The sequence below is a fragment of the Triturus cristatus genome, chromosome 9 (assembly GCF_964204655.1).
Source record: "Triturus cristatus chromosome 9, aTriCri1.1, whole genome shotgun sequence".
Taxonomy (NCBI): domain Eukaryota; kingdom Metazoa; phylum Chordata; class Amphibia; order Caudata; family Salamandridae; genus Triturus; species Triturus cristatus.
The window spans coordinates 285,879,289-286,123,081 of record NC_140592.1 but is presented as its reverse complement, the minus strand read 5'-3'; the positions used below and the strand labels follow the sequence as shown (position 1 = coordinate 286,123,081).

The window sequence follows — 243,793 nt, the reverse complement described above, 5'->3', positions numbered from 1 at the left end:
AGGGATGGTCAGAAACCCTGAGGTCCGCCAGGGAGCACAAGCAGGTGCAGAGGGATAAACTGCAGATTGAAATCCTAGGGGGTAGAATGGCAGGCCTATTTGTGAGCTGGCCAACGGCCAATTTGATTGTGTTTTACGAATAGGGGTAGTGCCTAAGAAAGTAAAAGGACAGTCTTGGCGATGTTCCTGGTAGAGAGGGCAGGAAAAGGGGCTGAAATGGCAAAATGTGATGTTAAGTCAGCCTTCTTGCTGCTACTGGTTTACCCGGGAAACTTTCAATTGCTAGGTATAAAATTTGAGGGGCATTAGTACATGGATGGCTCTACCATATCATGTGCACTATTCAAATGTTTCTGTTCCTTCCTACAGTGGATTTTTACATGGCACTCTGGTCATGAGTCGGTCACCCACTACTTAGATGATATTTTCTTCATTAGTCAACTCAGCTGAGCGGACTGCCAGCACCTGCTGGTAAGTTTTCAAAAGCTCATGGTTGACATAAGAGTCCCTTTGGCACCAGAATAGACAGTGGGTCCAGTACAGTGTTTTGGTTTCTAAGGATTGAGATTGACTCACTGGAGATGCAAGTGTGGATGTCGCATGACAAAAAAAAGATAATGCAGGACCTTTTGTATGAGATGTTGGGGAGGCAAAAGGTGAGGGTAAGGGAGGTGAAGGTGCTACTGGGGTACCTCAATTTTGAATGCAGAGCAGTACGAGCAGGGAGGACTTATTGTAGACGGTTGTGCATGGTTATATTGGGTTTGTCATTGCCACATCACAACAGGCATTTGCCAGCGAGGGTTAAGTAAGATCTTCGCATGTGGGATTTCTTTTTTTAATTCGTTCAACGGGATTCCACTGTGCAGCCCGGTGGATACGGATTGGGATGTACAGATTTTGAGACAATGCATGTAGGATGAATTTTGGTCTGAATTGGCAAGGGGGTGGTGTGCAAAGGAATTGTCAGTGGAATGGAAGTCAGGGGGCAGGATCATTGCTTCTTTTTTATTCTTCTCACTGGTGCTAGCAATCCCATCTTTGGGGCATGGAACTGGCACATCTTAGGGTGTTGTTCAAGGTGGATAACATGGCGGTGATCCAGATCGTGAAGTCAGCCATGGATGCTCAGGTGTTGAAGTAATTGTGGGTATTTGTGCTTGGATGTCTGAGGTATGACATTTTGCTTAACTCATGACATGGACGATAATTGGAGAAGAACATTACAGAGGTTTTGTCTCGTTCACAGTGGGAGAGATTTCATGGACTGGCCACAGAGGTGGAGAGACACAAGACGCTGATGCCGGAGGAACAGTGGACAATAGGAAACAAAGGATGCTACAACTGGTGGTAAGGTCATTGGCTGAGTCAACCAGAAGAGCATATGATAAGGCGTAGTCCGAATTTCTGGAATCTGGGGTGCAACGTAGACCGATGTGGTGGAGACGGACAGAAGATGTAGTGCAATTTATACAGACGCTGACTGAAAGGGGGTTGTCACAGGTGGCTATAACAGGGAAGCTAGTGTGAATTGCCTTCATGGGTAAATGCTTCATCTGCAGGGGAACTGCACAAAAAATGCTCAAAGGATGGGTTCTGAAGCACGTCATGAGGGACAAAGAGGCAGCCCTTGTCATGGAAGTTTTTTAGCAAGGTGTTACACATATTGCCGGTAGTGTGTGGTGGAGACGGGGAGGCATGTCTGTTAACCACGCTCCTGTCCTGGATATTTTTTGGTGCATTTCTGGTCTCTGAACTGTTGGGAGGGAGGGGATGGAAGGGGTTGTGCTGGGAGGACGTTGCTTGATGGGAAGGTAGGTTAGTAATATGGCTGGGTAACTCTAATATGGACAGGAGATCGAAGGGCAGGAGCATGGCTCTGCCGATATACCAGTTACCGTCCCACTGCCTAGAATTTTGAGGTAACAAGTGGTGACCAGTATCAGGAGTGTCAGGCAGGGAGGTTTTCAGGCATGTGGGAAGTGGCCCAGTTATGTTGTTGAAGCTATTGGTGGTTCTGCACAAAGCCTTACAGAGTATGGGGGTTCCGGGAGGCAGTGTATGGGACCCATTCATTCCGCATTGGGGTAGCGATTGGCGCTGGCAAGAGGGGATGGTCTCGTGAGGCCATTATGCAGCTGGGAAGATGGTCTTCAGACTGCCTTCAGAGAAATGTGTGGCTGGAAGGGTTTGATGGTTGAGCTGGGGGCCACAGTTTTAAAGTATTAATTGTTGTTATCTGTTTCAGATTCCGTTCTGGGCCCAGAAGCTGAGGACATTTACATTTGAGTAGTGAGCCATTCGTTCAGAAAATGGGCAGGGAGGCAAGCGGCACAGAGGGGACATGGAGCGAACGTGGGCTTTAACCGTTGCCTGTTTCCGGTTAAATGATGGGGAATAGGGGGCATGCAGTGGAAAGAGTTACTGGGTGGATTGAACGGCATATTGGCATGCAAAGGTGCTCGGATGTTTTAGTTATTCACCTTGGGGATAACGGCCTATTGGTAGACAAGAATGTGCTGCTGTTACGTGCAATGAAGCGGGATTTATTGGAAATCAAGCAGGATGATTTGTGATATAGATAAAGTTTATTACAAGATGGAGCTGGAGAGGGGCCAACAGGCCGGTGATGAATGACAGGGTACACAGGAAAGTAAACAAGGAGATGAACGTTTTTTGCAGAGATGAGGGCTTTGGGCGAATTGAGCATGCGTACATCAAATATGAAAAGGTGTAGTCTTTCCGAGGAGATGGGGTGCATCTCTCCAGGTTTGGTATGGACTTATACTTGCAGGAATTGAGAGAGGTACTGGCGAGAATGTTGAATATTAGATGGAAATATGGGTACATGAAGACAGTGAGGTGTGGGGGGCAGAAAAAGTCAACAGGCAGGCCTTTTACTGGGTGGTGGTGGCCTGAAAGGTTTTTGCATGCTGTTACATAAGTTTTATTGTCATTAGCAAACCACACTGAAAGGGAGGGGGTGAACAACCTCTCACCCAGAATAGGTAGGAAGTTATAAGTCCCGTATAGGAACTTAAGGGGTTAGGTGTTAATAGAGACAGTCAAAGGCTGTAGGGAAAAGTTAATGTTACAAACTGTAGAACTGCAGTACAATAGGTAGTAGATTGGTACGGGTTAGGTGCATGGGGTGGACATTAGGGGTGGGAGGTAGGAAAATAGATAGTTTAGGTTTGTACAGTGCGGTTTTAGTTTTGTAAGGCAAAATGACCAGGAAAATGTTTTGTAATGTGTACCTGTTTCAATAAAGTGGCCTTTTTCACATAAAATCGAGTAGTCAGTGATCTGTGCTGCGCCCCTCTCTCCCAAAAAGGAGGCCGAGGAAGTCTAGGAGGACGCAGCACAAATGAGCACAGCTGAAACACTTCAAACCCATCCGTCCTGAGAACAATCTAGAGAGAGCAAAATGGCAACCCTGGTGCCATCACCTCTTCCCGCCCTGTGTTTCCTCCTCTTCCCCTTAATGAGAGTTTAAAGTAATGAAACTCATGGATTCTCGACTTTTCCATCCAGCTTTACGCAATGACAGTGTCATCGTGGCACATGGAGGTGTTTAGCACTGGGACTGAAAATGAAAACAAAGGTCAGTGTGCAGATACAGAGCTAATAGTGAGTAGACCAACACACATTACAATGCAACAAGGATAGGGAGGCAAAGCTTTGATAAGGCTTGGCTTTCCAAGCCTTGAAGGATAAAAGTTTGAAATGGTTGGTTCCAACCTGTAACTTGCAGGCCAAGTGTGCTCAGCCCACCAAGTTATTTTATCAAAATATTTTAGTCTGGGTTTAGGAAGGCTGGTAATGCTCAAAGTGTACAAGGTTTGGTGAAATGGTTATATGACAAACCAGCGCAAGGCTCAGGTTAACTAGGTAAGCCCACGAGGAGCTTGGACTGAGCTATACCTCCGACGTCCTCACCCTTCGACCTTTGATAAGATGGTTATCTCTCTGGGTGTTGGAGAGTACATCCCTAAATAAGGACATCATAAGGTACTTTTTGAATCTGGATGGGGTACCCCAGTTTAATGGTTGACTTATGTCAAATTGATGTTTTGTGCTCTTAGGCCTCCAGACTTATTTCTTAACCCCAAAAGCATTACCAGGTCAGATATTAGGCTGACTAACTATAGGGCCATATTTATGAAAGAGTGGAGCTGCGCAGAAAGTCACTTTGTGGCGCTGCATCACTGGGAAAGGGCAGGAATGCGCTGTATTTTGGAAATAAAGCATATTCCTGTCCTTTCCCATGCACTGCCGCACAATGGGCTGCCTAGCTCCAATGCAGGCACCATTGCACACGTTGCGTTGCGCAAGAGCGCCACTAAGGGGCACATAAATATGCCCCCTAGCTTTGATGCTCACAGGAAAGACTTGAGGGAGTCGGAGCAACTTGCAAAAACCTAAAGCTCGTTCTTATGCCCTTGTGACATCCACTTTGCATATGGAGCCTTACCTGGCAATTCAGTTAGACCGGCCCGGGGGGAAAGGGGGCCGGGGGCAGGGTGCTAGTGAGAAGCACTGCTGCTGCTTTTGTTACAGGGGGCGATATTACAGCACTGCTTCAAAACCGGCCCCAAGTAACATATATGGCCCCCACCACTCAAAAACCGGCCCCCACCCTTCCAGGCCGCTGGGAAAATGCTGGGTGCCAACTACGGCCAGTCCAGCCCTGGGCATAAGGTGGGGGAGCTTTGCATCCTGCAGGTGTGATGCAACCTCAGTATAAGACACTATGCTCTTTATTTTGTTCTGCAGATTTTATGCTCACTTGAGGGCCAGATTTATCACTACACGTCTAAAAGGTTTAAATTTCGTCCAAGCCAGACCTGCGAGAAAGAAAAATATTAAAATGACAAAGAAAACATAATCTAGACAAATGAAGTGAGAGCATTAAGGAAAGAAAATTAAAGTACAAATAATGAAAGAAGGAAGGAAAAAAGAAGCATGCAGGAATGAGAGTACAAAGTACACGCAAAATAAGGAAAAAAGATGTAAAAAAAGAAAAAGGAAGGAAAAAGGCAAAAAAAGGAAGGTTGGAAAGAAGAAAAGGAAGGCACAATGAAATTAAAAATAGAAAAATTAAAGTTGAGAAAGAAGGAAAGCAAAAAAATATATTGAAATAAAAAAGAAATGTGAGACAAAAGGATTAGTGACTGAAGGAAAGAAGAGATAAAATAATTAATTAATGGAAGGAATACAAAAAAACGCAAAGAAGGTGTGAAGGAACAACATGAGCATGATAAGAATAAAGGGATATTGTGAAGAAAAAGATCAGATGGAATGAGAGAAGCATAGACGGAAGAAAAGAAAGATGGAAAGAAAGAATGAACTTGCATAAAAAAAGCAAAGTTGATGGAAAGAAGGATGGAAAGATGCATAAGAGAAAGAAAGAAGATGGAAAGGATGAATGAGAGAAATAAGCCCGTACAGGTAAATGGGTGTTTTTGGCCAAATCCGTTTAAAATCTTTCTCTTAGATTCGTAACATTGCACCAATTTCCATGGCATTTCATAGGAATGGCACTCACTTTACTTGCACATTTATTACTATATATCAGTCAAACTGGGGGGTATTTTATTTTTCTTGCTACTCTTTTGCGGGCATCTGTCATGATGATAACTGGAAAGAGATGACACAGAGGGACTCTTTTTAACAGATTCAGAGAATCCAACCACCATGTCAAAGTTTCTCAAACTCTTTGGGTTACTGGGATCTGAAGAAAATGATAGTGAAATACTGAGCTCCAACAGCTCAGGTTATATCTCATAACCATGTGGAAATTAAACCTGGCAGAAGGGCCCAAAAATATTAGTGCTGCCAGTTCCCCTTATCTGTAACACTAGAGCGGCTCTTGGAGAAGAGTATGAGAGAAGATGTAAGACAGAATATTGACAACTCTCTTCTGTGGAAGTATTACCAGACCTATATCTGTTAGAAATCAAGACATTCGTTCTGGCTAAAAAAGCTGACCAAACTGCCACATGAGTTGATCTCAAGACATCAGAAGAAACATCAGCTAAAAACTTATCTTCCTGTTCCATCTGACCCAGAATGTCAGGGACTATGACAAGGACTGATTGAAGGATAGACAAAGTAGGCAGAATATTGGGTACAGAGCTGCCCAAGATCACACAGGAGGTCAGAAGAGAAAAGGGATCCAAAGGGTAAGCTCTGCACAAGGGAACAAGAGGCTTAAGGCTCAGAAAGGACATGCACTCAAGAGCCAATTTGGCATTAAGACTAACTGATGCCCAGGATGGACGTGCAAGACATATATATAACAACATTAACAATAAAGGGAATGTGGGGTAAAGCACTCAGTAGCTCCAAGCTCAGTAGGTTCCTCACCCAAAATTGCTGTTACAGATACTGACTGTAAATACCCACAAATAGGATCTACATGCAGAGGCAGGGTCTGTGGAGCTGATACCTATGGTGACGTTGTAAAAGTAACTCAAAGACAATACTCACAGTGGACAAGAAAGACCACCTAGGTTGGCAGCTGTGTCCATGGGTCCTGGCGATCAAAATGGAACACGCAAGGTGGTAACAAGCAATGGTGTAGAACTAAATACACAGTCACAATTGGACAAGGAGCAAACAAGGACGAATGCTTAACAGGAAAGAAAGTAAAACAAAGGGCACACTTGGCAGAAAGAAAGTACAGCAAACCACACAAGGGAACTTGAAGCTAAGAAAGCCGGAATAGGAAGGTAGCAAACTAGAAACTGGTACATAGGGGAACAAAAAGAATGTAGGCAAATGGAAAAGGGTAAATGAGACAGCAGAGAGAGTTCAACGGTGCACTAAAATAGTGCTGGCTCAGGAATCTAGGAATAAAGGTAGAACTGCAAGAAGTGCTAGTTCAAGGAACAATGTATAGCTGCAGCTCAGGAACAGGAAGCAAGCATTAACTATAGCTTAGGAACTCTGGAGACAAGGAGTCTGTCAAAAAGGAACACTACTACAATGACCTTCTCTGGACTGAGGGGAACTGGGTTTAAAAGAGTTCACTGTGATCAGGTGGGAGCAAGCTAGCACTTGCCAGCCCCAGGTGTGTTGAAATCCTCCACCCATCATTGACCCGCAGGAGTGGAGACGAAGCAGTGAGTAGGGAAACCTAGATAATGGAGTTTTTAGCAAGAGCAGACTGGCTTCCAGAAAATCCAGCGTGGATCGGGAATGGATGGGCATTTCAAAATAGTGGCCAAGAGCCAGGAAATTAGTACATACATACAGTGGAAGGTCCAGAAGCTTATTAGAACAGTGGAAAGTCCCACAAGTAGGCACCCTGGTGGTGGGCATGAGAGCAGAAGGAGCGAATTCTGACACAGAAGGCATGTCAAAAAGCTCACTTCTGTCTTAACCAGCTGTGGTCTTATCTGCGATTGCCCTCTGTGAAGGAATAGTGTACTCTGATCGATGCCATAGGCTGACCCTGCTGCCTCAGGGCCTACAGTCCTTCCATCCACCCAGACATCGACACTGCAAAATCCACAGCACACAAATGTGCCCTGTTCGTAAAATTTGTGCACCAAGCAAAGGTGCAAGAAAATATGCACTGTCTTTCATGTATGTGCAGTCGGGTGCTACTACTCATGCTATACAGTGAAAGAGGGTGAGGGTGAGGGTTCAATAAAGAGTGAAGTGAAAGTCTGCACCCAACATATTTAAAAGAGCTTCACTTGCCTGCACACTAGATATCAGAGTCCAGCCAAAAGATTTTGTATCAGGAACAGCATTCCAGTAGCAGGGTTGTAAGAAAGACTGGGTGAGCCCAGCCAATCTTTTTACGAGTTCAGAGTATATAGACTTCAAGAAGGGCAATGATGCCCAATCTGGGGAGAGTCAAAGGTTGTGATAAGCCAGAGTACGAGGGAAGCAACTCATAGTCGGCGGGGGGGGGGGGGGTGGAGAAAAGCAGCACTAGAGGGAGGACCAACACGGAAGGGAAGGGGAAGAAGCACATAAGAGCAAGTGGAAAAACACATGCGCTCCTAAAGAGTGCTTAAGGAAAAAGAAAAAATTAGTCCCCTGAAATTGAGCTGAGGAAGGACAATTTAAAAAGCTATGTTTCAGGGAGGGACCAACACAAGATGGTCAAGTCAAGCTATAGAATTAGAAGCAAGCAAATGAAAGTGACAATATTGCCAACCTATGGTAAGCAATGGGCTGGCTCAAAGCCGATGGCTTGCACTGTCTAGTAGGTAAGACCTAAAAACAAGCACTGGCAAAGCCAATAGTTCTCACCTTTTGAACCCATTGGCTTTTTGAATGGTTGTAGTCATGCTGCACAGCATCCTGCTTGGTGTGCAGCGTGGCTAAAGGATTAAAAAAAACATACGCCATTCCCAGCCGCATTATTTTGTAGGCATGCGCAACGTCCATGCATTTGCCTTCAAAATGACACCACCACTTTTTTTCCTTTATAATTACTGATCCAAGTTGGATCAGTAACTAAAAAGAAAAAAGCGTGCAAATGCTTTATTTTGTTTAATTGGATGGAGGAAGAAACACAGGGGAAAATCAACAGGACATGGAAACAGCAAGGGGGCATGGATGGAAGGTGGAAACAACATTGTCAAGCAGGTGAGGGGAAGAAACACAGAGAGCATAGATTGGGGAAAACAGAGGACACACAGGGGAAGTAAAGTGGGCAAAGGGGAGAGCGAACAAGAGAAAGAGAGCAATGTGGAGCAGGTGGGAGAAAAGCAAGCTGGCGCGAAAGAGACAGGGCTAGTAAAAAGATGGGGGGGAAGTACATGAGGGAAACAATATATTTATTGTATTCTGAATGTCATTTGCATTCTTGCCCAATGCATTAGAATCAGACTCTAGTAGCATTAAAAGTCGCTACCTGCATCTTTCTTGCATACGTGTGCAGCGCGCTTAGATTTGACATTGCCACATTTCGCATTTTCTATTGCGATCTGGGCTTTCATTATCAGACACATTTTTGTAATCGGTTCAAATAAAAAATGGAAAGGACAATCTCCAGAATACAATGATTTTTTTAATGAACCTTTTACTGAAACATGTGCTAGCAATATAAGGCGCTATCTGCAAACCCTTCATTAACTTTAAGAGGTTTAATAATGATGACCATTAAATTTATTTTCATGTCCTACTTTCAAAGGAATTATATGTTTGCGAACTGTGATTTGCAACAGTTGTAAACTGCTTGTTCCACCTTGCTCAGGATTTTTAGGACTTTGGCTAGGCAATAAAGTGATACATACACAGGCTATTACAGGACATCCCCAGCTCCACAACGGTTTCTTTGAAGACAAGACCTCTGTTTATTTTATCATTGCAGCAAATGAAAATATCAGATGACTAATTAGCATGGTTCAGCAGTTAAACAGCAATTAGAATGCACAGACCCATTATTTCCACATAACACAACCATGTTCTTACTTCTTTGTTATGACAGTGTCATTTGTAAAGAGAACTTAAGGGCATATCAACAAGGCACGGCGGTAGAATTATCGCCGCTTTAGCGTTAGTTTTCGGATGAAAAGCAGCGATAATTCTATCGCCCTATCAGCATGGACACGCTAACACGTGAATCCATGCCTTTGTGCCCATTTTCTTTGCGCCTCGCATCGCTAATGAGATGCGAGGTAGGCGTTGCCGACTGAAATTCAGCGGGAATAATCGCTAACCACAGCTTCTCCCTATTTACTAGGAAATCGCTAACCCGTCTAGCGTCATTAACAGTAGCGCTAACCGGGTATATCGCCGGTTCCTTACGCCTGCTAATTTCCCAACTTAGCTATATATTGCATGGGAGGTGGATCATAATGCTAAGTCCACTTCTCCCTATTTACAATGTTTCCCTAACGCTTTGTTATATCGCTGGTAATCCAGCGATATTTCCTGCTTATCGCCGCTATTGCCGGGATTTCTATCGCCTCGGCGATGCGCGTTGTAAATATTGCGCTGACCGGGCGATAGAATCCGGCGATAGGCGGCATTAGGATTTAGCACGCTAAAGGCGGCCAGCGATAATTATCGCTGCCGCTTGCTGATATGCCCCTTGGTGCCGTTGCTTTCGTCTTTTATCCCTGTTGACAGTCCATGTGCTGTGTATCTCAGATAGTGCCCATGGGTTCCATAAGCAGCATTTAATAAATAAAACCTAAAAGGTGCTGCAGCAATTTTAAGTAGAAACCAGCATTGGCAAAACCAATAGGTCTGACATTGACTGCCAGTCTTTTAGCTTTGTCAATGTATGTTTTGTTTTGTCATGATTTTTTAAAAACTCTTAGGGTAGGTCATGGGCTCTTGTCAATCTAAACAAATGTGGATAAACGCAAAAAATAAGCACACATTACAATAGTAGCCCTCTGCATCTAAAGGCCCTACATTGTGTGTGGATGTGCTCCTTGTGAAAGGGCAGAATGATGTCACTCACAGTGAAGTTTGCCAATGGGAGAAGAGGGTACAATGTCTGCCCCATGCTGTATGCTGTTATGGGCGGCTGAAAAATGTGAACAACACAATAGCATGCCAATGAATAAAGAGGCCCAGTAAAAGATCCTATTATTGTATTGCACATTCAATTTTAGTAAATGCAAAAGGTCTTGGCTAACGCCAGACCTAACAAGCATTTGCAATACAATAGGTCTCGCATGTACGCAAGTTTAAGCTATTGGCATTGTAAATGACAATGCCTTTTATTTATGTTTTGAAAATGAAAAACAAAAATAAAAGGCATTGTCATTTACAATGTCAATAGCTCAAACTCGCGTAAATGCGAGACCTATTGCATTGCAAATGCTTGTTTCCCTCTCTCTCACTCTCTGGAGGAGGTGTGCAGACTCAGCTCATCTGTAGGAAGCATTCAATGTGGGAAACGCAGCGACTTGCACTTTGTGTGGAAGATTCTGAAGAATGCAACTTTAACTGCACTTTTTTCACCGCAGGTTACCGAAGTGTGAAATGCAGCCCGAGGGATATCGTGGTTACGAGATCAGATGGACGATCCTGTGAGGTATGGAAAAAAGAGGCGCTAGCTTGGAGTATAGCACTAGGAGAAGAGGCGCTCGTGTGAGGTGGGCCACTGAAAGAAGCGACTCTGGTTTGGGGTAGGGCATTGGAAGAAAGGGCACTGGTTTTAGGTAGGGCATTAGAACGGGCACTGGTTTGAGGTAGGGCACTGTAAGAAGGGACGCTAGTTTGAGGTAGGGCACTGGAAGAAGGGGCGCTGGTTTGAGGTAGGGCACTGGAAGAAGAGGTGCTGGTTTGAGGAAGGGTATGACAAGAAAGGGCATTGGTTTGATGTAAAGTATTGGACAAGGGGCACTGATTTGAGGTAGTGATGAGAAGAAGGGGTACTGGTTTGAGGTAGGGCATTGGAAGATGGGTTGCTGGTTTCAGGTAGGGCATGGGAACAAAAGGCACTGGTTTGAGGTAAGGTATTGGACGAAGGGGCACTGGTTTGAGGTTGGGATGGGAAGAAGAGGTGCTGGTTTGAGCTAGGGCACTGGTTTGAGGTAGGGCACGGGAAGAAGAGGTGCTCGTCTGAGGTAGGGACATAGGAGCAGATAGCCCGTTTAAAGCATGTTATGAGAAGCAGGGGTCCTGTGTGAGGCAGTGAACTGAAAGCAAGGGCGTTAGTGTCTGGAATGACATTGAGAGCAGGGACGTCTCTCGGAGCTAAGACATTATGAGCAGGGACGGTCAGCAAAGACTAGCTACGGGTGCAGTGGCACCGGTGACCTGCCGGCAGGGTGGGGGACCTGAAGTATAGTTTCATCCTACCCATTCATTGGATGGATGGCGGCATTTTCTTAGCTTGCACAGTTGGCCATTGCATCTTTGCTACGCCAGGGGACATGGAAAGCAGTGATGCCTGTCTGAGGCAGTACGTGGGGAGGGGGTACACAAGTGGGAGGTAAGGCACTAGAAGCAGCGACGTCCGAGTGAGGCAGGGAATGGGCTGCACTAAAGCACGTGCAGGTGGAAGATGACACCCTGGTGAGCTAAGGCATGAGAAGCTGTGGCGTCCTTTTGGGGTTCCTGGTAGTATACTGTGGTGCTATTATTACAGATAAACTTCGCTGCTTCTCAGTTAAGTAAGTGCCTTCGAAAAAGTAGATTGAATTCCCAAAGTCACACCGCAAAATACATGTAGTCTATCCTCGAGCCCTCGGCAAGGTGCACTTGTTTACCTGTTCGCCGCGCGCCTTATCCAAAACGAGCGCTGTGCTGATTATTTATGATTAACAGCGCGGCGTTCGTGACGAACTCCGTGCTGATTATGTATGCAAGTGAGTGTGTCATGCTGCAACTCAGCATGCTGGGCTGCAAAAATCATAAAAGAAAGTTCCTCTCGGAGACACATGAACCACGAAAGCAGACAAAAACTGTAGTTAGGCAGTACTGCTTTTGGAATAAACGGAAGTGACGTATCGGATCGACAGCCAATAATAAGCCAGCTAGGAAGAGCAATGCCAGAGTTAACCAATGGCAGGCGGCAGAGGAAATTACCCTCCATATTCTGTTTACTACAGGTCTCGCGACAGCGCATGCGCTGTCTAGGCTCAACCTAAAAATGAGCCTTCAGTATTTGACCACCCCCAGGACCCTGGCCCATATACCAGTTAGGGCAACACCCAGCAAGAGCATGACACTTTCCATGGAAATAAAGACTTGTTTCTGCACAATTCATAGCAACCTCTCCACTTGAATGAAACACAAGTGCCCCTATTCTTCCATTTCTGTTTTTCCAGAGAGTTCCCTGAGAGAAAACCATGTTTGCCATGCTCCCCCCCCCCCCATATTTTCCTTTTAGTAGCTCAGAGCTCACCCCCAAAACGGATGGGTTTCACCCTTTAAAATGCCCTTCTTAACATATTCCCAGTTTGGAGTTGTCTATACAGAAGAAAAGCAGACGCCGTTGCTTGCTGCACTTAAATCCCAAATTCTTGCCAGCCAGACTGTGGCGAGAGCTTTATCAAGCACTGTCTTGAATCGAATCCCTGGGATTAGAAAGAAAGGGTGTGTTAAGTTGCACAGTCAGGTGATTCGAGGGATCATATACATTTTCTAAAAATGTGGAATATTTGCAAAGCTACAAAATTTCTAAAAAAATAAAATGAATAAAGGGAACCTTTAACAACTCTTCGTGGCAGTGGGAAAACATTTCCCCTGTCATCTCTTGCCAGCGGTTTCCTATGAAATGCCCCACCTAGTCATGTCCGCTGGCACATCCCATAGCCATTACTCTATCCATTGCTCAATTAAACTTCCACACTCTGGGCCAAATGTATCAGCAATTAGCACTGGTGCAGTGTTGATATAGGAATAACTTTCCAGAGCAAATGGTATTGTATTGGAGAGCTGATTAAAGTAACACATACTTTGTGCTATTTTGTGTCATGGGCCCTCATTTATGGGGATTTAGCATAGGACAGCGCAGCAAATCAGTTTGCTGCACTATCCTATGTCAAAGTGAAAGGGCAGGAAAGCACAGTATTTATGCAATATGATGCATTCCTGTCCTTTCCCCCTGCGCTGGCGCAGTTTCGGCAGCCTAGTGCCACCGCAGACACCCTTGCACCATGGTGCAAGGGTGCCTGTGTTGTCAGAAGGATTGTTTTTGTGCAGGAAGGGGCACCTTCCTGCACAGACACAATCCTAAGAGGCGTTTTCCTCCGTCTGTGTGCTGCAGAAAGCAGCACACATGGAGAGAGGAAACAACGAGCAGAAATGAAGTTATTTCTCCTCGTTACAACACACCTCAGGAGGTGTAAGGTTTTGCCACTTCACCAGGTTTACATGCTCTTGTAAATCTGGTGAAATTTCAAAATCCATGGGTGATGCGTGGAAAAACCCACTGCAACGCCCATGAACGCATCCTGAGAGCAGAGTGACGCAACGCAGCAATTTGCGCTTCCTTTCTTTACTCAATATCTATGAGGTCATTCAAAGCCACTCACAGCCTCATAGATATGATATTGTGAGTTGCACTGCTGGAGCGTCACAAAAAGTAACGCTCTGGTGGAGCAAGTGGCTCATAATGTGCGCCATAATTTTTTACACAAAGGCCTATCTACTCTCATTTGAAGGCCTACCTTTGCACATAAAAATGACACCTCATTGATGTAGGTGCAAAGATGGAGAAAAACTTTCCTTTCTCCATACTTGTCTAACTTTGCATGTGTGCTGTACTGGACAGCACACATAAAAAGTGGGAAAAGCTTAAAAGCAACTTTAAGAATAGTATTTTGTACTGGAAAGGTAAACATCCAGTAGAAAATCTATGCTGGACTCACCTAGACACCATTACACTAAGGTGCAAAGGTGTGTCAGTGGTGCTAGACAGCCACAAAATGCTCTTGAGCTTGGTAAGAGAGCTGCATTGACATATATTAGTAGATATGGTGCTTACCTGCTCTCCCCATTTCACATATCACAGATTAGGTTGCTGTGCTGTATTGCATGAAAAATTGCAAATTTGATCCCATGCGTCCAACAAATTTCCTGTGTCCGAGCCTATTCCCAGTACGTTGCCTAAGGGCTATGGCTCAAGACTAACATGTACTCTGCTTCACCCCTCTTCCCTGTCATACATGGGATACCATTCCCAGTTGCAGGATATATTGGCCTTTGGGAGAAGGAAATCCTGTATTTGGGGACCAGCTAGTGCTTAATTTGATCCGGTGGTTTCCGGTGCTTGGCACTGACACTGAACTATCAACACCAGCACTTATGTCAGTCTGTCACGTGGTGGAGCTGTTTCTCTAATTTAGATAAGAATACAACTGTTGTTTACCAATTCAATATACATTAGAAATGACTAATACCTGCAGCCGAAACTTGGGGAGGGGGGGCTGGAAAATTTTGAACTCGCACATGTAGGAGGAGAAGGATGGTCAGTAGTTGTGTTGGTGGTACAGTCATTGGCATCACTGGGAGGTGCAATGGGTTGTTAAAGATACAGTGGCCTCCTGGCAGGAGCCGAGGCACTTATATTTTTAAATTTTAACCACTGGGGGCAGCACAGGTGTGCTAAATTTCACTTATTTGAAGCAGAGCAAACCTCTTTCTTCAATGGAAGAGAATACCTCCTCCCTGAATCCATATCTACCCTCTCCAGGGCATGAGAAAGCCTAAAAAGATGCTTAAACACTTGGCTGATCGGCTTGGCAGTATTCTGGTTCGCCAACTGCTGCAAAAACCTAATGTAAGTTGGGCACCACTCCAACAACTGGAACAACTAAACTGAACTGAACATGCAGGGGCTGTTAGTGCTTTCTGGGCAGAAGATGCATACTCCCTGTGTCCTCAAGGCAGGGATAGGACTAAAGCTCTGCCCTAGATTCCACTGCTGTCTGCCACTTGCTCACTGGACGTTTTGCTTCAATAGAGAACTCCATCTGTCCAAGAGACACGAAATGAGCTTTTCAGGGTGTTTTGATGCCTCCAAGAGATTCCTCAACAGATATACTAGAAAGGGACAAAAATGATAACAGAGATGAGTGAGCTGCCCTAAGAGTTGCAAATCTACATGTCAAATATGCTACTGGGCCTCAAGGATTCTTACTTTTAAAACAGGAACCTCCCTCTTTGCCGTTCTCTGCACCCCTTAGTGGATGCGGCGTGATTACAGCCACTCTCACATGTATTGGTCCTAGCTCTCAAAAGATGACATGAACCACATTAAGATTCACATTGACCGTGACAACTTGTGAAGGCCAGCAACAATCTGAATCTTGACTTATGATCAAGGACTACAACTTTCATTGTGTTACCTTTGGCCTATTTGGGCATGAACCACAAGTCTAAAGCCTTAGCTTCATGAAGGTAAACTCCCCATTAGTTTGCAGCCATTGACCCTGTATAATTAAAGCCAACAGAGACCGCAATATCCATTCCCAAATTTTCCAGAGTCCCTAACTGTGATAAGCTGGCAGCCAGGTTTGTCCGCAGCACATCACAGATGGAATTTATGTGCTGTGGCCATCCTCTGGATAGTCTGCTATCCAAGGCGTTACGAGGAGGGGAATTTTCACTGTGACTGGTTGACCACCATCGTTCACTCCTGGTAGTCTGCAATGACCTCTGACCCAACTGTTTATTATCCAGAGAGCAGTAGTGTAGCCAAGGTGCCATGGGCCCTATGGCAAGCAAGAGAAATACCTCCTGGCAAGTAAAAGAAAGAAATAATTTAGGTACATTGGGCCCTCTAGGCCTACGGGCCCCAGTGCCAGAACAACTGCTGCAGCAACCATAGCTACACCCCTGCCAGAGATGCTAATACTCCATGTCACCGATCATATTTCAACAGCGTCCATTAGAAACTGGGATAGAACTCCTATCCAACTCTGATTCAGAATTTCGGTTACTGTGCAAAATAATCCAGACCGGATGTCTTTGTAGAGACTCAATAGTGAGTCTGCCAGCCGTACCGTAGACTGTGAAACCTGGGTCCTCTTTCCACAGTAAGGTGATATCTCCATATTCTTAAAATAATTTCAGCATCTGGACGGTTCTGCAGCTATTCACGGTGCTGAACACTCATAGGGTAACGTTGACTCAGCACCTTTAGTTATGGTTGTACACCCAACCATTCCCCAAACAATGAAATAGGGCTACTCACCCCAAAAATATTTGCAATGTCTCCACAACTGTTTGAGCTATAAACTTGAGACCATCACAGATCTTCTCAAGTATTACTCTGTTCTTTTAAGGTGTTTAATTTAGTCCCATTAGTATTGCAGTAATACTTCTGACAGGCCATTCAGATTTATTATGTGTGTGGTAATAGTGCTGTACAGTATCTGAGCCAAACTTCACTCCACTCAATACCAACTTGACTGCTCAACTAAGCTACCAAGTAGAATCAAGGAGGCTTTGGAGGCTCAACTTTCCATCTCAGACCCGGTACCCAGCATTCTCGCTGTGGATACTACTAGGTAGGCCCCATATCCTCAGGGTCTGTGGAAGGCCCAGAACGCAGTAACCCTCCAGGCACAAAAGCACCTGCACTGTCTGATACCTCCACAGATGTTTGAGAGAAACAAGAGGAAGCACTCTTTTCAAACTTGGGAATGTGTGCAAAGTCCGAAAAATGAATTCATTTAGGCAGTGGCATCCTACAAAATGAGTGGGCCCCCAGCAGAAAATGATGAGGGGCTAAGTCTACCATATCTCACAGATTTTCATTGAACTTGAACTTAATGGGCTGCTTTGAAGGATTGGGACCCTCTGGAGGGTTGGGTAGTGGGTCCTGCGCTACAGGGGCTGCAGGGGTCTGCGTCAAGACTCTGACTTTAGGGAGACTATAACCTGTTTGTCATTGGAGAATGGTGTGGGAGTTACATGTAGCCTACTTTCGAGTTGGAAAATAAAGGGAGTATGGAGTAGGAAAGTTGTTGGTATACTGCTTTGCAGTTTAGACAATATTAAAAAATAGGCCACTACACCTGAACACTACAGCTATATCTTTAAAGCCTCCTTTTCTGTGCTCGGTAGGTGATTCTTGCCTTCACAAATTCAGACATTGGGGTATCCCTTGCCCATCAAGAGTAACTCATATCCCATGTGGAAACAGGGTCAGTTTTAAATAAGCATGACCCTCATTCAGTCAAACAGAGGCATGGTTCATCATCGGGTCCACCCTGACCCCTAAAACTCAGGATGTGCTCAACCATATTCCAGGGAGCTCTTTTGATATTGTCATTACCGGGGGGCTACAAAAAGAGTAAAAGTGCCTTAGACAGACCTAGGTATCCCTTTATTGGTGGTCTGTGTTGGTATAGGTTAAAAATGATCTAAATGGGGTTCTTAGGATTTAATGGTCCTACGACCCTAGAATGACTGTCAACATGTTTCAGCCCCTATTGGACGGCCTATCTGGTCCAGGGCTTTCTTCAGGACACAATGTAATTTATTGCCCCAGTGTTATATACATTCACTTCTAGTTACGTGTATATGTGAAATTCAACTCTATAATTGCAGGCAAGGTGAGCAGATTCACTTGCCTTAGTGTAGGATCACTGTTCCCCTGTTGGGATAATGGTACTACCACTTGGGGGGGAGCATGCCCCTGTAGTCACACAGTCTTCAAGGGTAGCATGCCTCACCAACACCTACTTTTGTGCTCGCAATCTCCCTGCTCATCCTAAAAAAAATAATTCTTGCCTTCCCCATGTTCCCCTGGGAGAAGATCAGCCACTCTTTTTTTAAAGTAGAACAGCTTGTTGTAAAAATACTTCACCCCAGTTTTTGTTGCAAGTGTCATTGTAAAGTTCTTTATTACATGAGCCCAATCCACTAACACATAAATTTGCTCACACCAGAAGGGACCACTTAACACAATTAATAAATGAATGAATGAATAAATAAATACATTTCTATCAACACTCTACAGCCCGTGGGGCAGCCCTCCCTCACATTACCCCCTGCCTCTGCTGTACAGCCCCTGCATTTTGCCTGTCTGCTTGCTCCGGGGGAGTATGTGTTGCAAATGTTCTTTTTGGGCAGGCACTTAGCTATCAATAGTGCAGCAGGTGCAGTGGCATAGTGGGCCAGATGTCTGAGGAGGCCACTGCAGCCAAATAAAGGTGTTTTTTTACTACAAAACCAGGCAACGGAGGTAATCTTTGCTATGTCACTTCTTTTGGGTAGCATAGCAACCCCTGATTTTTAGGTCTTGCCTGACCCAGCGCATGCGCTGGTCTGGCGAGACTTATTGAGAGGGCTCCAAAAAGTGCTACCAGGCCAGCATAGAGCTACAGTGCATGTGCGCGGGCGCGCGCGCCGCGTTTTACCGCAATCACTTTCACTTCGCGGCCGCAAGGCAGCTTTGATGTTGATCACGATCGCGATCACTTTCACTTTCGCTGCTGCAAGGCCGCTTGGCATAGTCAATAGGTCTCGCTTTTGGAACCTTATAAGTATTTAGTTACGCAACTGTTGCATGGCTAAACACTTATAAGGTCCCAAAGGCGAGACCTATTGGCTATGCCAATGCTTGTTTCCTTTTGTTTCACATAGGATGAGTACAATCTCATCCTGAAGGAGTTGTTTCATGACCTGATGCTGTGATTTTACCACAGCAGTCAGTAACCCTTTACAGAAAGTATCTATTCAAGAAATATGTCTTCACTACTATGGCAGTCTAGTATTGTTGTCAAAACGTTGAGGTGTTTGATGCGCCCTTTGTAGAGGGCGATTATGCTTAGGGCAGGGCCAGACTGTATATCCAGAGCAACCCTGGCAAATTTAATTTTGTCAGACCAGCCCCCGTATGGTGCATAGTGAGTGCAGCGAGTGAGCCGACACTACAAAGAGGGTTTGGGGAGATCCACCCCATGAACATTTGGGCATAAATGGCTCATTCTAGAACACATTTTTCTTAATATATTCAATTGTATTCGCTTTTAAAGCATAGTAAATGATGACCTTACCGTGCAATAGGATTCAACAATCTTTGTTGGGGCTCTTTATTGCTTCCCTCACTACCAACCTCCAACAGTGCTCCTCATCTTTCCATAGCCCCTCTCTCACATGTATTTAATTTGTTTTATAGCGCCTCTCATTCCATTGTAGGGTGTCGTAGCACTTTGCATCACACACAAATGCAGGAACAATGAATCATACGTATGTAAATCAGTGTATAGAAAATGTTACATAAGACAAGGTATAGGATTCATGTCATCCACATTGTAGGCATTCTTAAGAGTGTTTGGTCTGGAGAAGTAAAAATTCAGGATTGAGAATGTAGCACAGTGGATAGGGTTGAATTTGCTAAAAAGAATGCATTTCTACCCAAACAAACCCTTTTTTTTTAGCAACATCAGGGTAATAAAAAAACTCGGAAACAAATGACTTTCGAACCTGTACCATGGAGTTTGCATGCAGCTCTTTGATGACACTTCATAGCTCACTGTGCTAGATTATGATTGTAACTTATGAACTGCACAGTAACAAAAGAGTCTCTGTGACAAATTAAGTAACTCACTAAGCTATGCACACAAAATACTGCTCTTTGATCTGCATGGTACGTCCTTTGCATCGGAAATATTAACCTTCTGCCCACTTAGATGAGTCAAAACTGCCACTAGACAAACCTAGATCTCTTTCCAGCAGGTACATTAATTACCAGTGTTATCTTAACCCTTTTATTGTTGCCTGGAAACTAGTGGATGTGCAAGGAACTCTGTGCTTTCAAAATTGCTGCACTGCTTCAAAAACGGGCCCGGTAACAAAACCGGCCGCCCACCCGGGGAAACACCAGATGCCCAGTCCGCCTTGGCTCAGGGGTCAAACCTGCCAAGTCACATGATGCTGCAGTGTGTTCCCCAGTAACGTCTCTCTCTACCTCTCTCTCTTGGAAACCCTTATACAGAGTAGGTTTCCAGCTCATGCATGGAATTTCATCTGTTGTTTTTTTGCAAACTCCACAAACATGGGCAGTAGGTTCAGGTGCCCTATATTTATGTTTTTGGGAAGTCGATTTCCTGACGTTATGCTGACGGACGACTTTTAGCCAGGATAGGTGAATATGATGTTCTGAAATGCTGATGATGATTTCTAACGATTCTTGCAATATTTCTTAGATAAAGAATACTTGATTAATTACTTGATTAATTGACAAATGTGTTGTGTCAATTATTTAAAAAAGAGAATTTAGTTCAGTATTTAAAGAGTGGATAAATGATTGTGACACTAAACCTACAAACAACTAAATGATTCATTGCCTTATGAGGGGAATATCTTAGGGTTGAAGTCAAAGTATTTAGGGCAAGGTAAAGGTATTCCTTTCATGTCAGCGTTTGGAAGCTTATTTCCCTAGGAAAGCAGATTAACGGAGTGTAAGTATTGGTGTTATGGGCCCCACCAATGAATGTATATGAGTGAATTTGATGTTGAAGTATTTGGTCTGTGACGAAGGGGGAATTTGATGTTCCACGCTGCAGCACATGCACCACGTTGAATGGTGCAAAAGCAGCGCAACCCCTACATAAATAAGGCCCTGAGTTTGTATTTATTGAGATTAGTTCGCCCTCTGGACAAGGTTCCACAGGTACATATTTTAGTGGTTAAACACAGAATAACAGACGATAAATGGGTTGGAAAGTAGAAATGCAGATGATGAATTATGTTACAAGCACAATTTGTAGTGAGCATGATGCTTGGCACAGAGCCATCCTGAGGGATGCCTAATGGACGAAGTAGGTGATTAATGGATCAGGCTGGACGGTTTCTGGAGGCGATGCTGATGACTTTGTACATGATGAGATGTGTACTCCAGGAGTCCTGTTAGTAGGCTCCTAGAATGGCTGTGTTTACTCATCCCAAGGTGTTACTCCTGGACATGCCAGATAAGAGTACGGGCTGGAATTTTGCATCCGTAGAGGAAGTGGACATAAGTGGCTCCAAGTTGCACCACGATACCCGCCTGGGTGATATGCACACCATAAAAATAGATATAACATAACAGGTTCATACGGGATGTAAATAAAATGACAACATTACTATCAATAGGGGAGAGGGGAGAGTATCAGGGGGAATTGACATGGGAGATGTGAGAGTGGTTAAGGCAAATAATGCAGGGGAGTGGATGATGCTGGTGTTCGAGGAGCTGGAAAATGAGTGAGGAGCTATACGCTGCCTGATGGCTGAAAGACAATGACCGCATTGACTGGTGCCTGTTCTGTCTGCTGCCCCTTTACCCGTGCTGCGTGAGTGGAGGAAGCTTGCACTGAACCTTTCTGTGATGCACATGTGATCCTTTCTGTGAAGCACATGTGATCCTTTCTGTGAAGCACATGTGAAGGGAAGCGTTCCTGCCTGCTTAATGGTAATACTTTGGACAGTCTTGGTCAACCCCAAGATGAGGAACACAAGATTCGGACCCTGTGCCACAGTCGATGCTGATAGCCAGTGATACCCGCGGAAAGAGCATTGCTCTATCTGTCACGACCATTATAGCCTTGTACTTGTTAGTAGATGAAGAATTTGCCCTGGTTGTTTAGCTGGTGGAAGTAAGAAATATAAGTTGTACCTTGCATTGACCTTGCATTGCACTCAAATGGATTTTGCATGAACAAATTTAACTCCCCTATTGGTGGAAACAAGTTTTATGGTGTTATACAGCATTTCTCGGAACTCATTCGTGGTAATGGTCATAAAAAGCATTCACTGCAATAGATGACGAAACACTAGAATAAACAAATAGGTATTACCACCCTTTTCTGTGTTTCATTTCTCAGAATGAGGATAAAAAACAGTATTTCTAATTTTGCCAGGGTGTTCCTGGTAAAATGTCTCCTGGGAAAATTGCATATGTACGGTAATTACTGCAAACCCGTGTACAGGTTTTCCTCATTACTTTGAATGAGGCTGTAAAACAGAAAATATAGCAGTCGAAAAATATAGCATTTTCGCTACAATAGCATTAAGAAGACATTTGCCTCCCCCCCCCCCCCCCCATAACAACAAAAAGTAGACCACTTGACTCAACTTTAGCTCCTCAACAGCGTCCTATTTGCTGACGAGTGGTAAGGAAATGGCACTCAGAGGAATAATATAGACAGTGAACCGACCTATTAAATTTCTTGTCTACCCATTACCTTCAAAACCCTATAACTCTAAGGGTATCAAGGACAGTGCAAGAGGCACTAAATAGCAATCCTGGGGTAGCAAGTGCCCCTGGATACCCATTAAGGACGTCAACACGGCTATGGTTCGGAAAAGAGGCAGAGGATATTTGGACCTAGGATATTGAGAAATTGGTCCATTCAAATTGAAATTCCAGGTATTTCCAAGCATGAAGCAAGAGAAGTATTCTGTTGTTTGCTGACTCGTTGTGGCTAAAGATCTGCTGGGCCTGGTCGCTCTGGCGACCAAGCAAGGACTGGGAAACGTAAAGGCCTAAGGCATGGATGCCCTGTGGCTGAGTGCTCTTTCATTTTCTTCTGCTGGTTATGTCTATCTATCAGTTGATGGTAGCTTCCCTCCTAAATTGGAAATAAAAGGTATTTCTAACATGCTGTGTCCTGACCAGTCCCTGCTCCAAGACAGGATGCCAAAGGGGCTTCAGATTCATTTAGATGCTTCATGGGACTTGGGCCCTCATTATGAGTTCAGAGCTAAATTCCAAGCCTGGTGTATACACGTTTTTACATACGCATCAGAATTATGAGTTATGTGACAATTACCACAACCTCACAATTTTCCCCTGATAAATTCAGGCAGGTCAAACCTGCCGAAATTTATCGAGGCAAAAATGGCCCAGTAAAAAGGAATACCATGCAGAATTCAATGTGTTAAAAACAAATTCCTCATGTTATGCCTCATTTTCCTGTTCAAAATTCAGAATAGGAGGTAATTACCTCACATGTTAAATATCTCACCCTGGGGTTATTGAGTATTAATATAGGGTAAAATTGCTCCTTGGGCTACTGTCAGCTTAAGGCTGAACAAAAAGCTATTCTTGCATGCAGGTGTAGAAGTTGGGCTCCTCTCCAAACAGCTTTGCTCCGCCGCCCACCACCTCTCTCACACCTCGCACATACGTTGAAGCCGCAGTAGAGGTCCTTCTCCTACTTTGCGGTCAAGTCCTGGAAAGACCTCCCACTTCACCTCTGAATCTCACCATTGCTACTGGAATTCAGAAAAAGACTAAAGACCTGGCTGATCGACTGAGCCGCCACAGCAAGATCCTCAGCGTCTGGATAACCTCACGGGTGATTAGCCACGCTTCATAAGTCATGGCTGATTGATCTTGAAAGCATAGGAAGCAAAGTTCTAAATCCGCCCCCTTCCAATCCGTTGATGAAAGGGGCGGATCTCAAGAGCAGGGCTGGACTGGGAACCGAAACGGGTCCTGGCAAACTGCTCGGCCGGCCCCCCTTGGGGTGAGGAGCGGTGCGGCCGAGATGTTTGCTAGGGCCGGTTTCGGACGATTTTGTTGTAGAGGGCCGATATAGCCGGACCCCGGTAACAAAAACGGCCCCACAGAGGCCCAAAACTGACCCCATCCTGACGGCCCACCGGGGAAATGCCCGGTGCCCATGACGGCCAGTCCAGCCCTGCTCAGGAGTGGGTACTGGAGGGCCTGTGGAAAGAATGGTTCAAAGACTGGTTGTTAAAGAAGGGGAAATGGTGAAAGACCTTCATATCTTGCTAGCTGAGTCTCTTTACTCTGCAGAAGTCACCGAATTAGGGATGCTCTCAGCCATGGTACTGAAATGTGGCATGATTTTATTATTTATGCAACATTTCTGTGCCCGGGAGATTAACCAAACTGATGTTAGTGGCGTAGCAACAGAGACCTATTGCAAAAAAGGAAAACGGACCTCCATACATACAGCAATAATCAGAGTTCAATGTGCTCCTAAGGCCGCTGGGCCTCAGTGCAACTGCACCTTCTGCACCATTGATAGCCACGCCCCTGACTGATACAGACATATGACACACCTGATTGGCATCAAGCGTCGAAGTGGCATATGGATGTGCGTCAGGCAGTCATGAGGTAAATCAAGGCTGTTGTTATTTTAGTGAGGGGAAGACGTGATTCATGGTTTATTTATTTTCAGTGATCCTAAGGCTACCTTGTCTCTATGGTATATGATAACAGTGATTTTAATGCAGTGTGTACGGCTTTAAATGATCCTAAACAATAAAGCATTTTTTAAACTTGAAGTACATTTGACATATTTTTCTTGTCTGCACGAACCCACCACGCGCTCACCGTCCCTGCTAGGATGTCCAGATTCTCCTGGGAACAGCTTTCATAATGGTAGATGAAAATAAAATCAAACTGCCCCCTCAGCTCACCTCACCTCACTTCTCTCTCTCTCTCGCTCGCTCTATCTCTCTCTCTCTCGCGCGCTCTATCTCTCTCTCTCGCGCGCGCGCGCCCTCTCTCTTTCTCCCTCTATCTCTCTCTCCTCTCTCGTCAGTGCACTGCCAGACCTGGCTTGCTCTTTGATATGCTGGCACAGCCCTTGCTACTCCTGGCGTCAGAGGTCATGAATGCAGTGGCAGGGACAGGCGACACACAAGGAGAGTTCCTTGGTATTTGTGGCGGTAATACGGCACTCAGTTAATTTCGATAACCCAGGGTGTGGTATTCCAGTGTTGCAGCACTACCTCCCCATTTTGTATTCTGCACCTCGGGGTAATGCTGCATGCTTTCGCGTTTTTAGCTGAAAAACGCAGAACGCTTCTAAACTATTCCATGTTCTTCCTGTTTATATTTTTTTCGCCCATTGAAGTATTGTCTTGCTGCACTATTTGTAATAATGATTGGAACAAAGGGTCATGTCAGTGTTCAAATTGTAACACAGCACAGCAAGTCACCTTGCTGATCTGTGTTGCAAGAAAAAGGAAGGAATGTGCGGTATTTATCACAATACGGCGCATTTCTGCCTTTTCCCCACCGCTGGCACACTTGCACCATTGTGTGAGGGTGCCTGTGTTGCAAGCAGAACTGTTTTTGTGCAGGAAGAGGCACCATCCTACACAAAGACAATCCCCTGGGGCCTTTTACTCATTCTACATGTGCTGCAGAATCCAGCACACATGGAAAGAGGAAAACATTTGGAGAAATAACAATATTTCTCCTCATTACACCTCACTGGGAAGGCGAAGCATTTTGGCGCATTCCCAGGTCTACCAATAATGGTAAATCTGGGACTGCGTCAAAATCCATGGGTGTTGTGTGGGAAACCCACGCAATGCCTATGGCACGCCTCCGGGGCAGGGTAACGCAACGCAGCGATTTGCGCTGCGCTGCGTTACTCCAGATTCATCAAGCCACTCAGGGCCACACAAGGTGGCCTTGCGTGGCTTGATAAATCACATTTCACGGCTTGCGTCAATTTTGCACCGCACAGTGGTGCAAATGTGACACAACCCTTGATAAATATGGCCCAAAGAGTATTACAGTGGTTGATGGAATGACGACATAAGACAAACCTACGATGTTAATGGTGTCCAAGGGTGTATAATGTCACTTCCTGGCCTTTGTTTGTAACTATGGCCATGCAAAATAACCCTCCAGTTGCTGTGATGAGGAGAGCACAATAGATCGAAGGTCGAGATCTTCTGTTCTCATAACAGCAGAGAGGTGAGAAATTCCAGTTTAAAAAAAAAAGAATAGTAAAATTACAGAATAACGACAAAAGTGTTGCAATACAAAAATATCGCTGAAAAAATTAACATCGAATACATATGGAAAGTCATTAAATGTATTATACTAAAAATACATTGACTAAATAAAATACGTAACATTCATTTATAATAATAATGATACATATTAAAAAACACAGTACAGACATAAAGCATGTATAATGTTTCATTTTTAAAATATTTAAAAAACACTACCCTCCCTAACTTCAGTAAACTCAGCAACCTAAAATTAAAATGCAATACAAAATTTAAAAAAATAATTAAACATTTAATCAAATAGCACTTAACAATAAAAATAAATAAGAAATGATAAATTAAACAAATGTTTATATAATAAAAAAAAAACCCTACCCCATCCCAGAAAAAGCCCTGCAACTAAAACATAACATTTAATACATAATGTTATTATATACTTCAAATATGCAACACAATCAACAAATTCATCAATTCCATTATTTAAAATGAAATTAAAATACTACCCACTCAATGTCCCAACAAACTACCCCAAATTAACATTTGACATATAATAAATAAATAATTAATCTTTTAGACTTACCACAAAAATAAATATAAATGAAAGGAGACCAATTTTTTAAGGCCTGGGGCCCACTGCTAGCAACAATGTCACTTTCGGGAGCTCTCCGGGAACATCAAGAGTCAGAGCTGGAGAAAAGGAGAAAGATCACATAGGGAGGAGGATATGAGAGGGTGAAACGAGGGAGAGAAGCGAGAAGGACAGGGATGAGAATGGGTGGATGGAAAGAGTGAGAGAGAGAGCGCGAAGGGAGTGGAACCAGTTTGAACATTTTTGCCAGGGCTGCTTTTGATTCTCAGTCTCACCAGTATGATGTGCTCAAATAATGAATCCAAGAATTTAGAATATCTTTATCTCTGTGGATGTCCAGGGCCGGACTGGCCCTAGCGGGCACCAGGCATTTTCCCGGTGGACCGGAAGGGTGGGAGCTGGTTTCTGAGCCGTGGGGGCCGGTTTTGTTACTGGGGGCCGGTTTTGCAGCAGTGCTAAAGCGGCCAGCAGTGACTCTCACTAGCACTCCCCTTCCCCTGTATTGCCAGGGCTAGTTTGTGTTCCCAATCCGGCCCTGCTGATGTCAGGTTATCTGTCACATGGCTTCAGATTTCACAGCAGCTGGCCATTCTGTGAAACCCAGAGATGCATTCCATGCTAGGCAGGCCAATATCTCCTGTGTACATAGCTGCGCACCTAGGATTAGGCTGGCTGTTTATTTATCCTGGTGTTTCCCCCGGTGTGGGGCAATGATCCACGCTGGGTCTTGGATGCCCACAGCTGGCGCTGTCACCTCTGTCCCTCTGCCCAGTTCCCTAGGGCGTGTCCCACCAGGCACAGCAGGGACATCAGGGAAAGGTAGAGGTGACTGAAAGAGAGGGACCTGGCCTACAGGGCAGTCAGTCAGTGCCCAGTGAGCTTGTCTGACAGATCAGTGTATGGACCGTTTTTTAGGTCGAGCCTGGGCGGCGCTTGCGCTGCTCTGCGAGGCGTGCTGTACTCAAGTATCTACTTGAAGCTCTGCCCACTCTCCGCCCATATTTTTCATTGGCTTGTGTCATTGTTCTTTGTAAATCCTGGCTTCTGAATCGTTAATAGGCTTCTTAGCCCCTCCTTAGTGCCGCCTTGTCTTCATTTGTAACCTCCCATAAGACTGGCCCTTTTACTTCTGTTGTAACACGGTATGTCTTTTTTAGTTTGTAAGCACTATTTTCTTTAACGAGTCTCTCCTACTGCAGGCACAACATGTTTTCCTACAATATTCAGCGCGCCATGCACACTTTCACTTTCTAAGCAGCCCAGGACAATGGCGGCCGCTTCGTTGAAATGAAACAGATCTCGCATTTACAAGAGTTTGAACAATTGGCATTGTAAATGACACTGCCTTTTATTTATGTGTTTATGTTGATGTGTTAATTATCAAAACAGATAAATAAAAGGCATTGTCATTTACAATGCCAATAGCTTGAACTCTCGCGAATGTGAGACATATTGCATTGAACTTGCTTGTTTAGCAGTTGTGGGCCAGTTTTATGGCCAGGTGGGGCTGATTTTACTTTCGATTTGCCTGATATTACTGCTTTTTTAGCAATCTGCTTTACTGATGAGGGTTCCTTTTATTTTGGCCTCAGGGCGTATTTTGTGTCACAGTTCGACCCTGAGAGGAAACTAAATAGAAGGAGGGAGGCCAGAGAAGGTGAGCGAAAGACAACAAACTGATAGAAAGAGCGATATAGAGTAGGTGAATGGAGCTGGACTGGTTTGAACATTTTTGCCAGGGACTCTTTTCATTCCCAGTCGGCCCTGCAGCAGGAGAGATTCACAAATAGGCACAACTTGGCAGTCAATCTGACAAGAGAGGAGGAGGCGCTGATTCCAAGATCTGCAGCTATTTTAATAAGACAAAAGATTGGAAGGTCACTGTTCTCTTACTGTAACAGAGAGAGGAAATGAACTGCATGGTCTGTAGTCAGCCTGGCATCAAGAGAGCAGAGTGTTCGAGCTGCACAGCCAGTGTTACAGGCAGTAAGCAGAGAACTTACCTGGTGGTAGGCATTAACAGGGTCCCCGAGTTCAAGTGCCACGCTCAGCAGTCAGTGTAACATCTGAGAGTAGCAGGGAGGTCAGTCTTTGCACTCAGTTTAACAAGCGTAGCAGGACTCGTAGAGGGAGGAGAGAGCACCGGTGAGATCAGACTCTACAGTCAGCAGCACAGAGGCGGGCCAGGCACTGCATGCAGTGCACACAGACAGATATTGTGCCGGGGGATTATCATGTAGCATTTAAATGTTTGTAGTTTTGACTTTAGCTTCTGTTCCAGCTAAGAGCCAAAAGGGTATTGGTGCTGATTGTAACCTAGGGAAGTGAGCAGAGCAGCAGCTCCTGTATGTCCCCTCTTCACACCTGTTGTAGGCTAAGGAAGGGTGGGCAGGGACCAGAGTCACATGAGCATGGCTTCCTCCTCCCCCTCCCACTGCTACATCTCCTTAAACTAAGGTCTCCTCCCCTCTGGAGGTAGGGTTAAATTGCAGAAATATCACCTGAGTAACATAACATAACATAGGGTTAGTGCTCCCATTAGACCAGTTGTAAAGGCTTTTGAATGGTCCTAGTACTTAGATCGTATGACTGGACCTAGGGTTTGTGACCTCGGTTGGTGATTGAAACCAGGACATAGCCCTCTGATTGGTTCCAGGGTCTATGGTTTATTTAGGTTTTAGGGCTTAGGGTTTGTGTTTCTGCTGGTTCCTAGGGCTAGGGTTCATATTGGTTGTAGGGCTATGCTTTCTGTTAGCTGTAGGGATACAGTTATTATTGGTCCTGGAGCCTAGGGTTCCCATTGAGTCAGGTCACCTGATCACTATGGTTCTTACCACTTTTTATCCAGAGCTTACAGGGTGTCCAACCATGGCATCCAGTTAAAGGGTGACAATTTAAGGGTGTTGGCTGTTTGGGCCTGTCGGGGCCTGCCAAGGGCCTAGGGCCAGAAACTCTGCATCTCAACCTTCAAAACCCCATGTGCACAACTACTCCTTTACACAATCTGAAACTGTATCCACTAATAACACTTTAAGTCTATCCATCCGTGATACACTCATATACTTTCACAGGGTGAACATAATTACTACTGAACCACTCACATCAACCAAATAACTTCATCAACAAATCCGGTAACCACACCCACACCACACAGAACCAACAAACAAATTCACTAACTGTAAAACCACTACCCAAACAACTTACACACACACACACACCATCACTTGTCAGGAGGAAATTGAAAATCAAGGAAAGACTCAAATGTATGACCTCTAGGTTCCCTGATTGCACTTTTCCCCCAGAGACATCCACACCCCAATTAAATCACCAGACAACTTAGCAGATACAACACAGCTACCTTCCACAAGAAAGTCACACACCCACCTCTCAGACCTCGAAGTTTTCTAAGACAGTACCTTCCCTCCATCTCCATCCCACTCTTGAATTACACTATACCCAAAACCCACCCACACCAATAACTTCTATGACCCTGTTCCTCCAACCATACTAGACTACATTTCCCCCTCAAAATGTCATCACATCAATGCGAAAGAGATGCAACAATGAAAATTCTTACTTTTCAACAAAAGATCCATGACGAAAAACGTTTTCTACATATTTGATCTGTCAAACTACCCCAGCCCTCACTTTCAATACAGAATATCTATGGAGTCTAGGAAAACTCAAGAGATAGTTTGACAAGAAGAATATAACCATAACCACAGCTATCACACCCAACCTTGAGGTCTTCAAACTCCAACAAATTGTTCCTGGCCCAACTTACTCCACTAGACACACTCTGGATGTCATATTTGCCACCCATCTCCCCACCTGGACAGGCCACAGTGACAGACAACTCTCCAGTAAGCTGGAGCAACCACAACATTATTAACAGTAGAATCAACTCAATTCTCAACAACAAAATTTCAAAAATATCACTAACCGCCAACAACAAGTGCTCCTACAGACATTGTAAAAAGCCTAGGCACTTAGAAACTCAAACACCATCTTGAAGGAACTCCAATAAATATGCAACCTCAAGACATACACGTCTTATAGAATTGGATGTTCACTGTACTGGACACATAGATACAGATAAAGAGCTCATGGCGGGAAAACCATTAAAAAAAATTACTAATGACAACATCAAAAGAATGAAAACACAACTCACAATATTACAAAGTAAGTGCAGAAAAAGAAGATGAAAAAGAAGAAAGCAAACTATGCCTGATTAACAGATCTTACAGAAGAGCCATCAGAAACACAAAAGACAACACTAGTCCACACGCGTAATTGAGACCGACAGCCCTTCTGAGGAATTCCACAAGATTTTATCAGAATCGCGCAATCCAGAGAGTCCAAAACATAGAAACACCACCAGGACCACAAGCCTCTGTGACAATATCTCAGTGGAATTGAAAATTAAAAACTTTGAAAAATGACCCTAATGTGAACACAAATAACACATGACCCAACCACCAAAGAAAGAGACAAAACAAAACTTTCACTAATAAATACTTTCACTACCCTCTCAGATAAAGAGTTCCTCAACACTATCACTGCAATCAGACTATAAGGATCACCATCATACCCAACACTACAACAAATCTTTAACAATATCCTTTGCACAACCTGTGCATGGTAGACACTAAAAGTGTACTCAAAGGTCCCTGGAACTAGGTACATTCATACCCAAGATTTTAACCTCTTACATTGCACCACTCGACTCATCCGACCCAGCAAAGTACAAACAAATACCAAGTAAGTGGGGTTGTATGAAATTTGTTTCATTTACTTTCACACACTCACATCAAATGTAATGAAAATTCACATACAATTACACACAATTATGCAAAATGCAATTCCATCATTTACTGATATTTTTTTTATATACACCCACGCATCAAATTCTGATTAAAGGACATGTTTTGCAGTAAACAAATAACGTGGAAAAACACTAGTGGCATAAGCAACAGACACTCATGTTTGGCCATTCAATTTACTTCCGGGTGCTCGTGGTAAAATGTTACAATGAACAACGCATAATTATGTGAAGTGGTTTAATCATGTAATTTCTGGAATGTCGCCTGCAAAGGACCACATCTTAGGAAAAATGTTTGAAAGAGGAGTATTTACTCAACTTAAAAAATTTAAATTTAAAAATTACTGGCTGTCAGTTCAAGAATCTGTTCCGGACCACTCAGAGGCACAGAGTCAGGCATCATATCCATTTGGTGTGACCTAAATGTCACATCTGACAGGAACAAGGTGGTCACCCCCCTGCTTCTGGACCTTCCAACAGCATTTGACACTGTCCACCACCACAATCTACTACGAAGATGCTATCATCTTGGATACGTGAAAACGCTCTAAAATGGATTGCTTAATATCACTCAGATAAACAAACCTAGGGGTATCCATGGGTTCATGCCTATCATTTATACTACATGTCAACAAGTTTACAGAGAGCACTGTCTACAAAATGAGAATACTGTTACTCATCTTCTAATACCTTGGACACCAATAACAGCTATTATCCATCCTCATACTCATAATCTTCAAGCTCAATTATGCCAACAGCCAAACCCTTGCCACACACAAAATACAACTAATAAAAAATGCTATTGCAAGACTCCTCCGCCCTCCCCCAAGAGAATTTATAACTCCAGTCTTGCAATCACTCCACTGATTACTACTGCAAAAAGAACGATATTGATCGACTCTGCATTGTCCGCGGAGCCTCCCAAGGAAAACAACACAATATCAACAATTTCAGTTCAAGCACTACAAGCATAACAGGGCACTGCACTCTAGGTTTACACCATGGATAATCATACTACCTTAGTATAAGAAACTCACAGGAGGCACTGCTCTCTCAGTACAAGCAACCAAGAACTGGAACTCGCTAACAGCTAAGATTTTAATTATTCAGGATAACATACATTTTAAAAGACAGATGAAAAGATTGTCATCTTTAAGAGAACTACATTGTCCTGCAGTGCTTAGTTTGTCGATGAATGGGTGTAGGTGCCCAAAGCTCTGCTCAGATGCTTTGGTCTGCATGATTAAATGTCAGCACATGAAATACCAGGATTGCATAGTCTTAAATACACCTCAGGCCTCTTTAATCTACCACCAAGCACTCCCTGTTCCTTTATGTAACTCATAGGTACCTGCTATCTCCCTTTATGACCTTTTTTGTCTTTTTCTTCCTCTGTCTTTCCACTGCTATTGGTAAATTTCTGATGAGGGGAAAAATAAGTGCTGGTCCCGAAATATGAGTGCCATTGGCCCCAGCTCAAAATAAACACTGCCCACAACATTGGGTTAGAACCAAATATGACAATTGCACCTTGAAGTAAAATATACCCACTGCCCACAGATATTTAACAGCCCAAAAAGCACATTCTTTTCTAAATGGAGGGCTGAACTATGGCTTGCCTAGGTATTGTGTACCAATGCCAATTCACATATAACCCTTCTGGCCTTCACTAATACTAGCACCATAATACTGAATGGTCGGCAACAAATTGCTGTCCATACAGGCTGCATATTAATTGTACTACTTAATCCTCTTACACTCACTAAAGGTCTTGTCCATCTCCCGGTACTGTACTAGCCTATAAACCAGCCATCTCCAACTAACTAGTTATGTAATAATTCAGATCTGCAACATACTGCTAGGTAATCAGAGAACTCTAACCTAGTCAAGTAATACACAAAGCAAATAGCTACATATCATGGCTGCTTCTTTACATCTGGCAATGACAATCATATATGGTATTATAGTAATAATGACCATCCCAGCAGATCCCCCCTCGAATTCTCTCTCAAACTCTCGCTCAAACTCTCGGAGCCTTAGATGTTCACTAACTAACTAGGACTGTGATTATGAGAAATACCATAAAGGGATCTGCAGATCAGTTCAAAGCTGCCAGTTTACACAAAACCAGAAACTGTATGTGTTTCTCTCGCAGCCCTCCATCCACTAGGCTGCAAAGCGCTGTGTCCCATCTCACATCTCAGTGGTCATCAAACATGAAATGGAAACACTACCAACATAGGATCAAAAACAAAGTCAACACCCTTCCAACCACTCACCCTGTACGTCGTAGCTTGCTACCCATGCAGATAAGTGCACTAGTATCGCACATACCGAGCAGTAAGAGCTATATAAATGTTGCAATACAATACAATACCATCTAATAGTTAATTGAACAAATGAGTCGTCACCGACTGAAAGGTAAGACACTCATTTGTTATTTAGGTTGAGCCTAGACAGTATTTGCACTGACGCGCTGTCATGGTGATCTGTTGTGTGTACTTTGCGAGTTTGCGGGCTTGAACGCCCCACAAAAAGTCTGGGAATTTGGCTGGACAAAAAACTCACCTTCACTCACCAGGCCACCAAGTTATCTGCCACGTGTTTTGGCCTGCTCAGAATAATCAGAAAAGTCTTGCCCCTTCTACCAATGGAGGCCAAACAGGTGGCAGTACAAGGCCTGATACAGTCCAGGTTGGATTTCAAGAACGCCCTCTACGTGGGTGCCCCAGAACTGACTCTACGGAAGTTACAGGTTGTGCAGAACTGCGCAGCCCGTACCCTGCTTAACATTCCACGTACACAGTCAGCCAGACCGGGACTAAAAAGCCTACATTGGCTACCGGTGAAACAGCGAGTGGCTTTTAAGGCTCTATGTATCTCACATCATGCCTTCTGGAAAACAGGTCCAGCAATAAATGATAATTTAGTCACCCGCTATCACCCAAGTAGGAATCTACGTTCCACCGAAGCCTTTTTGGCCGTGGTTCCAAAAGTTAAGAGAGCGAGAACTGGAGGCAGAATGTTCGCTCTGAATGCCTCAAAACTGTGGAACTCACTCCCGCTTCAACTTAGATGCCATCCCAACCTGCAATCTTTCCGCAAACAATTAAAGACTCTTCTGTTTGCTAGGTCTGCCCTGACCTAATCCCTGTCCTAGCCCCCGCCGTACCTCCCCACTCTGGCTGCATCCTTAGCGCTTGGACGCCCGTCGGGCAGCAATCGCGCTCTACAAATCGATATACAATACAATACAATACAATACACATCGGATTTTTATTTGCCTAATTGGTTGTCTTTTAAAATTCCTTGCTTGACAGTGGGTAATTTGTCTTTCTAGTCCCTCCTTTTCGCAAATCGTTCACTTCCCTGAAGTATTGCCATAGGGCTTGTATGTTTCGTATGTTTCCATTTTCTTCCATTTTACTTTCTGTTCAGGAACTTTTTTTTTATTCGAAAAGGTGTTTCGATGGCTCAGCGCGGTGCCCGTGCGGTCACGTTACATGCCTCTTTGAACGCTGCTTTTATCAGCACGCATGGCGCCCGCTTCACGGACGCCACACTTCATGTGTGTTTTATTCTTATAATGCGGCTGCCCGCGGCCCCCGCAGGGGGCCACCCTAAGCGGGCGGCCACCCTTAGTCGCATTTGGCACTCCCCCACCCCCACTAATACTGGGGACTATAGGAGGAGTCCCCTGGCCTGATACGTCACTTCCGGCACAAAGAGGAGGGGGAGGTATTTATGCCTCCCCCGGCCATCTTGGCGTCCTCTTTGCGCCGGGAGTTCAACGCCTCGGTAGGGAACCATAGAGGGCTACTTGAGGATTATGAGAAAATGACATTTTTGCGTCGCCACAGTCTCCAGATGTAATTGGCTCAGTCCACAGTGCATGGATATTGTATTTCTGTTCCGTGCATTGGCATGAAGCGGAAGTTTAATTGCACAGAGCGCGCCGCTTTGTTTACCCACATCTCCACACCTCCTTGTAATTCTGAAGTGCGCATGCGTGCTTCCTTTCAGCCAGCATCGCTTCAGATTCAAGACATGCATGCTCTGGCTCTGCTTGTGTTCACTGGAGCGGTGCCAACAAACATGCACATGTGGTGCTGGGCAAAGAACCAGCGGGACCTGCTGGAATCAGCTCTATAGACGGGGCACCTGATTCAGGCCCTGCAAGAGACCCAAGGGGAGGTGAAGGTCATGAATCCAAACTATTTAATTGTTTGGGGAAGCTTGTTCGCCTGCTGGCTGTCCTTTTTTGACAAGACCATATTACGCCATCAATGTATGAATCTCTAGAACAGTGCATTAAATGGGAAATAAATAGTGCAGGTACTCATTTAAATGGGGCGAGTGGGCGGGGCTAGGGGCGGGTCTAGAACAAGACATGCTGATACCTATTGACTTCAATAATAGTTGGCAGCACATACCAAAACACGTGACAAATGCGTTTCTATAAATAAAAGAGGTTAATTCATTACACAAAACGACAGCCAAACGCTGTGATGTTTTACCTTGTTATATAATATTTGCAGCTTCCATACTGTTATTTACTGTTGCTTGGCACAACACAATATATTCTCAAGCGTGTACACACACACGCATACGCACACACAAAGCATTCCACACATTTCCTTTAATATACCTCCCAACAGTGTATCAAATCTCTCTCTTTCTCTCGCTTTTATCCTCACACAAAAAAGCACTGGCAAACAGACAAACATAAGCCACTCACGCAAAAGAATTAAAGGATTAAAGCCATTTTAACATCGTTACCTTCCTTTGCTTTCTTAATTGCGCTGTCACCGGCCTGCCTCGATCCTGTGTTTGCAACACAGCAGGATGGTGAACACCGGACGTTATGCAAATGAGCCTCCGCTGAATAGTTCAGTAGGGGCTTAGCTCACCAGTCACGGCTACAGAAGTGCCTTGGCTGTCAGTCCGGTCACCAGCACAAGCAGCCAATGCGCCTACCGTTTATGAGTACTGGTACTCTCCTTGGCAGCAGAGAAGTGCCGGTACTCAGAGTGCTAAAAAAAAGAAGTGCCGGTACTCAGTACCGGTGAGTACCGGCCCATTTAAAGCACTGCTAGAGAATGTCTACCCAACCTAAAGATAGCAGAGCTTGCCCCGTTGTACTTACGATTTCTGCACCAGCCTTTCTGCCTGTCCCACAAGAGTCCAGCAAACAAAACTCCATTTAAAAGTGGTGCTGAAATTTCCAGAAGCACCTTAAATGTATTCCACTACTTAACATGATTGTCTAAATCGGTCGGTTCCTTCTCTGGTTGCTTTACATGCATGCACCATCTGCCTAAAGCACGGGTACTCATAGTACGGCCCGCGGGCCGCCAGCGGCCCGGCAAGCCTTCCTTGGCGGCCCGCGGACCTTGCAGACATCCTACCTGTGTTTAAAAAAAAAAAAAAAATAGTGGTAGCAAACACTGCCGGTTGCAGCAGCCTGGACTCTTAGACTCTGCTCTGTGGAGGCCGGGGGATTCCAGTGATGGTCAAAGTGGAGATGCAGGGGCCTAAGAGGTGAAATACAACAAAGCTTTATTAACATGTAAAAGGTCTTTTAAAGACCTTTGAAGTACTCGGGTGCGGCTGTGTGTGCATGCTGGGAAGCTGTCTCAGTCGGGGCTGAGGGCTGACACATACACGGGGTGAGATGACAGAGGGTGACGGAGGGAGGGAGACAGGGGTTGACAGAGGGTGACAGAGAGAGGGCGACAAAGAGGCGCAGTCTGGGGGAGACAGAGGGAGGAAGACAGAGGGAGAGGGAGGGAGGCAGAAGGAGGGAGAGGAAGGGAGACAGACAGAGACAGAGAGAGGCAGAGAGGGAGGCAGAGAGGGAGGCAGAGAGAGAGGCAGAGAGGGAGGCAGAGAGGGAGGCAGAGAGGGAGACAGAGGGAGGGAGACGGAGGGTGAGGGAGGGAGGGAGGGAGGGAGACAGAGGGAGAGAGACAGAGGGAGAGAGACAGAGGGGGAGATAGACAGAGGGGGAGGGAGACAGAGGGAGGGAGAGGGAGGGAGAGAGACAGGGAGAGATAGAGGGAGGGAGACAGAGAGACGGAGGGAGGGAGACAGAGGGAGAGGGAGGGAGGGAGAGGGAGACGGAGGGAGGGAGTGAGACCGAGGGAGGGAGACGGAGGGAGATGGAGGGAGACGGAGGGAGATGGAGGGAGGGAAACGTAGAGAGACGAAGGGAGACGGAGGGAGAGGGAGGGAGAGAGACCGAGGGAGAGGGAGGGAGACAGGGAGGGAGACACAGGGTGACAGAGGGAGACCGGGAGGGAGACAGAGGGAGAGAGACAGAGGGAGAGGGAGGGAGAGAGACAGGGAGAGAGACAAGGAGAGATAGAGGAAGGGAGACAGAGAGAGAGAGACGGAGGGAGGGAGACAGAGGGAGAGAGAGACGGAGGGAGGGAGACGGAGGGAGGGAGACGGAGGGAGGGAGACGGACGGAGGGAGGGAGATGGAGGGAGACAGGGAGGGAGGGAGACAGGGAGGGTGGGAGACAGGGAGGGAGACGGAGGGCGACAGAGGGAGGGAGGGAGACGGAGGGAGGGAGAGGGAGGGAGACGGAGGGAGACGGAGGGAGACGGAGGGAGAGGGAGGGTGAGGGAGAGAGAGAGGGAGAGGGAGGGAGACAGAGGGAGAGAGACAGAGGGCGAGGGAGGGAGACAAGAGGGAAAGAGACAGAGGGAGAGGGAGGGAGACAGAAGGAGGGAGACGGAGGGAGGGAGGCGGAGACAGGGAGGGAGACGGAGACAGAAAGGGAGACGGAGGGAGGGAGATGGAGGGAGAGGGAGGGAGACAGAGGGAGAGAGACGGAGGGAGAAGGAGGAAGATGGAGGGAGAGAGACGGAGGGAGAGGGTGGGAGACAGAGGGAGACAGAGGGAGGGAGACAGAGGGAGGGAGACAGAGGGAGGGAGACAGAGGGAGGGAGACAGAGAGGGGGACAGAGGGAGGAGGGCGACAGAGGGAGACAGAGAGGTAGACCGAGGGAGGAGGGAGACAGAGGGAGGAGGGAGACAGAGGGAGGAGGGCGACAGAGGGAGGAGGGCAACGGAGGGAGAGAGACAGGGAAAGTGACTGGGGGAGAGAGACAGGGGGGCAGAGAGACAGGGGGAATAGAGACGGGGAGAGAGACAGGGGGAGAGAAACGAGGGGGAGCGAGACAGGGGGAGAGAGAGACGGGGAGAGAGGGAGGGGGAGAGAGGGAGAGGGAGGGAGAGGGGGAGGGGGAGGGAGGGGGAGAGGGAAAGAGAGATGTGTGGTGGCTCAGTGGACGAAGGCGTCTGCTGCAGGCACCTGTGTTCAACCTCATGGTCACAATTTTTTTTGCTTTAGCCCCTCCCCTCCCCCTCTGACCCCGTCCCCACCGGTGCGGCCCTCGGCCACAAATCGCACTGTAAATTTGGCCCCAGAGAGAAAGTTTGTGAGTACCTATGGCCTAAAGGGTAAAATGGCAGCAGATGCTGTGTGGCTAGATAGCTGCTGGTTGGGTTAAAAGGTATTGGGCTGAGGTGCATTTTTCACAGGCAGGTGCCAGCAATGTACACTGTATAGGCCAGTACTTGTGGATGCTAGGAAGCCTCAAGTTCTTGCGAAAAAGGGCAGGCTGCAGACCTCTGCCCTCACCAGCAGCTGCTTGTATTTTCATTGCAGAGCCAGCAATGCAAAACATGATAACAGGGGGAACGAAACACACCTTCTTCTGATTTTAAAGCACACACTTCTGTTTCTTCCCAGACCATTTGAAAATGCATTGCATAATAAGGCCTTCTGTTTTGTGGAACAATGTTGCAGTCAAGTGTTTATAACTGACCACGATTGAGTTGTGTGTTTGCAGGCAGAGTGATTCTATGTTAACGTGGAGCGAGGATGTGGTGTAACGGCTAGAGCAGCCGACTTTGAAGCTAGGGAATCGGGATCGAATCTTGGCGAGAGGGTCAACATCCTGAACAAAACACTCAACCTTCCTGTGTCTAAAAAGGAATGTGTCTGTCTGGTGCGCATATGAAGTGCTCTGATACCTTCTGGTCGAGATTGTGCTAAAAACCAAAAGAACTAAAAAAAAGTATAGCGAGAGTAGCTCTCTACGGGGATTTGAGTTTACATGTTTAAGCTACGCCCTTAATTATATAGGCCATGCCCCTTTTACGCCCTGTTGCACACACACTTTTTCATCCGACTTGAAGCCCCGCACTCACATCACATTTAAACAGGTCCAGCAAGACTGCCATTGTTACCATTGAGAATTTAGGAGCACCACTCCAGGAAGGATGAGCAGCTATGATGCTTGCAAATCTAGCTCTCATTTCATCCAAGAAAGCTCTCACTTCTCACTGGAAGTCCGGAGCACTCCCCCCTACCCTACCAGCATGGTCTCAAACTCGCTTTAGGTTCTGCAATGGAATGGTTGAATCCTTCCTAGACAAGGGGATGGAACCCTGCAAAAGCAACCCCCTCTCCAAGACTTGGGGCTCGCTTGTAGAGCGAGTAACAACAATAATAGGAGAGACTGCCCCCCAAATCCACCTTAGCTATGCCGGCCCCCACACAGATGGACCAGTGATTACCTGAATCTTTCTACCTGAATTCTATGACTTAGTGCTCTGCCCTAGTTATCCTCCTGGAGCGACTGAACACTTGCCCATTTAACCACTGGCTGAACTCCAGTAATGAGTGCTACCTAACAGGCCACAACCTCTACCACACCACCCCCCTCCGCCCTTGCCCCTTTGCATTAGTTTGTCCCAATCTCACTAGAGTGACAGGCAAGCAGCTACAACATCCGCCTGTTACTGCGTTGATTAATTTTGTAATTTGTGCACTTACTAGGTACTATTTGTCAAAATGTATAACCTTTCCTGTGGGCAATTAAACAATAGTTAGCTTTAGACTGCAAAAGTTAACCCCTTCGCTGCTAGGCCTTTTCCCCCCCTGTGCTAAGCCTTTTTTTGCCTATTTGGGGTAGTTCGCGCTTAGGCCCCTGTAACTTTTTGACCACATAAGATATCCACGCCAAATTTGCGTCCTTTTTTCCCAGCATCATGGGGATTCTAAAGGTCCCCAGGGTTTGTGGATTCCCCTGGAGGGGTCCCAGGAATTTGCCAAAATACAGCAAAATTTAGTTTTTGGGGGGAAAAATGGGGGAAAAGAGCTACAAATGAAAGCGTCTAGTTTTTTTCCCTGCAAATGGTATCAACAAAGGGGTTGTAGGGCTGAAATCACCATTTTCCCAGCTTTCAGGAAAAAGCAGACTTTTGTCAGAAAAACAAAATTGTTTACTCAGTTGTGGACTTTTTTTGGGGACACAGCCTATTTTTGCTATTTTTTGTGCTTTCAACCTACTTCCAGTTAATGGTAGACATGGGTATGAATGCAATAATGGATCTTGGAAAACTATACATTATTGAAAAGTAGACAACATTCGGGATTCAGCAAGAGGTCATTTGTGTAGATCCTTCAAGGTTTCTTCATAGAAACTAACCGTTTAATATGGGAAATATTGAAAATTAGTTGAAAAAAACAACCATTTGTGCCAACGTTTTCACCTGTAACTTCCTCTAATTGAGACAGCTGTTTGAAAGCAATGTACCGTTACATCCGCTAGACCTTTTTGGTTGTGGGGATATATAGGACTTCAAAATCTGTAAAAAAGAAACACATTTTCCTCACATTTCTGTGATGCAAAGTTCTGGAATCTGCGTGGATCCACAAAGTTCCACCCACCCCCGTTCCCCAAAGTCTTCCAAGAAAAATGGTGCCTCACTTGTGTGGGTAGGTCTAGTGCCTGTGACATGAAATGGCCCAAAACGCAGCGTGGACACACTACATTTTCACAGTGAAAACTGACCCTTTTTTTGCAAAGTGCCTAGCTGTAGATTTTGAACCCTAACTCTGCCGGCACCGAGGCAAACCTAGAAAACCTATACATTTTTTTAAACTACACTCCCAGGGGAATCCAGGATGGGGAGACTTGACGGGCTCTCACCAGGTTCTGTTACCCAGAATCCCTTGAAAACCTCAAAATCTGTAAAAAAGAAACCTATTTTCCTCACATTTCTGTGGTGGAAAGTTCTGGAATCTGCGTGGATCCACAAAATTCCACCCACTCTGCATTCCCCAAAGTCTTCCGAGAAAAATGGTACCTCACTTGTGTGGGTAGGCCTAGTGCCTGCAACAGGAAATGGCCCAAAACGCAACGTGAACACAACACATTTTCACAGTAAAAACTGACCCTTTTTATTGCAAAGTGCCTAGCTGTAGATTTTGAACCCTAGCTTTGCCAGCACCTAGGGAAACCTAGCAAACCTATACATTTTTTAAAACTAGACACCCGGGGAATCCCAGGGAGGTATAGCTTGCGTGGAACCCCCAACATTTTCTTACCCAGAATCCCCTGCAAACCTCAAATTTAGCTGAAAAAATCACTTTTTCCATACATTTTTGTGTGTGAAAGTTGTGGCATCACCAAATTGTGCCTCACTCGTGTGGAAGGCCCAAGTACCCGCGACAGGCAAGGGCCCAAAACGTATTGAGGTGACATCAAAATTGCCTAACACAAACCAGCCTGGTTTTGCAAGGGGGGGTCACCTGGGTTTTTGGCCCCGTGCTCGACGGCCAGCTAGGGAAACCTACCAAACCCTCACATTTCGAAAAACTAGACTCCCGGGGGATTCCAGGGAAGTATGGCTTGCGTGGATCCACCTACTTTTTCTTACACAGAATCCCCTGCAAACCTCACATTTAGCTGACAAAATCCCCTTTTCCACACATTTTTGTGTGGGAAAGTTGTGGCACCACCGGGCTGACACAAATTTCCTACCACCCAGCATTCCCCCGGGTATCCCGATAAAAATGATGCCTTACTCGTGTGGGAGGCCCAAGTACCCGCGACAGGCAAGGGCCCAAAACGTATTGGGGCGACATCAAAATTGCCTATCACAAAACGACCTGGTTTTGCAAGGGGGGTCACCTGGGTTTTTGGCCCCTTGCTCGGCGGCCAGCTAGGGAAACCTACCAAACCTACACATTTCTAAAAGCTAGAGACCCGGGGGATTATAGGGAGGTATGGCTTGCTTGGATCCCCCAACTTTTTCTTAGCCAGAATCCCCTGCAAACCTGACATTTCGTGGAAAAAAAGTTTTTTTTCCACATATTTTTGTGTGGGAAAGTGGTGGCATCACCGGGCTGACACACATTTCCTACCACCCAGCATTCCCCCAGGTCTCCCTATAAAAATGGTGCCTCACTTGTGTAGGAGGCCCAAGTACTCGCGACAGGCAAGGGCCCAAAACGTATTGAGGCGACATCAAAATTGCCAATCACAAAATGACCTGGTCTTGCAAGGGGGGTCACCTGGGTTTTTGGCCCTGTGCTCGGCGGCCGGCTAGGGAAACCTACCAAACCCACACATTTCTGAAAACTAGACACCGGGGGATTCCAGGGAGGTTTGGCTTACGTGAATCCCCCAACGTTTTCTTTCCCAGAATCCCCTGCAAACATCAAACTTAGCTAAAAAAAATCACTTTTTCCACACATTTTTGTGTGTGAAAGTTGTGACATCACCAGGATGACACAAATTTCCTACCACCGAGCGTTCCCCTGGGTCTCCCTATAAAAATGGTGCCTCACTCGTGTGGGAGACCCAAATACCTGCAACAGGCAAGGGCCCAAAACGTATTGAGGCGACATCAAAATTGCCTATCACAAAACGACCTGGGTTTGCAAGGGGGGTTTACCTGGGTTTTTGGCCCTGTGCTCGGCGGCCAGCTAGGGAAACCTACCAAACCCACACATTCCTGAAAACTAGACACCCGGGAGATAATAGGGAAGTATGGCTTGTGTGGATCCCACTGCCCCTATCTGCCCCCCCGGGGGGGCGGAAAGACGGGAATTTCTCTGGGGGGGGGGGGTATTGTCATGCCCATTTTGGGCAGCCCCCACCCCTACATGAATACAACAAAAATCCCTGGTTTCTAGTGGGCTTTATGCCCCCCAGGGGGGGCAGAAAGACTGGAATTTGTGTGGGCAGGGTGTGGGGGCATTGGCTTGTTTGTTTTGGGCAGCCCCCACCCTTGATTCAAATTGGCAAAAATTATCCCTGGCATCTAGTGGGCTGTTTGCCCCCCTCGCGGGGCAGAAAGGCTGCAGTTTTGGCAGGGGGTTGGGGCATTGGCATGCCCGTTTTTGGCAGCCCCCACCCTAACCAAAATTGCCCCCAAAAAATCCCTGATTTTAGGGGGCTTTCTGCCCCCCGGGGGGCAGAAAGACTGTAATTGTTGTGGGGGTGGGGGCATTGGCTTGCCTGTTTTGGGCAGCCCCCACCCTAATTCAAATTGCCCCCCAAAAATCCCTGACTTCTAGTGGGCTTTTTGCCCCCCAGGGGGGGCAGATTGGGGGCTACTCCCCCATCAGAAGCACGTATCCTCCTGAGGCGGAAGCCGGGAGTTCTTTGTTGTTTATTTTAAAATTTGATGTCACTGTAATTTCCTGTTTTTAAAAGCACTCACTTGTTCTTTGGGACCCCAGGACTTGCCCTTCGAGCATACCGCACAGCCGAGTGAAGGCTGGTAGCGGACCCAAACCAATAAACATTTCCCGCCGCCATCGCTGGCGAGCCGCGAGGCCACGCCCACTCTGAGGCCACGCCCACCGCCACCCTGCATCAAAGCGCTGATCAATAGCGCTGCAGGTCAGAAGCACGTATCCTCCTGAGGCGGAAGCCGGGAGTTCTTTGTTGTTTATTTTAAAATTTGATGTCACTGTAATTTCCTGTTTTTAAAAGCACTCACTTGTTCTTCGGGACCCCAGGACTTGCCCTTCGAGCATACCGCACAGCCGAGTGAAGGCTGGTAGCGGACCCAAACCAACAAACATTTCGCCTGTCCCCCTGGTCAAATCACCCGGGAAGCCCATCGCTATGATAAAGACTGTCTTCTCGCTCTAAATCCGGGACAAAACTGCGAGACGATATCGGGAAATGTTGGACAGACATTCCTACACTGTAAGTCGTGCCACTTCTCCACACCCAACCCTTGCTCTTCAAAGTGCCTTTCAGCTGCGTATAAACTCGCCCCTCTCACCATTTTACAACTTAATGTGAGATCACTATGTAAGCACCATCAAGAGATCAACACCCTTCTACTTGAAGATAACCCTGATATCCTTTTTATCTGTGAAACCTGGCTACATGATGATATGACCAGTATCATCAATCTTGCGCTGCCAGAGAGCTATCACATGAAGTCGATAAATAGAGACACCAGAGGAGGTGGCATTGCTGTCATTTATAGAAAGCAATTCCTGTGCTCCTTCACTAAAGAATGTATTTCGAACTGTGAAAGCGCTCGCTTTAAGATCATAGCGGGCCCCCACTTCTCTTTATCTGGCCTCTACATTTATCGGCCTCCCGGCCCTTCATCTAAATTTATAGAAGCTCTCCTTGAAACGGCGAACTCCCTGGTGGTGAGCTCGGCTAACTTTACGATACTGGGAGACTTGAATCTCCATTTCGACAGGAATCTAGATCCCACTATTAAAAACCTCCTAGCCGACCTATCAGCCCTACAACTCTGCCCCCTGATCCAGGACGCCACCCACTCGGCTGGTCACATCCTAGACCCTGTTTTTACCAACCTCTCGGAGACTATAATAGAGACGCCCAAACCTATGGATTGGTCGGATCACTACTTAGTCAAATTTACGATACTGATTAAGGAAGTGTTTAATAAAGCTGAACCTATCCGTCATCTCAAAAGAGCATGGCACAAACTCTCAGCTAACGACCTACATACCACCTTAGGAGAATTCCATCAAGAAGCACATACAAACATAAACACCACATATGCTGCTTTCTATGATTGGATTAACCAGGGATTGGATACCCTTGTGTAGGAGAGTAGGGTCTGCTTTCTATGTTCACCCCCACTTTTTGCTTTTGCTTTACTGGTTTTCGACTTAGATGTGGCTGTGGGCCTGCTAATCAGACCCACAGCCCTGCTGTTCTCTCTCTAAATTATACTATGTACTTTAGGTGCATAACCCATTTGGATAGGATCACCTTATTGGCCCCTGTACAGTGTACCCTAGGTACCCAGGGCATAGGTGTACCCTAGGCCTACCAGGGGCTGCAGCATGTATTATGCCACCCCTGGCCTGGCCTTCCATTTTGACACAACTGGTTGATCACTCAGCTGGGGCAAGGTCGTGTAATCACCCCTTGCTTAGGTGTAGTATTCCTATACCTAACTTACATATAGACACATGTGTACCTATCAGTCACTCCTATGGCAGGCCTTGACAATCCTGGAGGCAGAGTGCTTGGTAACATGTGAGATGGTGCTCTAGCATGAGCTGAGCCTGTCTGCAGCTTTCGGAACCTTGTCCTTATAGCTGTTCTATGATATAGCCTACCATATACTCTTAAAGTGCCTTATAATCTTAGACGGTTATGGTAACTATGGTTTGGCTTTATCGAAACATGTCGTGTAAGGTGTCTAACACTGTGGAATAATACCCCCATGCCATTTCTGGACATGAGAATATTATTCCCCCCTTCTAGAGGGAAAGACATGTTAAAATCATACTTCAACTGTTAGCCTCTGACCAAAGCCTCAGCATCACAAAATGGATGCTGCTGCCACGACACAAGTCTGACCTCCTGCAGCTGGGAGTGATCCCAGCCAGGGAGGCCTGGACAATAGGTTTCCTGCTTGGGGAGGTGCTAGCACCTCCCCAGACAGCCTTTAGTGTATTGGGGCAGGGTGGGCTGAAAGGAATGAGACATGCCTGGGGCACACAAGGTGTTCCTTGCATAGTCCAGTTCAAACCGGCGCTGGGGCACTCCAGCCCCAGCTCTGGCGCGAAACTGGACAAAGGGAAGTGGGTGTAACCACCCCCTCCCAGGTCCCACCCATAAGGCGTGACCTAGCAGGTATCCCAGCCCCCCAGATTAGTATAAGAGTGGGAGTTGGGCCTCAAGACTTTAGATTATCCTGAACCTGCAAAACTGAACAGAAACTCTGGACCTTCGACATTCGACGAAAGAAGAAGACTGAAGAATCTCCCTTGTAGCCAAGGAGTGGCTACCCTGTGCAAACAGGCACCATCAAGAGACTACCCTTTGCTTTGCCCACGTTCTACGAGGAACCGACTGCAGAGCCCGACCAGAGCCTTGACTTCCAGACTTCTCCGGCCCTGATCCACATCCACAGCAAAGCTGAGATCCGTGGAGGCGACGAGCGACGTGGGACCGGCTACCTGGGAAAAGTGGCTAGTAACTTAAAGCGCAGCTTCTGAGGTACCCTCGAAGTTGTGCACCGGGGATTGAGAAGCCCCAACCCCAAGCACCATCTGCACCGAAGATCAGCCCCCCACACTCCACGAGTCCTGCGTGGGGCCCTTCAGCATTTTCCTGCTTGCCGCGTTTGTCCGGTTGCTTGCCCGCTGGCTAGTGGCCTTTGTGACGACGCACCCTGAAATCTTCTGCGCTGGTTTGGCTCCTCCAGACTGGCTCCCGCTTCTCTGCAAAGAAGAAGCACCCCAGACCTTCCTGGTCTGCACCAGAAGCAAGTCCTTCGTCCTTCGTGGGTTCCGCTTGCCAAGGCTTGGTGAGTCCTAGTCCAACTTCGACGCCGCCGACAGCAAGAGCCTTCGTGGGACAGCTCGCCTCCTGGTCCTGGTCGTCCTCGACGCTTCCTGGTCCTCCTGGCTGCAGCAACAAGCTTCACCTTCACCTGCAATCTTCACAACATCGCCTGGTTCCTTCCTGGTTCCACGTGGTCACTGGCTAGTGACCTTGACTCTGTCGCTTCTGCTTGCAGGTTTCCTCTCTTCTTGATCCCAGCCTTGGGATCCACCGGACACTCTTCACTGACTGCCTGTCAGCATCTTTCTTCAGGCATCCATAGGAGTCGACGACGAAAACGACGCATCTTCACCCCTATGCACCCGCAGCCTGTGGGCTAGGTAACTTGGGTACTCCGGTGCTCATCAGGATAGTGACTATCCTAGTGTCTAGTTTTCAAGTCTCAACTTCCTAGCTACTCCGGAAGTGTCCTAAATCTACCGTTTCCTAAACTTTACTATTGCTATTGACTTTTACGCATTACGCGTGAGTGTTTCCACTCTGCACACGAATCCCGCCCTATTTGTTAGCAGTCTTATTTAGGCTCCATGAAAATAATTTTGCCCAGGTGAGATGTGGCAAGCATGGTGACCTTACTGATCGATTTCCTGTTCACAAAGGTGTCCGCCAAGGGTGTGTGTTGGCTCCCACACTATTTAGCCTTTACATCAATGGTCTTGTTGACCATCTGAATTGTGTGGTAAACAACGATGCCCCAAAACTGGTAACAGGACGAGTGCCCGCTCTGATGTTCGCAGACGACACTCTGTTGTTGTCTAGAACATCATCGGGCATTCAAAACACACTCGATGGTTTTGTAAAGTTCTGTGAGCAGCGGGGATTGGAAATCAACCTGGGGAAAACAAAATTTATGATTTTCAACCCCCCTAACCGGGTGCGTCCAAACCCAATTCTATACGGCACTCCCCTTGAAAGGGTTAAAACTTTTGTCTACCTAGGCCTCACTTTGACTGAGAAATTTAACTGGGATAAGCAGATAGCCAAGTCGACGCTTAAGCTTTCCCAGTTGGTGGGGGGTCTCACTAAAGTTTTTAAAAAATCGACCTATAAACCAGTGTCACCCGTTTTGGAGATTTTTTGTCGACAGGCAAGAGCGGCCGTAATTTATGGGGCTGATTTGTGGGGACATAAGCAAACAGAGACCCTTACTAAGGTTGAGCAGTCCTTTTTAAGAACACTTGTAGGGCTCCCCTCTAGTACGCCTCTGACTCCCTTGAAATTTGATTTTGGCCTAGTCTCAATAGATGAGATTGTAAGTGCCAGACCAATCTTGTATTGGAAAAGGTTGTGGTCGGTTCCTGAACTGGCCTCATACAGAGCTGAATTCATTGCGATCTGGCCTCTTCTTAAATCTAAAAAGATTCCCTGGCTCCAACATATCAAAGCTGCCAGTGCCTGTCTAGGACTCCCGGAATTCTGGGATTCCCCAGAAACTTTTTGTACCGGATTAACAAAGAAAGAACTAGCTTCACTGATATGTACACGGAATCTCCAAATACTTTCGAGCTCTATAACAGTGGGTAGATTGACTTCTGAGTTCCTCACAGTTAAACCTGACTTAAAATTTGAGGAATTCATGGATCAAATCGAACCCCCGCTTGCTCGAAAATTATACATTCAGCTTAGACACGGCACTTTACCAGTCAGGTCCTTTTCAGCTAAGTGGCAGACGCAGAATCAGGAAAGTTGTCCCGCATGTAATTACAAATTGGAGACCGTTTCACATGTGTTGTTCTTCTGTCCTGCATACTCTGCAATTAGAAAATGTTGGTTAATTCCCATTTGTAGGAATTTGGGTTTTCGTCATTTTAAGCAGGCTCTTAGGTCCCTAACTTATGATACCCACCCCCCTATTGTATTTGCCGTATCTCGTTATCTATATGGCATGTGGCGCAGGAGACGAATCTTTTTAAATTAATCTCTGTATTTACTTTTCACATGATAACGTCTTGTTTAATTCTTTTTTAAATTGTAAAATTATTTATTGTTTTATTGTACCTGCTGATGTACTTATGTGCACTTTTATGGTCTAATGGCCGAAATAAAGTTATCACTGACTGACTATTGCTATTGACTTTTACGCATTACGCGTGAGTGTTTCCACTCTGCACACGAATCCCGTGGGCCTCCCACTTCCTAACTAACGCTAGTGTAGTGTAGCCCCAGCGATTCCCTAGGCCTAGGCCTATTCTATTTCCGTGACAGTGGTTCTTATACCACTTACGTAGTATATGGTTTGCGTGGCCCCTAGGGCCTAACTGTATTACTTACCTGTGTGACTTAATGTATGCATAAATAAGACTGTGTTGTACTTACCTCTAATCTCATAAAGAGTGCTGAGGGTTTGACTAGAATAAATACACTTTATTTTATATATATATCTGTTGTGGTGTCCTTTCATTTGGTATTCAAGGGATTATATATGGTATCACAGCTGGCTTCACATGCCATTCAGAGTTTAGCCTAAGACTGCTCTTGTCCATGCTACCACTAGGATAGCTGGTCTATAAGGTTGACTTTACAACCAATCACCATAAGGGTATTTGGACTGATATAAGGTGTACACTAGAACTAGTGACATCATACATCAGGCCAACTTCTCACATTGGTGAGCAGCGGTTGGGATCTGAGCTTGCTGTTGTAATACCATTGTAATCTTGAGATACTAAATTGAAAGATCACACAGATATTGTCTAGGTACATATAACATAGATTATAATACTTAAGTCCTACTGGACTTTGTAGTTGTAGGTTGAAGGGAGTAGCACACCCTGACTACAACTACTAGAGAGGTTTAGTAGATACAACTAGTGTAGGTAGGTGCACACACCACACCCTCACTAGATCATGTCTCTGAGAGGAGATCAAGTAGATGCTCCCTCAGGAGGATCAGGTCTGCAAAAGACCCCCTCTAGATATGATACCTTAACATTCCAGGAGATGAGACACTTGTGTACCTCCAGAGGAATAAAACAGGGTGCAAACCCTACCCTCCTTCAGTTAAGACAACTCCTAGAGGAGTATGACATTATTAGGGCATCTCAGGCAGGTACCCTAGGTACAGAGGAGGGTCTACCCACCACAGAGGAGTCAGAGGAGACTTCAGATGAAGAGGTAGACAGCCAGGGCCAAGTAGGAAGACTTAGCCAGGCTAACCTAAGCTTACATGGGAGTTTGCATGGGGTCCCCCCTTACAGACCCCCAAGTAGGCTTACACAGAGAAGCAGGAGGGACCGATCCCCTTCAAGGGAATCCATCCACTCCCATGTCTCTAACATCTCTAATGCTTCCTCTCACAGGGGAATGACTTCCCCTGAGAGAAAGGAGCATGAAGCCAGAATGAGGGAAGCTAATCTGAGGATTCAGAGGGAAGAACTTGCCCTTGCCAAAGAGAAGCTTGCTCTGGCTAGAGAACAAAAGTTGAGTGGGTCAGAACCCACTGGTGGCAGCAATATCCCTAAGGATAGAGACAGGCACTATGATAATAGAAACCTGAGCAAGATTGTCCCTCCCTACAAGTGTGGGGATGACATCCACAAATGGATAACTGCTTTGGAGAGAGCTTGCAAAGTACAGCAGGTACCCCAAAGTCAGTGGGCAGCTATCTTGTGGCTCTCCTTCTCTGAGAAAGGCAGAGACAAGCTCCTCACAGTTAGTGATGAGGATGCAGATAATTACACTGTCCTGAAGAGTGCTCTGATTGATGGGTTTGGCATAACCACTGAACAATACAGGTTGTTGTTCAGGGATACCCAGAAGACACAGACTCAGGACTGGACTGACTTTGTAGATTGTGCCACTAAGGCTCTGGAAGGCTGGCTAATGGGAAGTAAGGTTAAGGACTATACAGGATTGTATAATTTGATCATGAGAGAACAAATACTTAACAACTGTCAAAACCAGCTATTGCATCAACACCTGATTGATTCTGATCTGACTTCTCCCCAAGAATTGGGAAAGAAGGCAGATAGATGGGTCAGGACTAGAGTTAAGCAGAAAAACCAGAACCAGGGCGGTGATCAGAAAAAGGCAGACCAGAAGGGTAATGAGCAGAAACAAAAAGACCAGAAGTCTTCACCAGGCCCCCAAAAGGCTCAGGGGGAGGGTGGTCCCAAAAAGGATAAAAAGAAAGATGGCCAAAAGAAACCATGGTGCAACTATTGTAAGTCCAACTCACATTGGTTTAGTGAGTGCACCAAAAAGGATAAGCCCCCAGCCACCATTGCCCCTAAGGCAACTGTACCCCCTAGTTCAGCTGTAAGTGGTGGTTCCCAGCAAAAGGGTGTAGTAGGGTTAACCCTGGGAACTGAGGAGGATTCTGGCCTAGTCAGAGTACCTACTCAGGCTGTTCTGATCTGTGATGGGGACTTAGCTTTGTCCTCTACTGTAGGCCCCAGTAACCTGGGCAAGTACAGACAGACACCTTTTATCAACCAAAGAATGGCTCAGGCCTACAGGGACACTGGAGCTAGTGTCACAATGGTGACACCTGCTTTTGTGGACCCTGGACAGATCATACTAGGTGAGAATTACCTAGTGACCAACGCTAGCAATGCCACTACCTCCCAAAGTGTGGCTATTGTTAACTTCTCCTGGGGAGGGGTAACTGGCCTCAAGAAAGTTGTTGTTAGTTCAGACCTTCCTGTAGAGTGTTTACTGGGCAATGATCTTGAAACTTCAGTTTGGTCTGAAGTGGAGTATAGGACCCATGCAGAAATGCTGGGGATAGATGCACATGTCCTTGCTGTGACCAGGTCACAGGCCAAAAAGTGCACCACTGAACAAGTGCTGGATCCTGAAACTATGGACCAGTCACAACCCAAGAGAAAGAGCAGTAGGGTTAAGGCTGTGCCTTCCCCCCTGCCTCAGGTGGTGGATCAGCCCTCCCAGGAGGATGATTCTGAGAGCCCTGAAGGAACTGTCCTAGAAGAACTTGAACCTGATCAGGTTGAGTTTCTTGGGACAGGGGGACCTTCAAGGGCAGATCTGAGGCAGGCTCAATTAGACTGCCCCTCTCTTGAACCCCTCAGACAGCTGGCTGCTGCTGAGGCTGCAGGGAATGCTCAAGGTACCCATAGAGTGTATTGGGATGAAGGACTACTGTATTCAGAGGCTAGAGACCCCAAGCCTGGTGCATCCAGGAGGTTGGTCATACCACTGAAGTTCAGAGGCTTCCTTCTAACCTTGGCCCATGATATTCCCCTTGCAGGACATTTAGGCCAGAACAAGACTTGGGACAGGCTTGTCCCTCACTTTCACTGGCCCCATATGTCAGAAGATACTAAGGAGTTTTGTCGCTCCTGTGTCACCTGCCAAGCCAGTGGCAAATCAGGTGGCACCACAAAGGCCCCCCTCATACCACTACCTGTGGTGGGGGTCCCCTTTGAAAGAGTGGGCATAGATATTGTAGGACCAATGGACCCACAAACAGCATCTGGGCACAGATTCATACTGGTGATAGTGGACCATGCCACCAGGTACCCAGAAGCAATTCCCCTGAGGACCACAACAGCTCCTGTTGTGGCAAGGGCCCTGCTTGGAGTATTCTCCAGAGTGGGCTTTCCAAAGGAGGTCATTTCTGACAGAGGTACCAACTTCATGTCAGGATACTTGACTGCAATGTGGAAGGAGTGTGGTGTTAACTATAAGTTCACCACACCCTATCACCCACAGTGCAATGGGCTTGTTGAGAGATTCAACAAGACCCTAAAGGGAATGATAAAAGGATTACCAGACAAGCTTAGGCGAAGATGGGACATCCTTTTACCCTGCCTTCTGTTTGCTTACAGAGAGGTCCCACAAAAGGGGGTTGGCTACAGCCCTTTTGAGCTTTTGTTTGGGCATCCTGTAAGAGGACCCCTGTGTTTGGTGAAGGAAGGATGGGAGAGACCTCTCAGACAACCCAAACTAGACATAGTGGATTATGTACTTGGTCTCCGATCCAGGATGGCAGAGTATATGAAGAAGGCTTCTAAAAACCTTGAGGCAAGCCAAGAACTCCAAAAAGCTTGGCATGACCAAAAGGCTGTACTGACTGTTTACCAGCCAGGACAGAAAGTGTGGGTGTTGGAGCCAGTGGCCCCAGCAGCACTCCAAGACAAATGGTCTGGACCCCACACTATTGTTGAGAAAAAGGGAGAAGTCACCTACTTGGTGGACCTTGGGACTCCCAGAAGCCCCCACAGGGTGATTCATGTCAACAGATTGAAGGCATATGTTGACAGGGCAGACATGGGGCTACTCATGGCTACAGATGAGGGGCAGGAGGAAGAGAGTGACCCTCTCCCAGACCTGTTGACTCAGAACCCTGATGATGGCTCAGTTGATGGTGTGGTCTTTTCTGACAGCCTCACTGTCCATCAGCAACAGGACTGCAGACAAGTTCTGCAATCCTACAGACATATGTTCTCTCTGACCCCAAGTCAGACAAACTGGTGCACCCATGAGGTGGACACTGGTGACAGTCTGCCTGTGAAGAGTAAAATCTACAGGCAACCTGACCATGTCAGGGACTGCATAAAAGTTGAGGTACAAAAGATGTTGGAGCTGGGAGTCATTGAACCTTCAGAGAGCCCTTGGGCTAGTCCTGTAGTTCTTGTGCCAAAACCTCACACCCAAGATGGTAAGAGAGAGATGAGGTTTTGCGTGGATTACAGAGGTCTCAATGCTGTCACTAGGACAGATGCCCACCCAATACCTAGGGCAGATGAGCTCATTGACAGACTGGCAGCTGCTAAGTTTTTGAGCACATTTGACCTAACAGCAGGCTACTGGCAAATCAGACTAGCTGAGAGTGCAAAGGCCAAAACTGCTTTCTCGACCCCAGGAGGACATTATCAATTTGTGGTAATGCCCTTTGGTTTGAAGAATGCACCTGCCACTTTCCAAAGGTTGGTGAATCAAGTCCTTACTGGGTTGGATGATTATTGTGCAGCTTATCTGAATGATATTGCTGTCTTTAGCTCCACCTGGGAGGATCACCTGGTCCACCTGAGGAATGGTTTAGAGGCCCTGCAAAAGGCAGGCCTCACTATCAAGGCCACTAAGTGCCAGATAGGGCAGAGCAAGGTTGTATACCTGGGCCACCTAGTTGGTGGGGGTCAGGTTCAACCACTGGAGAGCAAGATCCAGACCATAAAGGACTGGGCTCCTCCAACTACCCAGACTCAGGTCAGAGCTTTCTTGGGCCTGACTGGGTACTACAGAAAGTTTGTTAAGAACTATGGGTCCATAGTGACACCACTTAATGACTTGACCTCCAAGAAGATGCCAAAGAAAGTTCAGTGGACAGTAAGCTGTCAAAAAGCATTTGATGACCTGAAGCAGGCCATGTGCAGTGCACCTATTCTGAAAAGTCCAGACTACTCCAAAGAGTTCATTGTCCAGACAGATGCTTCTGAGTTAGGTGTGGGAGCTGTTCTTTCACAACTGAATGTAGATGGTCAAGACCAGCCCATTGCTTTTATAAGTAGAAGGCTGACCCCTAGAGAGAAACGTTGGTCAGCTATTGAGAGGGAGGCCTTTGCTGTGGTTTGGGCCCTGAAGAAGCTGAGGCAATACTTGTTTGGCACTCACTTCAAGATTCAGACAGACCATAAGCCCCTCTTGTGGCTAAATCAGACGAAGGGTGAAAATCCCAAACTTCTTAGGTGGTCCATTTCCCTACAGGGGATGGACTTCACAGTGGAACATAGACCTGGGACTGACCATGCCAATGCAGATGGACTCTCCAGATATTTCCACTTAGAACATGAAGACTCAACTGGTCAAGGTTAGTTTAATGTCCCTAAGTTTGGGGGGGGGGGGTTGTGTAGGAGAGTAGGGTCTGCTTTCTATGTTCACCCCCACTTTTTGCTTTTGCTTTACTGGTTTTCGACTTAGATGTGGCTGTGGGCCTGCTAATCAGACCCACAGCCCTGCTGTTCTCTCTCTAAATTATACTATGTACTTTAGGTGCATAACCCATTTGGATAGGATCACCTTATTGGCCCCTGTACAGTGTACCCTAGGTACCCAGGGCATAGGTGTACCCTAGGCCTACCAGGGGCTGCAGCATGTATTATGCCACCCCTGGCCTGGCCTTCCATTTTGACACAACTGGTTGATCACTCAGCTGGGGCAAGGTCGTGTAATCACCCCTTGCTTAGGTGTAGTATTCCTATACCTAACTTACATATAGACACGTGTACCTATCAGTCACTCCTATGGCAGGCCTTGACAATCCTGGAGGCAGAGTGCTTGGTAACATGTGAGATGGTGCTCTAGCATGAGCTGAGCCTGTCTGCAGCTTTCGGAACCTTGTCCTTATAGCTGTTCTATGATATAGCCTACCATATACTCTTAAAGTGCCTTATAATCTTAGACGGTTATGGTAACTATGGTTTGGCTTTATCGAAACATGTCGTGTAAGGTGTCTAACACTGTGGAATAATACCCCCATGCCATTTCTGGACATGAGAATATTATTCCCCCCTTCTAGAGGGAAAGACATGTTAAAATCATACTTCAACTGTTAGCCTCTGACCAAAGCCTCAGCATCACAAAATGGATGCTGCTGCCACGACACAAGTCTGACCTCCTGCAGCTGGGAGTGATCCCAGCCAGGGAGGCCTGGACAATAGGTTTCCTGCTTGGGGAGGTGCTAGCACCTCCCCAGACAGCCTTTAGTGTATTGGGGCAGGGTGGGCTGAAAGGAATGAGACATGCCTGGGGCACACAAGGTGTTCCTTGCATAGTCCAGTTCAAACCGGCGCTGGGGCACTCCAGCCCCAGCTCTGGCGCGAAACTGGACAAAGGGAAGTGGGTGTAACCACCCCCTCCCAGGTCCCACCCATAAGGCGTGACCTAGCAGGTATCCCAGCCCCCCAGATTAGTATAAGAGTGGGAGTTGGGCCTCAAGACTTTAGATTATCCTGAACCTGCAAAACTGAACAGAAACTCTGGACCTTCGACATTCGACGAAAGAAGAAGACTGAAGAATCTCCCTTGTAGCCAAGGAGTGGCTACCCTGTGCAAACAGGCACCATCAAGAGACTACCCTTTGCTTTGCCCACGTTCTACGAGGAACCGACTGCAGAGCCCGACCAGAGCCTTGACTTCCAGACTTCTCCGACCCTGATCCACATCCACAGCAAAGCTGAGATCCGTGGAGGCGACGAGCGACGTGGGACCGGCTACCTGGGAAAAGTGGCTAGTAACTTAAAGCGCAGCTTCTGAGGTACCCTCGAAGTTGTGCACTGGGGATTGAGAAGCCCCAACCCCAAGCACCATCTGCACCGAAGATCAGCCCCCCACACTCCACGAGTCCTGCGTGGGGCCCTTCAGCATTTTCCTGCTTGCCGCGTCTGTCCGGTTGCTTGCCCGCTGGCTAGTGGCCTTTGTGACGACGCACCCTGAAATCTTCTGCGCTGGTTTGGCTCCTCCAGACTGGCTCCCGCTTCTCTGCAAAGAAGAAGCACCCCAGACCTTCCTGGTCTGCACCAGAAGCAAGTCCTTCGTCCTTCGTGGGTTCCGCTTGCCAAGGCTTGGTGAGTCCTAGTCCAACTTCGACACCGCCGACAGCAAGAGCCTTCGTGGGACAGCTCGCCTCCTGGTCCTGGTCGTCCTCGACGCTTCCTGGTCCTCCTGGCTGCAGCGACAAGCTTCACCTTCACCTGCAATCTTCACGACATCGCCTGGTTCCTTCCTGGTTCCACGTGGTCACTGGCTAGTGACCTTGACTCTGTCCCTTCTGCTTGCAGGTTTCCTCTCTTCTTGATCCCAGCCTTGGGATCCACCGGACACTCTTCACTGACTGCCTGTCAGCATCTTTCTTCAGGCATCCATAGGAGTCGACGACGAAAACGACGCATCTTCACCCCTATGCACCCGCAGCCTGTGGGCTAGGTAACTTGGGTACTCCGGTGCTCATCAGGATAGTGACTATCCTAGTGTCTAGTTTTCAAGTCTCAACTTCCTAGCTACTCCGGAAGTGTCCTAAATCTACCGTTTCCTAAACTGTACTATTGCTATTGACTTTTACGCATTACGCGTGAGTGTTTCCACTCTGCACACGAATCCCGTGGGCCTCCCACTTCCTAACTAACGCTAGTGTAGTGTAGCCCCAGCGATTCCCTAGGCCTAGGCCTATTCTATTTCCGTGACAGTGGTTCTTATACCACTTACTTAGTATATGGTTTGCGTGGCCCCTAGGGCCTAACTGTATTACTTACCTGTGTGACTTAATGTATGCATAAATAAGACTGTGTTGTACTTACCTCTAATCTCATAAAGAGTGCTGAGGGTTTGACTAGAATAAATACACTTTATTTTATATATATATCTGTTGTGGTGTCCTTTCATTTGGTATTCAAGGGATTATATATGGTATCACAGCTGGCTACACATGCCATTCAGAGTTTAGCCTAAGACTGCTCTTGTCCATGCTACCACTAGGATAGCTGGTCTATAAGGTTGACTTTACAACCAATCACCATAAGGGTATTTGGACTGATATAAGGTGTACACTAGAACTAGTGACATCATACATCAGGCCAACTTCTCACACCTTGTACCTCTTAAATGGATTAAAGGACGCAGCTCTCTCTCTAACCCTTGGTATAACAACACCTTGAAAGCCATGCGTAAGGACTGCAAGACAGCCGAAAGAACATGGAGACGAGAATACAGTATCAAAGACAAATCTGCCTATCGACTCAAACAAAAGCTTTATCACAAAGCTATTTGTTCTGCTAGGGCCACTTTCTATGCGGAAGAAATTACTTCCAGTACCAACCCCTCCAAAGTTATATTTAATTTGGTAGATGAGCTGCAGAAAAACAGATCTCCTTCCTCCAATGCTATGTCAGCACAGCAATGTGAGGATCTTTCCTCTTTCTTTGTGAACAAAGTACAAAACATCTACAAATCCTTTCCACACCACTCTGCTATAGCTCTTAGCTCCCCTCCTCCTATTAATAAATGCACCAGGATGGAGCTTATACTTGAAATCTCTCATGAAGACCTAGCTGTACTTTGCAGGAAGGTCAAATCTGGTTCCCCAGCAGACCCCATGAGACCGGCCCACTTCTTAGAATCCCTGGATTTCTTTTTACCCTCTCTAGCATCCATATTAAATTTGTCCTTTTTCTCGGCCACTGTCCCGACTGTCTGGAAGCAAGCATGGGTCTCTCCTATCATTAAAAAACCGACCCTTTACCCCTCCAAACTGGAGAATTATTGACCCATTTCACTATTTCCATGGATTTCCAAACTCGCAGAAGCTCACGTTAACAACATCCTGACCAAATACATGGATCTACATAACATCTTAGATCCATCCCAAAATGGGTTTAGGCCACGCCATAGCACTGAATCTGCCCTCCTAGCCACGTCAGAACATCTTCGGACGATACTTGATGCCGGCCAAAGTGCTGCGCTGATCGTATTAGATCTCAGCGCGGCCTTTGACACGGTATCACATAACATTCTACTGTATCGTCTGAACATGGCAGGTATCTCGGACCGTGCTTTGGACTGGTTCCGCTCCTTTTTGGAGGACAGGTCTTTTCGGGTGTGAGCCCCTCCTTTCCTCTCCCAGTCCCACTCCATCGGACAGGGAGTACCTCAGGGCTCCGCACTCAGCCCATCCCTTTTAGAGAATGGGACCTCTCGCTGGTGTCCTACGCTGATGACACGCAGCTAGTAATCACTCTTACTGAGGGTCCCTCTATTTCTGCAGCGAGGTTCAGGGATGGGCTGGCTGCCGTAGCCCAATGGATGACGGATAATTGCCTGCAGCTCAATGCAGGCAAGGCGGAGGTACTGCTTCTTGGAAAGAATACCAGCTACTGGAACCAACACTGGTGGCCTTTGTCACTAGGTACCATCCCTCCCCCCAAATCCCTGGTTAAAAACCTGGGCGTTTGGATGGACTCATCACTCAATTTCCAGACCCACACAAAAAGAGTAGCGGCCACTTGTGTGGGCCTGATGAGGAGCCTTAATCCCATACTCGGCTTCTTCGACTCCAAGGTTCGCCAAACAATTATACAAGCCACAATTCTGTCCCGCCTAGACTACGCTAACGTCTTACTCCTGGGCGCTAATAAAGCTGAGATTGCGCGTCTACAGCGTGTACAGAACACCGCGGCAAGAACCTTGGTCGGACTTCCCCGTAGGTGCTCGGCTAGAGCCACTATACGAAAGCTGCATTGGCTGCCGATTGAGTCCCGTATCCAGTTTAAAGCTCTCGTTATGATCTTTAAAATTCTCAAAACTGGACGCCCAAAACTTCTCCGCCCTCTCCTTATACCTTACGTGCCACAGCGCAATCTGCGCTCTCTTGGCCAACATTTATTGACAGTTCCCCTCACAAAGTTAGCTCGCATAGGTGGGCGCTCGTTTAGAGTGCTAGGAGCCAAACTTTGGAACAATCTGCCGGTGAACATCCGCTCAATGGAAAATCTGTCTGCTTTCCGGAGAGCTGTCAAAACCCATCTATTTCCTCCCCTTTAGGTTTCTGACTCCTGGTTTTCTGTTTTTTGTGAAGATTCTGTGGTTCTTTAGCGCCGGGACGCCCCTTTGCTGGGGCAGCTGTTTTGCGCTCTACCAAATTTTAACATAACATAACATAACATCTGCCTCCCAGGGGGGGGCAGAAAGGCTGTAATTGTGGCAGGGGGTGGGGGCATTGGCATGCCTGTTTTGGGCAGCCTCCACCCTAATTAGAATTGCCTCATAAAAATCCCTGGTGTCTAGGGGGCTTTTGGCCCTGCCCAGGGGGCAGATTGGGGGCTACTGCCCCCATCTGCCCCCAAGGGGGCAGAAAGACTGAATTTGGCCAATTGTTTTTGAGGGGGAGCAAAGGACCGCTCCCCCCTCCCTGGTGTCTAGCGGTGGATCCCTGCTTGGGGATCGCCCTCCTGGGCGATCCCATCTTTCTACGTGCTCAGGGGGCTGAGATAGCCCCCAGAGCACATAGAAAGAGAAACTGAAATGAGGCTAAACGCTCATTTCAGTTTCAGTTTCTATGAAAAGACGTCAGCGCGACGTGCACGCTGATGGTCATTTCATAGAAAGTACGGGGGCCTCGGGAACAGGGGAAGCTCTTCCCCAGCTCCTGAGGCTTTGGGGATGAAAAAGAAATCCCTCTGGTGCCTGCACCAGAGGGATTTCCGGTGCCATGTGCCAAGATGGCCGGGAGCAGTCCTGCGCACACGAGCACCGTTGCACATGATGGCTCCCGGCCGTCGTGTCCATGGAAAGGGTTAAATAGAAGTGTATATACAACTGTATTGAAATAATAAAATGGCAATAACATCGTGTTAAAAAAATTAATCTAGTCAGGCCTATGCAAAACTTTCCAAGTACTTCAAAATGATTACCTAAACTGGACAATGTCCCTCCCTGACAAAACTGGCCACCTCTTACGCTAACCGTATATAAGCATGCTCTCATTATATTTACAAACCTCCAGGCCTACTCTTAAACAATCATGGTGGATTCTTCTATTCATTGATGCACTCAATCACTTCACTGTAGCAAATAAAACAAAGTCTTCTAACTGGAACAGAGTTGGTGTAAGATCATCCTCAGAACTAAGACTTATTCAGGAAAAAAGACAAATCTCTAGTCACATCAACTAATATAGGCAAACAGTTGATAAGAATAACTCAAGTCCTTTTAAAACAAATTTTCCTAGTTTACCAAGCTCCACCCCATCCCCGCCCCTTAGTCAGTTGAAAGCTGAACAGCTAGAAAGAAAGTCTTCAGTGACGAAACCCACAATTTCATATTTAACATAAACATTGAATCCAATCACACTGAACTCATCCTACCCTCAAATGTCACTGAGTCCAACTGTACACTTTTGACAACCTTTGCACAATACTGATCAACTCATACCAGTACTGACAGATAAAGGCTACCCCCTTCCACTACAACATGCCCCCCATTCCTGCCCACTTTTTATATCATTAGCATGTCAGTCTCTCAAGGCACCTTATCAACCATCCAAGTGGTTGTTGATGCTTCATGAACAAGTGACAGCGAGAATACAAATTCCCTCATTGTGTTAGACTACATGCCCAGTGAACTCAAGGCTCCACATACCACAGTATCACTCTACAAGGCTGCATGTTTCTAAACATTTTTGGTTTTAAGGAGCACTGAGCTGTAGCAAAGGTTAAAATGCCTGTCGTAGGTATGTAGCCAGGATTTTAGTTAGTACTTATAGCTAGTCAGGTGAATATATTGTTTTTCACTCTCGAGTGGGAGCTGTTCTATGGCAGTCAAGGTCTTACTGATGAGAGATGCTCAGGAAATGTGAATGTGTAGTAAAAGGCATTGTTTGGAATTGAATTTATTCAGGATTCAGAAAAACCAATTTCTGTACATGCAGGAAAGGATAAACTAAAGTACTGTTTACAACAATATTCTTGTAATGCAATTCTGCAATAAATTCAGTGGCACCGGACTAAACATAATGTTTTTTATCTATTAAAATGACAATTCGCAATATAGTTTTTTTTTAACTCACCCTCAAGTTAATCTGGTTTTGTCCCCCCATTTTAAGACATTTAGGAGCGAGGCTGCAAATGCCAGTGGGGATTGACTTTTATTTTATTTATTTTAAGGCAATTACAAGGACTACTGGTTGATGGAACGTCAATGTTGCCTCTCACAGGGGGTTTTAAATGTGTCTGTGAGGGAACAGGTTTTTTGCAGGTTCACCTCCACTTTTTGCCCCCGTTTTGACTATCAGGCACATGTGTAATGGCTCTGAAGTGCCCTGAACCCGCTAATCAGAACTCTGTGCATGTGCTCTGGCCCTTAAAAAGGTACATGGTTGACTGGATTATACACAATTACCATAGCTTAACTTACTTGTAAGTCCCTAGTATATGGTTCCAGGGGTACCTAGGTTCTATAAATTAAGGTGTCTCTCTTGAGCTGCAGCCTTAGTTGTGCCACCACAAGTATGACAAAGTAAAACATGACTGTCACTGAAGGCTGTTAGAGCAGTTTTGACATCTAACTCAACTTTGCCATTTAAGGTAATGGCAAAGCCCAATTCTCCCTTTTTAGGTTGCAGCCTATGTGCTGTCTGGTTGGCTAAAGACATCTTGGGGACTTTCAGAAAGTTGACCTAAGAATGCATTCCGCCCATTGCTTACCATTGGCTTTGTGGTTTGTAACTTACATTTTCTGGCTTTCTATTTGCTGGCTTTATTTGCTTTAGGCTCTCCAGGCTCAGTTTGTCTCTCCTGTTGCCTAAACCGTCAGCACAGAATGTGCTTCACCACAGCCAGCACTGGTGTACAACAGCACAGACCTGAGCCAGTGCTCCCATAGTGCAGGTTACACCATGGTCCGTGCTCCTGCAACCATTGATCACACAACAGTCAGCACCCTTGACCCATAGCCAGTGTTTGTTCACCACAACTTTAGAGGTGGGCGAGCCACTTGAAGGACTGGGTTTTTCTAAAGCCCAGCGGTGCCAGGGAACAACACCTGAAACCTTCGTGGGTTACCTGTTCTGGCGTACCAAACACAGAGACACGGGACACTTCCAGCGACGTCAGAGATCAGCGTTTATTTTACTGCAGGGATACAGAGGTCACAAGAAGTACACAGCGTGTAGGTTCTCGGAGACTGCTTCAATTTGCAAAAGTGGATCGCTCCTTTTATACACGTTTTTCCCATACAACAGTATGGTGAACAATGATTACAACTCAGTTCCCACAATAAACTTCAAAAGGGTCGCGTTCATGTTTCAGGAGGCCGGAACATGATTACCACAGTATTGCCAGTTCCCAACTGTAAAAGCATATCTTCTCTGCAATAAAACACATTCCATCCTGATCGTAAACACATTAGGAGAAGGGACAAAAACAGATGCAAAGAAAGAACAAGGATGCACAACAGGTTAAAGAAGAGTGTTAGGAGTAATAAAGGAAACTTGATAACGGGATCAGAGACACCGTGTCTAATGTATGCATGGCTGAAACAATAGACCGGCACGGCAAGATGAGCCTTGAGCGGGGCCATCTGCCTTCGTCGTGTCGTTTCCCTCATCATAAAAGTCATACTCAAAGGAACACGTGTCTCTCGTGTAAGCTTGAGAGTCCCAGGGTCACGAAGCGGACAAAGTCCGTTCGCTGGCTACTTGAGGGCAAGAAACAAAATGGATGCCGTATCTAAAATGGAACCCGAGGGTTCAGATGAACAAACCCAAAAATAAGACGAACCATACGTGGTTGCGTAGCGAAACTGCGTACACCCACTATACTCGTTATTTGCGGTTCGTAGATACCCAACTCATCCATATTCGTCACCACTCAAAAGTGTCGTTCCGTCCCACACGGAACCTCAGACGCTCCTTTTGCCCTCATGTAGGCAAGCACTAGTCAAGATCAGAATCTACTTCAATATTCATCAGATCGTTCAGTTGCTGCTGGAACATCATTCTATTCATCAACGTCTCCTTGGTAACAGATGGTCGTCTCATACACGTTGTAGCGCATAGGCCACATAAGGCAGGACCACACTGTACACAAAGACAACACGTGAACAGAAACGTTACAACAACTCCTACGATCATCAGAATCTTCCAACCCCAAGTTGACATCAGGCCCCAAAACCATCCTAGTAGCGTCCAATTACCTTCGTCCACGTGTATGGACTCGGAGATCTTGTGCAACTTCGAGATGGCTTTGTAGACAGTTGGAGCATTGTCAGGAATAAAAATGCAACAACTCGAATGGATAACTTTACACACACCACCTCTATCTGCGAGAACAACATCTAGAACCATACGGTTCTGCAACGTCATGAGTCTATCCGCCTGAAGTTCAGCTGTGAGATTACCAAGGGCACTTGCAGTAATATTAGCAGTCGACTCTACTACGCGTGTCAGCTGTCTTAGGTTCCTGCTATTAACCATAGGTCCCCAAAACGGCAAGAAACCCTTAAAGAAGTCTCCTGCTTCTTGACCGGCAGTATCCTCTTTGCTAATAACACCTCTCACAACTCTAGTTTTGTGATAATCTGAGGCGACAGTGAAAGTCGGTGGTAAAAGATTCGCAATATAACAGGTACCCGAAAAATCACGGGGCAACCATGTATATGCGCGTTCATAACATACAAAATAAGTGCCCTTAGCGGTCAGAAAAACAGGGGAAGAGAGCATCGGCAGAACATACGTGTCAGTGCAAGCACTGTTCCCAAGTTGTGCTCTCGGATTTCGACCCAAACCTTTCAAGCAGAAATTACCGAGGTGTGGTACGATCCATATTGGGGACGAGCTCTTAAGCTGTCTATCACCCACTGACGTACTATACTCAGCCTCGCTCAGATCCTTGTAAGCCTGTACCTCCTCACTTGGGATAAGCGATGCATCAAAAACATCTCTATCTAAATCCGCTATCGCTATCGCCAAAGGTTTGTGATACGGCCCAGGACCAAAATTGGCAGAACGTGGCTCTCGACTGGGGTAGGAATCTAGTGCACTACGGAACATAGTTTGGAATGCCCGAGCCGAACCCTGGGAGCTGTAGGGAAGAACCAAATACGGAATACCCCTATCCATGGTATGTGGCATTAACCCACACACCCAACAATTGGTAGTGTTCATCACCAACTGATGCTGATGTAGAAGTTGAACAAAGGAGTTGTTCATGAACTCCGCACGTCTAACCTGTTCATGTTGAGGCAGAGGATGAAAAGAATGTGGGGAAACAGTGGTGAGGGAGCTTAGTTTAGGAGAAAGGGTAGGTGAAACAGAAGGTAATAACAACTGTACTCCAAAATATACTCCTCCCACCAATAACATAGATACGGTCAGGAACAATAGGAACACCTGAAACAAAAAGCATTTTGTACATACAACTCTTCTTAATTCTGATCTCTGCGCCGACATCCTTTCTACTTCCAACAGCTTAGAGAATGCCATCCTCTACAAACCGTCCGTGACGTACTTGACGCACTTCGTTCTGAGAAGCGATTATCAATCCCCAGGAGTTCCCAGGAATCGACAAAAGTAACCGACCTAGCGTCAGAAACCTGCTAAACAGAAAGGAGTACCCGCACGGCCCTACGGTGACCCAGATGGAGAGGTTTCCTCGAAAAGCTCAGATCACAAATCTCTTAGCCGCGGGACAGCACATAAAAACTCAAAAAGAAAGGATATAATTGTCCATAATGTTCATAACATCAAAAAGCAAATATACAACTAATTTTTATTAGTCCTTGAACGAAGAAAATATCGACTTCTTCCAGGTCGAGTTTGCTCTACAAACAATTGTTCAGCTGGCGCAACAGTGTTCGATGAAATGGACAACGAGTCAGACCTTTGGCTCTCTGCTACCGATGACTCTTCATGTGGGTTTGGCAGTGACAAATCATTCCCCACAGGTTGAGCGTCGCTAAACGGCACAAAGTGCAAAGGAGTCTCAGTTTCTGTTGCCGAAATCCCAGTCCTCACCCAACCTTCCGTTGGTAAGGGGATCGTTACCTTCTTCGTGTGGCTGGCGTGTACCCAGTTTTTCCTGCCCTCCAGCCGAACCGCAGTCCTCGTCGTCAATAAGACTTGGAAAGGTCCTACAAATCTTGGCTCCAAGTTACGCTTCCGACCAAAATTTCGGGTAACAACCCAGTCCCCTGGCAGGAGCTGGTGTCCAGGACCCTCTGTCTGCGCCGGTAGAGCTTCAAAGACCTGTTGATGGATTAACCGTAGTTTAGTGGTCAAATCATGCAAGTAATCAATTAACATTGGATACTCAAGACTATCAAAGGCCCTTGGTCTCGGGACCCCCCAAATATTCGCAGGGCGGCCGAACACAATCTCATATGGGCTAAGCCCTACTCGAGAGTGCACGGTCGCTCTGGTCGATAGGAGAGCCAGAGGCAAGGCATCAGGCCACGATAAACCAGTCGTAGCCTGAATCTTGGCGAGTTTCAGTTTCAGGGTACCATTGTACCCTTCAACCAAACCCGCTGCCTGAGGATGATTAGCACTATGGAATTTCTGACGAATTCCAAGGCCCTTACACACACTCTGCATTACACTTCCCACAAACTCACTCCCATTATCCGACCATACAATCCGTGGCATTCCGTACCGAGGAAAGTATTCCTTCAGCAGGATTTTTGCTGTGGACAGGGCAGTGTTATCCTTAAGAGGATAGGCCTCAATCCATCTGGAGAACGCACAAACCACAACCAAAACATACTTTAGGTTATTGCATCTCTCCATATGGATAAAGTCCAGCTGGATAACCTCAAAGGGACAAACAGGAGGAGCAAAATGACCAGGTGGAGTGGGAGTGCCCTTGCCGGGATTGTGCATCAAACACACCATACAGTTCTTAACCACTCTCTCAGCACACTTAGCAATACCCTCATTTCTCCATACAGGGGACAAGAACCTACATATTCCTTTCGCACTAATATGTGACAACCCATGAGCCATCGTCACAACAGCTAATACGTACGCATCTGGTAACATCCACCTCTGACATTCCGTCAGGTCAACCCAACATCCATACATATCCAACTTTCCCGTACTTTCTTTCCACTTAGTCTTCTCGGCTTTAGTAGCTTCGTTCTGAATTGCTTTCACACTCTCAATAGTATTTTCACACACACCAGTCTCTGTCGGCCACCTTACTGAACTCGTGACATACATTCGGATCGCAAGATCCTTAGCCGTTTCCTTAGCAATCTCATCCGCAAACGCATTACCACGGCCAACATCATCCGTCACTTTCCGATGTGCACTACATTTAACAATCGCCACTTGTTTAGGCAGTGTAAGTGCATCCAAAAGGTCATTCACAAGCTGCCGATGCTGAATCTTCGTACCATGCGATGTCATAAATCCTCTTTCTCTCCACAATCTTCCAAAGTTATGCGCAACACCGAATGCATACTGACTGTCGGTAAACACATTCACTCGCTTTCCTTTAGACAAAACACACGCTCTTGTCAATGCGATCAACTCTGCAGCTTGTGCTGAATTCTGATTCAATCTCGCAGTTTCCACAACCGTGCTCAACGTCACTACAGCATACGCAGTCGTCACATCACCATTCGGCAATTTAAAGCACGAGCCATCCACATACAAGGTACCATCGGGATCTGTCAAGGGAGTGTTTTTCAGGCCCACACGACCTTTTGTTTCCTCCTCAGTTCGTAAATAACAATCATGTGGTGGCACATCATCTGATTCCATATTAATCGGCAACAATGTCGCTGGATTCAGTACATTGCAACGTTTGATCTGTATATGACTCGCCAAAAGGGTCAGCTCGTACCCAGACAACCTTGCACTCGTCAGATGTTGAGTCTTTGTCCGATTCAAGAGAGTATCAACTGCATGCGGAACCATCACCATGAGCATATTATCCATAACAAGACCTGCGGACTGTCGAATAGACGCCGCTGCTGCCGCTGTCGCCCTCAAGCAACTTGGCAACGCTCTAGCTACCGGGTCTAAGGTCGAGGAAAAATATGCACACGGGCGCTGCTTGTCGCCAAATTGTTGCGTTAAAACACTCAACGCACAACCTTCCCTCTCGTGAACATATAATGTGAATGGCTTGCTATAATCAGGAGTACCTAACACGGGAGCCGAACACAGCGCATCACGTAGTTCAGAAAAACTTTTCTGACATTCCTCCGTCCACGGCAAAGGAGTCGAAACATCCTTACACGTGAGAGCTATCAATGGCTTCGCTAACAGTGAAAAATTCTGAATCCACTGTCTGCAGTATGACGTGATACCCAAAAAGGCACGCACATCTCTCTGAGTTGTTGGCACAGTCATTCGAGCAATTGCTGCGATTCTTTCAGGGGTCAACCTTCTTCCCGCCTTTGACAATAAGTGACCTAAGTAGGTAACTTCTTGACAACAATATTGCAATTTAGAAGGTGACACTTTGTGGTGTAAGTCACAGAGATGCTGTAGCAGTGACACAGTAGCAATCTTGCAGATTTGTTCAGTATCTGCAGCCACCAACAGATCGTCGACGTACTGAATCAAAGCCGCACCAGTCGGCAGCACAAATGCATCTAGTTGACTTTTAAGAGCTTGGCTATATATCGATGGGCTCTCACAATAGCCTTGAGGTGCGCGTTTGAACCGGAAACTGCGACCTCCTAATGAAAATCCGAACAAATCACGACTTTCCTCAGCAATCGGAATGCTAAAGAACGCATTCTTCAGATCTATTACCGAGAACCATGATGCAGAGGCTGGAATCAGAGTCAGTAAAGCTGTAATGTCTGGAACCACAGGAAACTGTGGGACAACAATTTTATTGACTTCCCGTAAGTCAATAACTAGACGGTACACGGGAGGCTTGGACGGATCAGTTTGTTTCAAAATAGGCAACACGGGACTATTACACACGTTACCTCGTGTCTCCTCAATAACATCTTTACCGATCAGATCATAAATGATCGCTAATAGTGCCCGTTCACCATCAAGGGAAATACGATACTGTGGTATGCGTGGTAAGCGCGCATCAACTTTCAATTGAACAACATAAGGTGGGATATCCAACAGGCCCACATCATTGGGACCTGTTGCCCACAAAGAAACCGGAAGAGAACTCAATTCCGGTGGGAGCTTATCGATCGATAGATACATAGGGGAAATCACATTCTCACCCAACGTAAGCTCCACACCCGTAGGAGAGCAGTACAAAGTCGCATGTAACCTCTTCAACAAATCCAAACCCAAAAGATTCTCACCACAACCAGTAGTCAAAATCAAAGGAGCTTCTAACTCATGAGACCCAATCGTAAGTGGCAAGGGGCTAGAAACTGGATTGCTAACGGGGGCGCCAGAGAATCCAACGGAAACATTCGTCAAGCCAGACAAAGGCGCGCCAGGGAGTTTCGAATGCATAATGGAACTTTTTGCTGCACCAGTGTCCAACAGAAAAGGCTCAACGATGCCCAATGCAGCTACTTCAACATAAGGCCCTCTCTGATCAACCGGAACTGATACTTCTCCCTTCCTTCGTCTATGGCTGTCCTAGTATATACCATCCGTATCAACATCACGCTCAACGTAACAGTCATCCACATGATACTGTGCAGATCTACCAGACGAGAGATCGCGTCGATCGAAACAATTCTGCGAGTCTGAGGAAGTGGCAAAACGCTCGGCCTGATTCTGAGTAACTCCACGACCTCTACCACGTGAAGCTTGTTGGGGACCACCACGACCTCCTCGAGCTGACACACCATTATTCCTATCACGGAGAACCGGACAATTAAACTTCAAATGGCCCTCCCCTCGACAGTACGCACATTGATTATATCCCAACACAAAACGAGGTGCGGGAGAGTCATTTCGCGTCTGCGATCTAGAGAACTGTGATTGTGATCTATTTGGCTGTTGCGAATCATTGAAATTCGAGCGCGGAGGATACGCTTGCTGCAATAAGACCTTAGTTTTAAGATCCTTTGTTTTCTTATCTGCACGTTCACTTTCCTCCTTTTCCCTATTTTCGTAATATTGGGCCGTAGCCAATATTTGAGCAGTGGTAGAAACAGCCCATGAACTCTCAGAATTTTTCAACTTATTGCTAAGTTCGGGCAACAAGTTCGACACAAACTTATCAACAAACAGCCGCTGACCACCCTCTGAGCCCATGTCTTGGCCACTATGATCGACAAATGCTTCCTCAAATCTTGTAAAGAAATCGGAAACGCTTTCATCCCTCTTTTGCTTGCACGCGGACAGCTTGTCCCAATTAACGCGCATCGCCGGCATAAGCGTTTTCATAAGAGTAATAATCCTCTGGGGCAACGCCACAATAAGCTGCTCAGGCTTAGCCCCACCGACTTGCTGAGCGTCTGCCGCTGTAAGGGCAGCCCAGTCACCGCCTAACTCAGCCGCGTGATTCTCGTGACGAATTTTCGCCCAAATCGGCTGAGGCACTACATTACCAAACAACATATCAATATCAGCTAGGTTCATAACAGTAGCATCCACCAATTGGGACAACTCCTTATAATAACCTGCTGGATTTTTACGGGGATCAGGCAAAGTTTGCTTCACCTGTAAAACTTCCGATCGTTTCCAAGGGAGGTGTATCCACACTCTCTGAAAACGGCCTGGGACAGCAGGGTTAGCATTAGGATCGCCTGGCATCCATACTGGGGGAACTTCCCGCATCGGATATTGACCAGGTTGTGCCATCCATGCTGCTGTCTCCTCCTTAAACAATGCTCGAGGTTGCACTGTACATCGAAAGGATAACAAACGTTCTAGAGCTTCTCGAACCTTGTCACCTACAATCACACCAGTTGTGAACCGATGCTGGAGCTCAGAAACCTCAGACGGTACAGTATCTACCACATCATGATCCCACTCCTCCTTCAACGATTTACACAATTCCTCAAACACGAATCGTTGAGTGGGCGCATTAAACTGAGAAAATGTGTCAAACACTACACGCGAAGGATATTTAACAGGATTACGAATCCATTTACGTGCCATTTTTACCAGCGATTCGCGTTCTCTATCGTCAGGAAGCTGGCTGCGCCTCTGAGCGACATCTGGAAGAGTCGAGCCAAGTATGGGCCCAAAAAGCGGAGAATAAAGAGAAGCAACAGCAGTCAAGAGACGACTACGAACAGAAGGAGAAGAGGAAGAAGATGCAGGCGCGGCAACAGTAGGGATAGAGGCAATAGAAGTTGACGCGGCACCAGGAGTAGCAGGAACAACAGACTGAGGAGGGACTTGAAAAGGCGCAGTAGGAAGAGAAACCGGCAAAAGAGGAGGAACGATCTGTGGCACAAGGGGATTCGGGAGAGTGGGAGGAACAGCGGGCTGACCAGCGGCCGCCAAAACAGCAGGTGGAGGGAGAGGTAGAATCACAGGACCCAGAGTATCGGGAGCATAGGGAGGTGGTGATTTCAACAGATAAGACAATAGCGAATCCTCTACCGCTTCTTCTCCTGACTTATCATTGTTAGGCGGTAGCACCGGATAACACTTATCCACCGCCATATGATGAAGTCGAGCACTAACTTCCTGCTCTTTCTCATCTTTGTCTCGCTGATACTGTTCAGCATCTTGCATCACCGCAATAACGCCTTCTCTTTTACTTTTCTTACTCTGCTTGATTTCTTTCTGCTTGGCCTCTTTCCGCCACAACCGGAAGGAATCAAACATGGCCGGCCTAGCCTTCTTTTTAAACAGTTTAGCTTCCAAATTATCTAAAACGGCAGTTTCGAAACTACCATGAGACGGCCAACTAAGAACGCCATCATGTTTAGTGTAGCGGACCCAATATTCATTATATACGATAGGACCTACGCCATGGCGACTATAGAGCTCATAAATTGGAGTTCCAACCGGAGGTATCGGACATGAATCCTCCAGCCGGGAATCCATTCTGCAACATTTGAGAAACCCAAACAAAGTACTACGGCTAGGCATCGCGCACACTAGCCGAGTTTCCAAACTTCAAGGGCTATCGAATTTACGATATCCTCGCAAAAAGTTTGCGAGACCCTCGGTTTTTGGCAATTGCAATCGTCAAATAAAACCCAACAACTAAGAACCACAAATGCTACGGTACCATGTAAACAACAAAGGAACACAGGGAGCGACCCACAAATACTTAACTGAAAGAACAATGGCGTCACCAGGAAGGCCCGTCTATCGTCTCGCCGTACAAAGGACTACGCCAGGCGCCAAAACAGGTCGACAGTCAGGGCATCAGTCCGTCGCAGCCGTCAGGAGGCGGGGATCTTCGCGGGAAAAGACGTCGGGCCACTTATCTCGACAACTGAATCGATGAAGCGGGGTGCACCTTCCCTCGGAGATTTCACACGAAGTTCCTCACGATCGTCGGGCTTTGGACCGGTACCGCTGATGTCGCCCCACGTTGGGCGCCAACTGAAGGACTGGGTTTTTCTAAAGCCCAGCGGTGCCAGGGAACAACACCTGAAACCTTCGTGGGTTACCTGTTCTGGCGTACCAAACACAGAGACACGGGACACTTCCAGCGACGTCAGAGATCAGCGTTTATTTTACTGCAGGGATACAGAGGTCACAAGAAGTACACAGCGTGTAGGTTCTCGGAGACTGCTTCAATTTGCAAAAGTGGATCGCTCCTTTTATACACGTTTTTCCCATACAACAGTATGGTGAACAATGATTACAACTCAGTTCCCACAATAAACTTCAAAAGGGTCGCGTTCATGTTTCAGGAGGCCGGAACATGATTACCACAGTATTGCCAGTTCCCAACTGTAAAAGCATATCTTCTCTGCAATAAAACACATTCCATCCTGATCGTAAACACATTAGGAGAAGGGACAAAAACAGATGCAAAGAAAGAACAAGGATGCACAACAGGTTAAAGAAGAGTGTTAGGAGTAATAAAGGAAACTTGATAACGGGATCAGAGACACCGTGTCTAATGTATGCATGGCTGAAACAATAGACCGGCACGGCAAGATGAGCCTTGAGCGGGGCCATCTGCCTTCGTCGTGTCGTTTCCCTCATCATAAAAGTCATACTCAAAGGAACACGTGTCTCTCGTGTAAGCTTGAGAGTCCCAGGGTCACGAAGCGGACAAAGTCCGTTCGCTGGCTACTTGAGGGCAAGAAACAAAATGGATGCCGTATCTAAAATGGAACCCGAGGGTTCAGATGAACAAACCCAAAAATAAGACGAACCATACGTGGTTGCGTAGCGAAACTGCGTACACCCACTATACTCGTTATTTGCGGTTCGTAGATACCCAACTCATCCATATTCGTCACCACTCAAAAGTGTTGTTCCGTCCCACACGGAACCTCACACTGAAAGCTCGAGCCGGGCTTGAGCCTGAAGTCTGGCTCTGCTCGTGGTCCTGTTGTAACCTCAAGCCCATAACAATCCGAGGTTTCATTTGGCTTCTGCCTGTCTTTGTGGGGTTACATTCAGAGCTGCTAACTGGGGAACTGGGTTCGAGTCTCGACATCGGCTCAACATCTGGGCAAATAACTTAATCTCCTTATCCCTATAAACAATTGCGTGTGACCTTGTGTAAATGAACTGGTACTCTTGTAAAATGCTCCAATAACCTTCCAGTCAAGTTTGCGGTATATTTTAAAGAGTGCACTGAGATAAAAAACAAACCCAAAGCGTAAGGAAAGACACATTAATACCCATTTATTGGCTTATTGGTACAAAATGTAACCAGAAAACCTTCTCGCATTGTTGCTTTCTCGAAATAAATTGTGTTATCAGGCAAATTATTTATTTCATTAAAACTCTTTTTTTCTTCTTTATCGCGTATGAAAGCACTTTCAGATATTTGAGTTCAGGCTACCAGTTGTACAAAAATAACACTTTAAATAAGTACTTCTCAATGCAGTGCTATAACGTGCCTATTAGTGTCAAAGCTTCCATGTTAAAGAACAGTAATTGTTGTAGCACCCTGGATAATGCGCTGCATGGCTAAATACTAATAAATGTCCCAAAGGCGAGACCTATTGGCAATGCCAGTGCTTGTTTTATATGCAGTGCTACATTCCACACTTCTCAAAGCGCTATAAGTAACAGATGTTAATACGCCCCAATGTATGGTCCTTTAAAAAAAAAAAAAAGGAAGGGCTGATTCAGCCTTGCTGGGATTCGAACTCATGCTTGACGCTTAATTCCAGCGGCAATGTTCACCTCATTTGGCTAATAATGCTGCAAATGCTGGCAGAATTCCCAATGGAATCGTTTCAACAGTTTACACAGTTTAAATCACTGTGTAGATGACAGTAATGATCAATGAATGACTGACTAGGCCTCTGGTAACAAGAAAACGCCGGTGTTATTATTCAGAAAGCAATTCACTTTTTTTTTTTTAAGTATCCAAGTATACACATAATAAGGCGAATGGGGACAACTGGTGATAGCAAAAAGTAGTGTAAGCGGGGCGGTGATGAGTGCCAACATAGGGTGGTATGGCATAAGCACAAGGAACTAATAGAAACAGCTCAGTAATTTAAACATGAATAATAAAAACGTGTTCTCAAGTGTCCAGAGGTGTAACGAGTAATTCACTGATCAGTACACTTGTTATCTACGTAGTAGCTCGGTTTAAAATATTGAAAGAAATGCATTGGGAAGCTAATTTTCATGTTCATACTCAGGGGCATATGTACAAGCCCCTATCGCCATGGGAATGTCACTTTTTGTGATGTTTCCGTGGCGATAGGGGCTTCGCCTTATTTACAAGGCAGTGTTAACGTGGTTTAACGCTGCCTTGTAAATAAGGCCCCCTTTCCCGCTATGCTTAGCGTAAAAGGGGTGGGCAGTGGGTGTTTCGGTGGCCGTTCCACCGCAACAACCATTGTTTTGACGCGGCCTCTATTTACAAGGGCAGCTTAAATAGGAGGCAGTGCCAAAATCAAGACCAGGGAAAACCTGGTCTTAAGTTGGCGAAACAAGGAAAAATGCTATATTTCTCCTTGTTTTTGCTTTTTCCCAAGGCAGTACACATGAAAAAAGAAAAATGCCTTTTATTGTTTATGTACAGGAAGGTCCCCCTTCCTGCACATAAACAATCTTTAAAAAAAAAAAAAGACATTGTGTGACTTCCAGGTGTGCTGCATTAAGCAGCACACATAGAAGTGACAAAATGGCATTTCAAAATTGTTTATGTGCAGGAAGAGGGACCTTCCTGTACATAAACAATCTTTCCCCTGCACGCAGACACCCTTGCACTATGGTGCAAGGTTGCCCTTGTTGGCGCTACACTGCTAAGTGTAGTGCCAAGGCTGCACCGTAGTGTTGTAAATATGGTGCAGCCTTTCTTTTCTGAAGTGGCGGAGTGAGGCGTTAAGCCATGACAGCTAACGCCTCCTTCCGCCACTTCTGTTGTACAAATCCTCCTCAGATCCCTTTCAGATTGCCAGTTTTCCATGTTATTTAAGGTTAAGGCTTCCATTTAATGCAGGGCAGGCGGACGCAGGTCGCTTGGATACTGGGAGTCAACTTGCCCAATTAAGAGTTTCCCGCCTCTTCCGCATTTAATTGTTGCCAAAAGGACTTCCGCACACTTGGCAGACACATTTTCTTTTTAAATCTTTTTATTAAACCGGCTCATTACACACGACAAGACTGAAGGTGTTCACATGTACATCATTAGTTATGTATAAAGTATCATGTTACATTATGTCAAAGCAAAGTCCACACGAGGCAAGTTACATCACAAATTGACCCTGTTCGTGGAGGCAGGGACATTTTCAGCTAAAACAAGATTGATAGCGTTCAGGTCCTATCATGTAAAAAAAAGATGCAAAGACAAAATTGTTGAGATGGCACCATGCCACTTTATGTGGATTTTATAGAGGAGGTTTGTATCTTTGCCATATAACTATGTGTTGGGGATTTACTTTCTAGGCAATGCAGAATACAATATATCGCAGCCTCCGAGACTCATGGGAATGATATCTTTTTTGGCTGTGCCCCAGCCTCAGCTGACAAAACAAAAAACTTTACAAAAAGCAGGTCTCAGTCATTTGAAGTGAATTCTTTGGGCTGCACTGGGCAATTTACGAAGTGTTGCATTGATAAGCTTAACATTTCTGGAAACATTGCTATTGTGTAGGAAGACCATTGTCCGTTCCCCAGGTACATAGCTATTGATTTTGATAACACAAGTGGAGAAGGAACTTTTGTACATGTCCTTCTTTGCCCACACCACATCATCTGGTAACTCTGAGGGTTGTAGTCAGCCTCAGGACCTGCTAGAGAGGAGTGTGCACAGGATGGCCAGCTGACACCCTGTCACAGGGTCACCATCTTTCCAGTCCTGGGCTTTCATTGTGTAGTCCTTTTTAATCTGATACTTTTATCACATTCTGTGCCTTAATCCTACTGGACCTCTCTGCAGCATTCGACAACACTGATCATCATGCACCCATCAGAGGCTTGAACCTGTCATCTGGTTTCAATGGAACTGCCAAACCTTTATTCGGCTGCTGACTGCTAAACTGCACTTACCAGGTCAATCATAAAGTCAACTCTGGAGTCCTGCAAAGGCATAGCTTTGTCCCCAGTGCTGTTCAATGTCTACATGAACCCGCTCACTAATACCCATGATTCCTATGACTTAGAATATCATATATACACTAACGATACCTACCAACATATCAAGCATGATGAGAGCACTGTCAGCAAACTGAAAGTCCCACACCAGTTACCCCAGAATCATCATTGGATGCAGAAAAACGTACTGCGACTGAATGGAGAAAAAAACAAACACTGATGAAGGGATCTATATTGAATTGAATTGAATTGAAAAGAATTTATATTGCGCAAAACAATAACCCGCAGGTATCAAGGCGCCTATTAAAAGAGATAAAAATATCAGTATACCACCTTACACATAGGCTTGCAGGAAGAGGCAGGTTTTGAGGGCGCTTCGGAATCTCTGTAGGGAAGGCAACGACCTGAGATCCAAAGAAAGATCATTCCACCATTTAGGAGCCAGAGTAGAAAAAGCCCTACCACCCCACTTGGCTCTTCGTATATACGGGGGACTGTCAGGAGCAATTTCCTGGAGGAACGCAAGTCCCTTCCAGGAGTATAGTGGGAGATGATAGAACCAACTCCCATGTTATTATTCCTTGCAATGGCTCTGTAAGTCATACATAAAACTTTAAACCGTATTCGGTATTCGACCGGTAGCCAGTGCAGTGTTCTCCTAGCCAGAGTGGCCGATGAGCGTCTAGGGACATCCAGAACAAATCTGGCGGCGGCGTTCTGGACTACCTGCAGGCGCTGTAGCAGGCTCCTATTCAGCCCTGCATACAGCGCATTACAGTAGTCCAGTCGTGAGCCGATGAGAGCGACCGCTATTTGCTTTCTGGACTGTAGGGAAAGATACTTCCTGATTCTTCGCAGGGTGTGAATTAAGCCCCAACAGGTAGAGATGGTTCTACTTACCTGTCCGCCCATATTCAGGGCAGGATCTATCATCACCCCAAGATTTCTAGCAGATATCGTGGGGGAAGGGCATACTCCCAGCGAATCAGGCCACCAGCTGGCTGACCAGGTGTTCTGATTCCCTCCAAACACCATCACCTCAGTCTTCTCCCCATTCAGCTTAAGCAAATTTTGAACCATCCACTGACCAACTGCCTCCATACAAGATCTAAAATTGGAGGCAGTTGGTACATCTGAATGGGAGAGAGACACGAGGATCTGGGTATCATCTGCATAAGAGACTACCTCCATCCCGAAAGTTCTAATTAATCTGGCCAGTGGGGTCACGTAGATGTTGAATAGGGTCGGACTAAGAGCCGACCCCTGCGGGACCCCACAAAGCACCGGTCGGGATGGAGATAGGAACTCTCCCAGCTTGACTCTTTGTTCCCTTCCATTAAGGAAGGAGGTCATCAGATCTAAGGTTGCGTCCTTCGCCCCCACCTCCCTCAAACGGTGTATGAGTATTGAGGGGGAGAGGGTATCGAAGGCAGCGGTTAGATCCAACAGGACCAGGAGGGTGGTCTGGCCCCCATCTACTCTAGTGCGGATCTTATCAAGCACGATAGTGAGGGCCGACTCAGTGCTGTGTTCCCTCCTGAATCCATGTTGGGAGAAGTCCAAGCAGCCCGAGCCTTCCACAAAGGCAGCGAGATGCTTGTTAAGATGTGCCTCAAGCATCTTCGCAGGGGCTGGGAGCAGGGAGATCGGACAGAAGTTTTTTAGGACCTCCGGATCAAGGGAAGCTTTCTTTAGCAGAGGTTTAACTACTGCACTCTTCCACTCCAAGGGGAAGATGCCATCTCTCATACATCGATTCATAATTTCTAGTAGAGGCGGTAAGAGAGATTCCCTACACTGCTTGATAATCTTCAAAGGGCAGATGTCTAGGGGGGAGCCAGAATTAGTTTTATCGAGCAAAATCTCCAGATCTTGTAGGACCAGCGGGGGGAAGGAGTCGAGAGTACTCAATGGGGAGATGTCAGATATAGTCCTGTCCCCCTCAGCCAATACGGAGGGCCCACTGATCGAAGCTTTTTGTATCTCGAGAGCTAGATGGATATCTTGTATTTTTGTGTGAAAAAAGGAAGCAATTTTATCGCACAAATCTTGCGAGGGGATGACTGGATCAGATGTTTGTAGGTTGACTAAAGAGTCAACAATTCTGAAGAGCTCCTTCGGCGAGGAAAGGAAAGTTGTCATGGCCACGAAATAGTTTTGTTTGGCCTCCACTATCTCAGCCTTATATTTCCTGACCAGGAGCCTATGAGCTTCCTTATTCTTAAGATCCCAGCTAGCATGCCAAAGCCTCTCCATCCTCCTGACTTCTTGCCTAAGAAGTCTAAGGGATTCCGAGTACCATGGGGCAGAAGGTCTCTTCCTGGCTCGACGACGAGTCTGTAATGGAGCCAGTTCATTCAAGGCCTCAGTAATAACCCGTCCAAAATGGCCGACTGCGGTCTGGACACTATCCAAGCCCGCGGTAGAGAGACTACCAGCCCAAGGAATAAAGGAATCCGCACTGATGTTTCTAAAGTTTCTGCCAGTTCCCATAGTGTGTTTCCCTATTTTGCTGCCATCCATCTGAAGGCATTCCAACAGGAATGGGACCGCAAGATGATCGGACCAGGACAGATGTACCGGATCCTTAACAATCAAACGATGGTCGTTGGAGAAGATACCATCTAGAATATGGCCTGCACGATGGGTAGCCCCGCGAACTCGCTGCGTGAGTCCACAAGACGCCAGGGCATCAATAAGACACGAAGTATCTGTTAGATCAGGCCTTTCTAAATGGTAGTTGAAGTCCCCAAGAATGAAAAGATTTTCTCGACCAAAGTAGGGCTCCAAGTAGTGCAGAAGATTACACAGGAAGTTGGTCCTCGGAAGTTGGTATCTGGGACCCGTCTTCCTTTCCACTGGCCTGTGTCCTTGGATAAATCCCAAACGCAAGCCAGAGAAAAAAGCCTAAAGCCTTGGTGCTGTTAACCAGAATTCTTTCCTTCATCCCTCACATAAACAATGTTCCCAAGCTGAAGGGGGATGGGAGCACACTGCCTCACCTCCCAGCACAGTTTGTCCCTTAGTATTGTGGTAAATGCAGTTCACAGTGATTACTTCCTTGAATTTTAGCTGTAGTGGTTCACCAAAGTTGGTGCAGGTTAGTGCTGTAAATCTCTAGACACGTGTTTCTGGATATTATCCTTCATCAGTAGAGATAGAAAACTAAATTCATCTGGCGTTGCTGTGAAGGCTGCCACAGTCTCTCAGGTCTCAGTACCTCTCGCTGGCGTAAAGTTGTGTCCAATAATTGCTCCTAATTTGAGGAATCGTCCATCTCCTTCTCGTCATCCTAAAAATCACCATCATACTCAGTGGGATAATAACCGCATCACCTATTGTAACAGTAACAGTATCTACACTGGCCGCCACAATAAATCTGTATCTAAGCTCCAACTCGTCCAGAGTAACGCAACCCATCTCCTGACTGGACCGAATAACTAAATCCACATCTCACCCGCATTGCAGTCCCTCCACTGGCTCTCAGTGAATGAAAGAGCTAAAGGGCATATTATCAAGCCAGGCGATAAAATTATCGCCGCTTTAGCGGCAGAAAACTGCAGCTAAAACGGCGATAATGGGCTTGATAATATGCTCTATGGAATTCCAATTGAAGCCCATGTTAGATGTGAAGGACATCTAACCTGGGCTTCAAATGGAATTCCATAGAGCATATTATCAAGCCCATTATCGCCATTTTAGCTGCAGTTTTCTGCCGCTAAAGCGGTGATAAATTTATCGCCTGGCTTGATAATATGCCCCATAGTTCTTATCCCTATAACTCGTCTAAAAAGGATTACATGGACAATTACTAGACTAATCTAAACTGTTTCTCTTGTATCTCTCATTCAGAAATGTAAGCTGCCAATCAGAACTTCCTATATAGGTAAAATACATTTGATTCTACCTATCTAGGAAGTATGGAGCCAGGACCTTTACCTCCAGGGAACATCCTCATGAAACTTCCTCCCAAAGCATCTTAGTCTTCTACCCGACTTCATCAGCTTATTCACCTATTCAAACAATCATTTGATTGGCATATTCTGCTGTCTACCCCCAAAATCACCCCACCCCCTCCAATAGGGTCACTGTCCCATTTTTCCTGAACTTTTGCCATCTGCTTGTTATTTATAGGCCATCCCTGGTTTGGGATTATTGCCACCCTACAAATGTGTAGACCTATCCCTAACCTTGTAACCAAACCAAAGCTTGCTGAGAATACATTTGTGGAATGCACTGCTTAAAAACTCCCTAAATAAATAATTGAATAAATAAATAGTCCAATAAATAAATAATAATATTCCCAGAATGCATATTTTTCCAAATGAAACCTCGTGATTAGAAACATGGCCTCTCCGATGATGTGGAGTCACATGATCACCCTATTTGTGTATCTCAAGAGACAGTATTCTTAATTTCCTAGGAACAGATGAGGTGCCAGAGGATTAATGTGGCAGTATTGTAGATCTTCAGTTGGTGTATGAAATATTGTAGGACTTTGTCTCACTAAACTTAGTTCAATTCTGAGTAACCTTTAACAATTTCATGAAATTTACACATGTTGTTATAAAATCTATTAGGGAGAAACACTGTACAAACCTCTGATTGAAAAATACACCAATTAAGGCAGACATCCTAGTTTTTTTGTTTTTATATCTTTTGTTTACCTCCTCTTGCACCTGAATTTTTGTACAAAATGTGCTATAAAAAGCTGGAAACTTTACCAGAGGCTTAATTGGACCAAAAATCATAATGTCCCAGTTTTCAGAAGTACAAATTTAAGACGTTCATCGAATTCTGTAGTAAAAATATATTTGTTCATAAACCTAGTTATCAGCTGGGGCATCGAGGAATATGGCCAAGGGAGCCATGACATAACGCAATTACTCTAAAGCTTCAAAGTAAAGATTCATCAATACATCCTTCGGGTCCAAGAACGAAGACTTCACTAGCAGCATATGATGAAATAGATGTTGTTCTCTAAGTAGTGCATAGAATTCACAGATTTTACTACAAACCTACGGGCATATTTATGAGAGCTTTGTTTCATGCTTGCACCACATAGCGTGGTACATGCGTCATACAAACCTCTAAGTCAGATTTATGAAGCCGCGCAAAGCCACTTTGCATGGCTTCAAAAATCTGGAGCAGGGCAATGCAGTGCAAATCGCTGCGTTGCCTTGCCCTGTGCAAGGAAGGCGTTTCATGGGTGTTGCGGTTGATGTTCCCATGCATCTGCCATGGTTTTTGATGCATTCCCAGATTTTCAAGAACTTGTAAACCTGGGAATGTGCCAAAAAGATACAAGAAGAAACCTATTTCTTTCTTCTAGTTTTTCCTCCCTTTCTTTGTGTTTTGTATTCTGCAGCACACATAGAAGGAGGAAAAAGACTCTCAGAATTGTTTTTGTGCAGGAAGGTGCCCATTCCTGCATATAAATAATCCTGCCTACACCACAGACACCCTAGCACCATGGTGCAAGGGTGCCTGCATTGGCGCTAGGCTGGCAAAATGGCGCCCATGCAGGGGGAAAGGACAAGATTGCGCCGTATTGCATAAACATGGTGCATTCCAGCCCTTTCCCTATGACGCTGGGCAGCGCAGCAAGGTGACTTGCTGTACTGCCCTGCACCCCAAATTTCATAGATATGCCCACTAGTTTCTTATTGGTTAGCTGTTAATTTTAACATTTTCCCCTTTTGTTTAGCATTCAATGTGCTACTTAAACTCAGCTGGTGGACACACATTTTAAGGAAACACACACAGGATATTTGTTTCTTTCCATTTTGTTGCCTCTGAAGGATTGAATTCTTCTAAACTGCAAAGCCACATGCTAAGCTGGAGACAATAACTAATCCGTAAGACATGAATGTGAGCCGCAGAAAAACAGCGTTAGTAGGGAAGAAAATGAAATTTTCACTGCAAAAGAGAGAGATTTAAGATGCCACCGAGCAGCCGCGGCCCGTGGAGGGAGTTTGGTGGGGCAGAAAGGCCCCTCCCCCGCCCCACCTTTCTGCCCCACGGAACTCCCTCCATGGGCCGCGGCTGCCACCGAGTATACATAGGGAGAAAGTGCCCTCTGTCACACAATGTTTGGAACAGCAAGACAAACAGAAAACCAAAGACAAATACATGGAACAGTTTCCCAGTCCTTGGTAAGACTCAGCTCAAATACATATTCAGAAGGTCGAAACGTGCCGACATTGTTTCTGGAGGGAGACAGGGCTTAATATATTTGATAAATGTGATACTCTACAGCCCGGACAATATATATACTTGCCCCATATCATAATTAAGACTTGCCCATCTAAAAAAAACTCGAAAGGTATTGTTAGACATGGCATTTTTTGGTGTGGTTTCCCCTGTCTTTTTGCTGCTAACCTCCTGTTTTTAACCGTGTACTGTATTCCGTTGTTGCTGGTGTTAGGACTCTGGACACTTTACCACTGTTGAGAAGTGATGAAGTTAATGTGCTCCCTCTCTAAAATGTAATGATATTTAGTTCCTGATTCATTTACTAGTAAAACCCTAGTACAGTGCACTTTGTGTGCCCAGGGCCTGTAAATCAAATGCTATTAGTTGGCCTGCAGCAGTGACTGTGCCACCCATTATATTCCTCCTTGTAATGCTTCACTTGGGAGGCGTATCTTTTTGGCACATTCTCAGGTCTACAAGGTCTTGTAAATCTGGGACTGCATTAAAATACCATGGGAGTTGTGTGGGAATACCCACGCAATGCCATGGAATGTCCACCCAGGGCAGAGTAACGCATTGCAGCGATCTGTGGTGAGTTGCATTAGTCCAGATTTTTAGGAGCCACTGAAAGCTATGCAAAGTAGCTTTGCATGGCTTCAAAAATATGACTTAAGGTTTGCAATCCTTTCAAGAGCAATGCAAACTGGGTTATAAACTGGGTTAGTGTTTAATCAATACGAAACAGACTGATGTTTTAAAATTCGATCCACATTAGACTGTTTGACCTGAGTGGTGAGCTGAGAATTGAGCCGTCATCCACCCACCTTCCCGCATGGAAAAATCTCCATTTTACTTTTCGTGCTTGGGTTTGACTAATTGTGGTCCTGCTCAGCTCCAGGTGCCTCTTCTGGTCAAGTCATTGTGGTTATGTGTCATGCACTATGATATGTTAAAAAACTTCTGTCTTATATTTGGGTCAGTCTGAAAAGGGTTTATTGCAAAAATTAGCATTTTTTGAGGCAACAAATATACTGAAGACAGGATTTTCTCGTCAGTCGCAATGTAGGCACCCCCGCCCCCACGAAGTGAAGACAAGATGCAAATTTATACTCTATGACACATAGTTTCTGATATCGGCTGGACGACTAAATTCTCATCGAGGAATACATACAGGTGAATAACTCAAGTCATGAAAGAGCTGGTAGAAAACCATTAAAAGTAAAAGAAAAAAATACATTTTGATTGAGTAAGCTAGTTTGCAAAATTTGCATCTCAGGTGCCAAGGTGCGTCTTGCTTTGTCTAGCTGAAGGGGACATCCAGTAAGCAGAGTTAGCATGAACATAAAACATAGAATTACTGTAATCAAGCATCAGTATTTTAAATTTTACAACAGAAATATCTCCTGTAGCTCTGTAGGGATGAAAGTTGGGCTGGATTGGGAACCAAATGCGGCTGTGGTAAAACTGTTCAACTAAGCAATGCTCCCTTTCTCCTCGCTTTCTCATATCTAGCTATCTCTCTCTCTCTTTCCTCTCTCTGTCTCTCCTGAAGATCACCATGTGCCGGCTATTTATTTACCTAGGAAAGCCGGAGAAAGAGACAAAAATCTCTCGCGCTGGCCCCCTACTCTAAAAACTGGCCTCCAAAGGCCCCAGCCCACCAGGGTAATACCCGGTAAACAAAAACAAGCAGAAAGCCCCTGGTGCTGTGTCCATGTAACAATCTGCAACTTATAGTGCCATTTGGGCAAACCAGGCACTATTTTATTCTGCATGTTATGTGTCATCACTGTTCTGTCATGTGCTTTTTATTGATGTATTTTATGTATAATCAATCAATCAATCAGGGGAATTAAAAGCGCACTCCTCACCCACAAGGGTCTCAAGGTTCTGGGGGGGGGGGAGGGGGGGTGTATAGTGCTCACCAACAGAGGAATAATCTCTATTGAGTGATAAATTATTTTCCAAAGTGGTAACCCATTTAACATGCGAGGCTAGGTGACTGTAGAAGCAGGCTGCTGTGCTTTTTACCTGGCGCTCCATAGGGTTTAGTAATCAGTGGTCAGCTCATTGTCAGTGCTAGTTACCAGATTTAACCAGGAAGGATCTTTGCTTGCTGACTAGGCCTGGATGAAGACAGTTCCAGCAGATCAGCCTGTGGCCTGACATGCGCAGCACCTGGACAATGAGTGGCCAAAAGGGAATCCCAAGGCTGAAAGGAGTTGGGCTATCTGCCCAACTGCTGCAACTAGTGTTCAGTCCTGCTAGAGAGAGTACTCCAGCAGTAGTTGCTTGGCCAGATAAGTCTCTGGAAGCAAGTGCACAGACAAGAGTGACAGCCCTCCTGTGACTTGTTGCCCTGGAGCTTTGGCCCTCCGGATTCAGTATTGGTTCATCTTAACATGTCAAATTTGAGTGGTCAATTAAATTGAGACCATCTGCCCCAAGTCTTGGTATAAGTTGACCTTTTCTACTTATGCGGTATTCCAATTTTACCTAAAGCAACTCTACACAAATGTACATAGGAAGGTGAAGGCAAGAGGGAGAACCTTTGCATGCTTATCTCTGAAGGCTAAAGACTATACCCCTAGGATTGAATGAAATACCTGTGTTGCTCTGCCCTACTGATTAAGGAGGTTGACTGCCTGGAGTGGTGGCAATCTGCCTGTGCAATATCAAAGACTGAGGTCCATTCATGCTGTGTAGTTCAATGAGGTATTTAGCATTGATAAATCGAGTTAAAACAGGAGTCTCTGCTCAAACAGATGCAAAGAAGGTGATCATCTTAATCAGCACTCCTGAGAACAAGGATCATTGCATGTGTGATGCTGTTGTGGGTGATCCCATTGTGACATCTTGTCTTGGTGGCCCTGTCACTTGCCATGATCCCCTACACCCCACGTGACAACCTCACTACAGCAGGAACAATTGTAGACACCAGGCCGGCATGTGTGACCATGTCACTGCACCTTGTGTTGGTGCCCTGACACCTGCTGTGACTCTCAGCACCTCTCCAGGTCTGTTTCTCTTTGACATCTCAGAATGTTAGAGAAGCAGAGAAGGTATCTCAGCCATGTGGATCCCCTGCATTCATGTCCTGAGTGTGGGACCGCAGAACTGAGGTTGATCTTGCCCAGAGGGTGGTCAGTAATTGTTCCCATGCGGTGCAAGCAAAAGACTAGTGATTGAAGCATCAGCAAACGCAACAAGACATTCGCTCCTCCACTTCTGTAAATTAACACCTACAAAACCTTCCTCTTTTAGTCAAGCCGGGACACTGACACAATGCAAATCAAGCCTGGTTAAAATAACCTCTGTAGTCACGAAGACAACCAGCACAGACAAAAAGATACTAAAGCAAGAGATCAGTGCAAAAAACAGAGCAGACGCTGGGCTTGGCTGGAGCATCACAAACAATTGTAACTGTATCCGTTTATTGGTACACATCCCCATACAGAGCACAAGAAAGTTACAATGTAACTCAAGATGTATTCACACTTCTTATGATGTGATCAAACTTCTTTTAGTTGTATTACCTTAATAACATTAAAGCTCATCTCTTTTGGTGATGATGCATGTGCTGCAGACCTAGGCATCCTCTCGGACACCACCCTCCAGAAATAAGCCTTGACTAATTAACTTTGCTGCCCCTTGAAAGTGAAAGCCGAAAGAGAATGTATTTGGCAATTCAATGAGCTCACAGTAGTTTCAAGCTCTTGTATTCAAAGGACAGCAGCAATATTTTGTTGTAATCTGTCCATCACCTCCCTGAACTGGGATGCTGTCTCCTAGCAACTCAGTCTTCCATTTCCAGAATCCAGGGTGTCGATTCCTGCGAAGCTAGAGCTGTGGCAGTTGCTGGGAAGGCATACAGAACAGGGGTCGTTAGTATCTGCCTTAACAAATCCTTCTACTACAACCTCACTGTGTCCTGTGATCGCCAAAAATGGCGATGCAGGATGGTATACTAGCGATGACGGTGGTGACGGAAGGACTTTTTGGCGAAGTTGAGACCAGTGAACTCTGTCTGAAGGTGCGATCCTAGGTGACTGGTAGTAAGGGGAGTGGTGGAGTAGCAGTATTTAAAGAAATAGTAGTTCGTCGCCCTATGTGCATCGTTTATTGGGTGAGATTATGCTCCAGTGCATATACTGATAGCATTGTGCATAGTGTTCTCATTACTGTGACTGTGATCGCTGACATTGCCCCACCTACATGTTGACTGTGAATGAGCTCGGGGCGCTAATCCAGCCTCTGTGGCATTCGTATAAGGTGGAAAATTTCTCCTGGCCCTTGTCAGTGAGGAAACACAGGGCTTACCGGCATTGAGTTGCTTTGAATCTTAAAAGTCATTGAGACCAGGGGCAGGCATTGTGAGGAATGTTGTGGGCACCGAGTTCCAAGTGAAGAAGGAGCTGTAGTCAAGAATCTATGTTGAACGCCATGGTGTGTGTGGTGCTGTGATGTGTACACGTTCCTGCGGCGTGGGCTAGGAAGTGAAGAAGGCGAGGGGGAGGCATTGTTAGGAAGGTATTCTGGCAACTGTCGCAGAGTCTATGGCCTACAGTCATCTGCGGCAAGGAGCGCTTGGAAACTTGTGCTTATTCAAAATTGTGTTTGCGTAGTGAGCTGATGCTCACAGCTCCTACCAGAGTTTCCTGAGACACCTGCACGCACATGTAACTACAAGAGTCGGTGACAGGCACAATTTGAATGTACGTGAATCTTTGACATCTAAGCAGCATTCTACAACATGGGCTGGTCCAGATTGTTTTTTGATTGTTTAGTATGGTACTGCTGATGCGCACAGCCTCAAAGTAATCCACTGATCTTCTCTGGATGCCCATGTCTCTGTGAGGAGCCATTGATGCGCACAACTCAGGATATTTATTGACCAAAAGCATGAATGATGTAATCACATAGTACACAGTGAAGAATATGTAAAGGTCAAGGTAACTTCAGTGTAAGTGTCATCCAGCAGGAGTTGAGAATGTGTCAGTACATTTTTGTGCAATAGGTATTTAGTGATTGTCTATCCTAATAGAGGGAGATCATATACTTGTGAATGCCATAATAGTACACACTTGTGTTACTGTTGCAGCGTGTGAAGAGCATCAGGAATGATGTCACAATCCATACGACCTCCTCCATCATTTTGCAAGATTGTAGCAAACCATGCATGACCTAGGAAGACTTAGAAAGAAGTGTTCGCGACTTACTTGGAAGCCATTGAAGGGGATGTATATGTGACAAAGAGGAAATTGACTATTCTCAAATATAGTTTGTAGATTGAGGGGAGGAATGTTTTAAAAACTCTGCCTATGCCAATAAGAGGCGACAGCGGTGGTGATGAGGTGTCTGACACTGATGAAGATAATATGTATGATGATGCTGTTAAAGCCTTAGAGAAGAATTATGGGAAGAAGATTAGTATAGTTGTTAAGAGGCATAAATTATTATTGCATTAGCAGTTTTGAGGCATCTATCAGTTTCATGCAATTTTAAATATCTAAGGGACGAGATTATCAGAGATCAATTAATTGATTGCATAACTTGAAAATCCTCAAAAAGATTGTTAGGTTTAAAAGAGTCCACGTTGGAAAAAATGACTGAAGTAGCCAAGCATATGGAAAACACCTCTCGTTATGTTAAGGAATTGGGGGGGGGGGGTGGTGAGTCCAAGGAGAAAGAGTTGGAAGTAGCAAATAAGGTAAATGCAACCAAGAAGATTTGGAAGAAAACTGAGGATGGGGATAAGGCCAAGGAGAAGAAATTGGGATAAATCAAAAGGAAGAAAACATATTTTAGATGTCGCAGTATGAGACACACTGCAGAGGCAAGCAATTGTTCGGCTTCCAAAAGCATGTGCTTCAAGTGCAAGAAATAGGGCCATTTCTCCAGAGTATTCAAGATGTCCATGTGGGAAAATTCAAGGGATCGGTAAATTGGGTAAACTGACATAAGACGACGCATTCAGATGTAGAGTTGAGTGAAAACAGAGATGACGAGGGTAGCATCTTGGTGGTGGGCAGGAAGGAATTGCAAGTAGATGCACAAGTATGTGCTCAGTCTGAGGAGATGGAGGGCGTTTGTCGCCCACCTAAGTGTATGGTTGAGTTGAATAGGAAGAATGTGCATGTGTGGGTGGATTCATCTTCACCGCTTACTTTGATCAACAGACAAGTCTGGGAGAATTTGAACTTGGAATAGTTAAGACCTACTGATGTGGAGCCTGAAAGATATTGTGGGAGTAAACTACCTGCCTTGGGCTACCTTGAAGCAGAGCTAGAATTTCAAGGCAGGAAGGCCTACAGGAAAATATATGTTGTGGAGAAAAGGAGAGCTTTACTCGGGTGAAGAGAACAAAGTGCACTGGGAATTGTGTTGAACCCATACCATCCCAAACAGGTTTTATTAACAGGATCTCAAAAGGTGAATGAATGGGCAACCACATTTCTTGACCTGTTCAAAGAAGATTTGGGGTGTCATAAGAAGTTTAAACACTGCATAGTGCTCAAGGAGGGTATGGTGCCAAGAGTATACAAGGTGCTGCATGTCCCGCTTGCATTAAGAAAGAAGAATTGCAAAGACTGTGCAGAGAAAGGGTGATTGAGCCAATTGAGGCTTGTGAATGGTTATGTCTATTTGTTATTGCAAGAAAACCCAATGGGAAGATCCGCATCTGTATGGACTTAAGGGATCTGAATGAAGGTATATGGGTTGGCCGTCCTCCCATACGCCAGATAATTGCAAGAAAACCCAATGGGAAGATCCGCATCTGTATGGACTTATGGGATCTGAATGAAGGTATATGGGTTGACTGTCCTCCCCTACCCCAGATAAATGAGATGTTGGCAGGAGTGAAGGGTGGAACATATTTTACCACCTTAGATTTATCCAGTGCATATCATCAGGTGTGTTTACACAAAGAATCTCACCATTTCGCATCATTTCACGCCCAACGGAGCATTCCAGTTCATATCCCTTTTGGTTTGGCCTCTGCAACTACAGTGTTCCAAGGAGTTATGCATGGTGCCTTTGGTGACATATTCAACACTCTGGTGTTTCAAGAGGATATATTATTGTGGGGAGAGTGTAAACAAATGCATGATGAGGTATTGCCGTGAGTGTTGAACAGAATGAAGAAAGCAGGGCTTACCCCTGGGGTGAGCAGATGAAAATTTCGTCTGAAAGAAGGGGAATGCGTAGGGCACACTTTAAATCATGTAGGAATCAGACCAAAGCCCAATCTGGTGGAGGCAATAAAAAAGGCCCTCCTCCGCAAGACAAAGATCAACTGAGGTAATTCCTGGGACTCTCGGAGTACTATGCAAAGTTTTTCTATCATTTTGCAGATAGAGTTCATGCATTGTGGATCTTAATGAAGAAGACAGTGAAATTCCAGTGGATGGATGGGTGTCAAAAAGTGTTTGAAGAGGTGAAAAAGTGTATAGTGGAGGCTGCAGCGCTGAAGCCATTTAATCCTGAGGACAAGACTATGATTGTGACTGATGGTAGTATCTATGGTTTTGGGGCAGCATTGCTGCAGGAGCACAAAGGCAAAAAAAGGGTGGTAGCATATGGATCGAGCAACTTGAAAGGTGCAGAGAGCACCTATTCCACGGCAGAGGAGGCATTAGCATGCTGGTGGGGAGTGCAACACTTTCGTATTTTTATGTGGGGAGTGGAGGTGTAACTCCGTACAGACCACAAGCCCTTGTTGTAACTGTTCTCCATGGTGGGGGATGGTAAAGCTATGACTCGTGTGGTAGAATGGTTATATCATTCGCAAGAGTATCAAATTACAGTAAAATATGGGCCTGGGCTCAAAAAAATCTATGCTGACTCTATGTCAAGATTACCCCTCGATAAACATGTGGAGAGTGAGGAAGATGAACGGATGGTAGCCAAAGTCTCAGAAGTGTGTGAAGCTATCAAGAAGGATGAGTGGAAGGAGGCTGTACTGTTGGATCCGTTGTTAGTGAAGTTAATGGAGGTTTTGCCACAGGCAAGAAAATGGAAGATGGTTGGAGAGTTGGAAGTGTTTAAAAATGTGGGGGAGGAAATGTCACTTGTTGATGGTGTGATGAGAAGATGTGAGAGACTAGTGATACCAAGGAGTTTAAGAGAGAAATTGCTGGTGTTGTTGAACGAATAACATGGAGGGATGTCTGCTATGAAAAGGAAGGCATGTGCAGACTTTTGGTAGCCGGGGATGGACAGACCTATCGAGAGGTTTGTCAAGGAGTGTGTTCCCTGCACATGTAGTAATAAGTCCCATCAGTTGCAAGAGTCATCTATTTGTGCAGTTGCCTTACCTGAACATGCTTGGACGTAAGTGTCTTTAGATATTTGTGGTCCATTTGTATGTTTGGGAATGGGTGATAGGTGTGCTGCCATCATGATGGATTCTTTTTCAAAATGGCCATAGGTGGTGTTTATGAGAGAGATCAAGACTAGTAATATTATTGCTTTTTTTTAGGAAATTTTCCATAGGGAGGGCTGTCCTGCGGAAACAGTGAGTATTAATGGAACCCAATTGGTGTCCAATTAATTTGGAATGTTCTAGAAGACGTGGGGAATAAAACACTGCAGGACTCCTGTGTATCATCCCCGGGGAAACGTTCTAATCCAGCACTTCAACCGTGTGCTGGGGAAAGCATTCAACTAGCTATAACCAGAGGTATGAGTTGGAGGAATCAAGTGTGGAACATGTTAATGAAGTACAGAACTACTTCCCACCTGGTGAGTGGGGAAACACCATTTTGTTTGCTGAAGGGTAGGGTGCTGTGCACTGTGGCCGTGCCAGCCTCGATGGCAAGGTCGGTTCACAGAACGATTGATCGTGATAAGATGAAGGAAAAAGTGGAAAGCCATTAAACATTGTATGCGAAAAGGCACAATGACAGAGTTAAGGCGAATTGGGTGAGGTTTGTGAAGGAATGTTGGTGAGAGTTAGCTTAGAATACATGGAGAAGAAGGGAAACTCGAAATGGTCCAAACCGAGGGAGGTGGAGGAGGTGAAAGGCAATATTTTGAAGTTAAAAGAAGGCAAGTGGTGGAATATAAGGAAAGTTTCTGGGGGAAGTGCTCTGGAGCAAAATGAATGGTCGAAGACTAGTGATGCAAGGAGTGGAGCAAGCTCCTGTGCTAAATGTGCTACAGGTTAAAAAAATTGGAGCAAAGTGCCTTCAGGTGTTGGACGCGGGTGAGGGAACCAAGCAGGTCTGTGAAGTCGAAACCTCGATGCTTAGAGAATTATATTTGTTCTTGAATTACAAATATTGTAATCTGTGGAATCACATTGTAAGGAGTGTTTAGGTTGCATAGTAGAGTGTATTTTACCTAGTACAGCGGTTAGTTCACCCGTATGGTTTTTTTTTCTTACCTGTTCTTAAACGGTTTGCCGAATTTGTACTTTTGGGGGGGAAAACTCTTGTTAAATTGTATGGCAAAATTGCTGGGGAGGAAACTCTATGGTATTTAGTTTAAGAGTGGCGAGTTGAGTTAGTGCTTCCTGGCATAATTTGTACTGTGGTGAGGGCAAATACTGAAGACTGCAATACTGATCTATTGAAATTCTGATCTGCTGCTGAAATGATTGTTTTTACCTTGATTTCAAAAGCGAGCCACCATTTTGGTGTGGTCGCGCTTTAGTTTTTTTTTTCCCAAGCCTATAATTCGGGAGTGATGCCGCGGACGAGCAGCGGCTAGTTCGCCTGCATTGTTGTTTTGTTTATCTGTTCTTAGGAGGAGAGACTGAGGACACATATTAGCTTCTCTTATCTCATTTAAGATAGACAAGCACATGAAGGAGGAAGAACCCTTTGATTGTTATTTGGAATTTGTATAGTTCATAATTTGCTATACTGTTTAGTAAATGAATCCAAGACCAGTATCCAGTTGATATATAGATATGGGTTAAAAGTAAATCTACACTAGGACACAAACTTGATGTTGTCTTATGTAGAAAGGAAAAGCTCTATATGTCCAAGGAAGTGTCCCAAAGCAAAATTCTGCAGACGTGTCTCAATGCACTCATGTCAGGGCAACCTGGTATATGTCAAATAGCTGAATTAGTGAATTGAGCTTTGTTGGTTTAAGATTAACTCATATGTACAACGGCATACCAATTGATGCAAATCTTTCATCCAAGTGAAGTGCAATAATGTTAAACCTATTGTTACTGGGTTCTCATCCTCCCCCTTGTTGTACCATTTCGATGGCCTTTATAGTAGATATGGCCTGATCAAAATGATGTTATCTCACAAAGGGATTATCCAAAAAAAGGGACTATGGATCATCCTATATCTCAAATGCAGCTGTCCCTTAAAGAAAAGTCTTCATGGAACATGAATGATCCCACAATCAACGATGCTGCCTCATAGGCTCTCTTAATAACATTTCTCATATGCAAAACATTATTAGAATTCACATATAAAACTAATTAAAATCTAACACATGATAAGTTTCCACACAATAATGACTAGATTTCATATAATTTCTGTGTCAATGCCACTTTAGTCGCCACAGCATAATTCTCAAGGGCCTTCCACAGAATATAATGTATGTCCACATTAATCGAGGAGGAACATATTCTGGTTTTAATATGAGCATTTTAAGAAATCTTGCTAAAAGTGGTAAAAAGCAGATTTCTTAGATACCTCTGAATACAAGGGCAGTTCAAACTCCGAATAACTGCCCTTCTGCAAAGACTAAATCTCTGTATTCTCATCCAAGATTCCTATATCAACCAATATATTTTCTGAGGTGCATTCATTCTAGTTAGTGCGTGCTCTAATTCATGTCATGTATCTGTTTGTGTGCTTTTTTATAATCCACTAGTACGGTCTATAATTATGCCCCGCGTTTGGATGAATCACCGACCCATCCATCAGCTAACGTGGCAAGTGTAAACTTCTTAAACTCTCCTCTACATGCAGTTAAATGGCAGTTTGAGGAGGATCATGTTGCATGGGGTTGGAGGAACTTATAAAAGTCAAATGCTTTACTTGTTGCATCTATGCTTCTGAAGAAGATTAGATTTCCCTCACATTTATTAAGACCAACCTCTGCCACCGTCCAGCATTGTCAATAAGACAGGGCGAATCACTGCCAGCTAACTCCTCTACCAATAACTAAGCTTTCCCAGACAACTAACTCCCTAAACCTTCCAAACAATTCTGCCAACTAACACAACAGCTATAAAAAAGCACATCATTTGGACTAAAAACACCAGTAAGACTAGAGAATTATTTGTTAGGTGACAACACCAGCAGGACCGTAACATTGTCAGTGAACAAATAACCTAAGAAAGACTTAAACATTCATACCGTATAGCACCAATCAAATATTGTAGTATTCATACCTGAAGCAAGGCCAGGTCATTCAATGCCTGGGTGGCTAAATGAATAGAAAAGGCACTTACAGGCAGCCTCTCAAGCCACTGTCAGCAGGAGGGCTGCAGATTGCCTTCAAGAGAAGAAAATACTTGGCAAAGGGTTATTGGACCTAAAGTGAAGAAGAATTTGGACTAAACCTGCTGCCAGCTAATAACCACAGCAATAATGGCGCTTTCATTGTTGCCTAAGAACCATAGAATGACTTATCTTACAGATCTTCCTTGGAGACATCAACCTCCACTGGAATGATCCGCTTGATCAGGTAGTTAATACTCTCAAAAACTTCCTAAGCGATCTCCACCTGTCCCAAATCTGTGACACTCCCATGCACAAACTAGGCTCGACCATCGACCTAATCATCGCCAATCCAAATTCCATACAACTCGACTCGATTCTCCCCTGTGACTGGTCTGACCATCATTACATCACCTTCCGTATCCTTGAAAGCTGGAACTCCAAAAGCTCACAACCACTCAAACATAAACAGTGGAAAAGATCGCTACATAATACCAACATAAATGAACTCATCTCACACTGCAATATCGCCCTTCGGCCCCCTGATAACATGGACAACGTTCACGTCCTCACGGAACACTATAACAACTCCATGTCATCTGCCCTTGATGCAGCTGCCCACTTCAACTAAAACGGATACCCACCAAACCATGGTTTAATGACAGCCTTAATTCGGCCAGAAGCAGCCTTCGATTAGCGGAACGTGCATGGTGATCAGATCCATCAATTGAGCTACTAAAATCTCTCAGACTAAAAAGGAGCAGATACAATAAACTCATCGCAACGGCTAAAGTAAATTTCTTCAAAACCCAACTTGACAAAGCCAAAAACCGTCCTAAAAGACTCTTTGAGCTGATTAAGTCACAATCTAATAACACTTCTGGACAATCACCTCACATCTCCCCCTGCCCTCAACTGAACTGTGAGGCCGTTGCTGACTTCTTCCTTGCTAAGGCGAATAAGATCGACTCTGACCTCACATAGGCTCTCATCAAACTCGCTCCCTCTCCGGACTATCCTGACCCCTCCATACCCGCCTCCCCTCCTACGCTGTCCTTGCTCTCCCCTAAAAATAGCGCCACTTGGAGCCAATTCACCCCCTCAATGAAACTGTCATCCTCAGCATTCTATCGACCCTGAAACCCTCTAATCAATTTAATGACCCCCTCCCCCCAACTTCTTTAAAGAAATGGTGAGAACACTAGTCCCTCTATGGTCTAAGATCATCAACGCTTCGCTTTTCCAAGGGGAGATGCCTGACTGCCTGAAGGCGGGCCTAGTTCTCCCTATTCTCAAAAAACCCACGGCTGACCCTGATGACCTTAATAATTATGGACCAATCACAAACATCCCTACCCTGGCTAAACTCCTCGAGAAATGTGTACATGATCAATTGCGCAAACACATTGACTAATTCCTACTACTCAACCAATACCAATCGGGCTTCTGTTCTGGCCACAGCACGGAGACGACCATCACTCATATTGTGGATGATGCCCTCTCTATGATTGACCAGAACGAAGCTTGCCTACTAATACTACTCGATTTCTCATCTGCTTTTGACACGGTCAAACAGGACAACCTACTTAACCTCTTTGAATGTAGGATGGGACTTTCAGGCACTGTCCTTAAATGGTTGTCCTCCTTCCTCAACAACAGAACACAAAGAGTCAAATCCAATCATACTCTATCCAACCCCAGTCCCTGCACACTTGGTGTTCCACAAGGTTCCTCACTCTCCCCGACACTCTTCAACCTTTTCGTGGAACCACTGACTATAATCCTCAAAAATTCCAACATCCAATACCACCATGTATGCGAATGATACCCAACTGTACATGAAACTATCTTCACCAGAAGATATCCAGTCTCTCAACGGAACCCTGCACAGAACCTTAAACTGGTTAACCTCCAACCACCTCAAACTAAACGCTCTTAAAACTGAATTCCTCCTCATTTCATCCACTAGGCAAACCCCCACTGTAGTGAACTTCCTCACAAACCTTACCGCTCTCAACTGCACACCACACATCATTGACTCCACTAAATCATTGGGTGCTGCTTTAGATAAGAATCTAAACATGCAGGACCACATTAGAGCATCGACCAAAGAAGCGAACTACCATCTTAGCATCCTAAGAAAACTCAAACCTTACCTCCCACAAGATGACTTCAAATCGGCAGGGCAAGCACTTGTCATTTCAAGACTCGAATACGGCAGTGCCACTCAATGCGGTCTCCCTAAACTCAGCCTAGCCCCACTCAGAGCATCTCTGAATGCTGCGCCTACACTTATCACTGGCTCCAAGAAATCCAACCACATTTCGCCGGGCCTGAAATCACTCAACTGGCTCCCACTCGAGGCTAGGATACAATTAAAAATTGCCTGTATGACCCATAGAGCATTTCACTTCAACACCCCTCTATACCTGAAAAATAAGCTTGAACTATCTGGTAGTGCTCGGTCCATAAGGAGCACCAGCACTCTGCTCCTTAAGCCAAAGAAATTTAAAAAACTGAAAACCTACAAACGCACTTTCTCCGGCTCTGCCCCGAGAATCTGGAATTCCCTACCTGTTGAAACACGACTGATTAAATCAACTGTTGCATTCAAAAGGGAATTGAAGGCTCTACTGATGAACAATTCACTGAACTAGTAGCCTCTCTCCTTCACCGCCCGGCCTGCTTTATCGTAATGTGTTACCAACTGCCCTTCGCTACAGCCCTGTATCGCCTGCCACTGTGTTATTACAATTCCCAATGTAACTTGTCGTAACTACTACCTGACCTTTGTCACGGCTCACTTTTGCCCGTATTCATGTAAATATTGCTCCTGATGTATATTGCCTAATTGCCTTATCGACCTATATCCTCCTCAACCCTCATGGGAAGCGCTCTGATACCCGCTTGGGTCATGTTCACGCTATACAAAACGTTTTAATAAATTTTAATAAATTATTCATTCCTTGCCTCCTAGTATTAGAGCCTTCCCTGCCAGGTATTGCTTCCATCTGATCTGATATATTGCCATCCAGATAATATGAGGACTGAAAATAATCTATCTCTGCTGTCCCCCAAAATCCTCCCATGGTTGACTTTGTTTTCCAATTTCCAACTCCAGTAGTCTCTGAGATTTATATAACTAATCCCTCTTGTACTTTGGTTTCGATGATAAACCATTTTCTCATGTGAACAGTACCCGGATATAATGTGTGGCCAGCCTCGGGTCATGATGAACTTTTTTTTTTCTATGAAATGCTCACACGTAGTATGTCTGATACAGGGGAGGCCGACTCTGCACAGAAATATGCTACTTTTAAAAGTGCATTGGGGAAAATGTAATTTCAATACAGCTAGAAAGGACATTTACAATTAAACTCGTGATTACAATATTATTTTTGTGAGGTTATGCTTCAATATCATCTTGTGTTAGGACATAATCTTTATATCTATGTATATAGGTGATGGCAATAACAAGTGAATTCATGTTATACCTGCTTAAAGCACTACTAAGGCGTACCTGCACGGCATTTGGAGGGACCAATTTGGAGCAGCACACCACACTTGACAAAAAACCCTAAACGCGGCAAGCAAACCTCCTGGTCCATGCGAATCAGTTGATACGATTTTTCGAGCAACTCTTAACTTTGAAGGTGACAACCCTCCGCTCTCCACCAAGGCGAGCCTGCAGGCCCCTTTCTTTCTTCCCACACCCAGAGTCAGGGGTGTTTCATGGTGCCCCTTTTCTCTAGTCCTGAGGAACAGCCTACTCCCAATTTGGGGTCGAAACGTTGACTGTGTTGTCGTTCTATGACAACAATTACCAACAGTGATTTGCAACTGTGATTCCTTGTTATGGCAATGTTAAACAGTTTTTACTCCTTGTGTCTTACACATGCCACTGTTTATTGTAATTAATTTCGTAATGTTGACAATGTCACAATCTTTTTCTTTCACCTTTATGACCCTCACTTGATGCACTTTTCCCCTCCTTTCCTTTCTCCCACTGCTGTGGGGCACTTGTGCAAAGTATTTCGAACTACATACTGATTGATCAGCATTTATCATTGTTCAATGTGATTAAATAACATTGAACCAATTTCTTTCCAAAGCACCAGTGTGATTTTGTTTTAATTGTTCTCCATGAGTACATGTACTTCACTGGGACCGCCCATTATTGTATTTATTTATTTATTTATTTTTCACATTTATAAAGCGCACTGTTACCCAGAGGTGTCCTGGCGCTGATTGACAGTGAGAGTATGAACAAGAGATTAGTGTGAAAAGAGCCACGTCTTTAAGGCCCTCCTAAAGGACAAGAGCTCCGGCAGTTGTCTAAGGTGCAGTGGCAGAGCATTCCATGCCTTAGCTGCACCTAGGGAGAAACTCCTCCCACCCCATCGAGCTTTCCTGACTCTGGGGATGACTACCAGATCCTGCTCTGCTGACCTCAGCAATCTTTTAGGTCTGTGCCATTGAAAAAGTTGAGAAATGCAGTGAGGTCCCAGGCCATGCAGGGCCTTGAATACTATGCAGAGATTTGAAAATAATTCTCTTGCGAACTGGTAGCCAGTGTAGCTTTACCAGATCCTGTGACACTGAGGCAAATTTAGGTGTGCCTGTAATCAGTCGGGCTGCCGCATTCTGCAAAGTTTGGAGTTTGTTGAGAAGCCCCTGTTGGGCATTCAACAATAAGCTGTTGCAATAGTCTAGTCGCGACATCACTAGTCCTATGACCACCGTCTTCTTGTATTCGTCAGCAAGAAAAGGCAAAACTTTCCGAATAGTTTTTAGGACGAAGTGAGTAGCTGAGGAGGGTGCATTGATTTGAGGTCTGAAGGACAACAAATCGTCCATCAGAACACCCAGATTTTTAACCTTCCAGACCGGAGCTGGGGGGGTGCCCATTTCCTCCGGCCACCAGCACGGGGACCAGAAGTTATCTCTGGACCCAAAAAGCAACACTTCGGTTTTAGCTGAATTAAGCTTAAGGCAGTTTTCTGCCATCCAAATACTGATTTCCCGCATACAGCCTCTGAACCTTTCCGCGGTGCTGTCTGTTTCCCCCGGTAGTAATGAAACTACTATCTGAGTGTCATCCGCTTATGATGCTAACTTAAAGCCAAAAGATCTGATGACCGGTGCCAGGGTGGAGACGTATACATTAAAAAGGGTAGGGCTCAAGGAAGACCCCTGAGGGACTCCGCAGGGAAGCACGAAAGGGGCAGATTCATAGTCCCCAAGCGCCACCTTTTGAGTCCTGCTGGACAAAAAGGCATTCAAGATTTTGAGCGCATTTCCTTGAATGCCACTAGCCCTGAGCCGATCCACAAGTATCTTGTGGTGGACCGTATCAAAGGCTGCGGACAGGTCCAGCAGGATCAGGGCGGCTCTGCCTCCTGCATCCATCACTGTTCTTACGTCCTCTGCTGATTTGATCAATGCAGATTCGGTGCTATGGCCCGCCCGAAATCCATGTTGAGATGGATCCAGGCTCTGACCTGTCCTCAAGAAGGCGCTCAGCTGCGAGTTTAGAATACCCTCTAGGATTTTTGCTGGAAGTGGCAGCCTGGCAATAGGCCGGTAGTTGTTCAAGTCGGTCAGCTCCAGATTCGGTTTCTTCAACAAGGGAAGGATGGAAGCTTGTTTCCAACGTGAAGGGAACTCCCCCGTGTCCAGCATGGCATTGAACAGTGGAGTGAGACCTGCGGCCACAGTCGATGAGGCAAGTTTGGCCACACTGGCCGGGCAGGGGTCATTAGGGGAGCCAGATTTTATCCGTTGAAGACGGTTTTTCACCTCCTCCTCCCTAATGGGGGAGAAGTTCAATAGCCTAGGTGAGTTGCTATCTGCCTCTAAGTTGGTTTCTGGAGCGGCCATCTTGGCACGAGTGTCTAATGGAAGGAAGATGTTTTCTACCTTATTCTGAAAGAATTTCGCCAAGTCTTCACATAGTTTGCGACTGGGAGGTATCTCCACTGGTTTGGGGGCAGCCAGGGACGATACTGTGCGAAACAGTTCCATGGAGGAATTACCGGCCTCCCTAATGCGTTTTGAAAAAAACTCATGTTTAGCTTCTTGAATCGCGAGTTTATACCTTTTCAACTCTTCGTTGAGAAGCTTCCTATCCTCCTCTTTATAGTTCTTCCGCCAGAGTCTTTCCTGTTTTTTGCAAAGCATTTTATGGTCCCTGATATGTTCAGAGTATCACGGTGCCGAGGGGTTAGAGCGTGTGAAGTGATACGTTTTAGGAGGGGCTAGGTTAAGGCAGGCAGCCTCCAACCAGCTCGTGGCAGCATCTTCCAGGTTGACTGGGAGGGGCTCCATGGAGGTTTTAAGCAAGTTATCTAAGGCCTCTCCATCTATATTTTTCCACCTCCTGATCACTCTGGGGGGGTTCAGGACTTTACTACGTCTGGGAGGCGTGGCTAAGGTAATTTCAAATTGCACCACCGAATGATCAGACCAGGATACTGGTTGAACTGCAATGAGTTCTAGGTTGGGAAGATTAGAAAAAATCCCATCTAGGGTGTGTCCTGCCCTATGGGTCGAGCCGGTGACCCTTTGGTTAAACTCCACACCGTGCATCAGTTCTATTAGGTCTCTCGTGTCCGAGTCAGAATCACACTCCAGATGAAAGTTAAAGTCTCCTAGCAAAGTAAAAGTCTTAGCGCAAAGCGCTTCTTCTAGCAGACCACTGAGTGCAGGGAGGAACGGGGCTTTGGGTCCTGGGGGCCTGTAGATCAAGTCACCCTTGAGAGTTTGATGGTTGGACAGAGTAAAGTTGTAAATAAGTGATTCGAATAGATCCGTAGTGGCCGACTGGAAGGATCCTCTGATCGAGTTGTGATAGATAATAACAAGACCTCCTCCCCTTTTACTATCTCTGTTTTGGACAAAGCACTGGTACTCAGGGGGTGTGGCCTTAACAATATCTGGGCCTGAGGCTGCGTCAGTCCAGGACTCAGTAATAAATGCTATCAGAGATTTGGTTTCGATAATGAGCTCCGCTAACTCTAAACTATGTTTCACCAGAGATCTGGCATTCAATAGCATGCATTTAATTGCTGCGTGTTCTTTCCTCATCCTAGGAGTACTGTTCGATACCCAGGTCCCAGTGACTACTTTGGGTCTACCCTTTGTTTATAACACACCTAAAGCCCTACTAAAGCCTTTGCATTATTGCACATTGACCATTGCACCCACTATCACCTCTTGAGCCACATGTGCCCTTGGGCACGCTAGCCTTTTCAGCCATATAGATCCTGGTTAAAGGCCTCCATTCCATTTATGTTTGTACATTTTCAAGCACCTTTTGTCCCAGAATCCCTGGTTATTAGTCCCCCATGAAAGCTGAGCCAATCACTCCGTCTGAATGATGAATCCAGACGAAATTGACACTTAAGCCTTGGCTCACCCTACTCCACCATGTCAGATTTGACTCAAGCCTCTGCAGGTATTCAGGAGATCACTTCTTGAGGCAGGAAAATGCTAATTTAAGGAATGAATTACAGTATTATAAACCTCGCACAAATCCTTCGGGTGACACACGAACAAAACCAAAAGAATCTTGAGCCTTTTTACAATCTCCACGCTTAGGACACTTAGGGGCTTTGCTTCAGGTGTGGGGTGTTTGGGGTGATACACCCCCTCTAATAAATGTTTTAGATAGTAATTAGTTGAGTACAGGTGCTTTCAGTTGGGTATGGTGAGGTGTCTGCCGGATTTTACCTGGGATTTGCACATGCACACAGACAAAAAACACACATGCACTCTCTCTCTCATCTTGGATTTCGAAGGTCTTACAAAATATTACGTATTTCGCACAATGTTATGTTTTAAATACTCCTAACAATCCGCCCTTCTCTCCCTCCCCCCTGTCTCTTAAGCCCTCCTCATGCCCTGCTTCTCATATAATATATTTTATTATGCTATGTCAGCATGATTGTTGGGATATTTAGAACTCGCACCCTCTAATCTTACTGACTAAGCTACGCCCATGAGGAGACCCTCCTACTAGGAATCCTTCAACCTCGTCTGGTCCCCAATCCACTAATTTGACTGTTACCACACCAGTTCTTGTCCCATTAGCAAAACACCTGAGTGATTTTTTGTAGATGCTGCCAAGTACAGCGTCTTGATGAACCAATGTCATTTACAGTTTCTGTGTTAACCAAAAGCCTACCCAACTGATGCTACCAAGGTAGCATTTGTTATCTCGTACCTTGGTGGGAACACCACTGACTGGTCCATTCCAATGGTGGAGAACGATGACCCTTTGGTACGCCATTTTGACCATTTTAAGGAAGCCATGTGCAAATTGTTTGCCCAATATGTTTTCGTCCAAGCAAGCGTCAACAAACTACTGAACCTACATCAAGGGAGTAAAGATCTTCTCACATACGTAACCTCCTTTAACCGGCTACTTGTTGAGACTAACTGGCATGAGGAAAAACAAACCTCCCTTTTCTATAGAGGTCTGAGGGACAAACTCAAGGATGTCCTAGCTTAGATGGTTGACTCTCGTGAGGATTGTTCACAGTTCATAGATTTAGCGGTCATGGTAGAAGGTCATTTGGTAGAGCGAAAAGGGGAGCATTATTGAGGAGATCCCAAGGTGGTTATATTGAAGAATGGGAAGAAAGATCAATCAAACAAATAGGAACCAGCAGAACCAATGCAAATTGGCAGACCCCGCCCTCCCCTTACACAACTTGAGAGAGCGAACACGAAAATTTAATTTGTGTCATTATTGTGGAAAGGCTGGGCATTTTGCTAAAGAATGCCCAACAAAACCAGTGGCTCCCAAAAAGGCAGCAGTTGTGGACCTGGACACCTAGCTGACAGTAAACTGAGTTCCTCCTCAAAAGATGAGATTGAAAGTAAGGCGTGTACTTAATTTAGGGTCTCACAATACCTGGATAATACAGTGGCTAGAGTTCCCAAATATCTTACCATCACAGTAACCTTGGTAACAACATCCCAAATTCAGGAACGTTTTACCATACTGTTGGACTCAGAAGCCACAGGGAACTTTTTGGATCTTACCCTTGCCACCATTTGAGGAGTTCCGCAGGGTACCAAATCTGGTACACAAACATATGCAGTCAGTTGGTGGATAAGCACTATCCTCCGGTCATATTGTATTTCAAACTAAGCCAATTGTCACGATCTGTGCAAACTTTTGATTTAATTCATACACCTGTTTTGGGGGAAATTTTAGGAACTCCATCCTTCGTACAGTCACCCTGGATACAAGTCACTGTCTACAAGTCTCTTTTCAGGAAGCCCCAGAATACAACACTTCCTTAATTGGATGTGTTAGACCTGTCAGCCTTAGGGTGGTCTTCCTCCAATCGTTTTGCCTGGTTACCTCCAGTTTTTGCTGGACTTTTGCTTTTGTTGGCCTTGGGACTCTGTTCACTTTACCAGTGCTGACAAGTGCTAATGTGCTTGTGCTCACTTTCCTAAACATAGCGTGCTTGACCTATACCTAATTGGCATAGCTAATGCACTTATGGCCCCTTTTAGAATGGTATACCATATACTTAGGGCCTGTAAATTAAATGCTACCGGTGGGCCTGCAGCACTTATTGTGCCACCCACTTAAGTATCACCTTAAAAACTGTCCCATGCCTGCCATTACAGCCTGCATTCAGTGTCACTCTGCCAGGTGGATTTGCCAATTAAACCACTTTGCCAAGCCTTACACTGACCTTTTATTACATATCAAGTCACCCCTGAGGTAGGCCCTAGGTATCCCATAGTAGTAATACAATAGGGGTCTGCCCAATTGACCCCTCTGTACCTGGGCATTGACAAAAGAAAACTGTGAATGGTATAGTGTGGGGAAAAATAAAACAGATATTCAATGCAGTGAGAACTCAAATTAATCACTGGTGTATTTGTCTATTTATGACAAGAAATGATGTATGTATTACTTCATAAAGAAGCTTCATCTAACCTTTTCTCTCTTTACTTGCATCTACAAACATATGTAACCAAGGAGTACATACATATGCGTAAAAAACATACACATCTTAGACCAAAGGTATTCTATTGCCTTATTGTTACAGAAATACAAACAGAAACAAGAATCATCAATAAGAAATGTAATGATTAGGCACGCTATCCTGTCTTCCTATTATTTAGGGCATATATGGTTGTTTCCTTATTTAGGTGTAGAGTCCAACCTCGGAGGTAGTCATATGTGCATTTTACACACTGAGGAAGACTTAACCTTCTGTTTCTTTAGTGTGTGTCCCAATTGTTACTTTCCAAAACTCAAGTTCAACGGGCTCCTCCAATAGAAAGTTTAGACGTGTTTTGGCCCATTCAAATCAAAATCAAATTGTTATCTTTATTCTGCACTTAAAATGCCATAAAAGTGTGCATTAATGAAATTCATAAATAGATAAATCCAATAAAATGTCAAAATAATTTAAAACTAGATTTCATTAAAATCTTAAAAGCAGAATGATAAAATCCGGCGCATGGAGCTAAACAAGATCTGTCAGGTGTTTAGTTGTTCATAACAATTTCTTATTTTAAGAGTGCCCTTTAAAAAACTTAAATATTCCAGTGCATATTTCGAAAGAGGGGAGCCTTTGTAAAAACTCCATGGTGGGTATATATTTTTTACAGCCAGCTTGGAGCAGTAAACGTTTTAGGAAAGCGTATCGGGGGCTTGCAGACAGGGCGCAAAACAGAATAAAGTGAATTGTGCATTGTTTGGATACATGATTACAACGACATGGTGGCAAGTCGTGTTTCCAAGTACATTGAATGGGGAAAGCCACTTTACAATATATAAGATTGAATCTAACAAGCATTTGGAAAGCAATAGGTCTCGCATTGGCGAGAGTTTGACCTAATGGCATTTTAAATGACAATGCCTTTTATTTGCGTGTTGGTTTTTAAAACATAAATGAAATGCATTGTCATTTACAATGCCAATAGCTGAAACTCTTGCAAATGCGAGACCTATTGCATTGCAAATGCTTGTCGGCGGTGGGCGGAGAGATGGGGGGGTGGAAAGTTGTGTCCGCACTGCGCTTGTCACTGCGTCCTGTCCTGCCAGCTCGGGTGAAAGGGTGCGGGGGGTGAGGTGGTCCTTGGAGCCCCATGTCCTCCCTCGTTCAAGCTTGATGAAGGAAAACCGTGACTTCAGCAAGCAGTTCTTACCTTCTCTTTCCTCCCCTTCATTCGTTCTGCTGTGAAATGGATTAAAAAAGAAAGAAATACTTTTGTTAAAAGGTCGTCTTTCTCTGCCATTATTGTTCCAAAATACAGCCTCAGGATAGAAGGGGTATATAAATGAAAACAAAAACTGGTTCTAAATATGGGGAAAAAAGTGAATAAAGCAAAACATTGTGGCCGCAAATTGACCAGATTGGTTTCACTCACAAGCAAACACATTAGCACCACTTTACAGAGTGGGCCAATTAAAGTGCTACTTTCGTTTTCTCCTCTTTCTTGGAACGGCAGCATTGAAAGTGAAAGTGCGCATGGAGCACGTCGTACCTGCAGTAGGGCAAATCCCATTGAAGAAAATAGTGCTTATAGACCAATTCAACATACCCTGTCGCAACAGAGGTAAAAGGGCCAGTTGCCTTGGGAGGTTTCAAATAAAGACAAGGCTGTACTAAGGTGGGACCAACAAAACGATTAAGAAATCACAAGCCAGCATTTACAAAGGACAACGATAGAAGCCAATGAAAAATATGGGTGGGGAGTGGGCAGGGCTTCACATCCCTAACTCAACACAGCTTGGCTCGCAGAGCAGCGCATGCGCTGCCCAGGCTCGACCTAAAAAGGGTTAAAAGCAAATTGTAAAAAGGGTTTTCAAGCCAGCACAAGTATGGCTCAAGGCTTTTAACTGTCACAATGGGGATGTAAGCTTCCACTGTCTTCAAGTTCAATATCTTACGTAAACCTTTGTTGACACCAAAGTCCTGGAAGCATGACTTCACAGTGCCTCTAGTTGACAGTATTTCAACTAGTGTCCAAGTAGGGACTCTTCCTTTTAGTGAGGGTAAGGGGATTACACAGCTAAGATAAACCCTGCCCCCCACTTGGTCTCTTGGCACGAGCAGTCAGACTTACCTCTCAGGCAACGTGTAAAGGATTTCTACATGACACATACAGTGACACAATGAAAACATTACATAATGGACACCACACCAGTTTAGAAAATTATCCAATATTTCTATAATTAAAACAAGACCAAAACTATAAAAATCTAACATACACAAGCGGAGATATGAATTTCTTAAGAATAAAGTAAAAAGACACTCCCTTGAAGTCGATAGCACCAACAGGGGTTATCATGGCATAATGACCAACAAATCCCAAAGGTCAGCCTGAACTCGAGAGAGTCCAGGGCTGGCTACGGCATCAGGGAAGCCCCACTAGCAGTACCTCGGAGTAGAAGAGGCCTTTAGGACCTTGCAGTGAAGTGCAGCTGTGAGGTGTCACGGACGTCACGGGCGTCAGTGCTGCAAGTTGGTACAGAAGTCGGTACAGAAGTCAGGGTGTCCTTGAAGTCACACATGTTGCAGATCACACTCCGTGAGATTGAAGTCAGGATCGCTGACGTTGGCAGTGCCGGAGCTGCGGTGTCATCACGGGCAGTGCGTCGTGCACTTCATGATGAGGTGCCCATGGCTTTGGTGCAGGTAGTGGCGTGGTGGCAGTGGGGAGCGCTAGCGTCAGCATCGCTAATGCTTTCTTCGGCGGTGTTATCCAGGGTGATACTGTGAGGAAGTGACCAACACAGTGGTGCAAGTAGAGGAGTTGGTGATGGCGCTTAAGCGTCATTCTCGGTGAGACCAATGTTGCAGTGCGATCGAAGTTGGTACGACAAAGCGGTGCCCACAGCCTCGGTCCAGGCAGTGGGGTCGATGTCAGTGAGAAGCATCATCCCAGTGTGACCAGGGCTGCAGTGTTGTCGAGCACGGCACTTTGCTCACTCAGCCAGCTGTGCCAATGTTACAGATGGCGTCTCTAGTTGGCAGTGGTTTGCACCCTGTATAAGTAGGGACCCTTCCTTCTAGTTAGGGTAAGGGGATTACACAGCTAAGCTAACCTCTGCTCACCCCCTTGGTAGCTTGGCACGAGTAATCAGGCTTTCCTCAGAATCTCTACATGACACACACAGTAACACAGTAAAAACACTACAAAATAGATACCACACCAGTTTAGAAACATACCCAATATTTATCTAATCAAAACAAGACCAAATTGACAAAAATCCGACATACATTAACGCAGATACAAATTTCTTAAGAATAAGGCAAAACAATAGTTCCTTAAGTCAATACCGCCAACCAGGGTTATTGCAGAGTCATGACCAACGAATCCAACAGTTCAGTCAGACCTCCAGGGAGTCGAGCACTCGCTACGGCATCAGGAAAGACCTGCTAACAGTACCTTGGAGATGAGGCCTCGAGGACCTTGCTGTGATGTGCAGAGGTGAGGCGTTGCGGTCATCGGCTCTGCAAGTCGGTGCAGAAGTCGTAGAGTCCTTGAAGTCATGAGTGGTGCAGATCAAACTCCATAAGATCGGAGTGGACGTCGGCACTGCTGGGGCTGCGGTGTCATCGCAGGCAGTACATAGGTCTTGTCACAATGCGGTGTCCTTCGCTTGGGTACAGGCAGCAGCCTGGCATCGATGCGAAGTGCTGGCGTTGGAGTCAATGATGCTATTGTTGGCAGCCTGAGGCTGCAGTGTCATCAAGGGCGGTGCGGAGAGGCGGTGACTACAGAGGTGATGCAAGCAGTGGAGTCACTGACTGCGCTAAGGCGCCAGCGTCAGCGTCATTGAGACCAAGGTTGCGGAGTGGTAGAAGTCAGTACAATGAGGTGGTGCCCACAACCACGGTGCAGGCAGAGGCTTCAATGTCAGCGAGAAGCACTATCATCAGTAAGATTAGGGCTGCGTTGTTGTCAAGGACAGTGCTGCGATCACTCAGCTAGTGGTGACTATGCCTTCAGTGCAGGAAATGGCGTTGGTGATGGCCTCAGGAATGCTTTCCTGGAGATTATAGCCCAGCAAACACCTCCAGTGGCCTAGAACTGGTATTGGCACCATCAGGCAGGTTCAGAACTCCCAGCAATGGAGTCCAGGTACTATAGGTGAAGTCTATGATGAACCTGAGACTTCCAACAGGAGGCAAGCACACACAAGCCCTTGAAGAAACTTGGAAAGCAGAATTTCAAAAAGCAAATTCCGGTTCCTTTCACTGCTCACAGACGGAAGCAGCAACTGCAGGCCAACCCAGTAAAGCAACACACACCAAAGGGGTAGTACTCCTCCTGGGAGCTCTTCAGCTCTTCTTCTTAGCAGAGTCCTCAATCCAGAGGTGTTCTAACTGTCTCTGGTTTTAGTTCCAATACTTATAACCCTTTTGGCCTTTGAAGTGGCCATTCTTCGAAGGATTGTCTTTGTAGTGCAAGTTCTTGTCCTGCCTGGTCTTGACTCCAGACACACTCAAGGGCGTGGGAACAGCATTGTGAGAGACCAGGCACAGCCCTTTTCAGGTGTAGGTGATAACTCCTCTGACCACTCCAGCTCAGGACGGCCATCAGCCTGGTGATGGGCCATCAGGATATGCAGGGAACACCTCAACTCCCTTTGTGTGCTGGCTAGAGTGAATGCACAAACAGGCCCCTGTCAGTCTAACCAGACGTTGATTCCACAGGCCGGCAGAGGCACAGGATGATTAAACAAGAAAATGCCCACTTTCTAAAAGGGGCATTTTCAAACACACAATTTTAAATCCATATTTACTAAAAGAGAGCCCAAACTTCAAATCTCTAGCTTTTCCAATTGAAAGTTACACTTGTAAAATGCTACACGGCAGCTCCAATGATAGCCTATGGTAGAGCTAGTCCTTGCAATAGTGAAAAACGAATTTGGCAGTATTTCACTATCAGGACATGTAAAACACCCCAGTACATGTCCTACCTATCACATACACTGCACTCTGTACATGGGGATACCTTGGGCCTACCTTAGGGGTGCCTTACGTGTGGTAAAACGGAAGGTTAGGGCATTGCAAGTGGGAGCACTTGCCAGGTCGACATGGCAGTTTAAAGTTTACTCACAGACACTGCATGTCAGGCCTGAGACTAGTTTACATGGCTACTCATGCGGGTGGCACAACCTGTGCTGCAGGCCCACTAGTAACATTTGAGTTGCAGTCCCTGGTCATACCAAGTGCACTTTACTAGGGACTTACCAGTAAATCTAATGTGCCAATGACGGACAGCAGATCAGAATTACAATTTACACAGAGAGCATATGCATGTTAGCACTCATCAGCAGTGGTAAAGTGCCCAGTGTCCTAAAGCCAAGAAAAACAGGTCAGAAAAATAGGAGGCAAAAGACAAAGGGGCAGATTTACAAGCCCCTTGCGTCATTTTTGTGTCGCTTTTCGTGACGCAGCAGCAGCATAAAAATGCGCCCCATTTACAATGTGACGCATCTAGGGAGATGCGTCACGTTGTAAAACCCTGTGTCACATTATACCTGCGTCAGGTATAATGTATGCAGGGTGGGCGTTCATTCGCAAAAAAACCTCATTGAAGTGACGCAGTGAAATCTACAAGATTTCACTGCGCCACTTCTAGGTCGCCACTGCGTCAAATTCTTACGCCTGCTTGAAGCAGGCGTAAGGAGTGACGCAGCACAATGATAGGCCTCCCCCTGCATTACTGGAGTTGCGTCATGCTTGCGACACCACTCCAGCAATGAGTGACTTTTGCGTCAACAGATGCATCAGACCTTCTGCGCATCTGTCAATTCTTGTGCCATGGTGCGCCGTATTATAAATATGGCGCATCCATAGTGGCGCAAGGGTTTCATCTTTATAGATGCCTCACTTTCTTGTAAATCTGCCCCAAAAGGTTTGGGGATACACCTGCAAAAACGGGTCAGATCTAACCAACATCTCTACACAAAACTCAAAAAATGTTCTTAACATGTCCTGTAGTTGAATTCCTAGAATACATTCTGACCCCAGATGGAATTATCATGGACAAAAAGAACGTGCAAGCCACTCTAGATTGGGCAGTCAGTCCCTACTGCTACTAAGGAAGTTTAAAGCTTCCTGGGATTTGATAACTTCTACAGGTACTTCATAACTCATTTTTCTGAAACAGTCACACCTATAACGTACCAGTTAAAGAAGGGTGTTCTCTTCCGCTTGACTGAAGAAGCTCAAAAGGCATTTCACACCCTCAAAGAAAAACTTACCACAGCACTAATACCACATCACTTAGAGCAATCCCAGGCATACTTTGTTGATGTAGATGCCTCCTAAGTGGCTTGGGAAGGGGTTCTCTCTCAACACGACACATCTACAGGCCAGCTCCATCCTATTGCCTTCTTTTCCCAAAAAACTCCTCCCAGCCTAATAATACTACACCATAGCCGAAAGAGAGTTATTAGATATTAAATCTGCATTCCAAGAATGAAGTGAATATATCTTAGGAGTCAGACACACGGTAACCATACATACCGACTGTAAGAATTTGCAATTTTTTCACTTTGCCAAAGCACTGGGACATAGGCAGATGCGTTGGCTTCTATTTTTTAGTGAATTTGAGTTTGTTATCACATATCAATCAATAGCCAAACAATTGCAGTCAGATAATCTCTCCCAGTTGGGAAACTCCATGATGACCAAAGCTAGTGAACATCCCCCGGTAAATATCCCAGAAAACAAATAGTTGCAGCTACCTTTCTTGACTAATTCCAATCCAAACTAAAAAAGGCCTATACCACCTTGCGGGCACAAGATTTCTTAGCTGAGAAAGCTAACACCATTTCCAATGATCTCTTTTATCATAATTCGAAACTGTTTGTACCCATCTCAGAATTGGTCCAAGATGTCCTCCATTGGTCTCACAGCAGACCCTAGCAAGTTACATAGGGGAAAATAAAAAAATGAACAATTGTAATTGATGGTTTTGGTGGTCAACAGTATCAAAAGATGCCAAGGCTTATGTTCAAACCTGTCCTCCATGTACTCACTCGAAAGCCAAAAGACAGGTCTCCTGTTGCCCCTTCCAATTCTTCCCTCTCCGTGGCACATAAAAAGTGTTGATTTCGTATCTAATTTGCCCAATTCCAATAGTTTTGCTGCAGTCTGGGTGATGGTCGATTTATTGAGCTAAATGGCTCATTTCATACCCATCAAAAAGGTCCCCATAACCCAGGAATTGGTTCATCCAAAACATCCTTCTGCTCCATGGTCTTCCCTCTGCCACAGTCTCTGATCATGTCCAAGTTCTGGCAGGACCTCTGTGCATCTTTAAATATGGAAATCCATGTGTCCTCTGGCTACCATCTACAATCTGATGGGCAAATGGTGCATATACATCACACCATGGAACAAATTGAGAGCTGTCTGATGTCTACCTTGATGTGTGACTGGGATAAAGCCCTCCCCTTAGCCAAATTTGTCTATAACGCTTCTCGTGCAGGGACAGGGTATTTCCCTTTCTTCTCAATAATGGGACATCACCTTAGAGGCCTACCTTTGGAACACACTTGTTCAAAGAGATCCACACCATCAGCACTAGAACACCATGCTCACTTAGCACAAACACTATATGAGATAAAGCAAAATCTCTGCCGACACCAGGACCCTATGGAAACTCAATCCAATAAACAGAACCCAACTACCTAGTTATCAGGTAAGGGATCAGGTCTGGCTGTCAACAAAACATCTTCGCCTGAAAGGAGTCCAAAAATTCCAGCCATGGTTTGTGGGACCCTTTCCAATTTCCCAAGTAATCAATCCAATATCTGTACAACTTCAGTTCCCTGACAATTATAAGTTTCACTCAACATTTCATATTCCCCTACTCCGTCCTTATCACCTACACACAAGACTAGAGAAACCACCACCTCCAGTGATAGCCCAGGAAATATGAAGTACGCAAGATTTTAAATGCCATGAGGGATCAGGGTATGTTGTATTATCTGATTGACTGGAAAGGTTACTGTCAAGAGGAACAATCATGGGAACTAGCCTCAGCAGGTAATGCCCCGTGGCTACTCTGCCATTTATATCTTCTCCATTCCACTTAGACCCCCTCTATTAGCCTTTGTTTCGGGGACCTGTTACACCCAAACATATAGGGCCTGATTAAAGGCCTCCATTCCATTTATGTTTGTACATTTTTAAGCACCTTCGGTGCCAGAGTCCCTAGTTATTAGGTCTCCATGTTCCCCTCTTGGTATTAGCTTTATTCCACTCTCTTCCTCACTTGTTTCTCCTGGGCCATGACCTCCAAAAACGCATGCTGCTCGATATCTTGCAGGAATTCGTGAGATCTCGCTACAGTTGGCATGCTCTATGTGCCTGGTGCCATTTTGACTGGGGCTGGTATAAATGCCACACCCCGGTCACCAGGCCCTCATTTGGCTCTGTTTTTTCCAGTGAAGTCAGGTCTCGCTGGATTTGTGATCGACTTACCATAGAACTCCCTTCTTCAGCAACTAAGCCAAGAACAGGAATCCTCTTCTCATTAGGCCTCTGAGTCGACCTGAAAAATAGACAGGAACAAGTTTAGGTACCAAGAACATTGTTGGTATTCAAAGGCTGGAGTGGACTTGGAGGCCTTGCTGATCCTTAAATCGTCTAGGTTATTGGGGATATTCCAGACACATTTGAACTTGAGGCTGTGACAAAACAGCTTAGGTATTTCACCACAGGACTGTGTTTTCTTCGATTGTGATCCAAATAGCCATGAGTCCTTAACAGTACAACATTCTTGAGACTTTGGATTGTGAAAGGAACAATTAGCAGAACTTGTCGCCCCTAGTTCCTCTACATACCCAGATTCCATTTTACACCTCAACTCAAACAATATAGTGTTGAGTGTGATTGGTCTTTGATGTTTGTAAACAAGGACATGACACTGACTTGTGTGTACCAAATTGCAATATCCTCAGTAACACTTGTTTTTTGTGTTCCAATACCATTGTACTGCTGACCCACAAGTGAGATAGGTGGTGAACCCAGTCCTTCCCTGTGACCAGCGGAGAGGCCAGCTGAGAAGCATTCCCTGCTGCAAGCTTCAGAATTCGCATATCCTGAGACCAGCTATAAGGTCTTCCTGCTGTGATTCAAATGCAATATGCATACTATAAAATAACAGAGTATACTGTATCCTCTCCAGGTCTTCACTTGAGGGTACAGGATGCACAGTGTTTACCCAGTTAATCTTGGACTAGTATATGACCAATATACTCAATGTAACTTCTCTCCCTCACCCTACCAGAACCACCTGAAGCAACAGGCAGGAAACAGATATTGCGAAACCCCGTGTTACCCCGTCCCCAGTCCGTGAGTCGTTAGTTGTAAAATGGAAGTGGGGAGCAGGATGCATGCATGGCCAGGGCTTGTTTTCAGTAGTCATCCCCACTGGGTCTCTAAGTTTCAGCAGGACCGGGGCTCAGGTCTCAGCATGCATAGCATGAATCTAACCCTGTAAAAGGGGAGTGTCCTCAGAAACTGAAATATAGTTACTGTTTTTGGAAAAACTATTAGGCTCCACGGGGATTGAGGCAACAAGGACCACACTTATACAATTGTGCGGATGGTCAAAAACTAGTATGGGTGCAAAGAACCAGAAGTTCACCTCCCCTAAACTTCTCAAGGTTAAGGAACCCTTAACTCATCAATCAAATGCACAGTGGTTCAGCACCCAACATCATGTGAATCTAGTAATTTTACATCAAGTAAGAGTTCAGCAAACACACTTTAAGTGTTGTGACAGAAATAACATATTTCACAGTAAAAAACATCAATCAGACATATTAGATTTTTAATCCTTTATTCTTTTATCTTCTTTTTCATAATCAGTTTAAGAACTGTAGCCAACGCGTTTCATCCTCTCGAACGTCTTCAGGGCTCTCAATAAAATTATTTTTAGTTTGTCTAGACGGTATAGCTCTGTTAGTTCCTCTGTTTAAAGTTTTATAATTCATTGATTTTTGTATCCTCTTACATGTGTTAGCCAAATATTATATTGTAGAACTGGGTCCTTGAACTATAGGACGCCACCAATTGGAATGGATATTGTAGATGACGACATCCTTCACATCCTCTTAAATTATGGCTTTGTAACAAATATCTATGTGGAAGAACCTCTAATTAAGAGGATACAAAAATCGAACTGTCACACTAGTAGGAGTGTGATGGTTAGTAGTTGTGTAGATACTGTCATTGGCAGCGCTGGCAGGGGCAATGGGTGGTGTAGGCTGCAGTGGCCTCCTGATTGGGGCCCTGGCACTTAATTTTTACAAATTAAGCACTGTGCAGAAGTCACATGCCTCTCCAGCCACACTCTAGTGCCTTATAAGCTGAAGCATTGTGTCTCTCACTCCTTTCACTTCACTGTACACTAAAGGTAAAGTGACACAAAAACGATAAATGAACAACTCTGGTCATAATGCAGGATTCTGTTTCGGTTTTCAAAGAGGGACAGATCAAGTTTTCATGTGTACCACTACACTAATAATCTGAGGCTCTTTTCAAAAAGACTTTAATTAACATATATGATACTGCTTGTAAAAATTGGAAATGATGTCCCTGAAAGACCCACTGTCCTGTGTTTTTTGATCGAGACTACTAGACTTGTGCTGTCTGTTGCGGGGCATATCATGGCTTACCAAGTACATTGAGAGCCTTGCACCTTACTATTGGTTAACTTTCCCATTCTCATTTGCCCATTTCTATTTTGTGTCTCAGCTTGTCAATCTTGTGATTGTCCCTCTCATGGAGCATTACCTCTTTTATTATTGCTTCGATTGGCTGGCATATCACTTCCACTGCTTTATTTTCAAGAACTACTTTTTCCTGTAAAGCACTACATGAAAGTGCACGTATCGAACAGTCGTGTTTGTGTACTTCTCTCCCACTGCACTCCATGTTGCTCTCGATCATATGGGTACCTCTTCCCAGCCCCTTGTGCTTCTCCAAATTGCCTCCTCACAGTCTCCGTTTTGCTTCTTCCCACCCACGCCCTTCGTGTTGTTTTCAGTGATGGCCGGCATGGCTCGCGGCTAGCGCGGTGGGGGGGAAAGATTTGTTGGAGGGTCACGCGGAGGTGCGCAATCTAAAGAAAAATAAACGTACCTTGTCGCCGGGTCCCACGTCTCCTCTCCTGCTCTCCTCATCGAACTCGAGGAAAAGGAAGCACAGCCAGGCCCCACTGACCGATCACAATGCTGCAATGCATTGTTGTGATTGGTAAGCACCCAGGCTCCCCTGACCAATCACAACGCTGCAATGCAGGACAGGGAAAGTGTGAATGACTGTTTTGGACAGCCCAAGAGGGCTGGCAATACAGTCATGGCACGTAGGAGTTGGCAAACCACTCCTCCCTTGTCCTGCTCTGAGAGCAGAGCAGCCTCGCCCACCCGCCCACCCACAAAGTAGCACCAGCATAAAATGATAATAACTGAAAGTTATTATCATTGTATGTTTCTACTTCACACTGCTTAAATCCAGTGGGGCAACCCTTCTCCACCATAGCGGAGGGGCCGCCACTGTTTTGCCCACCATGCCCCAGTGTTGGCTTGTCTCTCCCCACAGCCTCCCCCATGTTGCTTTAGCTTCCCTCCTTCCTCAGAGTTGTTCTGGTTTTCCCAAGCGTGTTTCTGCTTTAAAAAAAGATACTTTGCCTATTTTATTTTATTTTTGTACTTACTGATCCAACCCTGATTGGTACCTAAAAATAAAAGACAACCACCTGTGTTATCTTGTAGGCACGCACAGGCGTGTTTCATGCGCCTACAAAATGACGAGGCGCTCACATCAATGGGGCAGATTTACAATGAACTAACGCAGCGCGGTGCAGCAAGTCATTTTGCTGCACCGTGCTAGTTTGGAAGCACAGGGATGCAACATATTTAGAGCAATAGGATGCATCTCTGTGCTTCCCCCTGCGCTGGCGCAAACACTACTGCCATGCGCCGACGCAGGCACCCCTGCACCATGGTGCAAGGATACCTGCGTCATGGGGATAATTGTTTATGTGCAGGAAGAGTTCCCTTCCTGCACATAAACAATCAGAATGGTGTTTTACAGCTTCTGTGTGCTGCATTAGCACACAAAGAACTTGCACACCGTCATTGTTTAATGATTGTTTATGTGCAGGAAGGGACAACTTCCTTTACATAAACAATCACCAGAGGTGATTTCCTCATTCTATGGGTGTTGCAGAATGCAGCACGCATAGAAAGAGGAAAAAACTAGGAGACACGAATACATTTATCCTCGTTGTGCCTCCCTACACCTCCCCTGGGGAGGCATAGCATTCAGATGCATTTCTAGGTGTACGATTACTTGTAAATCTGGAAATGTGTCGGGTTCCATGAGTGTTGATTGGGAACACCCACAGCAACACCCATGAAACACCCCTTTCCCGCAAAGTGTTGCGTGTAAAGGGACCGTATTTACAAGGTCAGAAAAAGTCATGCAGGGAGGCTTTTCCTGCCCTTTTAAATGCGGGGCAGCAAAAAGTGCTGCTGGTGCTTCCCAAAAAGTGACACACCGGTGGCGCAAGGGGCTTGTAAATCTGCCCCAAAGTCTTTTATTTTTTACTTTAAACTCTAAGCATGCTCCACAGCATTGGGGATGATGTTCAACGTGACTTATATGTCAAAGCCAATAGGTCACAAGGGCGACACCTATTGGCTTTGTCAATGCTTGTTTTAGTTGAGTGAATGCCCCTTCGTTGCTTCAAAAATGTACTCCTACTTGTCTGGCATGCCCCGTCTTTAGGTGTTCTACAGAAATGCTTCTCGCCGCCCTCCACAGCGCGCGTCCACGTATTTCTAAGGTCTGTCCATCAATTTGACGAAAAGCAGGTGGATAGAGCCGTAAACAGAAAGAAACAGCTCAGTTGGCGAATTAACGAGAGAGAAGGGGTCACGGAGGAAGATGCAGGAACAAGAAAAGGCCGCTGCGAGATCCAATATAGAAATAATCCACGTTCAGGTATCTTCGGAGAGTCAGCAATTTACAAATTTAGCTCGACCCGACAAGTCTTCGGGGATTGCGCTTGATTTAAGGCTAAAATCCTTTCTCAGCACTCAAGCGTATATGACATTCTCTGCCCAGAGCCCCAGAAAGCGTTTATTTAGCGTGTGAAGGCAAGCTCCGAGCTCTGCGGAATAATGATTCGCTTCAGGGGATTTCGGCTAAAGACGAAGGTGTGAATATGGCGGAGACAGATGTAAACCCTGCGTCATTCGTCTTTACCCGTTCCCGCCCAACCCTGTGGCCGGTGGGTCTTGGAAGGCGCATTCCGCAGTCAGGTCGAGATGTGGGCCTCCCTCCGCCGCCCACTTTAATGGCTGTATTTTGTATTCATTGGGTCTTACGAGGCGCCTTGGCGCGATCCCAGGACCCGGTTGGCGCTGCACCCTGGCAGCGTCTCAGGACATACATTGGCGCCGCGCCTCGGCAGCAGTTAAAGCGCTGTTTGGGATGTGCCGCATTAATTAGATGTCTCTGGAGAGACATTATTTAACCCGCGTGCTCTCCGATCCCAGAGCTGCTTCTTTCTCCACACAACCATGTACGCACACGCACTCCCACCACACACAGAAACTCACCTGAATAAGTGCGTTTTCTATCTCCTGTGCGCTCTCCCTCAGCTTTTCCCTGGACCCACAGGCTGCGCCGCCTCAGACTCCTGCCCTCTTAGAATATTCTCTCCATCTTCTGGAAAGGGTACGAGTTCATTAGTTTCCTTCAGAGCTGACCTTCACGCTCATGCATAATCCCTTCTGGTGATAAAGGACTGATGGCCTGATTAAGGGGCATATTAATGAGAGACTTGATGCGTGTGCAACATGCAACGTGGTACATGCATGACGCAAACCTCTAAGTCACATTTTAGAAGCCTCACAAAGCCCCTTTGTGTGGCTCTGAGAGGCTTCAAAAATCTGCAGTAACCCAAGGCAGTGCAAATCGCTGCGTTGCATTACTCTGCCCTAGGATGGCGTTCCATGAGCATTGCATGGGTGTTCCCATGCAGCTTCCATGGATATTGACGCATTCCCAGATCCCCGGGGGAGGCTTAACGAGGAGAAATATTGCTATTTCTCCTAGTCTCTTCCTATTTCTATGGATATGCCTCCCAGGATTGGTTTTGTGCAGGCAGGTGTCTCTTCCTGCATGAAAACAATCCTGCATGCAACAGAGGTACCCTTGCATTATGGTGCAAGGGTGCCTGCGTTGGCGCTAGGCTGGCGAAAGGGCACCAGAGCAAGGGAAAGGACAGGAAAGCACTTTACTGCGTTAAATATGGAGCATTCCTCCTCTTTCCAAGTCATGCAGTGCAGTGCAGCCTTGACTTGCTGCGCTGCCCTGCACTAAACTGCTTGACTTCTTCGTAAATAAGCCCCTTAGGGTTTGGCGATTGACCATCTCTGACACAAACGTCATCCCTGGGGACCAGATGTCTGCCACGGTTTGGACTGAGCAACCCATCTGCCAAACTCCAATAAAATTAGAACGGCAAGGATTCTCAGAGGTATTTTTAATCCACACCACATCACATCACCGCTGTAATCAGGTGTCGTAGCACAACCGGGGGGCATTCGGCCACCCGTTGGGACCCCAATGATGAAGCATGACACCAACCAGGTTGGTGTGTGAGGGGTCTTTCAACTAACGCAAGCAAAATGGCAGCGCCCATTAGCGACCGCATGGGTAAGTTAGAGATATATTTCCCCGCGAACACGCAAAAACACATCGCGAATGGGTGGGAAAGGCAATCTCTGCGTCTTTGCGAAAGTTCCGCGTGCTCGCGGAGATTTAGAGCAATTTTGCGATAATTTGCGTAGGGCAACTACGCAAATTCCGCCCACCCCTAACCAAGATTCGGGATAATGTGGTAATTCTGCCACACGTGTTCCCCTGGTCCAAACTGGGAAACTCAGAAAACTACATTTTACCTACCCAAATTGCAGCAGGCATTACCTGGAGGAATTTATGCTGACAAAACATTTGAAATTTGTACACTACTTAGAATCCAGATTCAAGCGCAAATTTCCATGTAGGATTACCAGACCTCTAGGAATGAGAGTTTTATTCACTTAGATCTAAAAATGGCGTCTCATCCTGGGCACTGACCATCTGAGCCTGCTCCTCCCCAGAGGCTCAAGATCGAGCCAGTGCTAATCTATCCTCTGATAAATCAACAGCCCTGGTCTTGTGCATATGATCTATATCCCAGTTGGTCTGAAGTGGCAGATAACGCCATTTTAACTACCTGAAGAGTATCATTTTGGACCCTATGGGCCCGATTCACAGAACTAACTTAAGACAAAATCTTAAACGTACTACTATTTTGGTATTCACAGAAGGCACTTACTCATTTTAGTATTCACAGAAGGCACTTATTCATCAATGAGTAAGTGCCTTCTGTGAATACCAAAATGAGTAAGTGCCTTCTGTGAATACCAAAATGGTAGTAAGTTTAAGATTTTGTCTCAAGTTAGTTCTGTGAATCGGGCCCAATGTGTCCTAGTCTCGGGTACACTTTAAAAAACACCATCCTGGGGTTCTCAAAGCTTTTACTTTTAATCCAAAATACTATGTCTCTCTCGTCCTTCACTGTCTCCCAACCAGTGTCCAATTTGTGACAGTTTTTTCTGGTATTTGTCATCAGCACTTATTTTTAAACACTGGCACTTATTTATGAGAGGAAACCACAGGGTGGCATTCTCAGCCTATTTTTTTTTTTTGCCCAGCACGAGTGTTTAGCAATTTGTGTTTTATAAATAAGGCTCTCAGTTTACTGTTTTTACTGATTTTTACGGATGCCTACAGACAGAAAACAATCTATTTTCCTGTCTATATTTATTTTTCCATGTGGAAAAATGCAGAAAAAGGGTTTCTTCTCTGATTGGTTCTCTCTATTGCCCATCATGCATGCTTGGTCGATAGCTGTGAGAGGTAAAGGAGTTAAAAAACAGAAAAGAAAGATGTTGTAATGAAGCTTAAAAAGCACAGCAGTACAACTGTTTAAGCCGCTCTACAATGCAAGTCATTACAGACGACTGTACTGTAAATTACTAAATCTCATTGGACATTCAAACATAAGTAAACATTTGATGGTTAAATAAATGTAGAAATATACCTTAATGCAGCTTCTTTTTTTCCAGTAAAAATGAGCAAAAAAGTAACCATCAATAAATACAGATGGAAATGTCAAAATAATAAATACCATAAAACAGGAAGCTCTAATTATAAAGTAATTAAACTCACACTTACAAGCAATCCCTACAGCTTGGAGTGACCTGCAATAGTCAAAATGGTTAGTAGGTAATTCTATCACTGCCATCTGGCAGCAGTGATACCAGCTGAGGGTGGTACCAGCTAGACTGGGGTACTTTGGGCCATGGCACTTATATTCTACAAATAAAGAACTGCTCCCAACACAGTCACATATCAATCAATCAATCAGAATTTATAAAGCACAGCTAATCACCTGATAGGGTATCCAAATTCCAGAAGTGAGGTGATGGTCTGACGTTGGGTGGGGAGTCTGTTCCAGGTCTTTGCTGCGATGTAGGACCAGGAGCATTCTTTTGTTTGATGTGGCAAGTATGGGCAAATGAGAGCGAGGTGGAGAGTAGTCTTCTCAATGGTTGGTGGAAGTTCAGGCGGTGGTTAATGTAGGCAGATCCTTGGTTTTGTAGAGCCTTGTGTGTGTGAGCCAGAAGCTTGATTTGGCACCTCTTCTGTACGGGGAGCCAGTGGGGTTGCCTGTTATGAGGTGTGATATGGGTTCATAGGGGAAGGCAGAAGATGAGTCTGGCTGTAGCGTTCTGAATGGTCTGAAGTCTCTGTCGGAGGTGTGCAGCACTCCTATATAAATGGTGTTGCCATAGTCCAGTCGGCTGCAGGGCCAGACTGGGAACCAAAACCGGCCCTGACAAAGTGCTCGGCCGCCCCCCACCCCCCCCGGGGGTTAGGGGTGCGGCCGAGCTCTTTATCAGGGCCGGTTTTCGCCCGATTATGTTACAGGGCCAATTTTGCAGCTATGCTGCAAAAACGGCCCTGTAACAAAAACGGCCACTACCCGTGCGGCGCAGCGGGGAATAGCCCGGTGCCTTCTATGGCCAGTCCGTCCCTGGTCGGCTGGTGATGAGGGCCTGTGTCATGGTGCATCTCATGTGTAGGGGTAGCCACTTGAAGATCTTATGTAGCATGTGCAGAATGAGGAACCAGGTATAGGAGATCTGTTGATCTGTGATCATACTTCGGTGACCATACACCAAACAATTCTGGTCTCCTGCAAAACCATGTTTTTTCCTTGCATTTTTCTCCTACAGCCATGTGTAGGTGCAGCGACATGCTTGCTGCAACACATTTCGGGCAGTCTCTGCAATACATGCCCAACACCAAAGCACTTCCCAGAAAGGCTGCACCACACCACACACACCCTCTATCCTTCTGTACCCTAGCATCAGATGTGAACGCTTCCCATCACTCACGCCTTTTCACTTCAACTACATGCATAGGCAGGGTTGGACTGGTCGATATGGCAGTGCCCAACAGGCTGGTCTGATAGGTGAGTGTATGGACTGGTTGTATGTAGGCCTGGTTGAAGCACTACGCTACGCTCGCGTAGTTTGCGAAGTTCGCGCTACTTCGCACTACGCGAACTGCACGTAGCACAGTGCAAACACGCGTAGCGTAGTGTTGCGTAGTGCTGCGGTCATTTTTTGCTTGCTCGCGGTCCTCAACGTCAAGTTGGCGACCGCGAGCAAGCAAAATGACATCCTGGCGAGACTTTTTCCTTGTTCGCGATCGCGAGCATGGAAAATAAACCTCCCGGCGAGATTCCCAACGCGAGAAGGTCAGGTTTCTCATTGCGAGGGGTCGCGTATGCTCGCGACCGCTCGCGATGAGAAACTACCAGTTCGCGTTGAGAAAGCTGCAGCTCGAGGAAAAATCTACTCGAGCAGCAGAAAACTACAGCTCGCACTGTGCAAGATGCCATTTTCAATGATTGCACAGTGCCGGTTGCTTGTCCGCACTGTGCAATCATTGAAAACAACATCTTGCACAGTGCGAACATGTTACTTCGCAGTTCGCGAAGTGCTACGCGTAGCTCGCGTAGTGCGAACTTCACTTTGCGTAGCTTCGCGAAGTGCTACTTCGCGAACTACGCCCACCCTTAGTTGTATGGTTGTTTAGCTACATGTTTTATGGTCTAATTCTGTGGATTTCCCTTACACTGAAGCAAATATGTCCTACAGCAAGCTCGTCTATGCAGTCTTCTATATCTTGCAAGATACTTACACGTTGTAAAGCCCTGCGCTACATTATACCTGCGTCAGGTATAATGTATGCAGGGTGGGCGTTCTGACGTAAGAAAGCCTCGTAAAAGTGACATAGTGAAATCTATAGGATTTTCATGCGTCACTTCTACGACACCACTGTGTCAAAACCTTACGCCTGCTTGAAGCAGGCGCAAGGAGTGACGCAGCATAACAGGAATGGGCATTCCTGAGCATTGCTGGAGTTGCGTCATGCTTGCGACACGACTCCAACAATGCGCTGCCTTTACGCCAACAGATGCGCCACACATCTGTCAATCCTTGTGCCACGGTGCGCCTAATTGTAAATGCGACGCATCTATAGTGGTGCAAGGTTTTTTTTGTGTGACGCAAATTAACTGGCGCATCTCTGCTGATATGCAGAGACGCGTCAGTTCTTGTAAATCTGCTCCAATGCCTAATATCAGCATTTGTGATAGAAACGTGAGAGCTCAAGCGGACATCAATCGAAATTATTATCTGTGGTAATTTGGCTTGGAACAAGATTACAATCTGTTTAGCAAACGTTTTAAAAATAGAAGGGTTTCTTAATTTTTAGGCACATCAAACATACAATCAGCTCCTCTCAAGCGCTTTTGGAGTGTGCAATGGATTTCCCCTTTTTCTGCATTTTATTTACCATTTCCTTTTTCCTTTGACTTTCATTCACTTGCCTGCCATTCTCAGCCCGCTCTGAAGTCGTCTCCAGGCAGCAGGCAGCACTCATTAAAAAAACATTATCACCTAGGTGCTGGAAGGTGCTGCTAACATTTAATGGTTGTGTTTCCGCCGTGTCCTCTGTAATACAATTTCTGTCTTTCCTGTGCGCAGTATTTAAATAAATGATATTTTGGGGATAGCGCAGGGACTTCTGCTGTTATTTCATTTCAGCTTTGTATGGCCTGCTTAATCTCTTTAAGATAAATACATGTGTCTTTTGAGCTTTAAGCAGCAATTTGTAAAATTAGATTCTTAAGACATGTGGAGACTTGATTGTGCAGCACAATTTTGAAGGCCCGCTCATTTCTGATACAACCTAGAGGGCTAGCATGCTGTGTACAGGGTGGGGGAAAGGAACGCAACTAATGGCCTCATTTACTTATTTTTGCCGTAGGGCAGTGCCGCACACCATCCTGCTGTGCTGCCCTACGTCAAAAGGACAGGAATGCGCCGTATCTATGAGATACGGCACAGTCCTGTCCTTTCAGCCTGTGCCAGGACACAAATGGCTACCTAGCACCAAGACAGGCGCCGTTTCACCATGCTGCAAGGGTGTCGGCATTGAAATCAGGTTGTTTTGAGCAGGAAGGGACACCTTCTTTCACAAAACAACTGTTACTCCACCCCTGGGGAGGTGTAGGCTTTTGCCGCATTCCCAGGTTTACAGCATGTTGTCAATCTGGGAATGTGTCAAATGCCATGGGTGATCCGTGGGTACACCCACCGTAATGCCCATGGAACGCCTCTTTGACTCACATTAAGGAAAGGCTGCGACTTGAGCTGCGTTGCTTCACACCATATCTACCTTGCGCTGCGTTGCCTCGCACCATATCTACGAGGCCATGAAAAGCCATGCAGGGTGGCTTTATGTGGCCTCGCTGCTGGAGCGTCATTAAATGTGATGTTCCGGTTGCACGCAGGGCTTGTAAATGAGCCCCTAAGAGACAACTGGTTACCAATAGCACAAGCTTAGTTGTTTGTTGTGCTAGTAATAATAATAATAATAATAATAATAATAATAGCAATTGTGCAACCTTAGCAGACTGTAAGGCTAGCAATCTGTATAAACGGTAAGGGAAAGGGTCCCACCTAAGACAAGACCAGTTCGGAAAACCGTAACCCTAGCAGGCTATAGGGCTAGCCATTGATATACAGGGTGGCTCAAAGAGCCTCATCCAAGAGAAGACCTGTTAGTAATAGCGCAACCCTAGCACACTGTAGGGCTAGCCATCTGTATTGAAGGTAGGTCAAAGAAACTCTGCTAAGAGATGATCAGTTTCCAATAGTGCAACTACAGCAGACTGCAGGGGTAGCCATCTGTATTGAAGGTAGCTCAAAGAAACTCAGCTAAGAGACGATTAGCTGCCGATAGCGCAACCATAGCAGACTGTAGGGATAGCCGTCTGTATTAAAGGTAGCTCAAAGAAACTCAGCTAAGAGACGACCGGTTACCGATAGGGCAACCATAGTAGGGCTAGCCATCTGTATTGAGGGTGCCTAAAAGATACTCAGCTCAGAAAGGACTGGCTAACAATAGCACAACCTTAGCAGACAATAGGACTAACCATCTGCATACAGGGTGGCTCAAAAAAACTTAGCTAAGAAAAGAATGGTTAGCAATAGCGCAACCCGTAGAAGACTACAGGGATAGCCATCTGTATGGAGGGTTGTTAAAAGAAACACAGCTAAGAGAAGACTTGTCAGCAATAGCGCAACCTGAGCAGACAATATGGCTACCTGGCTAGTAGCAAGGTGGCTCAAAGGGACTGACCAACTATAGAAGCTAAAATATTGTGTGCTCAAAATATCATAGTAAGAAAATCGAGGGCATGGATATTGTGAAGGTAAGTTTCTAGGGGTAAGAAAAGTTGTACTATGCTTAACTACGCAGATGTGCCTTGACAATACATATATCTGCAAGGTGCATAGATGTGGAGTTAAGAACAGTAAATCTATACTTCCCTATATGCACTTACCTTCTTGTTTTTTTTTTCAGTGATATTTTTGCCACAATATTCCGGCCACACAATATTTGTGTCCTGGATATTCTGCCAGACAACCGTGCTTCAAAGGAAGTCAACTAGTAGACAATATGTTAGAAATAACACTATCTTAGCCAATGAGAAGGCTAGATGACTGTATTTGGGGTCGCTAAAATGAACCCTGCAAGCTCACAAACACTTGACAAAATTTTTTTTTAACTACTAATGTGCCTGCTAGCTGTACACAGAGCAACTCAAAGGAAGCCATCTAAATGATGAACTGTTAGCAATAGTGTATCTTTAGCAGACTTTATGGTAAACTGCCTGTATAGAGATTAGCTAAAATTAAACCTGCTATGATGAACTGCTTAGCAATAGCACACTTTAGCAGGCTATTAGCCTAGCTGTCTGTAAGCAGGGTGACTCAAAGGAACACAGCTAGCAGACGGCCGGTTAGCAATGGCAGAACCTTAGCACGCTATAGGGCTAGCTGCCTGTAAGCGGAGTCACACAAATCAACACAGCCAAGAGACAACCTGTACCAATAGTTCAACCATAAAAGGTTATAGGGCTAGCTGTTTGTATGTGGAGTGACTCTATGGAGCCACTCAAGAGACACCATGCTAACAACAGTGTCACTATGCAGACTTTTGGTCTGACTGCCTGTATACATACTAGCTAAAAGGAACCTCTCTGCGAGAGAAGTAGTTAATAACAGTGCAATTTTAGCAGCCTATGGGAATATGTGTCTATACACAGATTTTCTAAAAGGTACCCACCTAAGAGACAACCGGTTAGCATTAGTGCAGTCAAAATAGAATGTGTTTCAAACTGAAGCAGCTAGAAACAGATAAATAACATAATACATTCTATTCAGGCTCTAATGTGCTCCTGTCGCTTGGCGTCTTTGGCACTGTGTGGATCTGACTTGAGTAAAATGGGCAATAGGGCTGAAGCAACATTAAGATCGCCATCATCCACAAGAACACCATCCGCATCACGACCAGCACCGACAACACCCCACCCTCCGCCGAACACCTGCACTTCCAGATCCACACCGACCCGAAGACCACCCTCAGAGGCACCCTGATCTACCGACTTCCGGGACCACGCACACAATTCAGCGAGGACATCGCCGACTTCGTCAGCCCGCACGCCCTCCCCTCCGCTGACTACATCCTCCTGGGGGACTTCAATTTCCACCTGGAGAACAACAACGACTGCAACACCAGCACCCTGCTCGACAACCTCGCCAACCTTGGACTCAAGCAGCTGGTGTCCACCCCCACCCACCTCGCCGGACACACACTCGACGCCATCTTCTCATCCAGCAGAGACATCACCTTCAGCCACGCCACAGAACTCCACTGGACAGACCACAGATGCATCCACTTCACCTTCAGAAGAACGACGACCCACCACCAACAGCAACAGGTTGCCCGAAGAAGCTGGAACAAGATCACAGCCGACCAGCTCGCCGCCTCCCTGAGCCAGCACCCTCCGGCCAGCTCAGCGAACCCCAGCCAGGCCGCCGACAACCTCACGAAGTGGATCAGCAACTGCGCAGACGAACTCGCCCCACTGAGGACCCCGCCCAGCAGACCCGGCAGTAAGAGAGCTCCATGGTTCACCGACGAACTCAAGAGCTCCAAGAAGGACTGCCGGGCCCTCGAGAAGCCTGGAGAAGGGAACCCACGCCGGACAACAGGACCACCCTCAAGCTCGCCACCCGGAAACACCACCAACTGATCCGCATCGCCAAGAAAACAGCTTTCAAAAACCGACTAGACAACAACGCACACAACTGCAAGGAACTCTTCAACATCGTGAAAGAGCTCTCCAACCCCAACGCCGGAAACAACGACATCACCCCTTCGCAAGACCTCTGCAACTCCCTCGCTTCCTACTTCCACAACAAGATCACGGACATACACGACAGCTTCAGCACTCAACCGACGCACGCCACGACCGCAGGACCTCCACCCACCACCACCCTCCGCGCCTGGACCCCGGTCAACACCGAAGACACCGTCCACACGATGAACTCCGTCCACTCCGGATCTCCTACCGACCCCTGCCCTCACCACGTCTTCAACAAAGCCGACGTTGTCATCGCACCCCACCTGCGGGACATCATCAACACCTCATTCGACACCGCCACCTTCCCCGAGAGCTGGAAGCACGCCGAACTCAGCGCTCTACTGAAGAAACCTACAGCAGATCCCACCGAACTCAAGAATTACCGCCCCATCTCGCTCCTCCCGTTTCCAGCCAAAGTCATCGAGAAGACCGTCAACAAACAGCTGGCCGCCTTCCTCGAGACGAATGGATCCCTCGACCCATCACAGTCCGGTTTCCGTGCCAACCACAGCACCGAGACCGCCCTCATCGCCGCCACCGACGACATCCGAGCCCTGATGGACAACGGGGAAACAGCGGCCCTCATCCTCCTAGACCTCTCCGCGGCTTTCGACACGGTCTGCCACCGCACCCTAGTGCAGCGCCTCAGCAACGTCGGAATCCAGGAGAAGGCGCTGGAATGGATCGTCTCCTTTCTCGACGGAAGAACACAAAGAGTCCGCCTACCACCGTACAAGTCAGAGGCCACCAAAGTCATCTGCGGCGTCCCACAAGGATCCTCACTGAGCCCGACTCTCTTCAACGTCTACATGAGCCCCCTCGCGGCCATCGCACGCCAACACAACCTCAACATAATCTCCTACGCCGACGACACCCAGCTGATCCTCTCCCTGACCAACGACCCCGCCACCGCCAGAGCCAACCTGCACGAAAGGATGAGAGAGGTAGCCGAGTGGATGACGACGAGCCGCCTGAAACTGAACTCAGATAAGACGGAGGTCCTCATCCTGGGCTCCTCGTCCTCCGCCTGGGACGACTCCTGGTGGCCCCCCACCCTGGGCACCGCACCCAAACCGACGGACCACGCACGCAACCTGGGTTTCATCTTGGACTCCTCCCTCTCCATGACCAAGCAAGTCAACGCCGTCTCCTCGTCATGCTTCAACATCCTGCGCATGCTGCGGAAGATCTTCTGGTGGATCCCCACAGAGACCAGGAAGACCGTCACCCAGGCCCTTGTCACCAGCCGACTGGACTACGGCAACGCACTCTATGCCGGAACCACCGCCAAGATCCAGAAGAGGCTCCAGCGCATCCAGAACGCCTCAGCCAGACTCATCCTCGACATCCCACGACACAGCCACATCTCCGGACACCTAAGAGACCTGCACTGGCTACCGGTCAACAAGAGAATCACCTTCCGCCTCCTTACCCACGCACACAGAGCTCTCCACGACCAAGGCCCGAGCTACCTCAACAACCGAATCAACTTCTACGCTCCCAAACGCCACCTCCGATCCGCCAGCCACGCCCTCGCCGCCGTCCCACGCATCCGCAGAGCCACCACAGGAGGAAGGTCCTTCTCCTACCTGGCCGCCAAGACCTGGAACTCCCTCCCGGCAGACCTGCGCCTGACCCAAGACCACCTCTCCTTCAGGAAGAAGCTCAAGACCTGGCTGTTCGAGCAGTAGCGGCACCCCCCCCCCCATAGCGCCTCGAGACCCTACGGGTAGGTAGCGCGCTCTATAAATGTCTTTGATTGATTGATTGATTAAGACATAGGTTATGGGGCTAGGAGAGAATGACTAGGTTTTGTGTAGGGATCTTAGATAGATTTGGTAGGAATCAATGTAGGTAGACCTCTCCAGTGTTTAATTTGAGCTGGTGGTGGCCACTGACACTCATTTTTGGGGACCGGTACTTGTAATTCCTGATCAGACATTTTCTGAGAGCAAGAGATGGGGGAAACAGGCAAAGGGGGAAGGAAGAGAAAGCTGAAAAATCATCATAAAGGGCTAAAGGGGGAACATGTAAGAGTGAGATAAAAGGAAAGGGGGTGCTTGTTAGTGGATTAAAGAATCTTGAGCTGGGTTAAAGCATATGCAATTTTGGTATTCGGAGCGCTGACATTTAATAACGCCAGCTGTGGGCATCTGGGCTCAGCTTTGGGTACCAGTACTCATTCTTTTGCAGAATTAGCACTGGATCTCCCCTGCTATCAATTCTTAACCATATCACACTTTTTACAGTTCCTGTGCATCACAAAACCATGTCAATCAAAAGCTTTCTAGATCATAAAAAATGGATAGTATAGATGTCACGCTCAATCATATATAATTGAAGATTTGTTTTCAAACTGCTAACACAAATATGACAACATTCATGAATATCTATTTGAAAACCAAATATAGGGAAAATGCTTTTTGTGATATATAATTTTGCTAGCTTTTTATTACTTATGCATTTGTTCAATAAAATAAATATTGAAAAAAAGAAATTGAAGTGACGCCCCGGAAGCAGGACAAATAGCTAACTCTTTCACCTCACTAGTTGTGGGATTGTGAAGGGGTGGACCGTATTTGCATATGTAATAGGCTGTGTGATCACCAGAGAATACACAACATAGTGCTGATGGCCTATAGTCAAACACGCTACTCAAACTCATAAAAAAGGACATAAAACATTAGCAATACCAAATGAAGATCAAATAATGTAAGAGGCAGGACCCAATTTTGTTGAAGACATCTATGTTTCTTTTTTTTAAACATGGTAATGGGGTAACTGGCAGTGAGTAAAATGTGTAAAAGATTAAATGCGGATGCCCAGAGTTTTGCTCAGAATTCTGCGGATGGCACTATTGAATGTCAGGGTTGCCAACTACCAAGGATATGTTGTCTTGATTCCACTTCATGCCTTTTGTCGCACCACCAGACACTGCCTGTCCCTTTAGCTCAATCTTGCAGGTTATGTGTCACCCCTGCTTTATTTGTGACTAGTTATCTGCCTTTCTCTCCCTCCTTCTTTCCCACGTTTGTGCTCTGGGTCAAAGCCTGATGAGGAAAAATAAGTGTTGACACCAAATTAATGTAGGTGGGATCCACCTGCAACCATTGGCTCAAATTAAGCATACTGGTGATCTAAAAGCAGATAATGACCAAAGAACTTAAGATGGCTGCAGGTCTGATTAAGGATCAAGCATCAGGGCTACATAGCAACTGATGAAGTACTTCCACAGCTTCCAAGGGTTTACTCCCAACTGAAGACCATAGTCCAGAGGAATATAGCCCCCACCTCAAGGAGGACCAATCACAAGCCAGGCTTGCAAGCATCCCTGGGAATACATAGGTGTGTATCGTTCACCCAGGGCTTCAGCTTAGGGTTATACGATGGAACAACACAGGAAAAGAGGCCGCAAGCCTTAACCACGCATTTTTTACCATGCTTTTTTTTACAACCTGTATGTTTTTACCACAGATGCCAATACCACACATTGTTTATTAATTTGAAAACAATAAAACAAAAATATTTGCTGTGGGGAGACCCCACAACTTAACTTAAATGCGTGGTAAAGGCATCCGTTGTATAAACATACACGTTGCAAAAACATGCGTGGAAAAGTCAAAACATGGTTCAAACCTCGTTGTAAAGGCTGTTTCCCCTTCCAGAGGTATTTCTTTGTTGATTTTCAGTACAAGACCATTGGATGCCCCTCATTACTCCTCACCTAGGAATACTAAATGGCAGCCGCCCAAGAGAAAATCATATCTTAGCCAATGGAGAATTCTTGATCCCAGTGTTGGAGAAAGGCATCGCTTTGCCCACCAAATATCCTTTAATGTATGCATTTTCTAGATTGCCTCTAAGAAAGCCAAAACCTCTGCTACCAAGGAATTCCAACAAGCAAGCTAGCTTGCAATAAAATGTTACGTGTCAGGATAATCATCTGCCCATGATTGCAGCACAGATCGCCTTCTTGTCTTTTTTTGTTTCTTCTTAGCAGCTCAGTCAAGATATAGCACAGAGGTGAAGTGCCTGACATAAGGCTGCTAATGTGTAAGAAATATAGCAAAAATATGTGTTAAACACGTGCTTATGCCTCTGTCCCTATGTGCCTTGAAATTGGTACAAACGTAGATTAGCTAGTGATGTGGAAGCAAGCAATTGTGATAAACTATTGCCTCTGTTAAAGTGCTGCCCTTTAAGTGCCCTATATTGTTTAGAAATAAGGCCAAATTGACCATAAACGCCTGAACCATTTTTTGATCGTATTCCTACCCCACTGTATGATTGATTGCTTTCCTATATTGAAATATTCACTGGTAGTGAAATGCTCAATACTTCAAGGGCCTCATCTACAAGAAAATTACGCAGCGAGGCACCGCAAGCCATTTAGTTGCGCCGTGCTGCGTCCTTTTCAAAGCACAGGGATGTGTTGTATTAACAACAATACAACACATCCCTGTGCTTTCCCCTGCGCTGGCACCCAATGGGCTGCCATGTGCCAGAACAGGCACCCTTATGTTATTTTGCAAGAGTGCCTGTGCTGCTGGGTGTTTGTTTTTGTGCAGGAAGGGACACCTTCCTGCACAAATACAATAATTAATAGCATTTTCCTCTTTCTATGCATGCTGCAGAATGCAGCACGCATGGAAAGAGGGAAAAAATTAGGGGAAATAAAAGTATTTCTCCTTGTTGCACCATACTTACGCCTCCTTTGGGGACGCGTGGGAATTTGACGCATTCCCGGTTTTACAAAATGTTGTAAATCTGGGAATGCGCCAAGTTCCATGGACGTTGCATGGGAACATCCACAACAACACCCATGGAACGCGCCTTTCATGCAGAGTAATGCGTGAAAGGGGCCCATATTTACAAGGTCATGAAAAGTCACGCAGGGTGACTTTACGTGGCCTTGTATAAATATTGGCAAGCCCACTGCGCCGCTGGTGTGTCAAAAGATGTGATGCACCAGCGGCGCAAAAGGCTTGTACATTAGACCCCATGTCATTATGATTGGAGTCGAATATTGTTGTGGTTAAGTTGATGGTGTGCCATGGCATAGATATAACTGAAGGCATTATGCTGTTGCTAGTGCATCCACCAACATCAATTGTAGGGGTACAGTCTTTAATCGAAAGATCCTCTTTAGGAGGGATTTGCAAACCTGTTCAAGCTGTCATTGTGGTTGCTTCTGGTACACTATTCTACCAAAAGTATGTGTGCATTTTTGTGATTTAATCATAGTGTTTAGCTTTGTGTCCTCTATAGGACTATACCTTTTAACTAAAAGCAAATCTAGACAATAATTTATTGGGTGTTAACAAATGCGTTCTTGACTTTAAACTCACAACAACACCTATGTGGCGGAGCCATGAGCTGTTTTTATGACACTGCCTTGACAGTGATGTGCTGAAGGGATGTGCATCATTTATGAGATGGGTTAATATGGCATTCATCTGATGCACTAGCCCCAGTGATCCCAATAATATACCTCACTGGCCTTAATTCTGATGTGGGAATCCAGATGTCTTTTATCACAATCATAGTACTCTTTGGTACTTTATTTATCAAGTGCGATAAATAGTACCTATTATGATTTTCTATGGAATAACATGCTTATCGTACCTAAATCCACATGGTATGGTAAATACTGTACACTTTTCCCATGTTATATTTCGGCAGGTTTGACCTTCTGAAATTGAATAAGAATGATATATGTAAGAAACCTGGTAATTACCGGATGCAGTAAATACCACCCAAATCGTAGTTGTGACCCCTGCGCAAACAGGGTTTTGTTAGGGTTAGCTAGCTCACCATTTATGACTAAACCTCCACCAACCATTGAGGTTGAGCAACAAATATTTCTAATGCAATATAATCACTATAGTCGTGTTAAATCAGTTTGTGGTCCCCCAAACATATAATGAGAAGCAATCAAAGTGGAAGCTTGACTCCAGGGGCCATATTACAGATGCAGCGCACTTTCCTGGTTAGCACTGGGTGCACCTTTCAAAAGGTGCGCCTAGTGCTAACCAGAAAAATGTGTTACATTATAATGAATTAGCTGCCCCCAGGGCAGTTATAAACTCGTGCTGCCCTTGGGTAGTGCATTCAGGTGAAAAACGGAGCAGCTGCTTTGAAGTTGCTCCGTGTTTCACTATGCAGACGGCAACCAGACTGCACTTTTTAGACATCCCCTTGCAGGTGGGTACAGTGAATGACTGTAGGCGTCTGCAAGTGGAAGTCTGGGTGTCCATGGGACCCCCTTTCCTCCCTATAGAGGGCTGCCATAAGGGGTCACCCTGACAGTGTGTCGCCTTTTAGACGGCGCACTGTCAGTACGCCTCCTGAAAGGTTCTTTGCCTCTGCACTTGCATCTGTAATACAGTGCGGGCTCAGACACAAAAGGATTCCCTCATTTGCATGGAGCCACACCCCAATGCAAAAAAGGGAATGTCCTCTGATGATAGTGCTGGTGCTTTATGGACGCCAGCGCTATTGGTATTACAGAATAGGACGCACAAGCATCTGTGGCCCCTTCTGTAATACCAAAGTGCCCTGGGGATGTGCAATGCAAGCGCATACGCGTTTGGTGCCCTTGGACCACTCCTTGTAATATGGCCCCAGGTTGCCAAAAAACACTCCTTGTATTTCACCAGAAGTACCTAGCTCACCTTCATGTCTGTGGGCAACCAGGATCCAAATCGCTCAGCTTAACTGGTGCATGTGAATTAATGGAAAAATGAAAACTGAGGAACCACATTGGAAGAAACCAAATCATAGAAAACAAATTTAGAAAAAATACAATGATAAAGAAATACAAACAGAGAACAAATTGTCTTAAAGGAAAGATCATTTTTGGGGTAAAATCTAATATTTCATTTAATTTGGGTGGGGTTCATAGGTAGTGAGTGGTTTTTGCATTTGTGCATGAGTGATGTCTATGGATGATCAAAGGTTTTTAATGGTCAGAGATGGGTGGCGCTAAGGACGTAAAAAAGAGATTGAGGGTTCAGGGATGGATGTATGTTGGGGTGGTGTGAGGTTTTTAGAGTTCAGAGATGGACGGAGTATAGGGGTGTTGAAGGGTTTTAGGGTTCATGGATAAATTAAGTTTAGTGGTTGTGTGGGGTTGTTAGGGTCCAGGGATGGATGGAGTATAGGGGTGTTGAAGGGTTTTTATGGGCTCACAAAAAAGCAGGAGTTTAGGATTGGTGTGGGGTTTTGTTAGAGTTCAGTGACGGGTAGAGTTTAGGGGTTAGGAATGGATGGAGTTTAGTGATAGTGACAGGATTTGTGGGTCAGGGAGAGGTGGAGATACTGGGTAGAAAGAGTTTTAGGGTTCAGGACTGGGTGGAGTTTATGGTTAGTGAGGGGTTCTAGTCTTCAGAGATGGGTGGAGTTTAGATGTAGAAAGGGCTTTTAAGGTTTGGGATAGGTGTGGTTTAGGTGTAGAGAGGTGATTTCCGGGTTTAGGGATGTGTGGAGTTTAGGGATAGAAAGTACTTTTAGGGTCAATGATGGGTGGAGTTTAGTGTTTGGGGATGGGTATAGTTTAGGCATGCTGAGAGTTTTTAGTGGGCATGGGTGGATGGTGTTTAGGGGTTGTGAGGGGTTCAGCAATAGATGATTTGGGGTGGTGAGGGTCCAGCAAATTGAAAACATCTGAAATAATTGTTTATAGTGTTTTGTAAAGTGCCCTTTTTGGATGGTCATCCCCCTTGGCACCTACTCTCGGCATGCCTGTCAGCACCGCTGGCCACAGATCCGTTCAGCATCACGGAAAGCCAAGAGCACCTCTGCACCCGAGTCTGCCGACCCAGGTAGAGTTGATCTGCCTGGAGACTCCTGGTCCGGGCCCAGCTCCTCGCTTGAGTTCCATCGATTTTTGCCCAACACGGCCCACAAGTGCCTTTTTGCTAAGGTATTCATTTAAAGGCCGCAAGCCTGATTGACAGTTCTGTTTGACAGCTAAAGTGCTCCTCTGAACCCCGCTCCCCAGAGCCAGGTAAAATTGTGCTAGCTATTGTGAACTGGTCAAGGGACTCATGAGCTCTTAACCCTGAGTGGGTTCAACTGAACGCACTCTTTAAGTAACCGATTGCATCTATGTATTTTTCCCATTGATCGCAGCGTTAACGTTTTGCTACACTGCAAAGCACTGATTTATTTAAGGCTGCAAAATTGATAACTCTGGTTATCCTGTATGTATTAATTTCATTTTGGTGTCTGAAATATATAAAAATCAGAGCTATGTGTATAAATTGGTGTTGGATTCCTCTTGAGTCGTGTCAATTACTTATCGTCCATGTTGGTGATGTGAAATGCTTAACACATGATCCTCTGAGTTGCCTGTCGGCTGTTTGCCACTCTACCAGGACTAAGAGGAAGTGTACGAGAGAGCATCCGGGTCCATCTTTGTGTATATAGCTAGTATTGCATGGTAGGCACCCCGTGCCATACCACATAATACTTTCACATTGCAACACAGTGTACAAATATAAATCCCAAATAATGTTCCCTGAAGTAAAACACTGAAATAAATACCACCAACAAAAATGTATAGGAAAGTAAGACCCCCAACAATTGCATTTACACTTTAAAATCTAAGCATGGAAAATGCAATTTTGAAAATCAGACAGTCCATGAATTGGTTCAATGAAATGGTAAATGCCATACATCCTGCAAATTTCCATTAAACAATTCAGGTGAAATGGTTTCTTAGTAATCATATTCCATGAAATCGTTTATCTATGAAACCACATGCAACCCAGCCTTACATTGCCACTCCGCTGAGGTTGGGGCCATGGGCTAGGACAAATAATCTAAAATATTCTCTCATCTGAGCCTTTACGTAAAACACCCAATAAAAGATTATGCAAGGGTTTTCAGGTACAATAGCATTTTAAAACAAGCATTGGCTAAGTCTATAATTCTGGTGCTGACTCTCAGCGTTTTGGCTTTGTCAATACTAGTTTTGTTTTTTCATGATTTTTGCAAAGCTTCACTGTTGGGGTAGCTGCTGAGCCTTCATCATACCAAAAAAAAAAAATATCCCAAAAAAAAAAAAAAACTTTTTGGTCTCAGATAGCACACATTGTCATAGTAATCCCTGTCACTGTGTGTGGAGATGCCCCTTGTGTAAGGGCAGAATGCCACCACTCACAGTGAAGTTAGCAAATGCCTGAAGTGGGCTGACCCATTGCCCCATGCTGTATGACGTAGTGGGTGGAAGAAAAAGGTGAGTGACACAATAATTCACCAATGGGTGAAGAGAACTGACTGAAAGTCCCTTTAGGTAATCATACCATACATATTATTTCAGTAAAATCACAAAGTCTTGGCTAATGTCAGACCTAAAAATTGGACATTCGGACGGAAAAAAATAACTTAGGTTTGTGGTTCCCTTAGCTTACATGGATTGCTGAGCTTTGCATAATTGTGCAGAAGAAAGGGGCTATGCAATTTATCAATACATTAAGTGCCAGTCAAACAGAACCTTCTTGACTGACAAGTACATGGTGAACCACAATCTTGTTGGGAATGATTCCTGGTGTACGTGTTCAAAACTCACCTGTTGTCATTGGCCTAGGGTATAAATTACAAGTCTTACCTTAAAGCAGCCAAAGATAAGGTAGGCTAAAGAATTTGTCTAACTAAAGACCTCAGGTGAGCAAACTTAGTTGTGGTACCTGATGACATGGCATGAGCCACTTAAATCCCGTTGTGATATCTCAGAGAAGAGAACTTTTGGAATGGAAAATATAATATGCTAGCACAACATTAAGATAAGCAAAACACAGGTGCACACGGCTTTTCGTTTCCCATGGCGTTTTTAGGTCTCCCCTGAGCTAGCGCATGCGCTTCTCTGGCGAGACATTTAGTAAGCGGGTTTTCAAAGTGCTACCCACAGGCTTTTCCCGGCCACCAGCTTGCTGTTACGTGCACAAGCACGTGCGACATGCACAGCTGCCATTTGCCACTCGCCAGCCTACTTTCAATTTTGCTGTGGTGTGCGCGTGCGCCGTCACTTTCAGGGCCGCACCAACCCGCCCCCCCCCTTCCTCATTAAGCAGAAGCAGAACACTTTCGCTTTCCCGCGTCACTTTCAGGGCCGCGCCAACCCGCCCCCCCCCCTTCCTCATTAAGCAGAAGCAGAACACGTTTGCTTTCCCACGTCACCATGTGATATTACAGAGTGCTCTTGGTGAGTTTTCAATCTTGCTGATTTTGCCATTATTTATTATTTTTTGCTGCTTTCTAACCTTGCCGCCTTTACGTCTTTGTTTTCAATCGTGCCCCCTCCCGTCTCTGTGTTCAATTACTCTGCTTTCATCCTTCCCTTACTTTTTTCAGTTCCCGCACCCCTCACCCTCCCGTCATTGCTTTTTATTTCCAAAAACCCTCAGCCATTGCTTTCAGCACTTTTACCTCCTGGATTACTAAGAACACTTTTGCTTTCTCGCGTCACTTTCAGGGCCGCGCCAACCCGCCCCCCCCCCCCCTTCCTCATTAAGCAGAAGCAGAACACTTTCGCTTTCCTGCGTCACCATGTGATATTACAGAGTGCTCTTGGTGAGTTTTCAATCTTGCTGATTTTGCCATTATTTATTATTTTTTGCTGCTTTCTAACCTTTCTGCCTTTACGTCTTTGTTGTCAATCGTGCCCCCTCCCGTCGCTGTGTTCAATTACTCTGCTTTCATCCTTCCCTTTCTTTTTTCAGTTCCCGCACCCCTCACCCTCCTGTCATTGCTTTTTATTTCCAAAACCCCTCAGCCATTCCTTTCAGCCCTTTTACCTCCCCGATTACTAACCCCATAAGACTGGGACCTGGATAACTAAAGGCTTGTGGTATCTGATGGGTGCAATGTGCAAGCGCAGCACTATACTAACATGTCGCAACTCAGGAATTAGGTTGCTACGTAGGTGAGCTTGAACTCTGAATGCCCAACAGATAGAGAGCTTGTGTCATACTCTTCTGAATAGGACATTTCACAGGACGCACACTACAGGGTAAGACACTGCATGCTTGCCATTGTTTTAGTTGCACTATAAGAGGAGCCACATACAGCAGTCAAGGATAGATTGTACACTGTAATTCAGACGCATCGTTCTGGATCTTTAAACTGGTCAATAATTTCCTCATATCTTTCTCTGGAGTTTGCTTCTCAGAGATGATGGTACAGTGAGGACAGATAATGTACATTGGAGGTATGCAAGACATGTTTTAAATTGAAACCTATATAGACGATCATAAGAAAGAACAAGCATTGGCATAGCCAATAGGTCTCGCCTTTGGGACCTTATAAGTGTTTAGCCATGCAACAGTTGATGTGGTTGCACCAAGGATATTGTGCTGCATAACTAAATACTTATAAGGTCCCAAAAGCGAGACCTATTGGCTATGCGAATGCTTGTTTTGTAGTGCCAGCAGATGCTTTAGATGTTATTGCCAGGTGTCCCTAGCGCTAAACACAAAGTACAAGAGAGTCAAGGAACTCTGGAAGTAGAAAAATCCAGACGCAGCTACAACCACCGCAACCACATTCACCAAAAAATGTAAGGGCACTGCACAAAATCAGCTAGTGTTTCCGAAACTATGATTTATTTCCCATAACACTGCTTCCGCAGCAGAACACAGCTTGGTGTCTCGGACATCACTGATAACTTCAAACGAACTGCAATTCTAATCCCACCAGACCAGAGCTGAATTTGCGGAAAAATGCCTGTCGCCTCGCACCACTTTGTGTTATTGGGATAGGCCAGTTTATTTGACAAATAAGCACTGGTCAGTTGACTGACCTCCTCATATAAATATTAGCGGTGATTCTCCCAAAGACCCAAGTCTGAGACCTTTGTAGACATCACACAGACCAAACACAACTTCGATTCTTCGCGAAGTTTGATAAAGTGTAGCCGCCATTTTAGTTAAGCTATGTAAGCCTGCCAGAAAAGAATTTAAGAACATAACATGGGAGTTAATGGCAAACGTTACCAGGATTGGATGTACAGAAGCTTTGCAGCTAAATAAAATATCTAAATGGGACTGAAATGAATTCAGTTGGAAAGAGTAGTAGGGTAGAGAGCTTTTAATACTCAGATGGTGGACAGTGGATGGTATTGTCTGTTTTGTGGACATGTAAAAAGAGTTTGGTTGACAGGATTATGGACATAACCAATACATTACGACATCCATCGGAAATGGAGGACTTCACAGCTTATATTGCCAAATAAAATTGTGTAGGACCGAAACTAAACTGATCATAACACTGGAATTGTATCTTTTAGATCATCTGACGAATATATGTACTAACAATAAAATCGAATGATTTAAGAGAAGGCAGAAGAAGAAGAAACGACAGAGAAGCCACTATAAAACTGGGAGGGAAAAATGTTTCAGTTTGCATCAATGTGCATTCTGACCAATCTGGCATTTGCTCACAGCATGCCTTGGACCACGGTGCAAGCAAGGATAATTGCCACTTTCACTGCTGTTGTGGTAATAAACACAGCCAGTGCTTTAAATGGTCAGGTACTGCCCGGTACTGAATCCCTGTACTTCTTCAATTTGAAAGGCAGAGTACCTGCACTTCTCAGCACTGCTGCAATACATTTATTAGGAGAGTACCGGCACTTTTCAGGAGCAGAGAGGTACTCTAAAGAGTGAGTACCTGCACTTTTGTATTTCTATTTAAAGCACTCAACTCAGCAATTATCAGGGTTCAATGGGCCTCAGTGCCATTGCACCACCTGCCCCAGCGGTAGCTATACCCCTGCTAACTCAAATCCAGGGGCGGTTGGCACAGGTAAGCCTGATGGGGCGGGGCAGGACGCGGCAGGGGGGGAAGCCGGCAGATATGTATTATTTATTTATTTAATTATACCTATTCCGTCGTCTGTCGACTGCTTCTCTCCCATCCCGCCCTGCCCCACCGCCGAACTGCGTTTACCTGAGCAGGCCGCCGCTGCTCAAATCAATGGGCAAACAACCTAACTTTTGAATCCCGGTGATATTCAAAACACCTAAGACTACACTAATCAGGCTTCTAAGCTCATGTCCTCGTGAAAAGGCAATGAAGGATCAGCCCAAAGTGCTATGAGGCCACAAAACGGAAGGTGCACTCAATATCTTTGCTGTACCACAGGCATTACATCAGTAGTGTTATTGAGGTCAAATGTATGCCCAGACAGTATCAATATGTGTAGAAATGACCAAATAGCAAAATAATACTGATCAAGTATTTCGGGCATCATGCCTGATAATCTTGTTTTTCTTACCACATAATTATATCAACTCTGCCATATTATTTGGCTGTACGTTACCACATAATTTCAATAGCCCTGAATATAATACACATCACTATATGCAAGGCGCTGCAAAATTGATCAATAGTTATTACTGAGAGACATGATTGTATACTGGGTTCTCTGTAACCAGCTCAGACTTGAAATATAAAGTTCATCCAATCCATTAGTGGCGACGGGCAAGAAAAGAAATACAGTGTTAATAAAAAAAGAAATGGTGCACTGCTTTGTGTTATTTTCATGGGTTTCTAAGAGCTTGAAAAAAATGCGATCCAAGATTCTCAGAGGTTTTTCAATCTTTGGGCACAGCTGGAAAGTTACCTAAATTCTCTAGTTCACGAGCAAGAAGCGTTTATACTGCTGTGTTCTTGCCACGTTGCTGCGGTTTTTCATTTTGTTAAAAATTGCAGCGGCCGCATAAATCATGCAGACGTACAAGCACCGCCATCCCCTCTTCCCTCCTCCTTTCCCTTCCCCCCCATTAGGTTGATAGTGAAATAATTTTAATTATAACCAATTTGTAGGAGCATTGATCTTTAATACTGGAGCACAGACAGGCCAGCTAGTAATCTTTAGGTCTATTCAAACCGTGTGCACTTGTAGAAATCCTTTAATAAGGCTTACGGACTGGAAACATGGCTATAATGATTTTTTTTGTCTGAGAACTATAATGGCTTTACGCATATTTGATCTTTATACCATAAACCCCTAATGAACCCTTTAAACAGAAGAGATGTAGGCCTTGTTACAGGACCAAGATAATAGGCATGGATTTCTGGAATCCTCTGTTGTAACGTGTGCTTGGATCCTCAGTTCATTCTCGGGCGTGACTGTGAATAAAAAGCCTGTAATTGCAGGAAAAATAAAATGTGCTGTGGCTAGCATAAGAGTGGACGCAGCCTAAACAAGCACTGACAGAGCAGATCAGTCTAGCTTTGTCAAATCTCCCTGGTAGGCGCTGTTGGCTTTGCCAATGCTTTCAGAATTGCCAAAGCCAATGGCAGCAAAAAGCCACTGTGAAAATGTATTTTTTATACTCACAAGATGGCTGCCACGTTGCATTACGTAACGTGGCATGACAGAGTGGCGGCTATCTTGAATAATTTAAGATGGCGACATTGTAGCCATCTTGGAAGTATCGAACACAACATTTTTGATACTTTCCAGATGGCTGCGACATTGCAACACACACGGTTGCTTCACACAACATGCCAACCATCTTTAAAGTACAGAAAAAACTTTCAAGACAGCTGGTCGCTGCTATTGGCTTTGCCAAAGTCAGTGCAATTTTAAATTCATCCAGCATTTGTAAAGCCAATAGTGATTGGTAGTAGTGGGTGGCAGAAGAGTGGTGGTGGGAAAGGGGCAAAAGGAGGGGTCAGTGTAAGGGATAGGAAGCTGCGAGATGGAAGAGAGAGACGGAGGAGGGGAGAGAAAGAGCAGAGCACCAACTGAAGAAGTGCTCAGGTGAGAGGGAGTCAAAAATGCAGGAGGGGAAGAGACGTGGTGGATGGAGGAGCAATGTTTAAGGTATATAGCATGAGAGTGATGGAGCAGGGTTTCGCAAAAAGAAACCTGCTCGAATTAACACCCCCATAATACGGACCAACAGTAAGTAGTAATAAGAAACTAATGTACACCTTACATAAACACAAGGGAAATTGCTTTGTGCATGCATGAATTAACACGAAAATAATATATGAAAGAGTTAAAACTTGTAATAACATTGTGTTTTGAAAGAAACGAGAAATATTGCATGACTAGGCTGCATGTGCATCAGAATTTGCATGTTGCATTCTGCTTTGAAATAATAATTAGTGCCAATTTTGCCAGAACTTATGCTAGGAAATAAGCTAACAGGGAATAGTGAAAAGGTGGGTGGTGAACAGTGAGGATTGCATTATTATATAATTAATAAATGTTTTTTTTAATTTAATATAGTGAGCTGGATGAAACCGCCATCTTTCTTAAGTTGGCTAAAGTGGGAGGGGATGATCGGAGGAGTGAATCCTATCTGTCAGAGGAAAGACAGACGCGCTGTGCACCACAGATGACATGAACAAGTTGAAGGCCAAGTGATGCGCCCAGTTGTGGGACTGGAGACTCATTCTGCGGATGATGTTAAAATTATGAATAAAGACTGTTAAAATTGTATCATGTGTAGTGATCGTGAGAATGAGCTAAGAACCAAACCCTGGGAACGAATGTAGAACAATAAATTAGTTGAATCATAGGTGAAGTCACAGTAGTGTGACAACGTCCCCTCCCAAGCTCACCAATCCTCTTACGAGTTACATAAAAGTTTGCAACAAATGTGGGATGGACATGTTAGTTTTAGGGTATAATTGCCTTCAGGGGTGTGGTTTAGGTTTAGGCTGGAAGGAGAGAAATGGGGAGATGCGTCGCTGTCCGTCAGTTTGCAGAGAGGCCTAGCTGTTCCTGACCTGTCCTGCTTTCCTGTCCCTTTTATTCTTTGTTCCCTGATTCTATTTCGGGGAACCCCCATCATCACCTAGGCCGAGGAGGTGGTTTTCTACAGACCGTTAGGTTTGTATTAGTCTGAGTTGTTTCTTGCAAATTACTTGCAAATGTATTTTTGTCTCTGAAACTTTTGTCTCTTTACCTATCCACTCTGTCATAGGTACATTGATACATATTATTTAGATGAAACGTTTGGCTCTTCATCTATCCACTCCGTTAGGTGTATTATGTTTTGCATTTGAATTTTGCTGAAACTTTGTCTCTTAATCTATCCACTCCTTCAAGCATAATGTCATTGACTGTACGATGAGTTTGTATTAATGTGAATTATTGATGTTTATCTCTCCCTTTGTGAGATTCATTATTTGCATTTTGTGACGGTATGCATTGAGCATTTTCAAATTTTAAGATAAAACTTTATTAACTTTACAGAGAGTCTGTGATTATTTAGCTGACTGAGAAGTTAGTTAAAGAGTATTATCATTACCATCAACTATTCAACTAATTGGTCTATCGACCAAATGGAAGAAGAGTTGATATAAAGTTAGATATATGTCAAAAGATGTCACATATGAACTTATGAAAGAAAAGGAAATTGAACGCACATATAAATTGACCCCAGCACATCAGGGATTCTGGGTGAATGTGTATGGGCCATTGTATTATGTTGTTATTGAGTATTGATCCCTGACCAATTATTGGTGTCACGCTGGATCCGTTTCTTGGTAGCAGAGGACGGTTTAATTATTGTTTAGTTTGATAATGATTATTGATTATTGATCATATGTTCTTAACATGGAAATCTGGTGTCCTGTTTTATGTTGTCTAGAAGTACAGGTACGGAGATACCTGAGGAATCCCGGGAATGGAATTTAGCCTGAGATAGCAGAAGGAGAGTGTGGTAAAGAAATCACACTGCAGAAGTACTTTGTCTGTTGTTACAATACCTAAAAGCTACGGAGGGCTGTAGGTGTTATATTAGGGAATTTTCGTATGTAAGTAGTGTTTGAAATCGCGAAGAGTCCACTTCCGAAACTCACCAGGAGAGTAACAAGACCTCTTTTCGCACCAAAAAGTCCTCTTGTGAAATTTTGGCCTTATCCCTAGAGGAGTAATAGGTCCTCCTGGAGCTTGCTAGAGAAGTGAGATAACGCTGGTCGTTATTATTGCTTGCAATGTCAGAAAAATCTCTTTGAAGAAGTGAAAAACTATCTCTTTATTTAGTGGGGCAGTCTAGGTAGCATTATTTAGTGTCGTTACTAACAAAGTTTTATTAAGAAAACACTGAAAAAAATATTGCCGTAATATTTTGTGAAGGAAGGGTCATTAGAAGGAGTAATACTGATGTCAGAAAAGGCCGCACTGGCATTGGTCAGTCAGCGGACGTGTACTGAGCCGTGATTGGTTGGTTGGTGTGAGTCGCGCTGGTATTGGTCGAGATAACAGACAGGTAGAGAGCCGTGATTGGACGGTTGGTGTGAGTCGCGCTAGTATGGGACGAGAGTTGACCAATAGATTAAGTAGAATTACGGAAAGGTTGTTGTTTATTTATGATAAGACCCATTAGTGGAACGAATAAGAAAATGAAGTTGATGCAGAAAATAAAGAATTTCTTTAAAAAGGACAAACCAATTGTGACTGGAGAGGGAAATCCAATTCCACCTCCAAAAACGCCTGCTTCTTATATGATGTTGAAACGAGGATATCATACGTATATGTGGTTAGAGATTTGGATGGAGTATACGAAAGATGATGGTGTTATAGCTTATCCACAGCATGGTACTTTTAATGCAAGAATATTGCAGAATTTGAGAAACCAAATGAATTCATTAGTACCGAATCCTAGATTGGCGCAGTATGAAGCATTGGAAGAATGGGAATTTGATGCATTTGGGAGAGAAAAGTACAGAATTGGTAACAGAGGTTACAGGAGTATGATGTTTAGATATCCATATGAGAGTAGGGAGGAAACACTGAAAAGATGGAGGAGAGCTGTGGTAACAGAAGGGTTGTACCCAGTTTTAACTGTTGATGAGAAAACTGGAGGCAAATGTAAGGAGAAAAAGAACAATATAGAGACTCCAAGTGTAAGGGTTGATATGAATGATTCTGATGACGATGAATTGTTAGAGGTCATTATGAATAAAAGACCTCTGCCTTATGAAGAAAATTTAGGGGTGGTGACTCCAAGTGCGCCACAAATGGGAACTCCATTAACTCCACAAGTTTAAGATATAGCGAAAGTAGTGCGAGAAAATGAAGCAAAGCTGTTTAATAAGGCCAGGTTGGAACATGTCCAGAAGTTGAATCAGTTGAGTCTGAATGCAGAAGCCTTGACAGTACCGGCAACAATCTGTCCTGTAGTTCCGCTGTATGGAGAAAGACAGAGGTGCCGATTACGATCCTGTAAAATAATTCCCCGTACGACTCGTATCCGGTCTTTTTACCGTACGAATCGTACAAGTGCCGTACAAACTGCCAAGTACGATTCGCATGGGAAAAAGTCCATACGAATCGCCTTGGGAATAATTCCCCACACGTCCTCAGGGCGGAATATTTGTCCGACACATCCTCGGACGAGTTACCGTACAAATGTGAAAAGTGAAGTCCGACCGCGCAAGTACGATCCATCCCGTGCGTCCGATGTTACAACCGGATGGAAAAAACACCGTCCGCACCGAACTCCCATAGCAACCATGGAGACATGTGCCCGCATACGCGCCCAACACTCCCCCCAGCCCCCGTATGTACGCGCCGAACCACCCCCCCAGCCCTCCTATGTACGAGTCGAATCCCCACCCATGTATGTACACCCGTGTACGTACGAGTCGAACCCCCACCCGTGTATGTACACCCGTGTATGTACGAGACGTACCCCCACCCGTGAATGTACACCGTGTATGTACACCCCCGTATGTACGGCCCGTACCCCCACCCGCGTATGTATGGAGCGTACCCCCACCCCAACCGTATATGTACGGCCCGTACCCTCACCCGTGTATGTATGGAGCGTACCCACACCCCAACCGTGTGTGTACGACCCGTACCCTCACCCGCGTATCTATGGAGCGTACCCCCACCCCAACAGTGTATGTACGGCCCGTACCCCCACCCCAAACGTGTATGTACGACCCGTACCCTCACCCGTGTATGTATGGAGCGTACCCCCACCCCAACCGTGTATGTACGACCTGTACCCTCACCCGCGTATGTATGGAGCGTACCCCCACCCCAACCATGTATATACGACCCGTACCCTCACCCGTGTATGTATGGAGCGTACCCCCACCCCAACCGTGTATGTACGACCCGTACCCTCACCCGCGTATGTATGGAGCGTACCCCCACCCCAACCGTGTATGTCCGGCCCGTACCCTCACCCGCGTATGTATGGAGCGTACCCCACCCCAACAGTGTATGTACAGGCCGTACCCCCACCCCAACCGGGTATGTACGACCCGTACCCTCACCCGCGTATGTATGGAGCGTATCCACCCCAACAGTGTATGTACGGCCCGTACCCCCACCCCAACCGTGTATGTACGACCCGTACCCTCACCCGCGTATGTATGGAGCGTACCCCCACCCCAACCGTGTATGTACGACCCGTACCCTCACCCGCGTATGTATGGAGCGTACCCCCACCCCAACAGTCTAAGTACGGAGCGCACCCCAGGCCCCAACACCAGCACCTTCACCCAACATCGCGCATGTACGAGTCGTACCAAGCCAGAGACAAGGACAGCACTGTACAACAAAATGGCCGATGTACACACCGTACACACGCTAAAAACACACATACACAACCAGGACAAAGCAAAAAAACACAAGAATACTCTATTCGAATCGCACAAAGCCACAAAACATGTCCAACAAGCACAAATACAACACATTCACTGACCTGCAACTGCCAAACTCCCAAACAGAGGCCCAAAACACAACCACTCCTTATAACACACCCACCCAAAGTTCAAACACAGCCACACCCACCAATGGACCAATAAAAAGGGCCCACAGACACAAACCATGAGCCTTTGCAACAGACTCACTGCTGCCAGACCCCACAGACAACCCACAGCACCATACTTGAACCTTTACTACACCTTACACTTGCACACCTTCACACACCCACCTTCACAAACACCCCCTCATCACATTCACACACACACCTGCACAACCACACCCACACACCCACAACCATCCACACCCACACCCCCCACAACCATCCACACCCACACCCTTCAGCATGCCCACTAACAAGAATCCAAAGTTCACTAGCCAAGAGTTGGAGGTCCTTGTCGACGAAATACTCAGAGTCGAGCCACACCTCTTTGGAACATTGGTCAGACAGACCAGCATTTCCGGAAAAACAGCCATGTGGCAGACAATTGTCGATGCTGTGAATGCTGTTGCGTCCACCAGAAGGACCAGGCATGAATGCCAAGCCAGGTGGTACGATCTGCGGAGGAGGGTCCGAGCCAAAATGACCGACGACCACAACCAGGCCAACATCACTGGAGGAGGGCCGCCCCGCAGACGCGTACAATACCATCCCTGGGAGGAGAGGGAGATGGCCATACTGCCGGTGGTGGCAGTGGACGGAGTAGAAGGACTCCGAGAGCCGGGTGAGTACACAAACAACTCACCTCACATGGGGGGAACGTCATCCACAACCAAACTCACAATCATGCACGCAACCACCCCAAGCTATCGCATGACTCAACCACACTCCATGAACACGCACATGCCACTAGCGCCACCATGCCCCATGCACCCAGCTGGACAATGCCAAGTCACAGGCCACAGAAAACACCAACACAATACACGGTAAGCCGGATGGCGGGAGTGTGGGCCCCAAAAATCACATAGTGCAACTCAGAAGCAGATAACAATGCCCTCTGCCCATATGGCCTAGGTCACAGCCAGACAAACAGTGTGTCCCCACACAGGAAAGACTTGCCAGCAAATGGCGGACGCCTTGCATTAACACATGGGGGTGAAGGCACGTTTTTGCACATGACAGCAGCTAATGAACAGACAACACTGTGAAAGAGTGGCAGCACACACCACCACAGCAGCAGCGCAGACACAGACACTACACCCAATGGGTGCCTGGAGATCAGAAACAAACTCACATGAACAAGCCAAGGGCCATTCAAAGATCTGCAAAAAGTGTGTGCCTAGGAAGCTGGACTGAGGTGACAGAGGGTGACACACAGAGGGAGGGAGAGGGGGAGAGAGAGGGAGGGAGACACAGGGAGACGGACAGAGGGAGGAGGCTGACACAGGGAGGGAGGGAGAGGGGGGCAGAGAGGGAGTGAGAAAGGGAGACACAGGGAGACCAATTCAGCCTTGGGGGGTGTGGGAATGTCTGCTCGTCAGCAGGTGGACTGCGTGCATGTAGACAAGGGTGGCCAGTGCCTGAATCCCCCTCTCTTCTCCATAGCAAAACAATGGGCCATGTCCCAACCTGTGCACGAGCACAACGACAGCTACCTGCATTATATAAGTGTGTGGAACAACTCCATGTGCCCACGTACAGTGCAACACGGAAGGCGCCAATGCATGGCTCGCCACACCTGCTCACTCCACTGCTGACTGCAGTCACAATTGACGCAGCAAGTAAGACTGTGCCACACATAGGTAAAGTCTCAAAAGCTGTGGCCAAGGGACATACCCATGCACAAGTGCACTGTGAGTGGAATGCAAGACATATCCAAATACCCAGAGAAAATGTGCCAACTTAGAAACTAATGAAACATGGATGTTGCATGGAACAAAAATAACATTGTCTCTCTCACACACAGGTCGACGTCGTGGATCACCCCCCAACACTGGGGGGGAAGACTCACAGGACCCGGCTCTGTGGGATGACGATCCCACCGGCAGCGACGACTCTCACCACTCTGTGGACGACCCCGACCAACCTGGCCCCTCTGGTGTCCAACCACCTGCAGCACCTGCGTCAGGTACAACTGGGCCAACCACCACCCCCACTCCTGCCACATCCCAGGAGACACCCAGGATCCCTGCCCCACCACCACAATGCAGCCAGGCTGACCAGGAGGGACACGGTGTACCGGGCACACAAGAGGGGGCAGGCGACAACGCTAATGCCACCCCTCAGTGGTCCCGGAGACCCGATGTGCCCACGAGGGCAGACCAGGTGCAAGTGGGCAGGGGTGGTGGGAGTGGAGGACGGCGGAGGCGCGAGCCTGACCAGTTGGCTGCGGAACCGGTATATTCCCATGTCAGAAACATATTGGACACATACCGGCAGGACACCACGGGCATGGCCCAAGTTGTGTCCACCCAGAACGAGATGAAGGGGACCCTCGAGGAGATCAAGACCCAGCAGGCCCAGCAACATGTGGAGCAACATGCCTGTCTACTGCGACACCAAGGGCGGATGGAGGACAGACAGGCTGAGCTTGTGACGGTGTTCACGGGAATTCACCGTACACTCCGTCGGATGGCCGACAACATGGGCAACCCTCCCTGTGCCACCACGCCAAGAACATCACCACCCACAGGGAGGGATCAGGAAGAGGAGGAGACATCTGACGGAGCATCCCAAACATCGTCACGGCCTGCTTCTGAGGGTCCCCGCAGGAGGGCGGGTCGTCCACGGAAAAGACCGTGAGGGTCGGCGCAACAGCACCATCTCCCAGGACACCTGGCCTGGCACCTGGCCCACTGGACCAACAGCAGCACATCAGCAAAAGACATTCTCTGCCACATGGACTTGCTGGTCACTGTCTGACCAATGTTGACAAAGACTGTGGCATCGACTCTGATGATTTCCAATGGCAAGGACACCAACTCCCCCAGTGAACTTTGGATTCCACACACCCGGAAAGCCCCTCATGTCATACCCCCCCCCACGTACCCCAACACAAATAAAAAGTTATACGATAAAGAGATGATGCCTACATTTTGCATTATTACCTTACATGTGTCTTGTAAAGTCTAACCATGCCTGAGTTCTCATATGACTTCAACCATCCATACCCTGGGGCCTGAGTCTGGCACAGGACACACATGGGTCACAATGTATTAGGCAAGACAGACATGGAGCACCATACACACCCGTGATGGGCCCAACCAGCTGAGGGGGTGGCCGCACAACCGTGCCGACAGACATATTGAGTACAGCGACAGTCATGCGCAGAGGTCAGGGATCATGTGGAGTGTCCTGGGGGCACCCAGGTATGTGTAGACAGGTGGCAGAACCATGTCCTGCAAGCTTGAGTCAGGTGGATGCAGAGAATGGTGGCCTGGCCAAAGTTGGATGCATGGGGATGGCACATGTCACAATACCCACACAGTCATGGACATCATGCACAATACAGAGTCTAATCCCACACAAACAGCTTGCATCTTGCTACTCTACACATAGACACATAGCCACTATCACGGAAAACCATGACAGACATGCCGTATGCACCGTGGCAACACACCAGCATTGACTGAGAAGAGGCACCTTGGAGGCATAGGGACACGTTTATTAGTCATGTATTCGGGAATGCAGAGGCAACTCGGAGTACACATACACAGGTCATGTGGAGTAACATGTGGGTCCAACACTGGAACCCCCCTTCTGCAGCACAAATGCGTGATAGCCATGGAACTGGCGCACAAGTGTCGGGTAACAGCTAAACACCCCCTGCTGCTCACGGAGAGGCTGCCATACACCATTGATCCTCTGATGTGGAAGTCCCACACCATGTCAAGCCAATGCAAACCGTATGTGTCCGAGGGCAGTGTTACACACATTGATGCCATCATCACAATCCACTATCCCATCACAGATGACTGTCAACAAGTCTGACCATCTATTCAGGTGTACCCAGCTACATGTAATGTGTCCCATGGTGATGCGACATGTCTGCAGAGGAACCAAACATCGACAGGGGCAGTGTGCACACATCGTAAACAACTGCCACACCCAATACACCCCTGATGCATCCCTTACCCTAAGGAGACTTCCAAACTTGTCCGTGCGTGTAACGCTGAGTCAGCACACGATGACGTGTCCATGAGGAATAGCAGTGCCACAACAATGCAACCAGCAGACGGCATGCGCAAGTACCTGGGGATGAGAGACACACAAGAAGTCAGCCACAAAAAGCACAGCCACTTGCATGTGCATGTACTCGACACATGTAAGGATGACAACATGCTAGGTCACAATTATGACTGGGGAAATACACTCATCACTGGCACCATCACTCGAGTGACACATCCACACACACCTCTGACTCACGTGGCATACATGCAGATTGACACACACATCGCAACACATGCCACACGGGGACCAATGCGTGCACACTCAGACACTGGTACTCACCACTAAGCAAAGAAGTCGCGTATGAGCCGACTCCGAATGTCCTCTTGTGGAACCACATCCTCCACATCACTAGCCCCATTGCCAAGCCCTTCGTCCTCCACGGGTGGATGGTCCTGATCATCTTGATCCAGGATGAGTGGCACAGCTTTCTCAACTGCCATGTTGTGCAGCATGCAGCAGACCATGAAGATTTTGCAGACCTTCGCCGGGGCATATGGGAGTGCGCCGCCGGTCTTATGGAGGCATCTGAATCGGCTCTTCAGGAGGCCAAATGTCCTCTCTATCACTCGCCTTGTCCGGCCATGGGCGGTGTTGGGCCGGCGTGCTGGGGTTGTGGAGAGGTGTGATCAGCCATGGCATGTTGGGATAGCCAGCGTCCCCTACATGGAAACCACATGGACATAAGTAGGATAGGAGAAGCGGTCGTGCTGGAAGTCTATGCAAAATACAGGACAGACAGAGTGTACCCACCAACAACACATGCTCGTTCGTTGCGCAGCTGCGTCACCATTTCAGGCACCCTGCTACGCCTCATGATGTAGGCATCATGTGCTGATCCTGGAAAACGAGCACAGACATGTGAAATCACCATGTTGGACAGACACACCACAAGGGCATTGATGGAGTGGTAGTGTTTGCGATTCCTGTACGCTACCTCCTGTGCCTGTGGTGGTACCGAAGCCATATGTGTCCCATCTATGGACCCAATGACATGGGGCATCCCTCCCAGGGCATAGAATCCACGCTTGACCCCACTCAACTGTTCAGGAGTTGGGAAATGGATGAACTCATCCAGGTGAAGCAACATGGCCTCTAAGAAATCATGCAGCACACGGCTGAACATGCTCTGGGACATGCCACCAACATGAGCTATGGTATATTGAAAGGTACCCGTGGCAAGAAAATGTAGGGCTGCCATTACCTTCAGCTTGGGTGTCAGTGCCGTAGGATACCTGTGCAGCGGTTGCAGGTGTGGTGCCAGCCTTGCCGTCAACTCCTCAATCAACGGTTGGGGGAAGCGGTAGCAGCGTATACAATCATTCTCCCGCATGTCAGCCAAGTCCGGAATTGGTCGGGGAAGAGGCGGCGCTCTGCAGTAATTTGGAAGTGACAAGGAAGAGTGAGTGCACTACAACAACAATTTATATGTACTGAGCACATGTTAATCTGTCAATACACATATGCTACATACGGAGTCAGGTATGTGCTACATGCCCTGGACACGTATGGCTGCCAGGTGACACTCCTACCAAGACCCAGCTACACACGGAGATTGTGAACCTCCACATGCCATGGCATGGGACTAGCTGTGTCCCAGTGTAAGTGAACAGCCAGACGCAACACAGGAGTGACATACATCAACACATCAGCAGAAGTAGGATGTCGATTGCAGAGACAGGTAGCGGAACACTAGAGCCACAGGTCACATGACATTACACTAGGACAGCCCACACACCTTGCCATTAAGGTGTACATGTAATGACTCACCACACATACATTGAGAGGATGCAGATAGGTCCTTGTTACGCTACTCCGTGTCCCATGCATACATACGCACCTCACATCCGATACCACATGTGGCCTGGTGTGCGTAACAGTGTGCCATGTACATCTACACACAGACACATGTTGGTTGCTGCAACAGCTGATGCTTTTGAGGGAACACCAACATCAAGCTAATGGGAACACACCACACATACATGACATAGACATATCGTGCACCGTGGGTAGTCACCTGTCTGGTGTGGTAACCCCTGTAGCGGGCATCAGGGGACACTTGCGTGTGTTGTTGACTGTGCCATGCCAGTGATGCTCATCCCAAGTGTGCAGTACGACATGCACACATGTCACAGGAGTTAAGGGCATGCCTGGCACATATTGCACCGTCACACATAACATCTGTACACATCTCATCATACATCTATTGCCTTCTCGACTCAGGAGTAATGTGCCACATCACAGCCTTTCACACCTGTGCCCCACACATGTAATACTGCCCAGACAATGCCTTGATGTCCATCCATGGACAAGTATGTCAGCTCTATTCCTTCCTGTGTGCTGCCTGTCACCACTATGATGTGTGAAAGGCACCGTACATTCGCTCTGAGGGCCGGTGTACGTTCCCTATCACTATGGGAGTGCTGCCGTAGGCCTACCCATAGTGATAGTGAGCGTACGCGCGCGTGTACGGTCCGTATCACTATGGGTACGTATACGCGAGCACACCCATAGTGATAGTGAGCGTACGCGCGCGTGTATGGTCCGTATCACTATGGGTACGCATACGCGAGCACACCCATAGTGATAGTGAGCGTACGCGCGTGTGTACGGTCCGTATCACTATGGGTACGCATACGCGAGCACACCCATAGTGATAGTGAGCGTACGTGCGTGTGTACGGTCCGTAACACTATGGGTACGCATACGCGAGCACACCCATAGTGATAGTGAACGTACGCGCGTGTGTACGGTCCGTATCACTATGGGTACGCATACGCGAGCACACCCATAGTGATAGTGAGCGTACGCGCGTGTGTACGGTCCGTATCACTATGGGTACGCATACGCGAGCACACCCATAGTGATAGTGAGCGTACGCGCATGTGTACGGTCCGTATCACTATGGGTACGCATACGCGAGCACACCCATAGTGATACGGACCATACACACGCCTGTACGCTCACTATCACTATGGGTGTGCTCGCGTATGCGTACCCATAGTGATACGGACCGTACACACGCCTGTATGCTCACTATCACTATGGGTGTGCTCGCGTATGCGTACCCATAGTGATACGGACCGTACACACGCCTGTACGGGCCGTTGCTATGCATTTGGGGTGCCCTAGGGCCCCGGAACGCACCGTACCTGTGTGTGAATCTCCAAATTACATAGGGGACACATGAGGGACAAGTATAAAGGCCTACATGCATGCTGGTTGTCATGGAGACCAAGTTTAAAGTATGATTTTGTTTCTGCAGGTGCACAGCAAAAGTCAGTTTGAATGAATCTACTTTGTTGCAAAGTGGTTGTGGAGTTGACATCATGCTCACGAAAAAAAAACTATGAAAACCCACTGACTGTGCTAGGTTTAAAGGGATTGGAGGAAACATAGGATGCAAATGTGATTGACCAATCACTCTGTACTCCTGTGCATGAAACAGGCCAGCAAGGCAGATATAAGGCAGCCAGGTCCCATGAGAGAGCACTTGCCTGCACATTTTTGGATTCTACGTCCCAGCTGCTGCTCGTGATTCCCTGGAACCATGTCAAGGTCTGTGGAGAGGGCGCAGCCTTTCACCCTGGAGGAGAACCTGGCATTGCTGGATGTGATCCTCCCACAGTACCCCCTGCTGTATGGGCGACCAGGGTATCAGGTGAGTGCAGAGTCCACTAGCACAGACTGTGTCCCTTTTTGTGAGTGTGACTTCTGGCATTGTGTCCAGGTGTGACACACATGCAATGTACTGTAGGGGGGTCCCGGGGGGGGAATGCCTGATGTCTCCCAGCCAGAGCATGCTGTGGTGCATGTCTGCCGTCCTCACTTGCATTGTGTTTACTGTGACAATCACTGCATGGTGCATGCCACATTCTGCCTGTCTTATCCTCCTGGGAATGTTGCCTCTACAGTCCTCATGTGATTATGTGGTCAGCCCAGTGTGACAGGTGACTGTACCCACAGATGTGTGTTAGTTCTGTGTACCTGTGCTGAGAGTGTCCACATGATGTGTTCGTACCCTGGACATCGGTGTGTGTGTAAGTCCCCTGTCATGTGGGTGGGTGCATATGTGGAGTGTAGCACTCAAGCTGCATGAGGGATGGATATACCCTGCCCATCTGATGTGAGCAGGGAGCAGTGCTGTGTGTCTGACGTGCAGAGCCAGCCCCACACCTGTGAGCCCCCCCGTCTAGTGGCACATGTGCAGAGTGAGGTTTGTAGCTGCATTTGGCAATGGCAGGTGAATGTCCTGTGCCTGTGTGTGTCTGTGTACTCTGCTGAGGTAGCGTCTGTGGCCTGTGGCATGTGACTGCTTTGAGGTGCTGCACATATTCCTGGTGTAGCTTGTGATGCACAGTGTGAGCCTGGATCCTTGATTGTGTCGTTGCCCTCATTCCACCTGTGTACTTTCAATGGCACGTACTGCTTTTGCCCTTCCCCAGAGGATAATGTCCCTATGACAAAGGTGCAATGCGTTGGATGCATACTATGCCTTGTTGTAACCAGCAAATTTGTTCTAATATGTGTGTCTGTGACATGTGCCAGGTGTATTGATGTAGTGTTACTTGTTCATCCTCACAGGTAGGCGCCTCTGCCAAGAAGCAGATCTGGATGAACGCCGTCAGTGCCGTGAGGAGGACGGATGGTCGCAAGCGGTGCCTGGCCCAGGTGAGAAAACGCTGGCAGGATATCCGGTGGGGGTACGGTCCGTACGTACACTGTTGGGGTGGGGGTACGCTCCATACATACGCGGGTGAGGGTACGGGCCGTACATACACTGTTGGGGTGGGGGTATGCTCCATACATACGCGGGTGAGGGTACAGGCCGTACATACACTGTTGGGGTGGGGGTACGCTCCATACATACGCGGGTGAGGGTACGGGCCGCACATACACTGTTGGGGTGGGGGTACGCTCCATACATACACGGGTGAGGGTACGGGCCATACATACACTGTTGGGGTGGGGGTACGCTCCATACATACGCGGGTGAGGGTACGGGCTGGACATGCACGGTTGGGGTGGGGGTACGCTCCATACATACACGGGTGAGGGTACGGGTCGTACATACACGGTTGGGGTGGGGGTACGCTCCATACATACGTGGGTGAGGGTACGGGTCGTACATACACGGTTGGGGTGGGGGTACGCTCCATACATACGCGGGTGAGGGTACAGGCCGTACATACACTGTTGGGGTGGGGGTGCACTCCATACATACGCGGGTGAGGGTACGGGCCAGACATGCACGGTTGGGGTGGGGGTACGGGCCGTACATACACGGTTGGGGTGGGGTACACTCCATACATACGCGGGTGAGGGTACGGGCCGGACATGCACAGTTGGGGTGGGGGTACGGGCCGTACATACACTGTTGGGGTGGGAGTACGCTCCATACATACGCGGGTGAGGGTACGGGCCGGACATGCATGGTTGGGGTGGGGGTACGCTCCATACATACGCGGGTGAGGGTACGGGTCGTACATACACGGTTGGGGTGGGGGTACGCTCCATACATACGTGGTTGAGGGTACGGGCCGGACATGCACGGTTGGCGTGGGGGTACGGGCCGTACATACACGCTTGGGGTGGGGGTATGCTCCATACATACGCGGGTGAGGGTACGGGTCGTACATACACGGTTGGGGTGGGGGTACGCTCCATGCATACGGGGTGGGGGTACGGTTCGTACGTACACTGTTGGCATGGGGGGTACACTCCATGCATACGGGGTGGGGGTACGGTTCGTACATACACTGTTGGCATGGGGGGTACGCTCCATGCCTATAGGGGGTTGGGGGTACGGTCCGTACGTACCCTGTTGGGATGGGGGGTACCCTCCATGCATACGGGGTGGGGATACGGTCCGTACATATCTGTACCCATGCTGTGGAATGCTTGTGCGGGCCGTACCCAGGCCTTTGCCACGTGGGTACGAGCCGTCCCGCCATTGTTGGGGTGACGTAGGTGTGGGCGTGGTACGACTCATACCCACGCTCTTAAGGCATGGGTACGGGATGTACCTGTATTGTTGTGTTACCGGTTCGTGTCGTCAACCACTTCCGTTGTGGCGGACGCTGGCTTTGCTGGACACGCCCCCACCCCCTCGTAGTGACCAGTGCCTGGGGGTCAGGTATGTCCAGGGCATGTGTGCTGTGTGACTTGGGTGGGGGTTTTTTGGCCTGCCCCTGCTCCTGCCCCCCCCTTTCCCCCTCCCTTTGTTGTTCTGACCTTCTGCGGCGTCTGTGTCGGAACCTGTAGAGGAGGTCGACTGCTATGAGGGCCGGGATGACACGTAGGTTCGGGTCCATGTCTGTCCGTCGCGTGCAGGTACTCCTTGTTCGCGTCGTCCTGATTTCCCGGCAGTTTTTCGCTGCCGGAAAATATTCTCCGTGCGGGATGACGTCGGTGCGAATCGTACTTCCTGGTTCGTGAATGGCAGGCTGCGTGCGTCCCGACGTCACGTCGGCGCTTTCCCGGATCACATTTGTATGTATATTTTCGTCGGTCGGTGTTTTGTACGAATCGTACGGAAATATTATTTCCGTGCGAATCGTACTTCCATGTTTGTATGTTGTTCCGACCGGGTACGCGTCGGACGGAGAATATGCTCCGTCCGACGGTTCGTACCCGGTTTTTACAGGATCGTAATCTGCACCAGAATCTAAAGTACATGTATTAGCTGTTCCAGGAAGTAGTAACAGGAGTGGAGCGAATGAGGATGGACAGGCAAATGCGAATAATACTTTGTTAGATCTTCCGGTTTGTGAGTTGATAACTGAGACCCCTAGAATAAGCATACAAATAGATCCAAGAAAGATATGGCCAAATGTCACTCCGGTAGCTGGGAGTTCAGCAGGTCCTTCACCGGAAGAATTAAATAATTGGATAAATCAATGACTAAGCCGAAACCTCAACCCCAGAGTATACATGTGAGTCAGTTGAAAAAGGATTTGGAGGAAATTATAATTGGTACAATAAATCCAGACAGATTAGGGACCTACGGAGATAAAGAGTTGTTGTTTTTGTGTAAATGTATCACTTGGAGAGCGAAGAATCTTCATTAGAAAATATCAGAAGCTGCTGGTGAGTATGGAATAGACATAGAGAAGTCGAAGGTGTTGCAAAAATCGTATAGATGAGCTTTTATTGACAAAGATTTAGAGAGTTTAAATGCATCTGGAAAAAGATTGCAAATAAAAGAATTGATGTATATTTTGAAGAAATGGGGAGATGTATATCGATGGAAAAATAGATGGAGGAGAAAGAAGGAAGAAGCAGCTAGTAAAGGAGCATCTATGTTCCCGTTAAAAGAGACAGAGCAAGTAGAAAGGGTGTATCCGATGAGAGAAGTTCCAGGTGGTGGATATGTTCACGCAGCTTGGACTAGACAGGACACATTGTCTTTGACAAATGATTTTCCGAGACTAAGGGATAAACCCGCTGAGTGGTACAAACAGGTAGAATGGTTTGTGAAGGTTTCAAAGCTGTTGCTAAAGGATCTAGATGTGTTGTTTGAGATTGTTGTTCCAGCTGATTTATGGACAGAGTGTAAGATCACTGTTGATTGGCCAAAAGATGAATATCCTAGGGACCCTAAAACAGGTGCACCATCAGAGGAGGTAATGAAAAAGTACAATCAGGTAATCACTTATTTTAAAGGAAAGATTTATCCGAAAGAAACAGATTTGGTTAAAATTGACAGGACGACCCAAGAACTAAAAGAATCAGTGCATGTCTATTACGAAAGGTTGTTGCAGGTTTTCAAGCGGTACAGTGGGTTTGAGAATATTGGAGATAAGGATATGGGACATTTTGTTTACCGTTTTGTGTTTGGATTGAGACTGGAGATTAGCAATATGATACAGCAGCATGTTATCTGCTGGCAGAGCAAAACAGTGGACGAAATCCTAAGGTATGCAAAGTATCGTAGTGACGAAATTGATACTAAGCATAAAAAGTTGAAGGAGAAAATGATGTGAGCGCAGGTGAAAGTAGCAGAGCAACAAGAAAACAACAATACTCAGACAAATTATCAGATGAATGGTCAAAATCAAGGTGGCAAAGTATCCAGTGAAGGTCGAGGTAGAGGTAAAATGAGTAGAGAAGAAACTATGAAAAAATTTCCTTGTCATGTGTGAAGAAAAGCATGGACATTGGAAGAACAAGTGTAAATCTGCTAAAAAGAATAATGGGGCAAATCAAAATTGAATTCCACAGATGCAGAATGAGGTGGGTGTAAACCAACAGCAACAGCAGCAGATAGTTACTCCACAGTTACTGGTGCCACAAGCTCCCAAGTCAAATAATGTGAATGCTCAAGTGCAGAGGTACGGTGCAAATACTGGATATCACGGAGGTGACCGGATTGGTAAGAGTCAAGCTGTACAAATGGTTCCGCAGTATTGGGTGCAATATAATGAGAATGATTCATACTCATCTCAATGAGGGTGCCTGAGGGGGGAGGAAGAGTGCGTACTTGGCGCATCCTTAGCGGTAGATCAGTCAGGTCCATTTGTTGATGGGAAAGTGGAAGGTAATGATATTACATTCCTAGTGGAAACTGGTGCTACCCATTCTCCTGTGAGAGCGGCAGAAATTTCAAACCTACCCCTCTCGGGAGAAACTATCCAAGTTGTAGGAGTCTCGAATAAACATATTAGAACACCAGTCACAAACCCATTAGAAGTACATATTGGAAACTTCAAAGACATGCATCGGTTTGTGGAATGTGACTCAAATCCAGTTAATCTCTTATGTAGGGATTTGTTATGCAAGATGAACTGCGACATCTATTGTACACCGGATGGTATTGCATTTCAGACACCTGATGAGGATGACGAATTTAAAATGATGCTATTAAAGCAAGGGACAGAAGTGGATGAGTTGTTTCCACTTCTCACAGAAGAGAATTTTCCTGAAGAATTGAAAAATGCAGTAAGTTTGAATCTGTGGGATTTTTCAGGAAAGTAAATTGGCCTAATGACAAATGAAGATCCAATACAGATAACAGTGAAAGAGGTGCTTTATACCCAAACACACCTCAGTACTAAATGAGTCCAGAAGTAACTGCAGGAGTTGCTCCTGTAATTGACCAAATGATTAAACAGGGAATTCTAAAAGAAATTCTGAGCAGTCCTTGTAATTCGCCCATTATAGGAATTAAAAAGCCCAACGAAAATACAGGATAGTGCAGGATTTAAGAAAAAATAATAAAATTGTAGTACCCTGTTGTCCAATAGTGCCAAATCCAGCAGTGATCCTTAATCAAATTCCCTGTGATACTGAAGAGTACACAGTGATTGATTTGTGTCAAGCCTTTTTCTCGATTCCTTTGCATCCGGAGAACCAGTATTTATTTGCTTTTCGGTTCGAGACCGTGTTTTGGCATGGTACCGAGTTCCTCAAGGGTACACAGAGAGCTCCTCAATCTTTAATCAGATCTTGAAAAAAAGTCTGGAAACTTTAACCCCTTCTGTGCCCATGACGAGCTGGACTCGTCATGGAGCACAGTCGGGCTGTGCCCATGACGAGTCCAGCTCGTCATGACACCCACCCACGGGGGAAGCGCTGGCGCTCCCCCCGTGAGTGGCCGATCTTTTTTTTTTTTACTGGGAAGGCAGGGGAAGACCTTCCCCTGCCTCCCCCCGCCCCCCACCTCCGCGTCATCAATGACGTCAGCGCGCGAGCCGCTCTGACGTCATGGAGGTTTCCCCTTTGTTCTCTGTGGCACAGGCAGCCATTTGCTTCCTGCGCCACGGAGAAATGTAAATGTAAATGTCAAGGTACTTATAGAGCGCACTGTCACCAGACGGCCACCTTGCGGTGTCGCCTTTGCGGTTTCCTGGCGCTGATACTCATACCGCTGTGGAACCCCTCCTGGCTTTCCCTGTGAAGTGTCCACTCCTGGGCACCCCCAGGGTGAAGCCAGGCATCCTTAGCGCTGTTGGGGCCGGTGTGGAGGCTAAGCAAGCTATTGCCCAGAGTTGCAGCGTGGGGCCCGTGATTAGAATAGGCACCGAGGCGAGAATAGACAGGTCCGAGGAAATTGAGCCCGAGCCCCGCCGAGGCGGGAATCGAACCCTGGTCCCTGGCCAGAACTCTGCTTCAGGGTCTGCCGCTCTAACCATTGAGGTGAGTTTTGGGGCTGGGGAGGGGGTATTTGAGTTTTAAGAAGCATTAGCAAAGCAAACACATCTTTGAAAATGCTAACAATGCATGCGAGCCTGATGTGGTCAAACCCACCGCGTCATCACACCTATTTTTATATTAATTTACTTATCACGGTAGACTTACATTTTTTAAATGTAGCAGAAAAGTGATTTTTAAACACAATGTAAACAGGAAAGCGTGTAGGCCCAAGGGATGAGGCAAGGCAGAGTAAAGGACTTGGTAATAAGGCCCGCGCTGCTAATTGGAACTGGGGAACCTGGTTCTAATCTCGGCATCGGCTAAACACCCTGTGATTCTGGGCAAATCACTTTATCTCGTGTGCCTTAAACACAGATTGTAACCTTGAGTAATGAGTGGTATATCTGGCTTCGGGAAGCACTAGACAAAATCTCACACCAAATAAGTTCACCTTGAGGAGGGAACAATGGCACTGTGAACCTCTTGGGCAAGGGGTAATGGCTCCTCTCTGAAAAGGAAGAACATGCATAACTAGGAAAGACATACAGTTGACCAATGTCCAAAAACAAGTATTTTTCAGACTCTCTGCTTATAAAAACAACTTACTGTAAATACGTGTACCCCTGAGAGTAGCCTGGAGATAGTTTCATGGGGAAAAGGCACGCCTTGTTAGGACTGCAGGGCCCGGCTGGGTGCTCAGAAGTGGTGCTGTAGATGTCATGCTGAATGGTTGTGCTGCACATAGATTGCTTTATATTAGTCTACTGCTCAGCATACCTTGGGGCTCAACAGCGTTGCACTACAATGTAAGTATCCAAGCTCATGGTAGTGCAGCCCAGCTCTCTCCTCCTTAACCCCTTCACTGCCGGACATATGATCACATACCTGCCGCAGCCCCAATGAACTATTCACTGCTTTGAATACCTTGGACAGTCTCAGTAACTAAGCCCGGGGACTCGGAATGCAATAGCTGTGAATGTATTTTTGGTTGCATATTTATATAGCACGAACTCGACCCGAAGGTATTGGAGCGCTTTACATAGCACCTTATTTACATTACACATTTGTGTGCACTCTTTGACTGTGCACCTTATATAAATGCCAAAGTGCAGCAGGATGGAGAGAAATAGAAGGTAAATAAATACATAACTAAATAAAGCAAGACAGGGGGGTTGAAAAGTGGCCAGATTGTTTTTTATTTACATCCAAATACATCAGCATCACGTTACAGAGTTTGCCAGTGAAGCGCTACTTTTGTTTCTCGTCTTTCTTTGTTCAGCATTGTTGTTCCCAGTTGGTTGATGGGTGGATTGGAAAACACAATGTGTACCATGGCTCTGTGTTTATGGATGTGGTCTTTTTATACCATACTGCTTACTTTTTTGTAAGGATATAAGCAATGGACATTGAAACGGTTCCCTTCAGGGCCCTCTAGTCATGTCCATAACTTTTCAGGTAAAACCACTCACTGATTTCTGAATAGTGAGTGAGAGATCGTTAAGGTAACCATGTTGTCTCTGCTTACATTTCACATGCTTTACTTAATCTTGCATTCCCTATGAGTAGTTGCTTTTATTTATTTTTTAGGCAGCATATTACTCTTATCAAGTGCATAATTTGAATTGAGCCACATCCAAGTGTTTATAGTGGGCACAATTAGGTTATAGCTGAAGGCAGTGTGAGTTTCTCTCAGTGGGGAAGTATGGTGTTCATTGGGGGAGAGGATGTGGCACTATGGCCAGAGCTGTCGAATTTGGAACTGGGGAACCGGGTTCAGACTTCATGACCGGTCCACCAGACCACTGTACTGAGGGAGCACATTCCCATGCTAGACCTTAGAAGGCCCCACTAGACCTTAGAAGGCTTGATGTCTTAGCACAAGCAGGTGGTGTCAATTGTGGGTTAACCTTGAAGGCCTGTCCACCACAATCCATACTGAAGTTCATCTCCAGTCTTGCGGGCAGGCCTACGAAGCAGCACACCCTAGAGCAACAGTGATCCAGTTGCTGTGACTCTGTCACTGAGGTCACATGAACCTTGAGCAGGTTAGGGCGATGCGAACGGTGTGACCTCACTGGGTACCTATTTCGGGTGGGTGCGTAGTGTTTGCAAGTATATTATGGTTTGAAAAAAACTTGCTCCCTCCTTCCTGGCCTCCAGCAATTTTCAGAAACAATTAAAATGTCATGATAACTTTGGTGATTAATGTTCTTCCTAGAGAGAGATGGAGTTTTGTCTAATGGAAGGGTTGACTCCTGGAAAGGTAGCACAGAGGGTTAATGTGCCTGCTGCAAAGAACATGTACCATGCAGATCACAAAGTGCACTGCTTTAATGGGGGGACCATGATGAATGGTCATTTAATGTCAGCTGTAGATGATGGATCCCTGAACAGTGTCATGTATGTGCATGTTTGCATTGTGCGGAGGGGATTACCAGGTAATTATTCACGCAGCTCTCTGATGGATGTCACATGCGGTTTTTCTGAGTCCCCAGATAGATCATGCAGTCTGTGTGTTCTCTTTTGTACTGCCAGTCACCGGTATATTCAACTGTGTAGCCTTGGACCGTGTCATGTATGTGCAAGAGTACAAAATACAAGTAGAGGTAAAATACTGCAATAAATGGCAGACACTCAGAAAACAAGAGGAAACGTTACGTTACATGAGGCAATGGTGGTAATTGTGCATGTATCAAAAACAAACAAAATACAAGAGGTAGCAAACAATACGTTACAAGAGGAAAAGTGACATGTGTGCAAGTTACAAAAGAGTACAACGTACAAGTAGAGGTATAAAAGTGCAATAAATGGCAGACACTCAAAACACAGGAACACTGGAACGGCACTTCTATAGGTATGGAGAACAGAATTTCCTATAATGTAAAGACTTCCTTCAGACAATAGAGAGGGCGTGAATTAAGTTTGGAAGTGTCTTTGCAGGAGAACTTTGAGGTCAGTTTTGAAGGACTGGGAAGAGGGGTTGGTCCGGAGCTGAGGCGGAGTTCCAGATTCTCGCCACGTTGCCGGTAAATGATTGGGCCATCGATCTTTCCTTCTTGAAAGTGGGAGGGTCAAGCAATGCATTTTGCGCAGTACGTGATGGTCTAGAGCATTATATGCATATGTGATATTAATGTTTTTTTCTCCTTTTTATTCTAGTCTAAAGCTTTTGATTCCTGTTTCCGGTTTCGACAGTGGTTGTTCTGCAGTTTTGTGTAGTTGCATTTTTTTGGGTAAGAATTTTTTTGTTGTTGTGTTTATTCCAAATGAGTAATATTGTAATGTTTGAATGAATTTTTTTGTAAGTGATGTCATAATGGCAGCATATTTAGTTAGTGGTTTGAGCATGAAATTCTTTGCGATGTGTTTTGCATAGTCTTTTGTGTAATTTCTTTTCTCTTTCTTTTTTAGTGGGATATTGTTGATCCATACTGTGTGCAGAGTAGGTGGTGGTGAGTAGTTTAGCTGCCTCTGGCAAGTGACTGGTATTGCTTTGGAGTATATATGTGTTTTTCATAAAGGTGCTTTTTGTTTATTACTTATTTTACAAAGTGTTTGTTGTTGTTGACTTGTTTGACAAGTTACCTTTATTAATAAGCATTATGGCTAGCCGTAGAATGACTGCTCAACAGGTGGTTGGTTTGCTTCTTGAATCTTCCTCTGAGCATGATTATGAGACTGACAGTGCGTCTGAGGGAGAGGAGGGAGGGGTAGATTCTGGCAGTGAGTTTTCTCTCCACATGGAATCATCGGATGATGAAGGTACTCTCAGTGCAGATGAAGGTACTCTTGGTGTGGATGAAGCAACTCTCAGTGCGGATGAAGTGCCTGTCTTAGAGGAGGAAACTGCTGTGCCGATGGTGCAAGAGGCATCTGGATTGCAGTCTGAGGCTGCTGGGCTTCCTACTGGAAGTGCTGGACTTTGGGTTGATCCAAACATGGTGCAGCCGGTGTTGCCTGCCTTTAGCAGTGATGCAGGGTGTAGAGTGGATTGTGAACACTTTTTGCCTATCCAGTTTTTTCAGTTGTTTATGGATGATGTATTTTTGGGTGAGATTGTTGAGCAGACGAATTTGTATGCTGAACAGTTTTTGAGGGACAACAGTGACAAATTTAGGCCCCAGTCTAGAGCTACCCGGTGGACTCCCACATATCTGGAAGAGATTAAGAAGTTTTGGGGTTTGACTTTATTGATGGGTGTGGTAAGGAAGCCAACCCTGGCTTCATATTGGTCTCCTAGCCCCTTGTTGGCAACTGCCATATTTCCTGCAATTATGACTCGTAATCGGTATTTACTTTTGCTACGTATGCTGCATTTTGTTGATAATTCTATGGCGTTGCCACGAGATCACCCTGACTGTGACCGTCTTTTTAAGATTCGGCCTGTTCTTGATCACTTTGTAGATCGATTTTCTGAGATCTATACTCCAGGGAAAGAAATATCTATTGATGAGTCTTTGGTCTTGTTCAAGGGCCGTTTGGTTTTTAGGCAGTACATCCCTAGCAAGAGGGCACGCTATGGAATTAAGCTGTATATGTTGTCTGAGAGTAGGACAGGATATGTTTTTAATTTTCGTGTGTACACTGGTAGAGATTCTACTATTGACCCCCCAGGTTGTCCGTCCACTTTTGGAGTTTCAGAGAAAATTGTGTGGGATCTTGCTAGAAGACTGTTTAACAGAGGCCACCATTTGTAACTTGATAACTTCTATACTGCTGTGCAATTATTTAAGGAATTGTATATAGTAGACACTTTTGCATGTGGCACAATCCGAATAAGAAGTTGGCCATCCATTTCTTCAAATTAGCAAATTTCAATGCTTTTATTGTGTTCAAGGAGTGTTCTCCTGCGTCAAAGTTGACATTTCATCAGTTTCAGCACTCCGTGATAGCTAGCCTTATTGTTGTGGAACATGCAAGTGTTCCTAGATTTGGAGTGTTGGAGGATGTGGCTCGATTGAAAGATCGCCACTTTCCTGATTTCATCCCTCCCACACCGTCAAAAGATTTTCCCACTAGGAGATGTAGAGTCTGTTGGCGAAGAGATAAGCGGAAGGAGTCTCGTTATTTCTGTCCCGGGTGTCCTTCTAACCCTAGGCTGTGTATGCCTGCTTGTTTTAGAGCGTACCACACGCAAAATAAATTTTGGGAGCTTCCATGAGTGGTAAAGTGACCTGACTGGTCTGTATTGTTGAAAAAAAATATTCTGTTTCAAGGTTGGCGTTAGTGCAATGTATTTAGTTTCAGATTTTGTGTTAGAAGATTTGTATCTATTTGCAATTTGTTTGTGTTTTTTTGTATATAAAATCCTAAATGTGATGATGGTGTGTGTAGGTTGGCGCTTGGCTGGAGGTGTGCGTGGACTGGCGCTTGGCTGGCGGTGTGTGTGTTCTGGTGCTTGGCTGGTGGTGTGCGTGGAGTGGCGCTTGGCTGGCGGTGTGCGTGGAGTGGCGCTTGGCTGGAGATGTGCGTGGACTGGTGCTTGGCTGGAGGTGTGCGTGGACTGGCGCTTGGCTGGTGGTGTGCGTGGACTGGCGCTTGGCTGGAGGTGTGCGTGGACTGGCGCTTGGCTGGCGGTGTGCGTGGAGTGGCGCTTGACTAGCGGTGTGCGTGGAGTGATGCTTGGCTGAAGGTGTGCATGGACTGGCGCTTTGCTGGAGGTGTGCGTGCACTGGCGCTTGGCTGGCGGTGTGTGTGGACTGGTGCTCGGCTGGCGGTGTGTGAGTAGTGACTTGCTACTGGTCACTACACACACTGCTAGCTGAGCGCCACTCCACGCAATCCATCAGTTTGTGTAGTTGTTGTGTCAGGAATGTGGGCGTGTGGAAGTGATGGGCCCTTGAATGGCGCTGTCTGCTGGTGTGGGTGTTGTAATGCGATGGGCCCGCGGCTGGCTGCATGAATGTTTTGTATGTGTCACACGTATGAAAGGTGTATGAATGGCCTGTAAAGAGGTTGGTGCCTTGTCGTGGCTTTACAGCTCACGAGCTGTGAGTCAATGGTTCAGTTTCTCGTCCTTTCAATTATTAATAGTGCATTTCATTTTTGTGAAATCGCTTGCTAATACAATTGTATATATGGATCCACTGGACCAGGGTTCAATTCTCGCCTCGGCGGGTCTTGGGCTCAATTTCCCCGGACCCGATAATTCTCGCCTCGGTGCCTATTCTAATCATGGGTCCCACTCTGCAACTCTGGGCAATAGCTTGCTTAATCTCCACAACGGCCCCAAAAGCGCTAGGATGCCTGGCTTCACCTTGGGGGTGCCCAGGAGTGGGCACTTCACATGGAAAGGCCAGGAAGGGTTCCACAGCGGTATGTGCACAGCGCCTGAGAGACCCTTTCGGGGGGGTGCGGAGCGCTATATAAATGCACTACATTTACATTTACATTACTCACCCTCGTGCTAAATCCAACCAGTATGTGTGTGTGCTTTAGGATTAGATGGCTGTGCAGTAATATTTGTCTTTTTTGTCTTCCTGAAGCAGGGTGTACCTTGTCCCTTTTTGTGAATGTTGTGATGTGTTGGTTTTGTGCCTGGTGGTGTGAATGGTCTGGTGTGTATCGCGTATGAAAGGTGTGTGAATGGCCTGTAAAGCGGTTGGTGTCTTGCCGTGGCTTTACAGCTCACGAGCTGCGAGTCATTGGTTCAGTTTTTTGTCCATTTAATTATTGACCGTGCATTTCATTTTTGTGAAATCTCTTGTTAATAAAATTTAATATACTGAACCATCACTCGCCCTCATGCCAAATCCAACCATTATGTGTGTGTGTTTGAGGAAAAATGGCTGTGCAGGAATCTTTGTCTTTTTAGTTTCTCTGCCAAGGTGTATGTTCCATGTAAGAATAACCCACCAACTGTAGATATTGTCGTAAACCCATGGGAGTTCATGGTGATGTCTCTCTTGAGAATTCCAAAAAGTTATTTTATCCACAATGTCCTGCAAACCTCAAAATGTCTGTCACATTTTCCTTGCAATATTGTGCCGAAATTCTCACGCTCTAAAAACAAACAACGAATTATGTCAAAATGATCTGGTTTTGCAAGGGGGTCAACTGTCTTTTTGGCCCGTGCTCAGCGGCCATCTAGGGAAACCTACCAAACCCATACATTTCTGAAAACTAGACACCCGGGGGCTTCCAGGGAGGTATAGCTTGCGTGGATCCCCCAACATTTCCTTACCCAGAATCCCCTGCAAACCTCAATTTTAGCTGAAAAAATCACTTTTTTTCACACATTTTTGTGTGGGAAAGTTGTGGCATCACTGGGCTCACTCAAATTTCCCACCACCCAGCGTTCCCCTGGGTCTCCCGGTAAAAATGGTGCCTCACTTGTGTGGGAGGCCCAAGTACCCGCGACAGGCAAGGGCGCAAAACGTAGTGAGGCGACATCAAAATTGCCTATCTCAAAACCACCTGGTTTTGCAAGGGGGGTCACCTGGGTTTTTGGCCCGGTGCTCGGCGGCCATCTAGGGAAACCTACCAAACCCATACATTTCTGAAAACTAGACACCTGGGGGCTTCCAGAGAGGTATGGCTTGCGTGGATCCCCCAACATTTCCTTACCCAGAATCCGCTGCAAACCTCAATTTTAGCTGAAAAATCACTTTTTTCACACATTTTTGTGTGGGAAAGCTGTGGCATCACTGGGCTCACTCAAATTTGCTACCACCCAGCGTTCCCCAGGGTCTCCTGGTAAAAATGGTGCCTCACTTGTGTGGGAGGCCCAAGTACCCACGACAGGCAAGGGCCCAAAACATAGTGAGGCGACATCAAAATTGCCTATCTCAAAACCACCTGGTTTTGCAAGGGGGTCACTTGGGTTTTTGGCCCGGTGCTCGGCGGCCATCTAGGGAATTCTACCAAACCCATACATTTCTGAAAACTAGACACCTGGGGGCTTCTAGGGAGGTATGGCTTGCGTGGATCCCCCAACATTTCCTTACCCAGAATCCCCTGCAAACCTCAATTTTAGCTGAACAAATCACTTCTTTCACACATTTTTGTGTGGGAAAGTTGTGGCATCACCAGGCTCACTCAAATTTCCCACCACCCAGCGTTCCCCCGTGTCTCCTGGTAAAATGGTGCCTCGCTTGTGTGGGAGGCCCAAGTACCCACGACAGGCAAGGGCCCAAAACGCAGTGAGGTGACATCAAAATTGCCTATCTCAAAACCACCTGGTTTTGCAAGGGGTGTCACCTGGGTTTTTGGCCCGGTGCTCGGCTGCCATCTAGGGAAACCTACCAAACCCATACATTCCTGAAAACTAGACACCTAGGGGCTTCCAGGGAGGTATGGTTTGCGTGGATCCCCCAACGTTTCCTTACCCAGAATCCCCTGCAAACTTCAATTTTAGCTGAAAAAATCACTTTTTTCACACATTTTTGTGTGGGAAAGTTGTGGCATCACCAGGCTCACTCAAATTTCCCACCACCCAACGTTCCCCCAGGTCTCCCGGTAAAAATGGTACCTCACTTGTGTGGGAGGCCCAAGTACCCGCGACAGGCCATGGCCCAAAAAGTTTTTGGGATAGGCAATGTTGATGTCGCATCACTACGTTTTGGGCCCTTGCCTGACGTGGGTACTTGGGCCTCCCACACAAGTGAGGCTCCATTGTTACCAGGAGACCCGGGGGAACACTGGGTGGTGGGAAATTTGAGTGAGCCCGGTGATGCCACAACTTTCCCACACAAAAATGTGTGAAAAATGTGATTTCTTTCAGCTAAAATTGAGGTTTCCAGGGGATTCTGGGTAAGGAAACGTTGGGGGATCCACGCAAGCCATACCTCCCTGGAAGCCCCCGGATGTCTAGTTTTCAGAAATGTATGGGTTTGGTAGGTTTCCCTAGATGGCCGCAGAGCACCGGGCCAAACACCCAAGTGACTCCCTTTGGAAAACCAGGTGGTTTTGAGATAGGCAATTTTGATGTCGCCTCACTACGTTTTGGGCCCTTGCCTGTTGATCGTACTTGGGCCTCCCACACAAGTGAGGCACCATTTTGACTGGGAGACCCGGTGGAACACTGGGTTGTGGGAAATTTGAGTGTGCCCGGTGATGCCACAACTTTCCCACACAAAAATGTGTGAAAAATGTAATTTTTTTCAGCTAAAATTGAGGTTTGCAGGGGATTCTGGGTAAGGAAACGTTGGGGGATCCACACAAGCTATACCTCCCTGGAAGCCCCCGGGTGTCTAGTTTTCAGAAATGTATGGGTTTGGTAGGTTTCCCTAGATGGCCGCTGAGCACCGGGCCAAAAACCCTAGTGACCCCCCTTGCAAAACCAGGTGGTTTTGAGATAGGCAATTTTGATGTCGCCTCACTACGTTTTGGGCCCTTGCCTGTCGCGGGTACTTGGGCCTCCCACACAAGTGAGGCACCATTTTTACCGGGAGACCCAGGGGAATGCTGGGTGGTGGGAAATTTGATTGAGCCCGGAGATGCCACAGCTTTCCCACACAAAAATGTGTGAAAAATGTGATTTTGTTTTCAGCTAATATTGAGGTTTGCAGGGGATTCTGGGTAAGGAAACATTGGGGGACCCATGCAAGCCATACCTCCCTGAAAGCCCCCGGGTGTCTAGTTTTTAGAAATGTATGGGTTTGGTAGGTTTCCCTAGATGGCCGCCGAGCACCGGGCCAAAAACCCAAGTGACCCCCCTTTCAAAACCAGGTGGTTTTGAGATAGGCAATTTTGATGTCGCCTCACTACGTTTTGGGCCCTTGCCTGTCGATTGTACTTGGGCCTCCCACACAAGTGAGGTTTGCAGGGGATTCTGGGTAAGGAAACATGTCTAGTTTTCAGAAATGTATAGCTTTGCTAGGTTTCCCAAGGTGCCCACAGAGCTAGGGTTAAAAAACTAGAGCTAGGCACTTTGCCGAAAAAGGGTCATTTTTCACTGCGAAATTGAGGTGTGACCACGTTTCGTTTTGCACCGTTTCCTGTCGCGGGCACTAGGCCGACCCACACAAGTGAGGTACCGTTTTTCTCGTAAGACTTTGGGGAATGCGGGATGGGTGGAAATTTGTGGATCCACGTAGATTCTGGAATTTTCCACCACAGAAATGTGGGGAAAATGTGTTTTTTTTTGACAATTTTTTAGGTTTGCAAGGGATTCTGGGTAACAGACCCTGGTGGGGGGCAGTCAAGTCACCCCATTCTGGATTCCCCTATGTGTCTAGTTTTTAAAAATGTATAGGTTTGCTAGGTTTCCCAAGGTGCCCGCAGAGCTAGGGTTCAAAAACTACAGCTAGACATTTTGCCAAAAAAAGGGTCATTTTTCACTGCGAAATTGAGGTGTGACCACGTTGCGTTTTGCGCCATTTACTGCAGCGTGCACTAGGCCGACCCACACAAGTGAGGTACCGTTTTTCTCGTAAGACTTTGGGGAACGCGGGGTGGGTAGAAATTTATGAATTCACACAGATTCCGGAACTTTCCACCACAGAAATGTGGAGAAAATATGTTGTTTTTGACAATTTTTTAGGTTTGGAAGGGATTCTGGGCAACAGACCCTGGTGGGAGGCTGTGAAGTCACCCCATCCTGGATTCCCCTCGGTGTCTAGTTTTCAAAAATGTATAGGTTTGCTAGGTTTCCCAAGGTGCCCGCAGAGCTAGGGTTCGAAAACTACAGCTAGACATTTTGCCAAAAAAGGGTCATTTTTCAGTGCGAAATTGAGGTGTGACCACGTTGCGTTTTGCGCTGTTTCCTGTCGCGGGCACTAGGCCGACCTACACAAGTGAAGTACCGTTTTTCTCATAAGACTTTGGGGGACGCGGGGTGGGTGGAAATGTGTGGATCCACGCAGATTCCGGAGCTTTCCACAACAGAAATGTGGGGAAAATGTGTTTTTCTGGACAATTTTTTAGGTTTTGCAAGGGATTCTGGATAACAGACCCTGGTGGGAGGCTGTGAAGTCACCCCATCCTGGATTCCCTTCGGTATCTAGTTTTCAAAAATGTATAGGTTTGCAAGGTTTCCCAAGGTGACCGCAGAGCTAGGGTTAAAAAACTACAGCTAGACATTTTGCCAAAAAAGGGTCATTTTTCACTGCGAAATTGAGGTGTGACCATGTTGCGTTTTGTGCCGTTTCCTGCCGCGGGTACTAGGCCGACCCACACAAGTGAGGTACCGTTTTTCTCGTAAGACTTTGGGGAATGCGGGGTGGGTGGAAATTTGTGGATTCACACAGATTCCGGAACTTTCCACCACAGAAATGTGGAGAAAATATGTTTTTTTGACAAGTTTTTAGGTTTGGAAGGGATTCTGGGTAACAGACCCTGGGGGGAGGCAGTGAAGTCACCCCATCCTGGATTCCCCTGGGTGTCTAGTTTTCAAAAATGTATAGGTTTGCTAGGTTTCCCAAGGTGCCCGCAGAGCTAGGGTTAGAAGACTACAGCTAGACATTTTGCCAAAAAAGGGTCATTTTTCACTGCGAAATTGAGGTGTGACAACGTTGCGTTTTGCGCCGTTTCCTGTCGCGGCCACTAGGCCGACCCACACAAGTGAGGTACCATTTTTCTCGTAAGACTTTGGGGAACGCGGGGTGGGTGGAAATTTGTAGATCCACGCAGATTCCAGAACATTCCACCACAGAAATGTGGGGAAGATGTGGTTTTTTTTACAATTTTTTAGGTTTGCAAGGGATTTTGGGTAACAGAACCTGGTGGGAGGCAGTCAAGTCACCCTATCCTGGATTCCCCTGGTTGTCTAGTTTTCAAAAATGTATAGGTTTGCAACATTTCACTAGGTGCCGGCAGAGCTAGTGTTCAAAAACTACAGCTAGAGACTTCGCACAAAAAGGGTAAATTTTCATTGTGAAAATGTTGTGTGTTCACGTTGGGTTTTGAGCCATTTCCTGTTGTGGGCACTATGCCTACCCACACAAGTGAGGTACCATTTTTATCGGGAGACTTAGGGTAATTCAGATTTGTAAAGGAACTGTTATTACCTATTGACGTTCGATGCATTTCTGCCTTCCAAATGAAAGACATTGTGTAAAAAAGAAGTCATTCTAAAATATGACTGATAATTCTCATGCTAGTATGAGTATTCCCAATTTCGGAAATGTTCAAATATCTACTGTTTCTAAACTCTATATTTTGTTCCCATTTCAGAAATACATAGGTGCCTTTCATACCTATTTTTCCATGTACACATTTTTACTGAATAATTACTATATACCCGGTACATAACAAAAAACCATTGCAAGTTGCTGCTCAGTTTTTGGCTCTGGGTTTGTCGGGTTCTTGGTGAACCTACAAGTCCTAACGGTATATTGCTTACAAAGAGCTGTCATGATTAGAAGAAGTTACAGGTGAAAACATTGACAGAAAAGGCTGTTTTTTTCAACTAATTTTCAATTTATCCTATATGTAACTGTTAGTTTCTATAAAGAAACCTTGATGGATCTACACAAATGACCCCTTGCTGAATTCAGTATTTTGTCTACTTCTCTAAAATGTATAGCTTTCCAGGATCCATTATTGCTTTTGTACCCATTTCTACCATTAACTGGAAGGAGGTAGAAAGCACAAAAAATAGCAAAAATAGGCTATGTCCCAGAAAAATGCCAAAACTGTGTAAAAAATGTTGGGTTTCTGACAAAAGTCTGGTATCCCCTAAAAGCTGTGAAAATGGTGATTTCAACCCCACAAACCCTTTTTTGATAACGTTTGCAGGGAAAAACCCAGATGCTTTCATTTGCAGCCCGTTTTTCCCATTTTTCCGAAAAAAAACAAGTTTGCTGTATTTTGCCTCATTTCTGTGACTCCTCCATGTAAATCCACAAACCCCGAGTACCTTTAGAATCCCCATGATGTTGGAAGAAAAGGACGCAAATTTGACGTGGATATCTTATGTGGTCAAAAAGTTACAGGGGCCTCATCGTGCACTACCCCAAATAGCCAAAAAAAGGCTTGGCACAGGAGGGGGAAAAGGCCTGGCAGTGAAGGGGTTAATCATGCCAGGAAATTCAGTTTTGGTTCAATACATTGATGACCTATTGGTGGCATCAAAGACACGAGAGGCATGTGTGACAAAGTTACCTTATTGGACCATTTGGCAGAAGGAGGACACAAAGTGTCCCCAGCAAAACTACAATTTTGCAAACAGGAAGTCCAGTTCCTAGGACACAGAATAGAAAAGGGAGTTAGAAAGGTGACCCCAGAAAGGATTATTTTGATCAAACAGACGACCACCCAAAACCCAAAAAGAAGTATGAATGTTTTTGGGAATGGTTGGATACTGTCAACAGTGGATCAGTGGTTTCTCACTGATTGCAAAACCTCTACAGAGGTTGAAATGAAAAGATGTGAAAGATCCCATTGTTCTGGATGATGAAAGTATGGCAGCTTTTGTTAAATTGAGAAGCAGTCTTTGTCGAGCACCTGCATTGGGAATGCTAGATTATACAAAAGAGTTTGGATTATACTGCTGTGAGAGAGATGGATGTGCACTTTCAGTCCTAATTCAGAAACATGGAATGGGTCAAAGTCCACTAGCATATTTTTCTGCTACTCTGGACTCAGTGGCTGCAGCATTACCAAGCTGTTTAAAAGCAGTAGCCGCCACTTGTATGAGTCTGGAACAAAGTGAACAGATTGGGATGGGATATCCAATCAAGGTGCCACATTCTTTTGAGATTATTTTAACTCGTACCAGGACACAGTATCTAACCTCAAGTCGGCTGACTAAGTACGAAAGAGTGATTCTGGGTGCTGAATATGTGACTGTGGTAAGGTGCACTACTCTGAATCCGGCAACTCTATTTCCAAATTCTCGTTGTGAAGAAGTGAGAGAGGAAGCGGTTCACGATTGTCTGGATATGACAGAATTGTGCACCAAACCTAGGCCAGACATAGATGACAGTCCGTTGGAAGGCTCAGATTGTGAGATGTTTGTTGATGGATCATGTTTGAGAAATGAAAAAGGTGAATTATGCACTGCCTATGCTGTCTGCACCTAGTGGGAGTTGTAGAAGCATCCTGTCTAAAAGGAGTAAACTCCACCCAAATTGCTGAGTTAATAGCTCTGATTAGGGCATGCAAAATTGCCAAGAGCCTGAAAGTAACCATATTTACAGATAGCGAATACAGATTTGGAATTGTCCATGATTTTGGACAGCTATGGATGCAAAGGGGATTTCTGACTTCCTCAGGTTCCCCTATTAGAAACAGTAAAACTGTAAAAGAACTATTGGATGCCTTGCAATTACCCACAAGAATTGCAGTGGTCAAATGTGCCGCACATAAATCAGGAGATGATTATGTGACGAAATGCAACAGATACCCTGACCAAATTGCGCATTTCTGTGCACAAAATTGATGGCTCTAAACAGGTCAATTGAAAAGGGGAAATACCGAATGCCATCTTATGTTTACAACCACATTTGAAACTTGGGATGAAGTTAGGCAGAATCAAAAAGAGGCAAGTGATGAGGAAAAGGAAAAATGGAGAAATTCAGACTGTAGAAAGAGAGCAGAGGACGAATTGTGGGTCTATATTGATGAAAGACCAGTTTTGCCAGATTCTTCACTTTCTCACATGGACAGGGTTTGCCATGGGATTGCACACATAGGAAGAGATGCAATGATCAGACTCTTCAAGCAGTCATGGTATAACCCAAAGTTCAGGGTCATTGCAGAGAGCCTTTGCCAGAGGTGCGTTACCTGTCAAAAGCAAAATCCAGGCAGAAAGACAGTTGTAAGTTGGGGACGAATTGGAAGAGCAGGAGATCTATTTACCCGACTCCAATTGGACTTTATTGAGCTTCCCTCATGTAATGGGTTGAAGTATGTACTGTTAATCGTCTGCTTGTTCTCTCGCTGGGTAGAAGCCTATCCCACGAGAATTAATGACAGCCTAACTGTAGCTAAACTTCTGTTGAGAGAACGAATTCCTAGGTTTGGAATTCCAGTCACTTTAGAGACAGATAGAGAAACCTATTTCAACAATGAGATTATTCGGCCGATTTGTGCAGCATTTAAAATTGAGCAGAAGCTGCATTGTGCCTATCGACCTGAAGCATCTGGAGTGGTTGAGCAAATCAATGGTACTATAAAATCCAGGTTGGGGAAAGTGTGTGCATCCACATCACTGAAATGGCCTGATGCTTTACCCCTTGTACTGATGAGTCTGAGAAGTATTCCTGACAAAAAGATGGGATTGAGTCCACATGAAATTCTCATGGGAAGAGCAATGAGACAAGCATACATACCAGCGAACAAATTGATGAGTATATCTGATGATCTAGTGTTTGACTATTGCAGAGGATTGGCCGATCTGGTGCATTCTGTGTCCCACTAGGTTGAAGAAGATGCCACAACAACACAGCGAAATCAAGCTCATGATCTGAGTCCTTGTGAATGGGTTCTAGTCAAGAAGCATGTGACAAAATCATGTCTAGAGCCCAGGTGGAACTGACCCTATCAGATCATACTGGTGACGACAACGGCAGTGAAGTGTGGGGGTTTGACAAATTGGATTCATGCGAGCCATACCAGATGAGTCCTATATCCACTTGAAAGACCAAAAGAGCAGCAACTAGTAAAGCAAAATCAAAAACCAGAGGTTTAAGTGTGTGAAGCTGAAGAATCTAGAGTGACAGATTCTGAAGGACAACCAGATGATGAACAGTCGAGCACAAGTCACGTAAGTGGGCACCAGATTCAGGGACTCGAAATACTGCTGTTGAGCCAGAAGAAAGTGAGTTCATTGTTGATCCAGAAGAAAGTGAATTCCCAGCTGAACCAGAAACAAGTAAGGCTGTTTTTGAATCAGAAGGAAGTGAGTTCACAGTTTAAAGAGAAGTTATTGTTGAATCAGAAGAAACAGAAGAGGCTGAAAATCAGGAAAAAGAATAGTCAAACAAAAAAAAGGTTAAACGAAAGAACCTGTGAACCTGCTATAGAAGGTGAAAGAGTGGTCAATGCAAAGAAACCAAGAAAAGGAAATAATTGGCCAAGTGGATTGAAAAGATTAAAATACACTCTTGTGAAGAGAAGGTTAAGAAAAAGACCAGAACAAAGTAATGAGGTCTCAAGTCAAACAGATCAAGAAGTGTCAGGAAGAGAAATAGTATGAAAAACAAGAAGAGTAAGAATCCCAAGCATAAAATATAGAGCACCCGAATGGACATATGTCATTTTGGAAGAAATTGAAAGCTCAGATCCAAGTGAAGAAAAAGACCGTTCTGACACTGAGAAAGTTGATGAGAGCAATTTAAGACCACCTTAAGAGGACTGAGACAAGCTGAAGTGAGACCTTACCAAACGAAAAGAAGACGAATAAAAGATTCAGAAAACCCAAAGAAAATAAACAAAAGAAGGGGGTAAAGACGAAAGCCTTGAAGTGTAGGATTACACTACTATTTTAGATTAACATTTTTAATAGATTTAGAATTTTATAGGTTTAGATATATTTTTATTTTTGATATAATACAAAATGGCTAATGCAGAAGGGACTGAACTTCCAAAATTTAGTCTAAAACGTAGATGTATTAAAGCTTGCTTATGTAGTGTCTTTCTATTAATTATCATGTGGTTATTATTAACTGTCCTTGTACCTATTCTAATGGTAACTGAAAAAAGAAACAATACTAATGATGTAACAAGTGAAAGAATGGGTGATGCCACTAATAAAACCCCAAATACTAATGTAGTGCAATTCGATGAAAGAGTTCTCCATCATGATAAATCAATTTGTGATTTCTCACTAAATGTCTTTCCTAAGTTACTTTAGGAGTACATTAACACAATGAATGTGAGTGACTATTATGTGTGCATGCAATTACCTTTGTCTGTCTCAGAAGGGGTGACCTATCACCACCTTCCTTTAACATATGGTGTGTCTTGCAGTTTACTAACTAGCCTTTTTAATGTGACGGGGAAACTCAAATATCACTACTCCAATATAGATTTAGTATTTTCAAAAATTCCTGTAATTAAAGAGCTGACTAAAGATTTAAGTAGTAAAAATGCATGCTATATGGGAGAGTTCTTCCATATCACTAAAACTTTAGATGTAGAATATGCCTATAGAAATAACCTGACCTTTAGTTTGCGGATGGAAGAGAATTTTTTTATAGAAATGGTAGAAGGTAGAAGAGAAAGTTTTCAAAGGAAAGCTGCTGAACATAAGTCACTGGTACCACCATGGGCTTTTAGAGAAGGAAATTATGAGAAAGGCGAGACGTACGCTGCAATGTCCCTGGACTGGTCTCAGAAGGGAAAATTATGTTTGCTTAGAACGAAAACTAACTATAACAATTACTTCATTGGTTCTAGTGAATGTGAACATACTTTCCAAATTACTAGAGGTTGGGGATTGAAGGGTGGAACTGATCCTGTCTTTCCAGGAGTCTATTATGTGTGTGGTAAGATAGCCTATTATAGGTTGCCTGCACATTGGTATGGTAGTTGTTACTTAGCTATTGTCTTTCCAAAAGTCTACCACATGGACCGGAATAACCACAAACTCAATGAAGTAAGACAAGGACTAACACGTAATAAGAGAGCACGTTTCTCAGAAATAGTAGGTGATATTTTTGGTGCACTGATACCCTCAGTTGGAGTCATTCTGAATTCACACAAAATTCAAAAATTGTCCACAGTGGTTGATCGTTTATCGACAGATACTGCTGGTGGGTTCTTGAAGATTGACACAGAAATGGTTGCAATCAGATCAATGGTTTTGCAAAATCGACTTGCCCTTAAAATGTTATTGGCAAAAGAGGGTGGAGTCTGTGGTATGTTGAAAATTCAACACTGCTGCACATATATCCCAGATAAAAGTAAAGAAATCAAGGGATATATAAAGAATATTATGAAATTAAAGGAAGATTTGACCCAACAGGAAGTTGACGGTGTTTGGAAGAGACTTGGTAAGAGCTTCTCCTCTGTAGGTAAATGGTTTTCTACCTTTGGAAGTGGTTTATTAGGAAAAATAATAATGCCAATCGTTTCAGTAGCAGTTGTAGCTTTAGTGATTATAACAACATATAAGTGTTGTAAGTGTAAGAGTGAAAGAAAAGAAGTGACAGAATCAGAGAATCAACGAAGAGCAAGAAAGAGAAAAAGAGAAGAGATAGAATTAGAGGAAATGAAAGGAGAATACTATTACATGATGAAAGTTTTAGATCAGGGTGCCATAAAAAGAGAGAAGAGTACTGAGTTTTAAATAATGGAGATGGTACTCCGTATGGTAGGTATTTTATGATGGCACCTGAAAGCCATCAGGGGGATTGATGAAGCAGGGTTTCGCAAAAAGAAACCTGCTCAAATGAATACCCCCATAATACGTACTAACAGTATGTAGTAATAAGAAACTTATGTACACCTTACATAAACACCATGGGAATTGCTTTGCGCATGCATGAATTAACATGAAAATAATATATGAAAGAGTTCAAACTTGTAATAACATTGTGGTTTGAAAGAAACGAGAAATATTGCATGACTAGGCCGCATGTGCATCAGAATTTGCATGTTGCATTCTGCTTTGAAATTAGGCCTGGGCGAAGCACTACGCTACGCTCGCGTAGTTTGCGAAGTTCGCGCTACTTCGCGCTACGCGAACTGCACGTAGCACAGTGCGAACACGCGTAGCGTAGTGTTGCGTAGTGCTGCGGTCATTTTTTGCTTGCTCGCGGTCCTCAACGTCAAGTTGGCGACCGCGAGCAAGCAAAATGACATCCTGGCGAGACTTTTTCCTTGTTCGCGATCGCGAGCATGGAAAATAAACCACCCGGCGAGATTCCCAACGCGAGAAGGTCAGGTTTCTCATTGCGAGGGGTCGCGTATGCTCGCGACCGCTCGCGATGAGAAACTACCAGTTCGCGTTGAGAAAGCTGCAGCTCGAGTAAAAATTTACTCGAGCAGCAGAAAACTACAGCTCGCACTGTGCAAGATGCCATTTTCAATGATTGCACAGTGCCGGTTGCTTGTCCGCACTGTGCAATCATTGAAAACAACATCTTGCACAGTGCGAACATGTTACTTCGCAGTTCGCGAAGTGCTACGCGTAGCTCGCGTAGTGCGAACTTCACTTTGCGTAGCTTCGCGAAGTGCTACTTCGCGAACTACGCCCACCCTTATTTGAAATAATAAATAGTGCCGCTTTTGCCACAAGCTATGCTAGGAAATAAGCTAACAGGGAATAGTGCAAAGGTGGGTGATGAACAGTGAGGATTGCATTATCATATAATTAATAAATGTTCATTTTCATTTACTATAGTGAGCTGGATGAAACCGCCATCTTTCTTAAGCTGGCTAAAGTGGGAGGAGGTGATCAGAGGAGTGAATCCTATCTGTCAGACTGGAGACTCATTCTGTGGATGATGTTAGAATTATGAATAAAGACTGTTAAAATTGTATCATGTGTAGTGATCGTGAGAATGAGCTAAGAACCAAACCCTGGGAACGAATGTAGAACAATAAATTAGTTGAATCGTAGGTGAAGTCACAGTGGTGTGACAAACGCCACCTCCCAAACCCACCAATCCTCTTACGAGTTACATGAAAGTTTGCAACAAATGTGGGGATGGACCTGTTAGTTTTAGGGTATAATTGGGGTGCCTTTAGGGGTGTGGTCTAAGCTTAGGCTGGCAGAAGAGGGGAGATGTGTCGCTGTCCGTCGGTTTGCAGAGAGGCCTAGCTGTTCCTGACCTGTCCTGTTTTCCTGTCGCTTTTATTCTTTGTTTCTTGATTCTATTTCAGGGGACCCCCATCATCACCTAGGCCGAGGGGGTGGTTTTCTACAGACTGTTAGGTTTGTATTAGTCTGACTTGTTTCTTGCAAATTACTTGCAAATTTATTTTTGTCTCTGAAACTTGTGTCTCTTCATCTATCCCCTCCGTTAGTTGTATTATGTTTTGCATTTGAATTTTGCTGAAACTTTGTCTCTTAATCTATCCACTCCATCAATCATAATGTCATTGACTGTACGATGATTTTGTATTCATTTGAAATATTAATGTTTATCTCTCCCTTTGTGAAATTCATTATTTGCATTTTGTGACGGTATGCATTGAGCATTTTCAAATTTTAAGATAAAACTTTATTAACTTTACAGAGAGTCTGTGATTATTTCAATGACTGATTAGTTAGTTAAAGAGTATTATCATTACCATCAACTATTCAACTAATTGGTCCATCCACCAAATGGAAGAAGAGTTGATGTAAAGTTAGATATATGTCAAATGGTGTAACATATGAACTTATGAAAGAAAAGGAAATTGAACGTACATATAAATTGACCCCAGTGCATCAGGGATTCTGGGTGAATGTGTAGGGGCTATTGTATTATGATGTTATTGACTATTGATCCCTGATCAATTATTGGTGTTGCGCTATTATTGGTGTTGCGCTGGATCAAGAGGAAGGACTAATAAATGACACATGAAGCAACCATTGTCTTTTTCAATGCCAGTGCTGCTATAAAAACATCCTTCATTGACAAAGCCATTAGTGAAGTAGTGGGCAGTGGCAGGAGGGCCGGCAGGAGAGAGACAATGGGTGAAGAGATGAGGACAGAAAGCCCGAAAAGGGGAAAGAGCGAATGCAACACTGAGCCGTAAGAGTGCTCTGTGTCAGAGGGATTCAAAAACACTGGGGATTAAGACAGAGGGGTGGATGAGGGAGAAAGGTAAAAGTTATGTGGTTAACATGGGAAGCATTTGGAACAGTACTTTGATTGATGACTTATTTTCCTGTCACTTCACTTTGTCATTTCCTTTTGCCTTTGAGAGGACGAGGAAGGCCATACATTTACTGATGTTGATGTGAAAAAAGTGTGAGATTGGTGCTTCATTCTAGGAGTACATCAAGGCCTAATGTGCCATTTTAATTGTGCTTCATAGTATTGATAGCTGTAGGAGTAGTTCCTGGATTCAAATCAAACAAATGGAGGGAGGGAGAAGCGGAGGTTCATTCAGCTTCCAAGCGATACTCATCATTAATCAAAAAGGGGGGGGGGGGAAGAATGTACCACAAAGGTCTCAATTCCAGAGTCTCAGGAATATTGTATCAGAGAACCTCAACCACACATTCAAAGATTATATACCCCGCAGACTGTGAACGTGTGGCTGAGGGTCTCCAATACTAGTTCCTGGGTTAACATGAGTGTTGCCTGCTAATCCAAGAATCCAGGACAATAAAATCCTTCTTTGTAATTTTTACCGAATTTTGTATGACAAGAGATGTGGGAATTATGAACTCTCACTTTCCCACTTCTGAACATGTGGCAGGTGGAGAAGAGCCAAATAATGTTGAATTACTTCAGAGTGTGGTAGTACAGACCCCTGCTTCTTAACAGACCTTTGATGCAAGTTGGAATACTGTGGTATTGCGGCACCCCAGAATTACTGGTCCTGCATTTACTGGTACTTCTGGGCTCAGTAATACCACATCGGTGTTCATGCACCCCTTTGAATAATGGCCCAAGTCTGACAGAAGGTTTTCTCACTCATGTTTGTGAACCATTAACTTCTGTTTGCTTGAGGTTTCACAACAAGACACGTAGAAGATTTTCCCAACAAAGGAATGGAAGGTTTTATGAACATAGTTGGACTTTAATTGTCATCCTAACAGATTTTACAGCTAACATGGCAGATGGTGGTATGATAAATACTTACCCTACGTATTGCTTGCCTTTTGGGAAGCATCCTTAGAAACCTCAGAACCTGGGTGTGAAAAATGAGTGGCCGGCACCATGTATATTGCTACAGGAGCCTAGAGGGGTTTCATGAGTATCAGAAGACCTCAATAGTTCTATATGTCCAATAAATAATACAAAAAAACTTCTCAAATAAATTAACCTGATCATGAGCATCTGGCTACAACCAAGGGCCTGATTACCATGATGGTCGGAAACTAAACCGCCCGACTCCTTTGGATTTGGTTCCGACCGACTCGCGGTCGGCAGTTCCCCCGACCGATTATGATGCTTCTGCACACCGTTCAGAAGGACTCCCATTGACTTCAATGGGAGCCTGTGTTCCGACCGATAACACAGGCTCCTATGTGGAACATGGGTGTTCGCGGAAAACCCTGCACCCTGTCGCGGGCAACCCATTGTGCCTGCCACACTGTGTAATGGTTTCACTGGGGGTTCCCTTGGGTACCCATTCGACCCCAAACTGGAGGCCTCAGGATAAAGGGGGGCCTGCTATGGGCCCCCAAAGTCAGAGTCCGACAGCCTTTTCATGTCAGAAAGACCGAGTTGGATGAAAACGCTGTCCATAGAGCTGTACGAATGGGCTCCGACTGACTCGGATTCTCCAAGTGCCGTTTGGAACCGATTCGGAATCATCGAATGGTTCCCCTTCTTACCGCGAGCATCGTAATCGGTCAGTCAGAAACAATTCCAACTGACCGATTACGATGGGTTCCAACACGGTCTAGAGAAATCCGACTTTCGATCGGAGGCTTTCCAACCGACATCGTAATCAGGCCCATAATATAGTCCAATTTTGCAGTATACACATGGCCACTAGAATTATGTGGGTCACTGACTATAGTGTTTTGAGCATCAATATGGGTTAATTTATCACACTTCCATCATAGCTTGTGATCCGGGGAATAATCTGCACATTTCATTTAAAAAGTGTCTTGCTGTAATGAATCAAAGTTTACTAAAAATGCTACATAAGGATTACATTGCAGCTTCTAATACTTTGCAGCCTATAACTAGTCACCTTTCACCTGTTGACTACTGCACGTAGGCAATAAGGGTGTTAGGAATGTCACCCTAGCCTGACAGCCTAACTAATCCTGATTCATGAGCAGGTGTGATAATGTTTTTCTACAGCAGCACCCCACTCCCCAGAAAATATTCGTCAGATGATGAAAATAATGCATCATCATTTGTCTAGTGAAAATGTTTTCCCCTATTTGCTGCCCAATTATGTTTACATCACGGAGTTATCAAAGCTGCGGGTGTTTTAAGATGGCAATTAGAGTTTAGAAGAAAAGCATTCACACAGTACAAAGAAAAGCCCAACAATGAGCTACTAACAGCAGTTTAAAAACCACATCTACCACTGGATAATAAAGAAGAAAAGAAGCACACCATTTATTACAACAGTTTATGTTCTGCTGAGGGCAGCATTGTGTATACTTCACAAGAGCTAATTTATTCTGGGAGTTAGAGAGAACACTATTGATAAAATGATGTTCCTTCCTTGGAAGACAGCATCATTAACTTTTAGTGGGAGGTCGGGGGACCCCTGCTTAGGCACGCATCGGTATTATTCTGCTATATTTTTCAGTAACTCAGCGCTCCCTGTTTCTTCTATATAGAGGCTTCTTTTAATAATGGGTTATTGAAGGGAGAAAACAAATTCATGGTCTATAAAACCAGTTGTAACACTTCAATTGTACATTAAGACCAAAGCTGTGAGATTACACAGTGTACTAGTCCCAACTCTTTCTCCCTATATGTATTCTCTACCTTTTCCCTTCCTCCCTCATTCCCCCCTCAAAAAGTTTGGATTTCCAGATTAATATAGGTGAGTTTACACACCACCATTCCTAATTATAGTTCACCTGAGAGAGAATTAGGTACAGATATCGAAACTGTGTGTGGGAAAATTTCAGTGATCCACTGTTCAGCATAAACCTTGAGAAGGTCCGACCATTCCATCAGTACTGTTGTCACTGGTCGAGTACTGTCAATAGAAATTAAACGTTGCGGGATGTCCCCCACTACCACCAACATGGGCTTCTAGTCTGCAAAGAGTAGGGCCTTATTTATCAAAGTTTTGCGTCGCCCTTGCACCTCACAAGGTAACACAAAAACTAGATAAGATTTACCAAACCACGCAAGGTCACCTTGTATGGTCCTGGGTGGCTTGATAATTCTGAAGTAACGCAAGACAGCACAAGTCACTGCCTTGTATTACTCTGCCCCAGGGAGGCGTTCCATTGGTGGAGTGTTGGTGTTCCCATGCATCGACTCATGGATTCCGAAGCATTCCCAAATTTACCAAGACTGGTAGAGCTGTGAATCAATTAGAATTCTACGCCTTCTCAGGCGAGACCTAACAAGGAGAAATATGTGTATTACTCCACATTGCTTCCTCTTTCTGTGTGTGTGCTGCATTCTGCAGCACACATAGAAAGAGAAAAAACCCTCAAAGGATTGTTTTTGAGCAGGAAGGTTTCCCTTTCTACACAAAAACAATCTTGCCTGTAACGTAGGCACCCTTGCACCATGTTGCATGGGTTCCTGCATTGCACTAGGTGGCAGTTTGTGCACCAGCGCAGGCAGAGAGCAGGAATGCACCATAGATAGATAGATAGATAGATAGATAGATAGATAGATAGATAGAATATGGGGCATTCCTGTCCTCTCCCTTTCACGCAGTGCAGTGCAGTGCAGCAAGGTTTATTGATGCGCAGCGTTGTGTGAAGTAATGATAAATATGGCCCTCAATTTCCTCCTAGAGCCTAAGGAAAATATCCCAAATATTCTCAAACTTAGGCATCTGATCAGACAATGTTATGCTATTTTAATTTGATATCATGCATGAATCACCCCAACTGGGTATCTCGGCACTGAAGGAGGGCACAACAGCAGGAGCAAAACAGCAGAGTTAAAATAGGATTTTTAAAAAATAATTTCTTAAACTTGGTGTATTCAGAGAATGTGCTAATATAAAAAGGTAAGTGATTGCAGTAGGTAGGAGCCAAGTAAGAGAAAGATATGCCCCCAAACCTTAAATGTTGAATACCAGGAATAGTAAGTAGCTCTTTATCCTTAGATCGCAGATTCCTGACAGGGAGGTATCGTTTAAGCTTTTGGTGTAAGTATCTTGGTCCTTTCCCCACTAGAGCTCTATGGGTAAGGCAGCATATTGTGAAAATAATTCTCTTTCTGACTGGTAGCCATTGTAATGTTTTTAGAGTGGAATTGATGCAGATCCGGAAGGGTGGTTACAGAGAAGCCATGCAGCAGTGTTCTGTGACAATTGATATATAGCTTTTTCGTAGGAGGCCATATGACCGTTTCCGGCATCCAAATATCTACCAAAGAACATGAAGCAGTTCTCCACAATCTCAGTACACACAACTTGGCCACAGCCATTGCTGTAGTGAACCATTGTCCAGAGTGAGGCATGATCTTCAGGGACATGGAGGTGTCATAGAGCAGCACTGCGGGTCTGGCTAAGTTTCAGGAAATATCTGGGTAATCATGACCTATTTTCAAAATCCCCAGACTTCTTCCCTATATTCTGTTTGGGGTCTGTGCGACCACCAGTTCCCAAGTTGACATGCTACTGGGCGTGAGACTGTGTTATCCATCATAATTCAGTATATTCCCAAAACTACTTCTTTGTGGGTGCCCGATGTCTACAAGTGAGATAGGAGCTTCGAGTTTGAGACCGGTATCAGTGGAGATCCTAGCATTGTAGCAAGACAGCTTGGAAAATGCCGGTAGTGTTAGTGGTGAATTCTGGGCAGCCAACATTCAGCTTGGGCGATACCGAATGGCTTTACTTTGGCATCTGCTATTAATGGACCTACAATGTTCACCCCCTTACTGATAAAGTCTGGGCAAATAGTATCCATTTCTTAACATTGCTTGAAAGTGGAGCCCCTAAGTGTGTGCATCCCAAGGCGTCCAAACACCCCTAATAGTGCATTTTACATCTTAACCCCCCCACACACAGCGTGTCTAGGATACCATGCAGCACCCCAACAAATACATTCATGCCATTAGGTAGCTCCACCAGTAATTGTTTTAGAATCTTCAAGGGAAACATCGTAAAGATGTCATTAAGACGGCGTGCTATGTTCCTTTTTTAAATTTGTGTTCTCCCCAATAATGATAAATTAAGAGTAGAATAGCTTGTAATGTCATCATATCCAGTAATGGGTGCAGGTTCTCTACAATTACAACTACATAACTGAGTCTTCCATTTAATACCATATTTCAACCTTGACGTATCCATCGAAAGGTGGGTGGTGCTGTCAAAGCCGCTGTGGTGGGTTTGGTGAGAGGTAAGGCCTCACACTTGCTCTAGTTAATCCAATATCCTGAGAGTTCAGAAACCCTACAAATAAGGACAACGAGGTGCGTGATAGAGGGCTCGGGGTCAGATAGTGTTACTAGAATATCATCGGCGTAGAAAAGGTTTTATGATGGTGTAGAAATGCCCTTAATGTCTGCTTGTTTAATGGCATTCACTAGTGGGTCGAGTGTTATGACAACAAGCAAAGCCAATATGTCTCGCCTTTGCGACCTTATAAGTGTTCAGCTATACAGCACATAAATACATGGCATGGCCAATCAGAGAGTGACACTCATTTCTATAGGCCAACACTGAGCAGTGTAGAATTGGGGAGAAAAGGCGCCAAGAGTGACTGGTACCCCATGTATTGCAAGCACGTTTGCTGCAAGATGATGATGATGATGCAAGAGGAATTGTGCTGGGCAGGAGAAGGACCCTACAAAAATAAGTCCCCATTAATATCTATGGCTTGTTTAAACAAAAAACAACATAACATACCTTGCCTTCCATTATGATCATCATAGCCTCAGGCAAATGTTGCTGGGCATCTGTAAATAATAGAAAACAAGAGCTTAATTGTAATTGCATTTATATAGCACTTACTACCCCTGACAAGGCATCAAAGTGCTTTTCGTAGAGTAGCAGGCTACTCTGGTACCCAAAAAGGATTAGTGGTGAATTCGTATAGGGAATTATGAGTTAATTTGAGCAGTGAATGTGAGTCTGTTAGTTGGATTGAAAAGGATAATGGAGGGATAGAAGAGGGAATAGTATAGAAAGTGTAGATGAGCTGAAACAGAATAGTACTGGTAGAACCCAACGTGCCAGAGGGAAGATGGGAGGCAGGAGTCCTGACCAGAAGTCGTTGAAGAAGGTGCAGGCGCAAGACACACATATGGATAATCACCCACAGTACAGTCTGATAAGTCCTTTCAAAAGATAAAACATAGAAGTAGAACCCACTAATTTACGCAAACCCTAATCTTCACATCTGGTAAAGAAATAACAGCCATAATGAGTACTTTGCCTGATCAGGTAACATCTCACAAAGTTTTAAACAAAACTCAGGTTTACTCTGTCAAGAAAAAAAGCACAATAAACTCTGTACAATATATCCAGAATAGCACCCAATTTTAAGCAAAACTGTTCGAAAGAACGAGGCTTCAATGAGGTACGTTCCAGCATTTATTAGGTCTCCTCTCTCTACAGCACCAGCTCAGTAACTGCCTTCTCAGCGCCCCCAACATTCTACTGTCAACTCCTTACCACATTCCAACACATTTCAATTCCCCAACACTCTAACGTACCCTCTGGGCTAACTGTAGGGAAGTACCAAACAAAGGAGGGGAGTAGAGGGAAAAGGAATAGTCAATAATGCATGTAAAGGGAACCTGTACATAAACAGTCAGCACAACTAAGGAAAGGGAAGGAGAAAGAGTGGAAATATATAACAAAAACCCAAGCCCAATCCGCTTTGGTTTTATAAGAGCCTTTCTTTAAGCCAACTACACCATACTGTTTGGCCACACTCTTTGAAAAACCAAACAAAATGATCTCTGTATGATTCACTGAAATCTGTCACTAGTCTTTGGATTCATCAAGCGCTAACAATCAATTACAAAAAAACTGATGAAGACTGAGCAGTTAACAGTGAAATCACCACCTTTTAATGCCCCCACCCAAGTCAAGATGCCCATGAAGTTCTGTAGCTTTCTGGGAATGTGCATTCTATAAGAGAGCTGTCTTGAGGTAAAGAGTTTAATGGTGAGAATGGATCCAAACCATTAAAGGAAGTTTATAAGAAGAAGGGAATTCACAGTGAATCTTGAAGAATATGCAGATGGTTTATTGTCTTACACAAATATGATTTGTAGAACAGAATATGTACCAGGAGAATCCAATGTGGTTGCTAATTATTTTCCAAGTCTTACAAAATAAACAGCATACGTCTGGGATCTATTAATGAACAAGAATGTTTACTAATATGACATGATGTTAAAGGGAAGGAAGAATAAGAAGACACATGGAATTAATTGCAATTAGTCCTGGAATTTGGGGAATCAATTATCTGATAGTGGAGGATTGTTGTGTGGAGGTACAAGATCAGTGCTTCCTAGAGCACTCAATGAATATCTAATACATTTGTCACATCAAGGTATATGTAGAACCGAAGTGAGAATTTATATGGACTTTTGGCGATGAAAGTAAGCGTTTCTCTAGAATTCGGTTCCCATGGCTAAGTTTATAAAAATAAAACAACAGTGGTTTGCAGGAAATTACCACAAGGATCTTGAGAGGATATAGCTATGGACACTGCATAGCCACTACAGGATGATGGACAGGATGTGCATTTGTTGGTTCTAATTGATTTATATTCTGGGTGGCTAGAAGTTTCTACCGTGAATGAAATCAGTGCAAGCAAAGTCATCAATTTTTTAATGTCTTAATGATACTTTTAGTCAGGAGGGTTTCCCCAAACTAATACTTTCTGACATTGGGGTTCAGTTTACCTAAAAAATAATGTGTGGATACTTGAGTAAGAGAAGAATGCAACACCAGAAATGCTCATAATACCTCCCAGAAGTGAATGGAGTGATAGAGGGACTGAAAAAGATGATAAAAAAGAGTATCCAGTTAGAAAAATACAGTGGTTTGAATTCTAAGGAAGATTTAAAAAAATAAAAGCATAGATGCATATAGGGTGACTCCTCATGACACTACAGGAGAGTGCCTTTTGGACTGTTGAGGGGAACACATCCGAATGCCATGATGTGGCACGCATGGATGAGTAAAGAGAATGTGGCATAATATACTTTTAGATATGGTCAATGGGACTACAAAGAGGAAAGAAAAACGGAACCAAAAAAGAAGTATTTTAAGGAAAAGAAAGTACTAAAAAATAGAAGTTCAAGTTGGTGACAATGTAAGAATTAGTGCACCAGAGAACATGTGTAAGGGAACATTGTTTGGAAAGTCGATGAAAGTAGAGAAACTATTTAAAAATGCTATCAACACTGAAAACCCACAGATATGAAACTTGAACGTGTTGTGAAAATTGATGAATTTGGTGGTGAAAGTTTAGGAATTTCTGTAGAAAGATGATAAAAAAGACAAGAATCGAATTGTAAAGCAAAGTCAGAAGGAGTATGATTGGGAAAAGAAGATACGAAAAAAAAAAAAATCATACTGACAAAGGTAGAAGATTATATAGATGGGTGAAGCAATGTTTAATTTGCTTAGCAAGAAAATGTGATAATGCATTTAGTAATTTTGTACTACAGATACTACTATTAGTATGTATATATGGTTGTATAGTTTCCTTAATTCTCTTTCCTTAAACTTGGGCTCCTTTGGCTCATGTTCATGGTGTTATATATATTTAATATTTGTTTTGTAATGAATGGTTGAGGTGTGTGGTATTGTCATGGAATAAAGGTGATCTGGAATGTATAATTTTAGAAGATATTTCAGCCGATGAAACTAGCATTGGTCAGTTAGACCTCTGAAGTAGGAGTTGGTAGATGAGGCAGTTCTTGCCTAATACCACATTGGTATCTTGATACCATCTCTTAGAGAACCATCTGCTTCATCACACTCCGTTACTTGTCTCCAGTTGGTGGGATCCTTTCTTTAAGGTAGATTCAAGACAAATCTTCCTAGCAGGAAGCAGAACTTCCAGGTTACTGTTCCTGAATCTGGCAAGGTGATTTGCAGTCAGTAACCCTAGCCTTCAAGCTGAAAGGACTGTCCCAACACTGGTAGACAAAAAATCATGGCGTAAATGCTGGTGGTTTCTGCCCCACACTTATACCAAGTTTGCAGACAGAGTTTGTGCATTTCAAAGGTCTAGCACCGGCACCGGTTTCAAGCACTTCCTCAGTTTTTTATTTTATGTATTCCTCCCATACTGGTCAAGCCGAAGTCCTTGTAATCTTGCGTGAGACCCAAAGCAAAAATCACAAATTAGTGAGAGGATTCACCATGCTTCAACCTTTTGGGGGTAACCCTTCTTGGAAACTGTAAAGCAGGAAGGGGACAAGGGGCTCTCTGTCTCCTACCCGAGAAGGAGTTTGAGAAGATGCCCTACATTCACACCACTCTATGACAAGTGTGTTCCTTCCTCTATTGTATGTACCATTAGAGTACATGGATTCTGGAGATCCAGAATAGATTCCTGTGCTGCAACAGTCAGCCATGGCATATGTCCCATTTGAGTGGATGAAGGACCCAGTTGTAGGACATTGGCAGACATTTTAAAATTGGAGAGGCCAGTAAGCAACTATTCCTGGGCAGGCAACATGTAAAACATCCTGTTCAGTATGTACAAACACTGCCAGTCCATCACAGCCTTGAGATGAGAGTCTTCAAACTCAGTAATGAGGTGCCAATGGTGTATTTCCCCCACTCCCTGACTGCAGAGTTCAGCATCTGGCCTGCATTCCCAGTCACATTGCTGCAGTGATTGCTGTGTGCAACAAGATCAAATGTAAGTCAATAATAACCAGAAATTTGCTATGGGGGGTGGTGGGCAGGGGTGCACACTACCCAGGTTCACACTGGGGAACTTTTTGATCAAAACAGGGTATCTTTTAAAAGGATCACCTTTGTAAACAAAAAGCTTTCAGCCAGTGGTTAACGTCAGACCATGGTATACTTTTTGGGATTTGGAAGGAAAAGCAGTAGTGATAACCCTCTGTGTTTGATTACAGCCAGACAATGCTACTCCACACCCTATTTTCACTGCTACTGAGTAAAAGGAAAACACAAAAGCAGTGTTTATGTTAGTGGTGGTGTTGGTGCAAGTGACTTGAGTAATTCTTGAGGTAGCCAGTACCACATCAGGAATCTCTCAAGTTTTTCATCTGGTCATTTTGTCTGTTCAAAGCAGGAGAAACGTGTGGGGTATGTGGGGTATGAGGAATGTCAATGAGGGGATTGATGCAGAAACAATAATTTGTGTATGTTAGCCCTCATTTCTCAGTGGTCATCTTGTAATGTGCTGGTATTCTCAATGGTGATCAGCAGCATTGATATTTCAAGGGTCTGGAGTAATGATGTGGCTTCTGCATACGTTGTAAAGGAGACATAAGATCCAAGCCAATATTTGACCAAGTCCAAGATAGGTGAAGTGGTGGCTTACTTTCAAAGTCCTCTACCTTACACATAGGGTAATGCGTTTGATCCATCTAAGCAGCAAACCATTATTATGCACTGGAAGTGGTGGATCAGTGACCTCCTTGTCAGAGGTTCACATCCCATTGCGTCCACTCAGCCTTTCATCCTTCTGTGGCAAATAATATGAGCTCCATATGAGTTGGTAACTTTAATAGAAATCTGACCACCGCCATTCCAGTTCACCCCATTACCAGAAGAGTTAGAAAAAAGTACCTTGGCAACACCTTTCTCTAAGCCCAGATGCGTCGCTACAAAAGCCTTGTCACGTGACATCACAGTCCTCACTTACTCGCATTTCAAGAACGACTAAAGGTCCATCAATTTAGAAAAATGTGAGTTGTGCTAAAATTGTACAACCTTCAGCAAGATCATGTTCCATTGGCTATTCAATAAATCTAGCACTCTAAAGAAGCACAGTGGGAGATTTAAAGGTGTCAGGAAATAGTGGTGACATTAGATGAACAAATAGGACATGACATGGTAACAGAACAGTAGTTAAAGCAGAGTGACCAGTATAATGCATTGTGAGCAGTGTGTGAGGCACTATGGCAAGTACATGAAGTGGATGTGTGCATACATCAGGTAGGGTGACTAGTGAATTTGTGCAAAGATTAATTAAAGAGGATTGCGATCACTTGATGAGATACATTACGGGAACCAAATCACCTTTGGGCAACCAGTTTATGAAGCGGTAACGACAAGTAATGAGAGGTAATAATCTGTGAGTGAAGCAAAGTGATCCGAGAGTGGGACATGGTGAGCAGTTAATGAGCCAGCTTGAACCTTTCATGAAGCATTGTGACAAGTTAATGAGATGATGCTACAAACTAATGAGACATAGTGCTTGTTAAGAACGCAGCATGACAAGCTAATGAAGCATTGCAACAAGTTAATGAGACAGTGCAATAAACTGATGAGACATGAAAGCTAGTTATTAAGGCTGGGTGACCCAGTGTCCCAAGGTCACCAAGCTCCAGAGGTCTCCTGCCTTATCTATTCTGGTTCAAGATCTCTCTCATAGGAGCCATTAGTGTTACATACATACGAAAACGGTTCGTTCTTGGACCAATAGAGAACAGTGCGAACTTTATACTCTATAGGATGCAACCTGTGTATAAGAGACCCTCTACGGCATCATGAATACAAATCGAAACCTTGATAACGCTCTAGGATAAAATTGGCCCAAGCGACACACGTCAGCCGATATTCCTAAGCTCAGATGTTTCGATTCAGGAGAGTCTCACTGGGATAAATCAAATCGTAGAATATATGTTCAAATACAAAATGGTGTAAGGTATTTATTCATGAAATCAGGAAATAAGAGTGCAGCTTATCTGCTACAGACCATTATGTTTCCACATGCCTGGTCAGGAGAATCAGATCTAGAACAGCCATAGCACCTCCCACCTGGCTTTTCCCATCCGCAAACAACAACTAAGCCTTTCCAACCTATCTGCTGAATACAAGCCCTCATCACCACCGCAGTGATGAAGCGAGATCTTGCCACTAGGTGGCAATGGTCAAGACTGAAGTGAAGTGGTTGATTGTTTGATGAGCAGTTCTCTTTTCCCTGTGTCCACACTGTGATTCTGGGCAACCAGGGCAGCGATACTGGGGTACTCAACATACACTGTCCATTTAAAAAGGTGATTCAACTTGGACAAGGAAAAAAAGGTCATGGTGGCATCTCTCCACCTCTGCTGGTTGCAGCTGCCTGGACAGTCATTTCTGAGGCTTGAACAGAAACATGGGCTTATTTTCATTGCAGAACATGTCTCTCCTGTTCCAGAGGCAGGGATCAGCCCAGATCACCACTATTGCATGAGACCACTCATAAATGTGCTTCCTTCAGAAGTTAATAGTTATTATTTCAAAACAAGTCTGCTTTTATTCATTTTCAGCAGCAAAACACATAATCAAGAACGCAACTAAATGTTAAATACATTTCCATGCAGTCAGCTGAAGCCTTGGTTCCCTATGGCTGGCACAATGTCATCAATATTAATATCATGTCAGATGCATAATTCCACTAAGCTGGCACAGTTGAAATGTATATAACAAGGGACTAGGCAGGGTTGCCCACTGTCCCCGTCATTATTTTTATTGGCGCTGGAAGCCCTTATCCAAAATATCAAACTAAATACGAACATAAAAGGGATGGATATCAAGGGAGTTGAAGTAAAATTAGCCGTCTATGCAGATGACATATTAATAGAAACTGAGCAACCAAAGACATCTATTGAGGCCCTAATGGAGATGATAGCAAAATATTCCGGGTTCTCAGGGTATAAACTGAATAGGGACAAATCCGAATGTAAATCACTAAATATCCACTGCACGAGAGACACCCTGAGTGAGTCGGGATTAGCCTGGCAAGCAGGATATATCAAGTACCTAGGTATAAATTTCGGGAGCGACTTAATGAACACACTACATAAGAATGAAAAGGTGCTACTTGAAAAGATTAAGAAACTTCTGGACTCCTGGTCCCCAAAATTCATAACGTGGTGGGGCAGAATCAAAACTATCAAAATGATGATCACCCCAATGATTAACTATCTGATCAGTATGCTCCCGCTCCTCCTCACAGATGAATTCCACCGCAAAGTCGACATTCTGACCTCTAAATTTCTCTGGCGAGGGAAGAAAGCATGAATAAGTATAAAAAAAGACTGCATAAAAATCAGGGGGGGGGTGAATCTGGCAGACTTCAGAATATTCCAGCTAGCCTTTCTGGCAAAACAAGGCTCATACTGGATATCTCCGCCTCCCGACTACATGCCGGTATGGCTACAGGTAAAGAGGGCCATCCTGAATAACCTAAGCCCCCTGGCACTACTAACAGCAAACACATACCCCCACACCTCTAAGTCCATCTTTAAAAATACAAAAACCGCACTACTAAAGGTAGATAGGAAGCTGGAGAATAGCATCAAAGGTTCTAAAATCGAGTCACTCTGGGCCAATAGCAAGATCCGATATAAGGGGCAAAGTCTTGTCTTCATAACATGGTTTGGGAAAGGTATCCACTACCCTTACCAACTAGAAAACGGAACATACCCTATTACTTTCATAGACCTCAAAACAAAATATTACCTAGAGGACATTGAACTTTATAATTTTTTTTAAATTAGAACGGCCCTCACAAAGGCCAAACTGTCCGCTTCTCAACCATCAATCTCCCGGTCCCTGGCAAACATTAATAAATTGGGACCCCAAGTCTCACAGCTTTACAGGCTCCTCCGCCCAAAACATCTAAGTTTAACGATAGGACTGTTGCCTACTGGGATAAACAAACTAAAACTACACTTAGCGAACAAAAATGGTGCACACTATGGAGTTCTACCTCACGTAACAAGATCTCACCTGTGCTTTCACAAACAGAATTCTGGCTCCTACACAAGGCGTTTTGGACCCCTTCCCGTTTATTCTCATTAGGCCTCAGGGAGGACGCATTGTGTTGGAACTGTAACAAGGAAACAGGGGATTTGGCGCATCTTGTCATTCATTGCCCAACACTCACAACATTCTGGGAGAAGATCTTTTCAAATGGTTTGTTTGATTGTACACTAACAAATCCACCCTCACCACGGCATTTATGTGCACAGACTTGAGATCTGAACCAGATAAGGACCTACTAGACCTGCTATTGACAGCAGCAGTGAAAATGGTCCTTGCCAACTGGAAAGAAACAAGTAAGACTTCTTACAAAGGCTGATTCAATTGGATCACGAACCTTAGAGGAGCGGACAACATTGCGCTACAGAACTCAACCTGGAAAACGGCATCCAGAAGGATGTGGAAATCTCTCGACACGTTTCTAGACTCTTATGAACCACCATGAAAATAAGATATGTCGGCGTAACACAACCTGGTTCCTTATATGAACAATACCTAACTGGCCTGCTAACGCGCCAACATCTCTGCAGAATTTCAGATGTAATTGATAAGGAATATAACTCTACTTGCCTGTCTCCTTCCTCCTCTTTCCCCCCTTTCTTTCTGTCCTTTACTACCTGTCTCTCTCTCCTTTCCTTTTTCTCTTCTCTAACTATCGCCATGTGGGGTTAGCTAAACAAAAGCGACATAACTTCTCACTACACAGATCTACAAGCTGTGCTTAGTACAACTGGTGCTAACCCTGTAACAGATTTGCGAATGTGTTCTTGTATAAAATAAATAAAACTTGTTGAATTTAAAAAAGAAAACTCTGAAAAAAACTAAAAAAATAAATGTATATAACAAACACTATAAATGCATATGCTTCTATACAAACTTGCACACACTGGCACCAACAGCTCAGTATTCTTTAAAACTCCCCTCTATCCTGCGGCAGACCACAGATAAATTCAATTTGCTCTATGTCTTGATGAATTTGCATTGGTATACCCTGGTCTCGTAAGCCTTCCTTTCAGCTGTTGCCATGCACCAATGCATATTGGTACACCAGTCTAGGAATTTAGGATGCAATCTACTTCCTCATAGTCTGGTGATACACGCCTGGCCATCACCAATCCAATATCACAGAGAAGCTGGCTGTATTTCAGTGTTGGATTGTCACCCTCCTCTTCCATCCACACCCTACATGCCCATCAGTATAATTTTAACAGGAAGTTCCATTTGGATCCATAGCACTGCTGGCAGGAATCTCTCCTATCTTCTGCCAAAACGTAGGCAACATTGGGCACTTCTACCTCCTCTAAGGCATAAGCCCAAATTTGTCATAGACAAAGATTTCAGTCTGGTCCCTGTATAGTATACCCAATGCAGTAATTTTAGTTGGAAACCTGCACTTATGGTCACCTCCCTGGTACCCAAGTTTGCCTTCTCCCAGTCAGCAGAAATTACTCTCAGACTATAGGAAATCTATTGACTGGTAAGAATTGACTGATCAGAACTCTTAAAGAATTACATTTTGTGAGTTTGGGGGGAGGTTTCTTAAGAGTAAGGATGGTAAGTACGGTGTGGTCCTCTCTGAGGTCTCTGTATTCGAAGTGACCCAGAGGGGAGTGCCACAAGAAGTTTGTGCCACGGAGCAAGAGTGTCGATGGTAACATCACGGGCTATGTCACTGGGCCAAAATGGTCAAACTTGGTTGCTTCTCCTTTTACTGGGTAGATGCTGTGAATTCCAGAAAAGGGGCGCGAACAAACCTTATAATATGCCCTTCTTATGATGTTGGTCAGGCTATAGGATGATTACTGAAGTTCACAATCCAAGATGAAGCAGGCCCTGTTCCTGTGATTTCAGTTCCTGTTTGAACCATACATGTAATGGTTTCTTGCAGGAGAACATTGCTTCACAACAAACATTTCCATTATTTTTAATTGTTCGACCCTTGCTTCAATTTTTGCCCCAGATTTATACTCCTCACATTTTTCTATGGTTTGGATTCTACCTCTGGATTCTGCATGCTTTTTTATATTTCCTGATGGCAATAGGAATTTGGTCCTTGGCTATACTCTTAATGATTGATCCTTCTCTTCAATCAAAAAAGATGTATAATTATAAGAAGGTTTTCTCCCTTTATGGGTTTTTCCTCCCAACTGTGACCCTCTTAAGGAGACAATTGACACCTTTTATGTATGTAGGATGGCACAGTGGCTACTGGGAGGAGTCGCCCTATGTCTGGGTACACTAGAAGGAAACTCTTCAGACCGTACAAGTGTTCTTGATAGTGGAGCGTATCCATTTGCACATTCTCAAAAAGATCCTGCTATTATCTGACCCCACAATACACACCACAGTAACAACAGCCTCATCCATTTGAGACTGGATTATGCTAATTCTGTTTGGCATCAATAGACAATGTATTCCATTAGTTACAACTCGTTCAGAGAATGCCCACCTCATACCCCCGGCAGCGACAGGGACAGCAAGGAGAGCACCTGGTGCTCAGATCTCTACAGTGGTTGCCAATTAAGTCCCGGGTGGCCTTTAAAGCACTGATAAATGTGCATAAAACCTTAAATGAGAAGCAACCTATATTATTAGTCAACTGATTTACGTTTTTTGTTTTTTAACCAATTGTATTCATTAAAATACATAGTGTGCAATACTCTGGTGGATGACAAAATGCACATGCAGAAATGGGTTATGCATAGACAGTATGTAGTAAAGGAGCTGTCGAAGTTTGAAACAAATAAACAATAACATTATAAACCCCCAGATCACAACAATGAGAGTCATGTCACACTGGATCAGGCCGTCCACTAAGTCAATGTCACGACACGTGAGACTCTACCACACTCCTTACTGATTAGTATAGCGTATGGTGGGTCGATTTGTGCGTTACACCACCCCATTCATCGCTTATGACGCCAACTGATTTACCTTCTGCTGACCTGTGTATCCACTAATGACCGCCAACATCTGTCTCCCCTCAGTGCCAAGAGTAAAAAAATCATTTTCGTGGACCAATCTTTCTAAATTGCAGAGGCAAAACTCTGTCATTCTTTACGCTCTGATTTTCACACTGAACCCTTATTTACTTCATTTCAGGTGCTCTCTAAGGACTTGCCTTTTTAACTACTAACTTCGCCTAGGTTTTATTCAGCTACTTCACGTGTTATGTGTTTCTCAGCGCCAAGAAGCTTTGTGTACAAACACTTTATAAATAACATAACATAATATACCACGATATAACATAACCACATACATGGAGGGCACTAACTACCTCCCTTACAACTCCTACCTAAAAATGCCAGGCCATGAACTCCTATCATGCTTCCCTGTTAAGTTGAAACCTATATGCTGCCCCACCCATCCTCAGTGGTTTTCAACAAGCAGAAGAACTAGTTGAAGAATCCGTGCTAGAGAAAAAGTAACTTAACCGTGGAATAGTATGCCAGCCGTGCGTTTTGTCATAGATTCATATATGGCCTCCATTGCTGAAAATGAGCTCCCACCAACCCTTCCATCAAACTAAGGGGCAGATTTATGTTGCACTTGCGCCACTTTTGCGCCGCCGTTGTGTCACTTTTGTGACGCAGCAGCGGCGCAAATCCTGCGCCATGGTGCGGGGTATTTACAACGTGACGCATGTGGGAGATGCGTCACGTTGTAAAGCCCTGCGCCACATGTAGGCGTTCCAGGGCAGGTGGGGGCGTTCCGACGCAGGAACGCCTCCTAAAAGTGGCTGAGTGAAATCTACAAGATTTCACTCAGTCACTTTTGAGCCCATGCTGCGTCAAAACCCTGCGCCTGCTTGAAGCAGGCGTAAGGATTGACGCAGCATTGTGCAGATAGGGCCCCCCAGAGCCTTGCTGGAGCTGCGTCGCGCTTGCGACGCAACTCCAGCAATGCGCCACTTTTACGGCACAGATGCGTGACGCATCTGTGCCGTTTTTGCCCCATGGTGCGCCGCATTATAAATGCGGCGCATTCATGACGGCGGAGCTGGGGCGCAAAATAACTGGCGTATCCCTGCTGATATGCAGGGATGCGCCAGTTATTATAAATCTGCCCCAATGATTCTGCCAGAGACCTGCTGTTTTTAATTATCTTTACTAAGTTCATTTGGACAGACGGAATGGGTATACTCAGAAAGAGCTTGGGATCATCAGAACATTGTACTCTTTACTATTGCAGGATTCCGCTGACACCAGTGGACATGTAATGTAGCTTGGCAATATACAGAGGAGACAATAAGGACCTTAGTACCAGTGGTGCAATTTCACCCAGAGTTATAAGTCTTTGTGGAATTACACCATCCACAATTACAATGTTTCCGGGAATGATCTGGTCTCCAATTGCTCGGGGTCCTAGAGACACCAAGGGTCGTATCATAATGGGCTTTGCTGACTCAGTGCAGAGGCAACGCATGTTTTTATACGCCTGCAATGTGCAATGTCAATTCATTTTACCCAATAGTCTCTGTAAATTCACTTTATACACTGTAGCCGAGATTTCGAAAGATTTTGCGCCAGGTTTGCGTTACATTTTAATGCAGACCCAACACAAAATCGAAGTTGATATTTACAAACCAACACACATGGTGATGTGTGTGGGTTTGTAAGCAAAAGTAACGCAATGCAGAGCAATGAGCTTACCTTGCGTTACTTTGCATTCCATGGGTGAGGAGTGGGTTTTCTCATGCATTCACCTATGCAGTTTAATGCAACTCCATAGCTACAAAAAACTGTTGACTTGGATTTGCACCAAACTCCTCTACCTCCCTGAGGCTGGCATAAAGAGTAGAAATACTTGTATACCTCTTCGCTTTTCTTCTTTGCATGTGTGCAGTATACAATGAGGGAATCGCCTATAAACTTGGAGGCATATTCACGAGCCCCTTTGCTTTGCTCTTGCACCACGCAACGTAGTACAAGAGCGATGCAAATTAAAAATGAGATATATGAATCCACGTACGGCCACCTTGCATGGCCGTGTGTGGCTTCATACATCTTGATCAATGCAACACTGTGCATTACTCTGCACCAGGTATGCGTTTCCATGGGCGTTGCATGAATGTTCCCACTCAACATCCATGGATGTTGACGCATTCCCATATTTACCAGAAGTGGTAGACCTGGGAATGCTCTAAAAACCTTTGCCTCCCCAGGTGAGGTGTAACGAGGAGAAATATGTTAATTTCTCTTCGTTTTTACCTCTTTCTATGTGTGCTGCATTCTACAGCATACATAGAAAGAAGAAAAACCCTTCCTGCACAAAAACAATCCTTACAATGCATGCACCCTTAAGGATGCCTGCACTGGCCCTAGGCATCCAAAAGGGTGCTAGCGCAGGGAAAAAGGCAGGAATCTGCCATATTGCCTTAATTACAACACATTCCTGCCCTTTTCATGTCACACAGCGCAGCGCAGCGAGGTAACTAGCTGCGCTGCATGGTGTGACTTGCCCATAAATAGGAACCCAGAATGCAGACACCCGTGCATGTTGACGCATGGGTGCCTGCATTGGTGCATGGCTGCTGAAAGTGTGTCAGTGGCGAGAGATAGTAGAACTGCACCACTTCATTGTAGGTATGGTGCTTTTCTGCTCTCTCCAGATAATGCAACACAGAGCTTCACCTTTTCCTGCTGCCCTGCATTTTGTAAACTCTTTGTAAAGCTGGGCCTGCAAGTCCATAAAAACAGATGTTTGGTTCTGCACTGAGCCATCAAAGTCCATCATGATGTGGCCACTGGTTTGTTTTTACTGCTGCAGGGGCAGGAATAGCAGCATCACAGCCAGCTCCTTGCAGCAGCATGTGGGAGCAAACAATGCTCTCCCAGACAGACAGCCTGCCCTGATGACCCGCTTCCTACCCCTTCACCCCCACTGGTCACATCAAATACCGGTCATCTCCCAATGAGAACCTAAGGCTAGAAAATCATTGTCACAGGTAGGCAACTTTTTATTATTCACTTCAGGTTTTTTTCCATCAGGATTGTCTTTTGTGCAGTCAAGAGTTTTTGTAGTATCTCTACAGATTCAGAACTAGTGAGAATATTACATTGCACAGGAGCAGCTTTTTTCACATTAATATGGATTTGCTGTATTTTTCCACATAACACACCATCTGCTACATCATGAGCAGATTTCAACACAAAATGTGTCTGTGCAAATTAAACGTATTAAGGCTGTTGCATATGTAAAGTTGTGCACCTTCCGAAAGTTTTCAGCAGTTAAGAGGTCACCTTTCATCAGTTAATTGTTTTAAACATTCATTAACGGCGAGAATCTCTGCTAATGATTCATGTTTGTTCAAAATACGTATTGTTGATGCCAATTTAAAGCTCATCACAATGTTCATAGAATAGCAGTTATTGCAAGAGGCTACTCAGAACTTAGTAGAGATCCGAACATTTTATTCTTGTTTTTACAGCATGTTATCTCGAAATTGAGGGAACCTGCCTAGTGAGACTCTTACATAATGCTTGTTTTTGGAAAGGGGCTGTGAAGAAACCCCATGGTACAAACGTAGAAAAAGTCTGCCACTGAGCCATAGGAGAGAGACCTGAAATACCTTCTATTTGCATTTAGTGAAACAAAACACTGTAAAGTAGGCGAGCAGAGTGATAGGCAATAGCAATTCACATTGCATAGAAGCGACCGGTGACATAGTGTCCAACAAAACAAGAGTATAGAAGAGGGCCCGCAGGGGGGTTCCCAGTACACAAATCCCAATCATGGAGGCAGTATGCAAAATCATCCCCATTCCTGCAGTGCAGGGTGCCACATATCCATCATTGCATCCATACTCATCCAGGATCCCAGAGTCAATCATACCATCATCCTCCAAACAATTCAAGAGGATGCTGCCGTGGCCATGATCGCTTCCTGCATCTCGGTGGTCAGAGAGGAAGCCCTTGGGAAGAGTTCCTCCTCCTGAATTCGCCCACCAGAGCCTAGTCTGGGAAAAGCCACCAGTATGGCATCCTAAGCATGCAAGATCGGCACTTTACATACACCCCTATTCTCTTCCTTCTGGATCGCCTGCCACTTGCACTCTGCCCATTTCACCAACCCCCATCTATACACATCTGGGCCACAGGCTGATTTCCAGCTCATCATCAGTTGTCTGCAAGCAAGAATAAGAGTCAAGTCTGTAAATCTATCCATCACCTTCTGAGATGCACTATGGTCATGCTGGCCCAATAAACACAGTTGGGGAGTGAGCTCAAAGTTCCGATCAGTAGCCCGGCAAATGTCCTGGAGGACAGTGGTCCAGTACGGTATCAACTCTGGGCAAGCCCAGACCATGTGGAAAACCCCGCATCTTCCACACAGCATCGAGGACAGGCCGGATACCCCCCAGGGAAAATGGTATGCAGGTGCCAAGGAGTGAGGTACACTCTATGTAAGTAGTAGAACTGAATAAGCACCCTCTTCCAAGCTGTGTCAGACAATGGTGTCCCCAAGTCCTCGTTCCAGCGCTGTCGCAGATGCACCAGGCCCAACACTTCCCCTTCAACAGCACCTGTATAGCAATGTGACCACACTCATCCAGCCTGTGATGACAAATAGATATTGCAGGCACTCTTATTGCAGCGGTTCCGCAATGTCACAACCACACCACTTGTGCAACCTATGGAACAGAGCCGCATGGAAAAAAAATGCCCAATGGTGAGGTCATACGTCTCCTGCAGATCCAGGAAAGGACAGGTCTTGGCCCCCACAAATAAATCAGCTATTATAGTGATCCCCACTTCTGTCCACCAGTGCAACCCAACCAATCTCCAATGCCGGGTAACTAGCAACTGCAGCTCACTTGTATATGGAGATTTATTGCACGTCCTCTGTAGTGCCCAAGCCCAAATGACGCATTTTGATCTAATCAGTACATTTGTATCTTGAACCATGGAAGCAAGCATGGGCTTTAGCAAAATACTAGTCTAGAATTGTAAAATTCTATGGGAAGGCCATCCAACCTGTGGACTTTCCCCCTTGTCATCTCCTTAATTGCACCCTGTACCGCCTGCTCAGTGACATCTGTATCCAGTTGAGGTGCTGCAGCGGGATCTAGGACTACCAGAGAGGAGTTGGCAATGTAGTTCAGCATATCCATCTCGCTGACCCAAGTTCTCACGGTGTAGAGATCTCTATAACAATGAAGGAAGGCAGCATTAATCCCCTCCGGTGCAAAGATGTACCTTCCAGAAGCATCACACACCTGGAGAATAGTATTTCCTCTCACCTCATTCTGTAAGAGCCATGCAAGCATTCTGCCTGGCTTGTTTCACTCAGTATGGTTCCTGGCCACATAGGTCTTATAATCAAATTGCTGCAAGTGTTCCACCAGTGCGAACAGTTTCTCCTGTTTGTCCTGAGTGCATTCCCTATCCTTCGGGGTCCCCTCCAAGTCACTGGGAAGGCCATCAAGTACTGCTTCCTGCCGCTAAATATCAGAGTGCAACTGAGTGTGTACCCCAATTTTGTTAGAAATCCATTACCACCAAATTACCACCTTCATAGCTTCCTACTCCATCCTCCCTGATTGGGCCAAGCCTGTGTTGTCAAACCAATAGCGGGCAACTTGCTCACCCAGAGAAGCCAGGACCCCCTGATCCTCCAGTATTGCAGGGTCCAAGCACTAAGTGGGGACATGCAGTCTATGTGAGGACCATTTAAAGGATCACATCAAGGGGAAATGGTCAGAATATGTTCTCACCAAATACTCTATTTCTACCACTTTACTATACATTGCCTTACAGCTATAAACTTTATCTAGCCTTACTTCTAAATCTTGTAAACCAAGAATGATAGCAATACACTCGGGCCTTCAAGTTCCGCACCTTCCAGCAATCTGTAAGGCCCCACTGTGTAGCCCAGGTGCTGGCAACCTCCGCCAGCCTATGCAATGGTACGGTACTTAAGGGGGTCCAATCTACCCAAACCCAGGTCTGCTACACAATTAAAGTCACCCCTCACTATCCGCAAATAGGGAAGCATCAATGGAGGAAGAGGGGCCAAACTCGTCATAAACACAGACTGGTCAAGTTTCAGCGCATAAACATTCAGCAGGGCTACATCTCTACCATAGAAGAGAAGGTGCGTCTCTTCCCAAAACAAAATCTGCACCCCTGTAGGCCTCAAGTAAGCCAGCATATTATAACATTCAGAGGGGGGTGGAGAAGTTCCACACTTTCCATGTGATCAATCTAATCTGGTCCACCATTCAGTACTTTCCATTAAGAGACCCACGAGGTTCCCCCCTCAGCACACACCAGTTGGTTCGGGCCACATGCACCCATCACACAACACCACTTCCTCTGCCATACACACCCCACTGAGAGAAAACAATACAGAAAATGAACAAACACACCTTAACACCAATGCCCCCCAGGACTGTGACATAGAAACATTCTGTCAAAACAATGAATAACACAAGGCCCACCAATGATCGATCTAAGGCTCAACAATGGGACCAACTGGTTCCGTAATGGAGTAGTATGTTCAGGAGAGGAGAGCAGCCAGCAAAAAATGGAGAAAGGGAAAAGACAAAGGAAAACCAATATAATGGAGCAAATTGCGCAAGCATCCCCCCACCCCCAGCTCCCCTCCAGCCCACAAAGATTAGAAAACAGGAGAAATCGACAATGTTATAAGAAATGCAGCCACCACAATAACACAGCACAGTCAAGGTAACAGTTTCATCCTTAGCTATCGCCATCGAGTCAATCATCAAACAAGATCATCAGCCATGCCCAGGGTAACACCTGGAAGTATGTTCTTCAGGCTCATCTGTACTGAGTCCTTCGAGTCAGTGTTAGAACTTTGACTGGTTGTGGAAGCATGCTGTGGGGAGTCATTGTTAGCCCAGCGAGATGCATCCGTCTCCACCACCCTTGTCTATTCCAGGGCTGCCTGCAACTTAGTAGGCCAATTCACTCCCCTACAGCGAGATCGCTGCTATCGCGGGAGTGATGGTTTCCATCGTTCTGTCATTTGCGGTCATGCAGTTCCTTTGTCGTATAACTCCAACCAGTCCCACGTCACAGCTGGGTCTGTGAAGAAGTACACCCAATCCTCCATCTGGACTCTCAACTGGGGCAGAAACAGCAATAAGTAGACCAGGCCAACTTCTTGCAGTTTTCTCTTAACTGCAGGAAACGATGCCCTCTGGATCTGGACCTGGCGGGTGAAGTCAGGGTACAAAGACACATTGGCATTTTCCAACTCAAAGGGGCCATGAGCACGGGCCTGCCGCAGATGGTCTCTGTCACGAAAGTTCAGAAGGTGGGCCATGATGGGACGAGGTGGGGCTCTAGGCAAGGCGTCTCACAGGCAATTTTCCAGAAAGATCAGCATGGAGTCACCCTCGATTCACTCCGGGAGCCCTACAACTCAGACATTGTTCAGGTAGTCCCTCACCTCTTGGTCATCCAACCGAGCAGCCAATCGCTGTGTTTGGGTTTCCAATTCCGTATGGAGACCCGTGGATGAACTACTGGTGCCAACGTCTGCACAGTGACCTCCAAAGTAGTGACCCTCTCAGATAGTTTCTTGGAGTCCTCTCTGATAAGGGTGAGTTCCATTGCAATTGAATCTTTCTTCCCCAGAAATTCCCCAGAGGTATCAATCACTGCCAGGAGTTTATCAAATTTACTGTCAATGTGTGAAGTGTCACCACCACTCGCACCCTGCTTGATCCCCTCTTGGGAGGCGCTCATGGACGCATCCTCGTTGGACCGTTGTGTGCAACCCATGGAAGCCCCATACACACAAAGATCGAAGGCAGATGAAAGAGAGCCACCATAGGGCCTAGAGGTAATGGCCAGTCAGTTACAACCGCCCAGAAATGGTGCTAAAATGGTAAAAGCCGCAGACTCGGCCCCAACAGCAGTCAGGGGGTCTCAGGCAACTGCTGTGTAGGCCACCAACCAGGACCTCATGGCTCCAGGGGACTGAAGTAGCCTTATCACCCCGACACCAGTCACACCAAGTGTAGATGTGGAGTATAGGCTGTGGCAAAGAGAAACACAAAGTATATGGTGACCACACCAAACAAGTGTACGCACCAGAGCAGTAGTCATAGGCGCAGTGGAGGGGATCATCAACAAATCCAGTCCAGGCCCACAACAACAAAAACACGAGCGGCTGTCCTCGGGTAGTGCAGGCAATAAACAGAAGCCACTAATAAGTACAGCTGTGGAGAAAAAGGAGAAGAAGCCCATTTGGGGTAGTCCTGCCACAGCAACCTGCTCCCCAGACTGCTGTGCCAAGCCCACACACCTAGGGGCACTCCATTCACTCTCACAGAGTCCAAAACACCTGTGTGGGTCCTCTGTGCAATCCCCAGCAGCTCTAGGTGGTCTGAATGGGTTGGGCCTGAAAGAGCAGCTCCGCCCAGCAAGGGGGGTGGGGGCAAACATGCTGTGAGAGGGTACCCGTTGTCCTGCACGATGTCCTCAGGAGTAGTGGGCCCAACCCTCAGAAAGGGCACTCATGGCTGCTTCCTCACTGGGACCCCCATTTAGGGGCAGAGTCCGCAATCTTCGCAGCCCTCGCTACTTCAGCGGGCCACCATCTTGGTTTTGTCAGGCTTTTTGCCCGAACAGGCTCCGTCACAGCCGTCTATTACGGTCGGGTCTCCCTTCATTTATAGGACCCTATTGGAGCCCGTGGTCCAGAAACACTCCATTTGACCCAGGGTGGTGTGCGGCATGGCATAGGGCCCGTCAGGCAGCAGCACAGCCCTTAGTAACTACGCAGGCCCCCATCTTGATGGGCGCCGGTCACTGCCTCAGATCTGGCCCGTCATTGATTGCCGCTATCAGGCCATCCGAGTTTTTCAACAGTTGCCCCCGCAGATCTCGGTAAAAGGGCCTCATGTCCTGGTTTTTTGAGAGGGTAAACTGAAAACAGTGAGAGGCACTTTTTTAGTTGTTCCAATGCAGGGCTAGAAAGCATCTGTTATTCGTAAGCACTTTAATTAACAGCTATGACGCTGGTTTTTAAAAATTACATTTTATTTATTTTCTCAGTGCCTCTTTTGTGTTTCTATAAGGATAAGGGCTGTCATTCTTTGCCAGTTTATTGATGTAAATTTGTAGACCTTACTCTATTTTTGCGAAATGTCCCGGTTTTTGTGTCGTACGATCTGGTCACCCTAACCCAGGGGCCTCACCGTGCCCATGGTAGTCTGAAGGTGTGTCGCTGGGGCAAGCGAGGCGTGCGCAATGGCTGCAAGGGGCTGAGGGTTCGTGGTCGGTGAGGAGCTCGTGTCTGTCCGTGTCATCACCACGGCATGGTAGTACACATTGTAACACTGCCTGGGCAATGACTATGCCTCATGAGTACCGGTTTAACAACCACATACAACAAAGAAAGATGACCAGTCAACCTTTGCGAAGAGCCTCCCACTGTGTAGGAGAAAATATATCCATATTTCTAGCAAATTTTTTTTTATCTATTTGAGTCCATCCTAAAATCTGAAGATTATGCAGCAAATTATGGTTTATGTGGCAAACCCATAATTATGCGGGAAACGCCATGACTTGTACCCTTCGCTGCTCTGTGCCAACCTGCTATTTCTCCAGCTCTGTTAGTCTGTCTGTGGCAGACTCAAACATCGGAGCATAACTAATTCGAAGCCAGGTTTTATAGCATATATATTTATATTCAATTGACGCATTAATCCAGAAGTTTGCAACCCCTGGTGATTTTTTCTGAAAAATTGAGTCTTTTAAATTAACCTGGTCTGATAGCATATTTCAGTAATTAGGTTTGAAGCTTTTGAAGTGTATCTTGCGAAATTTAGACCACACCGCGGTCTCTTGACAACTGTCCCTACGGGATACCGTAGCCTGAACTCCCCCTTAGCCGTACGTGTCTCTTTTACAACCTTTCAATGAAAACCTACAGGTGTGGGGAGAGAAGCGAGGTTAGAATTTAATGAGGACATTGGCATGGCCGCTTCTGTCAGGGAAAAGTGATTAATAGCACCATGGTAACCAAGAGACTGAAGAAAATGTTCATTGGTGGGGACAGCTTTATTCGGCAGCCCTGGAGGGGGCTAGAACCAAGGGACTGCTGCAGATCAAACACGAGGTGCACTGGCCGCGTTGTGCGCTGCTTGAATACTGGTCAACCATTGGTGCTGCTTTCCTGCATTAACCATACCTTCCGGTTTATATAGTGCTTCTTACCACAGTCTGCAGATTCCAAGCGCTGTTAAATAGTAATAACAAATTCAATGCATCCAGTTTACGGACTTGAAACACACTGCGTCATCCCAGATTGTGTTTAGTGAACGCTGAACTCACACCTGAAAACAATGATTTGTAGGGGGATTGGCCAGGGCTGGAGACAGTGGGCTGCATTTACGAGGCCCTAGCTGCACCTTTGCGCTGCTAGAGTGTCACTTTTTTGATGCTCCAGTGGCGCAATGTGCCGCAGCATATTTTCAAGGACACGCAAAGCCACTTTTCATGGCCTTGTAAATATGTGCTCCTTTCAGGCAGAACACTGCGCAAACGGGGGCGTTCCATGGGAGCTGCTGTGGGTGTTCCCATGCAACACCCATGGAATCTGAAGCATTCCAAGATTTACGAGGAGAGTGGCGCAACGAGGAGAAATACTTTAATTTCTCCTTGTTTTTTCCTCTTTCTTTCAATTCAATTCAAAGGCTTTATTTCGATAAATCAAATCATAAAAGCATCACATTAACACAAAAAGACATTTATACAAAAACAAATTTAAATTAACCATTAGTTTTAGACATTTTTTCCAAAGCATTTTTAGAAGAAGAAAAAATAAAAAAATAAAAAAATAAAAAAAAGAATAAAAACAAAGTTAAAAATTTAAGATGTAAGGTTAATCCTTCAATTAAAAAGCAAATTAAACATTAGATGCTAGCCTTTTGGCTCTAACGGACCATGTCCACGATAAAAATTTTGAAAGACCACAAACGTACAATGTCCGGGTGTCCGATGTTAGAATACGGAGTGCCTCACTTGAGTGCCTAGTGCCCATACACCGACATATAGGTTTGAGCCACGCTTGCCTTGGGCGCACATAGACCGGACAGACAAACAGAATATGCGGTACAGTCTCTACACTAACTTGACAAAATGGACAAAAAGGAGTTGTCTGGAACGGGGGCTTCCAATGGGCAGTTAAGGCGCGCACTGGAAGAGACCCTACCCTAAATCTAAAATATAGGGCCCTATCATGAGATTTCCATACCAGATTTAGGTAGAGTTCCCGAGATGGAACATCCTTATGTCTTAGGAACTCTTCCGTTAGCCTGCCAAGAGTTGGGTCAGTACTAACTCTATTGGTAACCCAGTTCCAATAGAGGGTCTTTATAGTCGCTTTCGGGGGAGCGGACCGACTATCCCAGGCTTCACTAAGACCTAGCTTACCAAGGAGATGTTTAACATCTTTAAGCCATTTTATTTTATGCCATCCCACCATTGACATTACTTCCGCTAGGCCCTTCGCATACTTAGCAAGTTCTGGGACTCGCCACAGTCTAGCTCATAGAAGCAACGGCCGGAGTTTTGCCAGATCATTGATGGGTTGGCAACCTAGGTCAAGCAACAGGGGTATCATTGGGGTACTCTGCAGAAGTGACATAATGCCCCTCAAAAATGTATTCTCAGACCTTGTCAGTAGATCTGTGTTAGATATGCCCCAAAGCTCTGCACCGTAGAGGGCAGAACTAACACCCTTAGCCTTATAAATGTCAATAACAGGTGCAATAGGTTGGGTCGTGGCAGATCGCTGCTCCTTATACAGCGCCCCTGTAACCCTCTTATGTTTTAGCAGCATTTTATGGAGATGAGGGGTCCACTGCATGGTATCTGAGATACGGATACCTAAATAATCGAATACAGTGACCCTCTCCAGGGATACATTGTTAAGTACGGGGGATCGCCCAAGTTTTTTCGGGGGATTTAGCACTAAAAACTTGGTCTTGTCAGTATCTATAATAAGGCCACGTTGGTCGCAAAAGGCCTGAAAATGATCTAGGAGGCCTTGGAGGCCTACCGGAGTCTTTGATATTAGGAGCGTGTCATCGGCGAATAAGAGGGTGGGGATTCGCTCCCCTGCCAGGGATGGTGCATCTGATGGTTTTTCGAGTAGATGCTCAACAACCCCATTCACATATAGTGAAAAAAGGGTTGGAGCATGAACACATCCCTGGCGGACCCCTCTCCCCACCGGTATCCTATTCGTTTTCTGCCCCTCGGTGCCCCACCTCACTTGCGCGAAGTTACCTTCATGTAGCCTCACTAGAATAGACAAGATATTAGGCGGAATCCCCATATCTGCCAGCACACTCCATAGTTGTCCTCTGGGCACAAGGTCGAAGGCAGTCTTTAAGTCGATGAATGCAGGATAAAGACTGCCTTTGCCTATGACAACCACTTTCCAATAAATCAACAATAACCTGAAAGCCTGCTCTATAGTGCCGGTGCCAGCCCTAAAACCCGCTTGATAATCAGAGAGAACCTCATTATCATTAGCCCATTGAAGGATTCTCTCAAGCAGCACCTTCCCCACAACCTTCCCGGTCGAGTCTAATAAGCTTATAGGGCGATAATTGGCTGGGTCCTCCCTCTGGCCCTTTTTAAAAATGGGGACGACCTCAGCCCCCTTCCAGGATTCGGGGATAGCGGCACCTTTATCAATTGCAGTGAGTAGGGTATGAATAAGCTTCCCCCATTCCGGCAGATTAGACCGAAGCAAATCCCCAGGGATGCCATCAGGGCCAGCTGCCTTTTGGGGGACAATGCAGCTAATCGCGTATTCAACCTCCTTAGCTGTAAATGGGAATAAGGTGTTTTCTCCAGGTAGTATTAGGGAGCTGCAGGGAGCGGAAGTAATAGCGATTCCTAGCTGACAAGAATACAGGCTTGAAAAATGAACAAACCAGGTCTGCCCAGTAATATTACAAGTAATAAGTTCGCTATCGGGCCTGTTCCTTGCTCTTATAGCGCTCCAAAAGCGACCTGCATCCCGCCCAGCACTGGCCTCTCTAAGTGTATGCCAATATGCATCGTCCCACTCTTTTTTGGCTTTTGCAACCACCCAATTATATTCTTTCTTGGCTTGCTGGATCAGGGGTTGTAACTTCACCTTGACAGCCTCAATTAGGGCAGATTTATTCTGTCTACATTTGAATGTGTACCATCCCTGCTTCACATTGGGCCTCTGGCGCCCTGTTACCCTACCCCCATGTGTATGCGCCACAAATTGATTACCTACCGATTTTAGGGTCTCCTGGAACAGTGACGTAACTCTAGAGGGATCAGAATGTTCTAAAGAGTACATCTCCATCTCACTTAGCGAGGCATCCACAAGTTGTCCTATAACCCGAACTTTTGCCTCATCTAGGGCAACTTTGCGCCATTTGAAGCGCCTTCCACAATTAGATGGAATAATTATAGATGTGGACTTTAGGTTGCATGGTGAAGCTAAGCTATTTTGTTTTACCCATAGATGCTTTAGGGTTAAAGACAGGAAGTTGTGATCGCTGTCTACAGAGGGTATTACTACCATATCTATGACAAATCGCCAAAGAGATAAGTCAAGGAGAATGTAATCAATCCTAGACGTGTGATTCGCCCTATTGTATGTGTGGGCGCCCAAAGGATCTGAAGTAGTTCTGCCATTTAGTGCTCGTAAGCCATAGTCCAGGGTCATAGCGTTCAACTGAATCGCCCTCTGTGTCCATCTTTTAATTGGTTGGATCGCTAGTATAGGTATACCCCTCTTGGAATCATCCTCAGTGACATCTAGGATGTCTTCAGCCGCAAGGGGCTCAAACGTACAGTTAAAGTCCCCCGCGATCAATGCTCGTGTACCATCACAGGTATCACCAAGAGGTTTTTCCAGCAGTGCTACTGTGGGGGATAAAGAGCTACCTTTGGTGCCCCTGGCATATACATTAAATATGTCAAGAGACCTCCCGCTGCTTAACCCTCTCAGTGAAATCCTAAGGATATCAGGTGAGATACTATGTTTTTGGGTGATGCTGCAGCCCAAGGAAATGCTCACCCATATGAGGAGGCCCCCCCGAAGGCCGACCCCTCCCCGATGGTGGCAAAACTGCAGGTAAAAAATACGTTGAATAGCCGACCTTAAAGTTATGTTCAAGGCTCCATGTTTCCTGAAAAATACATATAGTGTAAGACTCCACCTGGGTATTCCAGTCTGGAAGAGCTGTTTTCCTGGCAATTCCTGCTATGTTCCAGCTCATAATCCTCAGATCGGGCCCAACAGCCTACACCTTATCCTGCAGACAGATAAAGTGATCACTAAGTGGTGTTGGTGATTCACCTCCAGAATCAATTGCCATAAATAATGGCGGAAGAGCATGCGATGGAGAAGCCTTGCTCTTCCGGACAGAAGTAGCTGCTGGAAAGATGGAAGTCCCCAGGGGGGTAACAGATATATTGTTACAATGCGATAAACCAAATCTGGAGGGAGAATTATTAACACTCTCACCCACAATTGCTATGCAATTACTGGTTGCCTCCACTCGAGATGCTAACTCGAGTCTATCCCCCCTATAAATTACCTCAGGTTGGGCTGAAAACAGGTGTTTAGGAGAAATCCCAGGAGAAGTAATTGGGGACCTGCACTCTTTAGGCCTTCTGCTATCATCTGGGGCTGACAAGAGATTCAACGGCAAGTAGTCTCTACGTCAATACCTGGTATTGTTTCCGAGGTGAATATCTCCTCTAACAAAAGCAGGTTTTGGGTAGAATCCAAAGTTATCAACTTGCCCTGCCCACAGTTGGTTGCCAATGCTCTGTCTCTGATACCAGCTTAGTGGCCGCGGGTAAAAGTACCCCAAGTCCCGGGTGCTAATTCCACCCTCACCATGCATGTTCTGCTGGCTACAAATAGTCCTTGCTACTCTACTGTCTTTAAAATTAACTAGGATACAATCCCCTTGGATGTCCTTGGTCCTTCTTCCCACCCAGCTAACTCGTCTAACAAGAATAATCCTGCCATCTAAGCCCCTCGGAAGTGGCCTGTTATTGTTTAGCCAAAATGTAGCTTTATTTTTAAGTTCAGTGTGTGATTCCGTTTTTCCCTGCTTTAAACAAGGGACTCCTACGAATACAGCTACATAGGGCATACAAGCTGGAGGCAAATTAGTGCATGGAGGGTTAATTTCTCTACTATGAGCTAGGTCAAGATTTGAAGATTGATCATTGCCTTGTCTCTCTATATTACTACAATTCTGTTTGTCCTTCTGCACCTGGGTAGGTGCGCTATCACGTGTCCCCTTATCCCCTTTAGATGGTAACTGGTGCGTTGGATTACTAGCCTTATTTGATTTTATGGCTATCGCTGGAGCTTTGCTCGTTGGCGCCGTTCTCTCCGGGGGATTAGTTCCTCTCGGGGTCTCCAAGGCGCCATCCAGCTTTATGGATAAGCATTTGGCCACTTCAGAAGGGGCTACCAGTGAAGATTGTTTCTGAGCATCTACTCCTGGGCTATTTTTAGAATGTAGCTTGATTAAGGCCTTTATGGAAAAAAAGTTGTCCAAAGTTCCCTGCTCAAAGCGGTCAAGTCTTGCTGTTAGCTCTTTCAAGCTCTCAGTCAAAGGCAAGATAAAAGACTTCAGGATATGCTCAATGCAAGCAATCGGGGGCATGTCCCTCTCAGAAATGGGGGGGCACTGCAAGATGGTATTGCCACTGGCAAGATCGTTGCATTCCTGGATACCAAGGGATTTATCCAGGGGAGTCTCTATTCTTTCCTGAGAGCATGCATCATGAAATAGACCTTGGGCCTCAGTAACAGCCGCAGCATCCCTAGCTGCATTGTTCTCAGTAATCGTGCCCCTTATTGCACAATTTCTAACGGGCGCTTTCTTTTTCTTGGTTCCCTCCGTTGGCCCCTTACAGCTTCTTGCAGTTGGACAATCTTTAGCAGCGTATTTTGCAAGGCTGCCCGGGGGGGTTGCACAGCAGCCCCCCTAACAGGGCGGCCCCCTTAGTGCCGCATGAAGGCACTGGGGGCAGCCGGTCTAGTCCCTGGGCTCAGCCAGGGAAGACGTCCGGCAAATGGTCACTTCCGGCAAAGGAGGCAGGGGTATTTAGACTGTCCCCGCCCCTTCCTCGCCCTCTTGTCCCTCTCGTCTCGCCTTGCTCGGTCCTGTCCCCAGGAGCTGCCTTATCTTGCGGTGAGTGATCTCCCCCCCACCTCCCCTGAGGCTGGGTTTGCTCAACCCGGCTTCGAGTTGGCGGCAGCCTGCCAGTGAGGGGGGGGGAGGGGGCAGATCCGGGAGGGCTATCGCAGCGGCACCCCCTCCGTTTAGTGCCAGCACTGTGCGGACTGGGTAGGGGGCAATGAGGGGGAGGTATGCGGTGTGCTCCACGGCTCGGGCGTGCGGTCTGACGGGAGAGGATGTGGATGTGCTGCCGACTTATGGTGCTGGAACCAGGGTTCGAGCCTCGTGGTCATGTCCACATCCGGTGTTTTGGGCACACTAGTTAGTCATCCCCCCCATCCCGGAACATGTATGTATTTGGTGCGCTTACACAGCGCTCCAGTCGAGTTCGCGCTAATTTTAAGATGCAAATATAATATTATGGTGGGCCCACAAGCCATGTGGGCCGATTGTGTTTGGCCCCAGAGGTGTCTAGTTGTGAAGATTTAGGGGCCTCGAAGCACAGTGTAGGATATGAGAAGGCAGACGTAATCCCCACAAAGTGTAGAGTAATGAAGATGATGTACGCCCCTGCACTGCCTGGTAAATGAAACTATTCCCCTCCACTCGTACTCGCTCCGTGCCAGGATTTGGCACTGAGCGATGGAAGGTGTCAGAGGACACCTCGGGGCTTGGTATCGGAGAGTGGCATCTAAGATGGCTGATGCATGAGATGTCTAGCAATAACAATAGCTGTAATTATTGTCAGTTTATAGTAAATCACTCGTATGTAAAGGCGCATGCGCCTGGGCTGCCTCTCAGTGCTTTTTCGTAAAAGCATGAAAAAACACCTCGGAGATAATAAGGACAACTGTAGTATCTATATACTCTGAAGTCGGTTAGGACATAGAGTCCGAAAAGACTTCAGAATAATGTTGAGTTTGAGATGTATAGCTGTATTTCCCGGTAGTGAGTCGTGTAAGGTGTTCTAAACTGATGATATACTGCAGTCTAGGCCAGGTGCTCTGCATCTGTCGTGTTAGCAGCAGAGCAGCGCTGGCTGGAGTTTACACAACACACAGGATGCCTGTGATCCGGATAAGTGTGCATTGCGAATACGTTTGCCCGGCGTTGCAGAAACAGAGCCCAGACCTGCAGGCCCCCCCCACAGATTGCCTTAATCAATGAGGGGTGACCGTCACAGTCCCCGCGTGGTCGGGTCCACATCTTGTGATTCTGGGCAAACTAGTTGTTACCTCGGGGGGGGGCGCCCCTGAATATGTAATTTATACGGTGCTTGTGGCGGCGCTTTGGAACAGGCGTACTTATGGTCTCGCTACTCGGGGCTAGGCCCAACCGGCAGCCCGGGCATCTGGGCGCGCAATAGCCCCCCCCCCCCACCCCCTACGGAACCCCGGCGGAGATGTCCGTGATGCTGTGGAACCAGGGGTGTGTGTCTCTCAGCGTGCCCACAGCTATAGGTAGTGTGTAAAGTTCTGCACTTTTGCCACAGCGTGGCTCGTTTACCGCGAGAGTGGGTTGCATTTTATACACTGGAGTCGCTTTCAACGCACAGCAGGTACGATGCGCAGCAGAGCGTGTCTGCTGCTTTATGAACGAACTTCTTTCGTGTTGTGCGCACGATTGTTGTCCTCGTCGACGCGCTTTACAAGCAGCCGGCTCCTCATGTACTTGGACGTTCAGGGTCCTGCTTTTAAGTCAAGCAAGGTTGGGCCTGGTTAGTACTTGGATGGGAGGCCTGTATTTGGCCTACAGGATGCTGCAGCCTTGCAACGAGCTCAGGGCAATTTTTGGGGCAAAATAGGAGCTTAGGCAGGCAGCAATGTATTATTGGGCTTTCACCTAAAAATTGCGAATTTTTGCGATTTTAGCGTAATATTGAAAGCAAAGTTATTTACTTGTATTATAGGGACGCCATTGCAGGTGCTAGTTGCGTTTCGGGCAGATATAGGACATAGGGTGAAGGACTAGTGCTCTTTGCGCTGCAAGCGACGAAGCTTGGCGTGCTGCGGTTGCCTTGGCAGCATATTAACAGGCTCTGCCAGTGGGGGCACAGTCAGTGCGGCTCATACAATAAGGGTAATAGGCTACCCATATACGATGTTTGCCATGGCAGAGAAGCACTGGCTTGGCCAGTTCCTAACGAGGAACATTAGGGAATCGTTACCACTTTTTAACTTAGCATGCCCCTTTCGGCTCCGACATGAGGATTAAGGGACACTTCTCGGAAGATAGGGGATAGGCAATGGAAAGCGATCTGGGTCCGAGGATGTAGTCAGTCTCCTCGGTATATTGGTTAGCTGTTATGTGTCAGTATTGGTTCAGTTGCATCGCATTTTTCCACTCTGAGGGGGGGGGGGCGACAGCCATGTGCAGTTAACGGCTGCCATGCAGGTGTTTGGTTCCGGCCCCAGGATTTTACTTTGAGCCAGCTTGGGTAGGGCATTGCAGCTGTGTGTCTGTTAGTCAGGCGCCGCGGGCCGTGCAATTCCCAGTTTCGTGCATTCCGGTGGCGTTAGATGCAATAAGTCTTTCCTTTTCCAACTTGGGCATTAGGGCCATGGCAGGGTCTTGGCATACAATTTGGGTAATGTTCATACCGGCACTATTCTATGGTGGCTACACAACTCCGGGGGAAATGTTATTACTGAGTACAGACACATTTCCCCCCCCCCCTTTGTTTTGCACCCGAGTTGCCATTCCTTATGCGCGATTTGGTGGGTGCTCACACTCACGGTAAGGGCCTGAGTTTTGGGCAGTGGTACTGCTAAGGGGGGGGAGACCTTCATAGGGATGTTTGGTACATGTTTCACTCGGGGCCACATGGCGCAGGTGACTCGAGCAACAAAGGATCTAGGGGAGATGAGTGATGTGTCATGGCATTTGCCTGGATGGCGGCGGCACTGTGGGATGACACAGGCTGGGGGGACTGGGGCATCACATGTGTTTTGGAGCCGATGCACAGGTTGTTCACAAGCAAACAAAGATCCAGTACTTTACGTTCCAAGTTAATTGATTTCTCAGGGTGATGCCTTTCTACTGTGTGCTTTGTCACATTAGGGCAGTCAGCTAGGTGTGTCGACGGTGGCTCGCGTTTGGGTGCGCATTGAAGCATTACGGTGATAAAGTGTAGTTTAGTAGACAGTTGTAATGGGATGTAACTCCAAAGTGACTGATTAGGATTTACTCAGCCTCCTCATTCCAGAACCATGACATGTACAACGGAACTACAGTTGTTACCTCGGCACTGAGGCAACTATCACCCAATAAGTTTGGCTTGTAGGTGTAGTGTCCTTTTGTAGTACGCAGCTTGAGGCGGTGACAGAGGCTGCTATTTGCCACACATCAGCATTATGTTGTTAAGGGCAGGAGGTTAAGGTAAAAGCCAAACAGGTTACGATGATTATAGAATCATATAGTTAATTGGCATCGAGAGTGAGGATTCGGCGGAGCTGGTGGTTTGCCTAGAACGGAAAGGGAAGAGCTGGGGGGGGGGGCCTTCCTTCTGAGGAGGCCGCTGTGTATCTTGTGCATTTCCTCCATCCTCGCCTTTTATTAAGGGCTTCCCCGGGTGTTGTGCAGAATGGGCTGTTTGTGGGTGTGGGGAGGTCAGCCCAGCTTTCGGATTCGCAGGCAGTTTGCTCTGAGGTAGAATAGCTGTCAGGGCCATGCAACTGAGCTATAATGGGGAACCATTTCACTATATGCAATTAGCAGCACTGACTAGCCAACAGATGGGCTTGTTGTAAGTAGTGCCCCTTGTGTAGTAAATATAGGGATGCGATGACAGGTGCTCAGTTTGTCACGTAACTGGAGCTCATGTTTAACGTTCCAACACCTTTGCGTTCATATACTCTTACATGTGTATCATGAAATGTATTTCTCAATGCGCATAGATTAACGCTATGAATGGTGATCAGTCAGTTTTTTACGGTGAGCGGGACACCAAGTAAAGGTGCGGTGTGCTAGTGGCCGGTCTGCATGCCATAGTCATTGCCTGAGCTAGCTGGGGAGCCCCGCAGATTAGTTTTAACTCTTAAACAATCTTGAAGCTTGCGCAGGGCTCCCTCGGCTCTGTTGGTGGCTTTTATATTAGCCGGGTTCTCCGGGGTCTCTGCACTGCTGTGTCCGGGATCAGGGGGAATGTGTACTCATCGCATTCAGCACCTATGCTAAGCAAAGATTTAAGCTTGGGTGTTGAGGGTGAGTTAATGTTCCCGGGTCGTTTAGAAGGGCTCCATAGGGTAGGATGACCCAGCGGCAAGGTGCAGTTAGGGTGGTTTACGTGTGCTTTATCGACTATGAAGAAAGTATGCATCGCGGGGCCAGGCTCACGCTAAAGTGGGTAAAGTTCACACACTCCACAGGTGCCAAGGTCTGCACCGATGCTAAAGGCCGTGGGGCCCAGTTCACTGCTGAAACGGCTGTGGCGTCAGAAGCTGAAAGGATGTCCGTTGTTTTATTCGATCGTAAACGATTAGTTACTTGCGGTGTGTTCCGCGGGAGTAGAGTGTGAGACGCCTGCTGTCTGTCCAGCGTGTCGGTTTCATGCGGGATGGTTGTTATTCGGGCACAGCCGTGTGGTGGGTCTTTCTTCGGCAGGTTGGGGTTAGCCTGACTGTAATCTCCCTGTTGGTCACACTTGGTTTATGCGGGGGGGGGGGGGGTGGCAACAAGCTCTGTGGTCGGCTCAATTGACTGAGGAGAGCCATTATCGCTTGGTATAAATTGGCATGTAGGAATGCCAGGCAGGATTCTAGCGAAGGCAGGTTGTGGTACTCATCGTGTATTGGATGTTTGTCTCAGTGGCAGGACGCCATGCAAGGGGACCATGTACCTAGGTCACACATAAGGCAGTGCCAGGTTAACAGGGACGAGGAGGACTAGAATGGACAGGAGTGGTTGCCACCACTGTTGGTTAGATGGGATGCTGTCATATTTTCCTTGTCGTTGGATCCCCCTTAATCCAACATTCCTAATGTAAACTGAGGATGCCTGTTGTTGCGGTCGGACACCCAGGCACTTTGGATTATTCAGTTGTACCCAATTAATAGGAATTACAGGAAGCATTTGGTTCAATATACACTCCTCTGGACAGGACTGCCCCACCTAGTTCAGGGGAAGTAAACATATGGGTAGGCAAACTTACGCAGAATATGGGTGGTTAGCTTACACACATGGGGGTTCTGGGAGTTTGGGGGCAGGGTAGCATGCATCATCCTGCCACTGCTCTGTCAGAGCCAGCAGACCCATAAGGTTTCAGCGCGCTCAATTACACGTCATGTTGGAGGTAGGTCCAGCTTGAAAGGCTTGTGCTGAGTGAAGCTCAAATCCAAAGCGATTGTGGTAGCTTTCCTAGGGGCACATCCGGTTGGGCAGTAGGAAGTACAACCAGGGAGCCCCTTCCCTTATGTCATATCCTGCTTATTGGTTGTTTCAGCAGAGTTTGGGGGCAGGTTATGTGGCCCAAACTGTGGGTTTGATGTTTGGTCAGGTCAATCGACCAAGTGCAGCCAATAGTGCTGGGTACATCTGGGGAAGGTATGAAGGCCAGGCAAGAATTAAGCAAAATCGCAAAGGCAGGTAGGGTACTTATGGGGTATGTGATGTATTTTCACTTGCAGGCCGCCAGGCATGGGGACATTGTACCTAGGTCCCTTACATCAGGCAGAGATGCCCAGTGGAAGCATGTGGGGGACGGCACAGAACAGGATACTGCTCAGAGTAGATGCCGGCGAATTATGGCTGCATTACTGCAGATGGCAGGTAATTCACATGCGGGGTATGGTGGTGGTCATACCCTTTTTATTCTCAGGATCACTCCCGGGCTAGTTTAGCGGTGCTAGTTGTACCTTCATTAGCACCAGCAGCGGTACACAGGGGTAGCAGCAAAGCTTCTTTATTTTGCTGGGATGGGAGCTGGCAATGTCACAAAGCTTTGCAGCCAGAAACTGACTAGGACAAGTCGTACCTGGGACAGGGGCAACGGGCAGTAAACTGTAGAACCAGCTAGTCTCAACATTTCCAGGTGTACCGTCTGTGACTAGCGTGAGGCCGTGGGCGACACACAAATAGGCACTTTCTGTCAGCTGGTGCGGGTGGGTGCCATTCCCAAGAGAGTGCGGGTTGCCTTGTTAGAGCTGAGTTGGAGGGAATGGAGCACTTACACGAACAACTCCAGCACACATTTGGCAGCCATAGTGATGGTTATATTGTTTTTTTATTGTTGGCATGTTACCAGTTACTTCAGTTATGCCAAGTTACCGTGGGAGTCGTCAGCAAACAGTCGGACTGCAACGTTGGTGGCTTGCCGGTTGTCATGCCTTTTTCAGAAGTGTTTAGGCGCAGGCATGGCCACACATGGGTTAGATGCCCGAGGTTTGCCCTTGGTTTCATTGTCACAGTAGGTGGAGCGGCAGAACTTAGAGGAGCTTGGGCCTGACCTCTGGTTCAGGTGCAGATCCTGGTAGGTTCACTTACTCCCTGTCCTTGAGTTCGATGAAACAGGGACCATTGATTTGAGTAACGGTAACGGGTAATTTCTCCCGCCCTCCAGCACTGGCTGGCAGCTATGCAGGTTGTGGAAGTTGCCTTCCTATGGGGGCGATTTGGTCCATATGATTGGAGGAAACCACTGGGCACAATTGGGCTACAAAGTATCAGGAGAACAATTGGCATTCCCAGTATTCAAAATAGAGAGGTATTGTATACGTTGGTTCCCCTCTGGGTCACTCTGTCCTGTCTGCTCCCTGGCATACTAGCAGAAGTTGGGGAGGGCTAGGCTTCACATTGGGTGGTGACTGACGGAATGCGATGGACATACTCCGTCTAGTGCAAGACTCAGACAACTGAGTGAAAGAGGAAGTAAGGCGGGCTTGTCAACTCTTACCTTTTCCCGCATTGGCACTTCCTGGCAGGAGTGGCTTGTCAAAGGCATTGTTCTTCAGCCATGCAAAGGTATCATTGGACCAACGCCTATTTATAGGTTCAGGTCATATCAGTCAAAATCCACGGGGAGTTTTGAAAGAATGGGGGCACCCGTCCTGATGGGGCATGCTGGCTCTGGTCCTGTAGGGGCTAAGGCTTGTTTTGGCTGGACCTGGGGAAGCCAGGTTATCAGCATGTTGTAAGTTATAAGGCCTACCTTGGTGGGGGGCCCTGGTAGTGACGGTGGCCACTCCCAAGGCTGTGGAGGAGTTACAGGGCGATCCAGAGTCTGCAGATACCAAGGGGTACTTCATGCAGCAGCACAGCGGGGTGCTAAGCCAGGATACCCAGGGATGTCTCGAGTTGTCCCCTGGAAGAACTACGGTGCCCCGTTAGTCCTACGGGCGGTTGTGGGTCTGAGCAACCGGGGGCTGCCAGCATACTCTCCGCCCACCTCTTTCGGGGGGGGCGTGAGTAAGCACGTGGACTGGTGGTCCACGGATGGGAGGGGTGGCCCCTCCCAAGATTTGGTATGCACCAATCGGCGACTGCCACGGTGTAATTTAGGCTTATCAGACGGGCAAGCTGCATAGGGGTTGGCCTGCCCTGGGATTGGATCGCCCGTAAGATAACCCACCATGTTTGCATATTGGTTATGCTAATAAACCTGCAGCAATATTTCTCCACTTACAAAAGTGTTGTGTGGTTTATTTATGTACTTACTATGTGTTATGTGACAACAGTTGTCGATATTGGCACTAATACTTACCCCTAGCCATCTGCCCTCTAGTTCTTACACTAGGACTAACACTGCTTACGCTTGACTGCGAATCAGAAGCTGAACTAGTATTAACAGGCGTGTTACAACTCCCATTATCGATAAGAACCCCAACCTGAGACGAAGAATCAACAGTAGCCTGGATTCGTAAAATGGGAGGGGCCAACGATAGTCTAACAAAGGAAGGGGGAGTCTCTGGGGATGAGTTGACCGCCGTGGGGGTTAAATTTTGTAACATCAGAGGATAACCACCACCTGGGAGAGCAACAAAGGATGGTGCCAGTAGCGAGTCCTGGGAATTGGTAGAGAACAACGATACATTTGCAGGGAGTAAGGGGGGCACAGAGCCACCAGGAAGCGAGAGACGACGCTCAGTGCTTTCGATGGCATTGACCACCACCCCTATAGTTTTTTGGAGCATGCAATCTATAGTGGTTAAACTAAGGAGCTGGGGTTTTATAACTTCTTTATGCTTTGGGACTGGAGCAGGGACAGGTATTACAGGGTTGCGCTTCCCCATTCCTTATCCTTATGATATGATATCAGACTGCATGTAACACTATAAACAATAAATATGTAACTTTTATAGCCTTTTACCGCTGATATTACACAAGCAAAAACCCTGATTTGAAATAACAGATAGCAAATAACCAAAGTACGAATACAAAGAGCCAAGAGGGGTGGCCCAGCCCGGCCTCACATGGCCACTAACGGCCAGAAACGGTCCCGCCCTTGTCCCGGGCTTCTCCCGGCGCCGCCCGCGCGCGTCCTGCGAGGTGGGAGGTCAGTCTGATTTTTAAGCACCACCAGGCGCGAAGGGGGCGTGTCCCACGATGTTTGTGCAGGGGCTTTTGGGCCAGGTAGTCTCCCCGTACAGCGGCCGCGCCTAAGGTGTTTGGCGGCAGCGGCGGCGGGGGAGACAGCGGGCAGGACACGGAGCACCAGGCAATGGGGCAAAACAACAGCAAGCAGCCCAGAGACAAAATAAGCACCGGCGCGGGTCCTTCCTCTGCAATCGGCTAACAAGTGTCCCACTCAGCCGGAGGTCAGCCTGATTTTTAAGCGCCACCAGGCGCGAAGGGGGCGTGTCCCACGATGTTTGTGCAGGGGCTTCTGGGCCAGGTAGTCTCCCTGCACAGCGGCCACGCCTAAGGTGTTTGTAGGCAGCGGCGGCGGGGGAGACAGCGGGCAGGACACGGAGCACCAGGCAACGGGTCAAAACAACAGCAAGCAGCCCAGAGACAAAATAAGCAGCGGCGCGGGTCCTTCCTCTGCAATCGGCTAACAAGTGTCCCACTCAGCCGGAGGTCAGCCTGATTTTTAAGCGCCACCAGGCGCGAAGGGGGCGTGTCCCACGATGTTTGTGCAGGGGCTTCTGGGCCAGGTAGTCTACCCGCACAGCGGCCGCGCCTAAGGTGTTTGTAGGCAGCGGCGGCGGGGGAGACAGCGGGCAGGACACGGAGCACCAGGCAACGGGGCAAAACAACAGCAAGCAGCCCAGAGACAAAATAAGCAGCGGCGCGGGTCCTTTCTCTGCAATCGGCTAACAAGTGTTCCTCTTTCTATGCGTGAGCATACATAGAAATAGGAAAATGCAATCAATTATTGTTTTTGTGCAGGAAGGTGTCCCTTCCTGCACAAAAAACAATCATCCCCGCAACGCAGGCACCCTTGCAACCTGGCCGTGCGCTGCTTGTGCGCCTGGGCAGGGATGCGTATTATCTTGTAGATAGGGAACATTCCTGCCCTTTTCTTTTGGCGCACGGCAGCACAGCAGGAAGGCCAGAGGCCTAGTGTCTGGAACGACCTGGAATGAGATGGTCACTGTGCATGAGTACTCAATAAAAGCAAGGGATATGAATTCCATTGCCTCATCGAACTTAGGATTTTTTGGGCTCCAGGCAGATAGGAGGAGTTGCATGAATTCTCTAATTTGCATACAACCTGATCTCACATCAATATCACTTGATCTGTCAGACTTTTTTGTCACATTTCAGTTACTTTCTGAGCCATAACTTCCCCCGGCATCAGTTAAATGTCTAACATAAATGAAAAAAAAACAAATTAAAAGAAATATCTATAACCTACAGCAGCATTACGTGCAGATGCTCTGCATTAATTTTGCTAGAATAAAAAGCTACCCCGTCCTTTTTCTGAAAGGGCAGTAGGGCTAGGACGAAGTATGTCCAGTGCATGTCCAGTTCCTAAAAACAAGGCTGAGCTGAGAAACGTTAATAGTAACCTAATAATTTGTTTTCATACCGCACTATACACCACAGTTATGCCATTGCTTAATGCTGTAAATAATAAATGTCACTATTACCTAATGAACAGTGCTCAATTTACCAACCTGGGAAGGATGCCCACCATGCATGATTCAAATGTTTAAATTCTAGAACGCCGCATTATAACAACGGTGTGTTGTCAACTCTCTGAGGCATCCAGCTGGCAGCAGTCATGTGTCAGTCATAGCCTGACTTTTGACTGATCTTCCAATGCCACTGGCAGGGATCGGGGCATGGGCAAAATATTTTAAAAAGAAAGAACTTACCTCCTCGCGGCCGCCTCCGTCTCTCCTCTGTCGTGCTTGAAGCCCCGTATCCAAACAGGCTCCCCTAAGCCAATCACAACGCTGCAGTGCAGCATTTTCATTGGTCTGAACACTCTGGTACGGTGCTCACACAGGGGCATGGAGCCTATGCATGTTCTCCACACAGGCTGTAATGTAGCCTAGGTGGAGAACATGCTAAGTGCGCATGACTGTTTGGTCGGTCATCTTGGTGTACATAAACCACTTCTCTACCCTGTACCACCAGCCCGCCCCGCAACCCAGCCCAGCATCAACGAAAAATAAAATGATAACAAGGTTTTATTACCATTTTATTTTTACCTTTTCCACTGCTCTGAAAGCAGTGGGGCGATGGTCCTCCTCCATAGTGGAGCAGCCGCTCCTGGACTCTTCCCATACACACTGAACATTGTTACAGATATTAACCAAAAAAGGAACAGAGACGAGTCTGCCTCACCTCATCTTCTTTCACTGCCTATCCCTCAGCATCTTTTTTCAGTCCTCGCCTTCTGATGGTCTTATAATCGGACGTCTTTCTTCTCCCTCTTCGTATGTCTTGCCACTTTGCCAATCCTTTTTCTATCCATTCTTCGTTTCATCTTCCCCTCTTGCTCTTTTGCCACTCTTCTTATTTCTCTTCATTCCTTTCATCTGCCGCTTCTTTCAGCCTCTTCTCTGTTCCCTCTCTTTGCTCCTACCCCCTCTTTCACCACCCTCTTCTTCCCATTTATGCCCATTTGTCATCATGTTTTCTCCTTGTGTCTTACCTTCCATCCCTGTTCTCTCCTTTTTCCCTCTTTCCTTCTTATTTGCTTATATTCAGTGCTGGAATTGTAAAGAATTTACTTGGGAACCCATACATTGGGGGCCAAGGTGTGGCAGAGGAAAAGGGGTGGAGTAACGAGGGGCAGAGCTTGAAAAGCAGTCTGATGGTCAATTTATAAATTTATTTTTAAAAAATTGCTGCAAAGAAATTTACATGGGGGAGTTGGGGTGCAGTCGACCACAGGAAGGTCTGCCCCCAGGCATTTTGGGGAAGGGGATCAGTTGGGCGACTGCTGGGGGTTTGGGTAGTTTTTGGGCTATGCATGTAGCCCAGGGGGTATATATCCTGCTATTTTGAGGTGCCAGCCACCATTTTGTCATGATGACACGGTGGCTGGTACCTACTTGGAAAATGTCTCCTTACAACACATGCAAAAACATTGAATGCCATTACAACATGGTGGTTACAATGACCGTGTTTTTACAACGCAAACCAGTACTTCGCAAGTCATTACAACGACTTGCTGTAGGGGGCGCACTGGACTTAGGAATAGTATTATCTACTATTCCTACTTCAGTTTGTGCAACAGCAGAGAAGGTGTTGGATTGTAAATCCAACACCAGCGCGCCCCCTACAGCAAGTTGTTGAAACAACTTGAGATGTAATGGTACGCGTGGTAACAACAAGGTCGTTGTAATGACCGCGTTGTAAAGGTACCACGTTGTGGAAACAACATTGTAAACGCTGTTTCTCGACAGGGTTTACCAAAGTTTATTGTTGTTGTCAGCGGCAGTTCAGGCTAAAAGGGAACGGGTAGGCAAGCTCACGCTTGGACAAGCCAGGAAGTTTAAGATTAGGTAGGAAGTTTAAGGGGTTAAGAGGTTAATAGATGTAGGAAACCGGGAAGGGAATTTAGAGGTCTCAGTTGCAGTTGACCAGCTCTGGTCCAAGTGCGATGTTGCTGAATTAAGTTGTTGTGGGGTGAGGGATATTTTAGGGGTGGCTGGTAGCTTAACATAGGTGATTAACTGCATAGTGAGGTTGTATCTTTGTACAGCAAAGGCAAGGTTGTTTTGTGATGTGCACCTGTTTCAATAAAGCAGCCTTTTTCACACATGCCTGGTGTCAGTGGTCTGTGCTGCTGCCCTCTCACCCTAAAGCTATTCTAGATTACTTATTTGTCACAAAGATGCATTTAAAATATTTTACAGGATTAAGACACCTGCTACAAGGATTATTGTCTGTTCAGCAATTTTGAGGGGATAATAATAGCCATAAGATAACTCTACTGATGGATAACACAGTTCTGAGAGAGTTCTGTGTTTTTTCCAGTCATGATTTTGACTCTTAATGTCCCTGCTGAAAAGCACACTGTGTACCATGCAGATCACAGATTTGTATTTTATTTAGATAGGTAAGTGGCTACTGCTTTTGGGACTCAGATAATTTTGTTCTATACTGGTGTCAAGGAGTTGCATGCAAACTGTAAGTCATGGGTTTAGATCCTTATTGTGATTTTTTTCGCAATCTGTTGTTATTCCAAGGTTTCAAAGAAGGGTTCCTTTGGGACGTAATAAAGTTTTAGTTAGTACAGACAACCACGATCATTAGATTACGTTTTATATCCCAACTTTCTGTTTCTCCTTACCATTCGCTCTTTAATATATAATGTCTACAAGTATGGATATGTAATTCCTACACCATGTAACCCTCATTATCTTATATAATGTTTCCTATGCATTGATTTGCACACTTGTATGAGTTATTGTGCCTTTGTGTGTGAGGCATTAATTAACTTGTCACGGTAGAAAAGGTGTGGTTTACTAACTCTAACAAAGGTCACTCAATGCAATGATATTATCTAATGTGCTTAAGTGAACAAATCCCAAATACACTTTAAGTGAAAAATTCATACTTCAGCTATAAAAAAAAGTAGAAGACAGTAACTGGTAAAGGCTTGTTTCATGGGGTGCTGCCCTGTTAAACATGCTGCAAAATTCTGACATCCTCACCAATATCAGCTTAACTTAAAGGACATATCTTAACCCAAATTAGGGAACCCATCACTAAAACACTGTACAATCATTATAATACTATTGGATGTTTCTCAGTGCCAGATGTGTAACCCACTGATGAAACATTACACACTGAACACTAGGTAAGTGAGTGTTCATTATCCTAAGTGAGTACCTGCGTGTATGGTAATTCCAAAAGAGGCTTGAATTTTTCTTCCAACAGTTTTCTACTTTTTATATGTTATTGCATGTTTACAGAAATCATACAACAGTCTTTTAATGCCTCTTCCTTCTTTTGTGAGTTAGGTAGCTGTGTTACACACGTGCTGTATGTGTGAGGGAATCGTTTAATGTTCCTTCTGCTACTGCTATATGTCTTTATGTTATGAAAGTTTGCACTGATGCTTTATTGTTTTGAGAATCTCTGTATAAAAAAATTCCCCTACACAAATGACAAAACAATTTGCATTGTCAATGCTTATTTTAATGCATTTTTATGAGAGAGCTCTCACAAAACATGTGAACAGAGTTTACTTTCGGTTTTACATGTGAAACAAGCAGTTTTTGAGGTGGGAATTTGTAAATTGTTTTTAACCGTAGCAGAAAAGTGGCTCCATGTTGTGCCTTCTGCCAATTATGGCATTTTGGCCAACAGCACTTTCATGTTATTTTGAGGCCATAATGAACGTGTTAAAAAGCAAAACTACAAGCCCTACAATGCAACATGCTATTGGCTGAAAAAACAGGAATGTCTGATGGTATCACGTGTCATTGTACCACTTGGCACTTGACATACTCAAAATAACATTTTACTCCCGATTTTTTACTTTCTTTCTTGTACTCAACTGGTTAAACAGCTCAATGGGTGAGAGGGCAGCAATAGCATTTCAAATACAAATAGGATCCTATGCCTGCTAATGGGCTCCTATTAACACTCTTTGGAAAATAAGCATGTTAAAAAGGATGTTCTTCATCAGACCACTGTGAGCAGCAGCAGCTAGACAAGTTTGAAGAGACCCAAAGGAAAGACAACAACTGCTGTCCGCCCTTCTTCCCAACAGGGGTTTGCAGTAACTTAGGTGGAGTGTCTGCATCATCATTGTAATGTGACCTGCCTTGGACACATGTAGCATGAGCTGCAGGTGCTGCCGCGCTAGGGCTTAAGTCGCCAAACACCCAGCAACACCCGTGACACTCTAAAACTTGCTCACCTCAAATGTCTGTTTTTCTAGCAAAGTTTTTCAGCATAGTATTAGCATTGTGCCATCCACACCCAGCTAGAACAGGACAAAGGGCCAGATGAACTTACATTAGGAATACCGAATTTCCTAATGTATGAAACTCTTTTGAGTGGTTCCTAGCGGGCCGCAAATAGATGTACCTCATGCATATTTATGAAGTAGGTCGCAATTTGCAACCCATTAGAAATCGTAGCCATCCCAGGGATGGTGGCATGCTGAGGTCAGCAGACCTCCATGTCTGTGACTGCTTTTTGATAAAGCAATCTTTTATTTTAATGCATTTAAAAAGAAAAAAATAAACTGTGCAGTTTCACCTTTTAAGAGTAGACAATGGCCGTGGGACTGCTTCCGGCTCTTAAAAAATATTTGTTTTTGATTCTCAAAGGGGAAAGGATCCCCTAGAGGCCCTAGGGGATCCCTTCCCATTTGCGAATGGGTTGCCACCTTCTTCAAGGATTCGGTAAAATATAAATGTTTCAAGACCATAATTCTGTCACAAACCTTTCATACATCCCATTCAGATTTGGTATTTGGAAGAGACACCCTAAACACGCCCCTTCCAAATAACGAATCGCAAAAACAAATTCTGACTTGGTAACGTGTTACAGAAGCACAATTTCAGTTTTGTACATACGTTAAAAGTATTTTTGCAGTCAGAAGTGGCCCAATGGTCTGTTTCCGACCGCAAAAGGGATTAGTACATGCGGCCCTATGTCTTTTGCCATTTATGCAGCAAAGTCTTTAAGCATAGGATTAGCTAGTGCCATCCATGCTCAGCTGTAAAATGCTGAAAGCCTTTTACCATTCCAGGCACAGGATTGCAGCTCTGGATTGGTAAAACACCATCCAAGCCAACCTGGAATAAATACAAGCAACCCATGCATGTGTTTTGCTGTCATTACAGCTCTTCAGAGAGGTTTAAGTTTGTCCAGACACAAGGGAGCACCCAGTATAAGTCAAAACAATGCCCTTTCAGGCTTAGAGTGCTGCATAAATTATGAAAAAACAAAGCAGAGAACTCTGGGTAGTTCCTAAGGTTAGGTGGCTAGCAGCTCCTACATAGAACACCCTATAAAACCAGCAACACTCTAAAATCTGCTCGCCTCAAATGTCTGCTTTTCTAGCAAATGTTTTAAGCATAAGATTAGCACAGTGCCATTCCCGCCGAGCTAGACATGGACAAAGTCTTTTGCCATTTATATAGGAAAATCTTTATGCATTAGCTAGTGCCATCCATGCTGAGCTGTAATATGATGATAGCATGGAGATGGGGCAACATTAAAATAATGTGGTTCAACCTTTTCTTACCATCAATTTCAGGGTTCAGCCCTGTTCCCACGCTGACTTCTGAGTATAAGTGGCTTCAGGTGACAAATCTTTACCAATGTTTTTTGAACCAGGAGCTATTTATTCATTATAAATTAAATCACAATGACAGTTTTAGGTTCGTCAATGATGAGAGATTAAATTAGTTTTAAAAGTTAATTTTTCATTAAGAGTTTTAGTAAGATTCTTTTTGCTCTTTTTATTCAGATTAGTAAATATATGTAAGTAAATTTACAGAAATCTCATAAAAATATGGTTAGAATAAATCATCATATAAAACATCCAGCACGTTCCATAAAGGACAAATACTCTATTCTGAAGAATGGGGCCAGAATTTAGAGTTAATAGAACTCATGAAGAGTTCGAATTCAAAGGAAAAGAAAGGGATAAAGACAGCATAAATCTCAAAATCTGATGAAGCAGTCGAACATCCCATTAAGGGTAGTTCATTAAACTCAGCGAGTCACAATAATTCAAACAAAAGCATACAGTTGCAGTAGTAACTGTCAAAATCGAGCATCAATAATAAGGCATAGAAAGAACAGCAGTAGCTGTTCCCACAACTGTTACGAAAGGGCAAGGTGGTGGGTGTGGGTATCAGCTTCCCAGCTTCAAGCCTCAAGTCTTTAGCTAGGAACACTCACTAATATAATAGGCAAAAAGAATGTTGCAAAATGTGTAGCATGTTTCTTCTCTTCACATACAATCAAGCAACAGCGTTTGTCGAGAGTGAGTTAAGTTTTTCCTCAGAGGTGGCTGGTATGGAACGGTGGCAGGGGAGGGGGAAGGTGGGGTTTAAGAAAGAAAAAAAGAAACTAAAACGTACCTGGGTCGCTGCCACCAGCCACCATTTTCCTTCAACACAGGAACCAGGAAGAACACAGCCTCTTACAGCCTGTGAAGAACATGCACAGTGCACATGATTTTTGGGTCGTACCGGGACAGCTGGACAAACCGTCAAGGGCACTTATGGTGTAGCCACCACTCCTCCTCCCTCGACATCAGGGAAGTCCGCCCCACCCTTACTTAACAACGTGGCTGGCTGCAGTGCAGCAGCAATACTAAAAATAAGATGATAATGATATTTTGTTATTATCATTTTATTTTTCGTTTGCACTGCTTTAAAGTAGTTGTGTGACGTTCCTCATCATTAACACAAACAAAAAGAACTGTTTTAAATGTGCAAATATTCTATTCAATAATCAGATATTTCTTAGTAAAAGTGAATCCATTTGTTAAACTGGAACTTTCTGCAGCTATGACAAATATTTTTATGTATGTCACATTGTTGAGTTCACTTCTAGCTAAAAGAAAACTTGTATTTAAGCATTTGTGTGGCCTATACGAATATCTAGTGCAAGTTTACACATTTAAAATGTGAATCATTTTATTATTAAATTTTACATTAATCATTGCTCATATAGCTGTTATTCTAAATAATTTGCATCTTATTTAATTTTCTTTTTCAATGACAACAGCCTTCTACCACTCCAGGCACAGAATTACAGCTTTGAATGGTAATTTACCACAGACTAATCCTATGCTTAAACACTATGCTGTATAAATGACAAAAGACTTTGGGCCCTGGTGCATCGGGTTTGGAGAGAAGTTTAGTAGGTATTGTCCTGTCCTGAGCCTGTCCTTTGGTCAGAGGGTTGTTTTCCGTTATCACTTTTGGGTAACTATTATTCTGTTTCAAATTTGCATATCCTTTGCAAATGTATGATTTATTATGCATTTTGTCTCTACATCTATCCCCTCTTTAATGCATTGTTTTGTTGAATGAGTCTGTGATTTTGAATGTATTTTCTAAATGAATTTTACTCCCATGAAATTTGATGGACTTTGCAGTGTGAATTTGTACTAAATGAGCGTTCATTCATGCCTGAGATTTAGATAAAATTCACGAATCTTACCCAGAGTCTGTGGTTATTTCACTGAGAACTGTAAATGTGTTAGTTAAATTGTTAATATCACCATCAACTAACTCAACTAATGGTCCATCGATAAGAGGAAAGAGTGTTGATCTGTGAAGATTAGTTGGGTATTGAAATAATTACCTCAAGTGATTTTGAGGTTACAGGGAGTTAACTAATCAGAGCTCAAGTGAAATTATAAAACTTGACCCCCAGCGAAACAGCCAGGAAATTTGAATGTGTAAATGGGCCCCATTGAAGTTTACTTGTCTGTGAAGTGTTCATCCATGTCCTTTCGCTGGATCAGTTTTTCTGGTAGTAGACTTATGGTTATTATTGATTAATTTGATGATTATTGATTACTGAATATTGATTACTGATCGTTAACTATATGTTTAACACAAAGAGTTAGTGTTGTGTTCTATGTTGTCTGGAAGTACAGGTACAGAGATACCTGCGAATCCCGGGAACGGAATTTAGAAGAGTGTGGTAAGGAAATTACACTGCAGAAAGTCACTTGTCTGTTGTCATAATACCTAAAGGTTACGCAGGACTGTAGGTGTTATATTAGGGACTATATCGTATAAGAGTAGAGTGTGAGTGATAGCAAATAGCCCACCTGTGATACTTTGACTTTACCCAAAGGAGGAGTATCCCTAAAGGAGTAATAGGTCCTCCCCGAGCTTAAGTGAAGGGTAGACAGTGGTTTTTACTCTTAGTGACAGGAAGTATTTTCTCTTTGAAGCGAGTGAAGAAACTATCTTTGGTTTAGCGGGACAGGCAGAGTAGCGCTGTTTTCACGTCATTACTAACAGAAATTTATAAAGTAAAGTTAGAGAATGCATTGTCGTATTACCTTGTGAAGGGAGGGTCAGTAGCAGGAGTCATACTGACTGTACAAAGAGCTGCACTGGGATTGTTTGAAACGGTGGGCGTGTAACAAGTGCAGATTGTAAAGGGAGGGTCAGTAGTAGGAGTAATATGACGTCACAGAGAGCCGCGCTGGCATTAGTCAAACAAGTAGGTGTGTTATGAGCTCTGATTGGCCAGGAGAAAAGAACTATGTTGGTATTGGTTAGAGAGAAGAATACGTAGTGAGCCCTGATTGGACTGTTGGTGTGAGTCGCGCTGGTATAGGTCGAGTGTTAGCAAATAGGATACGTGAGAATATGAAAGAGTTTCCTGGATTTTGCCTATTGAATTAGTAAATCACAGAAATTGGAAGATGAAGTAGATTAATAAAATCAAGAATTTCTTTAAGAAATACAAACGTGTAGTAACTAGGGAGGGGATTCTAATGCCATCTCCTAACACGCCTGCTTCCTTTATGATGATGGAACGAGGATATCATACATGTGTGTGGTTGGAAAATTGGCTGGAATATAGGAAAGGTGATGGTGTTCTAGCTTTTCCAGAACATGGTACATTTAATGTGAGGATTCTTCAGAATTTGAGAAATAGGATGAATTCATTAGAACCAAATCCTAGGTTAACACAGTATCAGGCTTTGGAGAAATGGGAAGTTGAGGCATTTGAACGAGAGAAATACAGCGGAGGCAGAAGAATTAATAGAATTAATAGAGGATTTTTACCCAGATACCCATTTGACACTCGAGGAGATCAAATGAAAAGAGAAGAGCTGTAATAACGGAGGGTTTATATCCAGTATTAATGGCTGAAGATCAAGAAGGGAGCAAATGTAAAGAAAAAACGAAACACATAGGTATGACAGGAATAGGGTTTGATTAATCTGATGATGAGTTGTTGTAAGATATTCTAGTTAAGAGACCTCTGCCTTATCAAGAGAGTGCTAGAGATGCAACTCCATGTGCACCTATGATGGGAACACCATTGGTTCCACAAGTTTTATATGATCCAACAGTCATCCGAGTATCACAAGAAAAGGAAAGGGATGCATTGAATGAATAAAAAAAAAGAAGAGATAATTCAGAAAATAAATCAGCTAGGTCTGAATGCTGAAGCATTGACAGTGGGAGTAACTATTGGTCCTGTTATTCCATTATATGGTGACAAACGAAGCACACCAAAGTAACAAAATGTGACAGTCCCACAGAATGGCATTAGAAAAGAGATAGTGATGTCAGAAGATCAAATTAGTGGGAGTGATTCAAACGTCTCATTATTACATCTCCCAAATCTTGAGACTATGACTGAAACCCCAAAGAGAATTTCACCCATGGATACAAGGAGGAAAGTAACAACTGTCACTCCAGTGGCAGGAAATCTACTGGATTTTCAACAGAAGATCTAGAAGAATGGCCAAAAGGACTAGAAAGGAAGAAATCTCAACCACAAACTATAGATGTAAGCAAGTTGAGAGTGGAACTGGAAGAAATGATTATTGGTAAAATAAGTCCAGACAGATTAGGTTCATATGGAGATGAAGAATTGTTTTTTTTTTTTGCAAGAGTATAACTTGGAGAGCAAAGAATCTTCATGAGAAAATAGTGGAAGCAGCTTTAGAATTTGGAATAGATGTAGAAAAGTCAAAAATATTGCAAAAACCATATAGATGAGAATTTACAGAAAAGGATTTAGAAAGTTTGAATGCGTCAGGAAGGAGATTACAAATCAAGGAATTAATGCACATTCTGAAAAACTGGGTCAACGTAGATCGATGGAGAAGTAGATGGACAAAAAAGAGAGATGAAGCAGCTACAAAGGAAGCATATGCATTCCTGTTGAGAGAAGTAGGAAAGGTTGAAAAGATGTGTCCCATGAGAGAAGTTCCTGGTGGTGGATATGTTCATGTTCCATGGAGTAGACAGGATATTTTATATTTTACGAATGACTTCCCTAGATTGAGAGAGAAACCAAGTGAATGGTACAAGCAGGTAGAGAGATTTGTGACGGTTTCAAAAGTTTTGTAGAAAGATTTGGATGGCCTGTTTGATATAGTAGTACCAACTAATTTGTGGACAGAATGTAAAATTACCGTTGATTGGCCAAATAAAGAATATCCCAGAGATACAAAGACAGGTGCGCCGTCAGAGCAAGTCATGAAATAATATCACCAGGTGATTACTTTTCTGAAAGGGAAAATTCCCCCTAAAGAAACATATTGGGTTAAAATAGACAGGACAACTCACGAACCAAAGGAGTCAGTGCATGCATACTATGAAAGGTTACTACAAGTGTTTAAGCAGTATAGTGGATTCAAGAACATTGGTGATAAAGATATGGGACATTTTGTATATAGGTTTGTGTATGGATTGAGATCAGAAATTAGTCAAATGATTTAACAGCATATGCTTTGCTGGCAAAGCAAGCCTATTGACGATATTTTGAAGTATGCAAAGTATTGTAGTGATGACATTGGTGCCAAACATAAAAAGGATAATAGAGAAAATGATGTGGGCACAAGTGAAGTTCGCAGAACACCAAGAGGCAAATCCAGTTTCTCAAAATGATAGTCAGATGAATGGTCAGAATCAGAATACTCAAGTGTCAAATGGAAATAAAGGAAAGGGACGAATGAAAAGAGAAGAAGCGAAAAAGAAGTATCCTTGTCATGGGTGTGGAAAGCTTGGACATTGGAAGAATGAGTGTAGAAATATTCAACAGAATAATGGGGTAAATCAAATTTTAATTCCACAGATACAGAGTGAGGTGGTTGTGAACCAGCAACAACAGCAACAGGTAGTTACTTCTCAGTTGCAGATGCCACAAGCCCCTATGCCCAACAATGTGAGCGCTCAGGTGCAGAGATACAGTGTGAACACCGAATTTCATGGAGAAGTGGTAAGAATACACAGACGGTTCAGAAATATTGGATGCAAAGCAATGAGAGGGATTTGGAGATGTCCCGATGACGGTGCCTGAGGGGGGAGGAAGAGTGCATTCTTGGCGCATCTTTGGTGGTAGATCAGTCAGGTTCATTTGTTGATGGAAAGGTGGAAGGAAATGACATCACTTTTCTAGCGGATACTGGCGCTACCGTTTTACTGTGAGAGCAGCAGAAATTCCAAACCTACCCCTCTCAGGAGAAACTATCCAAGTTGTAGGAGTCTCAAATAATCAAATAAGGACCCCAGTAACAAAACCAATAGAAGTGAATTTTGGTAATTTCAGAGACATGCATCGGCTTGTGGTATGTGACTCAAGTCCGGTGAATTTATTAGGGAGGGACTTGCTATGTAAGATTAATTGTACTATCTTTTGCACGCCTGATGGTATTGCTTTCCAAACACCTGATGAAGATGTTGTTTTAAAGATGATGTTGGCGAAACAGGGAACAGAAGTGGATGAAATGTTTTCACTCCTAACTGAAAGTGATTTGCCTGATGAAGTGAAAAACACAGTGAGGTCAGAGCTGTGGGATTTTTCAGGAAAAGAAATTGGTCTGATGGCAAATGTAGAGCCAATTAAAATAGTGGTGAAAGAGTGTGCAATATATCCAAACACACCACAGTACAGAATGAGTCCTGAAGTAAAGGTAGGAATTGCCCCAGTAAATGATCAAATGATTGAACAAGGTATTCTAAAAGAAATATTGGTCAGTCCTTGTAACTTGCCAATCATGAGGCTCAAAAAGCCTTGTGACAAATATAGAATAGTGCAAGATTTGAGGAAAATCAATAAAATAGTACTACCCTGTGGTCCAGTAGTATCAAATCCAGCAGTGATTCTTTATCAGATACCTTGGAATGCCCATTTGTACAATGTGATTGATTTGTGCCAGGCATTCTTTTCGATTCCCTTGCATCCCGATAGTCAATATCTTTTTGCATTCTGGTTCAGAGACTGTGTTTTGGCATGGTGCAGAGTTCCTCAAGGGTACACAGAGAGCCCCTCGATTTTCAATCAGATCCTGAAAAAGTGTTTGGAGACATTGGTTATGCCAGGAAATTCGGTCTCGGTTCAGTATATTGATGACCTACTGGTGGCATCAAAGACACGAGAAGCTTGTGTCATTGACACAATAGCTTTACTGAACCATTTATAAAAAGGAGGACACAAGGTGTTGCCAGAAAAATTACAGTTTTGCCAACAAGAGGTTCAGTATTTAGGACACAAGATAGAATGAGGAGTCAGAAAAGTGACGCCAGAAAGAATAAAAGTGATTCGACAAATGAGTTTACCTAAAACTAAGAAAGAAGTGCAAATGTTTTTAGGAGTGGTTGGATACTGTCGCCAGTGGATCAGTGGGTTTTCTCTACTTGCAAAACCTTTAATAAGGTTGTCTCGAAAGGGTGTGATAGATCCGATTGAGTGGGATGATGATAGTGAGGAAGAATTCATAAAATTGAGAGATTGCTTGTGTCAAGCACCGGCATTAGGAATGCCAGATTATACGAAAGTTTGCTTTTTTCTGCTGTGAAAGGGAAGGTTGTGCACTCTCAGTATTAACACAGAGACACGGGTTGTCACGACATCTAGTAGCATACTTCTCTGCTAATCTGGATCCAGTGGCTGCGGCATTACCTGGCTGCTTAAAAGCAGTAGCTGCTACTTGTGTGAGTCTGGAACAGAGTGAATCAATTATGATGGGACATCTCATAAAGGTGTATGTGCCACATTCAGTTGAGATCCTTTTAACAAGGACTCGTACTGAGAACATGACCCCTAGTCGGCTGACTAAATATGAAAGAGTGATATTGGGTGCTGAAAATGTAAATGTGACAAGATGCACCATGATGAATCCAGCAACATTGTTGCCTGATTCATATTGTGAGGAAGTGAAAGAGGAAGATGATCATGATTGTTTGGATGTGACAGAGATGTGTACAAAGCCCAGACCTGACATAATTGACGTTTGTTAGAAATGGGATTTCTGGTTGGCTGAGGCTTGCGCCAAAGCCAGGCAGAAACCACCACTCTAGTCAGGGCTGGGGAGTTACACGCCAAAGATAACCCCTGCTCACCCCCTTGGTAGCTTGGCACGAGCAGTCAGGCTTATCCCTGAGGCAATGTGTAAAGCGTTTGCGCACGCACCCAGCAACAACACCCAAGACCCACCACAAAGGAAACTCCACACAAGGTATTCTATAAAAATAGCCTTTGTATTATACCAAACACATTAGATCAAAACACACACTTTACAATGTGCCAACAGGCACGGGCAGAATTTACAAGGGATTAGATATACAGGGGACAGGGCCACATGGACCACTGTCAGGAATTAGCACTTAGAACATAGCACAAATCACCAATAGTAAATGTAGAACATAACACAAAGTAACTGTAGAGCACAACCAGTAACTACTGGCGCACTAATGACCTCAGCGTCATCACACTAGCATCAGGTGTAAAACCTATCCTGCATCTATCACAGGGGCATAAATCACATTATGCAATTCTCATTGGTCTAACGCATTAGACCTAACCACCTAAGTATAACTATACTAGGGGCGCACATCGCACAGGGAAGTACATTCTCCCTACCATCAACCTACGCAGGTAAAATAACCACATTTAGAGGTATAAGACACAGGGTGCGCAAAACATGCTATATACAGTACATTTCCTAGCACCAAAAGCATGAACACAGGGTGCGCAAAACATACTACACCGTACATTTCCTAGCACCAAAATCACATCAGCATGAATCGCAATAATACCTCAATCACATTAGGGCCCAGGTCGCACCAGAACCTAAACGTAGCAGCTGCCCACTACTTGCTGGGCAGCTGGGGACAAAGCAGGGCCTAAACGCTGCAGCTGGCACTAAGTGCTGCGCAGCTGGGGAAGGCAAATAGGAGGCATGGGCTCTCACTGGCCCCTGAACACATTATCCAAAACGCTGGAGCCACCTGGCTCAGAAAATAACATGTCCCCCTTGGAGTCCCTCTGGACTCTAGACAAATGATGCCCTCTTCGTTGGAGCGCACGAGCGCTCTAAAACAATACGCCCCCACCGTTGGAGCCAGCTGGCTCTGGGAATAATTGGCCCCTAAGTCCCCCTGGGACTTCTAAAACGAATGGCCCCCAAAGCTGGAGCCTTTCCTGGCTCTAAAAATAAATATGTCCCCGTTGGAGCGGCCCTCTGCCATATGGGGCCGCTCGGATACTGCCTACGAGACAGGTGGGTGCAGGGAAATGCCCCCACGGGGACTCTGTACCCTGGCTGCAGCTTCCCCAGAGGTCAGCCCTTACTCACCGGGCTCTCTGGCGCTGCTCGGGGTCTCCTCTCACGGCATGCGGCGATCTCCGGCTCTGCCCGGTCCCTCTTCTGGGACCGGGACTTTCTTTCCCAGCGGCCGCTACCTCGGGGCTCTCCCTCGCTCAGGGGAGCCCCGTATCTCAAAAACGGTGCCGGAAAACTTTCTCGCGGGGCTTCCCTTCCGTCCCGGAAGCCCCGCCCAGGACGTCACAGCCCTGCCTGTCTTCCGGGTCGCGCTGGGCAGCGACCCGGAAGAGACTCGATGTGCGGCTCGGCCGCGGCGGTGATCCATCCAAGGCGGAGAACGCGGGGTGGGCACCCGCTATCGACTACAACTACAACGCGGCCCCGTAGCTCCGCCCAACATCGGAACAAAGCGGGGTAGGCTCCCGCCATCACAGGCACTACAATGCGGGGTGGGCACCCGCCAACCTAAATAACAGAAGCGGGGTGGCACCCGCAAATCAAAGACATAAGCGGGGTGGCACCCGCAATTAAGGCATCATGGGGGGAATCCTCACGATGGGGATTCCCTCACCCAGGGTGGTAGCACAGCGCTGCGCAGCCCCCAGGCTCTCCTCCTTTGGGGGGAAAGTAAGTTAAAGCGCTCCTAGTGCGCAGAAACGGCTGCATGAAGTCTCTGTAAAGTCAAAGGGGAGAAAACGGTCCCAGATGTCCTGGCTTAAAGAAATGGAGCAGCAAAGCTCCCAGCAAAGAGGCCATTAGAAAGTAAGGGGCAATGGCAAAAAGAATGGTCCCATAAGTCCTCCAGCATCCAGGGCATCCAGGGGCTGGGCAGGGCCCAGGGATGCAAGCCTTCCCCTGGGCCCCAGCAGCAGCACGCCCCTGGTAGATTCGAGTTAGAACAAGAACATTTTGTAAGGGGACACAGCCCCTTTTTATACACAGGTTCCTTTGTCTGGGTTCAGGGTGAGGGGGAGAACCAGTCGCAGCTGGTTGGGGAGCACCCTTGATGTGCTCAGCCCCTCACTCTATTCACTGGCAGGGCTAGGGTCGTCAGTCGCACCACAGGGGGCGGAGCCAGCATTGTGTGGGGAAAGCCCTGCCCTATTCAGGTCCAAGGTGCACTCTCCCCCAGCCATCAGCATGCTAATCTCACACTCACCACTGGGGCAGACCCAACCAGACTCCTGGAGCCAGGCTCACCAGCCAGCTCCATCCAATCACACGCCAGACACACTGCACACAGAAGTGCCCACTTCTAGAAGTGGCACTTCCACACTAGGTACAGGCACGCCGCACACATCATCGCGCAGCATTCAATCACACGAGTCCGCACATACCAAACTCGGGCCTGCACACCCCATGCATCAGGAACTACTAGGGAGACATACATTCCCCATGCATTCCTATGGGAGGGCAGGCCTATCTCACCACATGCATTCAGCGTGCGTACGCACTTTACCCTGGGACCCAGGGAAAGTGCGCAGGAACCAAAAACCACTATCACCAAGTCACCAATAAAAGCAAAAAGTTTCAGGGGTGAACTTGCCAGAAGGGCCAAGTCCAACAACGTTCCTTTGGAAGAGTCAGATTTTGTAATGTTTGTTGATGGGTCATGCTTGAGGAGGGAAAATGGAGAATTGAGTTCTGCTTATACTGTCTGTACTCTATCAGGTATCCTGGAAGCTTCCTGCCTAAGAGCAGTCAAGTCTGCACAAATAGCCGAATTGGTGCTTTGACAACAGCATGCAAAATTGGGAAAAAATTGAGAATAACCATATTTACGGATAGTCAATATGGTTTTGGGGTTGTGCATGACTTTAGCCAATTATGGCTGCAAAGGGGATTTCTGATGTCTTCAGGTTCTCCTTTCAGGAATGGCAAAAATGTTAAAGAACTATTGGAAGCGTGCAATTGCCAAAAGAAATTGCAGTGGTCAAATGTGCCGCACATAAGTCAGGGAATGATTATGTGACACAGGGTAATTGGTATGCTGACCAAGTTGCACTATTTTGTGCTCGAAATACAATGTCTTTGAAAAGAGGGTGGGAAAAGAAGTTACCAATTGCCAACTAATAATTTCTCTGCCTTTGAAACATGGGACGAAGTTAGGCAATTGTAGGATGAGGCAAATACAAAAGAGAAGAAGAGCAGACGATAAAGTGTGGGTGTGTCCAGATGGTAGACCAATAATGCCAGAAAGTTTGTTATCACAAATGGCTAGGGTATATCATGGAGCTACACACATTGGGAGGGATGCCACGATTGGACATTTCAGACAGACATGGTTCAATCCCAAGTTTAGGGTAATTGCAGAGAGTCTCTGCAGAGGTGTTTGACCTGCCAACAGCAAAACCCAGGTAGAAAAACATTTGTCTGTTGGGGAAAAATTGGAAAGGCAGAGGGACCATTTACAAGACTACAACTTGACTTCATTGAGTTGCCACCGTGCAACGGTTTGAAGTATGTCCATGTCATTGTGTGTCTGTTTTCTCGATGGATAGAAGCCTATCCTACTAGAAGGAATGACAGTCTCACAGTTGCCAAGTTGCTGTTGAGAGATCTCATTCCCAGATTTGGATTTCCATTCCCTTTGGAATCAGATAAAGGACCTAATTTTAACAATGAGATAATAAAATTAATTTGTACAGCTTTCAAAACTGAGCAGAAACTACACTGTGCCTATCGACCAGAAGCCTCTGGAGTGGTTGAGCAGCTCAATGGCACAATAAAATCCAGGTCAGGGAAAGTGTGTGCATCCACTTCACTGAAATGGCCTGATGCTTTGCCCCTTGTATTTGTGAGTCTTAGAAGTATTTCTGACAGAAGAACGGTATTAAGTCCACGTAAAATCCTCATGGGAAGAGCAATGAGACAAGCATTTGTACCTGGAAACAAACTGATGAATGTAACTGATGATCTAGTGTTGGACTATTGTAAAGAACTAGCTGATCTGGTGTGTTCTGTGTCTCACCATGTTGGAGAAGATGCAACCACAGCACAGCCGAATCAAGCTCATGATTTGTGTCCAGGAGACTGGGTCATGGTAAAGAAGCACACAAGGAAATTCTGCTTAGAACCAAGGTGGAAAGGACCTCATCAAATTATATTGGTCAGGACAACAGCAATGAAGTGTACTAGCTTGCCAAATTGGATCCATGCCAGTCATACACAAAGAGTACCAAGTCCACCTGAACGACAAGAGCACCAACTGGTAGAATAAAGAGAAGAACCAGAAGCTGAAAGTTGTGAAGTTGAAGAAATCAGAGAAACAGACTCTGAAGAACGCATCGATGATGAGCAACCAAGTACAAGTCAAGTAGAGTGGGCACCAGTTACTGGGTCTCAGGAGACTTCTGTAGAGATCGAGGAAGAGCAAGAGACTGAAAGACCAGAACAAATTGAAACTGAAAAACCAGCTCAAGCTCAACAAAAAGAAGAGAAGGAAAGACTGACAGGTACAGAAAAAAATTGAGTCAAAAGAAGAACCTACTACAGAAAATCCAGATCATTCTCAATTAGAGTTAGGAAGAAAAGGACTGAAAGATCCAGAACAATATAAATCAACAAAAAGTAAGAGATCAGAAAGTCCAGAACAAACTCAGCTAAAAGAAAGAGAAAACAAAAGAACATTAGAAATAGGCGAGGAAGGTGAAAAGGCAGTACAATCGAAGAGGATCAGAAAAGGTGATTACTGGCCGAGTGGAGTGAAAAGACTGAGATACTTTCGAAAAAGAAAAAAGGGAAAGTACTAGGACAAGTAAATGAGGTGTCAAGTCAAGTAGAACAAGGACAATCAAGAAGAAGGTCTTTATGCAAATCAGGGAGAGTGAGAGTACAGAGCAGAAATTATAAGGCTCCTGAATGGACATATGTGATCCTTGAGGAATTTGAAAATCTTGATCTAAACGAAGAACAAGAAGGTGTCACTATTGAAGGAACTGATGAGAGCAAATTGAGACCACATTAAAAGGAAAGGATTTTGACACAAAGAGTGGAAATTTGATAAATCAATAAAGGAGAGAATATAGAAAAGGGGGCAAAGACAAAAAGCTTTTGGAAGTGTGGGATCACACCAAGATTGTTTTTTAAATCAAATTTTAGATTACATTTTCTGAACATACTTTTCATTCAGTACTAAAATGGCAGAAACAAAATTGACTGAATGTCTAAAATCTAGTCTAAAACAAAGATGTACTAAATATTGTTTGTGCAGTGTTTTAATACTAATGTCAATGTGGTTATTACTAACTGTGGTGATACCTATTCTAATGGTAACTAATAATAGACATAAAACTAATGCAAGTGATCGTGTGAATACAGTTACTAAAAAGACCACTACCAATAATTTAGAGCAAATGGATGAGAGAATTGTATCATCATGAAAAATCCAATAGTGATTTGTCATTAAATGTATTTACTAAACTTCTTTATGAACATGTAGATACTATGGATGTGAATGATTGTTATGTTTGCATGAAATTGCCTTCATCTTTCTCACAAGGGGTGACACATCATTACCTTCCTTTAACATATGGTGTATCCTGTAGTGTTGTGTCCAGTTTGCTCTATGCAACAGGCAAGTTTCAATATTATTATTCAAA

General features: G+C 45.5%; 1 long non-coding RNA gene across 1 annotated transcript; it reads left to right on the top strand.

Annotated features, from left to right (window-relative positions):
* Window positions 1-1,249: 1,249 nt before the first annotated feature.
* LOC146797755 (uncharacterized) lies at window positions 1,250-143,020 on the top strand. Its single transcript, XR_014968525.1, has 3 exons — window positions 1,250-1,350; window positions 10,950-11,017; window positions 142,053-143,020. It is a non-coding gene; the product is annotated as an uncharacterized LOC146797755 (long non-coding RNA).
* Window positions 143,021-243,793: the final 100,773 nt, after the last annotated feature.